Source organism: Grus americana, chromosome 17, assembly GCF_028858705.1.
Source record: "Grus americana isolate bGruAme1 chromosome 17, bGruAme1.mat, whole genome shotgun sequence".
NCBI lineage: Eukaryota > Metazoa > Chordata > Aves > Gruiformes > Gruidae > Grus > Grus americana.
In genome coordinates, this window is record NC_072868.1 from 9,731,933 (window position 1) to 9,979,534 (window position 247,602).

The 247,602-nt window shown below is 46.9% G+C and overlaps 9 protein-coding genes and 1 long non-coding RNA gene across 30 annotated transcripts; 6 read left to right on the forward strand and 4 right to left on the reverse strand.

Annotated features, from left to right (window-relative positions):
* Positions 1-4,578: 4,578 nt before the first annotated feature.
* GMEB2 (glucocorticoid modulatory element binding protein 2) lies at positions 4,579-24,268 on the reverse strand. 6 transcript variants are annotated; one of them, XR_008579651.1, is made up of 11 exons: positions 23,649-24,268; positions 19,911-20,102; positions 15,127-15,224; positions 14,166-14,296; positions 12,628-12,731; positions 10,760-10,917; positions 8,997-9,068; positions 8,330-8,467; positions 7,677-7,799; positions 5,642-7,499; positions 4,579-5,022 (listed from the first exon to the last, which is right to left on the reverse strand). XR_008579651.1 is itself a non-coding variant. In XM_054845697.1 (11 exons), exons 3-11 carry the CDS (start codon positions 20,039-20,041, stop codon positions 6,853-6,855), a joined length of 1,602 nt encoding a protein of 533 aa, XP_054701672.1. In that variant the 5' UTR covers positions 20,042-20,102; positions 22,236-22,413; positions 23,649-23,749; the 3' UTR covers positions 5,602-6,852. The 6 variants fall into 6 exon arrangements, 5 of the variants coding, with proteins under 5 accessions (XP_054701672.1, XP_054701673.1, XP_054701671.1 ...); XM_054845697.1 differs by lacking the exon at positions 4,579-5,022 and adding an exon at positions 22,236-22,413 and having other exon boundaries at positions 5,602-7,499; positions 23,649-23,749; XM_054845698.1 differs by lacking the exons at positions 4,579-5,022; positions 23,649-24,268 and adding exons at positions 22,236-22,413; positions 22,499-22,559 and having other exon boundaries at positions 5,602-7,499; positions 19,911-20,098.
* A 3,717-nt stretch (positions 24,269-27,985) lies between these two features.
* On the reverse strand, positions 27,986-45,888 carry STMN3 (stathmin 3). The gene is made up of 5 exons (XM_054845656.1): positions 45,563-45,888; positions 35,993-36,088; positions 35,357-35,532; positions 34,352-34,543; positions 27,986-33,831 (listed from the first exon to the last, which is right to left on the reverse strand). The coding sequence occupies exons 1-5, from the start codon at positions 45,579-45,581 to the stop codon at positions 33,772-33,774; spliced, it is 543 nt and encodes a 180-aa protein (XP_054701631.1). The 5' UTR covers positions 45,582-45,888; the 3' UTR covers positions 27,986-33,771.
* Positions 45,889-51,629: 5,741 nt separating this feature from the next.
* On the forward strand, positions 51,630-101,164 carry RTEL1 (regulator of telomere elongation helicase 1). Of its 5 annotated transcripts, none has more exons than XM_054845370.1 (37): positions 51,630-51,661; positions 52,012-52,129; positions 53,308-53,506; positions 53,878-53,971; positions 54,907-54,988; positions 55,563-55,623; positions 55,859-55,934; positions 56,644-56,728; positions 57,902-57,967; positions 59,867-60,020; positions 60,346-60,384; positions 61,057-61,135; positions 61,848-61,945; positions 63,216-63,271; positions 66,738-66,812; positions 67,700-67,781; positions 71,138-71,270; positions 71,423-71,536; positions 73,920-73,960; positions 74,826-74,911; positions 75,707-75,784; positions 76,516-76,593; positions 78,322-78,465; positions 79,238-79,353; positions 80,164-80,287; positions 81,399-81,552; positions 83,170-83,324; positions 86,201-86,296; positions 87,862-88,072; positions 89,178-89,315; positions 89,875-89,991; positions 91,861-92,103; positions 93,681-93,857; positions 94,419-94,604; positions 95,119-95,222; positions 98,364-99,932; positions 100,192-100,283. In XM_054845370.1, exons 2-36 carry the CDS (start codon positions 52,028-52,030, stop codon positions 98,385-98,387), a joined length of 3,867 nt encoding a protein of 1,288 aa, XP_054701345.1. In that variant the 5' UTR covers positions 51,630-51,661; positions 52,012-52,027; the 3' UTR covers positions 98,388-99,932; positions 100,192-100,283. The 5 variants fall into 5 exon arrangements, with proteins under 5 accessions (XP_054701345.1, XP_054701347.1, XP_054701344.1 ...); XM_054845372.1 differs by having other exon boundaries at positions 98,436-99,932; XM_054845369.1 differs by lacking the exon at positions 98,364-99,932 and having other exon boundaries at positions 100,192-101,164.
* A 6,194-nt stretch (positions 101,165-107,358) lies between these two features.
* Positions 107,359-114,848, forward strand: TNFRSF6B (TNF receptor superfamily member 6b). The gene is made up of 4 exons (XM_054846005.1): positions 107,359-107,749; positions 108,280-108,658; positions 110,943-111,140; positions 113,927-114,848. Exons 1-4 carry the CDS (start codon positions 107,708-107,710, stop codon positions 114,196-114,198), a joined length of 891 nt encoding a protein of 296 aa, XP_054701980.1. The 5' UTR covers positions 107,359-107,707; the 3' UTR covers positions 114,199-114,848.
* A 3,787-nt stretch (positions 114,849-118,635) lies between these two features.
* Positions 118,636-131,595, forward strand: LOC129214226 (uncharacterized). 2 transcript variants are annotated; one of them, XR_008579631.1, is made up of 4 exons: positions 118,636-118,950; positions 119,045-119,163; positions 119,815-119,960; positions 131,051-131,595. It is a non-coding gene; the product is annotated as an uncharacterized LOC129214226 (long non-coding RNA). The 2 variants fall into 2 exon arrangements; XR_008579630.1 differs by lacking the exon at positions 131,051-131,595 and having other exon boundaries at positions 119,815-120,307.
* Positions 129,126-141,986, reverse strand: ARFRP1 (ADP ribosylation factor related protein 1). 2 transcript variants are annotated; one of them, XM_054845537.1, is made up of 8 exons: positions 141,893-141,986; positions 139,909-140,008; positions 139,431-139,518; positions 138,864-138,946; positions 138,537-138,618; positions 137,965-138,035; positions 131,619-131,719; positions 129,126-130,024 (listed from the first exon to the last, which is right to left on the reverse strand). In XM_054845537.1, exons 2-8 carry the CDS (start codon positions 139,999-140,001, stop codon positions 129,937-129,939), a joined length of 606 nt encoding a protein of 201 aa, XP_054701512.1. In that variant the 5' UTR covers positions 140,002-140,008; positions 141,893-141,986; the 3' UTR covers positions 129,126-129,936. The 2 variants fall into 2 exon arrangements, with proteins under 2 accessions (XP_054701512.1, XP_054701513.1); XM_054845538.1 differs by lacking the exons at positions 129,126-130,024; positions 131,619-131,719 and adding an exon at positions 133,804-134,851.
* Positions 141,987-142,164: 178 nt separating this feature from the next.
* ZGPAT (zinc finger CCCH-type and G-patch domain containing) lies at positions 142,165-149,289 on the forward strand. Its single transcript, XM_054845735.1, has 6 exons — positions 142,165-143,240; positions 143,973-144,106; positions 144,888-145,046; positions 146,108-146,239; positions 147,077-147,494; positions 147,943-149,289. Exons 1-6 carry the CDS (start codon positions 142,594-142,596, stop codon positions 148,079-148,081), a joined length of 1,629 nt encoding a protein of 542 aa, XP_054701710.1. The 5' UTR covers positions 142,165-142,593; the 3' UTR covers positions 148,082-149,289.
* Positions 149,290-150,299: 1,010 nt separating this feature from the next.
* On the forward strand, positions 150,300-157,348 carry LIME1 (Lck interacting transmembrane adaptor 1). Of its 2 annotated transcripts, XM_054845519.1 has the most exons (6): positions 150,300-150,643; positions 154,866-155,018; positions 155,565-155,616; positions 155,712-155,799; positions 155,990-156,417; positions 156,790-157,348. In XM_054845519.1, the coding sequence occupies exons 2-6, from the start codon at positions 154,903-154,905 to the stop codon at positions 157,192-157,194; spliced, it is 1,089 nt and encodes a 362-aa protein (XP_054701494.1). In that variant the 5' UTR covers positions 150,300-150,643; positions 154,866-154,902; the 3' UTR covers positions 157,195-157,348. The 2 variants fall into 2 exon arrangements, with proteins under 2 accessions (XP_054701494.1, XP_054701495.1); XM_054845520.1 differs by lacking the exon at positions 150,300-150,643 and having other exon boundaries at positions 154,710-155,018.
* A 4,907-nt stretch (positions 157,349-162,255) lies between these two features.
* On the forward strand, positions 162,256-167,078 carry SLC2A4RG (SLC2A4 regulator). The gene is made up of 8 exons (XM_054845179.1): positions 162,256-162,456; positions 164,242-164,423; positions 165,385-165,494; positions 165,581-165,825; positions 166,045-166,145; positions 166,262-166,526; positions 166,661-166,740; positions 166,834-167,078. The coding sequence occupies exons 1-8, from the start codon at positions 162,334-162,336 to the stop codon at positions 166,943-166,945; spliced, it is 1,218 nt and encodes a 405-aa protein (XP_054701154.1). The 5' UTR covers positions 162,256-162,333; the 3' UTR covers positions 166,946-167,078.
* Positions 167,079-167,970: 892 nt separating this feature from the next.
* Positions 167,971-228,318, reverse strand: ZBTB46 (zinc finger and BTB domain containing 46). Of its 9 annotated transcripts, none has more exons than XM_054845174.1 (11): positions 228,218-228,292; positions 227,548-227,728; positions 221,001-221,128; positions 219,053-219,192; positions 210,407-211,376; positions 193,488-193,769; positions 187,358-187,530; positions 186,110-186,161; positions 185,707-186,018; positions 179,179-179,354; positions 167,971-173,898 (listed from the first exon to the last, which is right to left on the reverse strand). In XM_054845174.1, the coding sequence occupies exons 4-11, from the start codon at positions 219,104-219,106 to the stop codon at positions 173,512-173,514; spliced, it is 2,406 nt and encodes an 801-aa protein (XP_054701149.1). In that variant the 5' UTR covers positions 219,107-219,192; positions 221,001-221,128; positions 227,548-227,728; positions 228,218-228,292; the 3' UTR covers positions 167,971-173,511. The 9 variants fall into 9 exon arrangements, with proteins under 9 accessions (XP_054701149.1, XP_054701148.1, XP_054701147.1 ...); XM_054845173.1 differs by having other exon boundaries at positions 227,548-227,757; positions 228,218-228,284; XM_054845172.1 differs by lacking the exon at positions 228,218-228,292 and adding an exon at positions 227,866-228,210.
* Between the last annotated feature and the right edge of the window lie 19,284 nt (positions 228,319-247,602).

Genomic DNA, 247,602 nt, shown 5'->3' on the forward strand with positions numbered 1-247,602 from the left:
CAGCAGCACCCCACAGAGCCCTGGGGGAAAGGTGCTTTCACACCAGGGAGGGATGCGATGCTGTGCAGGCCTGGGGGGTGCAGGATGGACCCCACCAGAGCAGTGGGTGGTCATGCAAACCAGCCCTCCCTGATCAGCAAACCTGCCTGGTCCGTGCACCAGAGCCCCAGCCCCAGCAGACCTGCAGCCGTGATGGCTGCCTGCGGCAGGGCCGTGGCCACGGAGCTGCACTCTGCTCCGCTCTGCATTTTGCCAGCGAGGAGCAAGCGGGGGGGCTGAGCCTTGCAGCAGGAGCTGACCCCGCAGAGTGTGTGTCGTCCGTCCCCCCCTCGCCATGCTGCCCAGGAAGGAGCCTCCCGGTCTTTTCCTCGCAGCTGTCACGAGAACCGTTATCACTCAGGGCAGCACAGGGGCCCTATCCCCACCCAGGAAAGGAGTGGTACCTTCCCCTGAGAGGATGCAACCCTAGAACTGAGCGAGGCCAAAGAGCTTGGAAAGGCATCAGGTCCTGGCCCAGAACAAGCACCGGCACCAGGACGTGCAACAGTGATGGAGCCCGTCCCTGGTTTGTGTTGCCTGCGGGCAGAAATCCTCCTCCCCACAGCCCTGACTCTAAACCACAGCAAAAGTCTCTGTAATAGCCCAGGCATCATCAGACAGCAGTAAAAACCAGAAACAAAACACCCTCAAACAACTTCCCCAAGATGCCAGAGCAGGGACAGACAGTGCCAGGCTCACCCAGGCAGAGCAGCCTTGGCATGAGGCTTCACGCTGATTTTACAGGTGGGATATTTTTCCTAGATCCCCAGCTCCAGGAGCAATGAGCTTTCACCATCTTATATAAAGCTTCTGGCCCTGCTCAGCATGCATAAAAAAGCAACAGAAACACAGAAGAAACCCAGGGGAGAAGCCAGGCTCTGCTGTTACTTAATCTCCGACCGGCAGAGGGGAGGAAGCCTCTGCCCAGGGCCAGGCGGCCGCAGCCGGAGCAGGGAGGAGGCAAAGCTGCGTCACTGCATCAATAGCGTCAGGGTGGGGAAGAACCGAAACCCAGGATTCGCCGATTTTAGACAAACAAACACCCAGCTGAAAGCCCTGAGTTTCAGTTTCTGTTCCTGCAGCGACGTGACCAACAGCCACGGAACGCTTTCTCCACGAAGCCTTTGCTGCTCCCCCAGGGGAACTCGGGTGCAGCCCCCACCCCCCAGCCCTGGGCACGCTGCCTTTTGGGAGCTGCACAACTGTCCAAGGACAAGCTGGGACCCAGGAGGGCCTTCCCACAAAGTTGCTGGAGCATCTCCTGCCCTTGTAACACCCCTAACCAACCCAGAGAAACCCAGCAACTGAGGAACGGGTGATTTCTCGCAGCCTCCCGCTCCCTGGCAGCCCGTGGGCAGGAGCACGGCATGGCTGTGCTCACGGTGCTGCTGCTTGGATGCCCAGGCAGCAGGAGCCTCTGCAGGTCTTTTCCAAACGCTGCAGGCTGCTCCCGCTGATGCCTGGACGAGAAAATGCAAGCGGCTGTGCCTCCATCACCCCACAATCGGGAGAAAAACAGTCTTGGCATGAGTCATCCGCAGCCCTTATGTAATTTGTCTCTGGATGCGAGTCCTCCACACCCAGCTGCGAGTGGAGCAGCCCTGGGCTCCCCATGGGATGCTGCCCGGCCCCACGCCGGGGAGGAAAGGGGAGCACGGCTGAGCACCCGGGGGCCCTGGGAAGGCAGCTGCCGGCAGCGCTGGGCTGGCAGAGTGGGCACCAGCAGGCACAGGGAGCCCCAGCCCTGCTGCAGGGACCCCAGGCTCACGCAGCAGGTTGACCCACTGGGATTCACCCTGATGCTCCAGTTGTGGGGTGCACAACACCCGCTGCAGCCCTGGGAGCCCACCCCGGCTCCGTGGCAGCACTCAGCCCCTCAGCACAGACTCGCTTGGGAGGGCAGGTCTGGGGCTCTCCCCAGCACAGAGCCCCGGATCTCGGTGCTGCCATCAGCACCGTAGGGATGACTTGCTCCCCACGAGCGATGCTTTACCCCACTGCTGAAACCAGGGCTGAGGAACCACAAGACAAACCAACCACACACCCCGCTATGGGACCTTCCCCCCAGCCAGGGTGTCTTGCTCAAGCCCAGTGGCCGCATCCTTGCTGCGTCCAGCCCAAGGCCAAGTATCCGCACACCGATAACCTCTATTTACAGCTTGCTGTAGATGACTTCCCCTTGCTTTTCCTTCTCAAGCCTCAGGCCCAGCCCTGTGAGTTACCGACAGCCCTGCAAGCACCCAGCCACCCTTCACAGAGCAAGGAAGCACCAGGAGCAGCACTCTCGGGAGAAGCACAGCCACCCCAGCATGGAGCACACTGCCAGGGAACCGATCCCAGGGCATCACAGCCAGTCTCTCTGGGGATACAGGGCTGCACCACCAGCACCTCCCTGCTCGGTCACCCCAGAAGCTGCTGCAAAGGGAGGGGAAGATTGCACCAGACAAAATGTGCCAGCAGAGCTTTTATTGCTTGGGGAGCTGTTTACATCCCTACAAAGCATTGCCTTGCAGGGCAAAGTACACCCCCACGCTGGGAACGTTTTGCTGGCAAAGTGATCTATAGTCTCCAGGGCAGGTAAAGGTGTGTGGAGCCAGGAAAGAGCAGCTGCCTCCTGCCCGCTCTGCCCCGGCACTTGCCACCCCACTGCCATGTCCCCAGTACTGCTCACACCAACACGGAGATGCCACAAACCCTGCCCCACCCCACGCTCAGATGCCACCTTCTCAGACACCCTTAAAGAGGAACCAGGAGGCCCCTCCAGCCATCCCCCTTCAGCCCAGCACCGTCCCCTCCCAACCCACCGCCCCTCGATAACCTGGATGGGTTTGTCCAAAGCAGAGATGGCTGGTGCAGGGCGCTCAGCCCGCAGCTCTCAAGGGCTGGGCAAACGCACCAATGCTTTCCAGGCCCCAGCACTGCTCGGGGAAGGTGTCCCTGTGGCCACGGAGGGACCTTCACTCACCGTCGCAGCGTGGGAGCAGAGGGCTTTGGGCTAGAAATGCACCCCCGAGTCCGGCTCAGCACCACTGTTCATGCTGGAGAGGTAAGAAGAGATTCACAGTGATCACAACCCTTTATATTTCCTTGGTCTGACATACAAATGCTGTCCCAAGTACAAAGATAGTAAGGAAGAAGTGACAACGGTATCTTAACAGCAGGCAGCCTGAGAGGGCAAAGCCTCTGATCAGGCAGGACTCCTAATCAGCTGTGGCCCCGGGTTCAGGCTCAGCCAAAACAAAACAGAATCTAACACTTCAGAACAGTAAATCATTTTTCCTCCTGATTGCATGTCATAACTCTTCTAACCACCAGCTCCTCGAGCTGCGTTTATCAGCGCTGGGTGCAGCCGGGTCCGCCCTGCAGATGACCAGACTTTGGAGCCACGTTTTGGGTTCACCAGCCCTGCACACACTCTGCTCGTGCCAGGGACAGCCCAGCCCCGCACGGCACCCCGAAAAGCGCTCGGCTCAGCTTCATAACCACTGCGTGCTTTTCTAAATTAAAACTGGTGCTTTGCAGGCAGGACGTTACGGGCAGCACGGCAGCGGGGGTCCAGTGCTGAGTTTGATGCCAGTATCGGAGATGGCAGAGTGCCACGAGCAAAGCCCAGGCGGCCAGGGACAGTCCCGCCACCCCACCACCCTCCCTGCACCATGTCGGGATGCAGATTTCAGCGTAGGCACAGCTGCAAGATTTTTCCCTGAAAGACGCTGCATCCACCCACATTCAAATCCCAGGCAAAGGGTGGAAAAATTAAAACACAAAGTGGTCCGAGTGTCCCTGAACAACAGCAAATGTGCAGAATCTATAAACCCCAACTTTTTTAAAGACACCTAAACTATCTCCAGAAACATGCCACGGCTCACAGCATCCACTGCAACTTGGGGATGCGCAGGCTGGACCAGAAAGCGTTCAAGGGCTCCCCCACACACCAGTGGGCACAGAGGAGGGATGGACAGACATCCCTCTCCTGTTTGCCACCTCACCCCAGCATCCTTTCAAACCCGAAAAGCCTTTTCAGGCAACTCTGCCTCCCCACACCTGCAAAGCATTCCTTTTGCAACCCTCTCCCTCCTGATGGCCGTGTCCATCTCACCAGGGTTGGATCTGAAAACAACTCATTATACACCAAAATTGCTGAAAACCCCGAAAGTACTAAATTGCTGAAGCTACAGCAGCTCCCGCCCGCAAGAGAGGATGTGGAAACCTTCACCCAACCGCAGAGGCACAAAGAGCCCCCTTGCAGCCTCCTCCCTGTCCTCCAGGAGCACCAGGGACCTTGGTGCCCAATGCAGGGCCAGGGAACACCGGAGCACCCAGCACCCCTGAGCCACGTCCTCGCCCACCCACCCGTGACCGCGGCTGAACTGGCTGCGGAGCAGACACCGCACCAGAGCAATCCCCCCCCGGCCCCACACGCCTCCTCACCTCCATCCCCCCGGAAGGGCCAGCCTGGCCATGCTGTCCCCCTCCCTGGGGCGAGGCAGGAGTTTAAATATTTATTTACCAGGAGGAAGTGAAAGCCAGCCAGCCTGGCAGAAGAGACAGAATTAGCCAATACTGGGTTGATTTAATGGTTTTGCTGGGGCTGTGACACACAGAACTAGAGGTTTCTGAACAACGACCCTGCAGCTAACAAAGAGGGATTCTGAGAAACAGGCTCTGCCTCCACGCAGACACACAGCATCCATCCGTCTGCTGCCGTGGGAAAAAGCCAAGCATCCACTTCAAGCGGAGCTGCAGCACAGCCACGTCTCTGGGCTCTTCCCCTGGAGCACACGAGCTCTCCGCTCCATCCCCTGCTCCCACGGTGCCTCCCCGGAGCACCGGGACACGCTGGCACAGCCACAGCTCCTAACGCGGCCGGGACAGCTGATCATGGAAGATCTTCTGCATGACTGCTGCTCTCATCCAGCCTGGTCTCTACCAGGCTTGCAGGGTGGCACCAATCTTTCCAGTTCCTGAAATTAAAAGCATCATCTGCAGAGAGAAGAAAAGAAATCCTTTTATAGCATGAACACATTTGGGATAAAGCTGCTCCTGGGCACTGCGGTAGCACCGAAATCGCTCAAACTCACGTCTGGCAGGGTCAGCACCAGCACCGAGAGGTTTCTCTTCCTCCCTCCAAGAGGAGAATCACCTTCTCCTAATGCAAAACTCAGTTCTTGTCTTCCTTGAACAAACCCTAAGGGTTTTTCCTCAAGTCTCACTCCTCCCAGTGTTTTACCAGACCAGCACCCCCAAACACAGCTAGCAGATTCAGACAAACAGAACACCCCCTTATCTTCCCTGTGGTTAATAAACCTCCCAAACACAGCGGTGCGTCCCAACCCAGACACTCCTTAAACACCCAGGATACAGTCAGAGAGCATCACAACGTTGCCACCACGCTCAAGGGTCTGGAGCAGCTTTGCACATGTGCAGAGAGCAGTATACATACAGTACACATGTGTGCATTTATATCTAAATAAAAGTGAAAAGCACATTCCTGCCCCGACCTAGCCCCGCTTTGCAACCCCAGCTGTAGCAAGCAGACACAGAAAAACAGTAAACCATCAGTGCTCTTTCAAAAAAATATTTATTAGCTCATTAAAGTGACCTGTTGTCGCTGCTGCTGCTGCCGCCAGATCAAGTTTGTAGAAACCCCAACACTTCAAGCACCCGACTCCTTCCAGCCGGAGACAGCGTGAACATCGCTGCAGCCGCACGCGTGCCCTGAAACAGGGCAGCTGGGAGACCCGCAGCAAGCTGAATGGTCAAAGGAGTACTGGGGGGGTCGACTGCCCCGTTACAGAACGGCTGCTCCAACCCGTGGGATGAGGCCCCTGGCGAGATGCTGGGGACCAGCCTGATCCCCCACCAGGGTCACACCTCGTTAGTAAGTGCAAGCTCCTCAGAGCGCTGCCGTTCAGCTCATCTCTCTGCACATTCAAACAGCATGATCTTCACAACCAAAGGGCTTTGCTTAAAAATTGCTGTTTGCTTAAAAAAAATCCCAAAAATTGGATTTTTTTTTTTTTTTTTTTTGAGAAAACTAGAAAGAAATCCTAAATCCTCAGAAGTTACAGCTCTTCCCAGCCCTCTGGGTTTCTCTCTCTCCTCTTCTTCCCCCAGCAGACCTGGGCAACCCACCACGACCACCGTCACAAGAGCTCCTGCTTGTTTGTGCCACCTGTAGCCAGCATCACACGCAGAAGCCAACCTCCCAGGGCTCATGCCCGCGCTGCCATACAGAGTCTCTTCCCGGTTTCGATGACCACACACATCCCACGGACAACCCGCTGTCGGCATCCCCTCTCCCTCCCTGCAGCCCCTCGGGGATGGGGAGCACCCAGCTCCCCGACACCTCCCATCAGTTCACACCAGACCCCTCGGCAGCCGATCGGTGCCTGCTCAGCGCTTTGCCTGCTCTTCCTTTTGCTGCCATCTTCTCCCTGCCCTGCACCCCTGCTCCTGCCCGCTCCTCTAATGGACACTGCTCCAGCTACACCTGCAGACGAGGCAGGGCTGATGAACTAGAACAGAATAACTATTCCAAGAGAATAGGAGAGGAAAGCTCTATAAAAAAAATAAGCTTTTTTTTCTTCTCTCCTCCAAACAGGGCAGAGCATTTTTGCCTTTCCCTTCTCCAGGCATCCTTCCTCATCCTCCTTCCCTGACCTGCACCTCCTCGTTACCAATGTGAGCCGCTCTGAGTCTCGTTAACACATGCCCCTCGTTACACCGCTCCTCATCCTGCCCCACAGCCAGAGAAAAGGCAGTTCCACCCAGAGCGGCACGGCCAGTGTCCCTCCAGGCAAGTCCCTCCTTTCACTTCTGCTCCACCTCATCGGCCACCGCAGTCACCTCGATGGTGGCGGCAGTGTGCTCGTCCCCGGCAGCCTCGGTGGCACCTGATGGGACGGTCACGACCGTGCTCCCACCGGGAGCCATTTGTGTCACGTTCTGGATGGTCGTGCCGAGTCCCGGCAGTGTCAGCAGCTGGAAGGGGCTCACCACCTTCACCACCGTGCTGCCATCCTGGACCGCAGCCGTGCTCAGCACCGTCAGGTTGGAAGCGTCCGGGTGGATCTCCACCGTGCCGGGGAAGGTGGAGCCGGAGGAGGCCAGTACCGTGTACCCTCCCAGCAGCGGGGAGGCCGGGGAGCTGGCGGCGGGAGGCTGGGACGGGCTCTTCCCCAGCACCGAGGATGGGAGGGCTGAGACCACTTTGCCGAGAGGGAGGCTGGTGAGCTGGGAGACGGGCACGCCGGGGGGGACGGCGAGCTGCGCCGGCTGGGACAGGACTTGGGAGGTGATGGCAGCTGGTCCAGAAGTGGCCCTGGTCAGCCTGGGACGTTTTAAAGGCGTGGGGACAGAGACGGGTGTGAGGGTCATCAGGACGTTGTTGAGATGCTGCGATTTGTGCTTCAGCTCTTTTGCCCGCTTGCGGTGCTCATCACACTGCTGCTCCAGAGCTGGAGAGAGAGGAGAGTCGGCTCAGCCCCGGAACAAGCTTCCCAGGGGCTGCAGCAATGCCCGGAGCTGGTTTAGCGCACACGAGCTTTAACACAAACCCCACTTTCTTGCACAGAAAGAAAACACGCTGGCAGTGATGGCCAGTGCCGGAGCATCAGCATGTCCCGGGGGCGTACCTGCCAAATCCCGCGTGTACTGCTCCCTTGAGCGATCCATCTGACACTTGTGGCTGGCCAGGACCTTCTTGACGAGATCCAGCATACCAAAGTTCTGGACTACGTTGTTGAGTAAAACAGCATCTTAAAAACAAGACACAGATCTTTGAAGAAAGCAAAATTCCCCACACGAACTATTTACGGTTTGGTAAAAAGCCACATGACAGTGAACACATTCAGCTGAGACAGCCAAAATCTGCGGGAGGGTAACGCAAGAGGCTGGAGAAGGCAGGAGAAGTCATGAGAAAGTGCAGGAGGTCACTAGCATATAAACAGCCCTCTCTGGCTTAGCAGGGATGATAAGAAATCTGCTGGCACGGTAGCTGGTTGCTGCATCATTACTCTGATGGCCTAAATTCCACCTCGGTTCCCGAGCTGAGTGTTTGTTCCCGCCCGGAGCCAGCAGATAGGAAGCCCCAGGCACAGGGAATTGGAGAATTGAGGCCACCTGAAGCATTCCCGAGCTGAGAGCCTGCCCGTGGAGCAGCCAGAAATGGGATAAAGTTATGACAAACGATGTCCTTATAGTGCCATCCAGATACCCCTAAGGGGAAAAAAAAATCCACAAGCCCCTCTCCTGAGATGCCTCTGAGCACCCGTGCCCAGGTCCTTACCACCGAGCTGCAGCGGGGGATCCTGTGCTCGCTGCTGCAAGCCCTTCATGGTCTCCACTAGCTCCTGGTGGAACTCATAGATTACTTCTTCCAGGAGACCTGTGTCCTTCAGGCCTCGCCAGAAAGCAAAGGTGTCATCTGGAGAAAGAGAAAGCAAGGGAGAACCTCAAAATCCTTGGAGGGGTTTTAACGGCGATCTGCTCCGAGTGCCCTGTCTGGCTCCTGTGAGGGCAAAGTCCCCCCAGGCTGTAGGTACGGGGTGCTGGGGCAAAGCCCAGCAGAGCGTGTACCTGAAGGAGGGGCAGCTGGAAAAAGGACATGTTTTCCCCATCCTCTGTCACACAAACAGGACACTGATGCTACAGAAAGGCCCATTGCTCAGAGCACACCAGAGGAGCCAGAATGATTTTAGGACCCTTCTGATTTCTCTCCACCCTCCCTAGAGCCACACCAAGCATTTGGCTGACACTTTGGCATTTTAGTGCTTAGAAACAATTCGTCCCAAGACGATGCTGCAGTCAGACCCCACACAGGCAGGATACGACACGGCACTATACGCGAGTAAGCGGCAAACAAATAATCCCAGTGGAGGCTCAAGCGGCTTTCCCTACATCTCCTCCATCCTCTGCCCCGGACGCGCTGAGCCCGGCAGGATCCCAAGCCGTACCTCCAATGCTGGTGCTCCAATCGCTGGAATCCTCGCATGTTTCTATGGTAATTGTAGCTGGGGATCCGTTCACTGCAACCAATAGCAAAAAAGAAAAGAAAAAAAAATCCAAGTCCTGATTTTTCTCTGTATTTTCACAGGCTGTTTCTGAGGGAAGCACTCCCTTGCTGCATTTCTGCAACTTCTCCTTTCTATTGCGTAGGACCACTTTTGAACGTAGCTCTCAAAGCTGAACGGAGAGAGACGCCCAAGCGGATGGTGAAGCCGTGCACAGTTGCTGTGCCAGCAGTACTTATTTTTCCACATCTCAGTGCAATACCACAGGGATTACTTCTGCAACCCTTGCACAAGAACACGTGCCCCAGAAGAGCGTTTACCTCCTGTTCCCCGCTGCATACGCACTAGTACTGCTTAGGACAGAAGTCAAACAGATTTAGAGTCTGATTTTTTTTGGCAATCCTTTTTTGCCCAGTTTACAGTTTGCAGGACTGGGATGTCTGGAAGGTTTCTAAAGCCTTGAAGGGGAGAGCATCCCCCGGCTGCGCAGGGATGCAGCGGGGGCTCGCTCCCTCCCTCCAGCTCTGCCAAATCTCAGCAGTTTTGTTACTGTAGAGCTGGGGGAACCGGCATCATTCGAGCTGTGCACAGGCATGGGATGAATGGGAATCCAGCCAGAGACCCGCTGTGCTGCGCAGTGTTTGTAATACTCAGCCGCTGCCATTAAATCCAATTACTCTGCTCCTTCACTCTGCAGCCTTCAGGGCTCTCTGGTTATTCCAGCACAGCCCAGCAGCGTGGGAAGAGTCTCCCTGTTAGCGAACAGATGTCCACGTTCAACGGGAGGGCTCGGACAGGCTGCACCATGCGCTGGCATTGGTTTCCCCACCACAACACCAGGCTGTGGTGCCAAAGACGCTCTGCAGAGCTGGCCAAGGGGCTCGCCCTGTCCTTGCTCTGCTCCCACAGACACCATCAGCTCAGGGTGTGGGACTCTCTGGGGGCTGTTCTTAACTCTCACAAGCAAAAGGAGTTAAGAAATATAGAAGTACGAAGAAATTAGAAAGCTTTCCAATAAAATACTTGCCTGTAATGATAGGTCAAATTAAATTTAGGGCTACAGCTATGTAGCCACAACATCATTTAAATCCAGTTTTATGAACCACATGCAAGAGTGCAAATAAACCCCCCCTGTTTTATCCTCTAGTTCTCTTTAATCTTTCATCAGGCAAACCTGATAATAATTCAGCCAGGGAGCCTTAAACGAAACCCCCTAAATTATTCCAGAAGTAGTCAGGACAGAGCCGGGGGGAGGAGGGACCCCTACCCTGGCACCCTGCGCAGCAGGAGCCGAGCTGATCCCTGCCTCCTGGGATGAGCACTACGGACACAGTGCCCGACCAGCAGCAAGGACAGAAGGGAACTTCGTTGAGCAATAACTCTTCTGCTTCAGCAATAAGTCTTTTGCTTCAGCTACACAGTTTGGGGTAAGGCAGGAGGCCAGAAGGGCAGCTCTCCGCTCATGCAGTGTTACACAGCGACTAGGTGAGTTACTGCATCTCAGCCAAGATGCTCTAAGAACAACTCTACCTCGCTCTGCTATGGGGAGTCCTGCAACAGAGCAGGGAGAGAAAGCAGAGGATAAAAAAACCCCGCAAAGTGGAGAAAAAAAAGAGGCAATGGTAAGGGGCATTGGTTATGTGGCATTTGTTATGCTTTAATGCTTCAAAGCCCCTGCTTAGGGTGCAAGGAACGGCTGGACGTACCATCCGCAGAAGCAGGAGTGAGAGGGATGTACTCTGTCGATGTCTGGCTGGTCAAGGACACCCTGGCTCCGGTCAGGTCGATTTTGGTGCTCCGACAGGTGTTGGAACAGACCTTCGTGTGCTGGTAGAAATCCAGCTCTCCTGAGTCCATGATCTTCCTGCAAGACAGAGCGCAAGCACGGGGACGCGCAGGTCAGCAGGAGCTGAGATGCAGCTCCTGGCAGCCTTCGCCCCCAAACTTCTCAAAGTCCCAGATGAAAAGCAAAAACCAGGAGATTAGGCAGAAGCAACAGTCAGAACTTCTCTTCACAAGTCCCCCTGTGCCCTGACCTTAGAGGCAGCATTAACTAAGAGTTAATTAAAACAGCATCTACACCCTGCTCTGTACTGGCCACACGTACAAATCCAACAACTACACGATGCTCCAGTGGTGGTAAAGTGTTTTGGGAGGCTGGGATGGGGAGGAAAGAGCCCATCAAGCACATTGTGCTGCAGCTGCAGTAAAGAACTGGAACAGATTTGGTTTCTGACCACTTCCCTGCCACGTCCTGCATCCTCCTGCCAGATCAAATGGCATTAGGGGCTCCTCCGGACCACAAATGGTTAAAGACCACTGGGGAGCGCTCGCTTCCCCACTCAAACCAGACTCCAGAGCTGGCAGGAGCCACAAACCTCTCTGAGCAGGCTTTTCTGCATGGGGGTCTGTAATTTAAACTAGGAACCCTCACTGGGTCTGATGAACTCCTGGATCATTGAGGGAGAAAGAAGACGAGAAGGTCCCAGTCCAGTCCCACCAGCACCTTCCCCCCATGCTCACCTGCAGCTTCTAGGAGAAGGGTCAGCTGAAATCTCAATCCAAGACTGAGACAGTAAGAAGTCTCTTCGTTCCCTTTTTGACTCTACACCTCATAAAGAGGTGGGACATAACCCTATTTATAAACTAAAATAAGGTCTCTCAGCTTAAGCAAAGGAGGTTGCAACATTGGCACATGTGACCTTCCCAGTCTAAGCAAGCTGTCTCCAAAGCATCCCCAGGCTTTCCTGGCCAACAACAACCTGAGCTTCCTAAGGCTTGCTCCCATGGGCTTCTGGGCTTGCCTTCACACATTCCTTGTGAAGTTTTTTTTTCCTTGAAAGACTTGCCTTGCCATAAGCCTATTATGCAAAATCTACATGGAGCAAAAAGCTGCTTAGAAGGAATACGGGCGACTCCTGCATTGAAGCAGAAGAATACAGGCAAATGCAATGTCACCCTGTGAAGAGAGTACAAAATCACTGACAGTTCCTGGAGAAAGAGGTGATGCATTTTTATCGTGCCTACAGGCAGAGACAGACTTTAATTAAATCACAGTCTCAGGCCGGTGTTCAAGAAGACCATAGAAGAATTAAATTACTGTAGTTAAGACTAGAAAAGAGAAATGCTTGCATAAATAAGCTTTAAATAAGTCCTTGGCAGGGAAAAAAAAAAGTGATATAAAGCAGACCTACTGCAATGGGAGCATTAGTTCATGACCAGACTTCCATTTGGTAGGTCACACTGAGAACCTGTAGACAGCACGACCCAACCACCACTGGCCATTAAAGTTTTCAATGACCTTATGCCAGCTGGGAACTCAGCATGGCTCAAGTCCTAAAAGGACCGGGGAAGCATTTCTTGCCCCAAATTATTCCCTAGGCACAAGGATAAAGCAAAGCCATTGGACAGACCACGTTTGGGGCCAGGTCGTTATTAGGACAAACGTTTAGTGGCACATTTGTTCTCCCAGCAGCAAAAGAACCATGCCAAAGGCTCTGTCCCATCCCACCATAATACCCCAGAAAGTCATCATCTCCACTGTTGCTCTGCAGATACAAACGAAGAGACTAACCGGAGCATGATCCCGTTCATCCGGATCGCCCGCTTCCAATCCTTCAGCGTCGACTTGCCCGCCAAGTGGACAAACTCCTTGGGACTAATTAGGTGATCGTCAAACTGCAAAAGGCAGAAGTGCAACATCAGTGTGACAAGCCATAAAATAACGAAAGCGTGCCCTGCAAGTGTGATTCAGCAGCAGAGCCAGGCTGCCTGGATGGCACTTCCCAGTACCCAGCGCTGGAGTGCAGCTGCATCGCAGCCTCAATGTGCTCTTTAAACACCACCACCAAAACAGATGCTGACACACACTTCCCCACCTTAGAGAACATTGACTGAGTTAAAAAAATTGCAGCCACATATTGCTTTCATGGATGGTTAATTAACAGCTCCTCCAAGCCACGGGTTTGGGGTGTGTGCGCAGCACAAAGGAGTTTGCTAACTGCCCAACCCAGGCAGGACAATGGGAAAAACACCCGTAGCTTGTGTAAAGTGTCATTAACAGCGGTGAGCAGCTCACACTCCCACTAACGAGCAGACTCACAACAAAAGCCAGGCTGCCCACACAGTGATGTTTGGTCCAGGGACATGCTACGCCGCACGCAAGCGAGAGAAGGAGAAGCGCGTTTGGTCTTTGACCTCCTGCTACCAAACCCAGCCATCGATATCGGTGAAACCTCTGGCCTCTCTCACAGCACACACCCACTTCTACCGAAAACCAGCTTTAGGGAGTTGGCATGCACTATCGGCAGCCAGCTCGTCCCCCTTCTTTTATGGCCCTACACACCCAGCTGTGCCTCAACCCATGTCCTGACCTAAAAGCGACCTGCAGAATCAGGCAGTCGTCTAAAGAGCTGCTTTACGGCCCATCTCAGAAAGCATTTCCCAAGTCCAGGCCTCCTCTTTCCAATGCCCATGTTGACCAATGTAGAGCTCACTCACCATTACTGCACGAGAAACTGCTTCTCTGAACAAGCGCATGGGCTTCGGTGCAAGGAGAAGACCAATTTTAGGCAGCAGCAGCATTATCTGCAGCAGTCCATCTCTCCTACAAAGGGCAAGGACCATCCTCTGGAAAGCCCTCTTGCAACAGAGCCCAGAGCTACTCCCTCAGCAGGGTACCATTTAGCCTCTGTGTAAATGCCAGTGATGACTTACTACACCATCACACACAGTATGGCCCTGGAAATGAAAGTTTGGCCCTGCTCCCCAAATTCATGCAAATTTTATGCGTTCAACCTATTCGATAGGTCCCTTGCTAATATCTTCTCAACTCTCTCTCAAACTGAGTAGACACTGGAAGTGCCCAAATTTCTCAGACTCTCCAGCAACGCAGTTAAATTGAGGCAGCATCTCTCCAGCCAGGACTGCTCAACTTGACTGAGAAGACAAACATCAGGTACCACAATACCAAGAATTTCCTCCTCTTCGACTACAATGTGATTCTGATGCAAAGCAGCTTACCAAAGCTCAGCAAAACCAGGACAAGCCAGGTGAGCCTGCAACACGGGCATGGGAAGGCACAAGTCCAGCGTTGGGGCCCTTTATTCTCACCTGCACACACTTCACGTTGATCCCAGGGCACACGAACTTTCTCCAGATGAGGTTGGCTTTGCTGTCCCCGCAGGTGATGGGGTAGACAATCTCTGCCTCCAAACTGTCCTCATCTTCAGCCATCTTCACTTCTCACAGGGAACAGAGGAAGGGACAGATCAAAAAGAAACGTGAGTCGCAGTCCCTGATTCACCACCCCGAGGCACACGTACAGCGATAAAGTAGCTTTGAAGCTCAGGATTAAAAAAAAACAACAACAAACAAAACCAAAAGAACAGATGATGCATGGTGGGGTGCGTTGGGGTTTGTGGCCACCACTCACTTGCGCTTTGCTACTAAAGCATCTGACCGCCCAAATTTCTCACGCAAAACAGCACAGGCAGATTTATACTGACCCGGCTGCAGCTGAGTACGTGAAATCTGAGAAGACAGTGGCCGGGGCTGAAAAAATTCAACTCTTGATAAAAATGAAAGGAATTATGTTCTTTGGGTAATTAAAAAGTCACCCTTGTTTTTAGAGTAAAACTTTTAAAGTCAACTCCAGCCCAGCTGGTCACAGTCTTTGCTTACTCAATTCACTCTTGCTTGTAACCAAAGCCAGTGAGTTTGCAAAACCGACATCCCCACCGCAAGCTGGAAGCCAGGAGCCAGCGATGGCCAGACACAGGGTCTCATCCTGCACCAGGAGAGGGCAGCAGCAGCCCAGCCAGCAGCCACCAGCTCCCTTCCCCTCACCCAGCCCCTGCAGCTCCCCAGGCTCCCCTGGATGCTGGGGTGAGCATCCCTGAGCCCCCCAAGGAGAGCATCCCCAGATGCTGGGCAGAGCATCCCCAGGGCCAGCCGGCAGCCCTGCACAGTGGTGGCCAGACCCTCTCAGCCAGCACCAGTGCAGGGTTGTGCCACGCTGGAGCGGTGGAGCTGGCACGGCACAACTAGAGGCTACGGCACGGGCTGAACCTACCTAGGACTGCTTCCTTCAGATGCGTGGAGGCTGTAAAGGCAGCAGCAGCCGCAGCAGCTGCATTTTCGGTCTCCAGCGTGTCTTCATTTATGTCACCGCTGGTAAGAGAGTCAGAGAAGCAGAGTTAAGCCACGTCGATGTGCCACCCCCACACCCGGTGCCCCATGGAGACATTGCTTCAAAAGTCATTCGGACTACATTTTCCCACAAGAGCTACAAGTCGGCTCTGGTTTTGAGAGGCTCAGTTCCATTTTCGCGTACGGACATGAAGAGCCCTGCAGCAGGCAGGCAGGACCGCTGCCAGCAGCCCGGCTGGCTCTGCCTCGCCTCCCTTTTAATCCCAGCCCCATGGAGCTGCCTCCAGCACAGCCTGTGCTGGGGAGCTGGCGTGGAGGGATGCTGTCAGCACGGCCCCTTGCTCAGAAGTCGCTGCCAGCCTCTGGCAGCTTTGCCCAAGAAGAATTCCCCAGGAAAAACATGTGTGTGAAACATGCTGCCGCTGTCGGACTGGCTGAATCCCCCAGTACATGGGATGCTCCCAGGAGCAGGATCTCAAGGAGCCGTGAACATGCTATCAGGAGTTCGACAAACCCTAACAGCAGATCTGTGAGCAGAGATAACATAACACGAGCTATAGACCCTTGCAATCCAATCTCTGAGCCTCTTACAACTCCATATACCCACGACATTAACTAACAGCTGGCTATCCAACTGCTTTCATCCTCCCACCCCGGAGATCTCCAGCTTCTCTTGGTGCTTTGCCGATGGAGACACACAGCTGGTCCCGCACAGCGTCTGCACCCTCACTGTTCGCCCGTTCCAGCTCTCACTGCGGCGTGGAGCCCCAAGCCCCTCTGACAAGCTTTGGAGCATACTCAGATGGGAAAGGCATTTATGGCTGTGATACAGGACACGCTCCTCAGTGCCTCGGCTGGGAGGGTCCTGCGCGAGGTAGGAAGCCCACGCTGGTATCCTTACGGATCCGACCCGTGTGTCACGGCCAGCTCTCAGCACAGACCATTCCTAATGGGTTTTAAGATGTGTGTTTGGTTTTGTTATTGAAGATGTCTAATTGCTGTAGCAAGCTTGTCCTGCAGGGGCAGGGGACCCACTTAACTTTTCACATACTTCAATATCAAAACTGCCTAAGGAAGACCGTAAGGAGGAAATACACCTGAAATCTACCCCAGTTTGGTATCACCAGTGAATTAAAAGAATGGTCCGAGTGACTCACCGGCAACCACATTTCCCACCTGCAGTGCCACGGGGACAAGCAAAGTCAAGAGCAACTGGTTTTTCCATCCTGGTCTCCTAACACACAGCTCCGGGGTGGAACTGCAGTTCAAAGCATCCCTCCCCCTGCCAGCCGCAGGGCAGGTCCCTGGTGGGGAGCAGCACCGAGATAAGGGAACCAGCGTGGGCGGCAGCTCAGCCTCCCTGGGTGAGTAACTCAGGAGATGCTGCTGCAGAGAAGCGAGAGCTGAAGGCAGCCCCGGCTGTGGAAGAAAGGCACCGTGGGATGTCACGCTGCCTCTGCAGCTCGCAGCGACCAACAACCCAGAGCCCTGGGAGGGAAAGGTGATGGATAACGCCAAAGGACTCAAGAAGGTAAACTCAGAGCTAACGCCTTTGCACGCAGGCGAATATTACAGAAGTGGCAGCTTGACACAAGAGAAATGGAAGAATTGTAACTTGGTTTTTCTTCATCAGTTTGCTGCTTGGTTCTTGCACTATTCCAGAGGCGTTTGGAGAAAAGCCAGCAATACCACTTCGGCAGGGCGCCCGGGCTGCAAGAGGCAGCAACCACCTCTGACGTGCAGAGCCCGGCACTCCACAGCCCTGACTCTGACCCGCCGCCTCCTGCCACAGACCAAACACCTCCACTGACTTGTCTAGAAGAAACACCCCAGCAGAAAGCCAGCACCTGAAGCAGAGCTTCCTCCAGGACTCTATCACATTCACACCGCTCCAAAAATGACCAAAAGGCATGACTGGATTGGGAGAAATAACCCAGCCCACATCTTACACCCCATCCCCCAGAGAAAAAACAAACCAACTTCAACAGCTTGTATGAAAAATTCAAGCAACTGAAGTCTGTGACTGGAGGGGGGCAGGGAGGGGGAAGAGAAAACCGCAAAAAAGGTGAGTTTCTCCACACTGCTTCCCCCATCCCATTCCAGAGGTACAGACCAAGGCAGATGCAGGAGAAAACTCAAACCAAGCCCCAGCGCGCATCCCACCAAACCGGTCCTGCCTTCGCCGGTTGCCATGACGAAGCCGGGGGAGGATGGCTCTCATCTTCCTCCCCGGGAGGATCCATAAACCAGATGGGAGGAAGAGAAGAAAGCGCATGCTGATAAAGCAGCGGGCTCGTGTCTCCTTTCTCCTCCACTCTTGCCTCGCCTGGAAACTTGAGAGAAAAAAGTCTCCACCAGAAACCTGCGCTGGGGATGCTGCTCAGAAACACAGGCATCTCATCAGAGCATCGAGTACAGGTCCCTTCCAATTGCAGACGAAAGAGAAAAGCTTCTTGCTGATTATTACTATTTTCCCATTTCCCTCTGCCTTTTCCAGTCAACCTTAAAAACACATGAACTAATTAACCATTGGTCATATTTATTTTTTTTAAACTGCAAAACCATACCCAAAGGAATACTAGAAAAAGGCATCGACCCCCAAGCTGAGTTTGGTTTCTAAGCGCCACATAAGACAAGTTGAAAGCCCGTTCCCCGTGTGAGCGGTGACCGAGCCAAAGCCGAGGCATCCCAGCCCGCGCTCGCAGCCGCTTTCCTCACGCCAGCTGGGGCTGCAAAGGGAAAACAGAGGGAGATGGAGCCAGTGCTGCTACAGCATCTCCCCGGGAGAGTGAAGCCAACCGTCCAAGGGTACGGAGAGACCGTGGGTGGCTCGTGCTGCCACCCAGCACCAGCCCCACAGCCCTGCTCGGTGAGGGGAGTGCCAGCAGCCGGCGCAGCGGGAGTCAGGTGCGTTTTGATCCACGAGCTGGAGATCCGCATTCTTCCCGTCAACTCCGGAGTACAGGGGAGCGAGGAGCCTGCCCGCTGGCCCTTCTCCAGAGAGCTGCATGGAAAACCCTCAGGGAATCTCTTAATGCCTGCTAAGATGGGCTCTGCTTGTAGCTGGGACTAAATAAAAATCATCCTCTCTCTGCTGTACAGAGCTGTCCTGCTCCTGACCGTCCAGGGGACAATAGGAGGATGAAAAAAACATTTCCAGAGAAAAACAGGAGAGGAAATAAGAACAAAAGGAAGCCAAACTGATTGAGCCAGCCTCTGCCATGATCCATGTTCCTGGACAACACTGTGGCACACCACATTAAAACCAGAAACCTTTCTGCAGCCAAGAGCTGCCACATCCCAGGTTTCACATCTGGGTGCTTCTCCACCAAGGGAGCTAAGGAAGTCACTGTGGGCCAGAAAACTAGAGGAGCGGAGTCTGTCTTCCCCACCGTCACCCATCACTCTCGGAAGCACTCTCAGACCCGGGATGCAGAGGAGGAGCAGGCCAGCTCCTCTGCCCACCCCACGCTGCCGGCTCTTGCTGCTGCCTGCCCCTGCCCGATCCCTACCAGAAGTTCATTTGTTAATGAGTTTTATACCAGTTACAGCAGAACAAGGGGAATGGTGCCACGCTGTAACGTAAAAGCTGTGCCCTGCCACCCTGCCCCGAGCCACAGGGACAGACACAGACACGGCAGAGCTTATTTGAGGAAAGGAGACAAATGTCTCCTTTTTGTGGGGAGCAATAAACGGCTGCTTGCTACCCATTTACCAAGTGCAGGGACTTCTGGATCAGACCTGCCTGGATCCAGCTCCAGGCGTGAACTTGGATTCTCTGCCCACCAAAAGAGCAAAGCACTAGAATGTCTCTGGGCGCCATCCCATGAAAGACTGTAGAGAAATAAAGCAAAGAGCCCATCGCCACACGGGCCTTCAAGGTACCAGCCAGGCACTCTGGCCGCGGGAGCAAAGACTTGACCGACCTGCAGCTGAACAGACCAGACCTGACCTGAATGAACAGCAGTCCCAGATCTGAAATGCCAACAAAAAAGGCAGAATTGGGCAAAACAGCAGCACTTCAAAAATCAGACATATTCGTTCTGGTTTTTTGAGCAGTGCCTCTCCATTCAACGCCACGTGGCATCAAGGGCAGCTCTCTCACTCCTGTTGCCAGCAGCGGAGGTTCCTGCAGAGCTTTGCAGGGGAGCCCTGCTGCACCGTGCTCACCACAATGCGGACAGACTCATCTCTTGGAGGTACGCAGCTCAGAGAAGCAATCATGAAAAATAGCAGAAAAACATTGATTTATCTACTGGTGTCCTGTTCCAACTGGATTTGCCGTCCTTTCCAACACCTAATTGCACTCAGAAAAGATGGTTTGGTTTTGGGGTTTTTGTTGGGTTTGGGTTTTTTTTAAAGATATTTTCCTCCATCCATCCATCCATCCAAAACAAGCTGTCACATTGCTTTTCATTCTGGTAAGACCAGCTTAAACCCACCAGTGGCAACTCATCTTTAACAGAAAAAGCAGAGCCTGCTCTCTAAGCTCGGAGCTGCAGAGCCCACAGCCCTGGGCATGGCCCCAGGGGCATCAGCAAGGACCTAACGAGGAACCGGAGATTGCCCAGGCATCACTGAGGTCCCCACTATGAGAAGTGACACAGGAGTAATTAGTAGGTGATTAAATACACCCAGCCCAGCTGACTACAACTGCGGGTAGAAGGTTTTCTAGCATGTCACTTGTATGCTGACCCCGTCTCTTACCTGTGCTGGGACAGGTTGGTGGTGACCAGCACCGTCTTCACCTCCTCCACACCGCCTCCATCCACCGTGCCATCAGGCGTTGTCACCACCACCACCTCCTCCATGTGAACGCTGACGTCCGGAGTTGCCATTGTGAGGCAGGAGCAGGCAGCGATGGGCAGCCAGGCGGGAGAGCCCTCGGTCACCAGCTGCCTGCGGAGAAACAAGGAAAAGTCACGCGTCAAAAGGTCTCCCTGCTAAAACTGGTCGTGGAAAAGACCATCAGTGTGGTAGGAACAAGAGGGCTGCAGAGAATCCACTCTCCTAAGGAGAAGGGGACAAGCAAATCCTCAACTGCTCCATCCCAAAAGGAGGGATGAGGGGGGGCTCGTAACCCAACACAGGCAGGGTGAGGGTGACGGGCACGGGAAGGGACTGGGGCGCAGGTGGCAAGGGGCGGAGCATGGGAGCAGATGGGAAGCAAAAAAAAATGGTCCTGGCATTCACCAAAAACTCTATGAAGAGACACAGTTTGAAGGTGCCTTTCCAAACGTATTTCAAACTATCTCAGAAGGATTTTGTGCTGCTGGAGGAGCTCATCACTCTCTCCTCCACGGTAGGAATGGGGACATCCCCCTCCTCCAAAGTCACACCAAAAAAAAAAATCAAATTAAGAAAGCACTTCAAGCCTGCAGAAACAAACTGACAGCTGAAAACTATTTTAAAGCGTGTGTTTCTAATAAATCAGCCATAGATTTAAGACAGCATTTAAAACTGACTTCAGTGCCCACTGCTGCAAAGCCAGTATTTCATATGCAAAAAGAAACTTGGGAAAAAACCCACCCCATAGTTAACTAAAGGCACAAGGAGCTGTGTATCTTTACACTCTCATGGTTGCACTACACCGCCAGCTGCTCCAGCCTTCGCACCCAGAGCACAACGTAACCCAGGAGGGTAAAGCCCCAGTCCCTCGGGGACACCATTGCCCACCTCTCCTGCCAGCCCTGCGACTGAGCCTGTGCCAGCTTCCCCGGGGATTTTAGGTAACCGTAGAATTAAAAGCAGTTTTAAACCATTCAAGCAACAGGACAGGAGAGATCAGACAAGGAAATAAATATTCTTTACCAACACATGCGTATACATGCATATATAAACATCCTCCAAACACCCGTATTATCGTTCATGTTACAAGGAGGGCGTGATAAACTTTGCATACATTACTTAGAGCCATAAAACTCTTTGCAAATCAGTTCCACGAGTGAACCACGTCTGCAGTTCCCCCAAACACCTGCGCAGCACCCACTTGCAAGCGAACGCCCAGGTATCGAGGGTGACCACGAAGCATCTCCCCCGGCACTGCACTGCTATCTCCCGTAGCGCTGGTGCAGTCCACGCACGGGCGCAGCTGTGCGAGTGCTCCTCTTGCCAAGCTCTGGCCGCTCAGGCTCCCGCTCCTGCGGGGCAGCGCTGCCCGGGCTCAAGCCGCAGTGCGAGCTCCTGCTCTGCCCACGGTTTTGTTTTCAGTCACCCGAGCAGGACCAGAACCCACTGCTGTTCCTCTGCAGAACTTTACTTCAAGCCGAGAGCTTGCTCACAGCAGCCTGCGTAATGCTTTCATCACATGGGAAAGAAATTTTCCTGGAACTTGGGGTTTCTCAAGCAACGCCCCCACTCACGTACGCGCAGCAGCAGGACCTCTGTCACGTTCTGGAGCGGTGGCACAGAGCATGGTGGAGGAGCTGCTCAGCTCCCACCACCTTCCCTGGGCCACCATCAGAGCCATGCGCTGACCTGACTCTGCAATGCGATCCGTGGCCCGTAGAAACTCCCGCCCTGACCCACGCAGAGAAGATCTCATGAGAAGATCTTCCCCTCCATGGAGGCCACGGGGTTTATCCGAGCCGAATAGCTGAAGGCGAGGACGGGTCTCTCCAAGACAGCCCAGCGTGAAGTCACCAACAGAATCAGTTTAGTTTTCGCAGCAGCAAGGAACAAAGCAAGGGCAGCCAGACCAAGGGCAACGTGAGAGAAACAGGAGGTTTTGCTACAAACCAGGATTTTAAGGATTGCAGAACCAGGCAGGGTTGCAGTGTGCGAGCCGTGTGCCTGCTCCCTGCTTCCCGTTCCCCTCACTCCTGCACCAGGACAGCAGCTCCGTGCGGCAACCACTGCCTTTTATCGGGATAAAAAGCCTGCTGGGTGCTGCACATCGGTGTACAAAGATGCAAAACGTAGTGCAGGTGCTCCGCTACATTCAGTTTAAGTACTGCAATTTTTTTCTGTTGCTCTATCCCTACACCTGTCTTTCATTTTGGGGTAAAACCCTTCTTGCAGCGTTAGCGTCACCTGCGATGGCCTCTGCCCGGGTACCCCGTTTCGGGATGCTCCAGATATTCCACCCAGCTCCTGCCAGGGATGACAGACGGCTGGCTGCACGGGCACCGCAGGAAGGCTTCAACTCCACGAGCGCACGTTGCTCAGATCCCTTTGGGCATGAACCAGTGTGGGATGGGGAAGAACTGGGCTGAAAACACAAGTAATCGTCAGCAGCGGGGTGCAGCAGGGCAGCTGGAGGGGGACGAGGGCTGGCAGGAGCACCCTGGCTCTACCTGGGCTCGGTGCACCCGTGCACGTCCCTCCTGGTGCACCTCGGATGGCACCGAGCAAGCCTCAGTGGCTGCGGGAAAGATTTGAGGGTGAGGTAGGAAGAAAAAAAAATAAAAAAGTGGAAAAAAAAAAGCATTGCACCACTCAAAGGAGGGGGAGATTTTTGGGGTGCACTGTCAGGGGAGGAGGGCACACAGCTGGGTTCCCACAGCGCGGGGAGGAGGGGGCCTGGGGGGACGGGGATGCGCGTGAGGAACGCACCAGGTGCACAGGAGAAGTGAGCAAGGGGGGTGCGCAGAGACAGGGGGGTGAAGGTGCGCGTGCAGGGAGGGTGCGCGGTGGGGGGACAAGCACGGGGGCGCACAGAGAGGAAGGCGCATGGGGGGGCTGCATGAGAGTGCAGCGAGAGGGAGTCCATGGGGAGGGGGCTTCACCAGGGGTGCAGGGGGGTTGCACAGCGGGTGGGGTGTTGCACAGAGGTGGACGGGGCGGCGGGGGGGCACACATGAGAGTGCAAGGAAGGCGCAGAAGGGCTGCACAGGGGTGCACGGAAGGGCGGCTTCACGGGGGGTGGGGGGACGAGACAGTGCAGCACAGGGGTGCGCGGGAGGTGGGCTGCACGGAGAGAGGGTGCACGGGGGGGCTGTGGCTGCACAGGCGGGGGGAGGCTGCATGGAGGGGGGTGCACGCGGGGAAGGCTGCCCAGAAAAGGGGTGCACGGGGGTGGGGTGGGGGGTGCACGGGGGTGTCGCCGCGCGCAGGACTCCCCCAGTACCGGGGGGGTGGGGGGGGGCTGGCTGCGCTCCGCATGGCGCCGCGCGGGCGGCCGGGCTGGGGGTGCCCCCCCCGCGGCGGGGCGGCGCGCGCGCTCCCGCCGGCGGCGCCGGGCGCGAGGCCGGCGGGAGGGGGGGGGGAGAAGGGGGGGGCGCGTGGGCGCGCTCACGCTGGCAGCGCCGGGCGCGCGGGAGGGAGGGAGGGAGGGAGGAGGAGGAGGAGGAGGAGGAGGGGGGGGGGGCGCGGGGCGGGCGGGCGGCCGGGCGCTGCCGCCGTCTCCTGCCGCTGCCGTAACGTCCTGACGCTCCGCAGGGACCCGCCGGCCGGACGGCGCGTGCGGAGGCCCCGCGGCCGGGCGACGCCGGGCCCGGCGCTTACCTCAGGCCGGGGTCCCGCTGACCCCGCTCCGGTTCCGGCGGCGGGCGCTCCGGCTGGGCGGCGGGCGGTGGGTGCGGGGAGGGAAGGGAGGCAGGGTGGGGGGGGGGGGGATGGGGGGGGGGAGCGGGGCTCAGCCGCGCGCGGCTCTCGGCCCCCGCGCAGGCGCACGGCCGGGCCCGGCTCCCGGGACTTATTTCGCGGGGGCGCCGCGGCCCGAGCTGCCTGTGAAATAGGTGCCGGGCCGGCGTAGCGCGCCTGCGCGCCGGCGGCGGGCGGGGGACGGGGGCAAGGCGCGCGCCGACCGGGTCTGTCCGCGCGTGGGATCCGCTGCTGCGCCGGCACCCGCCTCCGTGGGGGATCCCCCGGGTCCTGCGTGTCCCCAGGGGCCCTGTGTCCTCCCCGCGTCCTGCATGCTCTCCGCGGCCTTGCGTGCCCCCCCCCCCCGTGTCTCCTGTGTCCCCTCGCCATGCGGGCCCTTGCATGCCCCCCGTGTCTCCTGCGTGTCCGTGCCCCCCTCCCCCCGCGTCGTCCCCCCTCCGGGCCCTGCGTGCTTCCCCTGGCTCCCCGCATGCAGCTGTACGTGACCGCCTGGGGCCTGTGCATGATGCCCTCCCTTTGCCTGCACCCGGCGTGCGCGTGCTCCCTGGGCCCCCAAATGTGCGCAGGGCCCCCCCCAGCCCAGGCCGTGGCTGCACTGGGCGTACGCGTGCACCTTGGCGTGTACGGCCCCCTGCCCCCCGAGGCTGTGTGTGCACCTGAGGCCAAGTGCAGCGGGGGTGCTGGGTGTGTATTTCCCCCTCGCTCCCCGCAGGTGTGTGCGTGCGTGGAGGGGAAGCGTGTGCGTGGTGTTTTGGAGCGCGGAGCTCTGCTTGTGCACGCATTTTATAGGGGGCTGGGGAACTTTCAGTACCTGCCTTTGCCATTGGGGCACAGCGTGTACCGGTCCCCGCAGCGTTTTGGGGTGTCCTGCACGCAGCCCAAGGCATTTCTGCCCAGTGGCAGGCGCGCACGTGCTCCCTTTTGCCCAGACTCTCTGCTTGGGCCCAAGCAAACGGCCAGGCTGTGCAGGCTGCCTGCCCGTGCTGCTGGGCTGCGGGCTGCCGGGTTTCAGAGGAGACATCAAGGTGTCATCGGTGACCTTCCAGCCTCTCCCTCCCTGCGCTGGGACTGGCCCCCAGGGAGAGCTTCAGGCATCTGCTTCCCAATACGTGTTTCACTCATGTTTACGGTACATGCTGCAGCCCTGCGCGAGCTCCGCAGTGCTGCTTTGCCTCTGATTCAAAAGGCCTAATAAAAACTACAGAGATAAAGAAGCTCTCTGAGGACTCTTTTACTGTCCTTATCAGCAATGAATTATAAAAGAAGAGATAGAAAAGTGTGTTTTGCACCTGGAGGAGAAAGTGGCCGTGTCTGGGGGGGTGTTTAGGTTCAGTAGCCGTTTTTCATGCAGGTCAGGAGTGTTCTGCGCAGGTTTGCTCCATTACAGTGCCCCTTCCTCTTACCCGAGATGTCTGCAAGCTGTCCCTGAGCTTTGCAAACTCTTTGGTGGGTATCCTGTGCAAAGGTTGTTTAGTGACTGAGAAGTGCCGTTGTCCCTGGAAGGAGGGGGGCTCTGCACAGCACCCGGGGGGTGCAACGTGCTCGGGCACTGTATAACACTGCGGTGCTGCTGTTTGATCCGGGGTTAGTCGTTCCTGCCTGTTGCAGAGCCCAGGAGCCATCCCCGAGCTGCTGCACCTGAGACACGCTGCTGCGTATCGGCACTAAATATCATGCTGCGATTCTGCTCTCTGGGGTTTCCCTTGGCCACCTCGAGCTCTTGCAGGTTTTGGGTTAATTTCTGCTGTTTCTGGGCTTACCCTGCAAGCTGTGCCCGTGAGGTCTGAGGTTTGAAAGGCGTGCAGTGATTTTTCAGGAGGACAAGTTGTGCGATCTCACCGCATTGCACTTTTTCTGCAAGTGGGTGGTTAACACGTTCTGAAAAAGGAAGAGCCAGACCAGAGGCTCTAAAAGTCGTGAATCCATTTTTGAAACTCTCGATGTGTTTTAGTTCTTTCGGCTTTTTCAGCTCCTTGGCGAGTGGCTTTTTCTGCCTTACGTTCAGGTGCTGTGGCTGGCCCGTCGCATGTGTGCTTGGTCTGGTTAGCAGTATTTTTTTACATTAATTTCTAATGAAGCCAACCGATAGTGCTTTATTTAGTGCTTATTTTTTCAAAGGCTCTTCCTTTTCTTTTCCCATCCTCCCCATCCAGACCAGCCCTGCCCGATAACCAGCTGCCAGCTCTATTTCCCTCACGTTCCTTCTTGCTTTCCAGTTTACCCAAGCTAATGCTTATTAAAGTGATTCTGTTTCTTTTCCTTCTCCAAGATAACCAGCGGTAACCAGCAATGTTAATTCACCCGCTAGAAATTGTGAAGCCCTTTTCCAGGGAAGCCTGTCTGCATTTCCACCAGGCTCGGTGTCAGCGGCTCCCTGGGGACCTGCCCTGGCAGCTGTGTCCTCGAGACCTAAGCGGGGCTGGACGGGGCAGATAAAAGGTCCCTCTGCCACCGTAACCGGCTCCCTACGGTGCCTAATGGCAGAGGCTTTATAAAGGTTACCCACCGCGACGCTGCCCTGCTCCAGTTTTCCCAGCAGCTGGTGACCTCTCGCAAAGCAAAACCTTGCTCTTGCTGTCAGACGCTGGGACACGGGAACCTCCCCGGGCTCCTCCCCAGCACCCACGGCCCGGAGGAATTCACCTCCTGGCACCTTATCTGCACCTCGCTGCTCCCCGGTCTGCGCCTTTATCGCTTGGCAGGCTCCTCGCAACCCGAGTGCCTGGGGGGTTGCTGAGAAAGGACGGCCTGTTATTTTTCAAACCTTTAGCAAATTAGTCTGCAAAATCTTCTTTTTTTTTTTTCCTGCCCAGATGTGCTTTTGCATTTACCTTACCAGAGCTGCTGTTCTCATCCCTTCCGCTCGCTCAGACACGGCTCAGGCACTTTGTAGGGATCCTTCCAAGAGTTAATTAGGATATTTTGCTTTGTTGGCCTGGTTTTGATCTCGGAAGAAGCATTTTGGTGGGTGATACAGTCTGGTCCAAGACTTCAGTATCGTGTCTTTAAGCCCTCTTGGTGCTGCCTGCAAGCGCTGGGCCCCTCGGGGCTGCCCGTGGGGGCAGAGATTGGAGGGCGGTGGGAGCCTCTCTGCAACGCCTGCCTGCTCCTCCTGCCCACCCTCTCCCCAACAGATCCCATTCCTCTGTGGTTTTCTCCTTCAGATCACAAGAGGATGTAGGATCTGACTTGAATTAACTGGTTAGAGGGTGACCACGCTTGGTCTCTCCGATATATCTTGAATTTTGTGGCGCTGAGGCACTGTGACTCTTTTCCTAAGGCAAATGCAGAGGCTTACTTTACTACATCCACTTTTTTAAAGAGCCGGGGTTAGTGGTCTACAGCAAACCTCAGAAGAAAAGCGAGCAATGCTGCATTTGCAGTTAAGTCGTTATCTCTAAAATCAGGAAGGTCACGCTGCAAAAATAGAATTCCTGTTTGTGCGGGCGGCAGCGTCCTGCGCACACATGGGAAGAGCATCAGGCACAGGCTGCTCGGCCACCGCCGCGACGCCGATGAGGTGACAGCTCCAGCACTGTCCTCCCCGCTCTTACAGAAGAGCTGCCCTGGGAATTAAAATTTACCACCTCCTGCCTTCCCCTGCGTTCAGCTTCTCATACACCGAGGTGGGGGATCCTTTCCACAGCAGCTGGGGGAGCGGCCAGGCACCTTCCCCTCGGGCGTCCTCGTGGTTTACGAACCTCCCAGTTGCAGCTTTTGGGGCATTTGTGTGTATTTGGCCCCAGGGATGTGATTCGGCCATGCAAGCTCTCCCAGGTTAGGGTCCCTTCTTGGGAACCACAGCCCCGCTCCCCCCGCCGTGTCCAGCCAGGGGGAAGGCTGGATCGTTTGTCAGGAAAAGCTCGTTAAGCAAGCAGTGGATCTCTTTTTAAAAAGAAGCTCACGTGTTTTCCAGAACTGGATTTATTGTAATTGTCATATCTTTTTCGATCCTCCTCTGTAAAGACTTTGCATACCCCCATCTTTCCTGCCGCAAGGGATGTCAGCAGTACCCTCATTGAAACATTTATTTTTTTTTCTTCTGACAATGGTGATAAACTATGGATGTCCACATCTTTTATGCTGGGTTCAAAGTACTCATTTAGCATACAGATGCTTAACATCTATTTTCTTAAATCTTCAGGTCAATTTTCCAGGTAATGCTATTAGTATTCTCACAGTACAAAGAGAAGCCTCAGAACTAAAACAATCCATTTATGGAGAGAGACAGACACGTATGGTTCCATACCAAGTTTATTTCTTTTTTTTTCCTTTTTTTTTTTTTCATAATCACTTCTTTTGCACAACAACAACCTCAAGTTGACAATGAAATGCACGCGGTAGACCGAAGGGAACCGGACAAGGCTCTGTTAGTGATGGAAAGTCCTTCCACGACACCGCGCCAGCTCCCCACCCGGCTGCCCGCCCGGCATGAGCAAAGGTGGCCCAGGCTGCGGCCGGAGGAGCGAATCCTGCCCGGGAGGGCAGCCGGGGTGCTGAGCCCTGGGGTTGCGGCTCAGCCCCGCGGCCATGCAGTCATCTTCCAAACCTCCGCCTGCAGCCCTGGGCCAGTTTGTTCCCCCCCGGGGTGGGCAGCTGCGCACCACAACTTGGTACTTCGGTACTTTCCATTTTCAGAGCGCTTCAGAGACGTGGATGTGTTGGCTCTCTCGCGGTCCCCGTGGGGTAGGGAGTGTCCGTGTCCCCTTGTCAAGGGCGGGGGGAGCTGAGGCACGGGGGGGTGCCGGGGCTGGGATGCCCGGCTGCCCCCCGTGCCTGGGTCCCACCGCCCCGGCAGTGGGTGGGAGCAGCTGCCTCCCTGCACCCCGGGGACCACGGAGCACCCAAGCGTAGGCGTTGGCCAGTGCTCCTCTTCTGCTTTACTTAAAGACAACTGACTACAAAGGTGGAGTTTATGGGTCTTACTATGTCATCTCATCCCTAGCATGGATAGTAAGAAATCTCTAGCACCGTAAACAGCCATTCCCTGACTCATTTCAAGTGGTATAAGAGTGTATGTGCATATATCGTTTCCACGTATGCATTTCTGTGCACGTGTGCACAGCCGAGTGCACAGCCACTGCGAGGGAGGAAAGTAATGCAGCGGGACGGAATTAAACGAACCCCATGAGACAGGCTTTGCAGAGCCAGGGCCAGAGAGTCACACCGGGCTAAGCAAAAGCAAGCAAGCTGAAGTTTACATTTTAAAAGGAGCAGCAATACCGACCTACCCCCAAGGTAGGATGCATGCAATCGTGAACTGCCACCATCCCTGGAAGGTCAACTCGAAGGTAACCCCATGTCTGGGTTAGAGCAAGGTTATTTTATGACTCAAAAATAATAGGGACTAGGCTCAGTCCAGCAGTCTGGGGGGCCAGCATCCTTGAAAGCACCCATTTACGGACAGAGCTGAGCTCTTTGCTGTAAGGGTTAATGTGAGCGCAGAGCTTCAATTTGGGATACGAGGCCGGTTGTCCCAGCTCCCATGCAGCTTCGCTCATCGCCTGGCTGGTGGCACCAGCTGGGAACTCGTTTAGCTTCAGCTTCTCTGTCTTACTCGAATCAGAGGCCCTTCTCCAAGACAGCTCTTTGAAAAGTGTACGCATGCATGTAATAAATTGTCACCATCTTGTCTTTCCTCCCTCACGCAACTGCAAACGTTTGCGGTCCAGGCAGGGATGCTGCCGGCCCGGCTGCCTCGAGGATGCTCTCCCTACCAGGCACAAAGTCTCGTGTTCATACGCTGCTGCAAAAATGTGGCCGCTAGCTGTCCTTACGAACCTTGATTCATGAACGTCTACGGCAATCAATGAAGAACCTCAAGCCCTGCCAGAAGGAAGGTGGCCCCGGGAATTGGGGGGTTGCATGCCATGTCCATGACTGCGGTACGTGGGAACGGTCCGAGAATGACGGAGGCTGGGATGGTAAGGATGTTAATGAGGATACTTAATTAGTCTCAATTGAGGCATGAAGTATGCTGCTGCACAGAACCTTTAGCAACCCTGGGATGTGGAAAGGCATGAAATAACGGTGATCCTGGACCATGCCGTGTGCTGCCGGTCAGGCACGGCACCGCGTTAGCTGCTGGCGCCGGCAGCACCGTCCCTGCAGGTTTGGAGCAGCTCAGTGGGTGGGTGAACATCCCTCATCCAGCCAAAACCGCGGGAGGTGGGGCACGCAGCCAAAGCAATCACACATTTCCCTGATAGCGTCCAGTGGCACTGGACAAATGTCAAGCTCCCCAACATCCCTACTACATTCATCTGCACCGGACAAGCATCGCTCTGCTACACCTAAAGCATCTGGCCCCACGGATGAGGTTGTTTCCTTGGCAGGACGCATCTCAGCAGCAGTAACAGAGCCGGTCCCCTGACGTTACCGATGCAAAACTCTCCCTGCACATCCCTGCTCCTCTGACGCAGGAGCTTACCCTGCAGTAACACGTTTTCCAGCCACCTCCACTGTCCCTCACAGCACCGACCTGACGGAGGTGAGAAAAATGAGTTTCCCAGTGCTCACACCTGCATGAGCACCGTGTGCTGGGCCACTCTGCTGTGCGTTTCCCAGGGGATTTTTTTTGCCAGTCAAAGCTATTGCAAGAGTAAGTCCCCGCCTGAGATCCAGGTTGGCCTCCAGGGAGGGGAGGAGAGCGGGCGTGGGGCAGCACAAAGGACCGAGATGGAAGATCCAGGCGGGAACCGAGTCCAGAGACTCAGTAGCTGTTTGGGGAGGACGGCTCTAACCAGCACAACCTGCCACCAACCACTCCTTCGTCAGCACACGCCAAACCTCACAGCTCCTCCAGCTTCCCCTGGGGCTGCGGGGAACAACCTGCCCCCCCCCCCCAAAAGAGCTTTGGGTTAACACTAAATTACACGCACCGGCACTGAAGCATCCCCTCTATTCCACCTCTCAGCCCTTCCTTCTCCTCCCCGCACGAGGAGCAGCCCGGCCCCGCTCTCACCGCCCTGCCCGCAGGACTCAGCTGCCTCCAGCTCCTGACTCCCTGATTTTCCAGCTGCTCTCTGGTCCGGCATCCCACGCCGCCGGCACCCTGCCTTCACCCGGCCCAGCCTCTGATTCCTCCTGAGCCCCATGGAGGGAGTGAAAACGGTCATTTCTCTTGTTTTAAACTCCTGCTCATGAGTACAACATTTCTGATAATAATAATCATAATAATCATAGTACTAAAAACATTATTTACAACAAGCTCCAGGTCAGAATTACACACCAAGCAAACACTCAGCACCACAGAGAGTAGGACAGGGTTAATATCTCGCAGATACCTTCTCAGATCCCACCAACGCGGGACACAGACATTTGACAGTTTCAACCATTTCTTACACACAAACATTTCATTTAAATTACTTTTAAATTTTTTTTTAAACTTTTTAAAATTTCTTGTCACTATATGAATGAGGTGATGCTGGCGGTGATGCCGCGCTCTACACAGATGCTTATCTAAGACAGCTGCTACTATAAACTGATCATTAGCTACTGTTAAGAAATTCAACCCTCAGTTTCCTTCTCTTTTCCCTCTTTGCCCTAATTTTTTTTTTTTTTTTTTTTTTTTGTGTGTGTCACTGACAGTGCTGGGGATTTCTAACAGTCCTGTCCTCCCCCCAGCCCTTACTTTGGGAGTAAGGTAGCCCTTCCTCTTAGGAGCAGTGTCCCCAAACATCAAACCGTGGCCACTGAGGGATCTCTCCCAAATCCAGCTGGGACTTCTGGGCAGATTAGCAAAGAGCCCCGGGATTTGATCTCCAGCTGCTGCTGCTCTTTGGCTTTCCGTGGGGTTTCTGCAACCACCTGATGCTCACCCCAGGCCATAATCAATTTTTTACCTAATTAAAGCACAGGGTAGACAGAAAACTTCAGCTTCTGACAAGACTCGGCCATGATTTCTTTTTCCGAGGGGTGGAGAGGCAAGGGCGTCGTTATTCCCCCAGTAGACCCCTCGTTGCTGCCTGGCACCACCGTGCAGAGCACGGTCCCTGGGGACCCCCGGGCTGGGCTGTGCCCGTGCCCCGCTGCCGGGCTGCCCACGCACACTTCTGCACCCCTCGTTTGCTTAAATTACTCCCAAAGGCTCCTGCAAAGCGCACCACAGGAGTCCTTCATCCCACCCACAGGATGGCACTTTGGAGGCACAGCGTGCAGAGGACACCAGTTACTGGTAATGAAGCGACCCGGTGCCTTGGATGCCCCTTTGGTTTATTCTGGGGTCTGAGAGGGCAGCCAGGACGGGGGGGGAGCGGCGCCCCGGTGTAAATACCATCCAGCATCCTGCGCTGCCCACCCTGCTGCCGCCTCCCCGAAACACTGCACCGCTCTGTTAAAAAAATAACAAGCCAGTCATCTCTAAAGCACTGGTCAGAGGGGAATTCTTGTTACCTTCTGCCTCAAATGAAAGCAGCTTCCACTGACTCCTCTGCAAAACCTTGCCGCAGGATCGTGCTCCTGCAGAGCTGAGTCCCCAGCATCGCGTCCTACGAGGCCCCGCTTGCTGGAAGGTGGCCATTCCCTGCTCTTCAGACGCAACATTTCCACTTAGTTTTTCAAGGCAGAAGCAGAGCTGGGGCAAGGTGAGCAGGTCTGTGGATCTCAGCAGGAGGATGGCAGCCCCTCGCAGTGCACGGTGCCTGCTTGGACCTTGGTCACCTCCATAAGCCATGACACTAGAAGATGAGGAAATCCACGGGCTTTGACAGTCACCTGTTTAGATCAGACATTACTGCCATGCTTGCATGTTCTCTGCTCATCCCTACCTCCATCAAGAGACAATTTTTTCTTAAAAATAGGCCTTGAAAAGCTAGAGATAAACAAGGAATGAGCATGGGGACATCTCTTCACCCTTACTGCAGACTTGCTCCCCTCTTAGCTCCCTCTCATCCAAAGCCGCAGGTCAGCTGGCGTGCCCTGCCTCCCAGGGTGCTGCCGGTGAGCCAGAGCTCTGCGACTCATCTGGCAACCTCTGGTCTCCCTGTAATGGCACCAAAGAGTCACATCCATCTTTGGAAAGAGGGAAGGATGATTATTCTGTTCACTAAAAGGCTATTTCACAACCATGCGCCGTCTCTATTGGATTTGCTTTCTTACTGGAGTCAAATCTTGTGTTTTGGGAGCGCTGCAGAGCCCACAGACCGAGCACCCTCTCCCAGGGCTCCCACAGAGCCAGAGATGCAATCGCCATCTGCGGTTCTCCCGGGCTGCTCGGCCAAGGCCTCTCGGTCCCCGCTCTGCCAGGGAGGGGGCGGCTCAGTCTATGGGCTCCTCAGCCCGCGGCCAGCCAGGGCATCAGGCGGTGCCTGCCGTGACGGGGACCTGCCGTGACGTGGGACCTGGCACCGAGCTCTGGGTGGAGACCCTCACCTATTTTCACACGGGCTATCAGGAATCGTCCAAAGATGAGGATTTTGGGTCACTGCCTGCCTGGGCTGGCTCCAGATACAGCCAAGAGATGGGGGATCTGCACATCACGACTCCTGAGCCACCCCATCCTTCTCATTCCTCTCTCCTACCACTGGCAAACATGGGGCTGTTCCCTATTCCACTTCACACACGGATTTATCACTTACTTCCCATTATTCTGCTGAAACTGATATTTGGCTTAGAGCAAACACCAAGAGGAGTAAAAGCCCTGGATAAGAAATCCGTATCTCTGTGACACTGCTGGTTGAATTTATTAATATCTTAATTTTTTTTTTTACATCAGTTTAAGAAATATTTTTTTAAAAAAGGACAAAACCCTCCAAAGAAGCTGTTTGATTGACTGATCGATTCTCTATTTCATGTGAACTAGTTGCTATTCTGCTTAGAGGTCCCTATGATCTGTGACTCCCCACAAGTACTGACGATTAAGGATGCAGAGATAGAGAAGCGTGTAGCTGGGGGACGAACACGAGGGAAGGGGGGGGGATGGAGAACCAAATGTTGCATCTAGACAAACAAAATAAAATGTGTTGGTTGGTCGATTGGTTGGTTTGTTAACAGGAATCAGGTGCTAGATGTGTAGAAAAGCCCTTTATCCAGAGATCTCCTCCCGCTGTTCCTTGTTCCTGCGAACTTCAGCTGCGTGCAGTTCCTGCAAAGATGGGAGAGATGACACCAGGCTAACACTTTCTGCTCTTGCAATCTCTATTTCCCTTCTCTCCTGCACACAGGATTTGCACCAGACAAAAAAAAAAGACCAGTTTCCCGTCCGACACACCCCGAGGACAGTGGGTTACGCCTGCAGGGAACGAAGCATTTCATCTGCGGGAGCCCGGGGGTGATGCAAACCTACAGCAAACGTGCTCATGGCTCCACTCTCCTGCAAAGCCCTTCAGCCACGCAGCCCCTGGACACGGAGTGGGCCTGATCCTCTGCCTTTCAGCTTGCACTTATCAAGATCAGCCAGATGGTATTTTCTCTACTGACCTCAAAGGATACATCCCCCCTTCTCGTGCTGCTCCAGAGCGGAGCTGCTCCACAGCCCGCTTTCCACCAGCAACAAAACGCCCACTCCCTCGTGCCCATCGCTCTGGGGTGACCCCACAAGGATTAAACCCCAAGACCCCCCCTCAGGCATCAAACCCAGCCCTCTCCCAGGGCACCGCACTCGCCTTCTCGCGGAGCCGCTCCCTCAAGGCGGCGAGGTGTGCTTCGCGGATCTCCCTGCTCAGCTCCATCTTGTAGTTGAGCTTCTCCTCGGCCAGGCGGCTGAAGTTGTTGTTCTCCTCCAGCGCCTTGTGCAGCACCTCCCGCTCGTGTTCCCGCTTCTCCGCCAGCTGCTTCAGCACCTGCGCCTCCTGGGTCTGCAAGGTGTCGGGAGGGGCACGTAAGGCAACTGAAGAGGCTATTCTAGCCTTTGACTCCCCAGAGAGGCTTTCTGACCATCTCCTCTGCTGAAAAGCCCGCTACCACCCCCCTCCATCCCATAACACTCTCGCTTGGAAGACGCTTTGACACCTTTTTCCTGCTGTGGGGCAATGTCTGCTGGGTCTGGTGCTCCAGGCGGGCAGGCGATGCAATGCTGCGCCCACCGGCTCAGCAAAACCAGGGTGAGATACGTGTGGGCACAGAGTCCCCTCTCCGAGTGCCACCTCATTCTTTGAATTATTTCAGCTTGCTCTCCTCATACCCACCAACATTCGTAACATTTATACTTTGTTTTACTCTGCCGTTTTTCTCCTTTTCAATAGTTTCCACCAGAAGACATTTTATACAGCACTTACAATAAAATGGGACACAGCCAGCTCTCAGAAACACAAGGCTGCGGTTAGGTTTGGAGTTTAAGTCTGGTGTGTGACCAACTGCTACATCTCCTGCAGCATTAGCTGGTGAGAGCTGCCCCACAGCCAGGTCGCACGCAGAGGATGAAGAAGACCCCACACTGTGTGGTTTAAGAACAGGAGGATGATGATGATCATGGAGTCCAATTCCCTGCCTAAACCAGGCTGCAGAACCTCACTCCATGAGTCCCATGTCTCACCTGACAATTTATAGTGGAATATAATAATAAGTGTAAAAACACTATTCCTAGCCATTTGAATTGCTCCTGCTAAGACAGTTTTGGTGTTTAGTACCCATGACAGAAAAGTCACTGCTTCTACAGGACATCTCGTTACCTTCCTCCTCTCTTCTGCAGCCTCCAGCCTCCTCTGCAGCTCCTCCAGGGACAGGTCCTTCTTCTTGGGAGGGGAGGAAAGGATTGGGCTCTCGGGAGATAGATCTGAAGGGGACTTCAGGATCACTTCGAAGCTCTGGCCTGATGCCCTCTTATCCAGCTGCTTCACTTCCATATCTTTGGGGGGGGAAAAAACAGGCACTCCTGTGGCACTCAGAAGAGCACGCACCTGAGGGCACCGAGCTCTTCACATAGGAATTAGGGTGTTCCCATGTCCTGACTTGGGTCATTTTGTTCTATCTCCAAAATTTCCCGATTAATGATCAGCTTCATCCCCCCAAGTTAATGCAATTAATTTAAATTCACAGCATAATTACAGAAAGGCCGTACTGCTGTTAATATAGCATATGTCACCCCAGTATGAAGCAGACAGCCACTGCAAGCAGTTTCTTTCTGGGAAAATGTGGGTTACGTTAATAAAATAAACCGTGAAAGGAGACCAAACAGAGAGACCCTGGGCTGAGGCATGGATTGCTGCTCTGGGATGGGACAGCCCGGCGTGCTGATGAGCTCCCATGTTGCCTGCAGGAGCATCATGCAAATGATGCCGTAGCTTCTGCGGGAGCTGGTTACGTACCTCCATACTGGTAGATGGTGTTAGGATGTGGCTGGGTGTGGAAACAGGAGCAGATGAGGGAGAGCAGAGACAGCTCCTTCATTTTCTCCTTGTAGGCTGAAAAATAAGAAATAGCAATGAGAAGAGAATCTAACAGCAATAGCAGCTCTTTTTCATGGAGAAAAGAAGCAAGTGACACAAGGAAACCCATTTGTAGCTACCAGACTTTGCTGAGGCTTTTCCAGGCTACCATAGCTTGCCAAAAGGTCCCCAAGGAGTGTCTGCGCTAGAGCAGACTAAATTAGCTGCCAGTGTGGCAAATGTCATGGGAAGACACTTAGTAGGAATTTACCACATCTAGAGGTATAAGTTTCTGTGCAGAATTTTCCCTCCAAAGGAGCTGAAATGCTGCAGCCTGTGTAGTTAACCGCGTTGGGACAGCTGCCCAGTCCCTTCCTCCATTCCACCTCCAGACTCAGAGGTAAAATGACGCCCATCAACACCTGGAAACATTGCTCAACCCCTGGCAAGTTAGGAATATTTCACAATTCAGCATTTCTGAAATCAGGGTGAAGAGGCAAGAGGCAGTCAGTGATGTGGAGAACAAATAGGCATTTGAGTGAAGAAATGGTTCAGGGGTGCTGCTAACGGGGGAAAGTGCTGTAACCTGACTTCCCAAGGTACCTCCTTCCCTGCAGAAGCAAATAAGGGAGGATGTAAGTGGATTCTGTCACCACATTGGCCCACGCAGGCAGAGGTTGACAGTGGTCTGCAATCACAGTAAATGTTGTCCCCTGCAAAGGACAGAGAAATACACAATCCTTTTGAGTTCTGCTGCTGCTGCGAGCCCTCCAGTTTGTTCATCGTTCCTGTGACTGGAGGATGCACCGTGGCATCCTTAGTGATCACAAGTGTACAAGCTGCTGCCCTAATGACAGCAGCACCCACAGCTTGCAGTGGGCCTGTTTCTGGGGCAATCATCACCTGTATTTTTGGAGTTTAGCACATTGAAGACAGCGAACTGTTAGTACACACTTGACAAAGAACCTCAGAATAGAAGAAGGACTTGAAAACAGAGAGGTGCTCTGTCAGGCTGTCAAGTTCTTCAGCACATCAGTGTAACCCTCACAGCATCACTGCTATGTCACAGGTCAGCAGCTGACAGCTCAGCAGTGGGTGCTGCTGTCTCACGGGTGCTGTGAGGCTCTGCCCTGGACTGGCTGCTCAGGGGACACCCAGGCACATGAGGACAGAGTCTTCATGGCTGCATGGCCTGTGAAACCTGCCCTGATCCTCCTCGTGCTGCCTTTCATCCTGCCTCCACTACAGGGCACAGGCATTCTGGTGTCCTGCCTTGGCTCTGCCTCTGGATTTCCCACATGTCCTTGTGCTTCTGGCCTTGGTTTGTCCCTTCCTTACTGAGTTCCTGTTTCGACCTCCGGCCAGAGATGAATCTGCAGCCTGGCTGCCAATGCCACCTTCACAGCAAGACCCTCCACTGGGCCAGGAAAGAGAAATACCCAAAACTTTGTAATATAAAGAGGCATTAGATGCAGAACAATTTTGAAAAAAGTATCCTGTGTACCACATGCCCTCAGAAACACCTTTCAGATCTTCTCCTCTGTCTTTCCGCAGCTACTCTGCTGGGAAAACAGTGGTTTCATATGCCTGCTTCATACTTGCACTTATTTTCCCTCCAAGGTACAGAACTTCATCCAAATTAATACCCTCCTTTTGCTAACCGACAGCCTCTGCAGCTCAGATCTTTATTGAATTTTATTTTTTTTTAAGTTTGCTCCACATTCTTATTTTAATACTCTGCCCAGTCCTGCAGTTAAATGTAAACCAAATAGGAATGGCTTACATCAGCTGTACCAGCCATGGAGCAAGACATCTTTGATTTTTTTTTTAATGAAAAAAGTCTTTGGAAATCCTCTGAGTGCTGTATCGTGCTAGAAGTTGTGGTATGCAGCAGTAAGCTAATATATCTCATAATGTGCTGCCAAGAGCCCTGAGGAGGGTCCCCTGGACTAAATGAGACACATTATCATTTAACAGAAACAAACCATGCACTGAGGTCGTTGCTCTACCATTATGTCTGGTCCTGGGTGAAACCAAGACATTAAGCAGATGTGCCACATCCCCGACCCACGCATTTAATTGTCTCCTAGCACTTGTTACAGAGCACAGAGCTTTGTATTTCATTACTTAAACTTCAGTAGGTCTGCCCAGTACTGGTCCCGGTCCTCTGTGTAGATGAGTGTATGCTGCAGTCCCTGACTTTCAGGAGGTCTGTTGTAGTGATTTCACAGCTGCCTCCATTCCATCGGGATCTTCCGTGTCCCGCTTTCCCTTCTGCAAACTGACCGTCCCTCTCTGTCAATTAAAATGAAAAGGAGCAAGAGGACAAAAGGACACCGCTTCACTGAGCTGCGCCAGTGCTTTAATAAGCTATGGAAGTGCTGTGCGTCCTTCTCCCCACGTCGGAGCCCGCAGCTGCACCCCGGCGCCAGCCATCAGATGCAATTAGCAGCATGCGGGCACACGGGTCGGGGGAGCGGGGCTGGGAGCTGCCGGGGCCCCGGAGACTGGGGGAGGAAGAGGCCGAAGAGCCCCGACCAGCCGGGCAGCTCTCACTGCCGGCCAAACCCGCTCCAATCTCCCCGCTGCCGGGGAGGACCGGGAAAGCAGCAGGAACGGCGGCAGCGGACCGAGACCCCCCACGGCCGGTACCGGGGAGGGTCCGCTCGGCGCCGGGACTCCGGCCCAGGAGCTGTCCGTTCAGCACTACCGCCCCTCCGTAACCCCCGGCCCGGGAGCTGTCCGTTCAGCACCACCCCCGGGGAGCCCCCGAGCAGCACAGAGGCCGGGTGCTTCGGTATGAAAAGGGAGAAAGACGGACCCCCGAAGAAATCACCCCTGATCCACTCCCCGAGAAGCAGACGGACTCCTGAAATCCCGTGCCTCTGCTCCGGAGCCAGCAGTTACACCCATGGGACACAGAAGCATCCACAGTGGTGCCCTTGTCCTCATGAGCTTTTGATCTGACATGTTCAGTGACAAACAATAGGCAGTATGTGTGTCCAACACACTGTTAATAGGGTAAAATAAGAAAAGGCATTCTGTGAGGAGATAGATCCTCTGATTCAGTAAACAAAAGTAACAAACATAACCTTTAGGTCACTTTTACAACACTCTGTCAATGAAGATCAAACCTAAGACCTCTTGAAACAAGCCTATGTCTCAATCACAGCTACATCAGAAAGGGCATGCTTAGAACTTTCAGGGGTAAAAGATCAGCATTGCAAACCTCAGCACTAAAATTTAGTTCAAAAGTATCTGGTTTAGAGGACATATTTATGCCACTGAACAAAACCCCTTGCACCAAGATAAGATAGCTGGCTGGACAGAATATGACATGGCCAACAAGTCCCTTCCAGGAAAGACTCTATGTCTTCCAGCGCACAAATTTATACATTTTAAGAACAATTAGACAGGAAATGCTGAACTTTTTATTTAAGCATTGATTTGCATTTTTCACTTCTGCTAAGTTAGTAAAAATAAATTCAGCTTATGCAGAAAAAATATTGTATATGTGTATAAATTAGTAACAATACCTAACTCAGTTCCTAGGATTAGGACAGGTTGCTCACTTAAGTATGGAGTACTGATATTTTATGTTTCTTTTTAGGCAAAGACTGCAATAGGAGGATCAGTACAAGTTCAATCACTCTGGTATGGTCTTCATCACTAAGTCATTAAACTTCACCACTTTCATATTTGGACAACACCCTTAATAACATGCTTTAACTTTTGGTCAGCCTTGAATTGGTCAGGCAGATGGACTAGATGATCATTGTAGGTCCCTTCCAACTGAAATTATTCTATTCTATTCTATTCTATTCTATTCTATTCTATATTAGAATTGGTGTGAAACACAAACAACTGAGTTTTGTAAACTAAGAAGTGATTAAACTGTAGAAGGTCTGGAAAATGTATCAGAGTCCCATCTTGTAAAGTGGAGTAAACTTGTGTTTTAATGGCTTCATGAGACCTCAGGTAGCTACCAAGCTACAATCCTATCTAAAAGATCCAATCAGTCATTCAATATTTCTGAATATTTATGCCCAGTAATCAGCACAGTCTGATCCTGCTCTGCTTATATTCCATTGCACACTCCATGCAAAAATTCATCCTTATTAAAATTTTTCATTTAGCTTTTCTCTGCACTGTATATATTGAATGGACAAAATTACTTTCTCCCTGTTGCAAGAAGAAGGGAGATTACCCGGGCCTTCACCAAGCCACCAAGAGGGTCAGGATGCTCTCAGCTGCTTTCTCTCCAGCGACTCATTTCCTGTGCTCCCTCTAGTGCTGTACAGCCCATACTGCATTTCCATATCTGTGCTGCTTCATGTGAGCACTACATACGGCATTTATCTGTGTAAAGTGTTTATCTCCAAGTTAGCCCCCTGAGACACTATCCAGCTGCTCCCGGAGGGGCTGCAGTGCAGGAGATGGAGGATTGGCTGGGGATGGGTGTGGCGTGCGAGCAACAGGAACCATCTTCCCGCTCACAATGTGCCTGGATGGTAGGGCTCACCACCTATTATTCATTAAAAAGTTTTGTTCTCTGCTTCCTAACCAGATAAAATTAAATTGTAGACTGTTTGAGCAGCCTGTCTTTTTGTTTGGTGTTTAATGACATTCAGCAAAACAGAGTGAGGCCATTTAGGCACAACACTGATACAGAGTCATTCATAATGAACCAGAGGCACAGCAAGACTAATTTATGTGAATTCAGGCAATTTAAATGGATGAGGCTGGATGTGCTATGTCTGATAGCAAGGTCAAAGGAAGGTTGTTACAAGAAAATAATTTGGTTTGCAAAGATAACTTTGAAGAAGTAAAAATTGCTTCCATAAAGAATATTATGTCATGAAAAAATGAGAATAGTCCAATTATAGATGTAGCCAAAACACAAACAGAAGGTAGAGAAGCTAGAGAGACTGAGAACCGAGTCCTTCAGCACAAAGACTGCAATGCCACATACACAACAAAAGCAACCATAGTCCCTGATAAGCCTTGAGAATACAACAGACTCTAGATATTCTCGCCTGCTATGAATCCCATCATAAAAATAACAGCCAGACCTTCACTTCAGCCTAACTCGCTTCCATCTTCTTGCTCCCCAGCTTCCAAAACCAGGTCAGCAGGAGAGCTCACACAATCAGAAAACACTAGCATTTTTTTTCCCCCAGATCAGCAGTTGTACCCCACACTCATGCCATACACCACCTCAGCTGCTCACCATGAGATTTGAGGCCCAGAAGTTACCATGGGCTCATGTGGAATCATCCATAAGAACAGGCAGATGTGAGGGTTACTCTGCCTTCTGTCAGACATCTGCTAAACTATCACCCACGAACGGTTTCCCATCACCCGGCTCCTTCCCCCCCATGTTTCATTTGCAGCTTATGAACGCCACATCAACCCATGTTATGCACAGCCAGTGGATTAGCAAATCACTCAAGCTGTAGCACTGGAACATGTGGGCTGCCCTCAGGAAAATAACCAGGGAAATCTCCTCTTCTATGGGCTCAGCAAGAGAGAAGGGCCCAAGCTGTGTAGCAGAGACCCGGCAGCCTGGGCTAGGTGGGTGATTGATTGTCAGGAAGGAGAGAAGCATGGTCTGGGTTGCTTGATAAAGCAGAGGAAGGAGCCAGATGGAGGCAGCTGTCCCAGAGTGTTTGTGGATTTGGGGCAAACATACGTTCAGATGGTTTTGATGGAATAAAGAGCTACAAAGGAGCTGGGGACCGGATAAAGCAGCAGTTCATAAGACAGTCAAAGACAGAAGTCCAATGGCATGATGTGTCAGGTACAGACATGCTGTGTGACCACAGACAGTCATTTGGTCTCTTTGGATCTTGATTTCCTTTGCATTAACTGCGGATTATTTTACTTGCCCATTAGACGGTGGTATTTTTTGTATAAACAGATTCAGAGAACGTAAGATTCTCTAGTATGGCACTAAACGTATAGAGGTATCTTGAAAGAATAAAAGGATTGTTTGGAAATGTGCTCTTCACCAGTTGGGATGTGCCAAAGTGCTACAGCACGTGCACATGGTCTTTGGTTGCTCTCTAGCTCTTTTGTATTTCTAAATCACAGGCAAAGATCTGACCATCGGTTTAACTCCCCTCTGGATAGGAGACTTTTTAAAAAAACGTAAGCTTACACCTGGAAGAATAAAGCCCATGTCCGTAGGGTAACTGGGAGGGATTATCCAGGCATGTTGTTTCCAGTTAATTTAAGGTTATAGAAGTTTTAGTGAGCTTCACGTCCCTCCAAGTATTGTCATCAAGAATCATCAGCCCCATTCAGCCTAAGAAAGCTTGAAGTTGCAATCCATCCTGCTGCCCACACTGCTGTCACAGAGGTCTTATCTGCAGCCTTCCAGTTGCCACATCAGACCATTAAATCTCAGCTTTTCCTTTGCAGAAGGAAAATGTGTTCATCTGAAAGAACAATACATTCACCAGATCTGAACCAACATTGATAGGCTCCAAGAAAGGGCTCTTTTGAGATATCTAAGGGATTCTCACAGAGGCTACATGGTGCCATCAAAGAAGATATGATTTATATTTCAGAAAGAACAAATATTTTCCAAGGATTTAGATCCCTCATTTGGATGCAATGGTAAATATATATATATATATATAAAAGAAATGCCTACAAGAGATTATTTTGGCTTGTAAAACTGAAGTCCCAATAAAAGTATCATAAATTTCTAAGGCCATGTAGACTCCATCAGCACTTGAAGACAAAGCAAATAGTGATTTCTTGAGAACATAGAAATGGAGAGCTTGATAGAAAGGACTCTGACTCTCCAGCGTGGGCAGTAGAAGTGTCAGGACAGGGCAATACTGTATGATGTCCACCAGTATCATCCAGAACAGGGATTAAGGAGATAACCCAGACCTACATAAAGTCACACAACTCCCACATTTCAGTGTAGGAGGGGAAAATCTCAGAATATGTCAAGGCACATTTACCATGCCCAGTTGCAAGGCCAGGAATGACAAACCGGTGTTTCCTCTTGGCTCCACCTTCTCAGCCACACTAACATCGGGGAAAAGCCTATGAGGCTGCCACCCTACTGCATCATTTCATAATCTCGCATCTCTTTATTCAACCCAGATGCCTCCGAATGGTGGGGAAAGTCATCTAGTCCTGCAGAGTCCGGCCAGACTCCCCTTCTGCAGTGTACAAAAGCACAAAGCTTGGTGCAGATGCTGTGGGGAGGAGATGCGAGGGCTCTGCCCCTGCAAGGTCTGCCCGGCAGCAGGGCCAGCACCGCAGCTGAGCCTGCACTGAGCATGTGCCGCCACGTCCTCTGCTCTAGCACCAAAAACAACCGCCACGGCCAGGAGAAAATGCCTGAGGTGGCAGGGAGAAAAGAGGGGTGACTGCTGGGCTGGGGGAAGCAAACCCTATTTCTTTTCATCCCAGGGATTTGTTTGTTTGTTTAAACAAACCCAAGAAAATCTTCCCAAGGGGGATAAGCCCCCGGGCATCAGCTGCAGACAATTGCAGCTGCTCTCCCTTCAGCACAGATTTGCTTTTGCTGCAGATAAAGGAGAAAATAATGAAGAAAGCAAACAAGATGCTTTCCTTAATTTAAGGATTTGTTTGCCCTTTTTCTCCTGCTGTTCCAGGCTATTCTCCATCCTTGATATAAGTGCTATAGGCGATGGGGAGCTGCTCCCTGCAAAGGCGGCTGGGCGAGGCTCAGCCCCGCTCTCTCCCTTGGCAAACATTTCCCTATTCTCTTTCCTCCTGCCACAGCACTGGTTTCCTATGACTTTCTACTCCTTTAAATTGTTTCTCTACTTGATCTGAGCCGCAAGGAAGCACGGTTTCTCAGAAGCACGTGCTTCTTCATGATCCTAAGTCTCCTTTGACAGTAAAACTACATCTTTGGGAAGATGAAATGTGCCATAGGCATGTGGTCGGTTGGGAGGGTGAGAATGCACCAACTGGAAAACGCATGTTATGCCCACGCATGTTTCATCCGCCACCTCGTCCATCTCAAGTTCGATGCAACCTTGGTTTAGATGGCTGGTAAGCCTGAGCCGTCCCTCCCACCCCCACTCTGCAAATGAGGTCCAATCCTGTTCGGGAGGAGAGGAAGGCAGATGGGTGGGACCTCCCGAGCGTGCACTGCCGCACACGTTCATTGAGGCGGGGATACTCGCAGAAATATATACAATAGCTGGAGATTTTCCATCATAGAGAGACATTTTTTTCAATGCTGCTTTACCATCTTTAATTGAATGCAAAGCCCACTCGGGATCAGCTGCACACTTACGCACCCCCCCACCCCCTCTCTGTCCCTCTCTCCTCCGCCTTTCCTGGTCTTTTAGAAGGAGAAAGGAATAGAAAATGCACAGCAGGAGACATGGGCAAAGGCCAGGGAAAGGAGCAAGGAGTGCTGCCTGGTCTCCTTCTGGCTGGTTCCCTGCCTGGGGGTGGGGGGGCACAAAGCACTGCCTGCTTTTCCTTTTTGTCTGCTGTTTCTGTTCAGCCCTACAGCCTCCAGGATTTAGCTTCCCCCACCCAAGCCCCTCTTTATGCACTGTAGAATTCAGAGCCATTTCAAGAGAAAACTTGGGTTTTTTTTTTTAAAGAAAAAGACCCTCTAAAGCCACCCACTTTTCATTGTGCCATTTCAGGCTTTTCTTCTCCTTCACCCACGCTCCCAGTTTCAGCCATTTGAATCCCTCCTCCCCAGTTAAAAGGGGCAAGACACATATTTAGGACCAAAGAAGCACAGCATCCTCAGGGCAGACTGCCATCCCGCAGCCAAACCTGACCCCGGCACCAGGCTCCTGGGCAGCCGCGCTGCGATTCCTGTTATTGCTGCAGGAGGGAGGAAGGGCTTCCCTTGCAGCATTTGATTTCACCCAACGCCATCAGAGGACCGCTCCCCTGTAGCATCTTCTAACGAAGAAATGTGAGCTGTGCAAGAAATCTTGGGATGGGAAACCCTGAGATTACACAGACACCCATCCAGGTTGCTCTGGTTGGGTTTGGGGGGATTTTCTAAGACATTACTGTCAGTGTCTTGCCTGTGTCTTTCTTTCCATTACCCAGTTAGGCAATACATGATCTTCACAAAACAAAATGTAATTGCTGATTTCTCTGCATCCAGCTACACGGCATAAAATTTTTTCTTAAGGAAAAAAAAAGAGCTGTATCACATTACAAAAATAATAATTAATTGGCATGCAGCAGCATCTTCTTATGGCGCAATGTAACGGCAACAATATTTTAAATTGGCAAGTTTATCACATGTGTATTCATATTAAAATAAAAAGCCCACCTGCTATTTTGCATCAGAGGGGTGTGTGTATGGGGGAGGAAGGGGAACAATGCTGCCATACCAGCTGCCTCCTCATCAGAGAACTCCCCCAAAATGCATGGAAAAAACCCACCCCAAACCCTCAGAATAACGATAAAAAAATAAAACCTGATGGTTCTATGAGCGGGTTGATGACAAGCTCCCCCAAAAGATATCTGTCCTACCTGAAACGGTGCTGGCCATGCTGCTGTGGCGAGAGTGGAGCGGGTGCTGCAGGAGCAGGAGCGCAGGGAGCTGCGGAGGTGCTGCAATGCTGCGGGGAGGGAGGACTGACTCAGCTGGAGGGGGCTGCAGCCATCCACGGCAGGGAGAGGCTGGAGAGCTCAGAGAATGGGAAGGGGTGGAAAGAAAAAGAAGGGTCACTAGTTCAGAATATTAATTAGCGTATCGGGCCTCCTTTCCTGGGTGGCTTTGACGGCTGATCCCTCCCAGGCAAGACTGCCTGCCAGAAACAGAGACCCAGCGCGGGGGGGGGGAGGTGGGGGGCGAAGAGACACACCCAGTTGGGCTCTGGCAAAAGATTATTTTTCCTCCTCTTCCTCCCTTTCTTGTCTGTTCTAGATGGGCTAAACTGGTTTTTCCCTTGCTGAAAGCAAAAATAAGCAAATTCATTGATTTTTATTTTTTTTAAACCATCCATTCCAAGGCGGTGCCCACCCACAGGGCCAGGTCTGGGGTCTGGCTTAGCTAGGCTGAGGTGTAAAGCCCAAATCTTGCAGCAGCTTTAGGCAAACAGCGAAAGGAGGAGGTATCCCAGACAGGCTTGGCATTTTTAGGCATGGGGGTTTTTTGCACCAGCACTGGGGCACAAAAGGGGCTGCAGTTTTGGGGGAGAAACTGCTGTAAAAGTAGAGGAGGAAGAGCAGAATGGAGCCTTCTGATTTCAATGGGACTTCTCTGGGTTGCTCCCCTGGGCACCAGAACCTCTTTTCTTTTCCTTTTGTGTTCTGTTTTCTATCATTTCTATCATTTCCATTTGTGGCTGTTGCTAGGGGCCAACGCATCAGTGCTTTTAGAGCATCACGCACAAGTTTGGGACCAAGGAACCCTCCCCGGTCCATTGCCAGCTGCACCCATCCGACCAGGGCTGCACAAACCCCACCTCGGGGCCTGCGGTTGCTATCCCACGCGATTCTCCTCATCCCAGGTGTTATCCTGCTGGCTGCACGTCCCCGCTGCCTGAAAACACCCCAAATCTCCCAGCACGCTGCAATGCAGACACTCCCAAATGATTCCAGCAGCTGCAGGGAACTACAGGTTGGTCGAGTAGCTGCCGGTGCTCTGGCTTGCCCAGGGGCAGAAGCCACAAGCAGTGCCTACTAAATTCAGTTAAAAAGACAGAGATTTTTCCTTTTTTCCTAACTTTTTTCCCCAATCACCAAGCGTCCTATTCCTTCAACACTGTATGTAAAAAGAAAAAAAAAATATAGAAAATAAGTCTAATTCAGAATAATATTAACACTATCCACCAATTTTCAATGTGTGTTTGGAACAGGAGCTTTTTTATCACCATTTACTGCTCCCTGTTCTGTCCAAGGCTTGTTTTGTAGTTGCAACTCCCTCTACTTTCTCCTTGGGTTGAATCTCTAAGACTTTATAGGTTATCTTGAAGCCAGCAGGCTGAACTGCACATTTCAAAACCACACTCTCCATTAAAGATGAAGGCAGCTATCCCAGGCAGGCACCTGAAGCTGGAATAATTTACCCCCTCTGTTGAGGATGAGCTGGCTTTGACTTTCCCAGCAGACCTGAGAGGGTCTGCCTACCTCTTGTGATAGTCTGGAGCTTCTGGGTATAAATCACACGTGTTTTATTTAGAAAAAGGTACAGAATGCTTTCAAGGAGCAATGGCAGGTGTTCCACTGGAATACTGTATGTGAAATGGTGAGCAAACTGAATTTGTGTGGCTACGCCACACATCATACCCCTAACTCCACTATTGTTCACACTTTCTAGATAACCTGTCATAGATATAATTTTAATACAATTAATTCTGGATCCATCTGTAACACCGGGAGAGATTTCTTCATTATTTCAAGTTCTCCCTGATTTTCACTAGGGAGCATCAGAAAGCACTAGGCATTTTTTCAAGATGGTGATTAGGGAAAACTGGTGAGTATTTGGTTAATGTGTCCATGTGCCTTCACCACACATGACATCTAACCAGGCAGACTATCAGGAAACAATAGATTTTCATGGAGAATCAGCAAAGAAGTTGTTTTTGTAGCATGTGCTTCTTTCACTATCTCATTGCAAATATTTTCAACATTTTTAACAATTAAATATTCCTAGATGTCTTTCGATATAGGAAGGGCTTCTTCCAATAACTCCTACTTTCAACAATGCTGAAAACAGAAGAAAAATTCCAAAACTGACAGAAAAGAATCTCTCTTCAACATGTCCCAAAACCAGGGACCCGTAACAACCCTCACGTTTCATTACAGGGAACATTCACCTAGGGCAGTTCACAGAGGAAGATTTGCAAGTTGTGGTTGTTACCAAAAGGGTCACGGACTTGGCACACTTTCTGTTGCTATTTGTGGCTGCAAGCCTGGCAGAAGCATGGCTTGCAAAAAGAAATATTTGGGGAACAATTTTATCTAGTGACTAATGAAATAACATTGACAGATGAAAATCATCTGGTGTAAAAGGAAGAGCACGGGCTGCGACACGGGAGGCTGTAACTCACGGTACCCAGGCAAGAACGTTGGTGTGAGACCTCCCAGTACCATTTGCAGTCTCAAGCTGGGAGACGCTCCCTTAGTTGGCACAAAATAATACTACTACTACTAAAAAATTCACACAGGGCAGCAGTCAACCCCCCGAAACTGTAAAATAATACAAGACAAAGGAGAAAAAGAATTGATGGAGAGAAACCAGTGACAGTAACACCAGCACTAACTCAGGAAAATGATTCCCTGAAGGCAAGAGAAACAACAGGGTTATTCCAATGCTTCCTCTTTAGCATCTGTCATATGCACTTGAGAAATGAGGCCAAGCTGTACAAAGTACCTGGATCAGGAAGAAGAGTTGTACTAATTCTATCACATAGAAGTGTGAATTCAGGTCACGCTAGGGTCTGCTCAGCTGCAACGGGTATGGTGTGTACAAAAAGTTAGCAGGGCCAAGCTCGATGACTGAGCAACTACAAACGGTAAAGAGGAGCAAATTTTGCACACGTGAGGTTGTGAACTCCGCTCTTGTGGTTCCCTTCTGGCCTCCAGCAAATCACTAATCCCATCTGCTTTGGTTTCTTCATCTGTAAAATGGGTGTTTACTCACCTTTCTAATAACAGGATGATTGGGATTAAAATTGGAGTGTCAAAGAGGAAAGCAGTTTTATTTCCCAACAGTAAAGAGACAGAAAGGCTCTGGATTATCTAGATTCAAAGGAATCAAATAATTTTGTGGTCAAACAAAAGTTTTAGACTGTTGCTATGGGAACCATCACTTCTCCTCAGAAAGACAACGAACGGCAACTTAATCCTCTCCAATCTGAAAGGGGAAAAATAACCTTCATGCGAACTGCAGGAGTTTCACAGACAGTCGTTGCTGCTCTTCAAACTCTTTTGTTTCATTCCTCCAGATTCTCGCTTGTCTGGGAAACGAGATCCTGCAGAGGCAGCCTCAGAACAAAAATGATCAGTATTCACTTTGCATTTCTGTACCACACAAGCGTTCTGCTTGCCGGGTTGTCAGCAGTTCAGTTCCACCACTCACCCACCCACTTCCCCACAGAGTTTAAGGATCATCTTTTCCAAGGTTTTTCTTTTGTAATTTTTTTTTCCCCTTGAAGGCACCACTTCAAATGAAAAATAGTTCATCCAAGATCCTCACCATCCACTAACAAGCGAGCATTGGGGACGCCCTGGTTCCTGCTGTCCGGGCAGCACGTAGAGGCTGTTACAGGTGTAGGGACTGGCCTTTCATATAACCCTCTGTGCTGCTCTGACTGATTTTTTTAAACGTCTTCTCCCTCTCCAAACTCTTGCCTTACAAGAACTCAGGGTTTATCCTAGGGACCCAACCACCAGAATGACAATCCAGGTGTAAGACCAATGCTTGCCTTTATCGCGTCTGTAACCCCACTTAAACAGATGTTTTAACTCAAGGAAACCTTCACAATTCTTTTGCAACCTTAGTAAGAAATACTTTTTTCTCTTTAAACTTATGAAATGTTGTTTTCTCTGTTCTGTTTTTAGAAGAAACTGGCGCAGCAATGCTGAAGACAGACTCGCCAATGCTGGGCGCTGCAGCCTTGGTCAATTGAGGTAAATGGTGCAGAGGAACAACCCTCCAGGAGGATACAGAGCTCTCAGCCGGTGCTGACTCACATTTGCCCCTGGACACCAGCGCATCTGCTGACTCACACTCCTCCTTGGGTTTGGGACCCTTCCAGCTCTTCTCTCTTTGAAGGTAAATGCTGCTTCTATCAACATCACTTAAATAAGTTAAAATAACTTGATTTGATACACTATTGATATTATTCTTCAGTGTAGGAAAGATATATTTACAGGAAATAATAATGACACAGTATTCCATACATTTATGAGTTTTCAACCTTTATTCTCCATTATAAATTCCTTATCCCACACTCTCATTTTACAATCTTTACAAAGTCATTTCTTTTGCAGCTTAATCTTGCACGACTGATATCAAGTTAAAGAGTTCACACAGTCAGAAACACGAATAAAATCATTTGTTACATTTTGTGTGAAGCGCTGTGAAGATCTGAAGGAATAACTCAATGCTCTCTAGCCAATTCACTACAATTAAAGACAGTTTACAATCCGGGCAAGTTCAGCTGAAGGACTTTACAGGCTGGCAACCCAAACAGCATCACCTGTAACCTCCCCTAACCAAACACCTGGAAGACACAGAATGCACCAGAAGTTTGAGAAGAGAACAGATAACATAATATACTCAAGTTTAAGGTCTGTTCCTTTTAATAGTTATTTTTCTTTAAATATCAGAACACTTCTACATACAAACAAGCTGTGCAGCTTGCTAGGAATAAATGCATTTTAAAGTTACAGTAAAACAAGCCACATCCTGTTCTACATCTACGCAGTAACCATCTAACAGCGTGAGATGCAGCAATAAAATACAGAGATGCACGTAAAATATTTTCTTTCTACCTTCTTCCTCATCTAACTGGTTTTGCAAAATTTGGGGATCCAAGTAAACCACATCTATCCATTTATTAAAACACTTGCTCTGCTAGAGTCTTACAATCCAAGCAATCCATCAATCCAGAGTGGTTCAGAGTTCACTACAATCACACACACGGAACCAACCCTCAGCCTGAGCAACTGAAATGCTGATGCAGCAGTTCCTGGCCATGCACGCGGATACACTGACAGGGAACCAAAGGCTGAAAGAATTGTGCTGAAGCAAAGCACGGAACAAAGGAGCAGCACATTCACCCCTAACAAAAGATACCCGTTAGAATTCATTACTGGTCTTAATGCAGAAGCCACAAGGCTCAACATAAGGACACAGAAACCCTTGTATCTTAAATGCCGAGAGCTTCAACAAAGAATCCTGCAGTATTCTGCCTTCTCCTACGTGCAGCACCACTGAAGGGTGGCAAACGCTCGGCACAAAGCACAGCAGCACAGTGGACACAAATTCTGGTCAAGGGCGTAGTTTATCACTCGGCTGCCCTGAGTTGTTAATGAAGGTGAGAAACGCCAGTTCCAGGCGGCCCTGGCCCAGGAGCGCTCACATGCTCCAGGGGCACCGAATAGGGCTGAGAGGTTTTAGAAAAGCAACTGCTTTGCTACTTTTAGCAACCGAATTGCCAATCTTCTGCCTCTTCGGAACCAAACCTCGGCCTCTGCCCCGGGCACATTGGGAGGGAAGCGGCTGAGGGACCCTCCAGCTGAAGCACCCAGCGCCTGACGGGGAGGCTCCTCCAGGCCTAGGCCCGGGTCCCGCTTCCCTCCAGGCCCAGCAGGGCCCATACCTCACGGACGTGGTTCCCTCCCTCCCGCCCGCTGCCCTTCAGACCTCTAGGGCAGCTCACAGGAGACGGCACCAGACCTCCCCCAGCCCCGCTCGCTCCCCGCCACCCAGGCGCACAGGGAGCCCCAGCCCAGGCCCCGCCGCCACAGCCGAGCCCACCGGCAAGCCACAGCCGCCTCCCCGCCCCGTTACCTGGGCAACGTCGCAGCTCTCGCGAGAGCGCCCGGCGGAAGTTACGCACCGTGCGTCGGGGGTTACGTGATACGGCGCGGGGAGTCCGAACAGCGCAGCGGGAGGTGAGGGGCTGCTGGCGGCCCCACGGCAACGGCCGCCGGGCTGGGGGGTCCCGGGAGCGCGGGCCGGGCCGCAGCGGAGTGGGCGGGAGGTCCTGGGCCACGGGTCCGGCCGGCTCCTCGGCATCGCCGCGGCCGGGCCCCGAGTGCCCGTGAGCCTGTTGCCTGGGCTGCGGTGCGGGTCCGCTGGTAACGTCCCGTCCCGAAACCTGAGGCGAAACCCGGGTCTTTCGACGTTTTGTCGTGCAAATGAATGCGCCCCGAGTTGCGGTTCGTCGCTCTCCGTGACGCCGGCGGCGCAGCCCCCTCCCGGGGTGGGGCAGGGTAAATCGCGGACCTGCGCTTCCTTGCAGGTACCTGAGGGGAAACATGCCCAAAATAACGCTGAACGGCATCACGGTGGATTTCCCCTTCCAGCCCTACGAGTGCCAGGAAGCCTACATGGCCAAGGTGCTCGAGTGTCTGCAGAGGGTGAGTGTCGCCTCTGCCTGAGGCGTCGGGTTCATTTACTGCCTTTTGTTTCTAAGCCTGAAAAAGAACCTCTCTAAAAAGAGGATGTCACAATTCAAGTTTACTATTTGTTGTCTGTATTCCACCTTTTCCGAATCTTCTCTGACCTTCTTTTACTTGTGTTTTTATTTTACTATGTAGTTATTAAAAAACCCCAAAATGTGCAAGTGGCAGTTAGTGGAGATGTAGACGGGATGTTTCTGCCTAACTTGGGAAAAGGAAGAAAAGCTGAGCAAGTTGTCCGTGTGTTTGTGCAGTCTGTCCTTAGATATCTGGGGTTTGGTTTTCTATTGTTAGTCCTCGGACTATTAGTGTAATTCATCATTTTATCTACAATAGGATAATCTTACTGAATGAATGTCAAATAAGAAAATGGTGTTTACAATAGTTATCTTTGTTCTGGAGTTAGTTAACACATCTCTGTGGTCCCTGTTCTTCTGAGAGGTCAAACAAGCTTGTTGTGGAAGCTTTGGCTTTCCACGTGGCTCAGCATTCCTCCATGGCATGGGCAGTGGCTTGGTTCCTGCTTGGTACCTCCTTGTTTTAAAGTAAAAGTGTTGTAAGCCTATTATGTATAGAAATTATTTTCATAAACTTGAATGTGAATTGTCACGGCAGTGCAAGCTCAGCTGATAGTTTTTCTGCAACTTGTAGTATTTCTATGCACTTATAAACACTAAGTCCTACTGGATGTTACAATTTTAAAGTGCTTGGAAAATTTTCTGCCTGAACTGTGATGTGGGATGTAGTCTTAATTCTAAAGGAAAGTGGCAGTCTGTAATCTAAGAGTCACTTTCTGGGGCTTTTTTGCAATAACTTCTAATATTTTCACGTATTTTATGCTGAAATGTGATGCATTCTAGTTGGTCTAGGTGTGGAGAATTCATCTGCTAAATAAAGGATAATAGCTGGCTCTGGGTTTTAGACTGAGCCTCACTAAGTTGATTAGAGGGCCCTAAAAGTCATACGTTTATAGCAACTTTATGTGAGGTATATGTGCGTTTCTGTTGTATGGTAGAGTTTACCAGGTCGTTGTGGCTTTTTTGCTGAGGAAATGCAGTACTGCACAAAGAACTGTTCTAGCTGAACCTCCAAATTCCTCATTTTTTTCTTTTTTATTTTATTTCTCTTCAACAAAGAAGGTAAATGGCATTTTGGAGAGCCCTACAGGCACAGGAAAGACCCTCTGCCTGCTGTGTTCCACTCTGGCTTGGCGGGAACACTTTAAAGATACTATCTCAGCCCGAAAAATTGCACAACGTATGAATGGAGTGGAACTCTTTCCTGAGAGACCCATGTCATCCTGGGGCAATGCTGCCACAGATGCTGATATCCCAAGTAAGTACTGTGATTTTTCTGCTCAGTAGGAATGATACAGGAATGTTAATGAACACTTTCTTTTATCTATCTTTTGTAATAAGTATGTAATTATAAAAGTCATGGAGCCATTGTTTAGCAGCTGAAGCACAGTTTCTCCATTTTATAGATTTTAAAGGTGTTTTACATATTTTTGTTTTTTCTTAGAAGATTAGGAACTCATTTAGCTTATTTTGTGTGTGTGAATAGTTAGATGACAAAATTTCTTGCTGTCTCTACAAGGCAAACTGTTACCATAGCACCAGCTGGGAAAGGAGGTTAATAATATCTCTAGTTCTTCTTTTCCTGCTAATAATGTTTTTTCTGCCTTTTTTTTTCCCTCTATTTGGCAGCTTATTACACTGATGTTCCTAAAATAATTTATGCCTCCAGAACTCACTCACAACTTACACAGGTCATTAACGAATTAAAGAACACAGTCTACAGGTAAATATGATTTAGGATTATGTTCCTATTCAAAGAAAAGGTGGAAAAACCCATCTGGTTTAGGTATTGTTTGCATTTATGTGGATGAATGTATAAAAAACTGATATTCAGTGAAATGTAGTTTTCTTAATGGGCATGTATAGAACCTGGATTTCTTTGTTGTTGGGTTTGGGTTTTTTTCGTACTTCACAGCTTCTCTTAATTCCTTTGAGCATAGAATTGACCTGAATTTGGTCTTGTTTTGGTTCTTTACTTCATACATTTACTTCTAAAATGGCCTTTTTCTCCCCTTTGGTTCTTTTCTGGGGCATTTCTTTAAGGCAGTGGGAAGCCATGACAAAGTTGAATTCCTCAGCCTGATGTAAATCTATGAATAATTTGTATTTTTGCCATACCGATGTCTGTCATGGTTTTCAGCTGTTGACGTGCCAGTGTGTTGACTGAGCTCTTTGGACAGGTGATAATAATTTGTTTATATGTTTCTTGTAAAGATACAGTCTTATCATAAACAAAAAAGGTATTGTGAATGTTTGTAGTGCATTAGTTCTTGCCGTAACCTTACTCTAAAAATCACAGCCAGCTTGCAATAGCTTGTAATAGATGACAGGCCCCAGCTTATTTGGCTGAACTGTCATAACAGAACCCAGATTTTATGGCGGATGATGTAAGCAGCTACTCATTACCTCCTGCTGTAAACTGCTGCTTATTACCACCCACTGCTACCAGGAGAACTGCAGTACCAAAAATCAAATTACATATATAGCTGTTACAAACAGACTAGCTTATTCTTTCTGATTCTGAGACTTATTTTGGGCTCATCTATTTCTCCTGAACGTTTCAGTTTCGATTTATGATACCCAACTTTGGCATGTACAGTTATGTTCTTCTTTCTTGCCTTATTTTTAACATCAGTTTTGTGTATCCTTTTTGAACAGGCCAAAGATATGTGTTTTGGGTTCCAGAGAGCAGCTTTGCATCAATCCTGAAGTGAAGCGGCAGGAGAGCAACCACATGCAGGTGAGAATGTGGAGATTTTTTGTTTTGGTGTACGGTGTGTAATTCTTCACTCTGGCATTGTTTAACTACTGGAGGCTGTAGGGAAAGATAATGTGTTTCAAGGAATTTTTATTTTCTTGTTTTGTGAGTGCAAAACTTAATTCTGAGTCTCTGGTAGCATTTTCCATCCAAAGAAGGATGCCATTGTGTAGAACATGAGAGTTAATAGTTTTCAGTTTGCTTTCTGATCTGTCACTTAAGTTTTTCAGGAGCAACAATAATTTAAAAATAGTGTGTCAGTGATTGTTTTGCGTTTTATTTTAACAAGTAATATCAAAGATTACTGTTTTGAAAAGTGTTAGTGGCAAAATATAACAAAATTTCCTCTGAGCATCTGAGTGTTCTGTGCTGTGTAAAAGAGAGCCTGACTTTTAAGGTGGACAGAGGGACACATGATTTTAAAACTGAAGAACTGTGATTAGCGTTTATTCATTAGCTGGTGTTACAGAAAACTAATAGCTCTTCACCCCTTGACAGGATTTTCAGTGCTTGACAAGCTGTGCTGCCCTTGGCTAAAATATACTATATTTTACAGATCTACATGTGCCGAATGAAAGTAATGGCTCGTGCTTGTCATTTCTATAACAATGTGGAAGGTGAGTTTGCTGTGGAAATAAAGCCCTATTTTTTGGAGAGGGAGAGATTTGCTAGGCAGGTAAAAAAGTTTTGAAGACTTTGCAGAATCTGCCTGTGCATGTGTGTGTGTTTTCTCTGTGTTAACATTTAATTCTTGAAAGACATTAGGAAGTGGATGAGCATGATGATCAGGGTAACAACAAATCTTTGTGTGATACCTTTACCTAAGCTTGTTTGTAATGTAATTTTTCACAGAGAAGAGTACAGAGAAAGAACTGATTGAATCAATCATGGATATCGAAGACTTGGTTAAAAACGGAAACAAGCACAGGTAAAAGATCCCCTCTGACCTTCCTCCCCTTACTAGTGAAAATAGTGAAAACTATTTCTCTGCTCATTTTTATTAATGTCTTGGTACGAACTTGACATACACTAAAGTAGCAGAACAGTGATGAGAGCAAAGTTGAGTGGCTAGATAAGTTGCAGAGACAGCTTCCAACAAAATCATGTGTGCACTAAAGCCTTAACTTCTGTTACTGCAGTTTTTATCATACAGCAATTTATTTGAAACCTTACTTGTGTAAAGACTGAATCTTATCAGGGTCAGACTCACCAATATTTTATTTCTTGCTTGAGCAGAGGCTGCTGATATCTGACATGACAAATGGTATTGGGGTTTTGTTGCAGATTGAAAAGAATGAGGTGACTGATTTGTTGAGATAAAATAGTCTAGTGCAGCATTTATGTCTAGCCTAAAGGGGTGAAGCGATAATGCAGTAATGGATGCCGCTCTTTCTCCTTTAATTTCTTTTTCTCTTTATTTTGTTGTGCTGCACAGCTAGGTATTATTTACTATGCTTTTCACTTGGGTTGTGGGAATAGAGCTAACCACCTGCCCTAAAATTAAACATGCCAGTTTCAACGCCTTAAGAAGTTGATTAGAAACCCTTGTGAATATGAAGCATAGTGCATGATTGCACTCTAAATGTTTCTGTAAGTATTACTTCGTAGTTTGTACTACTTTTTTTTTTTTTAAACAGAGCTTGTCCGTATTACCTCTCTCGAAGCCTGAAGCAGCAAGCAGATATTATTTTTATGCCTTACAACTATTTACTAGACTCAAAGGTAACATAAATCTTTGCTTTTAAATGCAATTGTTCTTCTATTTATCTTACATTGGCTTTTAGTGGATAAGCTGTGAAGAACTGATGCAAAGCAAGTGAATGCATTATATGGTATACTACAAAACTAATCAAAACCCAGTTCAAATTCAGGACTGTAGAAGATGCTCTTTTGTGTTTTTCTCTGTAAAGTTGTTCTTTCCCACAGTTAAGAAATATTTTCTTTTTTCCTATTTGAGGTCATGCTATTTTTATAGAATAGCTTTGCAGAATGCGATGCCCTTGTTTGGTGATATTCACCTCCTGAATACAAATCTTCAGTCACATGCTATGCGGTATTTTTGCATGTCTTCTGAGACAATTTTTTTTGTTTCTGCAGCCAGCTACGTGATTTCTAGAATAAGGAAAACTTTTCAGTAGAGGTTGGACATCCCTCTTGGAAATAATTGCTGACTTTGTTAAAAAAGTTGTTGCAATAAGTTGTCCGTATTTCATGGATAGAAAAACTAAACCTTTGGAAACTCTGAGGAAACAAATCTGCTGACATCTTCATGCAACTTGGAGTAATTAATGAATTATAGTAAAAGCCAGGTTACATTCCACTGCTACAAAAGGCAAAAAGACTAAATATTTAATAAATTAAAAAATAAAATTAATAAATTAAAAAATCTCTGACCACCTTAAGCAAAGAAGCATTGTGAATTGAAGTTATGCGATCTGGTACTGTTGGGAGTGTCTTCAAAGCATCCACTTCTTGCAAAGACAGCATGAGTATAAATTTGTGAAAACAAAGCAAATCCCCCTGGTTCACACCCTGCTCCTCCCAGATCCCTATCAGTAAAAATAGTGACTGAAATTAATTCTGATAAACTCATGTATCTTAGTGTGGTACAACTGTTTTTTGGGGTTTTTTTCTTTATTACAACATCAGTTGTATCCTCCATAAACTTTTACATGATGTGTTTTATCCTCTGCATTTCCAGAGAAGACAATTCCGTGGTTTTTATGTTAGGTAGCCACAGCAATGACCGAACCGTTTGTTTGTTTGTTTTAGAAAACAGCCTTCAAAATACATGAAAACCCAAGTCTGTATTATGAGCCAATTTCTCGGTCAATCAAATCTATATTTCACTGTAACCTCTTTGTCCATTCCCTCACTCTCTTCTTCGTCTTTTAGAGCCGGAAAGCGCACAACTTAGATCTGAAGGGGACTGTGGTAATACTTGATGAAGCTCACAATGTGGTAAGTTGTTTCTGGTCTGTTGCTGTTTTTTCAAACTTCACCCAAAATGAAAAACTGACCCCTGCCCTATTACAAACAGTCTGTAAAATCTGTGCTCAGCTATTTCAGCTGTTAATGTTCGTTATCATGAATATTTCTTGTTTCTGTAACAGTTAAAGCTTTGTAGTTTAATTAACTGTCCTTTGACATTACTGTGATTTTCTACAAGGTGGTAGTTTCTTCCAGAAGGTGGATCTCCATGTTTATGAGAGCTCCAAAGAAGAAAATAAGCGAGTTCTCTTCCAGGGTGTAAGAAATCTTAAAAGACCCATTCTTGAAGCTCAGCTGCATCAGCTGTCCAAGTGCAGTAGATGGCAAATGTGACTCTTGTAATATTTCCAAGTCTTACTCATAGAGAGGAAAAAAAGGGGGGGAAAAAAATGCTGCATTATGACATCTTCCTCTTAGCTGGCTCAAAACTGCTGTCCTTTGCCTAAATAATGAAATGCAAATGAAGATTTGAAATATGTCCCTCTTTTCTGCCACATGAACAACCTCCCAGTGGGAATTCTGCTAAACAGCTGCAAAATTTATTTTCTGATTGCATGTTTTGCTTTCAGTAAACAGGCCACCGGAGGGTGGGCTATGTTTGGCTAGAGATACTTGCAGAGTTGTGTCCAGTATCTGCTTCTTTCATCAGAACATCTTTTTTTCTATTGAAAAATGAGTGGAAATCCAGTCTCAGTTGTTTGGATTTTGGTTTGGTGTTTTTTTCGCTCTTTGAAGTGTTTTAAAAACATGAATTGATTCCTGCATGCAGAAATTAAGCAGAACAGCTATTCTAGAACTACTCATTTTGCAATAGTTGTCTCATGGTACTGTCTGTTCCAGGCTAATATGTGGAAACTTAGTAAGTACTCTGAAATAAAATTGACTTCTTTCTGATTAGGTAGTTTATGCATGCAGCCAGTTCAGCATTTTTTTCTTTGTAACATTTCTTCATATCTATTGCAGTCAAATTTTTGGTGGGTTATTCCTTACTATTTCTCTTCATTCCTCAGGGAAGATGATTCTTTTCGTGAATGAAAAAATTTGTGACAAAACAGTATGTGACTTATTTTTCAAGGTCATAGTTTTGTCAAACTTAAGTTTGGTGAGTGTTCAAACCACTGCTTTTTTCTTTTTTTTAATAGAAAGTTAGTATGTTTTCTTCCTTCTCTATAATAATATTTGTTCTGGCGTACATTTTGGCCCAAATTTTACATATGAACAATATGCATTTTAGGTTTTTTTTTTTAAATTTTGTTTTGGGTTTTTGTGTTGGTTTTTTATGCCCCCCCTCCTCTTTTTTTCTCCATGCTCCCATCTCTGAATGCAAGATCATGAGGGGCAAGAACCACATCCTCATATGGGTGAATACAGGGATAGGAGTCTTTCCTAAGAGTGTGAAAAGGACCAGGAAGTATCTCTTTTGAAGGACAAACTGATTCTCTAGCTAAAAAACTTGCTACTGGGACAATTTGTCATCAGACAGCAGGCTATTTGGCAACTGAGTGCGAGAAACAAAAGGATGTCAAGAAAAATCTATTAGCAGGAATCTAAGAACACAGAGGAGGTAACACCTGTTAAAAACAAAAGGGATCTTAATGATGACAGTGATTTGCTACTAGGTGGGAATGGTAGAATGTTGATAATGTGAAAGAGGCAAAAGTTTTCAGCAAGTATCCGTTCTATGTTTCAGAAAAAGGGATGCCTAGTAACAGTCAAAGTCTTCAGGTGTTTATAAAATGTCCTCTGGCCTGAGCTGGAGATCACAAATGAAATCAAGCCTGGTCATCTGGACTTTAGCATCTATGAAATTGCCTGAGCAAATAGCACACGGTGCAGTCCAAATGATGCTTCCATTCCTTGTTATTTTAGGAGAAGTTGTGTGAGGAGTCATCTTCTTTTGACTTGACACCCTACGATTTGGCTTCAGCAATGGATGCTATAAATGTCGTACTGGAAGAACAAGCCAAAGTAGTTCAACAGAATGAAATAAATGCTGAATTCAATATGGAGTTGGCAAATTCAGGTGTGTTGACAACCACAAACCACTGTTCCACTGGGATTATAGGGTGCCACTACCAAGAACTGGAAAGTAACTTTTCATAATGGCAAATTTATTAATAGATACATTATTGTTAACTAGTAATCACTGCCAGACAAACAGGAAAAGATTTGCCCAAACCGATGTGACATGAGGAGTCTCTTTCATGAGAAGAGTGAGTGGAATACAGAAGATATCTTTCCATATACACAGTTCTAGCCTTTGTATCCATAACTTCTGAAAAGACATAAAGGAATGGAATGAAACAGTCATGAAATATCCTCTCTGAAATCTTTCCTTTCTTCAACAGGACTGAACATGGAACTTGAAGATATAGCAAAGATAAAGAGTAAGGTTATTTTTTTTGTGTGTTGAAAATTGTTGTTGAAACAGTTTCAGAAGGTCAACAACTACAAATCCATTTCTTGTAGCATTTCTGTAGACATTGCACATAACTGAGAAATTCACAACAGTTTAAGTTGTCTCTTTTCAGAGAATTTTGTGGAATGTTTTGTTAGAGTTTTTTCCCAAGAAGGTGAGAGATTTTGCAAATGAATGTGTCACTTCATTTTTTGCTAGAAGTTGCCTTGTTTTCTAATCTTGTCAGTGTACTGGAAATTTATTAGTTGCATCATTCTGTTGTAAGAATGTGATCCTACATGAAGTTAATAGCATGAGCGTGAGATGTCTCATGTTTGCAAAGCATTGCCAAGAACAACTTTCCCCCTGTGTATAGAAGAGGTTAACATTTAGCTGACAACTGTATTTTCTAAGAGCATCACAGGCTTCATCTAAGGATTGAGGTCATAGAAGTTCTTGAAGCTGAATATGAATATTTAGAGATGCTATCTAGTAAAGTTTTTGATCCTTTTGACTTCTTTATAGAATGAAGAAAACAGCTAGGTTGCTGTCTTTGGTAACAGCCTTTGTAATAAAGTACATTTAGAAAAGAGGCTTAGATGTGCCTCAGAAATGAGTTTCTGTGAACCCTGACTTCTTTCCCCTCTTGGTTCTGCTAAAGAAATTCTTCTTCAGCTAGAAAGTGCCATTGATGCAGTGGAGCTGCCACTGAATGATACTGGAGTCACCAAAGAGGGAAGGTAAATTTCTTCTCATTAATAACGTTTACATGTTAAAAATACAGCAAATTCTAGACCCAGGTGAAACTGGGTCAGCTGTTAGGGTTGGTTCTGGCTGTTAGGATCAGTACTACTGTTCTTGTTTCTGGGTCTAGTATTTGTTCAAGATTTTGGGATTCCTTAAATTCCTTTTCAGTAGTAATCATTATTTCTGGTGGAACTCCCTTTCAAAGTGTTTCAAGAGTGGAAAATCCTATGCTGTGGGTGTGCCTATCAGATATTCTGAACTGAAAGAAACTCCTCACTGTGCTGCTTTCAGTTTTGCGTCGTGTTTTAAACAGGGGTACTAGTGCTGCAGTGATTTGGTTTGAGGTACCTCAGAGCTCTGTAAGTCTACTTCTAAACTAATGCATATTGTACATTGTAAAAAAAAAAAAAAAATCACGGAAATTACATGCAAATCTGTTTCTAAATTAATATGGATTGTATGTTGTAGAGAAATCATGGCAAATGTGAAGGATGTGATCAGTATGCTTTCTGTCGTGTCAATATTGTCTGCTGTCTTTATAACCAAATACTTATTTTTATTCCTGTAAATTTTTTTTCTCATGGAGACAACATGTTTTTCTCCTAGATGGTGAAATTGTTGTTGTTATAAAAGAGTAACAGTAATTGTGTCCATGTGATTATTTACAGCATTCACCCGTTTGTGCTTTTTCTTTGTAAATTGCAGCTACATCTTTGATCTGTTTGCAGAGGCCCAAATAACATTCCAGACCAAATCCTCACTCTTGGAGTCATTAGAGCAGATTTTACAGTTTCTTTCAGGCCGTAAGTGTAAACTTATGAATTGTTTCACACAGACTTTTCTCTGTAATGTAAGTAATTGTAAGTTTGCATTGTTTAGGGAGAGGAGGAGAAGGGCTTCTCTGTTTTGATTTAAATTCTAGAACTGTCCAGCTAAAATCTGACCCTGAGGACCTCTGGTTTTTTTATTAAGACTTGCTGTGAGGTCCTCCCCTGGAAAGCATGTTTCACGTCTGTTCCTGCAACAGAACTAGTTTTGAGAACCACTTTGTGTCAGAACGTAAGTGTACCAACATGTGTACGTACATGTGCATACATAGAGGATTTTTGCCCACAAAACTGTTTTTCTCCAAAACCAGAAGAATTGTGGGATGGAGCTTGTTGACGTTTTGCTGATGGCACTTGTAGTGTCTTGAGTTCTTCCCTGATCATGGAGTTATGCAACAGGAATGCTGGGAATCACATAATGTATGGGGTTTTTTCTTGATTTAGCAAGCTTCTGTTTTACTGTCTATCAGCATCTTGTTCTTAATTTGCCCTTCAGCAAAGAAAAATCTCCAGCTTCTAAATGTGTTAAGAAAATGTTTTAGTTCTTACTAGCAGACTCTTCAGTAAAAACATTGAAGAGCGCAAGACTGCTCCATGGAGACTAGAATATAGACTGTCAGTTCTGCAAGTGCATCCTTTGTGAGAGCACATCTGGGTTTTTTTTTTTTTTTTCCCCCAGCATCTTTCTCCTTTTAAGCCATTTGCACTCTGTCTTAACAGGTGTATCTGTTCGTTGTGTCCATGGTTAAATTCTCATCATCAATATATGTTATATGTTCTTTTAACTGCTCCTCTGTAGTCACTGTTTTAAGCATACTGGAAGCTTGGAGGTGATTGTAAAGGGCTATTTATAGCTACAGCAAAGGTTAGTTTTATCTCTCTGCATAACAGGGGAGTCAGTTTTCTATTCTTTTTTTCATGAGACTAATATTAGTTGTGCAAGCTTTTGAAAAAGCAACTGAACAGTTTAAATGTTCTTATCTTTGTTTTAATTATCTCCTTTCCAATTTTTAATGTGGCGGAGCCTTAAGAAGTTTAAGTATCTGTTTCAAATGACAGCCTCCCAATGTGTCAGAGACATGAAACTTCTTTTGGAATGCTAGTTTTGAATAATGATGAAAAACTTGAAGTAACTTAATTTGTTTCAGATAATGTTTTCAAGTTATTGTATTCAGTGTTGTGCTGTTGAGGTAAGATATATCTATATATTTGTGTTGTAAAAGTAATCATGTATTACTCTGTCTAGGTACTGGGATATTTGTCAATACATCTGGATTGCATAAGCTCTCAGATATTATCCAGGTAAATAATTAACGCTGCTTCTCTATATATCTGAAGGATAGAAGAGCTGGTTTAGAAAATGTGGAAATACATTGGATCCATTCTGTTCTTGATTGTATGTACAGTTGTGCAGTGGTGGAAGTCTACGGGGTTTTGAGGAGAAAGCTGCTGTCTAATGGGATGGTCTACTTTGATTTTTACCCAGGTTGTTCTTTCATAGTTTTGGTGTCCCTTTTTGGAGATGCTTGATTTAAATTTGTCTGATTTTAGCCTCTACCAGGTGGAGCTAGGTTACTGAGCTGTTTACTTTCTAGCAGCAATGTTTGGGAATATGAGACCTCATGAAGTAACAGGACAGGCTAAGGAAAAAAAGCAAGCAAAAGATTAATTTAACTATATTTTAAAAAATTTAATTATTAATTTAAAGGATCTGTAAAATAAAAATCTTCTTAGTGCCACAGGAACTGAGCGTGATGCTTGTGGTTATCCGTATGGTGCTGTCAGTCCTCTCTCTGTTGTGTACTTATAAAACATTCATTTAAAAAACCCGGGCCCCATAAAATTAGAAGGTACAGTGGGCCTGTGGCCTGAAATTCAATTTCTAGCTTCCCTCTGAAGTTGACCAAAGCTCTAATATTCTTGAGTGATACTCATAAAGAGGGTAATGTTTAGAGAGCTTAAAGTTCAAACAAAATAACACCTTAGACGTAGTGTTACATATTGGAAAATCTGCTGACGCTTGAGATTAAGTTCACTATATTCCCAGAACTTGGTGATTTACCGAGTTATTGGGTGTCAGGTTGAATTAGACCTTTTCCTGACAGTGAAATAAGACCTTTACTTCCCAAATACTTACAGGGGTTTTTTGGATCAAAAAGATCTCCTTCCCCTCATCTTTAGTAGGTGGGTGATAATAACGATGACGTTTTAATGTGCATTAATAATTGCTTTTCTGTTTAATGATATTTTTTTTGTACTAAAAATGGTAATTCAGGCACTGACGCAAGAAATTCCTTGACGTTAAAGACTGTTGTGACTGGCAACGTTCAGTCTCCTTGTAGTTCTCTGGTTTTGTTCTACTCACTGGTAGCCTGCCTAATAGATTAGCTGCCAGACTTTTTGAGAAACCCTTGACGTCATACATCTTTCTTCTGGAAAATCTGCTGCTTACAAGTGTAATCTATGTTTCTAGGAAGAACAGGAATGTCAAAAATGTGATAAAATAATGGAAACACAGGCAGGAAGAGAGTAAAATCTGTATAAGAACAAAAATTAGGAAGAATACAGCAATTGCTTTACCTAATCAGAAAAATTAATTACTTCTGTGTCCAGCTCTGCATTTGGCAGCAGCAAATGAAGTCTTTTTTTCCTTCCTCAATATTCTTGCTTATTTCCAGAATGCTTGTTAGAAGATTTGTAATGAAATTCTTTTCTGTCTGGGTGCAGTACCAACTATGTACTTCAATTTTCCCTTTTTGCTGAAGGATTTATAACATTCCCACTTACGTTTCCCTTTAACTGAGATTATTAGGTTTTAGTGTCCCTTTTAAGTAAACTAGCAGGGATTAAATCATCTAGATTTGAATTTAGCCATGTTCCCTAGAAGTCCTATCCTGAGTCCTGGATTTTATTTACTTTGAATGACACTGCTCGGGTCTATTCTGTCATATGTACTAAAATCTACTGACAACATTCAGGCTGTATTCCTGCTGATTGCTAGAAAATCTTACAAAGAGGAAGTGCGAATCGCTCAGTGTCATTGCTTTTCACCTAAGAATTTACTTGCTATCTTAGCTTAACTGTGAATTCTCTTCTTCTAGAATTGGAATTTAATAGAGAAGGATAATCTATATAATTTAAATTTTTCCTAGAAAACATTTAGATACTTGTCAGCTCAACAGCTGCTCAAGATTAACACAGTAATTCCTATAGATGATTTATTTTTCTTAGTTAATAAGACTTTCTGTGCTTACTTTGTCTAGTAGTGGTGTAGGAAGTCATGTTGCACTAGTTATGCTAGTGGAGAGCAGCATCCGTTCCAAAAGGACACCACAGAATAACACCCCATGTAAAACTAAAAATGAAGAAATGTATTCAAACTTTGCAGACCTGCATGATAAAGACAAGTTACCTAGCTGTATTTTGACCGGTCCTGGTAGGTTTGAAATACTGATCTGATCGAATGTATGGATGTTTGTGAGGGTGTATTCACAGTGGCATACACAGTATTTCATTTTTATAGCAGCAGTTCAACAAAACCTATATGTATGTTCTGATACTGTAGTAGCAATTTGTGTATGCTGATACCAAAATGATTTGTACTGAAAGGTGTGTGTTGCTGTTCTTCTGTGGGGAAGGTGAGGTACGCTTCATTTAAATTATTTTCCCAGGGTTTCAAAGCTGAAAGATAAGAGTTAAGAAGAAGCTCTGAAAGCTAAGAGTAAGATCCCTTTGCTGTTGCTGCTGAGGACATGCACATGGACAGTTATTGCAAATCATCTGCCACATGATAGTTTGTTATCTTGAGACATTTTTAAGTGGGACTAGGTCACAGTTAGAGTCTTTGTTGGTTAAACACAGTGCTTTGTTGTTACAGAACCTTGTCTTCAAGACTTAATTTATAACCAGCTTGCTTTTATTAATAATAAATCTTTTTCTTCCTTTTAGAAGAACATTTATTAAATTTTGTTTTTTGTATACCCTATCTTTGGCTATTTTTCAGAAGTTAATATTTCCAGGAATTGTACTTTTTTTTTTTTTTTCCTGACTGGTGGAGAACATCTTTCTTGTTGCAACTAGCTGATATTCTTATGAGCTTGGATAATTCCTTTTACATGTCTGAAGAAATTTTGTTTAGAAAAATTAACAGAAGTTATAAATATTTGAGAACTACAGCTGTTTTTACTGAAGTTGCACTGGAATGCCATATGTTTGAAAGAGCATCATCCTTAGTTGTAAGAGATCACATACAGGAAAGGGGAAGAAGCATGACTGTGCAGAAGAGTTGAGAGAAGCATTTCGTTTAATATATGAACAGCTAGGTATGATTACAGCGTGATTATTTTTCTAAGCAGAGTATTATTAGTGTAAGGTATCATGGCTGAAATTTTAAACTAAGGGAATTCAAAAAGTTCTTACACTCAGTTGTGACTCTTTGATCTCATGAACATGTAGTGTCTTTATCCACAGCCAGAAGTCATGAAAGTGTGATGAGTAATACTATCATTAGTATAGTTTGGATATATTTAGATACTTGTTTGCATTTTTTTTTTTTTGATCAATGAGAAAGCAGGTTAGCAGGAATTGCATGTAAAAATGTATTTATTCAAGATTCTCTGTCTTTATTGAATAAACAGAAGCAAGGAGATATATTTAAGGTTATCACAACAGTAACTTTTGTGGAGATAATTCTCAGTGTGAAGATACATTAAGGATTTTGCTGGAAACAGTTGTTAAATCTTTCCATTTGTTTACATCCATTTTCCAGACAGTTTTCAACATCGATTCTCCAGAAGGCACAACAGTCTTCATGCCACATCAGTCAATATCTAAATATTATAAGGTATGAGATGGTTTGTGTTCTACACTTTTCCTCGCTGACATTTAATGTCTGTGTACCTAAGCGTCAGAAGGACGTGGATAGTATAGCGAATGATGTTGATTACAGGGATGATATGTAAATTCTTGTAGAAAAAAACCCAAAACAACACCAAAGGAGCTATGGTTAGTTTAGGTTCCAAGTAAAAAGGGGAGCTTCATGGTAATTTTTAAAGAAATCTTAAAATGAAATGAGGAAAGTGCAGCAAATGTGAATTATTGAAAACTTTGATATTGCATTTTATTCACGAATCGATGTGTTCTTCCAATAATCTGTTCTCTGGACTTTAGTTTAGCCTATTACCAAGCAAGTACAATACAGCCACTGAGCCTCCCTGCCCCACCAAAGTCCTTATAATTTATTTAGAGTTTGGGACTTATGGGCTCTGGTGCTAACATGAATTTTAGGAACAGATTTTTTTTTTTTTTTTTTTTTTTTAGATAAAAGGTAACTTTCATAGTAAGTTGGAGACTTGATACTGTTTTTGTTGCCAGATGGAGCAAGTCTTTCTAACACACTAATATTTTTTTTATAGTCTGCGTGTTTTATTCTGGTGGACAATGCCCAAATAATTGGGTTCTGTGCTCAGGGCAGCCCATGAAAAGCTGCTCCTATAAACTGGCTCAAAATGGCTGGTTAAATGGTGATATACTGTTTTGTTCCTTGTTAGATATGTTATGAAAGACTTGAAATAAAATAGGAAAGACAGGAAATAATATGATCTTACTAACACTATAAAAGTGACACTAATTATGTTAACTACCCTTAATATGGGCTAGCTTTTTTGAGAGATGAAGTGCAAGTTCATTTTTGCAGCTGTCTTTAGAAGTGTTGCTGTTGTTTTCCTTCAGGTACATATTCATTGGGATAACAGTAATCAGAAGAAGAAACAAAGGACAGATCTCTGGAATTCATCGTCTGCAAAAAACCAAGGTACAGGACTTGGTCTTGGGGAGGCTTGTACAAAAGTTGGATTGAAAACTACTCAACTGTTCCTTCCTGATTCAAATAAGAGACAACAGTTGAAGACATCTCAGTCTGCATTACTTCGCATTTGTGAACAGAGACTCCTCTGGCAAATTTTGGAACATCATTGTAGGATTTTGAGTGAAACACCACCTATGTTACCTTAAATGTTAAAAATTACTTTGAGAAATAAAGTGCTGAACAGAATAACTCACTGAGGGCACACTCCAGATCTCTGTATATGCAAAAATAGTTTTTAAACCCAAATGGTGTAGTAGTGTTCCTCATAAGACTTTCCAGCTCTAAGTGCCTGATTAATATGCCTTGGTCCAAGTTAAAACTATCAGTACATGTGAGATTGGGAAAGAGGAGTTATAATCAGTTGGCTCATTCTGAAGCTCTATAGTGAAGGTTCATGTGATGTGCCAGAGAAATAACACTTGAGAATGTGAATTCTTAGCCAGAAAATGCCATGTCAGGTAACAGCCTCAGGGCACCACTACCCTCTTTGAGATGGGACCTTTTTTTGAGTAACTTCCTAACTTCTTCAGGGCATGTTGTCACTTCTTGATAGTTTCAGCCTTGACTATACTTTTCAGTCCTTCTTGTTCAACTGAAATTTCTCCCTCTCCTTGTCTCTTTCCTCCCACCTATTTTGTTCCTTATGTTCTGCAGAACTTGGTACCTGGAACTAGCTCAATATAACCATGCTTCAAAACAACATAGAGGAAAAGAAACTTGACTTCTGAATCAAAGGTTTATCCTAAGGCTGTTATAAAGCAGCACTGAGCTTGGCTTTATTGGACTTCAACTTTAATTCTTTCTGATTTCCACTCCCCCCCCCCGCAATAAATACAGTTAGGTGGAAAATAAAACATTTTCTGATTAGAGAAGACAGATGCAGATCCCTTTACCTAAGCCTTCTTAATAGAATACTCTCCAAAGATCTTTGTAAATACCTTGCCTTATAACTATCTACTTAATTACTCAATTAAATGCTCTTGAGAATGTAAATATTTGTTTCATGGAAGTCCTTTTCTTAAGAACAAAAGTAACATTTTTCAAAGAATGAGTTTCCATGAATTTAGTAGTTTTGCACATAACATCCCCTTAAGTATTTCCACAAAGTAAGTTCTGTTTCTGAACAGCAGCATGTGCTGTTTGGTAATCTGCTTTTCCTGAGATATTGCTCAATTGGAGTTTGAAGTTACAGGAATAATTCTAAGTAGATTTTGCTAAATGTGTGCAGGAAAAGGCTAATAGAAACACTTTAGGTTTATTGCATAATTTGAAGGATTTATACACAAAGCAGACACAGAATTCTGTGATTTAGTAGACACATACTGATATATCTGCTTTTCAAATAAAAACAGTATTTGCAAGTACCTATGCAACAGACTAGCAATTTGTCGAGACTTGCTCTATGTAGAAATATAGCAGAGGCCAGACAAGACTGATCAAGTCTCTAGTTTCCTCTAGTGGTATAGCAGATTATATAGAAATAATGCAAACCTTTTAAGAATAGCTGTTTTCAAAGGATTTTGTGGAAATTATTCACTCAAGCATAATTCTCTACAAACTGTGATTGGTGAGGACAAGTGGCACAGCTTGTGACAGCTGATGAGATTACTAGCTATCTGTCCTGTGCCCAGATGCCACTTGTGAATGCAGTATTGAACTGATAGAGTTTCACATTAAGATAAAACACACTTACTTTTGGTTTGCTCTAAATCACCATGTTGTAAACAATTAGCAAACAATTTCTCTGTGGATTAGCTGTCCTTGGACCAGGAATGGAAAAAGCTGCTGCAGAGGTCTACCTTCCAACAGTTCCTGCTGGTGAATGGGACCTTTAAAATAGGATTAATATTGTTAACCTTAAAGACATAATTGCAGAACAGCAGGCTGGAAATGTACTGCAATTCCAGCTTCTCCAAGAACTGAGCAACTGGTGCCTGGCAGTCATCCTGCAGGGTTACAGAGAAATATATTTCAAACTGAGCACTGGCGAGGCAGATGTGAGTGGTTGGTGTTCTCTTCTAGGCCATCCTGTATCAGCACAAGTTGCTTTTATGCTGGAATTTCTTAGGCTCCTGATATAAGCAACTTTGCGCTGGTCTGCAGATACCTACTGGCTTGTCCATGTACAGATCCTAACTATAATTTGCACCAATTCTTAGTGTGAATTAGAGATACAGGATTTGGTAAATTTTGGAATGTGATTCTTCTAGAATCTGGATGTCTTCTGGATGGATTTACCCAAACGAGATGGAAGGATAAAACTTTAGCTTAAAATAAAAGTTCTCTTGTAATTCTAAGCAGTAAGTGACTCACTGGGCACATATTACTGGGGATTTCCTGAAACTGTCAGCTCCTTTTTGGAAATAAAATCTTTGAGTGAAGCGTGTACATTTAAAACACGCACATGATATGCGGAAGCTAGATAATTTTTTTAACTGAAAATAATAATGCAAAACAATCAGAAACAAAACCAAAAGCTAATGTTTCATTTGGCTGCTCTTGTTCTTGACATAGATTATTGTTTCATTCCCTTGTTCCTTTGACTGTCTCTGAAAAGCTGATGCTAAGTTTTCAGCAAGACCAGCAATGGTACAACTATAAGCTGAGCAATGAAAGAAATGACTAGTGTGATTTATCCATTTTTCTTTATATCCTTTTTGTTGATAATTTGTAGTATGCCAGATTTTCAGTGTTACACACATTTTATATCCATATCTCACAAAAGATGTGAGCAGAAGTTGAAAGGTTTGGCAGTTGACTGTGGGAAAATGGAAAGTTTAGGTGAAAGATTTATAGCCATTGGAAATTCCTGATGGAAAAGGGGTTCTCTTCAAGCAAGAGCAGGGATGGAGATGATTTTTTTTTTTTTTGTAACTTCAGTCATTTGTCCTTCATCCCAGTATTCTACAGTTCTTCTACCATGCTTACCCTTCCAGTTGTCCTTGACAGCAGGAAGTGAATCAATGGATGGAGGACTGAGTAGTTTTATCTACTCAATCTGCCTGTTACTTGCCAACAAAAGGATCTGATGCTCTGTCTTTTCTATAACCATCTTTTGATTAAAAGTGTAATCTACTTAAGGTGTGAGGGAGCAATGACCTTTTAAACTATATTTTGAACAGATACAGTAATTAAATCTGGGAAGGACCAAAGCAGAACATACCATACATCTGGAACTTTAGCTTCAGATTCTGGCCAGTTTATATTCAGAAGTTCAGATGCAATGTGCTATATGCTAGTCATATTCTAATTTTTCTACTTACAGACTTGCTTCTTAGTGTTTTCTCTTTTATTTGGTACAGGAAAGACCTTAAGCTATTGGTGTTTCAGCCCTGGATACAGCATGCATGAGCTTGTTCGACAGGGAGTCAGGACAATTATCCTTACTAGTGGGACACTCTCCCCTCTCTCATCATTTACAATGGAAATGCAGATGTAAGTATCTAGATGTGTAAACAGTACCGTTACTGAAAATGCACAGTCTGCTCTTGTGATTGTACATTTTATCTTGGGATTTTTGAGTGTTCTGGAGTGGTAGCCAGTAGAGAATCATATAATGACTGGGATCTAATTTTGTGTTTCTTTAGCCCTTTTCCTGTTTGCTTGGAGAATCCTCATGTTATTGATAAACACCAGCTCTGGGTTGGGATCATTCCTAAGGGACCTGATGGAGCTGTGCTTACTTCTACCTATGAAAGAAGGTAATGAATTCCCATGTGGAATTCTGCTTTGAAGTCTTGGGTTCCGACATTTTCTGCTTACAGGAGGGTGCTAGTGAAATAAGTGGTCTCTGTAGTTCTTTTCTTGGATAAACACTGTGCTGAATAACAGCACCCTTTAACCGCTACTGTTGAAAATTTAGAATTGGAGAGCTGGAAGGGATCAAATATGAGCATGCTGAGTGCACTAATAGTCCTTAATGGCCCTGATCAGCCTCAGCTGGCACCTCTACCCACAGCCATCACCCAGGAGCTCCACCTAAGGCCTGGCATAGGCCTTCAGTCAGTGCCCAAACTGTAGGAATATCTGTCTCCAGCTCCATCATAACCACACCTGGCCATGGACCCTGTTGCTCTGATCCTGACCTACTTTGACTTCCCGGATTGACCTCGGACCTGCCTGTCACTATGGACCTGCTTTGCCATCCGTGGACTGTCACACTCCTTACTGGCACTGGACCTGCTCCTGCTTTACTGATTTGCATTTCTGGCTTAACCTTGAACCTTCCCCATCACCATGACTTTGGCTGATGATCTGGACTTGTGATTGAGCCTGGCTACTGACTGCACCCAAGTCTTTCCTGCTTGCCTTCCTCTGTTACGTGGGTCTGGGCCCTGGCTGGCAAGTCCCCTGCTCCGCATGCCTTCACATCGTGCTCAGGTACCGCCTCCCTGTCCCTCACAGAGCAGTCCACCCTCACTGACGTGGAGCCCCGTCCTAAACTTCTTTGCTGAAGGCTTAATTCGTTTGAAATGTGACTGGCCTTTGCAACAACTATTTTTTATATTTAAAGCTTGTCACCTTGACCGGCCTCTCTTTCACCTCTGCATTGCCTTCTTAAGGAAAATACATCCAAATACTTGTCAAGCTTTTTGTCATAGTTTTTCTTGCTTTTCTCTGTTCTTTCGTCATTTTGCCTGTGTCTTTCTGTTCTTTAGAGTAGATGGGGCTTCTCTGCCGGGAGAATATTCTGCCAGCAAGGAAGGCCAAAACTTGATTTCATTGTGTATTGACTTTCCGTTGTGCAATATGGTAGTTTCATTGGTCTCTCTACATATAATTTTAAAAGGCAGCTTCGTGCTTTGGTGCACATGGCAGAAGGTTCTGCGCTTGCCAGTTCTCTGAAGTTACTAAAGAGTGGCAACACACTGTTGCTAGTACTGTGTTCAGGGATTTAGTCCTTCTGTAGTATTTTGGAATGGGGATCAGTTCCTTGTGTATGATACACGTGTTCTTCCATTTAACTTTCTTCCTATAGTACGCACATTTTTATGTGCTGGCACATTCTTAAATCTATTTCAATTTCAGCATTATAGATGAACCTCTGGCTGAGAATTCTGTAATTTAGCCTGCTGCAGGTCTGGCTTACTCTTTTTCAGCAATATGGGGGGGAGAATCTCAAAGAACTCTTACTGAAGAAAAAAAAAAAGGCAGGAAAAAATGCCAGATGTTCAACAGAACTGGAAATGCACTCAGGAATTGTAATTGATTTTTACAGAGAAGTCGCCTGGAAAACCCTCAGACCATATTTTTAATTTTCAGAAGCTTAGTGTGCTGTTTCAGTGTATTTTGTTGAAGATACTGTTTTTTGAAAGGGGAAGGTTGGGGACCCCCCACCTAAGGCCTAGAACACCAGTTTTTTGAAGGAAGGGAATTCACAGTGTTTGTTGTGTTTTGACAACATCTGTGCGGTGATATGGGTATTTATAGGTCTTATAAAAACAGGTATGTTCTTTTTTTTTCCCTGCATATATAAGTTTCCTGGGAAAACAGTATGCAAAACTACAGGGCACTAAAAAGAGAGAAACATAAAGGCATGAGAGAACAGGTGACTCTTCAGTCAGGGCTGGAAGAAACAGGTAAATAGTGCTGATTGTAGAGCAGTACTTTTTCAATCAACACAAGAGGATTTACTTGGCTTATGCCATGAGTAAATAATAACCATAGTAACCAAATTCACCCTTTTTGCCCCTGAAGCCTCACCACACCTAATTCATCAATAATTATTTTAAATAGTTGTAATATTAGTCAGGCTTGGCAGCATCTGCAGACTTTGCTGGCAGAACTTTCACCCTTATGTTGTTAGTATTAATCATAAAACTCATATGGCTGCCCATTTCCATTTGTTACATTTTGATAATATTGAAGCTTAGATCATCTTTGGTGCTAATAGAATATTTATTAGCAATATGTAGTCAACATATTAGTAATTTTGTGTCCCTGGTATGGGTGCTTGCCACAGGAAGGAGAGCAATTGGGAATATGGATATGGTATTTAAGATTAAGACTATCTGAGGAAATTAATATGTATTAAAAAAAATAGAAAGGGAAATACAATTATGTTACTTGATTTTTTCTTTGTAGGTTTTCAGAGGATTATTTATCGTCTCTAGGCAAAACAATTGGTAAGTAAGATGTGTGGATTTCAGGAACAGGTTGTTACACAGGATTTTTAGAAATCTCTTGGAAGGTATCTGATGCCAAGCATCAATTTGCAGAGCAATTAAGGATCAGAAGTTGTCAATGCAATTTTTCATGATGTGTTTAAAGGCACTGTGTCAAGCTTGTTCTACAAATATAATAGAACTACAAAATTTTGAACACATGAGGATAGAATAAAAGAAAAGCATTTGTGTAGCTTGGCTAATCTGTGATTGAAAGGAATCTCTTAAATATAAAAATGTTGGAAGGAAATGGAGAAGAGTGCTCTGAGGTGTTCATCTTGGCCTTAAATGGTGAAGATGCTTTCACAAAATAACAGATTGATGGGGGGTTTTTTTGTAAAGTATATACTATTTGACTAGAAAACTATGGACTACTTGACTAGAAAATTCTCAAATGCAATCTTATGGTACCTCATCCAATGTTTTGAATGTTGAGATTGCAGTGGACAATAAGTGGAGAAAACGATCTAAAAATAGATCCTGCTGTCATATGGAAAAATATGGTGGATGACATTACATTTCTTTCGTCTGTAGTGTTTGGTTGGCTAGTTAGTCTAGTGTTAGTTCATAAAATGTTTTATCCTGCTAACACTACACTTCAGAAAACTAGTTAGGCATCTGTATTAAACTTTATACCTTGACAACAAGATTATTGGAATGATTAAAAAAACCCAAACAACTTCTAATACACCAACTTTAATGTCAAGAAAGCAGAAAAGATTTTGGAAGGAACCCATGCTGTTAGCTTATTTTTTCCTCTGCAGCCTGTGCACTCGATCCGAGGATGAAAATGCCCTCAGCTATACACCTGCCTGTCTCATTGCAGGTAACCTTGTGCGAGTTGTACCACATGGACTGTTGGTGTTCTTCCCGTCGTATCCTGTCATGGATAAGAGCCTGGAATATTGGAGAGTATGTTAATTTCTCTGCCTTTATAGGTAGTTTAGTTACACAGGTCATACAGTTTGTAGATATGCTATAGAACCATGCTAATTAAACATTCTTTATTAATAAAGTAAACTATGAAATCTGGAAAGTAAAAACCCAGGTCAGGCTTCTTTTATTTTGATCACAATACACTGAAATATTGTAGAAACCAAACCCAAAACAATCTTAAGACATTATCTCATCTCATCTGACCTGATCTCAGAGTTCATTTAATTTCACCAGAGTTCTTTATTAAACCTCCAAATTATAGTTGGTCTGAGTGTTTCAACTCCTGGAGGAAAAAAATCCCAACATGAGCATTTCTCTTTCATTTGTAACTGTTGCAGCTGTAAGTTTTGCAACTGTCACGCTCATGACTTGAGCGTCCCTGGTAAGATGTGGTAGAACAGTTGTGGTTTAAATGCTGCTCCTCCTTAAAAGTGAATGCTGGGACAGAGGTGTCATACTGCAGTGGGTCCCTGGGAGGTGGATGTTGAGAATGTCGAAGTTGGAGGGAAAAGAAATGGATCTCCCATCCGCATAATGTCTGAGTTGCACCAACTGCAAGGAATCGCTGTTAGTGTTGTTAGGATTGCATGTTCCTGCTTCCATCTCTTCCTATGTTTGGCAAGAGAGGAATAGACTGTGTTTGGGGAGGTCGTTGGCGACCACTCGAAATCTGTGGTGACCACTCCTGAGCATTTCCTTTCTTGTGGGCACTTCTGGTATGTGTTTACTTTCACATAGCCATTTCTGATATGTTCATCATCTGTTTAACAGGAGCATGATTTTGCTAAAAGAATCGAAGAAGTGAAGCCAATGTTTGTGGAACCCAGGAACAAAGGAAGCTTTGCAGAGGTTGGTAATTTGCATTACATACCAGTAATGTTTTCACCATCTGTTTTTATGTTTAAATCCTTCTCCAAGATGTGCTTGAGTGTGAACTGCATGTTTCTAGGATAAAATAAAAACTCTCGGAGATCATCTCTGAAGTACAGTTCTTCTATGCATCCATCCTTTTCTTTTTGGCCAGTTGTGCAAGGTACAGTCTTAATTTGAAATCCAGTGATGTAACAGTGGCTAATGTACCTATGTGCTGAATAATTGAGATAGTAGAAAGCTGTCACTTCAGTAGCCAGCATCTTTTAATGTTCTGCGGGCCATTTCCTTCCAGCTTCTCATGCTTTGGGTGTTAAGGAATTGTGCAGTGTCATCTTGTTTGTTTATAGCCACTCTGCTTCATAAAGTAAATAATATCCTTGAATTGCTTTCCTGGTTTGCCTGTTTTACTCAAGGATCTGCAGAAACACAGAACAGTCTATGTTCTACCTCTTCCTCAGAAGCGTCTGACGTTAATCTTCTATGCTTACACAGATGTATTCTAGATTTCACAGTAATGTAAGGATTTTGCTAAGCAAATGGCTTCTCACATTTGCAGTTAGAAAAAGTAAAGAAGATTATACTCCACCAAATTAATCACATTTTAGATCTCAGTGTACGAGTCAAATTTAGCTAGTACAGGTTTCTGTTTATGCCTATGCAAAGGATAATACCATTCTTGCTCTTGCTTAAACTAGTTTATCTTTTAGGTAATGGATGCATACTACGATAAAGTCATCTGTCCCAAGTCCAACGGAGCTGCTTTTTTGGCAGTATGTCGGGGGAAGGTAACGTAACTGAGAACTTGTTTCATCTGAGATCAGATGATGTAGCTGATGGGAGGGGGAAAACCATCATTCTGGATTTCAGTACATTTTTGTTATGTGACTGCAACTATATGTGGAAGAAACCAAGAGAAGTAGGATGCCCCGAAGCCTTTTCAAAATTGTCATGTTTGCATATGGCTCGTTCCTGGTTTTATTAAAGGGATATATCTTTGAGTTCTTTAAAGGGGATGAGCATCGTACTTGTATTTCCTGTTGGCTGCTCACCAAAAATTCAACCCATTAGATGAGAACAACTGTTTTGGAGGAGAACTAAAGGAAACATTTGTAATCAAACATGTTAGAACAACATTGCTGAAAACCAAAAGTATTGCTTAGCTTTAAAAAATTTACATGAACCTCAGGTCCTCTGGAGGCATTTGATGGTCTTTCATTTACATTTTTCAGCGCTAATAAATCAATTTATGATTATCAGTGGAAATATTTGCAAAATCATAAATTACTCTTAGAGCCTTTTGGCTGCTGCTTACTGCCTACCAAGAGAAGATTCAACTTCTGGAGGCATTTGATGGTCTTGCCTGTCCTTCCAACAATAGTGTATTACCCTGAGAGGAACAGAGTCTGTGGAGAGATCACGCTTTGCAGTGACGGGCAATTGAAGGATAGACTGTCTAGTTTATTATAGTCACAGGGTTAATAGTATGACTGCAAAATTGGAAATATTAAGAAGATAAATCAAAAGAGACACGTTGTCAAAAGCTCTAAAACTAGCTTCTTTCTCAGCTATTGAGATTCCCTCCCAGGTTGTTGCTCAGCTTTTACATTGGCAGTAGGTTCTAGCAAGCTTTTTGTGTTCTCTATTCTATAAAAGAAACCTAAAACCCCAGTCCTTTTTGTAAAGAGGAGATTCTGTCCCAGTTGCTCCTGTTCTTTTACTAGCTGTGTCTAGGCCTGAGGTGTCTTTAAAAGTTCACAGAAATTTTCTTTCCTGTTTTGAGATGGTGAAGGGCAGGTTCTTTTTTTTTTTTTTAAATTAGTTTTTTTCTTTTTGTCTAAGGTTGGTCATCTCATGCTCTTATTAGCCTGAGGGATTTCCTTTCTGCCCAAGATAAAATACTGATAAATACAACTATATGACTGCTAGCTCCACATGGATTCTAGTGCAAGCTGTGATCGCTCTTAGTAGCAGTGCTGGCTTAAGCTGAGTTGGTCATTCCACCCATCCATCCTTAATGTTATATTCCATCACAGCTGTTTGTGCAGCATGGTAGATGAGATTGGAGAATGGATTCAGCTGAAAAACAAATTCTTTTTTTGCTTTTTTTATTTATTATTGCTTTGAAATGATTCTGTTAATTTTTAATGTCAGAGAAGGTTTGCTATGTTCTTATCATGTCTTGTTAACAATTCAGGGTATGGAAGGTTTAAACAGAGGTATTGACTGACATTTAAGACATCTTCCAAATACAACTGTTCTTATCCAGGAGTAAGACACATGCATTAATGGTATGGGTGAGGTATACTTTGTCCGGAGTCTCCTAGAGGAAAAAGCTAAGTTTAAAGTCCTGGTAATAAAAGCAAAAAATCTAGTTGAAACTGTTCGTAACATATTCGTAAACTACAGTTGGCTAGGGATTTAATTTAATGGAGAGAAAAAAGGCCAATAACTGCTGAATTGCTCTGAAATGTCACTTCAAACCCTGTTGGTAATGGAAAACACTGTCTCTTCAGGCCAGTGAAGGCCTGGACTTTGCAGACATAAATGGACGGGGAGTCATCATTACTGGGCTTCCATTTCCTCCTCGTATGGAGCCCAGAGTTGTTTTAAAGATGCAGTTCCTGGATGAAATGAGAAGAAGTGGTGCAGGCACACAGGTAATGCCAGGCAGCTTCTCACTGTTGGCTGTTTGCAGGTTTGTGTCATTGTTTCTCCCTCTTGTCTCTGTGGATTTTGGTGTTTGTTATCCTTCCAGCCTCATGGGACCATGAACATCAAAAAGTCAAACAGTCTTGGGAGTTTGTTACAAATAGTCACCTTTTTTAAAATAATGTCGAGAGTTCCAAATTCTGTCTCCAGTAACATGGTCTCAGTCAAATATGGGCTCAAAAAATGATATAATTAAAGTTTTAGTCAAAATCATTGTATGCATGTTATGCATATATCTTCTTGAGGGAATTACTTCATCCAGAGAGAGAGTGGGCAGGAAGAATTGTCTGTGCTGGCTGGCTTGGGGATTTTTGTTTTGGTGGCTGGGGGCATGTGTGTGGACGTGTGTTTTGGTTTTTGTGTTTTGTTTTGGGTTTGGTTTTCTGTTGCTTTTTCTATAAATTTAGTTTATTGTCCTGCAGGATAGCTATTAGGTCTTAAATGATATGGTGAGTCTATTGTACTACCATGGCTGTCAGTGTGTCATATACTAAATAGCCCCTCAAGTTGGATATTACTGCTTGAGTTTTCTGTGCGTTATAAGTCAGGCGTGATATTCCACTCAACCTGTGTTTGTTTTTCCAAGACTTCTAGAGATTTGTCTGTAGATCTTGTTGGATACATTTTTTTTATTTCTTTAGAAAAAAATAGTGACTGTACAGCACAGAGAATATGTTTTACCTGGTAAATAATGTTAATTCTTTCTCCTGCCTATTGCAGTATTTATCTGGGCGTGAGTGGTACAGTCAGCAAGCTTCCCGGGCTGTTAATCAGGCTATTGGCAGGGTCATCAGACATCGCCAAGACTATGGTGCTATCTTCCTATGTGACCACAGGTGAAACTTTGGCTCTGGAACATAAACATACATCAACAGCTTTATATCCCGACATGGGTATTGGTATTTTGTATATAAATGTGCTGACGCTACTGTTTGGAGAAGGCCACAGTTCATAAGTAATTAAATTATTTTTATATAACAGGTTATATAAATATTGCACTACTTTAAGTAAGTAACTAGATGGTTATCTTCTGCTCGCAAAATATACTGTCTTGGAGCTGCAGAAAGAGATTAATGATATTAATGAAAAATAAGCCAATTTGTTGACTTCATGTTTGTAATGCTACTGGAAATTACATGATAATAACTTACGGTTTTACATTTTCTCCATCTCTCATTTGAGAAGGCAGTCACCAGCACTGCAGTTTTTTGAGAGAAGGAGGGCAAAAATGAGGAAGGATTATATTGCTGGAACAATATAACCTATATTAATAATTAATATTATATTATATTAATATTCACTAATATAACACGTATATAATAGGCAGCAAGAGTTTAATCGATAGTCTTCAATGCTGACGCTCAACTGGGGACAGTGAGCCCCTCACAGTTCAGTGCTAATATTACTGTTGCACAGTTAAAGAGTTTATGGATGAAAGATAAGAATTGGCTGATTGCATGGTATGTGGTATCAACAAAGCCCTTTTCTCCTGTGTGAAGACGTCACCCCGTTATATGTACTGTGGTGTTTCAATCTTTTGTTGTCTTGCTACTCCTCTCTTGTCCTTTTGGACCCTCATCTAGCATTTGCTTAATTCATGTAGGCCAACCTGGCAAATAATTCTCTCCTTTTCCAATCCTACCCAGGTTCACAACTGGTGATGTAAGAAGCAAACTGCCCTCGTGGGTCCGCCCTTATGTGAATGTTTATGACAACTTTGGGCATGCAGTCAGAAGTGTCTCCCTCTTCTTCCGTGTTGCTCAAGAAATTGTAAGTGTCTTAAACCCAACAACAAACACCTCCCTTTTTTTCTTGATAGTGTTGGAAACTGGATATACTAATCCAGATGAGAGATGTGACAGTGTCACTTGTCTTGTCATTTCTAAACATTGGAAGCTTTACAGGAAAGGAGATATTTCTCCAAAAGTGAGCTGGGGCAGGATGTGTTGTCATGCTGTGCAACTCATTAGGTTAGATCACAAAAATAACTTCCTTTTCCAGCCCCTCCTAAATAAACATAGATTTCATTGGAGGGTATGCAAATGCTGGAACTGCTGTTAGCATCAAAAAGCTTTCTACCTCCCCCTCGGAGAGAGGGTATATGTGTGGAAGAAGCAGTCGAACCCTTAAACTTAAATCTAAGCTGACTGGTATAAAGAGTGAGACAAACCCATCCCTTATTATTACAGTTCATCGCTGGGTCAGCTTTACCAATATGGCTTCTCTCTTAACATTAAGAAACTCTTTTTCTCAGTAATAGTTCCTCGATTTAAAAAGTAATATTGTAAAAAGACTTTCTAATTGACTGGAGAAAGTCATAGCAAGAAATGGGCTGGAAGCCAGAATGGGGAATTCTTTATCCCCAAAATGGAGATTAAGATTAAAATAAACACTTAACATTTCACATACAGACTTGGATGACTTCCTGGAAGATGCCTTAGCCAAATACAAGTCGTTCAAAATAATAAGTTACAGATGGATGACCTGATGATTTTTTTTCTGATCCTAAATGGAATTTTCATGGTAAAGATAAAGCCCAACCCAATGTGCTTTGACAGGAGGAGCTATGTTGCAGGGATAGTGTTAGGAAACAATTGTTCTTTAGTCCAGTCATGATCTTTTTTTTTCTTTTTTTTTTTGTTACACAGGTCAGTTAGTGCTAAGCCTGCTTATAGACTTCATCTATCTGTGTCACTTCCCAGTTATTTGATCCTTTTTTTTTTTCCAGAAGCACATGAATCCAGAATGCGTAACAATCTTGCTGTCAAGCGTTATTTGGGAAAAAGATGCCTTTGGGTTGTTGCTGAGATTTTTGGTTGCAAAGGAAGTGGAGTGGAAGAGTAGCTTTTGCCTACTGTAACATTTTGTAAACTGCTTGCAGATGCCCCCACCCCTGCCACAATGCCCTTCTGGCTCGGCTGCTTCCCGAAGTGAAAGTGATACAGCACCATCTACTTCATCTGAGCAAATCCTCTCCCTGAAAAAAGCCAAAAACTTAGACGACCATGTTCCCAGTTTGAAGAGGAAAAGAAAAGGTAGGTTTGGATCCTAACAGATACGCTTTCTTCTTTTAAGCTGAACCAAAAAAAGGAGGAGCAAAAGACTAGAAACTGGGATGGGAGAGAAAGCAAGGAGAGCTGAAAGACCGATGTAAAAGCCTGATCAAGGGACATAGCTTGGCATTAGAAAATGGGAGAACCAGTTGCAACTACAGAGCAGAGAGGCAGATGGGGCCTGAAAAAGTGTCCAGCAGAACAGGAGGAGTTTGGTGGAATATCATAGGTAGTTTAAAAAATAAGAACTGGAAGTCTGTTTCTGACTAGTGCTGACTATCATATCTTTCTTCCATCCTGTTGTATAAATGATTCTTACACAGTAATCTGACTAAGAAAACAGAAAGAGGGCATTGACCTAGGAACAAAACAATATTTTAAAATTTGTGGTTAACTAATGCCAAAGAACAAAGTATTTCTGATGTCAGATACTCTTTCAGAATGTTCCATTCGAGATTGCTTGCTATTTTGGAACAGAATGGTGAAGTTGTGTTTAAAACTGTGGTTCCAAAGCAGTTATGACTGAGTATGAGGATGATTTCACATTACATCCAAGCCAGTGTGACTGCAGCTTGTCGTTGAATGGGATTACTTTGGCCACCACTTTTTTTTTTCTTCAACTGCCAACCGTGCACTTATGCTCCTTCCCTCAATTTGAATCCGTCTATTGTGCAAGTGCAGAGCAAGCAGATGAGCTTGCTGAACCCATTTACCTTTCATCCATGTGACTGGTAGATTCCAGGATGGGCTGGAATGTATGACTGGAGGTAAAGGGAAGAAACAGCATTGCCTCCTTTGATACAGATTTTCGGTTGCATTGCATTAGCTGCAACATCAAACTGCATCTGTAATCATAGTTTTGGCTAAAGAGTTTGCTTGCACTGACTTTTTAATTTGTAGAGTAATATACTTCCATTCTTCTCAAAATAATGACTTTTCTTAGTAACTGACTGTTGAAGTAATTTCACAAAATAGTGGAAATATATTTTGAAGAGAATGCCTTTTAAAAGTAGCAAACTGATACTAATTTAGCATTACCTACAGGTCTAAATACTTCTATTTAAAACCAAATATACTTGCATCCTGATTAGTGAGAATATGTGTTCTTGGGACCTGAGAGTGTGACTGTGTCTTATAGGTATTGATGACTGTGAAAATTGTAGGCTTTAAAAGTACTTGTTCTGTTTAAAAATAATAAATAATATTTCATGCCAGAGTCTGTTAAAAATAAGAACTCAGGTTCTGGGAAATCCATAAAGCTGAAGTAGTTAAACACAGACAGCTGTTGCAGTAAGACTTTTTTTTTTTTTCCTTTGATCCTAAGCTGTTTTGAGGTTAAATATGACCATCACTTAAGGAAAAGTTTGAGAGAAGTCCACCAGGTTGTGGTAACAAATGCTTGAGCAATTTTGGGGGTGATTAATCAAAGCAGTTGTCTTACTAATCATATAATGCAATTTTGCAATATGTGGAAGATTAAATAAACCAACACATCTTTGTGGATTGCTACATAAGATTTTGAGGTATTACTAAGTAATAGAAAATGCAAGAAATAATGTGGAATGTTAATTTGTCATCTATATTATGCTGTGATGCCAGTAAATGGAGATGGAGCATCCAGCCTATGCATGGAATATGAACAAGAGCTTGTCTCACCCAGAAGACAATGTATTGGGCTCTTGGACGCGTTGGAGCGCAATGAGAAGAGCAGTGAAGATGCAGAGGAGGAAAGTGACTTGTCAGGAGAGGAAAAGGTAATGGCAATGGTGTAGCAGAATACTTGCTTATAAGTAAAAATTGTAGGCTCTAAAGTAAAACAAGTTTGGCATTGATTTAAGAGTACCAGTTCAACCTTCTTTCAAGAAAAACTCACTGTATTGGCACTGGTAACTGCAAGTTCTCATAATTAAGCTTGATCAAAGGATTTCCTTGCCACATTCAACTAGATATCCGACAGGTACATACTTGCACTGTGTTCCATAACTGCTGACCATGTAAATTCATGGAAGTTAACCATGCTGTCTGGAGAGCAAAGAGCTCTAAAAGAAGAGATTGGAAGATACACAGTTCCTCCTGGGTGGAATCTGTGTTGGCACTTGGTATATGACCAGATAATGAATTAAAAAAAGGGAGGGGGAGGGTTTATGAGTTAGAAATTGCACTTTCAGATTAAAATCTTTGATTTGCCTCAGAGAATGAATATTGCAGACTTGCGGAATGCTTTATCTGAATCAAAAATCCACTATTGCATTGAGATCAACAGAGCTTCTGCGCTGTTGATTTTCTTTCCTCTTGGATTGGTATTTTTAATATGTCAGTGATTAGGCTGTGTTCTTGCTTTCTCAAAATCCCTGTTTCCAGTTGTTGGTGGGGTAGTTCCCTTACCTGGCTACCATCAGCAGGCTTGCAGACTCGGTTTGGCTGATGACTAGTGTGTTGACTCCAGGAATACCTATTGCAACATACCTAAGTAGTTTGGTTAGGGGAAGAATGCCTAAGCGAAAGTGTGGAGGTGTAAGGAGTATCTGGGGAATATCTAAGGAGGCCTAAGGGAGATGGATGGAGATGTGTACAAAACAGAGGGAATGTACAAACTTGGAGAAACGAACAAGGATAGCGAATATTTAACTTGTGTGCAGCTGATTGAGAAATTGGCTCCATCACCCATGGGCCGCCACAACAGACACCAGAATTTATTCTTTGGAAAGCCTGGCACATCTCCAGGTACTTGGTAACTCAGCTACAGTATCTTGTTAACACAGCTGCACTTCTTTTGGCAGTTTGGCATTTCCTTAAGTCAGATAAGTTGATGGTCCTAATGGATCAGCAGTGAGTCAGTTCATGTCTGCTTTCTGTATTTGGTGTTACTACTCATCTGTGGCTTGCAGAGAACTGTGGGATCATCTGTGCTGCACCTAAATTGAAGACCTCTGGCACCAGAGATCAGGGAGTGTAGTCCTGAGACATGCAGTGCCTCTGAGCTTTACTCCAAATTTAGTATGGAGCTGATTTTTAATAAGCACTGGATTTAAACTGATAATGGGGTTGGTGTGCTTTCATATCTTTCTTCCCCATCCATCATAGTATCTGTGTTACCATTTTTACTTTTGTCGACGTTATACTGTACCCTGATTCCCTAATAGTGGAAATTTAGCTGCTGTCATTCTGAAACAATTTGCTTGAGGTGAAAAAGAAGAAAGGAAGCCTTTGTAATATCAAAAAATCAAAATAGAAGAAATAGTCTCTCAATCCATTTAAAGCATGATTTGACAGTTCCACTTAATCTCTTCTCCTTGTGAGATATGGCTTATGGAAACTTGTCTTTCAGAAGCCTTATTTCTTCTAGATCATGCTATTCAAGGTGGTGCCTTTACATAGTCCAGGATTAAGAAGATGTTTTTGATAGTTTTTCTGAGTTATTGCATGTATCATAAATGTTTGACTTGCTGCTTGTATTCCAATTCTTCATTCTGTTACATGATGCTTAAATAAACTATATTTAAATGTGCACTTAAATCATGATCAGGCTTGTCCGGAATTCAGTATCCTTGCGGTATTATGAGTGCACTGAGGGTTGTATTTCTGAGTATTAGCAACTGACTCTACAAAATGGCAAATCTGAGGTTATTGGCTTAGGGTTTTGTTTATTTTTAGTGTTGTTGGTTTAGTTGTAGTTGGTTTAATTTGACTCTAAAGCTTTGTGATCTGAATAGACACATTTAGAAGTCACAGTGGACTGTAGGGGTACTGTTAGGTTTCAGTGGTTCCTCTTACAAATGAACAACACTATCCCGTAAAGGCACTGATAGTCACATGCTTGCTATGAAATTCTTTTATTGGGCAAGAGCAAAAGAAATACATCACTTCACATACCTGCTTTCTCAACAGGTATGTAGAAACCAACTGGCAATATGGGGCTATCCCGCAGTTTCTTCTATTACTTAGGTGATTGATTTTAGTGTGGCTGATACTGGCTTGATCTAATATTGGACACTCTTAAGCAATGCCACTCCTCTTGCTTATGCCCGCTCACTTCTTTTTTGGAGCTTTGTATATACCGATATTTCCAGTCACTGCAGTACATGTGCAGTTCTTTGCTACTGGGAATGGGAGATGGTAAAGAGCTTGCCAAGCCACAAGTGTTTCTGCTGCTGTCTCATCCTGTCTGCCCTGATATTTTCTATGAGATTGCTTAGACTTCCCTTCTTAGTACCCCAAGAAAAGTCTGATATGTTTTTCTTCAGAAGAGAAGTACTTCCAGGCAGGAAAGTGAAGGGGCACGTGAGGCATCAGTTACACAAAGGTATGCGTACACTCCCAGGGCTACCCTGAAACACTTAGAGCTAAGTCCAGCTTTGCTTAATCGGAAATCTGCAACCTCAAGACCAACTTCATCCTTAACTTCCTCTGTTTTCGTCTTTCTTCCTGAATTTTCCAGTAAGTGTTTACCTTCTAGAAACACAGATGTGTCCCACGCTCTGTTGCGATAATTCAGGTTGAATTGTTTCACTTTCTTGAATGGTGTCACAAACTGGGTTAACAAACTTTACTACTGGAAATGGCTAAATTAAATGGACAAGAGCTTTGGAAAGCATTATTTTGGACCTTTCTTTTCTTTTAATCTTCATAGGCACAACGTCTGTCAACGCTTTCCCTTCAGTATGAGAAGAGGTTAACAGATGAGCAGAAAGGAGGAAGGAAGAAAATAAAGCTAGTCAGCAATACAGTATGTATTTTCATGTGTCTGTGCCATCCCTTTGATATGCAGACTGCTTTAATTTGAATTGGAAATTTCTAGGCAGACAGAAGACTGATGCCAGAACAATTATGCATTTTCTCTAAATCGTAAATATTCATCAATGCACATCTGAAATCTATTTCTGTCATGCTTTTTCTCAAATCTAGACATCACAAATCCAATCAAGCACAGGCCCAGGTAGGGCTAGTAGGTGAAAAGAATTGTTTTCTGGCATTGACTACTTTGCAAACATCTACTTCCATTGACCAGGTGTGATGGGTGGTTTCACTCTTTTTGATTGGAATTGAATAGAATAGTTCAGTTGGAAGGGACCTTCAACAATCATCTAGTCCAACTGGTGGTAGAGCCTCAAATGGTATAACTGACCAGTTTTGGGTAAGTGATCACATCCTAACCCCACCTGTGGTGGGTCATTGTTGTATGTCATGTTTGCAGTTGTACATTATTGTTTTGCACTGTCCCCAAACTCAGTTAACTTGTTATGCAGCTAGTTGCTTAAGAGTCACAATAAATTCATGAGAATCCCCTGGGTGATTGTGTGTGCCTGTAGTTGTCCAAGGTACTGCCCTAACTAGTGCTGGCTGTCAGACTCCCAGTCACCTAGCAAAGGAAACTGATAAAAGTAGTCACAGGTCCTGAAGCTGATAATATCCAAGGTGTGAGGAAGGAAGAAGGTTCATTGCATCCAGAAGGTTGTGTTTACAGTTTGTTGCTGTCTGATGTCATGATGAGTCAGCCTAGCCCTCAAGGTTTGGACTAAATGTCATTTCTCTTATTAAGCCTTCTCCTAAGAATAGAGTTGTGCAATGATACTTGGCTGCCTTCTCTAGGAATAATCCTCTGAAGCAGTCAGTTTTGTCAGCAGAGAAGGTGAATAGCATTGCTGCTCTTCTCTAAGGGAATGAATGCTCACAGATGTGAGGGGGTGGGTGTTTTAGAAATAGATACAATCATCATCTGGGGAAACTAACATTATACTTGTGCCTCAGGATTGCCCCAGTGACACTTTTTTGTAATTAAGATATGTGACAAGGGTCAAACAGCTCATATGTTAAAAGTGTGTGAGCACAGTCACTTTGAGAAGGGAGGAGTTGTTCTGAATCCATTTCAAGTCCCTGCTGCTTGTGACTGTAGAAGAACCTTTCCCAACAGGAGAGAGTAGTCTAGCTTGCTCATGTTTATAGTATCTAAAGAAATTTCTTAGAGGAACCAAAATGCTTGAACACCTTCTGTTCTTTGTATCTCCTGCTCCAGAGATTTATGTTTTTCAGTTAATTGGATGTTTCCAGGAGCTAGGCCAGTTAGATCTGTGTTTATTCTGTGGCACTGAAGCTGGTTTGGGGTTTTTTTGGGGGATAACACATGGATATGGGGGTGACTACTATAATTGCAAGATACAGTAACCTGGTAGTTGAAAGCATTCATTGTTCTATGTGCTGGCGGAATTGTAAATATATTGCTTCCATCTGAATTAATGTGAGAGTAACTCCTCAAGTAATACTATTTACTGAGGAGTCTTCCTGTCTTCACAGCAAGCTGCTAAGAAAGCAGACCTGACGGAGCCGAAGAAGGCTCGAGCTACTTTATACATCGCAACAGTGAAGGAGACCCTAAGCCAACAAAACTATGATCTCTTCTCTAAGGCTCTTCAGCACTACAAGAAGACAGATGACTTCCACGCTATGTTATCTCAAATGAGCTCCCTCTTTATAGAGGATGAAAAAAAACATATCTTGTTACGAGGTATGACAACTTCCCTCCTATATTTATGACATGACCTTTGTCTTTTAGATAGACTTAGATGTTTCAGAGGTAAGTGGTTTAGATTTGAGGTACAGATCAATCAGGATAATAATAAACATTTATCACTCTATATCCTCAGATGACACAGAAAATGTTTTCAGTCTAATTATCGTATTTAGTTTGCATTTGACAAGCCTGAAAAATATCACTTCCATGGAAGCTTGTGTTATTTTAAACTTTATCTAAAAGTAGTATAACTTATTCCCTGTGATTTCAGAGGTAAGATCAAGAGTGCAGTTGTGAGAATTGAATAAATGCATTCATAAGGGTTCAGTGTTAAAGCAGTAAATAAGTAGACAGAATTTCTAGAGAAATTTTCTATTTAAATAATGGCGAGTATAAAGCAAGTGATCTGGGTAAGCATGGATAGTTTACTGGTTTAACTGGTATTTTCTTAACAACTGCATTGACAGGAGCTAGACAGAATGTTTTCTCTGAATTTTCCTTTCCCTCTCAACTTGTGAGTAAATGGGCAAATTTTTCTGTGACTTCTTTCATCCACTAAAATTTAAAAAGCATAGTTATACATTTTTTAAATTTTAAGTTATACATTTAAATTTTAAATTAAGGTTCATTTTAAGGTTAAGGAATGGGAAGCTCAGTATGAGCACTTAGTACTAATAGTAGCCACAACCTGTTTCCCAATTTGCTGATCTTACTATAAGACAATATTTGATTGCCAAATTAAGGACTAAGTCCAGTTTTCAAAAGTGGCAGGCCCCTGAAAATTAAAATTAATTTGACGTTTCGGCTTTTGGTTGGCAAGCATTTTTTGGTAAGTAAGGTGAGGTGTAAAATTAACAGTATATTGATTATTCAAAGTATCAGCCTAGCAGATACCTTAACCCAACAGCTGATGAGGTAGCTCATGACCTTTTGTTGCAAGTACCTGTTTCACCAAGTGATAAGCTACTTCTTTTATCTTCATATTACCTAATCTAGAAGTCCTACCATTGTAGATTTCTGTGGCATTTATTACGTGCTGTGGACTGATTTTTTTCTTTTTCTTTTCTTTTTTACCCCTCTTTCCTCTCTCTAATGAAAGAATTTTACCAGTTTGTTCGACCTCAACATAAAAAACAGTTTGATGAAGCATGTTGCAATCTGACTGGAGTGGGCTGTGGCTACAAACCTGAGCACAGCCTCCTGCGGGAAGAGAGAGAGATACTGGCCAAGAAAATAGGTGAGGAGCTTGTTTCAGCACTGTGCAGGCAGTTGTATCATTTGATGGACGTTACCCAATCATAGAGCAAGATGTGTCTAATATGTAGAAATGCAAGAATGGAAGGCAATTTAGTTTAATCAATATTGAGCAAAGTCTCTGCTCTGCACAATCCTCTTGCCTGCCTACCTGTGAGCATACACAGATGCCTGAGCATTAGGTACTGCATAGTTTGTAATGATGCCATTTTATTTCAAAAGGGGATTTTACGGATCTATTTAAATTGTTAATGTAGTCTGTGGATTTAAAAATTTTGTGTGTGTGTCATCTTTGCTACCTGCGTAGTACCACAGGAGTTGCAAATAGAGGATAATCGTGTCCTCACAGAGCTTGTGAAATCTTTGAAAACCTGGAACGATGAAGTCCTAAAAACCCCAGGGTGTTAGCTCATCCCCTCTTATAAGAGTAATATATCTACATCTTCAGGTGTTTTCAGCACAGAATGGCATGCTTTGAAATACACTCTTCTATGTTTGTTCTTCCTTAAGTTCACTGTTAACAGACTGGTTTGATTTAACAGAAGAAAAACAGAGTCAGCAGAAAACTGCATTCTCGAAGGACTCATGTGCTCAGCTAAATCCTGGGCTCCACTTGAACCGGGGAGGATTCCACTTGACAACAGGACTGAATAGTACAGGTACCCTTCATGTTAATTAAAAATACAGTCCCAAGTAATATGTGATATGTTTTATTTTGTCACTGACTGTAAATTCCTCTGGTGGGAACCAATGTTTTTTGTGTTCACCTAGCACGGCAACTCACTGTACGTAGGAGTGATGGTAATTCAGAATTTTCAGCAAGGGTTGTACAAAACAAAAACAAATAAATTAAAGCAAGGTAGATATGAAAGAAACCAACTAAAGCCAGAAGTTTGCACTAGAGACTGACCTGGCGCGTGTCAGTGAGGGAAAGGGTGCATTGGGCATAAGGCTGCTGGGCTTCCTGTTTGTACAAGGTTCATGAAAGAGCCATTTAAGGAATGTAATCTTAGATTAGGTCAGTATAAATCCAGGTATGAAGAAGAAACAGTTCCCGTTTTATTAGTAATGTGTACACTCCTCATGTGGACAGTCTGTTTTTCCTGCAGAGAAATTGTGTTTTCTCACAATTGCACCTAATCTCTGTGTGCATCCCTGTCATCTCATGCTGTTTGGTATTTTATCTTTGATTTGATTACAGATCTTCCTGAGAACAGCTGGGAATTTTTTCTGTTTCTCACAAGGAAATGAGTAGGATAGTTGGACAGCTTAGAAGGCTTTCTTTAGAGGGTAAAAAATAGTCAAAGTCTAATCCTTTTGTAAAATAAAAATAAATAAATAAAGTAAAAGCTGATGTTTCCTGGAAGGCTTTAAAAGCTTTTCATGTATGAAGTCATGTTGTTTCTTTTGACTTGTTTTCCTGATTTGTTTTGTATTTTAAGAGAATTTGAACAAAACAGAATCTTTGGTAATTATTTTGTCCTGAGGTCCATGAGATTGATTTTCACAGAAACTTGTTTCCACTAAAAGTAATTGAGAAAATAATAGCAATAAATGCATGTATTATTTCTGTTGCTCGCTCCTTAAGTAGAGTACACTCCTGCAAAATTGTCAGAAAGCTGTATGATATGCAGTAAAAGATAAAAACATTCACACCCATGGTTTTCCTCTTTCAGGAAATTGAACTAAGCCCATCTTTTGAAATTTCATTATCTTAACTTCTTTAAAAGTTCTTTAGTGGAGAATAAAGATACCAAAAGATGTGACTGGTTAATTTAAATCAGTTTCTTATCATATACTTCATCCATATTTGCATGCCTGTAATGTGCAAAACAGAACTTTTTCCTCTAAAACATATCAGAAATCAAAGACTGACAACTTGAACAGAAGTCCACTTGGCATTTCGCAGGATGTTCATAGTTGCCTCTCCCTTCTCTTGTACTCTGACATTGCTTTTGTGCTATCTTGTGTGTTATTTCAGGTTAGTTATTGTTTTTTGATGTTTTCCTTTTGGGAAACACACCCACACATATGCCTTTTCTCCTTTTATTAATAAGGAATGAGAAATCTATTCTTTAAAATTGCTCTCAACAGTTTACTTGTCCATGCATCAGGCCAGCATAGTTGGTTAAGCCATCTGTTTAAAATGCTTCTACTCCTTCAGTGTAGCACAAAACCTGATTTGTTGCTGACCTCCATGCACGGTGTCTTCTGCGTCACCTTTTTCTCATTCCCTAGTGACCATCTGACACATTTCTCCATTTAAAAGACAAAAAACCTCCAGAAGATGCCAAAAGCAATCCCCAGAATTAATTTCCTCAGTGGCCAGGAGCAGGTTTTAGCTCTGCCCAAGGCCATGCCAGAGGGAGGAGTGTGGCTGTGCACGCAGTGTTGGCTTTACCATTTTGAAGTAGTCCAGGAAGGGAAAGAGAAATTGAATCAATGAAAAGAGAAGTCGATAGGAATGAGTGACCTGTTTGTCACCATTCCTCCCCAAGCCCTGCTCACATGTGTTCTGTGTCTCTCAGGGCAGAATGCCAGTCGGGCTTTGAAGACAGACACTGAAAAAGCTTCAAGCTCTAGGAGAGATCACCACCAGGTCCTCAGGGCTACCTATCTCAACGACGTGAAAAGGGCTTTGAACAAAAACACTTACAGCCGTTTCTACGAAGCGTTGTTAGCTTACAAGAAGACAGATAACTATGATGCTATGATATCGGTGATAGCAGCCCTCACCACTGAGAGGCCAGAAGACTTTCATCTCCTACAAAGTAAGAGATTTTTTTTTAAATTGCTTTTGTTTATTTGAAAAAAAAGATGTAAGTGCTGTGATCTCATGTGAGTGATAACCTTTCACTGGTCATTAGTCTGCAAATTGTCCACTTTTTAGGAAAAACTTTTAGCATTGGTAAACTTCACCTGTCCCATCTTTTGGTTTAGCAAACCAGGTAAATGGAGCAACAGGAAAGATGTGTTAAATGAATGTCATTCAGGGAGCAAAAAAATGTCAAGGTTATAAAATGTTACCTCTGTTTGTTCCATTAGAAATTGTCCATTAAAAACATTAGGTGAGATGTCAGTAATTCCAGTCCTAACCTTCACTCAAGCTAACGTCAGCGAAATGATTTCATTACCTTTTTTTTCTCCTCAATTACTACAAGTGATTGCTCTTCAGACAACAGTGCTGACTATTGAATTGACTCAATTTTGTTCTCATGACCATTGATTGCTCTACTGGTGCTAAGCTCTTAGATGACGTCCAGATTTTGGGATAAGCAATCACACTTTTGATTTACTACTCTTCTACAGAGCTTTACCTGGGAATAGTTGTGGAACTGTATCATAATTTAGTATTCTTATCATTCATCACAATTTTCTAGAAATTTCAAGCTGATATTTATTTTCTCAGAAGTGGTTTGTTTTGTTTGTTTGTTTGTTTTTTCCTTTTTCCTACAAGTTTTCAAAATTTGAAATTGGGCTTTATTGTTTAAAAAAGAAGAAAAGGAGAGATTATATGCTGGTCTTGATTACTTTGATGGAGACATCTTGTCTTCTGCCATGTAACACCTCAGTTCCACCTTCTCCCGTGTCTCTGGTGTGAACTCCTCTGCAGGAAATGTTGCATACAGTGTGTGCTGGGAAATGCTGATGTAGTTTTGTTTGTTGTCTCTAGGAAATAATAAGTATTCCATTGACCTTGAATAGATGTCTCAGTCTGTGAATTTTTAGAAAATATTTTTTTTTCTGGTGCATTAACTAGTCAATTAGTCTTGACACGGTGAGGAGTGGGAGGGAAACGAACTGTGTAGCACTGTGAGTCATAATCTCCCCCTGAGCATTCTTTCTCACAGACAGAGAGTCAGTATCTTCACTGAGCAAATGTTTTGACCTCAGAGGGCTTTGTGGTAGAATCGTCAGTGCTTGGCAGTAAGTCATATTTGGGATTTTTTAGAATTTCTCTACGTGTGTTGCGAATCTTTATCGACTAAATGGTAACAAGACATTTTCTTTTTGAGAAAGTCTTTTCAGCTATTGTGTATATACCTGATTTGAGTTGTCAGGTGAAGGGCTGGATCAGGTATTTATGCTTAGCTGTAGAGAACAGAAGAATTTTGAGGTAAGTTGAGATTATTTTCAATACTAAATGATCATCTGCCTTCTGGCAAGGAAAACCCCATAATTATAAAATCAACAAAACCATCCAGTGTTCCACCAACCTGAAGATAACTCTGAGGAATTTGGCTGATATTGTTCAGCTTCCAAAGAATTTCTCCCTCCCAAAACAAAGAGTCTTCCATGGTCAGGTGTTTATTTTCCTATGCATTTGACTGTATTTTCTTTTGGACAGGGTTTTACATGTTTGTGCGCCCTCATCACAAAGAGCAGTTCAAACAGATGTGTAAAGATTTGACTGGAACGGTCTGTGGCGAGGGAGAGAAGCAATTGCAACAGCAGGTGCAAGGTGAAGGGAACCCTCTGAGTTTGGAGAGCTGGTGCACTAAAGGAGAAAACAGCCATGTACAAGGTTGGGAATGAACATTTGTCCAAAGTTTAGATTCTTACTTATTATGGTGATGGGTAGTGTCCACCAGCCTTAGCTGTGGGCTAGGGCCTCCCTGCACTAGGTGTGTAAAGGAAGATCCAAGCAATTGGCTGTGTCCAAATTGTGTTTAAAAAAACCAAAACAACACAAACGGGTGTACAATAGAAGATAACGTGAGATGTGGAAGTGCAAGGAAACAAGAAAAAAATTATAGTGCCATCTTCTTTAAACTGTGAAGTGGGTTATGGGTGAAGGCAGAACTTTTGCATCTAAGTGGAGTGGGAGCAGGAGTGGATCAAGATCCACTCTGTCTAGGAAGAATTTCAGTATAAAGGATTCCTTTCAGTAATAATACATGTGTTAGTATCAGAAACTTCTGTTACCAAGCAGTGAGGCATAAAAAAAATCGTTATTCAAACTGTGTTTTTCTTCTTATACAAGAAGAACTTACTGAACTTACCGCTAATTGTGTTTTGCGGAGTCTGTGTATTGTGTTCTCAGTTATACTGTTTTGTATGCTTTTTTAAATGTATTTATAACCAGATGCAGCCACTTCTAAGGGTGAGGCACCAGAGAAAATTCAGAGGAAGATTTCCTCCTTCTGCTTTAACCAGGAAAACAATCTTGACTTGCCAAAGGCCAAAGTATCAAAAGAAACCAGTAATGTGAGAGCACCCACAGGCTCTGGAGCTGTGCCTATCTTTCCACTAGAGATGGAGCCAGAATGTGGTAGGTATAGGTGGGATTTTGGATGTAATTCTGTAATACTTGGGAATAAAGATAAGTTATAGAAATGAGAATTATGGTAATGGCTTATGAAATGATGACTGGTTCATGCCTCTATTTGCTCAGGTGCAATAATGTTTAGTGTGGTTCACTAAGTAGAATTTGTACTTTCTGCCACTTGCATATGTTCTCTCAAAGTACTTCATTGTCTTTATCACAATGATGTAATAGTTTCCTGAGAACTTATGGATTTTTCGTGACAACTTCCTTGTAAAGCAAGGACGTAACCTCAGTTTCTAAATGGAGATCTGAAGCACCGAGGGACTGAGTGAGGTCATGTGAAAGAAATAATGTAACAGGGTCAGGTATTGCACTGTTAAGATAGTTTGTAAAGCTCATGGTCATTGTTTTCTGGACTGCACTAGAAACGTGTTATGCATGACAGTTTCACAGGTGATTACTGGAATTTAGTCATTTCCTCCCTCTCTTTCTCTCTCCCTCTCCCCACCCCCTCTAGGAAGATTCCAGTGCTCTAACTGCAAATCTGAGGATGATGTGCCTTTTAAATGTCCATTATGTGACTTCACTTGCTGCAAAACATGCTGGGAGCAGTTCTTAAAGGTTATCTTGTTTATTGGTTTCAGTTTTTCCTGAAACTGCTGGCAAATTTTGTGCTTTTCAGGAGAACCATGTGGACAGCCCTGGAAACAGAATTCTTTTGTTTACAGAGAACACCCAAATGCCGGTGGCAGATTTACCACTAGTTTCATTATTTTCCATGTTCTGCGATGTGATTGGAGGCAGACCTCTGCTTTATGCTGTAGTTTTTACACCTTTGCATCTCCTGAGCTGCCTCCACATGTTTTCCCATCTAGAGCTATGCAGGCAACAAGCTGTGGAGTCAACTTGAGAAAAAAAAAATAGTTTTTTTACATCTGAACCTTTTATTTTAAATTTTTTCTTGCATGGTTTCTTAATTTTCCCCATCTAAAAACCTTCTGTAAAGCACTATCATGAGATGAGGCAAATCAGGAACAGACTGCCCAGGGAAGTGGTTGAGTCACCATCCCTGGAAGTATTTAAAATGTGTAGACGTGGCACTTAAGGACATGGTTTAGTGGTAGACTTGGCAGTGTCAGGTTAATGTTTGGACTCTCTGATCTTAAGGGTCTTTTACAACCTAAATGATTCTGTAAATCTATGATTCTAAATTCATGCTCAAATGTCTCCTGTGTTATCTTGTCCTTTTGGTTTTCCTGGCTGAGTAAATTGGTGGTTGAAATTCTTTAGGTAGGAGGACGTAACTGATGCCACAGTGTTTGGTAGCCTCTTACCAAACACTTGATTTGTCAGCCAAGTATTAATAATCTGTGAGCCTGGGTATGGAAGTCTGATACAAGAGTTGAGTGATTTCTAAATATTCATAGGTGGTGAAGAAGGCTACTAATCAGTGGAGCTTAGGAACCTACAAAAACAGTTCAGAAGGAAAAGAAATTTCTTCAACCTCTGAATCTATAAGCAAGTGTAAAATTTGTAAAATGTAGTCATTCCAAGTTCCAGAGGAAGGTGGTCTTCTCAGGAAGACGACACTGAATAATGTCAGCTAAATGTAGAAAATAAACAGTATGCTAACATCGAAATAAAATATAACAACCAAGACAGACTCGATCCATGAGAAATATAGAATAATGCCTAGGCTGATGTTCTCAGACATATCTCCCAGAGAGAATGCAGAATAGCTGTTCAACTAAATTTCATTCTCAGTCTGCTATGCCATGTTTCTTTTAAAATGTTAAAATCCAAAAATACTGGATTACAAGGAGTACATGTAAGAAACTACAAGAAAGCCAAAGGAAGGCGTCTCATGTTTGCTGCAGATTGGGCAGTCGAGCCAATCGCCTTGAATTGGTTTTACCACGGAACACTCAATTGTTCCTGTTATGCCAAAGTATAATGGGGATTAACATCTCTCATTATCAACGTACTCCACTTCAGAAAAGTCTCTAAGGGAATCATGACAAGAATTTTACTAGCATGTGTTTATAATCTCTGCTGCTTGAGACTTGAGTAAGCAACAGTATGAGCTCCTTGCAGAGGTTTTTTTTGGTTAGGCAAACATTTATTATCCCACAGGGAGATTATGTTATCTCAGACCATAAACTTTTATCTTACAAATGTCCGGGTTAAAACTCTCCTTTTGCCAGTAAAATGTAACTTGTAATTGTTGTTTCGTCAGCTTAAGAATCCACAAAATTAGAACTGGGGTCTACTGTTCAATTATACTGCCCTGCTCTGTGCTTTTTGTTTTGGAAATTAGTAATTCTGAGGTCTAGTTTTCTCCTTAATCCCTCAGTGAATATGCATATTCATAGCTCATAGATAAATCACAGAATTTGCTCAGCCTCAATTTTTTTTTAATCACTCCTTCTCCTGATTGCACATCTCTTAGGCTGGGGATTAAAATAATCTGGTCTACTAGATTAGACTGTATTTCAGATTCAGGTACTTGAATGCATCCAGAGGAGGGCAACAAAGCTGGTGGAAGGGCTGGAAGGAATGTCCTTTGAGGAGCAGCTGAGGACTTTGGGGCTGTCTACTTTGGAGAAAGGAGGCTGAGGGGCGACTTCATTGCTCTCCACAGCTTCCTAAGGAGGAGATGCGGAGAGGGAGGTGCTGATCTCCTCTCCCTGGTATCCAGAGGCAGTACGCGTGGGAGCGGTTCAAAGATGTGTCAGGGGAGGTTCAGACTGGGCATTAGGAAACATTTCTTTACCGAGAGGGTGGTCAAACACTGGAACAGGCTTCCTAGAGAGGTGGTCGATGCCCCAATGCCCTTAATAACATGCTTTAACTTTTGTTCAGCACTGAAGTGGTCAGGCAGTTGGACTAGATGATCGTTGTAGGTCCCTTCCAACTGGAAGTATTCTTTCTGTTCTATTCAGCTATCCAATACAAAACCATGTTTGAGGAAATGAGTCATTTCTCATGGGTCATTTGTTATTAATGACTTCCATATATGCCACTGATCTGAATAGTCTTGCTAGTTACAGTGAAACTTCATCCCACGTTGTACCAGGTGGTGGCAAGGGAAAGAAAATACCTGTGTGTTTCTAAGCAAGGTGAATCACAGCTTAGCTTTGTGGTGGCATACCATAGCCCTGTGAGGTGGATACAGTCTTTTAATTCGTAAAGATCAGGAAAGACAGGCACAGTTTGAAGCAAATAATTTGAAGCATAATAGCAGATATACTGAGTCAGAGTAAAGGTCCATCCAACCCAGCATTCTGTCTCTGACAGCGGCCAAAAAAGGATGGCTAGGAAAGAAGAAACATGATGGTTTTTTCTCAAGAAAACACATAATAGATGTCCTGTTCTTTGTAATTGCACCTTTGGAGTTTTTCTGTGTACACCAGTGTGATCAGTTTGCCTCCTCCATAGAGAGCATACATCAATGTCCTTATTTCTAAAAACATTTTTTCTTGTTCTGAACAACAGACTTGGGCATGGGGGATGTAAGAAGCATCTTCTCACCAGCTGAGACCTTTTGCTCTGCTGTTCAAGCACCCCTCAAGGCTCAGCATGACTGACATTCTATAGCCTTTGTTATGGACAACATGAAACTACATGGTCTCATCACCTTTTCTTACCTTATTTATGTCATACCTTTCTAGTGATTAATGGTTCTCACTATACAGTAATGTTAGCTTGCTTATGATATGATTCCAGTGTAGTTCGGTTAATGAAAAGTCAAATATCTTGTAGTTTGGGATATTACTTGAGGACTGACGATGAGAGATGCTTCTCCCAGTGATGAGGCAAAACTGTTCTTGCTAGTCATGCAGATGAGAAGGAAGAACAACTTGGTCAAGAGCAGAAGATTGCAAACAGGAAGAAGATTATTCCATGTGTCCCTGAAACCAATCCCAGAGGAACCATCTCCTAACACTGCCATCCGCATTCCAACCCGTGTGTTGGTTGTACAAACAATTGACTCCACGGCGAGGGCAGTGTGTGTGATGGAGATACCCTTACCAGCAGGAAATGAGCAACCATGTTGTGTCTGAAATCTCATCAGATGGCATCGGGCTTTGTCACCACTGACTGGCCTGGATTCGAAAACATCTTTTTTCATTTGCTTACAAGTTACTCACTGTGTTTCTTCAGTTCAGAAGCACTTTCATGCATATTGTCCTATGAGGAAATGACTAACAGCCTATCATTCAAAATGCCATGACTTGGTTTTTGCAAATTGTGATGTCTTTTTCAAATTTGTTATTTTACTGAAACAACTTTGTGGTGGAAAGAGGCGGTGAATAATTTTGGAATGTTTTGGAAGCTTTTGGAGGAGCAGACAGAACTCTGCAGCTGGAGGGGGATTAGGGCCGGTGCCACATTGGGTGATTTTTTTCGATGGGTTAGAGGGGAAGCCTTGCAAAGACTGGGCCAATATACGCTGCTTTTGGTTTCAGTTTCCTGTGCAGAGGTCTGTTGCTGCTTTTTGATGTTTAAATGCATCGTTTATTCATGCTCTTTTTGCAGGTATTCCAGAGAGACCGAGTTATTCTCATTTGGACTATCTGTAATATGGGCAAATAATATAAGATTTCACAATTATATATTACACTTAAAATTTTCAAACCTCTTTGACAAATCACTGTCTACTGGGAGGTAAAGAGAGTTTTCCTCTCCCCTTCCATTTATAGTATTTCAATTTATGTTTCTAGAATCAAAATGCTAGTGCCTGAACCTGCTTTGCAGTCTACATCTTCTGTTACAGTGATTAACTTCCAGAGTGTAGGGAAGCCTGCACAGGGCCGCTGATGTCAGTAACCATCATTTCAGCCTACTGAGCTGGCAATTTTCTCACAAAGATTAACTTTTAAAACATTTTTTATTATCGCACTCTTAAAACAAGCAGAGCATTTTAGTTTTATTAGGAATTTGCAAGGTATCAACAGAACAGTTGGAGTTCATGTGCAGGTCAAATGGCTAAAGACCAGACTTTAAAATTTCAGATTAGTGAAGAAGCAAACCTGGGTGGAGAAACGGTTGCCTCATATACCTGGTCTTCTGCTCTTAACCAAGGAAGGTGTGTGGTGGTGTGGAGAAATAAATGTACTCGGTTCCCCTACAAAACTCTTGGTCATGACCACATGTATCACCGATGTCCTGGTATGCCCAGGAGATGACTTCCTTCTCATCCGTGCAAGAGGAAGCAGTTCAGGGAACTCAGCCATCTTACGGGATTTTACTAATAACAAGTACATGTGTACTTCTCAACAGCTCCTGTAGGCTCTGTATTTCCTCGTTCCTGTATTTTTAGTCTTCCAGGTAAGTCATAGCTGTAATTAATTTGAGACAACTGCTGTAAACTTAGTTGCTACTTCACTGGGAGGCTTTCTTTTTTGTCCTTTTATTGCTAGCAGTTAAATAACTGACTGCTCAATAACGCTGCTTTTAAAAATAGTAGATATGATATCTTGGGGACTGTCAAATGACTAGTGTGGCTTATAGTTCATATTGGACAATAACAAACTTGAGAGAGAAATTGAATATATTATCTATGTATTTTGTTCATTTATATATATAGATGAGGAAGAAGTGCCCGGAGTGCCACAGTGATGTGAAGAAGCAGAGATTAATCCAAGTTTTCTTCTGGTCATAATCTCACTGATAGAAAGGGCAAGTACTTCGTATCAGCAGAAGGAAATTGCTGCACTCTGGCTCTCAACCTGAACAGAAGCAGGATGAAGGTTCATTTAGGTATCTTTGATCCTTGGCTCTGGATTACATGCTCTGCACCAGCATGTACCATTTCTTCCTACAAAGGTCATAAGTCTGAAAGGTCTCTCTCCTTCACCACTGGCAGGAGACAAACCAGAATATTGTACTCTGTTGGAACTAAGAAGGTTAATTTCTTCTTTACATTAACCTGTAAATTCTACTGTGGCCATTCTTAGGCTGAAACTTTGTATCCTGGAGGCGGCTGACATTCATGGGCCCCTCAGGTAATACCAGATCCTGGAAAAACCCTAGCAATAGTACTACAGCGGAACTGAGCTGGCTAAACACGGAGGCCAGACTACCCATCCCTACCACACTGGTGTTCCTGGAAGAAGTGATTCACATTCACCGTTTGGTGTTTGGCAGCAGCTGCTGTCTCCAATAGCAGAAAATACTGAAAGGATGATTTTTTTAAAAAACAAATTCCAGTGGTTGGATAGCGAGCAGAAACACTCCCTCATGTCCACTGCGCGCCCCAAAGCCTGGTTCCTTCCATCATGCTGGGATTTTTGGGAAATGTGCTACTAGAGAGGCTTTATTTTCAGCTCAGTACTGATAACTTCCATTGTGTCTGTTTTATCTGATGTTTACTTTCCAAGAAGAAAAAAGAACTAATTGATTTAAAAACTTTATAAAATCAAGTTAGATGGGTAAAAACAAAAAAAAAATTCCTTAGTACTTCCACTCTCTGTGAGTAGTGGATGTGAGTGGTTAACCTGAAAAATTGTATCAATTTTAAATCTTTCAGTAGCTGCTGTAAATGAAACTGTAAATAAAACCATTTTGATCTTAATTAGGTTTTGTTTGATTTTTGGGTTTAATCTTATTTTTTTTAAAAGCTATAAAAACATTGAGTATTGAGTCCCAATAGCCCTGGTGGGAGTAAGTGGAAAGGTTTATACTGTGGGATTTTTGACGCTTGAATATTTTTGTTTGACAAAAATGAGCAAAGGATTGTATTCTCACTTGCTGATTAGTTTTGGGGTTCCTGTGATGACAGAGACACTTCATATAGTACATGTTTTCAGAATTTTCTGGCAGAATATATTCTATAGTAATTTTATGGGTGTGTTTTTCCTCAGCCTGTAGGTGAACTTCATACTAATGGAATTTTGGAAAATTTTATGTTAATAATCAATAACTCAAAATTGAAAAGTGAGCTGCTTTTTGACAAAAATTTCAAAGGTTCTTATTTCCCTCAGTTATAGAATTCAAAACTGATGTGATGTCAGATGTGACCGTTGCTGGGATATTGGTCCTCATTGAGAAATTTTTTTCAGATTGGAATCCACTTTACATAGAAGCAATGTAGTAGTGGGTGTGATACTCTGCCTCTCATGCATTAACGTGTTGAGTAACATGCGTGTATTCAATCAGGGTTCACCACGGTCAGGCTGTCAGAAGAACAAGAAAAGTGATGTTCTTAATTGGCAGTGAAACAGGAACTTTCTGTACTTCATTAATAATTAGAAATAGCAAAGATTTAGACAGGAATGAAGGTAATTTTTGGCTAGCATATATTCTGACATGGTTAAATCTGAATGCATTTTACCTTCTATCTATCCATGTATCCAGTGCACCAGTGATAGTGGTTTAGATGCTGAAAACAAGAATAAATAATGCAGAGAAAGCTGCAGATATTTGAAATTACAGAAAAATATATGCATATATAGATGTGTTGTAAAAATGAACAGAAAAAGATTTGGAGCAATGGTGTCAAGAAGGCAGTAGTGTTAAACTCTTGTCCTTCAAAAGGACTCGGAGTTTTGTAGTGTGGTGACTGTGTTGTGTTTAATGATGGAAGAGCTACATTTTGCTGGACTGAAATCTTGCCAGAAACATGGAAGATGACAGCTTTGTTTCCCAAACCCAAAGCAACTCCATACCTGAAATGTGCTTAATTTTATTTGTTGGTCAAGGGTTGAGGTTGCACCTTCAAAAGTTGTGCCAAGTGTTCTTTATCATCCGTTCTCTTTTGTGCTTTTAACAAGCATAGCAATAACTATTGCATTACAGAAGTTCAAAAAAGAAAAAAAAAATGATGTTGTCAGATGATGCTGTCAGGGGGAAGCAGATCAGGCCAATGCTGATGATTTGCAGTCAGCAGCTTTGGGGCAGTCTGAATTCTCTGTGTGGGGCAAGGCTCTGAGCAGGTCCTTGTGACTTCTTTTAAATGTTTGCTTTGAATTCTCAGTGCGTTCTTGCCTGGGCAAGTGGTGGAATGGGAAGTCTAAGGGCTGAATGAAGGCTGGGAGCAGTGAACCATAAGACGTTATTTAGTGGTAAGATAGTTCAGTGCCTTGTCCACTCCGTGAACACCTCTCCCTGGGGAGAACTGCAGCTTACTGCTTATGCCACTGGAGGGAAACCACAGCACGGGACATGAGCTTTGAACATCTTTGGAGAGGGAGTGAAATTATGGCTTGGTTTAGGTTTGCCTGTTGGAAATTATTTGCTATGGACTGCAGAAATGCTGTAAGATCCAGCATGACTAAATGGATCACTGAAAAGGTACGTGTGATATGCGAGGCTGCGACAAAAATGATTACGTGCGCTTTTTTTTCCCCTCAACTAGAATAGTTTTCTAGCTGTGCTTTTTCCTTGCCGCTGGAATTGCTTTAGTTCTGGAGACTGTTCCTTCCTGGGAATGCTCCGTTGTTAGTGAGGTGGGGCAGAGGAACTGTGTTAATATCTCGGTGCCTTCAAGAGGTTCATGCTTTCTTTCTGCTCTTCAGCTGTTGGATCATCTTGCTGAAGAGGTTTACTGTTGCGTGCCTTTGCAAGCTGAACCCACCCTGACAACCTCTGAAACACTTCAGTGTCTCCGTCAGTGGCTCTGCCGTGTGCAGATGGAATTGTTTTGGAGTTGGTCTGGTTTTGTTGGCACTTCCTGGTGCAGTGGGGATCACACTGCAGTGGGGCTGGAAGTTTGGTTCCCTCCTTGCTGTCAGCGTCACTTGGTCAGGACAGAGGTATGCTAACGTGTACTGGTGGTGGGACGGCAGCCAGCCTGCAGGAGGTTGGCCTTGTCTGTGGCTTATTTGCTCAGTGCTTAGTTTGAGTTGTAATAATGAGTAGAACTTAATGATTCTGTCATTCCTGACCTATCTTGGAGAAGATTATGCCCATCAATTAAAAAAAAAAAAGAAAAAAGGCAAGCTGCTGCAACCCTAAGCAGTACTGAGCAAATAGGCTTTTCTGTGGTATTGTCCTTCACCAGGCTTTCACAAGGTCTCTACCCTCGTAGATCACTTGGTGTCACCAAATAGCAACCCCATTACCTGGCAGGAGAGTGTTTATGCTGAGGCTTCCAGGGCTTCCTCCCCTGGTTTACGGCAGACGCCTAGCAATGATGTTATCAGACCCGAGACAGGACCTCTGGCCCTTCCCATTCCCAGCTCTCCAACCTCAGCCCAGTAACTGAGCCCTGTGATGACAGCATGTTCCCTGTGGCAGGTCGCTCCACAAAGGTCTGTGCGCACACATTTCCACTCCCTATCTTCCAAAGAAATGTTCTGAGGCATATGTGTCACCGAATCTGTCATGACCTCAGTATGGTCCTCCTAAATGTGTTTAGAGTGCTGCTTCCTCCCATCCCTGCCCCAGCAATACAGCTACTTCCAACGAAACCTTGAAGAAGAGGGTCTCCAGGAACCAGCTGTCAGGATGTGCTGCAGATAGCGATCATCTGTCATCTTGAAACTAGTTGAATTTACAAGAAGGAGAGACAGACACAGTACATTATTTACATGACCAGAAAGTGAAAACAAGAATTGTTTTAGAAAAATCTATGTAGCTATAAGTGGTTAGAGGAACTGATCCAAACTACTGAGTGCTCAGGGAGAGGAAAGTCTATCATGGACACTCCTTGCTGATTTTGGGAAGCAAATGACACAAGTTATAGATCATGAAGGAAGTAGATATTAATCTCTTTCTTGCCCCTGCCTTGCAGTGCTATGACTATACCTGGAATATTGTCTTCAATTTTAGTGGTGTGTCATGAAAAAACAGTGGTTTTTTCCAAAATAAAACTGAAAGGACTCGGGAAAGAGACCAAAAAAAACAAAGCAACTGTTTTATTGGGGAAGAGATGAATTGTGTCTTCTCCGTCAGTACCCACTTCTCCAAGAAAACAAGGAATTTCTTTGCTTTTCAGATTTTTCTCTGAATTTTAGTGAGAAACCTGATTTTGCAAGAATAGTTTCGAAAAGCAATGCTGTTGGACACCCTGAAGCTCTCGGAAGTGTGAAATGATGCCCTGTGTGGGGAAGTGAAATCAGAGCCATGAGAATATGATGCTGAATTCCTTTTCTAAGCTACCTCAGCAGGTCAGGCAGTCAGTAGTGAGTCGAGTTGTTGCTCTCCAGTGGCAGGCAGTGATCCTACAAACCCATTCCGGGAGGCTCGTTGGTTAACTAAAAACAGACAGAAAAAGGTTAATTGAAGAAGAATCCGACAGGGCAACAACCTTTCCTTGAAAGAAGAGGTTGTCTGAGGAAGCCCCTTCTGTCCCGTTGACGTGGTATTTCACTCTAGGAATGTTAATCTGACAATTTTTTGTCATTGTTAAATTCAGAACAAAATTAATTGATGATGCTACACCACGGTACAGCGAGGAGCTGGTACTTAGAGTTTCCTGGTGCATTGCGTCCGTCCTGGCAGTTATCATGACTAGGATATGGGCACTGCCGCAAGGTGCCATCTAGGATGTGCCACCTGTGTCCGCTTCGTACATCTTGTAGATTGCTCCATCCGTTAGCGGGTGTACGCAGGTGTTCTCAGCGAGCAGCACAGGAATAGGTGTTAATGTGGTTTGGTGGTTTTCTTCCAATCGCAGCAGCATACTGAGAGAGGCAGGGAAGAAATTAAGCCATTCAGATTACTTTTGAGCAATCCTTTTACAAACATCAAGTATGACTGTTCATCACTTCAACCGACTCACAAGTTTGCAAAAGTCTAGATGACCTGATTTCTGTTACAGCTTCTTGGAAAAGTCTGGATGTGTCAGCAAGAGGGCTGATAATAGGCTGAAGAACCATGTGAAATACATGGTAGGAACACCAAGATCAGCTTTCTGCCTACCAGAAAATAAAACATGCTGCTGTGGCACTAGGGCTGCTCTAAAATGCCAAGTTGTCCTTGGATGGGGTGAGCCTTGGATAAGAGGTCTCGCTTAAACTCTCCAGCCAGGTAAGCTGCAGTGTGGGGCTTCGTGCTTCATTCAAACTAGCAGCGAGTTTCACTGCCAAAAAAATATCCTCCAGAGGATGCACCTTAGTCCCAGGGGAGCGCTGGGAAATTAACTGATACATTTATTTATGGAGATGATGCATACTGATGAAGCAAAGCCCCAGTAGTCCTTGGCTCAGGGATTATGTCAAAAGGTGTTACAAATCATCAAGATTACTCTGGGCGCTACAAGTAACTGAAATAAACCTGCAGTAAAGCTAAAATCCATTTTAGAGGGGCCTGTGAAAATCAGCCCATCACCTGTTCTGTGCAGAGTGCAAACAAACGTGGCCCAGTCCCTGCCCTCTGCTTGTTCAGCAGCGCTTTCAGACTGAAACATTGAGCCCCTTTGTTTCCAGCTAGAGTCAGAGTTTTTTCTTTAACCATGATGGGTAGAAACTGTCCTTACTGGAAGGAGCTTTGGTTTCCTTCTGACATCGGTGTTTACTTCTCCTACTGGGTAGCAGAAAACTGGGTTTGATTTTCTTTCTTTGTAAATTGTGCATTTAGCTCTTGTAGGTTTGATCTTTAACAGTGTTAAGAATAAATCCCAAGAGATTCACTGTCCAGGACAGGAGAGCAGATCCAGTGACAGACAGCTGGAGGTGAGGCTCATTCTGGTGTTGCAGAAGGCAAATCCTCGAATGTTAATTCTCTAACGATGTGCAAAATGATCTGGCTGCTGGCTCCTGAGGGGAAAAACCTCCTCATCCTCTCACCTCCTCACTATGGCTCCTTCATGTTTCCAGAGACTTTGCATTTGCCATTTGAGTGTGTGATCTGTTTTTGACTATTCACAAATGCCTGTTCACGATGTTTCCGACAGAGTTAGTGTGTCACCCACGGTGCTCCTGAAAGCAGAAAATTGAAGCTCTGAGCCAGCTTCAAGAATGCGTTGTCTAACCACCAAAAAATTGGGCTGTTTTAGTGGGGTTAGTGCCTTCATGGGGTGCAAGAGGGGGTCTCACACTGGAGCCCCCAGGCAGAGCAGGGGCTTTGCTCGTGTTCTCAGCCGGAACAGCGCGGCAGCCCTGCTTTCATTGCTTGCAGCCACGGCAAGAGATGGAACGTCAGGGCTGTGTTTGGGGGGCAAACTGTGCCCCCAACAGCGAGAGACAAATGCTGCTACTGGGAAGTTAGTTAGCATTTACAGCTAGGGAACAGAGCCTTCGCAGGGGAATTTCCCTGCCTTTCCCCCGCCAAAAAAAACCCCAACACCTCAACATACCACTGTAAAACTGGCGGCTGTGCAAATCCCACCTGCCTCCTTGCTCCGCGCAGGTAAATACAAGTTATTGCCCTGAGAGCTCCATTTCTTACGCGCAAAAGCAGAAACGGGAACGAAAGCGGCGTTCGGACAGCAGCGGGCTGCAGGCAGGGACGGGAAAGCGGAGCCGGTGCCCGCCGCGCCGGGAGCCCGGGAGGGGGTGAGGGGGCCGGGCGGGCCGGGATGCTGCCGGCCGCTTGCGCAAGAGGGGTCTTTCCCGTGGGCCGGGGCTATAAAGGTGCTGCCCGCCGAGGGGAGCGGCGTGGATCGGTGCGGTAAGGGCCGGGGGTGCGGGGTGGGGAGCCGCTCCCGGGGATGGGGCGGGGGGGGCAGCTGCTCCCGGGGGTGGGGTGGGGTGGGGAGAGAGGCCCTGGCTGCTGCCCCGGTACCTCGCTCGCTTCTGCTCCCTTCTTGGCCGCAGCCGCTGCCCTGGGTCCCCGCCTGGCTCCCGGGCCAGGGTTGACTTTCCTCCCCCGACCGCTTACGCATGCCGGGGCGATGAGTGCGTCAGGAGCACGGCCACAGCCTTCCACCGGCGAGCCGGTTTGCCGCCGCGCTATAAGACTCTGCTTCTGTCCCTGGGCTGGGGAGAGCTGGCATCTCTCTCGGAGGAAGGACTGCTTGAAAAGCAGACGAGAAAACTCAGCCTTTCATAACAGTTCTTATCTTGTCTCTTTCTGCTTTAAAGCCAGACAGCTGGATCAGCATTGCTGCTACAGAGAGGAGCTCCAACACAGCTGCTGTCCCCGGAGCCAGCGCCAGCTTCTGAGGAACACTCTCTGTCTCTCCAGGTTTCTGCTCACGGCACTCGGAAGCCCTCGGTGCTATGCTATTCTGCTACATGCTGAATATAAGGCATCCATCCAAGGTAACATACCATCTGCTCTTAAGGCTGGGCTCACCTGCTTTCAAAAGGAAAGGGAGGATAAACAGGACTCTGGGATTCTCTTGTCCTATACTGAGTATCTGGATTTCCAAAAAAATTGGGAGTTCCTATGGAGCACACTTGTATTTGCTGGTTTGGAAAACTTCCCTTCTGCTCCTTGATCTGCAAAGGTCTTACCCAAGTGGTGGGGAACCCACTGGGGTGCAAAGAGGAGGCGAATGTGCTGGAGCTGCTTTTAGTACTGAAAGAGAGAAATGGGGTGGCGAAGGCACCACAAAAGGGGTTTGGGAGGCATGCTTTGTTACGGAGGGCGATGGGGAGGAACGGAGGGGGCAGCGGCTGGTCCCTGACACCACCGTTTCTTTGCAGCTGGGGCTGGGGAGAGCATGAGGTGGGAGAATAATTTCTTGCATCTACAACTGTAATGAATTCTGTAACGCAGCAGCCGCTTTTGTTGCTGCTGCCTCTGCGAGAGGATGAGCTAAGGGCTCTTTGCACTCTCTTTGCTGCAGTGGATGTTTGCTCCTCTCCTCCTTTTCCTGGCTGAGCTCGGCTGCAGCGCCCAACCCACTTACCAATGGAAAGATGCTGTGACGAATGAGAAGCTGACCTGCCAGCAGTGCCCACCGGGGACCTTCGTGGCACAGCACTGCACCAGGGACAGACAGACGGTGTGTGAACCCTGCCCGGATTTGCACTACACGCAGTACTGGAACTACCTGGAGAAGTGCCGGTACTGTAACGTCATCTGTGAAGAGAAGCAGGTGGAGGTGCAGCAGTGCAATTCCACCCACAACCGTGTCTGTCAGTGCCAGGAGGGCTACTACTCGGAGATGGAGTTCTGCATCAGGCACTCCGAGTGTCTGCCAGGCTATGGCGTAGAGAAACTGGGTGAGTACCTTAGGTGGCTGCGGTAGCGGTGCGCGTGCTCACGAGGCTCTTGTCACATCCCAAGATCTCCGCTATAGCTAAAAACCAAGAAGAAAGCAGCTAATGAGCACCCATAGCCTGACCTTACTCTCTTTTTGCTTACCAGCGCAGTGCTGTCCTTGCTGGCATGTGAAACTACTCCTGGCTTCTTTTCCAAGGAGTGCTTTGTTTGCGTTTTCCCTCTGCTTTCACTTTGAAAACCTTTGAAATCCCTCAGCACCGCACTTGGATGGCATGCAGCAATCCTGGATACCTGCTTCACCTGCTGCAACAGGCAGAGCCGGGCCGTGATTCACCCATCCCTGGAGCAGCAGCTCGCCCTGCCAGGGCTCTCGGCAGGTGGAAAGGTCCGAGCGGCTCCTGCTCCTCTGTCAGCTCCCTTCTCCTTGCAGGCAGGTAGCCAGGGAGCAGGGAATGATAATTATCTGGACTGAAAAGGGCTGCTAATGATGCAATGGTAGGGCTGGTAAACATGTGTAGCTCTGAGGCTGGGGTTTGTGGTTTCTATTGAGCAATTTGGAGAGACTGTATTTAAAACATGAAATAGATACAAGGACAGGTTCCAAAAGAATAAAATCAGCCTGTTTTCGATTCACATCTGGGGGAGATTCACAAGTCCAAGACTCCATCCCCTGACAAGATGTAAGTCACAAGAGATTTTAGGGGGGTTATTTTTCCATTATTTCCCCAGCACAAATTTGCCTGGTCCCTTGGTTGCCCCATTTGTATGCCAGCATACTTTCTAAAAAGACAAGTTGCCTGTGACAGGTTTCCCTCTCACCTGCCCCTGAATCACGGAGGACGAGGCTCTGTCTGGAAACCCTAGCTGGGTATCATCACACAGACTGGGCAGCATCAGCAAAACCAGAATTATCTTGCTTCATGCTTTGGAGTGTGGAGGTTTTTGAAGTCCTTCCATGCATGGCACAGAAGAGCTCCAGGCTCCCAGAGGAGAAATACCTGTTGTCTTCAGCTGATGCTTATGGATAAAGTTTGGGGTTTAATTTTTCTATAGGACATGATTGTTACAAAATGCAGTAATGCAGCGATGGTGAATTAGATCTCTAAACAATGTGGGGAATCCCTTTGAAATTAAATTTGGCTGGAGGGTTTTCTGTAGGACTGAGGAGCCATGCCAGCAAGCTGGGGCATTTGAGGAGAAGCAAAATTTTTATTATTATTCTTTATTTACACACGGCTTCTCGTGTGGGGAATGATGGCACCCCGGCCAGACATCTGAACCCCGCAGCAAGGACGGAGCATCCAGCGTGGGTGGGCAGAGCCCCGGAGCTGCGAGTGCTCGTATGTGGATGGGGACGATGCGGACCCTGTGATTGCGGAGCGGTGCCTGCGGGGCAGTGGGCAGACCTCGCTGGCTGTCGGGTTGGACGGGTGCTTTGGGCTGTGTGCAGTTCCCCTGGGGACGTGGGCTTTGTTTGGATTTCCCATTTGCAAATACAGCCTCAAGTGTTGGGGTCATCAGCTGAGCTGGCCGGGACGTCTCCTGGTAAAGCCAAAGCAATGGCCTAAAGTGAGTTGTGACAAGGTAGAAACCTTGTTCTTAACCTGATATGTGATGAGGAGATGAAAACGAGCATGAAATTTGCTGCCGTCTGGGCTGTTCCTTTTTCTCCCAGAGAACGTGCAAGACACCCTGGTGCAATCTCCCTTGTGTGCCACCGTCCCTGTCAAACAGCGGCGGGTCTGGCCCGGAGCCTGGGTGGGAAACTGCAGCGCTGCAGAAGCGAGAAGAGCTTTCACCTTCTCAGTGACTTTTACTTTCACTTGGCCAAAAGCCTCCTGACTCTGCTGTGAATCGAAAGGCTGGTGTGGCGCTCGGCTTACCCATAGTCCGAGCTGGTGTCTCCTACCCAGGAGGTGGCGTTTTTCAGTAGCAGATGAGATCATAGAATCATTTAGGTTGGAAAAGACCTTTATCATCAAGTCCAACTGTTAACCTAACACTGCCAAATCCACAAGTGATCTCTTGTGTCTGGAGGCTCATGACAATTTATCAGCCTGTGCCAAATGCTTTGGTGACAACTGGAGAAAGCGTCGCTGTTTGCCCTACAAGAGGACACGTTTCCCAGGGGAGCTGCAGGCAACGATCATTTCCAAACAGTCACCCTCGTGCTCGAATGGTGTCTGGCACTCTGCTCTGCCAGCATCGTCCCCAGCTCCTGCCCCTGCTCCCTTGCCAGTTTGTCACCCCATGCTGACGGTCCCCTTGCCTCCCTGTGCGCAGGTACCCCCTTCGAGAACACCCAGTGCCGCGCCTGCCCCCGCGGCTTCTTCTCTTCCTCCAACTCCAGCACCAAGCCGTGCCAGCCGCACCAGGACTGCGAGCAGCAGGGGAAGGTGACCAACGTGCAGGGCAACCAGTACCACGACACCCTCTGCACCTCCTGCAGACTGGGGAGAAGCAACAGCACGCAGGGACCAGGTGAGCCGCGGGCGGGGGGATGATGCTGGGACCATGATGCTGCCAGGGCGAGAGCAAACTTTCTGGCGACTTTTATCTACTTAGATGCAAACTGAGCTTGTAAAAGTATGGAGTGATCCATAATTTATAGTAATTACAGATAAAATACAGACAGCCTGCTTTCCTTCTTCTCCAGGGTCGGTCACATAGGGCGAGGGCAGGGTGCGGGGCTTAAGCAAAAGCCGCAGCTCGGCCAGAGCCTGTGCAGGCTCCTTGCTCAGCGAGAACAGATAGCTGGCAGTGAAATCCTGCCGGTTCTTAGCAGGGACTGGGATAACTGGGAATGCCAGGACACGAGGACAGTTTGGCAGCGGTTTGGCTGTAACTGATAGATTGCAGTGATAACCGATGGCTGGTGGTCGTGTAAACGGATGTGGTTTGAAGGGCTGAGCCACCCAGCTCGGCCGCTGGCGTGCCTCCTGCACTCGCTTCTCACGGGCTTTCAGCCCGTTTTCCAGGAAGCTTTTATTGCGGCTGTAACCTTGTCTTGTGCAGGTTGAATGGAGCAGAGTCCAAAGTTCATCGGGGCTCAGTGTAAGGTGGATTTTGAACTGTTAGGTGAAAAAGTAGAGCCACGGTGTCAAGTGTGTCACTGTGACAGTGCAAACACGGTGTTGGGCACGGTAAGGGCAAAGGGCTGGCTCTGGGGTGCTTTGTAACGTGCACCCCAACAAGTTATGGGATGAGAAAGAGACTGAAAACCATCTCAAGGGCCTGATATCAGTTGAGATGAGGCAAGCGGCTCGTTTTGAACCACCCGCTCTACTCTGAGCATCCAGCCAAGACGCACAGGGCACAAATACAACGTGACTGACCTGGGTGCCAGTGAGCCTGCACCCTTGGGCTTCAAAAATAGAAAATAAAATAAAAAAATAAATTTAAAAAAAAATCAGTCCTAGCTATAGAACAGCCCAAGCTATAGAACAGCCCAGGCTGGAAGGGACTTTGAAAGTTCATTGTTCCAAACTTTCATGGGAAAGAGAACCTGGATGAAATTATCCAGCCCTGTCCTGAAAAGCAATGGGGACTCTGCTGCATCCCAGGGATGATTGTCCCAGTGATTGGCTCTTCTCACTGTAAAAAAATTAATTTCTTCTATCAAGATGAAGCTTGAGCTTCAATAAGAGCTTCTCCTCCGTGGCGATGCAGCAAGGAGGCCGTTCCCCCCCAGCAGCGCGCGAGAGGAGCTCTTGCCTTTCCAACGCAGGGCATTTCTCCCTATGAACCCTGACTCACACCACGAGCTCCTTGCCAGGAGCCTGCTCCCGCCGGAGCAAGGAGATGGAAAGCTCTGTCATCAGCGGGACGCGGTCCCGGGGAGGGAGGGCGGTCAGGTGAGAGCAGTGTCAGCAGCACGTGCGCTGCCACTCCTTAGGCAACGGCACCCACGGCCAGACCGGCCTTTCGGCTATTTATAGAGCGAGAGGAGGCCCGTGAGCAATGGCAGCCGAGGGGTATTTTTAACTCCGATTCGTCATGATTTCACTCGGGAGGCGCGTGGGCACCTGCCTTCCTCCCTGCTGCAACAGCAACTGCAGGAGCAATTCAATACGAACCCCAAGTTTGCAGGAGAGGCAGAGTCTGTGCAAGGGAGCCTGACCCACCTCACTGTAACCAGTGAAAACCATTCCCAGTTTTACAGTGGCACTCTTCTTGATTGAGTAATCGTTTGGCTTTCATCTCTTGAAAATTCTTTGTGATTTCAGTCCTTATGCTGGACGCGCTCCAGCAGCGCTTCAGCCAGCTGGGACCAGGTCTGTCCAAAAGCCCTGATGTGGGCTGCGCCTGGGGCTTGTCCAGTCCTGCGACGTAAAAATTTGCACGGCGAAATAGAAACTTTCAGGAAAAATAATGTTTGAATACTTAACTGCGATTACTTAATTTTTTCTGGAGTTTCCCTCTTCCCGTACTCCCCAGCAGGGATGAGCCTGGAGAAGGTATATTTACCTTTTTCAAAATTACAGAAAATTTTGCACGTTGTTTTCTAACTGCCCCGTAGGGGATGGGCCACTGCTGGGAAATTCAGCATGCAGGGAGGGCTTGACCCAGCCTTCCAGGGCGGTCACCTGGCAGAGATGGGCCTCGGCCAGTTAACGATGCCATACTCGGTGCTTCCCTCCTCCTTCTTCCTTCCAACATCGTCTTTTCCACTTGCAAAATACTTACCCTGACCTGCTTGTTCCACCACACGCCTGCCGGCACCACGAGCTGGCTGCCCTCCCTCTTCCCCTTGGCTTAGCAAAGGATGAGCCCGCTGCAAGCCAGACGCTGCCGCATCCTCGGGCAGGGACTTGCACTCTGCCTGGGCACTGGTGTGCGTGGGCAGAGCTGGGCAGGCGGTCCCCAGCTCGTGTTGGCAGCTGTACGTGGCCACACAAGCTAAAATACTCTCCCGAATCTGGAGGATGGGTTGTGAGTGGCCGGTTTCCCGGCCGGGCTCGCTGGGCTGGGACCCCCGGTCCGAGCCGTGGCTGGAGAGCAGTGCCCAGGTGAGGACAATGTCAGAGCATCACAGACTGGGTTGGAAGGGACCTTTAAAGGCCATCTAGTCCAACCTGCCTGCAATGGGTAAGGACATCTTCAACTAGATCAGGTTGCTCAGAGCCCTGTCCAGTCTGACCTTGAATGTTTCCAGGGATGGGGCAGATGTCCCTTGGAGAGGCTCAGTGGGGCTGTGCCTTGCTCTCCTGGTGTCCCATGGTCACCTTCCCTCTAACCTCCAGGCATGTTTTTCCCACCGGCTCTAGGAGATGATGACTGCAAGCAAGCCATGATAGACTTCGTGGCGTACCAGAACATCCCCATCAGAAAGCTGAAGCGCCTGCAGCAAATCCTGGAGCGCTCGCCTAGGAAGCAGGCGCTGGAGACCAGGGCGGCCATCCAGGAGAAGTTCCGGGCTTTCCTCACCCACCTGAAAGAGGGGCACTACGAGATCACCAAGGAGCTGCTGGACGCACTGCGAGTTGCCAAGCTGCACTCCATCGAGGAGAAGGTCCGCGAGCGCTTCCTCCTGTACTGAGAGAATGAACTGAACTTTTCAGGAGGTTTTTGTTTGGTTTTTTTTTTTCCTTCTGTGGCTTCATTAATTTATTAATCTTTCCAAACATAACTTGAAATGCAACGCTAGAGATGAGTGATGGGTCAGAGTTAAGTGTGCTGTGGCAGCTGCGGTGGGTCCTGCTCTGCATGTGGGTGTATCGCTGCCTCTGGGATGCGATGCCGTGAGCAGCAGCATCCCCGCGCCAGTGGCCGGTGCAGCTCCTGGGAGCTCCCTAGGTGCTGGCTGCTGATTTTCCAGCACTCGGCAAAGGTCAATATTTTATCAGAAGAGAAACATGTGGCCAGGGTCATTTTTACCAGGGAAGAACTTGGCTCCTCTTTTTTAGACAACTGTCTGGCTTTGTTTTAAACTGTGTGGTTTTGTTGGGGGCATTTTTTAGTTATTTGACAGTATTTCCCACAGAGGATTCACTTGCGTCTGTTTGTCATGCTTTGTTTTGAGAAAGGAGTTTACTGCTGAGATACACGTTGAGTGAAGGGTGCCCCTGAAGTCCCTGGTGCAGCTAGATTTAAATTTATTTCTAAACTACCTGTTTATATACTGTGTGTGAGAGAGATTTTCTAAAGAAAGAAACCAAAGAAGTTATTTTATTATACAATTCTCTGTCACCAGTGTCTTTTCGTAGTCTCATTTGGAGGAGAGGTGGTGTTGCGAGTCCCAGACCATCATCTTCTGATTCCGCTTACCCTTGCCCACTTTTTGCACGTGCTTCGCCCCATGGTCACACATCATCAGCCATTCACATGACACAACAGCCCACCGAAACCAGCCTCCGTGAGCCACGGCGAGGCTGGATGTGAGCGGGATGAGCCTGTCTGCCTTGGGATTTGCGGCCGGTGCGGCCAAGGTGAAGCTCACATCTCTCAGGTCAACCTAATCGTGTCACCCTGAGCCCCAGGTCCCTCCCCAGATCAAACCAGACGCTGTGGCGAGCGAAGAAGTGCTTAGTCAGCCACGAGCCGTGCCTTGGGGCACTTGTGCTGACTGCAGGCAGGTTTTTTTAAGCCTTGCAGATGTCACTTAGGGAAGTCAACAAGGGTGACCCTCTCAGGCATTTCCCAGCCTGTAGCAATGATGACACAGAGCCTACATCTTCTGCCTTGAATGGGTTTGGTTTTTTATAGCTCTTTTTTAGCTGAGTAGCTGCCAGGAATAGTTTGTGGTTCAAAAGAGGAATATTTTCCCCCAGCTAGGAGTTGTTAAAAGCACTCCGAAACATGTGCTATGTGGAAGTGCCCACGCACTTCCCCCGTGCAAGGAAGGCTGACATAACAGAGGGGATTTTAGCCTCCCTGTGCTGCCCACAGACATGTCGTGGGCTCTTCCTGCTGCAATGACACATTATTCATCCATGGCAGGTTGGATCAACGGGGTTGATCCTGGGGGAAGCACTTGCCTTTTCATGGCTCCTCATGGCCCTGGAGCTCTGGAGCCCCTGGATGTCTGCTCCCATCTGCCTGGCACCGCAGACGTGCAGCTGGGCATCCCAGACTGGCAACCGGCTCACCCCAGTTTTGGGCTCTGGGGATGAAGCAGTTCACTGATCCCGACGTTGCCCTGGGTCAGTTCAGCCAGGGACAAAGAGAAGCAAATGGCTGAAAAGCAGTGGAGGGGACCCTTGGGTCACACCTCTGCACCGAGCCAGGACTGATCCTGGCAATGCCCTCGCAGCTTTGTCAAGCCTGGCCTTGGAATCCTACAGAGGAGGCTGCACAGGGGACTGCAACTCCCCTTTCCGATGCTCAGTTCTCACCACGTCTATTCTCTGCCCTGCTGAGCTGCTTCATTCCAGTGGGCTGCAGTTCAGTCCCCAGGCGTGCCTTGATTCCGAGTCCCTTGGCAGTAACGAAGTGCCGATGGCACGGTCCAAGAGCAGCTAGGGCAGGAGACGAGGAGGGTCTCCGTCGGAGTATTGTGAGAACCGAAGTATTGCTGCAGCGTAGTGCTTTTCCCCGAGGGGAGGGCAGGACACCCAGTGCTGACGGGTCGAAGGCTGGAGCAGCTGGAACCTCCGGGTCAAAGGCTGGAGCAGCCGGAGCCTCCGGTGTTGGCTGCGGCTCCTCGAGGGATCCCCGTCCTGCTGCATTGCAGTTAGTCCTGACTCAGCATTTGGTGTCCTTGGTCTAAAGGAGAACAGGAATGGAGGGTTGTTAGTGAGGGAACTGCCTCCCGTTCTTTGTCCACACCACCCTGGCTTCTTCAAATATGTATTTACCAGGAGAGTTGGGGAGGGGAAGGAGGGAAAATGAGGATATTATTGGCAAGAAGCTGGTAATTGTTATCCTGGATGCTGGTTTAGTTGGGTGATTTTTCCAGAGAGAGAAGTGCCTTTTCTGCATATTTTTTGTGATAGAAGACCTCGGTCCTGAGATGGAGTCCAGGCACTGGCAGAGGTTAAAGCAGAGCGGCTGCAGTTCAGCCGTGCTCAGTCCTGCGCTCATCTCCCCACGTCAACGCGCTGAGCGACGCCATCTGATAAACACAGCCTGGGCAGTCATCCCCCGCACGCGCCCTCCCAGCTGGGCTCGCCCTGGCCTGGAGAAGAGACCAGGAAACATCTTTCCTGCTGAATGCCAGTGCAGGGGAGGGGTGTTTGGGTTTGGGGTTTTTTTGGGGGGGTTGGGGGTGTTATTTAACACTGTGAGTGCTTTGTCACATCTGGACATCAGTCTGCACAGATCCCTTGTCCCTTCAGCTAGGGCAAATGTGGTGGATGCTTTTGTAGGCTTGCTCCCACCCAGAGGTTTGCAAGAGCTTAGATCCCACCGCTGTGACTCCGAGGGGTCAAACACCCCCATGTGTAGGTGGTGCAAGGGTGAGGAAAGCAGCCCGGCTCCTCCCCTTCCTCCCGAGAAGTGATGCTTTGCTGAGCCCCCGTGGTTCTCCCAGCATTGAGCGTGGGCCGACCGTGTCTGACCAGCCCTGGGGAGGGGAGACGATGGGTGTCTGTCACGCGTGTGCCATGCCAGAGTGCAGTGGGGGGGGACACAGACCCCAGCTTACTGGAGCAGGAGAGGATGGCTGAGTATCTGGGGACAGCCCAGCTTGTGCCAGATGAGCTCTGCGCTGCCAGGCTCCCCCAGCCATCAGCCAGCACGACCAGGACTGAGGGTCTGGGGAGGGTGGGTGATGCCCTGTGCCATCCGGCAGCTCCCGAGCTCGGCACTGTCAGCATGACTTGTTCTTCCAAGACATCTCACGAGCACTCGCGTCTTGTTATCTTGCTCTGCCGAGGCGGTTTTGACCTGGCGGTGGCTCGGTGTGCATCTGGCTGTTGGTGTGTTACCACCCAGCAGAGGCAGGTTGGAGCATCCCTTTGGGAGCTTCCCAGGCAGGCGACGTTTGGGCACCGGTGCCGTTTGCAGGCGGTTTATCGGCAGCGCCAGACCTGGCCCCAGGCCCCCCTGCTGCCCTAGTGCGGAGTGTCCCCCCCGACCCCGGTCCCCTCGTGCTGAGTTAGTTGGAATTTCTGCACAGCAAAGTTTCTCCTCATATGGGCTCACAGATAATGTGACAATGGGGGATCTTTCTGGTAAATATTGACCTTTATAACTGTGTTCAAACACCCCAGCACGTGAGTCCTGCTTGGCTTCCAGGAAACGGGCTTTGCTGGAAAAGCCTACACGAGCACCGTGCGGTGCTGATCCCAGCTCCCCCGCCAGCCTCCCCTGCTCCGCTCCCTCTGCCGCGCACCCACAGGCCATCCTCAGATTAATCATAAGTTTAATTAGTTGAAAAGGTTGAAATAACTTAGAGGATAAAACCCCTTCTGGTTTTCACTGAAGTTTCCAAAGCCCGGACAGAGAAGAGGAACAGTTGGCAGTGTGAGCTTCTTCCTAATAATTTAACTGCTTTCCTTATAAGCTGTGGTAACATTTAAATGTGGATGTAGCTCTCTCCCAGGGATGACTCAGATATTTGGTACACAGAAGATAATTTCCCCAAATGCTATCAGCGCTACATAAAAAGCCCAAGCCCACGATGCTCTGAGTTGGGTTTCCCTATTACTCTATGCTGTTAAAACGGGAAAAAAAAACCCCAAACCAACACAAACGCAAACTGCAGAGGCACAGCTGCGTGTTATGGCCGTGCCACGGGCCGACTCCGACGCCTATCGCTGCAGCCAGGTGTGGCAGTGACTCAGGGCAGCAGCGGCTCCTCAAATGCATGAAACCGCCGTCGGCAGGAGCCGACTCGCTCGTTGCGAGAGCGGTTCTGACATGTTAACGCTTTAACGTGATGAGAATACGGCGTGTCGTGGCCCAGCGCCAGAGGGCTTGAAACGGGGTTAGGTAAATGATTAACGTTAGTTTAAGGAGTCAGCGGGAGTTTTTCTAGTGAGGTCATACGTAGCTGGCTCACGCCCTGACGTCGCAAGCGGGGAGAGCCGGGATTGCTATTGGAAACCGAGGGGGGAATTTGTCGAGGCGTACGGAGGGGATGTGACTGGTGCACACTCGTCATCCTGTTTTGTCGAACCAGGCTCCGGCCACCCTGGGGTTACAACCTGGCACAAGACAAGTCAAGTCACTCTTCTGCCTGCAGGTTTCCCCCGGTTTTTGTTTCGCTAGAGGCGGTTCTTTGCCCCCTGACCTCCTGCAGCGCTCGGCGGTTGGTGGTGGGCTGAGCCCTCCAGACACTGTGGGAGAGAACTCGGGGAGCACTAACACACCGAACTTGTTTGAATTTGCCCATTGCTATTCCAAACAGGTGCCGATTTTATCTTCTTTTGAAGCACGCATCCTTTTTTCTTCTAATTGTAGGTTTGTTCTTCTGATTGTAATTCCCCATGTTGCACGCCCAGGCTTTCTCTGCTGAGACTCGTCCCTTGCTGCTGCACGTGTTGATTCTGCAGGGATCCAACGATGGGACCGAGCTCCTCCGGTGCCAGTGCTGCAGGTGGAGAGTGCCGGGGAAGCAGAGGTGAGACTGAGGAAGTCGGCCGTGTCCAAGAGCAGGAGCAGAGGAGATAGCTGAAGGGTGCAGGGCAAATCTACCTGCACTCAGCTCAGGGGTACCTGAACTGGGGTGCCAGAGAATATGACCTGAGAGAGAACCCCAGACTTGGGCGTGGAAATGGGTGCTGTGACACTCAGGATAAAGCCATTGCCACAACCCCTGCCTGGTATCACAGCACCGGACCCAGACCTGCTGCGTTGCAGCGCTGCTTTTCGCTCACACCGCTATTATTTTCCAGTCCTCCTTTGCTGCAGCGGGTCTTTGTACACATTTGTTTCTGCCTGACCCTCCCATGGCTTTCAGGGGATGAAGTCTCAAAACAAGCAGGAGAAGGAGAAGTTGCATCCCTGTTTTTACAGAAAACGGTTGCTGAGGTGCACTGACCAGCTCCACGGCACTGGTGAGCGTGTTGGCTGCACCGGGGCATTGAGCTCGGCTCGCTCTGCCCATGGCACGTCTTGTCTCGCAGCGCCCAGCACCCCGTGGTGCCACCAGCCGTGGTCACACGTGTGGGACCAGGGAGGTGTTTTTCTCCCGTGGGGTCTCACCCCCATTCCCCTGCCCTCGATTCTTCCCCTCCTCAGTTTATAATTTCTGTTCCCTTCTGTGTTCAAGGAGCTTCCTGAGAGCGGGATGTTTCAAAGGAGAGAGGAGGCACAGCCGACGTGACCCGCTCCCAGCCTGGGCCAGTTGAACACAGGGGAACTGACAGACGAAGACCGGCAGCCCCGCGGCGGGTTGGTGTCGGTGTGGCACACCAGGTAAGGAGATGGATCTGTACCTGGCCAGAGCTGGGTGAAACTCTGCCTCCTAATCACTCTTCCTCATATTTCTTTTAATGAAATGAGAATTTTTGCCTCATGTCAACCAAAACCAGAATCTGACTGATAAATCCTTTCCATGAAAATGTCAAAACCTTAATGAAAGACATTAACAGGAAACACTTTGGTTTGTCGATATCGTTCCTAGTAAAGAAACTCAAACGCTTTGGCAGCCTGATGACCCTGCCAGTGTTGCCAAAGGGTCCCCGCTTCAGAGCCGCGTCTGGCCTCGGGGTGCAGTGCAGGCTGGGGAGTCTCTCCCCCCGTCCCTTCCCTCGCTGCCCGGCTGCCGGCATTGGCCCCCAAAGGCCCCTTCTTTCCCCTTGTAAAATGTGATGAGCTTTCTAGGTTCCACATATCACAGGTATTCAGAGGTCTTTGCAGTAGGCATGTTCCAAAAAGGCAAATTATTGCTGCCTGCCGCTGTGTAAGGTGAGAGCAGGTGACAGTACCTTTCATCCATGATCTCCCTAAGCAGATTCAGTTATTCAAGGGTATTTAGTACCCAGCAGACTTGTTCAGACAGTGCTGTAGCACCGACTCAATAGCTAAAAAGGAAGCTAAAGAAACACTAGCACGAAATTTTATTTATTAACAAAACCTTGGATCCGGTTTCTTGTGGTGCTTACAGAGCACAACAGTGTAGTTTTCACTTATTTCCAGGGTTTGCTTCCAAGCAAGAGTTGGGAGGACAGTTGTCCTTTACAGAGAAGCTTGCTTTTGTGCTGAGAGGTTTAAAAGGTCACTGACAGGAATTCGTCCAGCAAATGGGGTCACCTGTAAAGCACATTTCTTCTATTTGTTCAGCCATTGTTTGGCTCCCCCAAATGTGCTCCCAGGGTACCTAGCCTATAATGCTCAGGTCTGGGCACTGCTTCCTCTTAGCTTGAATAAAAACAGAATATATCGGTAAACCTTCTGATGCCCTTTAGCTTACATCAGTTTTCTGGGAAACATTGTCAGGAAGCTTGGGATGACTACAGCTATAATATCCTTACACAACACCCTCACTGTTTAGAACAACAAGCACTTTATGTATTATTATCTGGGTCAACATAAAATAGGAGGCTTCCCAAAACAACTGTTTGCTTACCCTTTAAAAACAGCGGCATTTTCCATCTTACACAATGTTTAGGGAGAGGGCTAGAACAGCCTGCTGAGCCTAAATGACTAAGCAGTATTGGAAACCAGAGCCCTCGTAGTGCCATGTGTATGTGGGGAGAATCAGGGCCCCGGTTGTCATGTGTGGTGTCCCTTATCACCGCTCACCCAGGAGGAGCACCAGGATCCAACGCACCAGGTGCCAGCAGTGTCCTGTGCTCGGTTTGGGGCTTTCCCAGCTGCTCTGAACCTAGCAGAACTCCAGCTGAGCCATGATGTAGGTTTAACACAGGAGACTTGATCCTTTTTCTATGGAAGTGCAGGGAATGATGACTTCCCAGCTATCGCTACGAGGATGTGAGCTCAGCAAGGTTGTGCGTTGGGTGGCCTGGGTGCTGCCACTGAGTCTCAGGCATGTGGACTTAAGGATGTTTTCGACTAGGCAGTGCAAGGGACTAGGTAAAGGCTTGGAGAGTTCAGATGGGCTTCAGGGACACCCTCCAATGTGCTTGCTCATCCTCAGTCAGATCATACAGATTTCCCGATGCTCGTTTCTATTTCTGTCTCTGTACTTCCTTCTGTGATACTGGAGCTTAGTAGGTGATTTATTGGACTTCTCTCAGTCTTCCCAGAAGTTAAGACAAGGACTCTTCAGTTGGGAAACTTGGAAGATAAGAATAGGAGTGTACATTCCCCACTTCATGACTCTGAACCTGAAAGAACAAATCAGCTCTGACAAGATCAAACCCAAGTTCTTCTTTCACCCAGTTTCATATATTGTGCCCTGGCATGATGTCACGGAGGAACAACCTAGCCTGTGATTCAGCACCTCTTGTTTACAGAGATCTTCTGTCCTTTGATACGACAGTTGTACTCATAGGGCATTTACTAGGTCTTTCACAGTCTGTGGTGTGAAAGATCCTGTGATCCTGCCTCTTCTCATGGCACGGAGATGAGCTGTCGAAATTTCCACCACAGCAAGGATGTGGGTGCAGGCTTGGGAGATCCTTGCAGAAGACGGGGCCGCACGGGATCAGTTGCTTTCAATTCAGTAGTTGTCCTTCCCCCTTCCACAGGTGGCCTTTGCTCTCACTGCTTTCATCTCCAGGGCAAAGGTCTTCTGTTAAGAGTAGTGTTCAATATATGGGGGTATTATGCATTATATAGCTCATGTAAAAATAAGTCAGAGGCAAGAAATCTTTCAACAGGGTAGGATAACCCTTGGAATCTCACAGGTCATCTTGTTCCCCAATAGAAAAACACATCTGAACGAGCAGTGGGCTTTGGTCACAAAACGGGGACACCTGATAAAATCTTGGTGTGAAATACAGGGACTGCCTGCGTATTCATTTGACTGTTACTGTTTGAAGGAGTAGGAAGTGAGGAGGCGCTATATGTAACATCAGGTTCTGGGAACAATGAATTCCTTATTCCTCTTTATGACTTATCTTATAGAACCCTTTTTTTTTTTTCTGGGAGCGTGACTCAAAAAAATTGCTAAAGGAAATCTACAGATGAGATGGTATCAGGTTATATGACTTCTGAGAAGTAGGAGAGGAGTTCCTGGCTATCAATTGAACTGGAACACAAGTAGGAACACAACAGAAACAACTCTGTGGGTTTCTGTTTCAGGAAAGCATTTAAGGATACACTTAATTTTACAGTGAATTTAATTTATCCTCAGAGCAGTGCTTCTGGTATATGCTGAATAGAGACGTCTTAAGGCTGCAAACCGGATCAGAGGTTTGAATTCGTTCCTCCAAACGTTTAGCATGACACCCATTCAGCTGAAGGATGTACATGTCAAACGATGAAGCTTTTACTAAATAATGCTGTGCTTGTACGCTGGCAGCTGCCTCCCCCAGCTGCTGGGCGATTCCCTAGCGGAGCGGCAGTGAGCGCACAATTGTGCATAGCTGTTTGCTTGTGCTTCACGTCCCAGGTCCAGCTGGCAGCAGATGATTCTGTCTGTGAGGAACAAGAGTTTGAGCGGGTGGGTTAAAGCACTGGTGTGTGGTACCATGGTAAATAGTGTGTGGTAAATAGTTCTTTTATGAACTGGCCACCTGTCACAAGTGGGGTCCCCCAGGGCTCGATACTGGGCCCAATGCTTTTTAATATCTTAATAAGTGATCTGGATGATGGGATCAAGTGCATCCTGATGAAGTTTGCTGATGATGCCAAACTGAGCGGGGAAGTAGACACTTCAGAAAGGAGAGCCACCCTGCAGGTAGCCGTGGGTAGGCTGGAAGAGTGTGCTAACAAGAACTCTATGAAGTTCAACAAGGACAAGGGTACAGTCTTGCACCTGGGAAAACATAATCCAGGAGTGCAGCACAGGCTGGGATCCACCTGGCTGGAGAGCAGCTCTGCGGAGAGGGACCTGGGGGTCCTGGTGGACAAAGACCTCAATATAAGTGAACAGTGTACTGCTGTGGCAAAGCAAGCCAACAGGATGCTGGGCAGCATCAACAAGGGCATCACCAGCAGAGATAAAGAAGTCATTATCCCACTCTACTCAGCGCTCGTCAGGCCACACCTGGAATACTGTTCTCAGTTTTGGTCCCTGCTATACAAAAGAGATGTGGACAGGCTGGACAGGGTCCAGAGGAGGGCCACCAGGGTGATCCAAGCAGCAGGAAGCCTGCCATATGAGGAAGGGCTGAGTGAACTGGGTTTGTGCAGCCTTAAGAAAAGAAGGCTTGGGGGAGACCTCATCACCATGTTTCTTGTTAAAGGGTGACTACAAAGATGGAGACTCCCCTTTTACAAGGAGTCACATGGAAAAGATGAGGAGTGATGGGTACAAGTTACTTCTGAGGACATTCCGACTGGACATAAGAGGAAAATTTTTCATGAGAACAATCAGCCATTGGAATAATCTCTCCAAGGAAGTGGTGGATTCCCCAACATTGGACACTTTTAAGATTTGGCTGGACGGGGTGCTGGGCCATGGTGTCTAGATGGCGCTTTTGTCTAGATGGAGCATTTGCCAAGAAAAGTTGGACTGGATGATCCTTGAGGTCCCTTCCAACCTGGTATTTATGAGTCTATATTCTTGCTCCCATCATGGCATGGCCACAATAGCAGGGAGCAGCTGGATGGAGAAAGTGTAAGTAGTGCACTTGTAGATGGTAGAAAGACTGTACCATCTATGGCTATGCACCAAAAGAAGTTATTAATCATGCATTAGTAAAGATTACTACACATTCATCCAGCAAGGATTTTGTTTCAAGGAAAGGATGCTTCGTCCTGAGAGTGCCTAGGCAAATATATCTACTGCCTCACCTTCACAACTACTTTTGATAGCATATGACAACATGATTGTGGGAAAGGTGAGACTGCTGCAAAGACATCCTCAAAAAAGGATGTGGGGAATGTGGAATTCAACAAAGGATACTGCTAACAAAATTGAAATTTGGAAACTCATTTGGAATTGGCAGCCTTTGGCTTTAAGGAAAGAGTGCAACCGAGAAGGAATGAGGAGATTCCTGCCTCCAGAAAGTGATTTTATGTGTTTAAAAATAAATGTCAGGCAGAATTCCACAACTGAGTAGTTCACTGCAAATGTTCCTCCTCTTGTTTCCACTCGACAAGCACCTAGTTTATGGAAGAAATTTAGGTCATTTTTCCTCAGTGATGTTGCATACTGTGCTGTCCAAGTTTTCTGCACCAGTCCTCAGTCATTTTCCCACATGAGGTTCTGACTGCTTTTAGTATGCATTTCTTTCTTTATCAGAAAATTTAATCAGCACTCCCTTATGAGGTAATGAGTCTCATGGGTGAAGACTTGTGATTGATTTAAGTTGTGCAGATTAAGTTGTATGAGAGCAAGCACTACTGATAGCTGGCACTATATCCTTTTGAAGTGGTTTTGGATATAAAAAAGCCTAAGTGTGTGTAGAGAAACTAATGGAAAGCCCCCAGTAGTTGTCATGGAAGCTGGTTTTACCAGAGGAACAGAAAAACAACTCTTAAAGGGATTTCAGAAGCACAAGAAACAAAACTGAAGGACAATGTTGCAGGAAATGCCTGCGGTCCAGCAAACAAAATAACGTGTGCTATACACCAGGAATGCTTCATGTGGGATTTCCAACTTGTATAAAATTCCAGTGTGAAAAAGCACCTGCTCTTGTTTCTCTGGCAACCTTTGTCCTGATGAAAGCTTGGCCTCACCACTGCCTCTTATCTCCCTGCAGATAGATTTGAGCCAAATTGCAATAGAAAACTGTGCCAAAAGGGATTTTTGAGAGGGCACCCAGCCTATAACCTGTCTCCGTGGCAGGGTCAATTCAGCCTGTTTTTCTTGATTGTCCAAATTGCTTTTGGGAAACCTGTAGACAAAACACTTGAGAGTAATTTCTTTCAGTCTCTGAAAACGGTCCTAAGACTGAAGGCAAACTCCATCTGTGGTGCTTCTTTTGGTAAAAACTGAGGAGCATGAACAGAGCTGCAAGCACAGGCAGAACCCACTTTCCTTTATGTGTAGACACTGGTGTCTCTGGCTGCCAGTCAGTTACCATCTACATTAATCAGATTTTTTTTTTTTTTTTTTTAATTTAAAGGGATAATTGTCAGGACCAATGACAGTACCACTCTTTGCCTTTCTTAGCAGATCCCTCTAGAAGTTCTCTCCTTGAACTAATACCACTTGCCAGCAGAAAAGCCCCAGGATTCTGTTTCAAAAAATAATGAAATGCCTAAATCAATTCAGAAACCTTCAAGTACTTTGATCCAGGTTTTTAACTGAGGGCTGTTGTAACCTTACATTTTCCAAACCCACAATGGTACCTCATAGTTAGTTATTCATGAACACACACTTCTGGAAATCATGACTAACCCAACAGTCTCATGCCCAGCTAAAACATGATCACTGAGAAGCAAACTTCCACATTCCATTTGCAGTAAAGCGCCCTTTTGCTTGAGACTGCCATCTGTAATGTGTAAAGGCAGATCCTTACCTTAAATGAACTGATGGATGTGCTGGACATGTTGGTGTACAAACGATATTACAGAATGCGTCAGGAGTACAGAACTAGGAACATAAGGAAGAAGAGACTAAAAATAGCTCGATTAGGAATAAAGCAACCCTAGAACAGTGGGAAGGCTATTAAGTCCACTTCACTATTATAGGCTGATTTCAGTTTAACAGAGAGTAGGAAGGATGGCCGGGGTCACATACCCCATACACGCCTTCTGCTTGCTTCTTCGCCTTGTTCTGAAACAGATGGAACTGGGCAGAACCTAAATAAGATGCTGGACTCAGCACGAAGCTGTGTCTGATTTGTCCTGGTATTTCCCCTGGTTCTGTGGGATGGGATGTGACGGCAAGTGGGATAAGGTCTTTCCATAGTTCCAAATGAAGATTAAATTGCCAACATGTGGATAGCATTGTGGTTCATAGAGCACTCAAAAGCATTAGAAGTGGGTTTGGTTTTGGTGTGTTTTTTTTTTTTTAAGGACTGCTCTTGCCTCCTGCTGCTAACAGCTAATAAATGTTTGCATAGCAGGGAAATTCCAGACCGGTGAGAGAAAGCTAATCTTCTGCCAATGTTCAAATAAGGCAAGTAGAATAACTACCATCATTATTAGCTTTATCTCAGTGTAAAGCATGCTAAAGGAAAAAGTGATTACTAAGTACCGATGATGAATCTGTTTCACCTTGTGAAGATAAAGCACCTCTTCAGAGAAATAAATTGCTGTAAACAGGCATGGGCAAACCAGGTCCATCTCAAATGTATCAAAAATTTGAAAAACTGATTACATTTGAACTACTCAGAAACATCCTCGCTTTGGTTCAAGGTCTTGGGGTGGGGAGGGGGTTCACGTGCAATGCAAAAGCATTTTAAATAAAAGGACTTAAATAAAGCACAAGTCTAAAATATGATAAATTATTGATTAAATTACTGATCAAAATGTAAAATAGTTATCAGGTACCAGCATATCATCTTAGACTATCCCAGTGGGATTTTTCTTTAGTGGAGCTTATGCATTGACTACCATCCCTTTTCAGAATACTTTTCCATGTCAATTTGGTCCTATTCCATGGGTCTGTACTGAGGTATCATTAGCAGATTAGACCTGCTTCTAGAGACTGAAGCTGCAATAAAACCAACTGAGGAGGAACTCATCAGTGTCCTTGCGTAGCCATTTATGGCCATATAGAGCAGATGCCACCAAAAACCCTAGCTGACTTAGCAGCACACCATTGTCTTTGTGTTTCATGTGAAGTCACTGCACATGGTACATGATCAGTGAGATCCAAGTCCAGGTTGTGCTTGCACAGCAAGATCTTTATCTTGCACCTGTCAGCTGCTCAAGCAGAATTCCTTCATTGCAGTCATGCTGCAGCATGGAGGACACACTAAAGCAATTCAACAATCAGCTTGACTGTTTACCTGCTGGGCTTCCCCAGCACTCAGGAAATCTTTCGACAGTATCATGTAAGTGCTCTTTATCTGTAATGGTGGAAAAATCTGACTGCGAAACTCTTTCCTAAAGCAGACTGTGGGAGCCAAACAGCTGCATCTGTGTGCCCCATCAAGTAATTGCTGTTACTGCTCTAGAAGCTAACTCTGAATGACACTTAACTTTTCACTGCTGGTTTCAGAGAAATTCTCCCCGACGTTTTGTAGGCATCAGAGCATGCTCATACTTACGCATCACAGCTGATGTATCTTTCTGGGTGAAAAACTCTCCCACTTTTGAGAACTTGGAATTCTTAAGTCAAAATGTTTGCTTTAATTTAAGACCTCCTGCTGGTATGTGCCACAAAGCACTGTCTGTGTCTAGAAACTTGTGAGGACAACTATGGCCTCGAGCTCAAAACTGTTTTTTCCTCCTTGGTCTCCTAGGGAATAGGCAGAGGAAAGAGATCTGAGAAGAATATGTGGAAAGCTTGGAAAACCCCTGAGTCCCATTAAACAGACATTTCAAGTTACTTGACTAAAGTGTTTTGTCTCTCAGCAGGGCACTTTTGTCCAGCAGTGACTGTTTTACATCTTCAGTTTAATTGTTAGCACCAACCCTGCCAACCAAAATGAGACCCAGGACCAGAAAGATACCTTGAAAATACTCAGGGTTTCAGAGATGGCCAGGTGAGATAGTGGTCCTTACAATCAATGGCCACTACACGTCCAATACTTTGTACACTTGAAACTCTCAGCCCTACATCACTTGCAGCACCTAGAGAAAGTGCCACTTCTTACAGTAGGTGAGTGATCTTGAAGGGATCCTTGACATTCACAGAGTGCACAAGAATCCTGAAATGGGTCACTGGGTCTAAAAGGAGCCTAATGAAATCTCTTGAGTTAGATCTACTGCAGTTTAATTCTTCTGGGAAATGACATTGACATTGGCACCATTCAAATTCAAACTCGGGTACTATGTTATATCACCTAACAACACCAAGTAATTGAAAGGGATTTGATATCTTATCTGACAGTTTGCGTAGCTTCCTCCTATCCTAACGTTACTGAGAAGTAAGGTTCTGCTCTCTGGTATGCAATTATTTCCACTGACTTCATGTGCTTAATGACATAGTTCAGCTGCCCTTGCACTTTCACCCAAATGCAATGGAATGAATTATGTTCTCTATAAAAAAATTTGCAATGAGTTGCATGCAGAAAATTTAGCAGTAAGTTCTTCAACAGGTGCCAAATAATGTATCTTTAAACAAATACTATTGTCCAACTTGTTCAAATAGAGCTTGAATAATGTCCCCTTAGTCATGTGAGCAAACAGCACAGAATGGTCACCAGTGCCAGGACTAACTAAAACATGAGAAGAGCAACACCCACTGCCAAACCACTGTAAAATACATGTAAAACAAGATATCTGGAGAAATGTTAATGATATGTCAGCAGAATTACTAGCTGGGTAGGCTACATAAGAAATGAGCACTATTTGACTTTGAGAGCTGCCTTTCTGTTCTTTCTTGCATTTCAAAAAGCTAGAGGGCTAAGTACCACTATTTCTGAACATCAGTTGTTTCAGCGAGACAAGTTCAAAGAAGTAGGAAGCTTTATTGCATACAGATTTCTCCCTGCCTAGAGGTCCAGCTGTCACCCTAGAAAGATCACAGAGAGGGCCTCAATTCATTCCAGTTACAGAAGATACCAATTATTCTTACAATGAAAGAGAATGCACAACAGAAAGATTGGCAGTCAAAGCAAGGCAGTGCTTGTGGAGTTCATGTCATACCCATTTTAAACAGTGTGCCATTGTGCAGTTTCTGGCTTCCATATCTGCATTTACCACAGGCAAAAGTTACAAATCAACGTGCCGACTGAAAATTGAGTTATAATCAACACTGTCTCTCCCCATTATACAAACAGCAGCATAACAGGGCCAGTAACACCACCTATAGTAACCACAGGGCTGGAGCAGCAATGTATCTTCTCAGTTAGTTAGAAGGGACATCCATTCCCCAGTCTCTCCCTCCCCTTTTCGTATTCACCTACACAGTTTCTTCAGGAGTTCCTTCATGTCACTGGCCTCTAGCCTGTTAGACTAACAAACCAAGAATCACAAAGTAATACAGCAGAAAATTAAGTCATTTGCATCTGCAACAAAGTGTAGATTGCCACTTTGTCTATACTTTCAAGCCAATGGCTTAATACTTAATGTAAGAGATTCCCACCCCCCACCCAGTTGGAATCCTTTGTTCAAGTTTTTTAGACACAGAAAGAGAATGTTTGTCTCCAAACGCAGGAAAGAATCAGGTGTAATAGGAATCCAGTGGACCACCTTCTTTAAAGAGAACACAAAACTGTGTGGAAAAAGATTGTCTGTTCCTTGGCTGACTTGGAATTTCTTACGTGATGTCCTTCTTTCTTGGGGGCCGGTGAATATTCCTCACCACGCACTTCACCATCCATTCAATTCCCTCGTTCACTCCTTTGCTAAGGAAATAAGATAAGTAGAAAAGATTTAAAAAAAAAGAAAACACAACAAACAACCAAGAACAAGAACATGGCTCATACAATCCCTAACTGAGCACTTACAAGAGCAAGTGAAGGGTTCTGCCCTGCAGTTATTTATTGGCATTATTATGTTAGTTTCTCATACACATAGACAATGGGGATCTGATTTCGTTTAACTCTGTATGTAAACTCCATCCTTTATTTTTTTGGTGTCTGTACAAGTCTACATCCAATTTAGTTAGTTACCAACTCTGTGGAAACCTTGAGATGAACAAGCATCAAACCACTTGACAGTCAACTGGTTTGAGGTTATTTTGCCACAAAACTCAGGCTACTTGTATCAGATCTTCCAATCCTGACTCCAACTTTCTGTAATCATCTGTGCTGGGGCTGCCAAGGAAGTCACCAACTCACTGGTCTTCCCAGCCAGGACTTCCACAATTTATTTTTTTTTTAGTGCAAACTCAAACTGAAATTTCAAAAGGAAATTCCACACAGATCAAAACTAGAACTGTTTGTACAAAACCCACAACAATTGAAAAGGTTGCATTTCATAAGATTATTATTTAATATGTCTCTTCCAGTCAGTACTTAACCATTGTTCTTGTGGTCATTCATTTGCTTAATAGCATTTGATTCTTAGCAATGCAGATAGCAGATTTTTCTCATGATTTAAGAAGCTTTTCATAGCCTTTGCAGTAGCTTGTATAATAATACAGCTTGCTTTCTAGATTAAAAAAAGAAGAAATCTCAAAGCTCTGGATTCAGTACAGGCAATAATTGAGACAGCAGTATTTCTAGCTATCTGGAACAGTACTTTTGACTTATGCCAAATAGCACTGTTCACCCAAAGAACTGAAAGTGTAACCAAAGTACTCCAAGACTCAGTGTGCAATAAAATCTAGTGGGGTGGTCAAGGTCGTGGCATGCAGCTGTGTAGTCCTGAAGAAGAATCACAGTCTCTCAAGTTTTGGTCTGTTCTAGTCATTGTATCTTAAACCACAGGCATCCCCAGTGTAAGAACACTCTTGGAGGTTGTTATATTATCTACATAACGAAGCTCATCTGCACGCCAGAAAATATGAAAGCGAGAGCATAACTACTCCGCCAACAATGGAACACCACTCATTCCTCTGGCAGTGTCATAAACAGCTGTATTTTCAACTGACTTCTTACATAAAAGCCAGGAGCTGCAGCAAGTCAACGGCTGCAAAGATTATTGTGTACACTATATATGTGTGTGTATTTTTTATATATATATATATATATGTATACGTACAATAATTCCCCGTATGGAGAAGGCATGATAAAGGACAAGAATCAACCACTCCATATGCCTCCAAGTCCCATTGCTCTCAGCCAGTAGTACATTTTCATTGTGTTTTATAGGCAGGATTTACAGATGAAGTTACTGACCTCGTGCAAGTCCAAGGTTCACAAACAAGTATCTGCCACTCCTGGGAAGGAAGCGCAGCTCCCTTTCAGGGGTTATTAAATCCTATAGCACTGCTCTGTTTGTGTGACACCCTGCAGCTGTTCGGTTAACCACACCACCATCCATTCTCATACTTACCCAGTAAGAGCCGAGCAGGCTTGTGTCAGGCAGTCTCTCTTCCCAATTTTATTAATGCAGTCACTAAATGCTGTCTTGATGTCAGGTATTGACAGACAAGTCTGCAAGGGAAACCAAGGAATAGCTTGTTTTCTATGCTACAAGAGATAGTGACCTTCCAAAACGAATCCTACCACATCCACAGTTCTGCTTCGGTCAGGATGGCACAATGCTGTTAGGTTAAACCCCCTCACCCACTCACACAGCAAATTCACTTCTTTACATTCCAAAAAAAAGAGAACATATTCTTTTTTGACCAAAGAGAATGCTATTTTCAGACAGTAAAGAACCTCCCTGATCCTCAAGATGTACACTTCTAAGCAAACAGAGTAATGAGAAAATAGAGCACAACCTGCACGCCCTTGGGATACTCCTTCCAACTTGCCCCAATCATCGCACACAAGTTCTGTCTACCAAAACACTACAAGAGCGTATCTATTTACAAAGCCGTTTGAAACTGTGTACCTGCCAGCATCCCAGACAAGTCAGTTCCTGTAGCTGACACTTTGCCTATGGCCTGGATCGTGTCTCCCTACATGCAAACTCTCCGAAAATGGCTTGGACGTGATTTTTCTTAAGTTCTCAGCACATTCCTTGACATTAAGGGCCTGGCTGCCCCAGACTTGTTTGTTTGCATTTTGCATGCAGGAGAATATGCTGACAGCACTGAGTGTAGCACATTTTCTAATGCCTGGTGTCACTTTGTTCTTGATCACCATCAGGTCTTGCACTTCTGTAAGGTTGCTAGGAGATTGCTGTGAAGTGCACAAATGCATAAATAAGCCACTGGATTACTTTGCTGACATAAATCACAGTGTTACCACAAAAATTTTATTCTTAGAGTTACAAACACAACAAAATCAAACCTGCCCTCCTGAAGTCTAGACTTGCATCTTCCTCCCTGAACACAGGAAGAAGGTACAAGAAAAATCACCAGTCTTTAAATCCTTTTCTCATCTCCATGTTCACTTTTTCCTCAGAAGTCCTTGACAAGCTATTTAAGCACTTTAGCTGGCCATGAGTTGAGCTTTCTTCTTCTCTCTGCAAAGACATTTTGGACCTTTAATGAGGCCATAATACATGGTTTTGGCAAGTGTTTACTCAAATGTGAAATTGGACCCTTGTGAGTCTTGAGGATTAGTACAAGTGGATATACACTCTGAAAGAAAAAGACTACCTGCAAACAGGAATTCAGTCTTCTACAAGTCTTGACCTTAACTTAGCAGAAAGATGGAAATTAATGATACCAGCCATCCATTTTGAAAAAACTAGTTCTGGAGAAATTATATACAGGAAACTACTGTGAGGATGACCATATGACAAATAAGCAGGTTTCAGTAATTATAAATAAGAAGGGTTCTTAAGAAATGGCTTGAGAGGAGTTTAATGACACCCAATTCACCCAGCGCCCTTGAATCCAGACTTGTGATTTTCCGCTGTGAAGGGCCTAGAATCCATTAGTTGTGCAACTGTTGATGACTGTACTTTCTTATGACCTAAGTTGCATTTCAAACTTGCAGTTTCAATCAATAAGATGGAAACTGTATCCAGAAATGTTACTTCATTATAACTAAGCCTAACAACTTACTTCAGGATTTCTGCCAAATGAAAAGCCTGCAATTCATAAAGATGAGCTGTCATCCACAGGACAAATAGTTAAATACATTTTTTAAAAAATCAATTACTAACTTTAGAGGGAGTCAGACTGGACTTGGAAGTTGGAATTCATACCAGTAGGTCTGGAAGATAGGCAAGAGATTACTACCAAACAATCATTCTCTACAAATTTGTAAAAGATGCTACTTTAGTTTTGGTATGACGTTCACTGCCAGATAAGGGCAGGTCCAACTGCCTCTTGATTTAAGCCAAAGCTCTAGACAAGTCAGTCAATTACCCAACAAATGGGAAGGAAGAAGAACTGCATGTCAGTAATTTGAGCTATTTTTCATATCATTACTTTTTTTTTCCAGTAAATGAGACTTGGCAGCAGGAAGGTTAAATCCCAAGGCAGCTGAAACTGAGCAACTGTTTCTTGAAATATACTTTAAGCTTATCATAACATAACGATTTCTCCTTTTCTGAATAATGATATATTTTTAAATATTTTGTTAAAAAATCTGAGAAAAAGTGTCCAAGGTCAGAAATAACACCACAGAGCATAGTCATGCTGTCCTTTATTTCTACTTGCACAAGCCTGTGCGAAGCAATCAGGCAATGGACTTCCCCAAAACCACCAGCAGACCAGTACACATGTACATATCCAGGGGCATAGAGAGAATCCACCTCCTTCATCTTGTCCATCTTTGAGGCCTTTGAGAAGTCTGCTTTTCCCAGTGCAGCTTACAACTGCCATAGCCATTTTTTCACCAGCTTAATCCATTATAATCACTTCCTTTTCTCACCCTCTGGTATAACGATGGCTTGCCCTAACTTCCACAAAGCTGTTCAGCCATTGCTCTCTGTAGAAACCTGCATCAGAAAGAGTTTTGCTTCTGAGGAGACTTTGGACCATTTACATTGTCTGTAGTAGGATGTCACTGCCTCATGTTTTGAGGAACGTTTTTTCCCCCGTGGGATGAAGTACAGTAACAGCAGCAGAGGGGATAGCACCACTGAACCATCAATTCAGGGAAGCCTTGTTTCAGTGTTCAAGGGGAAGCCATCAACTGGAATCTTGTCTGACAGCAAAGGATGAGGCAGATTACCCATCACTTCAACTAGGAGCATTTGAGTTTCTCATGTTCAGGAGAAAATGTCAGCTGTGGCTTCTAAGTTTCCCTCTTTTCCACCTCCCTATCTACATTACAAAATATTTGTTTACAGATGTGTTTTTGTTTCTCAACTGAAACCACATAAACCAAGAGCAAACTAGGGAAGCTGGATTTGTGATCACATAAACAGTGTACCATTACAATAATAAAATCCACAGATGACCTTTCTGGAGTGATGTTATCTACCATATATTTCAGAGGAAACACACAACTTGACGAATCATAATCCCAGCTTCCCCAAAAGAACGCAATGTAAACCATCCTTTGATGAAGGCTCTTCAAGGCATAGTCTAGCCAGGACTGACCAGCCTGCACAACCAAATTCCTCTTACAAAGGGTTCAGAACAGCATTACCCAAATTAAGACTCAGGAATGGTACACCTAGAAATATATCAAGCAGCAAGGCTTCATTTCTGGAGTCACCTGCAGAAAAGCATGAGTGGCTGTTTTAGGCAAAAAAGGTTGCACTGTAGAGTCTTTATCCATTTGCCAAAACAAAAGAATGGTGGATAGCCCAAGTAAAACTATTTAATAACAAGTCTAACCAACCTGACCTATGTTCTGTGTTATCTTTTTTTACAACTTATTTTAAATTAAGACTAATTTTACAGGGAAGCTGTGGTATTTCTTAAGTTGGAAATCAGAATGGCCATCATGCAGAAGGCCTATTTTCTAATTACTGTGTGGAAAACAGATAACACTATGAGTCTTCAAATATATACTGCTACTCACCATCACTCCTCTCATTTTCCAAAGACATGAGCACGCTTTCCAAAATTTATCTTAAGATTAGGAAGGCAAAACTTCCTCCCAAAGACATCATACAACACCCGATTATTTTCATACGCTATTTCTTCCGATCAGTTTTTCCAGTATTTTTAATAGTGTTCCAAAATGAGTCATTCTGTCCTCAAGCTTCAACCGTTCATTGTAAAGGTCACAAATACATAGCTTTTATAAACCTTTAAACAGCTGCATTCACATTAAAACGGCAAATATAAATTCTTATTCTGCAGCCTTTTCTGCAGTAAACAGTAGGTAACCAAAACTGCCTAATATTTTCAGAAGTGGCATTCTGACTTGAAAGGGAGTCCACACAAATTATTATATATTAGACCTTTAATTCCCCTACAAAGCAATAATTCCTTTAAAAAAACACAACAAACTCCCTCCCACAACACACATTTGACCCAGTCTTACTAATTAATTACAAAATGATCCAGTTTTGAAGCCTCTGCTAAACACAGAGTGTTGTCCTGGTACAAAAAAATTAAATCATAAACAGCTTTGTCATTATATTAGAATTGGGATTTTGCAGCCTATTGCTATTGTATTTCACCTCTTGATAGGGCCAAACTCCACTCACACTTGGCAGCACTGAGTGGATGCAATTTACCCTAGGGTAGAGATCTCTTTCAAAAGCGGAATTCTTTTCTACAAGGAATTTAGCATGAGGGCCAAAAAATTCTTACACTTTATGCAATTTCAGGCATTGAGTCAGAACTTTTGTTAGCTTATTGTGACGAATGTAAACCTTAAAAAAAAAAAAAAATCTGTCAGACGTACTACTTCTGACATATTTCACCACAAGTCTTCTGCTGGCCTTTAAAGATGTAATCATCATGAATTATCTCTCATCTGCACATACCAGGAAGGTTAAGATACCACTTACACTCCTTTACTGAGATCCACATTAACAACAGAGGAATGCCGGTGAGAATACCCCACTACAATTACATATCTGGAGATCCAGAGCAGAAAAATCTCTACCAGTGATAATAAGCATAATGTTCAATTTTCTTCCAGAGGTCTTCAATTCTGCTAGATCGGTGGAAGGGAAACAGGCCTTCTAGTTTTCTAAACCTTGCTTACGTGAACCTGAATAATTACTGAAAAATAACCTATAGTCCCTTTAATGTTTTGTTGACAGCATTGATGTCTCTGCTCTGTGTCAATATCCAAGATCATACTCTAGGAACAGACTTCTAAATATACAATTTAGGTATTTCTTAAAAATGAGTATACCTCCAGTCAGTATAGTTTTGCTAATCTTTTGTCACAATTCTACAACGGCATAAAGGCACCGAATCTGTGGTCTTGCACAAGGGGCAAGGAGTCAGTCATAGTCTTTATCTTGAGAGCCTGTTCCAAATACCTCTTTCTAGTCGTATAAAGAGGTCCACTTGTTCAATCATTTTTCTTTAGTCTGGCTAGGGTGCCAGAAGATCTGGCTTTTGCAGTATGCCCATAACTAAATATGCAGAGACAGCCATAAGGAAAATCAGAACAGCTTTCCAGGTCACTGCATATGTTTAATTCTCAACAGCTAAAGGCAACAGTGCAGACTGCTCCCTGCTGTAAAGCTGTAGTATTGCATGGAAATATGAGAGTTAATATTCTGGTTTCCACATTGAAAAGACAGTCAATTTCCCCACACACCACAGTTCACAGCAAAGTCAGGACCAGAAATCAGGAGTCCTGTCTCTTAATCTCATGCTGTCTTTTAAGTGGAACTACATTTCTTTTATATCTATGACTAGATAATCTTAATATCATTAAAAAAAAAATAAATATCCATTGTGTTGTACAAGCGAAGTGTAACCAAATCCTCCTGTAAAGCCAAAGTGATTTCTATGGAAGCCTCAAGTATTTCCCACAAGTACACTCACTGAGACAGGTGTAAAGTCCAGGGCAATAAGCTGGGAAGTATTTGCATGCTTTAACACAGATACTGATCACAGCTGCCAGGGCTGATACTCCGAATTCTACTGAAAGTCTCTGGCTCCATCTAGAGATTAATCACTCGAACTGCAGCACTGGAATTCCAGGTAGAATGAATGGAAAGGAGGAAAACACGGAAAATACCACGACTGCTTTAGGCACTCTCTTCCCTGTTCTCCACACTGGGGGAGATGAGGACTGCCTTGGATGCATCACCCAAACAGTCACACTGTGGTGCCCACTAACTTGTCAAATATACAAAAAAAAAGAGTTTTTCAGTTCTGGATATGCTAGAAAGAATTCAAATGATACTATCAAGAAAAAGCATTCCTTGCCATTCACTGCTGTCATTGATGGAATGCTCTAAGAAAAACAGAATGTTTCATTGAACAGATATGATTGGTTTTGGGAAAAGGATACCATTGCTTCACATACATTTGTTGTGCTGTTCCCAGGTAATAGTAGAGCAGCAAAAACAAAGTGCACTAAACATTTTTTTGCTAAATAAACAGGAAAAAACAGTATCAAGATACCAAATCACGGCACAAGAAAGACCCACCATAGCTACATAGTCTGCTCTGGTCATATAAAAAGTTCAAAACAGCTGAGATGGATGGGTCTGGAATAAGCTTACTTATGCCACTGGAAAAGGGCTGGAGGAAAAAATTAAAACTAAATTCAAAGCAATTACTTCCAGCAGCGAGAAAATGCCATAGAATCAGTCCGGGAACGTGAAATAAATTTAACATGAATGCAGAGCTCAACTTTCCAAGGCTTATTTGCTCACTTAAGAAGTAAATCTGCAATAATCTTACCTCTACATCCTGCTTGTTAGCTAACACCAGAATGGGAACTCCTTCCAGAGCTTCGCTGGTAATCATCTTCTCTATAAAACACAGATACAAAAACAGAGGTTTAGCCAGTTCTGGAACATAAAGTTGCGCAAATGCCTGACACAGACTGTCTGGACATGAATGGACATCTGGATGAAGCAAGATGCTCCTGTCGTTTTGTTTCATATGACCTTTTAGACCTTTTAGGTCTATTTTCTTCACAGTTTTTTTTTTTTCCCAGATCAACCCCCAACCTTTATTTTGATCAACAAGCACGTTACTGAGAATTAATGAGGTGATAAATATAGAATAAAAATTTCAAAATCATTAGCATAAGCACAAAAAGAGATTCAAGGTCATTATAGGCAACAAAAGCGAGTCCTGTGTTACAGACAAAACAGCCTTCAAGAAAAAAGTGCAAAAACACTGCAGATGTGTCATCAATGGGCCACAAAGCTTAATTCGAGGACACAGGAACACACATGATAGTAATGAGAGAACTGTGCCACAATCCATCATGAAATCACAGTACAGGTAAAACACAACATACTCACCAAAAGCTTTTTTAGATTCTGAGAGCCTCTCCTCGTCAGTGGAGTCAATAACATAGATCACTCCATGAGATTCAGCATAATACTGAAAGAATAACACAGATATTAGTGTATTTATCCACTAGGATCATATGTTCCTCTTCTTGATATTTTTTAATTTGGTAAAATTTTGATACACATGGAAGAGATCAACCAGTTGAATCTCTGGAAAAGTGTTGATGCTAAATACTAGGGTTACCAATAAGCCTGCATGACTACTAAATGATCATGCTGCTTCAATTCTAAAAGAGCCAAAAACACTTCTAAAAGAAAAAAATATATATCTCCAACCTTGTCCCAAAGAGACTGTAGTTCCTCCTGTCCGCCAAGATCCCAGAACATTAGCCGAGTTTTGCCAACATCAATAGTACCAACTAGAGGGAAAGAAGCAAAACCAATCAATGAAAACTAAAGGTGTTCTCTGAAGCATCAACACCCACACACCCCCCAAGAAGTCTGGGGTAAAACTGTCTTCTAGGGGAACAAATCACACGCAGTGCTGCTTTCAACAACAGAACAATACCTTTGCAGAGAGTGACTGCTAATATCAGATAGAGTCATATCAGTACAAATAACATCAGGATAAGGCCAACGAATGAACTCCAGTGAAATTTAGCTTAACCTCTGAGCAGCGCACTGAAATGGGATACTTGGATTTTTAAGAATTCAGGGGTTTTTTCCTCATAAGCTAAGCAAATCTATTTTATTCTCTTACAAAAAGACATGGGGAGTTGGGAGATACAACTCCTACTTCCAGGAACTATGTTGCCCTTGTCAATTCTTAAATATTTCAAACAAGAACCAGCTGTTGTCTAACTGCGTGGGAAAGCTGAAAAAATTTCAAACAGATTTACTTACTGTTTAAGCCTACAGTGGTTGTGATTTTGGACAAACTCATCCCTTTGTAGTTCTTGTTAAATCGAGTTTTAGTTTGTTCAAGAAAGGTCTGAAAAGGAACAAGAAAAAGTATTTACTCTCAAATATTTTACTGGCTGGGGTAATCCTAACCCAAATCTACCTTTTCACTTCTGCAGAATTCTGCTCCAACAGATACTGCCCTACCTAACCTCGGAACAAACCACTCTTCTTGTTCCCTATTTTAGCAAGGCAAGAAGGGATAACAGGTGATTATGGGATTACCAAAGCCTCAGCTACATCGCTGAAAGCTTATGCTGAATTTAAGTAAGTGGGAAAAGCTGATTCTTTGGTGTGACATCACTAAAATAACTCACAATACAGCTGAAGAAAGATTGACCTGTCTGTTGGAAGTTTTGTCTTTGGAGGATGTTTAGAATTGCATGTGCCCTCTATGCAATTGGTAATAAACAGCACTTACAGTTTTACCAGCATTGTCCAAACCAAGGATCAAGATGCAGTACTCATCCCTCTGGAACATGTATTTATAGAGTCCAGACAGCAGAGTATACATCCTGCTCCTGCAACAAACAACAGGAAATCATTAACAGGTCATTTCTAAGTCTCTCATTCCACAACGCAAGTTTTCCCCAACACCAGATAAATAAATGACGTTATTCTTGTCATAGAATCAATCATAGAATGGTTTGGGTTGGAAGGGACCTTAAAGTCCATCTAGTTCCAACCCCCTGCCATGGACAGGGACACCCTCCACTAGCCCAGGTTGCCCAAAGCCCCATCCAACCTGGCCTTGAACACTTCCAGGCATCCAGGGGCAGCCACAGCTTCTCTGGGCAACCTGTGCCAGTGCCTCATCACCCTCACAGGGAAGAATTTCTTCCTAATATCTAATCTAAATCTCCCCTCCTTCAGCTTAAAGCCATTCCTCCTTGTCCTGTCACTCCATGCCCTTGTAAACAGTCCCTCCCCAGCTTTCCTGTAGCCTCTTTAGGTACTGGAAGGTGCTGTAAGGTCTCCCCGGAGCCTTCTCTTCTCCAGGCTGAACGACCCCAACTCTCTCAGCCTGTGTCCATAGGAGAGGTACTCCAGCCCTTTGATCATCTTTATGGCCTCCTCTGGACTCACTCCAACAGTTCCAATTCTTTTCTCAGTAACTTTCATACTTAAGCAATCCCAGGACAAATCACAGATCTAAGAGAGATCACGCAAACAGATCAAGCTCAAATTTTCAAATGCATACAGGTGAGGGATTATCTTCCAAAGAGCTTAACCTCTGTTTCTGCACATAGTGCTCAGCATCCACTGCAAACTCAACCCTCATTTGAAAACTACCCTGTGTGCTTTGGGGCTTAAAGGAGAGCTGAAGAAGAGCTTGAATGTCTTTTGCAGTATATGTAAGACCCACAGAAAATGAAGCCAACTTCGTACAAATACACAGAATGGGTATTTTGAGCAAGAATGCACAGATCAGTCCCCCTCTTCTTGTTCCGATCCATATAACAGTATCATGGGATCTTTAATGGTCGAACCGAGTGCAGCGTATCTTAAAGGCACATAACTTCCATTACTTATCTTAATTTAAGCCTTATCCAGCAACAGTCTTCTGTTATGGTATCCATCATACAAGTATTTTGTCATCTTACAATGCCATGAAGACAAGATAAATAAGTTAATGAGCCAAAAGCACAAGACTAAGAATCAGACAAAGTGACATCAACACCTGCAGAAGCCCACACTTCTTGCTGTTGTTGATTTGCACAAACAAGGCAGAGAAGATTTGCTAAGACACAGGAAGTATTGGTACCAAGTGCTACAGCTGACTCACAGAACATTGCAACAACTCTTATGTTTAAATACAAAGGGAACCTCAAGGCAAAGACTTTGAGAGGCAACTGTCTTTGAGCAAGCGTGCAGATAAATAATCACTTTGAAGTCAAACAACATTGCCGAAAGGAAAAAAAAAAAAAAAGAAAAAAAAGCACTCTAGATCAGAAGTGAGGGATTTCTCAGGCACAGTCAGCATGAGGACAAGGCACCTCAGCGTGCAAGGGCTTTACCCGCCGAGCGAGTGGGGACCCTTCCCCTCCAGCCGTGCAAGAGGTGCAGGCTCACACCGCCCCGGGAAGGCATCGAGGCCGCAGGCTGGGGACAAACCCCCCGGACCCGCTCCTCTTTCGGGTCCGCAAGTGATCCTAGGCGTGCCCAACCACCGGCCCGCTCCCCTAGACCGGGAGACACATCCCCCCCGGCCTGACAGGGGGAAAACCGACCCTCCCCGCCACTTCCCCCTCACGGGCCGGGGGGCAGCAGGTCCCGGGCCGGGCCGGCGGCACCTCGCAGGCCCGCCCCAAGCCCAGCCGTGCCCTGCGGACCCCCGCCGCGGCTCCTGCCGCCCCCCCGAGCGCGGAAGGCGGAGGACAGAGCCCGAAGCCGCGGCCCCTCACCAGGTACAGGAGACACCTCCCGTCACACAACGCCTCTCCGCTCCTCGTCAGCACCGGCCGCCGGCGCCATCCCTCGCGCGGCGCTCTGGGAAACGTAGTTCTCGCGGCAGTGCGGGGGCGGGGCGGGGAGGTCCATTGGACTACAACTCCCAGAATGCTCAGCGCCACGCCCCCGACCTCCGAGTGCGCAGGCGTATTGGGGGGGGGCCGGCTCGCTGCTGCAGTGGCGGAACGCGTTGGCTAGAGAAGCCGGAAGTGGGGTGTTGAGGCCCGGAAGTCGGCGGGGTGTCATGGCGGTGGCACAGTAGGCGAAGGGGGAGCTGAGGGGCGAGTGGGGAGGTCGAGGCAGGGTCAGGTCGGGGAGTTGCTGCTGGGCCTGTGGCGGAGGGGTCGCGCTGCGAGAGCCCAGGCTGTGGCGGGAGCGGTGCTGCGTGTGGGCCCGGTGGGCTCGAGCGGGCGTAGTGGCGGGGGACGGGAGGGCCCGGCCTCTCCTCGGACTCTCTCATCGCCTTTCGCCGCCTGTTCGCTGCAGGAGCATCGCCTGGTTACTTCCGAGGGAAGAGGCGGGACGGCGGGGTACATGGTAGCTTCGGCGGACAAGGGCTTGTTATCCAGAAAGTCGCTGATCTTAAACAAATTCTTTGAATATGTTCTGAGTTCCCGGAAAGGACACAGTTAAACACACCTTTATTTTGCTGATAATGGATGAAGAGAGTCTGGAAGCAGCAATTCAGAGCTACAATGCCCAGCTGAAGCAAGTGGAGTTGGCTTTAGGGGCAGGCCTGGACCCATCGCAGCAGTCAGACTTGATTCAGTTGCAGGAAGATTTAAAGCAGCTGATAGAACTGACTGAGTCCAGCCTGGTGTCTGTTAAAAAGAGCAAACTTCTGGCTACTTTAGATACAGATGCCTCCTCCTCCTCCCCAGTAGGTCTCCTGGAGCAGGATGCCAACCCAGACAGTTCTGCCCAAGATGAGGAGTATGCTGCTTTTAAGGAAGCCATTGCTGAGCTTGGAACTGATGAGGAGCCCTCAGCTAATAACAATGAGATCTCATCAAAGAGAGATGAAGAAACTGATGACAAAACTGAATCAAAGTATAGTGAGGAGGAGGAGGAGTCGTCTGACAGAGAGGAGGAGGAAGAGGAATTGAGCGGGATGAAGGTTAAAGCCCCCTACTACAGTTCCTGGGGGACCCTGGAGTACCATAATGCCATGATTGTGGGGACAGAGGACTTAGAAGATGGCAGTGCAGGAGTCAGAGTGCTGTACCTCTATCCAACTCACAAGTCTCTGAAGCCGTGCCCGTTCTTCTTGGATGACAAATGCAGATTTAAAGAGAACTGTCGGTAAAAAAGAAAAAGGGATGGGAGGGGGCTTATGTCCTTCCTGTAGCTAAAGGCCTTCAGAGGGATAAACCTCCTCTGAAAGTACCCTGTTTGGCTTTTATACCCGATGAAATTTGGCCTTTTTGTTTGTGTTTTTAAAATGTGTTATGGTAAGCAGTGGCATCAGTTTGGCTCTTTTCTTTAGCTAATGCAGAGAAAGTTGCAGAGGTTTTACATAATCGAGTGGCTAAATTAATAACTGACTAGCTATTTTAAAATAAAACACCAAAGCTTGTCTGTCAATAGTGCATACATTCTAGTCGCGTGGAGAGGTTGTAGAGTCTCTGTCTTTGGAGATCTTCAGAACTTAACTAGATAAGGCCTTGAGCAACCTCATCAGTCTTTGAAGTTGGTTGTGCTCTGGGCAGGAGGTTGGACTAGACACTTGCGTGTCTCTGTGATCCTCTTTATCTCAAAGGACCTGTGAACTTTTTTGCTGGATGTGTTTCTAGCAAGGAAAGCTTAATTCTCTGAGGTGGGATGCATTCTTTGTTACATGGCCTAAATGATATGTTTAAGATGAGAAATGAATAGCTTGTGTAATTGAAATAATGCACAATAAAACTTCCGTAATCACTGGTGAAGATTCATCACCGCTGAAATGTTTGCATTTCCTTTAAGGAGAGAAGGAATTTTTATTTAAAGCCTGCTCAAATGAGGTAGAGATAATTCCTCTTCCGCCTTCCCTGGCAGGTTTTCACATGGTCAGGTGGTCTCTGTGGAAGAGCTTCAGCCGTTTCAGGAGCCCAATCTGAGCGCACTGGAGGTGGGCTCAGCCTGCCTGGCGAAACACAGCGATGGAATATGGTACACTGCAAAAATAACCGGTGAGTCGTGCGTGAGGGTGCTTTGCCAGGATTCTGTGTGGAAGGTGAAGGCTGATGCTTAAGTGAATATAAAGCTTGACTATTTTGGTTAATGGTAGAAAAACGTTAACTGTGTAGCTGGATCCCTAAACTGAGACTCTTGACATTGCTGAGAAAATGGTCTGAATTTTGTCAGGCTTGGGAATGGAATAGGCTAGGAAACAGAAGCGTGTTAGACAAAAAGGAGACGTGACAGCAGGGATGTGGAAAGGAAATGACTACGTGGTCCTTAGCTGCACCAAAAGGGAAGAGGCAGGTATTGCAGGAATTTGCATGCCTATTAGGTTAGAATTGCAATAATCTGCTCTTGTTTAAACAAAAGCCCGGGGAGCTGACCCTGCCCATCAGCTGCTGCTACAGGCTTCCCCGAGTCCTGGGAAGGGTGAGGGTCTATTCTCTCTTTCCATCTTACTTTGACTATTATTAGGCCAGAGGGGAGCAAGTCTGACTTATCTTTAATTCCATTTCTCAGCAGCCCATCTTTTTTCATTTTTAGAAATAAACCTTTAAGTATCAACAGAGGCATTGTGGAAATAGCTTTTCATTGCAGTGGGTACTTCTCCCTCCCAGGCAGATAACTAAAGCACAAAGTAAAACCAGAATTTTGTTAAAGCACGTGTTCCTTGGGCCTTGCCCTTGTCTCATGTGGTTCTACTGGAGCTAACTCTGTTTTAGAAGACCCACTGCCAGTTGCGTATTGGAGACTTACTTGAACTCTTGTTCCTTGTTTTTCCTTCTGTAGACATCGACAGTGGTTACTACACCGTGAAGTTTGATTCCCTGCTGCTCAAGGAAGCTGTTGTGGAAGGAGATAGCGTCATTCCCCCACTGCGAAGTGAAGATGGTACCGAATCTGCCGAGTCTGATGAAGACAGTGTTGATGATTCTGCTTATGCTAAAGGTGAGTGAGCGGGGATGGCGTGAGCAAAAGCGACTTGTGATCTAGGTCTGCCTTTCTCTGGGGCCTGCTGAATTACTTTCCTGGGGCTTTCATTGTAAGCGTCTCGCCTCTGATGAGAGAGTAACTAATCTCTTTATATGTTGCTGAAAGATAAAGAACAGTAATTAGCTGTTATGTTACAATTGCAAACTAAAATCTTTGGTTTATGCAAATTACTGGGCTAATGAAGGTTGGAGGTTTCCATGGGAACTTCCAACACGTGAAAGAAGAGGGTGTGATATTTTAGAGCTGAGTTCCAAGCTCTGAGTCTGTTTCTTTTGTGGCTGGCTGAGTTAAGCTAATAAGCGAATCGGGAGACTTCCTCATCTCTGGGAGCTCCATGTAGCTTCATGACACAAGAGTACAAGACCCTGGTAACTGAGTGTTTGGTCCTTCCAGTGCCTTGAAGAGGTCGCAGGAACAGCCATGCCCTGTTTTACTATTGAAAACTGACACAGAGAGAGCCCAGGTGACTTTTCTGAGGTTACACAGACAGCACTGTCCCTGTGCTAGTGCCACACTTACGTCACAGGGACAAAGTTGTGTCCTGGAGCTCTTTAATTTACCCTAATAGAGATTATTGAATCCTAATAACACAAAACTAGTGTAGTGGCCTAGAGGAGTCTCATAGCAGAGACATAAGCTGGAGGCACAGAATAAATATTACATGCCACAGTGCCACATTTTCCTCTGGTGGCATATGTCAATCTCCATGACCATCCTAGAAGAAAGGAAGAGAAACATAAAAACTTTCTGATGATTCTGCCTGGAACTATGAGACGTTATGTGCATTGAATCAAGTGAGAGCTTGCATTTAAGTAACTCGCTATGCAGTGTTCAGAAAAGGTAACAGCTCGATAGGAACCAAGTAAGGCTGAAGGAGCTGCTGAATGATTCTAGGGTGAGGGAAGTGTATTTTACTGCCTTGTGAGGGGGTTTCAGCTGCGTGGGTGCCCCAGGTGAAGGTTTTGTGTAGCAGCTTGGTTTCTGTGTTTCACTGATGCATCTCTTCTGTGCCACAGTGATAGATTCAGGGGTTCCAGAGAACGGGGAATGGACTCCTGCGTGCAGTTCCTCTTTCGGTGGCTGGGAAGCCCATACTCGTGGTATCGGCTCCAAATTGCTTGTTCAGATGGGATACGAGTTTGGAAAAGGTAAGGGGAGAAAGCGGTCTGGTACTGTGAGGGCCTGACTGCCTCGTCATCTCGGTCTCCTGATGGATCCTAAAGCTAGTTAAGAAAAACAAGATTTTTGGACAAAGCTAAAGCTTTTCTTTGCTGAAGGGCCTGTTAGATAAGGCTTGAGCCATGTTATGAATCACACCTGTGTGGAAGTGTTAGAGGGAAAGAAGGAAGAGCTATTTAGTCAAAGTACAGGCATATGTGTGCACTGGCCCCTGTATGGTAATAGCAAAGATTGGAGGCATTTGGAACCATGGTCAAGTTCATGATTAAAGCCGTGAGAACTGTTGTATGAGATGTTCAAAGGCTTTAGGTAGAAGGGAACTGATCTATGAAGCTTCTGATGTCTGTGTTACAGCATCTCCTGGCTCTAGACGCAGACTTCAAAGCCTGCTGAACTAGCTTCTCACTACACAAATTGTATTGAGCCTTGGGGGCTTTAAGAGGGCAGTCTGCTGCTTGCATTTGTCTCTAGTTCTCCCAGAGGAACCAAACCAGTTTTAAGAAGAACCTGGCTTGAGAAGCTGAGAATGTGAGGCTGAACCTAGTTTCACAGAAACCAGCCTGACGGATGGCCTCGGGCTTTTTATCACAGATCTTCTGCTGTAGAAGGTTTCTGTCGTAGCTTCTGCATCCACCGTGCTGTGGCCTTTGCTGCTCCCCTTCACTTGGATGGTAGTCACAGCTTTTTGTACCTCAGAAGCCTGTTTGCTTGTTTTAAGCTTGGGACTGTCAGCGTGAACTTGTGGTGGGAGGTGACTCGAAAGGGGATGTCCTCGCTTGCAGTAATTGCTTGGTGTCTCCCCTCAGGGTTAGGGAAGAATTCTGAGGGCCGAGTGGAGCCAGTGCAGGCTGTGGTCCTTCCTCGAGGGAAGTCCCTTGACCAATGTGCTGAGGTGCTTCAGAAGAGGAAACAGGGAAAGCTGGACCCAGGCACATCGAGGAAATGCCGAGCAAAGGGAAAAAGCTCTGGACAGTCCCCTGCGGGCAGCCGTAAGCCTCCCCGCAACGTGTTTGACTTTTTGAATGAGAAACTGCGAGGGAAGAGCACTGGGGAGAAGGCTGGAGGGATGGCACTGCCAGAGAGGAACAGCAAAGAGATCTACCATGCTAGCAAGAGCACCAAGAAGGCCCTGAGTGTCCGCCTCTTCCAGACAATGGAGAAGATTGAACAGACGCAGAAGGATATCAGAGGAATCCAGCAGGCCCTGGCACGCAACATTGGACGGTAGGAAAACATTCTCTTTGTGACTGCAGGATGAGCTGAGAATTCTTGGTGTTTCTGGGAAGGGGTGGGCTTGAAATGGAGTGTGGGAGGAACAAGTGAAACATATCTAGATGAGACTGAAGGGGAAGTAGAGGAGAGACTTTAGCGTGTGCTTCAGACCAGCTTGGACACTGGCAGATGTGTCTGGGGTCCTTTGGCTGGAATTCAGGCTGTGGTGAAGAGGAGCTCTCTGAGGAAAGGTGCTGGAGTCCTTTCCTTCTCGTGCCCATCTCTGCGGCTTTGCTGCTGAGCATCACAGGAGGACAGTTTCTAGCACATCAGGTTCTTCCTGGCTTTCAGCAGGTCACTTGTGCTAATGCCACAGGAAAAGGCAAACCCCCCTGGGATGATGACAAGCCTTTGATCTTATCATGCAGGATGACGTTGCTGTAATGCTTTTTGCTTTCAGGCACAGCATTGCTACAGCTCAGCTGGAGGAGAAGCTGGCTAATGCGCACAAACAGCTGGGGCAGCTGCAGGCCCAGGAAGCCAGTCTGCAGCGGGAGCAGAAGAAAGCAGAGACGCATAAGAAGATGACTGAGTTCTAGTCTCCCAGGAAGGCGTTTGACTGCAGTGATTGTCCTTCTAGCCTGCCCCAGTGCTTGTGGCCCCAGAGCCTGGGCGAGCCATCCTGCTCCTCTGGGCCTCGGGCTGCCCAGCCTGAAAATTGGGCTGAAAAGCAGCAGTTTCTAAATCCAGATGCTTCTGAGCTCTCCTGGGAGGGGCAGGAGTAAACATCCATCCAGCTCTGAAAGCATTCAGTAAGCCTGAGCCCTGTGTAAGGACTAGCTACGAAAAATACGATTCTCTGCTCTCTTGCACACTTTTTTTCCTCTGCTATCACTGAGGTAGCGCCTCCATCCCGAGTCTGTAGCTACTCAGGTGATAACGCTGCTGGCTACAAACCAGCTGAGGAGGGGCTTTGAAAGCCCCACATCCTGCCGTCAACTGTGGCTTGTGTTTGCAGCCAACTGACAAACCCAAGTGTTGGCAGGGTCCCGAGCACATTCCGGCAAAGCAGAAAAGGCATGTGCTGGGTGAAAACAACAAAGGCAAACTATTTCAGCTGCTCTCTACCTTCTGTTTTTTGCTATGGAATTTATCCGAGAACTCTGTTTTTTTGGGAGCAGTTCCTTGTAGCCCTAGTGTAATGAATAGACAGAAAACTGGCAGCTTGGAGGGGGGTACTAGTGGCCTCGAGCATCAAATTTCATCACTTTGACTGTAAGAGTATCCCTAGGACATGCTATAGCCCACCTCATGGACTTGGTGTGGAAAGCTGCGTGGCTCCACGTGTAGATTGCCAAAGCTGGGGGAATAAGACACCAGAGTAGCAGATTCTCAAACCTCCTAGCTAGGAGCAACTCCACAGGGAACCTGGTGATTTTTGCCATCATTACTTGAGTTTTTCTGTCCTAGGTGGCTCGCTGAACGCAGGTCCTTTTATTATAAAACCTCAGGACCCAGATCCAGGTCGGACTGCGCCCCGGATGAGCACAAAGATCAGGAGGTCAGTATGTGCCCAGCTTGCAGCCCCGACTGTGGGAGAGCTTCAGGCTGTGCTGCAAGCGGGCCAAGCAAGCCAAGTGTCCTTCCTTCCCTGCAGCGTGGAGAGTTTTGGACAGGAAGGATGGCTTCTCCCCTAGGTTATATTCTGCATTGGTGGCAGCCGGTCCTTGCCCCAGAGGAGGTGGTGGTTTTATCAGACTCTGTTTCTGATGGGACTTGTGCATTGTAATTGCTTTTTTTTTTTTTTTTTTAAAAAAATGTTTGCAATTTCACGCCAGTATCTTAAGGACACATTTTTTTCTTAATTTAAGAAATCGATTTCCTTTTATTCTGGGAGTCATTTTTCTAATGAAAAGTTTTGCTCCTTTAGAACCACCTTTTTTTATTTGTTCCCAAGAAAACTTACAGAGCTGTCAGCCTGGGCAGGGCTGCACCTACTTGTAGGGTCGGGCTGCCAAACTTAACCAGAAAATCTAAGGCTGAAGGCGATACGATCAGAGTTGTTCAAGTCATGTGGGATTTAGCATTGCTGCAGACACACCTCAGAAAAAACAGAGCGACAGCAAAAGTAAACAAGATGAATGTCTTCAGGAAACCTGTTAGAGTGACTTTCTCCTCCTGGAAAGCACTTGGGTCCTGCTGTGCTGAGCGCTGTGTGGATGTGGAAGGTGGCGAGGGCTGCCTTGAGCACTTCAGCATCCCTCGGTTTCTAACTCAATTGGCTGTACTACCTTCATTGTTCTGAATTCATGTTCTCCACGCACTGGGCTTAACTCAAGGGTTTAACAATGGTTGCTCAGTGCCCTTCCCTCACAAATGACTGTTTCCTGCACTCGAGTGGTGACAAGGATTAATGTGCCCAGTTTAGCTTGGGTGCTTGCTGAAGTGGCCCATGACTTGTGAGCTGAGCTGGGCAGCGAAATTTCTCGGGTTTGTTTTGTGCTGTCACTATTTAACATCATCATCTCTTTAAGAATTGGGTGTATTAGCCCTGCTTCTCAACTAAGTCATATTTTTGACCCGTCCTTGGGATTTCCACAGCCTCACGTGTCAGATTCCTATTCGAATGGCTGCTACCTCCCACCCAAGTTCATGTCTCTGGTGAATAAAGTTGGTTTTTATTTTTTCCCTCTGTCCTTGTAAGGCGTTGTTCATTTGCAAGGTAATGATGAGCTGTGGCAACCCATTCTTTCCTTATATTCCCCCGCGGATAGAGAGCTGGCACTAAAACCCGCTCGGTGGGAAGCGGAGCGTGGCAGAGGGTGCTCTTGTGTGCCTGGTGCCTGCAGAGCCTGTCTGCAGCGCTGCTCGCAGCCAAGGCGGGGAGAAACCCAGCCTGCCATTGGGTGAAGCAACCACTTCTGCGGGCCAGGAAGCGAGCTGTGGTGTGCTGCATGGTAGCTGCTCAGAGCTGTCTGCTCTAGAAGGAGCTAAAGAGGAGTGGGAAAGCTCAGATCAAGATGTTTGAAATGTTTGGGAACCTCTAATTAGGAATAAGTCTGTGAGATAGAAGAAACGAAATTCTCCAGGTTGGTTGGCAAGGAAGAGAACACGATGGGATTCCTGCTCTTCACGCTCACCGGCTTTTGAGTTTCTGCAAAGTAAGTGGTGTTTGCTTTCTTGCCTGCCAAACTTGGGTAGCTGCAACTAAACCAGGCGTTGAAAATTACTTTAAAACCCCCGATCTCTGTAGAAATTATAGCGTTGTTGGAGATGCTGCTGCAGTTAGCTAGACTGGGCAGGCGGGATTCCTACACTGCTGTGGGGAGGCATCGGCTGGGTTAAACTTTCAGTCGGCTGCGAAAAGCGTTGCTTAATGCTTTGTGCTCTGGAAGCATCTGGGCTTAAAACGGAAGAAAAGGTGTTTGAGCTTGGCTACGCGGCTGGGGTCTCGTGGCTTGAATCTAGGGGTTGAGTGGGACCCAACTACTTCTGTGGTGAATGAATTGTTGAGTTCAGAGCTGTGGAGTGTTGCTTCTTTCAACACAAAAATTTCCAGTTGTGGGGAGGGAGAGTAGATTTTTTGTTTGCGTGTGGAACAGCTCTGGGGGAACTGCTGAGCTCCTGGCTGTAGGTGAGGAGGCTTGAGAGTGTGGTGATTGAAACACTGTCCTCTGTAAACCTGAAATTATGTAAAACTACTGAATTTGTGGCAAGAAAACCACTGTGGTAGGCAGGTGATTCTCGAGAAAACATGTATCTCCTTCATACGCCCATCCTGTGTTTTGGAATCTGGATTCCCATAACCGCAGCACTGAGGTCTCCACTGGTGCCCTGCTGCAGCTCAGCTCTGCAGAAACGCTCTAGCGGGTTCTCGACTTCTGTTTAGATGTGCATTTCTCTGCCCGAGTCAGTGCATTCCCAGCCATCACAGAAGGGCGGGAAGAAAGAAAAATGCCAAAACGATGTCAGCCTTGACCAAAGCCACACGGTGTGAACAGGCGGGTCGCTTACCTTAAGAGTATATTTTCACAAAAGCCACTCCAGCACATGAGTAGCGATCAGGACTGTAATGAGAAGCACGAATCTAAATTTCATGACATTTGGGTCTGGTGTTTAGAGATATAGTTGGTCCTTTCTAAATGAAATGCCTCCAGAGGAGTTTGACCATGAAATCTCTCCCTTCTGCTGCAGAAATGTGAGTGGAATGGGTGAGATCTTGCGCCTGCTCCATGTTTAAAATAGTCTTAAAATTTACTAATTGCATCCTATAATCTAGGGCAGATTCAAAGTTGTTGACTACCTATCATGGGGCTTTCACTTTTTATAAATGAAAAGAAAAAAAAAAAAAAAGATCTACTTCTGCTTCTTGGGACTTTTTTTCAGTACAACTCCCCAGGGTACCCGAGCTGCGTTTGCTGCAGCCGTGTTCTCAGTTGCTGATGGAAATCAGCCTGTCGTGTTTGTCCTGGTTTCTTGCAAATACGCTTTTAGTAGTTTCATAGACCTTCTTCTCATCATCTTGCGCTGAACGTTGTGTGGTTTTATCTGGGTAGATGAATCAGAGGCCAGGCAAAATCGTCAGCAGCAGCACTTAATTTTTCAGTAAATTCAAACTTGTTTTTGTGAAGCCCAGCTGAGGAACTTGTGCCTTTTGTAGCAATCACAAATCCCACATCGTGGAGTAACAAACCAACTGCATTTATCATGCCTGCGCTCAGGTATCACAAAAGGGAGTTACTCCCTCCTCGGTGGGCCGTGGGTGCGCGTCGCACGTACGCCATGGTTGCGACTGCTCCATCTTCAAAGCCGTCTTGGCTTGTGGAGCCAGCGTGTTACGAAATGCTGTCTGCTGAGTCTCCTGCCCTGGAGAATAGCCCCGGGATTGGGAGATCGATAACTTTATTTGCAGGAAATTCAGGTGTACATGTCAGAAGGTCTCTTTGAGACTTTGCCTTGCAAACAGCTTGGTCCTGCCTGAGCCGCTTCAGTCAGGCACTGGGTTTTCCTCTCAAATTTGTAATTCTGGGAGAACCAATGTGTTGTCCCAGAAGTGGCTTCTCCCAGTGACTGCTGAGCCTGAAAGAGCGTGCACTGGGCGTTTCTTTAGGTCAGAAATCCAGGAGCAACCACCAGCCTCCTGCACAAGAGAAAGTAGGTCAGAAGAACTTCTCTATATTCAATTTCAACTTAGGAAGCTGCTCCCTTTGTTCTTCAATCTTAAAAATTCAGGGATGGAAGATCCACCCACTGCCCCGTGTGCGCCTGCCTCGGGGCCAAAAGCTCGCGCTTCGATTCTGACATACCACCGGCTCCCAGCCATCGTACCTTGGTACAATTTCATCTGCTAAACCTCAGAGCCTGCTCAGTTCTGCCCTGATCAGTCACTTCTGCCGCCTGCGATCCTGTCACTGTAATGAGCTGAACAAGTTCAGTGAGGACTAAAGCGACTGCCCGCGTTGCAGGTAATCCGTGTAATTAACGTATGCTCAGACAGAAAAGCAGTGTTGTCTAATTAAAACATCGGAGAGGGAACAGCCTTCCCTTCCCAGCTCTGATCTAAGCCAGTCTGTCCAGCCCGGTTAGTCCCTAAAACCTCTCTGTCTCGCTTTCCACGTTGAAATAATTGCTCTCCAGGGGTTAAGGCTTCAGTCAGGGAAGTTTCCAAAGGCGTGGGAAGTACTCGGATAAAAAGGTGCTACGAGTGGGCAGAGACTTGCTGGCTCTTGGGGTAAAGATGCACCAGAGATGCTGCCGTGTGACACGGGGCGCAGGGGAGAGGGGAACGAGATCAGTCCCTCAGTGGGCACAGACTTCCCCGCTTGCTCGTGGGCTGGGGCTGCTGTAGCACCCGAGATTCACACGAGGCGGGGTGCCTTCTCACCGGAGCTCGTCTGATCTTTCTCATCCGGATTAAGATATGTAAGAGGGTGAGTAAGAGGTGTGCACCATGCCCCACGGGCTCTGTGTCCCTTGCCGTGCCGGTGGAAGCTGTCCTGCTCGGCTGAGCCAGCCCTGTCCCGCCTGCGGACCCTGCCGCCGGCCCCGTCTGGCTCGGTTACCGTGGCTCCTTCCAGCCGTGCTTTACTCCGGTGCTGGGAAACTGCCTCGGTTTCCCTCCGGACCAGGCATTTCCCAGGTGCCGGCACGCACGTCCCTAGTGGCAGGCCAGCCTTTTTGGGGAGCGGGGCGTGCACAGAGCTGGGAGCAGCAGCCGCCGTCTCGACATCGGTGCAGGTGAAGTGGTGTCAGCTTTTGCTCTGGGCTCCGCAGCACGCTGATGGCTGAGCGGGGACGGGGGCGATGAAACGGGCTGTCGCTAAGATCCCCCCTGGGGAAGGTGCGGACTGGGCAGCATCTGCTCTTTGTGTCGGGCTCCCCGGCACCTTCGCGCCTCTGCACCGCTCTGGCCTTGTCACTGCCACAGTTTGCAGGGCAGGACCTTTCCGACCCGCCTAGGCTGGGGCTTGGTTGTGATCCTGCAGCTCCTGGCCCAAGCGTGGATCGTGCTGGGATGCTGCGGGGAGCGACTCGGGTTCCCGTGAGAGCAGAACCGTTGTGGTGGGGTTTGCAGGGCTGGGCTCAGCCCCCCGGGAGCTCGCCGTGCAAATGGGGGGACATGGGGGATGCTGGCAGCACCGTCGCTCCCACCCGGGATTTTCTAGCCGGTGGCTCCGCAGGTCTTATGGCATGGGTGGATGGGCCCAAATCTCACAGGGCTCGGAGGGAGAAGAGGGTGAGACCTGCTGCGGAAGGAGGGTGTCCCGGTGCGTGCTGCTGAGCCTGGGGTGCAAGGATGGAGAGGAGGGAGAAGCGGCTGTGAGGCTGAAGCTCACTCCGTTTCCGGGAAGCTGAGTCATCTGTCTGCCCGTCTTGTCTGGGCCACCCCATGACCTGCACTGGGGAGTGGTGCCACCCCTGTCCCACAGCCCGGGGCGGTGTCCTGGTGTCCCCAGAGCGCACACCGGCACTTTTGGGATGTCTCCAGAGGGCTTTCAGGGCTGCTGGGCATCGCCTTTTCAACATCTTTGCGGCAGCTTGGGACCTTGAATCCAGTTGGATTTGTTGGTTGGTTGTTTATTTTTCAAAAGGAACCAAAATCTGAAGTTTTTCCAGGGGGTGGCAGAGCACCCGCATCGGGGTGTCTGCACCAGGCTGGGCAGAGCAGTGGAGGCATCACGGTGACCCCGGGGAGGGCAGCGGCTGGCCAGAAAACGGGACCCTCGGTACATGTCCACTTCCAGAGTCTCCGGAGAGACCCTCTGCCCGGGGGGCTGCGTTGCAGGGGCCCCAGCAAGCCCTGGGGGCTGTGGAGCACCATCTCATGCCATGGTGAGCCCGGCAGCGCCCGGCTGCACCTCGACTCGTGTTTTCTCTCCTCAGAGCTCAGCCCCGCAGCGGTGTCGGAAGCGGCTCCCCCATGGCTGCAGCCAGCGGCGAGGGGCTGGCATGGACCCCGCTTCTGCCGGCTGGCACTGCCCTGGCCCTGCTCGGCGTCCTGGTCTACCTGGGCGCCCTGTGCGCTGCCTGCAGACGGTATGCACTGCCAGCGGCCTCTCTGCCGTCCCTCCTGGTGCTGGGGGCCCCTCGGTGTCACCCAGTGGCTGCACGTGGAGACCCCACGTGAACCTGTCCTGAGCTGGGACGTCTGGGATCTGCTGCTCTGCTCACCCTGAACCCCCACCCGCAGCCCCTGTGCAACTCTGCCTGGCCTGACCCTGCACCCCTGTGCCTCGCTGCCCCCCCCGCCGCACCCTTGCACCCAAAAGAGCTGATCCCAGCTTGGGATGGGGATGTGGCATCGCAGGAGGAGTCCTGTGGGATGGGTGGGCCGGGTGATGCCAGGGGTGATGCTGGGGATGCCTGGCACGGCTCAGCAGGGCGCAGGATGCAATTGAGCCCCCAACCAGCACGGACTGCTGTGGGGCTGGTGAAGGAGCAGGGTTGTGGGTTTGGGGGTGCTGCTGCTCCAGCGAGGGGCACACAGTGATGCCCATCATGGCTAGGTTGGGGTCCTGAGGCACCCGCTCCTCAATCCCAGCTTGGCCGCCCGCCCCAGGCTCATCCCGCTTCTCCCCACAGCAAGGGCAGGAAGAAGAAGGTCCCTCTGGATGCGGTGAAGCTGGTGGATGAGGTAAGCACGTGCTGGGAGAACAGGATCAGTCCCGGGGGAGCTCTGGGCACCCCAGCTCCCAGCCACGAGCCTGACGCGCGTTCCCCCCATTGCAGTCCCTGCTCAGACAGACGCAGCTGCGGTCGCTCAGCAAGTCCGACACGAAGCTGCATGAGCTGTACCGGGTGAAGGCCAGGGATGACAGTGAGTGGCCATCGAGCCGGGGGAGCTGACGGGGGCCGGTGGCCCTTGGCGGGTGCCCGCAGTCCCCGCACGGCCCGGCCAGCGCATTGGAGCGTGCAAACACGTGCCGTGGTGCCCACGCGGTGCCAGCGCAGGGGTTGGTGCTTGCTGCATCCCCGGCATCCCCACATCTCCTCTCCTCTCCCCACAGCCCAGCGGCCGGCCAGCCTGGATTTCCCCTGCGCCGTGGCCCCCCCCACCGGTGCCGACTCCCTGCACAGCTCCGGAGTCAGCGTCCTCCTGCACCGTGAGCTGCCCCAGATCCCCGTCCCCGAGCTCCCGGCCGCCTCCCCGGCCCCCGACCAAACCTACTCCAACCTGCTCTTCACACCGCTGCGGAAGCCGGTGCCAGACACTGTGTACGAGTGCCTGGCGGTGGGGGGGGAGGATGCTCCAGTGCCCCCCGCACCCACCAGTACCCAGGTGTGTCCCCCATGTGCTGGGCACAGGGCGGCCGATTACGCCTGCGTCCGCAAGGTGAAGAAGACGGTGCCTGCGGAGGTGCAGGATGGGGCCATGGCGGGACCTCCCGCAGCCCCGCAGTGCTGGGACGGCACGGGCGACGCTCCCCGGGCGAAGGTACGGCTCTGGGGATGGGGGGGGGGGGGGTGGTGTTGTGCTCAGTGGATGGGGCACGTGGAGGCTGTGCAACGCCCTGCCGCCCCGTAACCCCCGTGTTCGGAGCAGGGTGTAAAACAGGCCGCTCCGTATTTTCTAGTGGAGCTTTTGGGGGAGGCAGTACGGAGCTGAGACCCCGAGCGCAGGCTATGCCCACAGCGCTGCTCTCTCTGTCCTGCAAGAGGCTCCCTGGGTTGTGCAAAAAGTGGGATCCCCGATGGTTAATCTGCTGCCAGGATCCTCCCGGGGCTGTGGGAAGCTGGGGGGGGAGGGGCATGGGGTTACCCCAGGGTGGGCAGAGACTACCCCCAAACCCCCACCTTCCTTTTGCAGCTGGAAGAGATGTACTCGACGGTGTGCAAAGCCACCAAGAAGAAAACCCCGGTCCCTGCATCGTCCCCGAGGGCCACAAGGGAGGCGGGTGCTGGGTGGCCGCTCCCCCGCCGGGAAGAGGGTGCCCTGGCCGGGTGCTGGTCCCCAGCAGCCCAAGGTCCCCCCGACCCCTGCTATGAGTCCATCAACGACAGAGCCTGGACTGCTCAGGGCCACGGCCCCGACCCAGACTACGAGGCCGTGGACATGAATTGGAAGAAGGCGGCCAAACGGGACAAGCCGGGGAAGCCCTGCGCCCCCGAGAACCTGTACGAAAGCGTCAGTGACATTTGGGCGGGGGAGTCCCGGCGAGCCTCTGCCAGGACGGCAGCCAACGGGCTGGAGGTGTACATCACCAACCTATAGCATCCCCACGGGACCGGGGTCCTGCCGCAGGGTGCTCCCACCCTGGCCAGATGCCCTCGGGGTGGGGGTTCCCCCAGGACCGGCTTTCTAGGGGGTTGAGCCCCCCAGGGACGGGCAGACACCAGCCCAGTGCCCACCGGGGTGGCTGTGTCCCTGCGAGTGCTTTCTGTATATATTTTATGTTACTTTTCTTTAAGTGTCCTTGTCCCATCGCAGGCCACCCTCCACCAGCAGGTTGACATCAGGGTGCCCCAGGGGGTCAGAGTGACGTCTGGCCCGAGCCGGGTGCTGGGTGCCACGCGGGAGCCCAGTGGGAACTGAGCTGGGACCAGTCGTGTTTTGGGGCGGGTGGTGGCAGGGCTGCGGGCCGCCCCAAGGCCATGGGCTGCAGGATCAGGCCCCTCATCAGCGGGGTTATGCCGTGAGCGAGGGTCTCCATCCTCCTCCCTCTGCCTGGGGCACAGCAGGGCCCCGTCCAGACCCCGGGAAGCCCCGAGCAGCTTCGCTCCCATCACTGAATGTCCCTGGCTATGGGGACCAGGGGCCAGCCCCGTGCCTCGGTGCAAGGCAGCGCAGGCTGGGGCTCTGCTCCAGGATGGCTGCCTGTCCCCCAACACCCACTCCCACTTTTTGGGCATGTGCAAAGGTGCCTCTGTGAGCAGCCGTCTCCCAAACACCATTAAAAGGCTGAGAGGGGTTTATCCTTGTCAGGAGAAAACACTCTTAAATCGGATCTAACCCCCTGGTTCTGGTGGCGGCTGCTGCTGGGAGAGCAGCTTTGGGCACAGCGTAACTGAGCAGGTACAACCGCCCACACGGATGGTTTTGCACCTCCGAGATGGGGATGTGCAGCCACCGGGAGCTGCCAAAATGGGGTGGCCCGTCCCGGAGCAGGGACTTGCTGTGGCTGTGCCTAAAACTGCAGCTCAGGGGCTCTGCCTGGGGTCAGGGTCGGAGCCGGGGAGTGTTTGCACAGCGCTTGCTGCCCACTTGCCTCCATGTTGCTCCTGCGGGTGCTGCAGCCTCAACGGGTGCCGCAGCCTCAACGGGTGCCAAAAACGCTCAGGAGAGCTGGACCCACCCTCAGAGCCCTCGGACCTTGGGGCTCAAACTTTCCTCCTCTCCTCCCCACAGGGAGTTTGGTGTCCCTGCCCCAAGGAACGTCTGGTGTCCCCCGGGGGATGCGCCTGGGGGTGGGTGCTGCACTGATGGTGGCCCCGGTTTCACTGCAGCCCCTCTGGATGTAGCCCAGCCGCTTCGCGTGGGTCCAGCCGGAGGCTGCCCGACCTCGTGGCACGGTGACCCGGTGCTCGACGGAGTTGGCTGGGACCTGCAGCAGCAGAGCCGCCGTGCCGTGCGGCGGGCGGGCAGGCAGGAAGCCACGCGCCTTCCTTCAGCAGCTTTGCCCCTACATCGAAGCAGGCAAAGAGATTAAAAACGAAAACAAGGCGCTCAGCAAAACCCACTGCAGGCTGAAGACGTTAAAGCTGGGAGGCAACTCAGGCGCTCGTGCCGCTTCGTCAGCCCCATGCTCGATGCCAAACCACAGCCGCTCAAGATAGAGGAGCCAGCCCCGGCAGCTGCTCCCATCCCCCTGCCAGATAAGGGCCCCAATAGAAAACGGCGCGGGGCGGCTGGTGCCGATGCTGCCATGCTCTTCCTGCTGCCAGCCCCACCGCACCGGTGCATGGGGTCCCCCCCCACTGCCTCCGGCTGCATCTTCCCCTGCTCCCTTTCTCCATCATCCCTTCCCACAGCTCTCAAGGGCTGGGTCATTCCTGCACCACCCAAATCCCTGGGAGCTGCATTTCGGTAGCATTGGCCCCATGCAGGAACGGCACGTCCTTGTGGGACCAGAGCTGCTTCACTCCCAGGGCTGGGACGGTGCTGGCGCTGCCCGCGGGGTCAGGACGTGGGTACCACTGTGCTGCTTCCCCAGGGAAAGGCAGGCTCGGTACGCTGCAGGGCTGCCCCCAGGCCAAGAAAAACTTGTGCTTTTGCTGAGCTGGGAGTGACCAACGAATCTCCCAGCAGCGCCAACAGCAGCTGGCAAAGCCCCGTGCGCAGGGCCGCCCGCTTGCCCGTAATTCCCGCGCTGCCTCTGCAGACTTGCGTTTAAATATGAGAGCAACTGCCCAGTCCTCAGGGTGATGGAAAAAGTGGCCGGAGACCCGGCCGGAGGCTCAAAAACTGGATGGCGAAGGAAGGGTTCATCCTGAAAGATCGCTTGGAGTCTCATGGTCTGGCCAGGAAGGTCGGGGTCGGTGTCAGAGCGAGGGGAGCAGGTAGGGCTGGGAGCCCCTCCTCGTCCCTGGGACAGCCGGGTGCAGGGGCCCTGCGGGCTGCAGGCTCCCCGCTCCTCCCCGCCGGCTGGCAGACTGCTCGGGGTTGGGCTCCCCGTCACGCTTCGAGGGGACGGTGCTGCGAGGGGACGGTGCTGCATGGTGCCGTTCCCACAAGGGGGAGTGAGCAGGAGCCCAGCGCACGCTGCACGGTGCTGTGCAGTGGACGGTGCTGCACACTGTACGGTGCTGCACTCTGTAGGGTGTTGCACGGTGCTGCATAATGCATTGCACGCTGCATGGTGTTGCACACGGTACGGTGCTGTACACCACGCTGCAAGCTGTGCGGTGCTGCACACTGTAAGGACCCACACCCCGTAGGGCTCTGCAGCCCGTATAGCTCTGCACACCGTATGGCAGCACGTGGCATATGGCTCTGCACCCAAACCACACAGCTCCGCACGCCGTGCAGCTCTGGAGTCCGTACAGTCCCGTATCCCATGCGGCTTCACACCCCGTATGGCCCTGTACCCCTGCAGCTCTGTACCCCACTAGCAGGCAGCCAGGCAGCTCAGGAGAGACAGGCAGCGCGGGCAAGGCCCCGGCTCCCTCCGCAGCACCACCTGGGAGAGGGGCATGGCAGCCCAGCCCGGAGCTGGCCCCGGCCCCGGCAAGGGCATCTGGGTACCACCGGGGCATCTCCCAGGGATGCCAGCGCCGGGATGCCACCCTGCAAAGCCAGCCCGCCTGGGAGGGGGCCGGGTTGGCGGCACCGGAGCCCTTGTGCAACGGGCAGGCGATGCTCGCGGGAGTTGCACAACTCTGAAGCTGCTGGGGCCGCCAGCTCAGCGCTTCAGCCGGTGTTAACGATTAAACCAGAGCGGGGGGCGGCCGGCGGGGCGGCCACCCGGGTCCCACTGCGGCAGAGCCCGGGCTGGCTATCGTAACTCTGGGGGGAGGAGAGGCGGCGTGCCTGCCACCAGTGCTGCGGGGCTCGGTCGTTAACTCCTCCAGGGCCACGCTAACGAGAGCCGCGGGGCCAGAGCCCACCAGGGCCAGGACGGAGCTGCAGGATGGGGATGAAGGCTGCTCCAGCTGTGCTCCTCCTCCTGTGCTCCCCATGGCAGCCCCACCAGCCGCCGGGGATGCTCCTGGTCCCTGGACCCCGGTGGCCCGGGCACAGCCGGGGCAGGTTTGGGGCCCTGCAGGTGCCCCAGTTCCCGGGGGGATGCTGCCCTTGGCCCAGCTGCTCCCCCCTTTTCCGCAGCGTGCAAGGGGACCCCATGGGTGGCTGTGCCAGGGTGACACCCTGTCTCCTGGCCGGGCAAGTGGGGGCTTTCCCAGTTTGCTGCCTTTTTTAACGCTTATGAAAGCACCTGGCCCCGGGCATGGCGCAGGGTGACACCTCCAGCCACCCCCGAGGGCAGGGGACAAGGGGCAGCCGAGCACCCCGGGATTCCTGCCCCTTCACCATGCCGGGGACATCGCTCCCCAGGCAGGGGATCCCTGGGACGCCGGTCCCAGCACCCCCATGGCCCTCAGCCCCAGGAAACGCTCATGTCAGCTGGCCTGGGGCTGCTGGGGGGCACAGCCGGGGGGGGACAGGCGGGGGCCACCGGCCGGGACAGCCGCACGGACTCTGTCCTGGCCTTCAGGCTGCGAGTTGGTAAATCAAACAGCAGCAGGGCCTGGGTGGCCCCACCCCAGCACCCGGCACCCAGGTTTTGGGGCAGGGGAGGAGCAGAGCATGGGTGGGCGCCAGCCTGGGCACCCCGAGCACCCCAGTACCCCATGCACCCAGGCACCCTGAGCACCCCATGCACCCCAGTACCCCATGCACCCAGGCACCCCATGCACCCGGGTACCCCCCCAGCCCTGCCCTTCTGGGTGGCTTTCGGCAGCGTTTCCTCGTGACGGGCAGGACTGACCTGACCTGCGCGGGGCCAGGGACCCCTTTCCTGCTGGGACCCGCTCTCCCACCCCAAAAATCCAGACGCTGCCCCCCCAGCAGAAAGACACTGTAACTTTTGGGGGAGCCCTGTAGCTCCAGGGGGAGCCCTACAACTTTAGGGGGAGACGTCTAACTTCCAGTGGGTCTAAAACTCCAGCGGGAACTTTAGGGGGACCCCTATCACTTTTGGGGCATATAATTTTGTGGGAAGCCGTGCAACTTCTGGACAACCCCTATAACTTATTAAAAGCCCTATAATTTAGGGGGCGGTTATAACTTTTGGGGGAACCCCACAGGTTATAACGCTCCAAGTTTCAACCCTGTGACTTTGAAGGAGCCATAGGAGTTTTGCGGGGTCCTCCAAGCCGGCGGAAGCCCCGCACTTTCGGGGAGGGCCCTTAATTCCACCCTATAATAATAAAATCAGAACTTTTGGGGGACACCCTGCAACTTTTGGGGAGCTCCCTGACTTCGGGGTGTGTGGGGGCGACTTTACGGGGGCCGCCCGTCACTGTCGGAGTCCCGAAACTACCGGGGGGGGGGGGGGGACCCAAACCGCCGGTTTAAGGGCGGTGGATGGGGGTGGGGGGGGTTGGGGGGCCCCACGGGCAGCGCGCGGGGCGGCGGGAGGGCGGGGCGCGCGAAGATGGCCGCTGCAGGCGGGGGCGTGTCCCGGCGGGGGCGTGTCCCGGCGGGGGCGTGTCGCGGCGCGTAAAGTGGCAGCGCGACGACACCAATAGAAAGCGGCGAAAGCGGCGGCCGCGTTCCAACCCGGGCGCGCTGCCCAATGGCGGTGGGCGTGGGGGGCGTGGCCTGGCCGGCGCCGACACCGGGCCGCGCGCGGCGGAGCGCGCTCCCCCGCCGGGCCCGGCCGCGGCCGCCGCCGCCGCCGCCGCCGCTTCCCGCATGGAGCCCCCGCGCCCGCCCACGGTGCTGCTGGCCGCCGCCCGCCGCCGGCGCCGCGATCCTCCGCCGCCTCCTCCTCCCGAGCCCGGCGGCGGCGGCGGCGGCGGCGGCGCCGCCCCGAAGGTACCGGGGGCGGCGGCGGCGGCGACCGGGGGGGAGCCGGGGGAAGGGGGAGGGGGGGGGCGGTGACAGCTGACAGCGGCCCGCCCGAAACTTTCCCCGCCGCTAAAATGGCGCCTCTCGGGGACAAACTTCGGCGGGGGGGGGGGCGGCGGCGGCGGCGGCGGTGGGGGGGGCACACGGACACACCCCCCCCCGCCCCGCCACCCCCCTCCCCCGGTGGGATCTGCTGCGGCCGGCGCTTCTGCCCCGGGGATCGGCTCCCGCGTGCCGGCGAATCCCGGGGGAGGGGGATCCAGCTTGGGATCTGCCCGGAGAGGGATCCATCCCGGCAGTGCTGGGAGATCCTGGCTGGATCCCCGGTGCAACCCCGGCTCGGTTTTCGGTCAGGCTGGGGGGGGCGGGGATCCACTCACTGGGATCTCCTGCTGTGGCCCCAGCTCGGCAAGGGCCTGGGGGATCTGCTCCTCCCTTGGAGCAGCCCGCTCGGCTCCGTGCTCCCTGTTGGATCCCGGCCCTGGGGGATCTGCTCAGGATCTCTCTGCCTGCAGAAGGATCCGCTCGGCCACCCCGCGGGCGCTGCTGTCCCGGGGCAGCCCCGTCTGCTCCCTGCTCTGCGGGGGGATCCCTGCTGGATCCCAGCGCTGCCCCAGAGGATCTGCTTGGGATCTGCCTGGAAAGGGATCTGCTGAGTGCCAGTGTGTGGACAGGTGCTGTCCCGGAGCCACCCAGTCTGCTTCTGCAGAGCTCAGGGGGATCCCTGCGGGACCCTAGCCCGGCTTAGAGGGACCTGCTGGTGATCTGCCTGGACAGGGATCTGCTCGGTGCTGCCACGCAGCTGGAGGACAGGGATCTCTTGGAGCAGACCCTATCTGCTCCCTGCCCTGCAGAGCTCCAGGGGGATCCCTGCTGGATCCCAGCCCTTTGGGATCTTCCAGGAATCTGTCCCGGAGGGATCCGCTTGGTGCTGACAGCTGGCCAATGGACAGGAGGAGCACACCGAGTCGGCTCTTTCCTTTGCGAGGCTCGGGGGAGATCCCTGCCGGATCTCAGCCCTGGGGGGTCTGCCCAGGCACGGCTTGTAGCGGGATCCACCTGGTGACTGAACCTGGGTCAGCCCCGCGGGAAGGGCTGCTCCCCACTTCTCGGGGGATCCCCGCGAGCCCTGCCCCAAGGAGATCACCTGGGATCCGCCTGGAGCGGGATCCACTTGGTGCTGGCGCTCAGTCAGTGGGTGCTGCTGCCCGCCATTGGCCTGGCAGGGCCAAGCCTGCTCCCTGCTCTGCAGAGCTCTGTGGGGATCCCCGCTGGATCCCAGAGGATCCTCTCAGAGCGGGATCTGCTCGGTGCTGTCATGAGTCAGGTGGGTGCTGCCACCTTGGAGCTACCCTGGAGGAGGGTGTCAGGTCTTCCGGCTCTGTGGAGATCCCCGCTGGATCCCCACTGTGGCCCTGGCGATCTGCCTGGGGAGGGATCCACTGGCTGCCGACGCTCAGCCGACGGGTGGCGGCGCTGGGAGCAGCCTGGCAGGAGGGTGCCAGCTGCTCCACAGAGCGCCAGGGAAATCCCGGCTGGATCCCAGCTGTGACCTGGTGGGATCCACCTGGGATCTACCCCAGAGGGACCCACCGAGCGGCTGGCAGGGCCCCGCTGCAGCCCTGCCTGGAGGCGCTGATCCACCTCTCCTGGGCTGCCTCCCCTCCCCAACGAGGTTGGGGGGATCCCCACAGGATCCGGTGCTCGGGGAGGGGGGCGATCCCCCACTGACGACCACCGTCTCTCCCGCAGGCTCCTCTCTCCTGCGGCGGCCGGGGGCTACCGGCAGGAGCCGAGGGCTGGTTGCCACCCCTGGGGGAGCCGCTGCCGCGCCGGGAGCCGGCCAGCCGGGAAGCGATGCTGCGGGTGCTGGACGCCGGGCTGGAGCGATACCTGGCGCTGCATTCGGCGTACATCCCCGTGCCCCGGCACAGGTAAGGACCCCAACGGCGGCGGGATGGGCGACGGTGACGGTGACCACCCTGACCAAACCTCCTGCCGGCACCGGCTTCACCATGGGAAGCCGGGATTTTTTTTTTCTGCTGCCTGCGAGAGAAGGACTTTGGCCGCTCGGCCGCAGCGCCGGGGTCTCCGGCTGTGACCAGCTGTCCCGTGTACGGCAGCACCGAGGGCTCTGCCCGGCTGTGGCCCCGCGGGGTGATGAAGCAAAGCACCACACAGGAGCCCTCGAGCGGTTGCGGTGATCGGCGCCGGCAAAGCCGGCGCCGATCACCGCAACCGCTCGAGGGCTCAGAGAGCATCGCCGCTCTCCAGCGCCGTATTTATCCATCCCCATGGCACGAGAGATTTGCAAAATGGCTTCTGTTGCTCCTGACCTCTCACTTTTTTTTTTTAAATTTACTTTTTTTTTGTAGGGGTTTTGTGTTTTTTTATTTTTTTTTTTTCCACTTCAGGAAGTTGTTTGGCCCCAGCTGAGCAAACCCCGCGTTTCTCGGCACTCGCAGCAGGATGCAGGTGCCGGTACCCTCCGGCATGGTGCTGCCCGCGGACGCGTAGGCTTCCCCCCCCCCCCCCCCCCCCCCCGCCCTGAGCAGTAAACAGCAGCGTTTTGGCAGGCTGCCTGTACTGCTGCCTGCGCTGCTGCCTGCACTGCTGCCCAGCAGGGGTTCCAGTCTGGCTGCTGGCAGCACAGGGTGCTGCAGGGAAAGGGGCACCCATGGGTGCCTGTGCACGTGGTGATGCCTCCAGCGTGATGTGGCCACTGTGACACTGTGCCACCCATGTCCCCCACTTCAAGCCACCCCTGGGGTGGGTGCAAACGCGACCACCATGTGTAGGGGATCCCAGTGCCTTGGGTGATGGAGTGGGATGAAGGGTCCCGGGGGGGCACGTCCATCCTCACCGTAGCCCCCCTGCCCTTGCTCTCGCTGGCAGGAAGCTCTCGGGCAAGGCGGGCATCGATGAGGTGATGGCGGCCACAGTGCTCACCAGCCTCTCCACCAGCCCACTGGTGCTCAGTCACCCGCCGGCCACCCCTGCCCCAGGTAAGAGCGTGCCCCTGCACCCCCCCCCATCCCTGGACACATGTCCTGTGGCAGGACCTGACCTTCCTCCTCCTCCTCCTCACCAGAGCCTGGCAGTGAGGTCTGGAAGGAGGCACCTGCCATGTCCTCCAGCTGCAGCAGCAGCAGCAACACCAGCGGGGACTGGAGCTGGGACCCCCCCAGCGACCGCTCCACCCCCTCCACCCCGTCGCCCCCGCTCTCCAGCCATGTCCCCAGCACCTTCCTGCCCGCCCCGCTGCCGGATGAGGGCCCCGATGAGCCCGATGGCACTCACTTTGTCTTCGGAGAGCCCATCCCGCGGAAGAGGAAGGTGGGATGGGGATGAGGATGGGGATTGGTACGGTGGTGATGGATGACAACGGGAATGAGGTTGGAGATGATGAGGAGGATGAGGTTGGGGATGGGGAGGAGGATGATGTTGAGGATGGTGATGACATGGGGTTGGGGATGGGGTTGGGGATGAGGTTGGGGATGAGGATGATGATGACATTGGGGATGGGGCTGCTGGCCTGACACCTCTCGCCCGCAGAACTCCACCAAGGTGATGTTCAAGTGCTTGTGGAAGAGCTGCGGCAAAGTCCTCAGCAGCTCCTCAGGGATGCAGAAGCACATCCGAACCATGCACCTTGGGTAAGTGTGTGGGGTCCCTCTGGGCACTCCCAGATCCCCCCCCCCCGGTGCCCCCTGCGGGGTCCTGCCGCGGGATGGGGGAGAGCTGCCCCAGCCAGACCCCGCTCTCCCCGCAGCCGGAAAGCCGACCTCGAGCAGAGTGACGGCGAGGAGGACTTCTACTACACGGAGCTGGACGTGGACGTGGACTCGCTGACAGACGGGCTCTCCAGCCTGACGCCTGTCTCGCCCACCTCCTCGGTGCCGCCCGCCTTCCCCGGCCCCGAGGCGCAGGGTCTGGCACCGCCGGCGCTGCCGAGCCCTGACCTGGCACTGGCCTCCCCCTGCAGCCCCCCGGCCCCCCCCGGCCTCTGCCACGTCCACACCGACCACGCGTACCAGGTGAGGGGGGGGACACGGGAACGGGGGGGCTGCTGCCGCGCTCACCGCATCCCTGTCACCCTCTGCCCCCCCCAGCCGCTCGGTGCCGGTGTTGCAGCCGAGCTCTATCGAGCGGCCGTGTCCTCTCTCGGCAGGGCTGCCCGGCCCCCCCACGGCCACTGGTGCCCCCCGCCGCACCCGCCCCGCCGCCACCCAAGCCACCCGCCGTCCCCAGGTGAGCCGTCCCCATCCGTGCCCCTGTCCCCTCCCCTCGTGTCCGTGTCCGTCCCCCCCCCCCCGCCCTGTGACGTGTCCCCTCTGCCCGCAGGAGGCCGCGGGGGGAGGCCAAGAAGTGCCGCAAGGTGTACGGCATGGAGAACCGGGAGATGTGGTGCACGGCGTGCCGCTGGAAGAAGGCCTGCCAGCGCTTCCTCGACTGACGCCGGTGCCGCCGCCACCGCGGCGCTCCCTCCTTCTTGCACATTTTGCACTCAAGGTGCCTTCGCGCCCCCCCACCCGCCGCCCCGGGGCCCCCCCGGACTCAGGGAACGGCCCCCTGAAAGCTTTATGCACACAGCCCCCCCCCCGCCCCCCGCCACGGAGCTTGTCCCCTCCTTTTTTTTCCTTTGAAAATAAGCTAAATCTGCAGCCCCCCCCTTCTCCCCCCTCCTTGTCGGCACCACAGCGGGGGTTGGCGGGTGGCAGCAGCTGCTCCCGGCCCCCCCCTCCCCGTGCTGGGTTGGGGACCCCCCCGGGGCTGGGGGCTGCCCGTCGCTCAAATAAGCTGTGCCTGCGGCCGGCGGGGGCTCGGAAAAGGGGGTGTCTGTTCCTGCTCCCAGGGGGACCCCCAGTGCCCAGGGCAGAGGTGGGCGCCTGCCCCTCCCTTACCCCCCCCAGGGGGTTTTTACTCTTTATATCGTCGTTTCTCTCTATTTTTCGTATTGGGGGAGCAGCCGCTCCCGCCGGGGCGATGCTCCAGGAAGTGCCTGCAGGAACGCGCCCATTTGCACTAAGCCAAACTGCACAAAGAGGTTTCTTTTTTTTTTTCTTCTTTTTTTTTTTCTTCTTCGTGTGTTTTTATTTTTTAAATAAAATATATGAAAATTCGTATTTTTAAATACTCCCTCCCAGGGCACGGGAGCGCGCTGGCTGCCATGCTGCGGCGGCGCGACGCCTCTAGCCCCAGGGTGGGTTTTAAGGGGCTTTATTCCCCTCAACCCCCTTCCCACCCACCCCCCCCAAACCCCCTTTTTTTCCCCCAAACCCTTCCCCTCTCATCCCATCACTCACCCTCCCTGGCGGCAGCAGCTCAGGACTGGGTTTGGCTGGGCCATGCCACCCCCCTCCCCTCCCCGTGCCCCTCCCCATGCAAGGATGGGGGGACGGGGACAGGGACGGGTGGGTGGCACTGCCACCCCGCCCGGCCTCGCACCCAGGGCCGCGCCAGGGCAGGTCCCCTCCTTGCAGGAGGGTTCCCTTGGCATCAGGGACCCCCCCCCTTGCAGGGTGTCCCCCCCCCCAGGGGGTCAGACCGCTTTGGCCCCGTGGGCTGGGACGGTGCTGTGCCAGGCTGGGCCCCCCGCTCGTCCCCAACGCGGCGCCGACGGGGATTTGATGTGTCAGATCCAGAAAAGAAAAAAAAAATAAATATTTGGATTCTTTCTTTTTTTTTTTTTTTAATTATCCCTGTTCTTTCCTTACTTTTAAGATGGGCTCTGTGCTGCAGGGTGGGCAGCCCGGGCCCCTTGGCAGCCCCAGACCTGGTGCTGTCACCCCCCCACATGCCACATCCCCGGGGACGACGTCACCCCGAGCATCCTCCTGGGGGCTGTGCAAAAGGGATCCCTTCCCAATTCCAAATAAAACCCTAAAAATAAGGAAATTGCAACCAACACTTACACAGTGTGTGTGGGGGGTGAGCCACAGGTGGGGCATGGGGATGGGAAAGGGAAAAGCAACCGCGATCCCCGCGGGAGCGAGCGGGGTTTTGGGGAGCAGGGACCCCAAGCACCCAGAAGTGCAGGGCCCTGCAGCATCGCAGGGCTGCAGCTGGGTGGTGCCCGCGGCCCCCGGCGGGACCCATGAGGTCACCCCATCCGTCTGTGTGCAGCCAGGAGAAAAAAAAATAAGGTATTTAAAAAAAAAACAGAAGAATCAAACCCAAGACAAACTTGTAGCAGCAATTTCCCAATTTATTGAAACTGATTGATTTTTGCAAGTATGTCTAAGCTAAATCCCATCACAAAGTCATTAGAATCGAGAGGCACGCCTCCGGCATGCCCAGGCAGACGAGAAACCGGGAGATCAACTAGAAAATAAGGTCATATTTACCTGAACTACATTTACAGAAAATCAGTACAACACAGCCATGTTCTCCCGCTGACTTCCGGTTACTAAAATCTCCTCAACCTCCCCAAAATATTAAACACATCTTCAATACAAACACAGGTTTATAATAATTAATATAAAGTCAGTATAATATAGAATATTCCCAGCAAAAAAAAAAAAAAAATCAACAATCTTCAAACACTGTCCTTTTTTTTTTGTTTTGTTTGTTTAGCTTTATTTTTGTAGACAGGTTTAAAGCACGTTGAAAAATAAATATATATGAAAGCATACACACAGCACTCTTACTATGCGGAACTAAAAAAAAAAAGGCAGAAATTCAAAACACAATATAGAATCTAAAAAATAAAAAGAACCATTAAGTATGGCTTTCTTAGGAGTTGCACATGTCACAGAATGAGCTAAAATAAGATTATCTTTCATAATATTGCAAAAAATTCCAGTTTTTGCATTATTTTCATGGAGCTTCTTTCCAAAAGGGCGATGTGCAAAACGGGAAGCGTCGAGGTGGGGGGGTTCCCCGGGGGGGCTCAGCCCCAGCGGGAATCGGGGACCCCCTCGGGGACACAAACCGAGCCCCCATCCAGGTCGTCGATCCCAACACACACACACACACACACCAAACCCCAAAGCAACACGGCTTTCGCTTTGGAAAAGCGGAGTATTTAAAGGCATGAGTCAAGAGAAGAAATCAAACGGGGCTTAATGCTAGAGCAGGGTTTCCTTTTGTAGTCCAAACCACTGATTTTTGATTAAAAATAAGAAAACAGTCACTTTGCAAACCTTCATTAGCCACGTCCCCGCTCACCTCCCCACAGAATCACTCTGTAGCTGCGAGGCTTTAGGGTGACCTTAAAATACACAAAACCAAGTAATTTCTGATTTTTTTAAATAAAATTTTTGGAAATAACAAATTGACAGAACCTCATTTGTCTTCATTATTTAAAATACTTTCCGAAGGCAATTACCAGACCAAGGCCCACCGCATGCGTGATTCCACGTCTTCCTCGGGGACTTCTTCTGGAGGGCAAGGGCAGGACGATGCTGTTTGCACCCATGAGATGGTGGCAAAGCACGGCTTGAAATGCTCTTTGTACTCCTGGCACACTTTTACATTTAAAAAAAAATGAGGATAATAAAGAAATTCAGGGAGGGACATTTACAAGTATGTATGAACGCTTAAAAAAAAATAGTTGCAAGACTTTTATTGAGACCAAGGGTATCAATTTTTCACCTATAAGGGAGTTATTTTTTGAAACTAAATCTGTATATATATATATATACACACACATATATATATTTAGAAAAAAATTAAAAAGGGAACCTCAGTGAAGTATATAAAGCCCTGAAGGGAAATACAAAGACGAGGTGCTAGAGGTTACTCGAGAGCTAGTGTTGGATAGAACAGGCAGAATTATTGGGGTTTTGTTTAAATCTCGAAGAGCAGAAGTTTGCATAGGCAGTAGGTCCAAGACGTGCCCAGAAAGGAGCCCGAGAGGTCTGGTCACTTGGAGCAACTGATGAAGTTTTATAAAGTTTCAGCATTAAAAAAAAAAAAGCCCAAATTCCTCTTTCAAACCCAAACCTCACGAAGTGACTGCTGGAGCACAGAAGCTTAAAGACTAATTCTTGCATTTCCAAATCTGCACACCTCCATCAAAACAAAGCACTTAAAATATACATCAGGTGTTAGAAGGATTTTATTTGGTATATATAGTGTATGTTAGTAATATAGAACCATGTGCTAGATTATAATGGTAACATTGTAAAAGTTAGCTTTTACATGGATTTTCTGGTTTTTCTCTCTCCTTTTTTTGGATTTATTTTTTGCATCCTCAGCTCCAAGAGCTTCGAAGTGGCACTACTAGGAAATACTTCTGAAAGCTACCTGGCTTACTGCCCACCCTTTAAAAAAAAAAAAAAAAGGAAAGAAAAAAAAATATAAAATATTTCCAAAGGAATTGCCAAGTAAAGCTAAGCACCCCATAACTCCGATTACAAAAATCGAGTCTCCCAAGGGCGAGGGCAGGGAGGGGCGAGGAAGAGGAGGACTCGGACCAACATCTCCTGCTCCTCCTCGGAAGGTACGACAGCGGATGCACACACCAGCATCGGAGTAGATGGGCAAGACGGAATGTCACAGAAACCGAGGGGTTTTGAACGGTTTGGGGTTTAACATTTTTTTTTAAATAGATTTTTTTACATATAAAAAGCAAAGCTACAGATATCTTTTAAGTACTGTATGTATTTGTCTACATGTAACAACAGGTGAGGCTGCGAGTTCAGGACCTCAGACACCCCCTACTCCCCTCCATATTTACAGAACCAAGGACAATAAATACAGAGCCCGCACTCCGAGAGGCAAAAGTCAGGGTAACAAAACAGCGACCTCGCTCTGGGACCCCCCCACCCGCTACAGCTGCTGGAAAAAAGGTATAGAAAGGTCCAATCGTAAAATATTGGGTTTGTTTGCGCCTTTTTTAAATACGGCAGGAGGGCTTTACAGGAAGCTAAAATGCAAAATCAGTTTTTTACAGTTTAATAAAAATGTTTCTGCATGACCCTACCGCTGTATTAAGTATTTAAAGAAGCGGGTTATCCATTCTCACTGGCTAAAAGCAACAAGTCCCACTCAACGCTTTCGACCCTAAGGAGCAGCAGCAGCAGACAGTGCTCGCGTGGCCTCACGGAGCCAAACAGGATTTTTAGGAAAGACCCCACATTTCCAAACCACTGACGTGCACCCAAAACGACGGCCCAGGAGCCTGGGAGCTGCTGGAGGCTCCCAGTGAAGGCGATCGTCAGCGTGAACCGGGATGATGCACGCGGAGAGAAGGCAGCCAGCATTTGCAAGGAGCAGAGAAAGGAACAGAACGCCATAAACCCAGGATGCCACCCTAAAATCGGGGAATGAATAAAGAACCGGCTACGGCAGGTGCCAGGATCAAGGCTCTCACCGTGCTCCACCAAATCCTGACAACAAGTGGCTTAAATCCTTAAAGATTATTTGCTTTTCTGGGGTTTTATTGTACCATATATTTCTTATTTCCTTTGCTGGCTGGAACCGCACTTTTCGTTAAGGACCACCAGACCTGCAAGAACACTCTCCACCCCGCCGGGATTGCCTGTCCCACCACGGGGGGAAAATAGCACCTTTAATCATTTGGCTTTCTGGTAACGGGTTGCCTTTTGTGGCAGGTTTCAAGATACCATCACCACAGACATCCTATAAAATTGCTCCACGGCAAGGAAAGAGTGAGGTCTTCAGCTTTTTTTTTTTTTTTAATTAATTTTTAAAAAAAGCACCAGAAGCAAATAGGTGAAGGGTAAAACAAGATTCTTCTCAGGAAGAAGACACTTCCAATGCACTTTGTTGCTGTTGTCATTTAGGTGTAGCTGGAAGAAGGCAACAGTGGCCGATATGAACGAGGAGAATCCAACTACCCGGAGCAGCCCCACAGAGTCTGTTAGGAGACGCTGGGAGAGAAACCTGGTTCTTTTTATTAAAAAAAAGTTTATTTGAAAATTTACATGGAACCAGTGCAGCTAAAGCCGAAGGTTTTCGTCATGAATGAAGTGTTATGCCTATGAGTGATGAATGAAAATTTTTAGATTGGCAAGGAAGAACAATGTACCCAGGTGAAATTCTGGCCCTGCCAAAGTCTACAGGACAGGAACAGCAAGATTTCCACCCAGTGGGATCCCCTCACTTTGGCTTCTTGCACTTCCCAGTTTATCCTGCACTTTGCTAAATGCCTCATTTTTGCTACGGTTTGCATATATTTATGAAAAAGGCAGCTGAGCAAAGGGAGAAAAGTGAAGATATTTGTGGAGAAGAACAACAGGTAGAGAATTACCTGTGTCCTTTACAGCAAAGGGTGCTTCTGGAAGCACCAACATGCATTTCAGCGACCACGGATAACCAAGGCTGGAAGACGGGATGCAGGTAAGATGCCAGTAGGTCCAAGAAATGTCATCATCTTTCTTTTTTTGATAGTGATTCTTTCAGAAGCTAAAGAATCTAAGAAAAGAATTCGTAAGGCTGTAATCTGACTTGCCTTTTGATCTACTTGGCTCCATAAAAAATAATAAAAAATCTCTTTAAATAACTTTGCAAAAGGCCCGTATCATCAAGGGAAGCCCTCCAACACATATATCAAATTTGCTTTCATGTTAGCTTGTAATTCCACTGCTGCTGGGATTTTAGCACACAGACAAAGTGTTAAAAAAAACCAACAACCACCAAAAAAAAATAATAATCTGCTTCGGACACAAAAATCTCCCCGGTGTTCGGTTCAGGGTGGGAAGGGTATGAGGACTCATGCTTCAACCAGCCTCCCCGTCGCACAGCGCTCACGCCTGCAGAAACTCTACCTCACTTGCATGCAACCTGGCTGGCTCGGCTGGAGGGGCGGCCGCGGTCGGGGCTGTTCCTGAAGGGAGAAGGGGGAAGGCGAAGTCAGTTGTGTCGCTGGAAGCGACATTGCTAAGACAGTATCTGAGTGGAACAGAGAAGGACTTGTTTAGAAAACACAAGAGTTATTTTGCACACATGGACAACAACAAGGCTACTTAGTTTTTCCAACATATTCCTTCCTCCCCCACCCTCCCTCCCCCTACAAACAACAGAGCGAAACAAAAAACAAAACAAAAAAAATCCCTAAGAAATCCAGGTAAAATCCTTGTCGTTCTCCCCAGAGTTGTCCTGCTCCTGCGGAGAGTCGACATCTTTGTCATCATCTAAAATCACATCATCTTGTGACATTCCCACGTCATCCTTCCACTTGATGTCATCGTCGTCTCCCATCTCCTCGTCTCCTTCCACTTTGATGTCATCTGGGTCTTCCATGTACTGGCCTTCCCCGGGGTAGCACTCGTCTGGAGACCCTTCTCCTCCGTTGTGGTCCAGGTGACCAGCTATGCCTCGACCAGAGCAATCGGCACAAACTCCGTGGCGGCGAGAGCCGTGCTTAATCCCCACGCTGGCCGCAGACATGAACACTCGGTTGCACACTTTGCAGACGTATTTTTTATCTTTGCTGTGGACCTGGAAAAGGAGAACGATCAGAAAAGTTAATGCCAACGGAGATGGATCGAGAGCTGCAGGGAAGGACGTGCTCCCCTGTCCTCTGCAAAGACAAAACCACTGCAGCCCATGACTGCAACCTGAGGTTGTCACGGGCTTTCATCATGAACTCAAACCCACCATGATTAATTCAACCCTGTCACAGTACCATACAATAGACAATGCTTTCAAGACTTTTGATCATCAAACTAGTAGTTTTGAGAGGAACTTTAATATCACTTAATTTTTTTCTCCCCTTTTTTGTTTTGCTGGGCTGCAATGGTTGCATTGCAGCACCACCACAAGGAAAACTTTTAAAAGAATCAAAACCCCACCAGCCCCAAGCACTGGTTCTCTGCAGGCCAGAGCAGAACAACCCATGATCAAACCAGTGTTAACATCACCTTAATTTCATGATTTCTTTCCTGATCCCATTGCTGCCAAGAACCAGAGTAGGAGCACTGTTAACGCATCCTATATTTCTCAAAAAACACAGCTGAATGCACTTCTCACCATATTTCTGAATACTTTGCTGGCTGAAAAATGTTTTGTCACAGATGTTTCTGTTCTATAGATCATGGTGCATTCTGTGTCTGAGAATAACAGGCATACAGAGCTATCACGCTTACAGAATAAGCAGTAAGTGGGAAAATGCTCTGCAGGATACCAGAAATCACTTCAGGATTCAAACTTCACTACACAATGAGCAAAATGACATACTCTGAGAAGCACAAACACACCTCAGAGGATGTCGCTGGCTACTTTTGCCACGCGTGGAAGGCAAGGAGCTTGCTCAAAACCTTCACCTGCTCCTCTCCCAAAGAAAACGGCCAACTGGTACAGCGAGAACTCCTAGATTCCACCAAAAAGAACCTCAACAGGTACTTTCATGTATAAATATATATATGTATGTATATATATGTAAAATACATACATATTAATTTTATTTATATATAGAATAGTTCAGTTGGAAGGACCTGCAGCAATCACCTAGTCCAACTGCCTGACTACTTAAGGGTTGATCAATATATATTATACATATATATTTTTTCTTTTTTATACACATATTCTTTTTTTTTTTTTTTTTTTTTTTTTAATATATTAACACCACACTAGGACAGCCCAGGAGCTCGCTTTGGCCAGTGCCCTGGCGCTGACACTGATCAGCAGGAGACACTTTGGGAAGCAGTGCAGAAGCAGAGAAGAATCCAGCTCGTAACTATGCTGCTCCGTGACCAGTGATGTGCAGTCATCCTGAGCAAGCCATTTCGTGTAGACCACCAGCTACCACAACCTCTGGGTGCGTATCACCCCTGCCTAATCCCTTCTTTAACTCCTTTATTCTTTTCATGCCCACAATGGCCTGCAGGAAAGGTTTTGCTGGTTAAACACACCTTGCATGGAAAAGTCCGTCCTTTTATTCTAAGCCAGCTCCTGCCACAGCACAGAATCACCAGCTCTCGCAACCGCATTCCCCGCGCTCATTGCTCATCCGGAATACCCAGCCGAGCTAAAGGTACTTGGGAAGAGGGCAAATTGACCCATCTTACCCCCTTCAGCCCTAAGTACCGTAGGACACTCGTTCAGGCTTTGTATTGCCCCGGTCCCAACCACGTTCAAAGCCTGCGAGCTCTTCTGATGTGCTCTGGCTTTAGGTTCTCCTTGCTCTGAGCTAGTCCCTGCGATGTATTCTTCAACTGGCATCAAGCAAAGTCATTGTGCTTTATATTTTTTAAATGACATACAAGCTTTTTTAAAAGCAGTTGGACAGAGCTGGTCAGAGTCATCTAACAGGATCTATAGGTATCACTCATTTTTAACTATTACAAGAATGATTTTCAGGCATCAAAAGCTGAATAGGGTTACAGAAGGTGGTCAAGGGTGCAGAGTAAGGGCTAAAAGAGCCATACAAAAAAAAAATTATAAAACAGGTACTAAACGGATGCGTAATTGAAGTATCTGTTAAAAACCTGATCACCTCTCCCTCTTTTCCAACTCTGACAGTTTAGTCAGCATATTCAAAGTGAACCATATTACTGGAGGCAGCTGAGCAGAAATTAATCTTCTTTCCCTTATGGCCAAATTAGTAAGTATTAAACAGAAATGGCATTTGGCCCTCAGTATCTGAAAATGCCATTAGAAAGACCATATTCTAACTGACTAAACACCAATATTCCAAGGCAGAGAGGAGAAAACCTTGTGCTGACAACATCCTAAATTTCTGAAAAAATTAAAAAAAAAAGAGGAAAGTTCTCAGAAATACAACGATGGAGGCTACCAGCTGGCATGACAAGGTGTTCCCTGCTGTAAAACTAGTAACAGATCTTGAAATCCGCATGCTTGCAGCAGGACTAAGCTCACTGCTTGGATCTGCCTCCAGAACCCCAATACCCCAAGGAAATAAGGAAGGGACATCTCGGGGAGCAGGCAGTCCCCCGAGCAGATGGCTGGGCACTCATCCGAATGGACACGCACGCGTGGAAGGAAGCGGTAGGAGATGGTGGGGTTTTGAACACCATAGCAACTCGTCATGTAAGCCCCCCGATCATCCTGGTGCCAGGGGCCGGGGCTAACCGCCCACCCGGTGCAGGCAAGCCGTGCCGCGCTGCCGGCATCTGCCACAAGCGGACGCCTGGCTGCCAGCTGAGCGAGCAGCGGCTCTTCCCAGGAAAAGGCACGCACACGCTTTTGCAACCCCAGCAGGGATGGAGCAAGCTGCCAAGGCGGGGTAATGCCTGCAATAATAACCAAGTTCCATACGGATTTTAAAAAAATAATTTAAAAAATTATAATTTTTAAAAAAGCAACTGCAAAGAAACAGAAGCACAGTATGCAAACAAAACTGCTCTTTCCCATCTAAATTTATCCTGCCAGTTTTAAGGAGTTTGCGGTCACCTGCGATGCCACGACAGACCAGGTCAGAAAGTTCACCGTATATAGAATCATAGTGGGACAAGTCACTTCAAACTACAGTCAAGAAACTTTTGGTTATTTTTTTTTTTTTTTTTTTTTAAGCTGAAAATCTTGAAGGTATTGCAGGGGTAGTGCTTCCTGCTGGACACAACCTGTTCACTGCAACGACGCAAGAAATCTCGGTTTATGCTCTGCCACCATACGGAAGTATTGCTTGAGATGCAAAGATTTTACAAAGTACATCTTGTATTTTCTTTAATATTCCAATTCAAAGAAATCAAGTGTTTCTATTCAATTTAAATTTTATATATAAGACTATAAAAATATGCTTTTTAATTTGAGCTAAACAAACTAAAATAGTCCCTTTTGTCTTTGGTTATCAGTTGAGGAACTAAGAGAAACAAGGTTTTTGGTGTTAAACCTACTTCCTTTTCCTTCACGTTATTTTTAGAACAGCATTTTTACTTGACGCATACCAGCATTCATCTTTACAGATTTACCTGAGAGCTGACAATTAAGCCCCAAAGCATCAGATGCACAGGAAATAAGATGACAAGACAACCAGAGTGCATGAATCCAGTAGTTATTCTTGCCACAAGCACCTCAGACAGCCTGCACGGCCGCTTGTGTAAATGAAGATCTCGGTGTTGTTTGCATATAAGAAAAATACCCCTTTTCGTAGTTTCATTTCAAAAGAAACTTCAGAGAAATATCGAAACTGGAATTTTTCTGGGGTCTTACTTACAACAGTACCAAAAAAACCCCAAGACCTTTTTCTCTTTAGTACATCCATTCCAAGATACCTCTGAGTCAGTTACGGCTCTTTGGAAACAAAAACCAAATTGGTATTGTCAGGGCTGCACTTTTTTCAGGCACTGGCACTAAAAATTTGAAATCCAGCTAGTATTTTCTAAACTAGCTTCATTCCTGACATAAAAGAAGTCATACAGAGATATATCCTCTCCACTATGTGTTCACAAACAGCTGATTTCATCTCCCTGGGTGTATAACAGAACTTGAACTTCAGACTCCGCAGACTCAAGTCACTCACCTGGAATGATTCCAGCAGCAAAACCTGAGAACTAAAAATCAATTTGCAGATCACCTCAGTTTCACTCCTGGAGGGTATAATGTATTTTCCTGCCTTCCCCACAGTATGTAAAGATACGCTCACTCTCATTAGTATAGAAATGTATAGAGCAAGAAAAGGAACTGCAAATTTTGTTACACTTGAACCACGTGGCATTACTGCTATTAAATTGCCTTTGAAGGAAGGCATGTATGCAAGGGGATGCACGCGCTTGCAGGAGGGGACAAGGGAATTAAAGTTCTTTGTGTTTTTTTCAGAATTACAACCAAGAAAACATTAATTACAATAAGCACTCCTTCCCCGGTAAGATATTCTTTGCATTCAAAATTTAATAGATCATATAAATATAACACATATATATAATATAAATATGGACAAAGTTATTTAAATTACCTCAACAAATCAATTCTTAGTCACTGAAACTGTCAACAGGTTGTGATTTTTTTTTTTCATTTCTCACTGTATTAGAACCTCACAGCTACCATCCCCAGTATTTAAAAAAAAAATTAAGTTTTCTCTACAAGCTTAATTTGAGGGGCAACAGAGCTTACTGGCGTGCATTACTGAAATAATTACATAGAAACCATTTGCTCTTCCCCAATATCACTTCTATGCCAAGCTTTGAGAAACCACTTCAGGATGGCAAATTAATTCTCCCTGGAGAAAAAGAAAAATTTGACTTAAAATTTTGTTTCTGAAATTGTGAAAAGTCAGATAATGGCACCAGCCAGCCTCCTAGTCAGTTTTGAGCAGCCATCTTTAATAAGGTATAACATAACTTATTTTCAATAACTAAGCATTGCCAAACCAGAATAGCTGTGCCTCGAATCCTTCTTGCTGAGCAACTTATTTTAAAGCTTTCTGCATGAAGTCATTCAACCTATTAAAAAAAATAATATCCTTTTCCATCCTGAAGAGAGCATTAGCTAGCCACCTCCCGTCCCCAACGCCCAGGTTCTCCCCGGCAGCCAGTGTTGCAGGGGACAGAGAAGCCTGTGCTGGGTTTGCAGTGCCGGCTGTTTCGAGGTGCAAGTTGGGAACCCTCCGGCTGAGCCAGGAGAGCAGGTAGAGATTAGCTCCGGATGAACAGGCAGCAAAACACAGGGGCTTTGAAAGGTGGGGGAAAAAAAAGAGATACTGAAGAAGTCTTCAGAGGAGCCCCAGAGGGGAAACCAAAATACTGACCTAAACCAGATGGAGCTCCTGTTATCTTTAACCTGAACAAGTCGGCTGTATCCACCCAACGCCCGCGCTCTTACCAAGGTGTGCCGCTTCATGTGCTCCCGGCGGGTGAACTTCTTCCCACAGATCTCACAGGGATAAGGTCTTTCTCCAGTGTGGGATCGCATGTGTCTCTTCAGGATGCACTGATGCATAGCTGAAAAACTGCAGTACGGGCACTTGAATTTCTTCCTGATGACTGTGAACTCATTGACTATAAGAGAAGGAAAACACAGAGATTACTTTCAGAATGTCTCAAAATGGTCAGTCTTCTCGCTTAGTATTTCACTATTAAGTTAGTTCACTGTGAAATCACACTCTCCCCTCTTAACCATCTACAATTTTTTTTAATCCTTACACTATATCATTGCACTTGTATTAAAGCTAAAAACTTCAGGTACCTTAATCAGAGAAGCTTTCAAACAAGCCAATACACAAACATTTACCAGCAGTCTGCAATACACATTGCCTAACGCTTCATAAATGGCAAATAAAAGAGGGCTGACAATCTGCTGTAATTCTGATTTATTATAATGAATTATCCTAAATATCAGGATGTAAAATTCTAACACTATTATTTGTGGAAGAAGTAGCTAGCTGTGAACAGACGACCACAAAAGTAACACCTCGACAGTGCCATGCGCTTTAGTTTTATTTATGGGGCGATGCAAGATCATCACACGCTCCAGGAACACTTCAGTGAGGGTGCAGAGACTCAGGATTACCCAGCAGAAATGGGACAGTTATGACAAACGCACTCTACATTATCCAGTTCTCAACTAGTATTACCACTGCAGCATGGATCAGAAATAGAAAAGGATGCATAATGTTGAAATACAGCACGACCCTTGCAAGCCTCCTTACAAGACAACTGCATATAGCCCTTGATGGACTTTTTTTCTGTCTGTGCCCCCCCAGTCATATTTTGCTGAACTAGAAAAGAGATGAATTCTTTGAAGCCGTTCTGACACTTGATTTTTTTTTCTTCTTGTCATCTCCTTAGAAGCACACTGAAAGCGGACCCAGGGGACACGGACAGTATTGACAGCCCAAGGGTCTAATTTGCCAGAAGAATGCACATGGCAGCTGCCTTGGTATTTCCTCCTCCAAACAAAGTGCAAGTGCAATACGCAAAATACAGCAGGTGAAAACAGAGTATTTGCTACTCCCTGAAGACATCCACCCACTATAAACTTGGAAGCCACTGTCCACCTGGATATGATTTTAAATCTCCACCTTCTAATAATTCTATAGCTTCCCATTAGTATGTTAATTTTCACCCACTTGTCATTTCTCAAAGCAATATATTGTTTACATAACAACGAGGGGAAAAAAGAAAGCGAGTTCTAGTTAATCACCTTAAGTAGACTATGGTGTATGTAAATGGCTCTTGGTAAATGAAAACAGCCCATGTAGGAGAGCTAAGGGAAAAGGAAAATGCCAGACCTACTATATAGCTTCTAACACACCAAGGACTTCGCAATATTTTTAGACGCTTATTGAAGTGTTCTCTCCTACAAATGCCCTACTAGCTGAATGTACCATGCATGCCCTCAGTGTACCACAGATAGCACCTGGGAGTTACACCGTACAAGGAAAAACAGCTACTGAAAAATGACCTTTTTTAAGAAAGTCTGTAGCCCCATATAAACCATGCCACTTAATGCCAAATTTGTGAGATTTTTTTCCCTTCTGTTTTCTAAATTTGCTTTGTCTTGTATTTGCAATACAGATAAAACAATGTCAAAAGTAACTACATTTGTCACTCACGTAGAAGTGCAAACTACGTGATGCTATTAAGAGACATCTTTAACTAAAGTAACACCACCCTTCATAATCAGAACAAACATTTTGACACAAGCTCATCTTAGAAAAAGGTATTCTAAGAAGTTTTTTATTGTTCTAATGCAGACTAAAAGCATGGTTCAAGATCTTAAAAGCTGCTGTGTTACGAATTTTGTCTTAGCATTTATTTTGATTATTTGGAATTAAACATATCCTCCACACAGGCAACTTTGTGGAAAAATCACTTCCTTTGATTAGCAGTTGGAATTGGATCCAATATTCCTATATTCTTTTCTTATGCTCCTAACTTGCTGCTTTGGGTGCTCAGCAACTGTGGTGGGTCCATCCTACAGGTGCTTTTTTTTTTTGAGGTTTGGTGGGGTTTTGCCAGCACATTTGTAAAGCTGTCAAGAGGATTTTCTAGCCCAAGGGGGAAAAAAAAAAGTGCCTACTCACCTGGGCCATGGCTGCAATACTGACGACAGGGAAAGTGAATGCTACGAATATTTTATTTGCCCGACAGTGAACATTACTCACTGCCATCAGGCAGAATTTTGAAGTAACTATGCACTTACAGTGCTTTGGGAACCTCCCAGAGGAGATACCTCAACACAGCCTGATGCCCGGAGCCTCGCGCAGGCTCTTGTTGATAACCGAGCAACCCAGTCCTCCTCCTACCCACCCCCATACCTAGCTTCTGATTTACAAGATTTTTTTAACGTTTGGGGTGGGTTTTTTTAACAACCAGAATGTGAAAACTCATTCTCTTTTATATTACAGGAAAATTATTTTTTGCTTTATTTTCTCCTTTGGATTTGACACCCCTTGTCTATACAATCAGAGACAAGGAGCCCACTTTCTTCTACAACAAGCATCAATTTTATGATACAAAGCTACTGATGATAAATATGTTTCTGGTCTGATCTTGTAACTGCTTGATGATTAGCGATAGGCCACACAAACACTTACATTCCCCAGGATCACTATAAACCCATTACTATGGAGTCTAGACAAGGTAAGGAAGCTATAAGCTGATCAAGGGAACACGTAACCCTCCTTCCTCCAGTCCAAGGCCACGTTCAGTACTACTCAACAACTCAAAGGTGCTACACATGACAAGCACAGCTAGCAGGACAAGGTGCTCAGCAAGTCAGCTCTAACCGCCACACTCTGGAAAAAATTGACACGGAGATCCTGACAGCAACCAGATCCCAAGATTACAAAATAAAAGTGTTTTAGAGAAGAGAATGCCACAAAATCCGGTATTTCCTACACCACTAGATTGTACCTGATCCCATCATTTCATAAATGACCAGGTGCCTGCTCTCATTTACTGTCCGTACCCGTCCCTTCACTTTATGGCTGAGCTACTGCAGAAGCTGAAAAGGCAACTCCAAACCTGAGGTACACAACCTGCACGACCGCCACGCTACTTTCACACACAAATAGCCGCCTGTTTCCAACGCGTAAATGTTTTTCCAAGAACATATTTGTTAACACTTTCTGATTTCAAAGATCCCTCATGCTTACTTTTGCCTGCATTCAGCTTAAATCACTCAATAATAACTTTTTCAGCTTCTAGTACACTTAAAAATAGTCACAGAACACTTTTTGCAGCTATGGTTTTATTGAAAACTATTTTTTCACCAAATAGTATCTACAAAAGTAAACACCTGAAAAACAACAGCATTGTTAGAAAAATAACTGTATTGCAGAGTTAACATTTTCACAGTACTGTTAAATATATGCACCCCCAAGTACATATATTTATTGAACAACATACCAACTTTGGTATGAGCACAATCTTTTGTCTAAGTGACAATATTTTATAGAGCTCCTGTATAGCAGCATTAAGGTCCTAAGAAATAATCTTTAACAAGATCATCAAGGCCATTAACAGTAGCACCATAGATAACTAACTACTGGGCAGAACTACAGTAGATTAGCACCAGGAAACAGAGAAAGTAATACAAACAGTGCCACAGTAAAAATTTATGTACTTAATTTCACTAAAATATTTACAGAAGATGTGCATTTTTAAACCCAACACAATAATGCTTGGAAAAAAAGTCTTTGGTATTGTCATCTCAAGCAAATTTACTTACTTCAGTGGGGCTGTTAAATGAAATAGGCTCCTACGTCCCTGACTTGAGAAGGGAAAGCACTCGCAATTTATTGCCCAATAGAGCTATTTGTATTAACTCTGTAAACCAAAACGTAGTTGTTAATCCCTGAAATACTACAGTCATTTCCTTATTACGAAGAATTCACAAACTTTAACATAATTCTTGTCCACTTAATCCTCATATTTAAGGTAATAAATAGCAAGATGCAATTTTTAAATGACAAAATTACAATTCCCATCATCTTCCCATGCCACTTTCTAATGGGAAAATCCTGCTTTGAAAAAGTTTTCTACAGAAACTCTGTAAGCCTCTGCTACATTATACCCTATGGTTCTAACATTTAAAAAAACCCCTACTCCTGATCCTGAAGGGAAGCATGGGAAAGTCTCAGTGCTGAAGTCAGGAAGCACTCTGATGTACAGGCCAAGTAAAATACTACTTAAATCTCTACTAGAAAGAATGAGTTGACCTGACTATAGGAAAATAATTCCATGTTGAATTAAATTCTCAAATATGAGAAAAATGAACAAACACAAAACATCACTATTACCACGTGAACAAAGCCCTTTAAAATTTGCTGAAATTACTTTTGCTGGTATCTTATTTTTCTGATTCAGACAAATCCTACCATGCTGCTCCCAAATTTCCATATAAGACTAATTTTGATCACAACCTTCTCTTCTGACTTAGCTTTCTCCTTCCTCACTTGCTGGTTATTTAAGAGCAGAGTAAATTACGAGGCAATTGAACTGTCATCTGTAACAAGGGAAGCTGACAGACTACACACTATAGACGTTCACAGACAGCGGTGATCCACAATGCCAAAGAAATCAATGGGAACAAGAGCAAAAAAAATGAATGTGACTTTGCAAATTAAAAAAAAAAAAAAAAAAAGATTGAAGTATGGTGTACTATACTGATTATATAGGAACATATTCTCAACTCCGACCGCACTCCACTCAAACAAAGAGTAAGAACTAAGCCAAGCAGGGAAACTCTGGCTTCCCAATCCTCAGAAACCAGCCCTGACACAGCAAGGAGCCATCTCCCCAAAGCCTCGACTCAGAGCAAGCACAGGCAGAGCAACGCTGCACCAGACTATACCTGTTCCCTCTCTAGGAGCACAAGGGCAGCAGGAACCGGATGATCTCTCTCGTCTAGCTTTCCATAGGAAACAGCTTTGCAAGAAACTCTCCACTGGACACCCCCAAGGCTGCTCAAGTCCACTTTGTGCACAACCAAATATTTCTCATTTTTGTCTCCCTTCGATGCGACAATATTATGAGAACGGACTTTTCTGAAGGACTCTAAAGATCATTCATAGAAGTTGCTTTCGTCTCCTCAGCTGTCTCTCTCGCATATTAAGGAAAGCAACCCTACAATGTGACAGCTCAAGCTGCTGACAAGCTGTGTTCTGCAGAGAGCAGCTGGGAAGCACTACACTTAATTATGCTACTTTTGTTTCAGTTACTATGATCTGGCTTTGCATGTAAATATATAGCAAGAGACACAGAAATATTTAATCTTTTAAAAAAATAAATTAATTTCATGTAATAAAATAGGAATTACAGTAAGCCTTCTACCCTCCAGTAACAACCATTACTATGTGCACCCTAGGTTACAATTAGATCTTCCATGTAAAGCCTCCTCTCAGTTTCAACAACATACATTCAGTCTGGCTAACTTAACTACATTATATAAAAGAAACGAGCCAGAAAAATCTGCAGAATTCCTGAAAACCACAGTTATACTCCAGTATATCTTTTAAAAGGCCTTAGAAGTACAAAACCATAATATCAGTACAATATATAAGCCTTGCAACAACTTTCAAGCCCAAATAATGTACCCTGATGCACATATGAACAAGCAGCATGTTTTTAAATGACATGGAAGACCAGACTTCTATAAACAGCTTACAGGGCTGTGTAAGCCAGTGCTTTCACAGCTCCTTATCTCAAGCTGAAAAACCCTGAAATGCCCAAATTGTCTAATGGACAGACCACTAGACCAGAACTCAGAAGACTGAATTCTATTATTAATTCTATTGCTAACATGTTCAACAAGCTGAGGTATGTTATTTTCCAAGGGAATACGAGGAAAACATCACCATTTCTTTTATAAAGCACTTTGAGATCTACTGATAAAAAAAAAGTTTAAGGTAGTATAAGCACACAGTATGATCACACCAATAAAAAAGCGCCCATTACATGGACTGACAAAAGTTACCTTCGCACAAAAATTGCACTGTGGCTGCAGTTACACAGTATCTGGAACCAACACATTATCAACCTGACCAGCTTTGGGGAGTTACTCTATTATATTACACCTGCAGTACGTTTATTTGCAGCATGAGAACAATGGAACAATTTGCTTTTCCTAATTTAAAAGAAGTGTCTCATATACACAACAGTAGCTACGCATCCTCAGGATCCTCATTTTGTCCTACACTGTCCAAAAGCTCAAACCCGCCCAGCTGGGCAGAGCCCAAGTAACACGCTTTCACGTGGTTAGTGAGGTTCTTCTGTGTACCGAAGCCCTTGCCACAGAAGAGACACGCAAAAGTACGCTCATTCGAGTGCACAGACATAAGATGCCGGTTTAAGTCTGTCTTGTCTCGAAACAGCTTGGCACAGTTAGGACACTGCATCTTCTTACAGTTGAAGTGGATGGTCTTTTCATGCCGATCCATGTTCGATTTCAGAGTGAAGCTCGCTGGACATTTGGAGCACTGGAAGCGGGCGAGCTGGCCGGGAGGCACGCTGTCAGCAAGGCCAGGCCGGGAGCAGTCAACCAAGTCGAAGGGGAGAAGCATGGAGAAAGCATGCTCGTGGATGTGCTCCTTCAGCTCTTCTGCACACTGGAAAACCCTCCTGCAGAAACCACAGGTCAGCCTCTTGGCTAGGGCTGAATCCAGGAACACGCCATCTGTGGTTACGTCCATGTCTTCAGATCTCGAGAAACTTGCATCTAAAATAGAAATACACATGCACACGTACAAATCAGTGTCTTCTGGTATAAAATAATGATAGTTTAAACAAATATTTTTCTCTCTACTTACCTGAATCAGAGTTATCAAACTGCCAAAGTGCTAAAAATCCATCATAAGTGGCCTGCAAATGAAAAACATACGTAAGTTAAGGCAAGCATTTACAAGAACGCATCTTTGTAGCTAGCGCTCAGACTCCCATCTTATCATCGCCTTCACCCCTTAAGGGAGGCTCATCGATTGACTTGACAATCCTATTTGCCTTTACAAAGCTTCACTGTCAAAGCAGCTAAGTTAACCAGGCCATATTTTGCAAGACTTGCTGTTTAGACAGTAATGAACATGCCTGTTCAGGTCCTTGTAACTGCTCAGTTTTCAGTCTCGCTAAACATCTGTAGCTCCCACTCAGGCCGACGGGAAATGCTGGATAGAAAATGTCTAGCAGATACAACAGAACTGGAAAATTTTCCTTTAGTCCTTCTAGCTTCTTTTTCTTTCCACATAGAAAAGCCCACAGAAAACAAACACCTTCTGGGCAGTTCCCTTTATGCAATACTCTCTGGCATTGCTGATCCAAATTATAAATAAAAGCCGATTTTATTTTTTTTTCCATAAAGCATTTGCAGTATGCCAGCATGTGGCAGATGGCAACCCTCTATGAGGCAGAGGCATGATGCAGCCTGGGCAGGTCTGCTGGAGACCGGGCAGGCGGCTACCAGCCGTTCCTACCAACTCACTTTGCTCTGAGGTGACAGCAAAGGAAAAAATCTGTGTTTCCACCCGTTCGTTTAATGGAACTAAAGTCTCATTCAAAAATATTAAGAAATGTCACAGGAAGCTATGGATTTTATGTCAAATTCCTGACTCCTGTAATACAGAAAGCCAGCCTGCTTCTATCCAAATTTAAGACAGTTACAAGAAATCCAAATGCAAAACACCAGAAGTGGGCACTGGGCAGCTGGGGTCTCAGCTATCTTTATGCCATTATGGTACTCTTGTATGCAATGCTTTGCAAACGAAGGTATTTACAATAAAAAGGACGTGTATAATTTAAAAAAAAAAAAAAACCACAGTTTTTTGAATGCAAATTCTGTTGAGGTAAGGCGGAAAGGATAAAATTAGGACAGCACCAGCCCTGACCTCATCAGACTTCTAGTTTTAAAACAACCTATATTTAAGGGGGAGGAAGAAAAAACCCAAAAGCTAACAGATCAAAGTATAAGTTATTACAGTCTTTCAAAGTACTCCTAACTGGGGAGAATTTGATTAAACAGATACTTTTGCATTTAAATTTCTTTGCATTTTTCCCCACAATCTTACCTGGGTTGAAGAAGGCACCTCTCCTTTTATCATGGTTTCTGGTGACATTTCACCAGAAGAGCAGATCTCAGGGGGGCTCTGAGTGGCAAGGTGTGATGAAGGCAGCGGGGGAGATGGTGCTTCCACTTTGCCATCACATTCGCCCCTTGAACGATTCGAGTTGGTGCCAGGCCCTGGGGAACACAGGAAACGAATCTCACCCACGTGAACTAGCACCAGCTGGTGGTTTTAAAAAAGGCCTCGCAAAGGCAGCGCACCAGCACTCGCAGCTTATCTTCTGTCAGTGGGAGGGAATGCAGCAGGACAGTGATGCCAGGCTTTATTTTTTGTTTGTTTGTTTTTTAAAACCAGCCTCCCCACCCAAAATGCCTCGTCTGTGCGTGATGTATGTGGTGGAGTTATATCGCACGGCACGGTCACTAAAGAGTCCGTTGGGAGAAAGCAGCACAGTGCAGCACAAATATCCAGAGCAATTGTGTTTCTGAAAGACACCTCTCGGAGAAGCACCATTTCAAACACATACATTTCAATCTTTAAGTAACATACACACAAACTTTATTCTAGTACTAACTTTCTTGAAAATGTACGTCAGAGCTTCAGATCTGACTGTGGTGTTTTATTTAATATAGTAGTGTCAGTCCTCGATCTCAAAGTGCTTTACAAAAGATGGGAAAAATTATTCCTTTCATTCTATAGCTAGCAAGCATGGAAGTTCAAATATTTGTACAAAACTATTTGATTATACCTGACAGTCATTACATTCTAAAAAATTTACCATAGTTAAAAAGGAAAACATTATTTGTCTGGCTGAAGCAGAATCGTACCCTCTCACCTACACTGCAGCAACAGCCAAATGGTAAACAGTATTCCAGAAACTGCACTGATAATCAATGACCAATCTAAATACAAATAAAGACTGTGTAATCAAGATCAGCATACATTACAAGTTGTTAAACAAACTTTAACAAACACCTTGACTGAATAGTGGAATGACATATTGAGCAGGTTGTTATTTTTGAAAAGCAAGCAGGCAAAATCAGAACCAAATATGGCATAAAAGTAAACAAATTCATATTTAAAGCACTCTATGCCCTGAAGGCTTTTATATTTCTAGCACAAAAGAGTCTGATTGAAACCTTTACGGATATAAAACACACACTCTTTAATGCAACTACAAATAACAAGTCAAAGTTTATACTATGTCCAAATACAATACACTGTGATCTGGGTCACAACAAAGCATTCGAATGAAACCACACAAAGGTTTCTAAACGCGAACAGTCCCAAATCTAATTTTTTTTATCAGCTATCAAAGGAAATTCTGCTCTTGTGCCACAGGCTGGATGTTTGATTTACCTTCCTCTGCTTTGATCGCAGATTGAAATCTTTCACAACTTAGTTAACTCTATTCAAGTGTGATAACAGTACTTCAAGTTTTCATTCTGGTGGTGCTCATCTATTGCTGGCATAATTTAAAGGCAGGACAACAAAAATGCTAAAACCCCATAAATTCAAGATAGGAAAAAATGGAGGGGGAAGTGAATTCATCAGTACTTCCCGTTACAAACTGTTATCAGGAATCCAGCTCTCCAGGTCCACAGCAGAACTCCTGCCTAGATAGCCACACGTTCCCTTTTCCCCCCTGAACATCCCAAACCAATTCAAACCGCCCTATTTACATTGAAGCTACACACTGCGACCATCCCCAACTTAGACGCTTCTCTGGGTTGCGCTTCCTTAAACAAACGGTATTTTAGCATACAGTAAAGATAAGCCGGGGGGGCCGGCTTGATTAATTCTTTCTTAGCACCTCTACAGAGTTACACGTGTTCCTAAGAAAGTAGGCACTTCTGAAGGCAAAAGTTAAGGCTAATGAACGAGCAATGAAATAGAGTAAGGAGAAACAATAAACTCAATCATCCAACACAAGCCACAGAGATGTACAACACAACAAAGTACAAAGATGATTTTAAAAACAATAATTAATATTTATTTGGTTTCAGGAACTGCAAGTAACACAAGAAGAGAAATCCACAAAAATGACCCATACTTTGTACATGAGAATGCAAACAGCACCTGAATTTACGTTTTGTGCCATTCTGACTAGTACTGCGAGAAAACTTCTTCCCTCCTAAATTTGTATTGAAATTAATTTTAATGTAAAGTATTTTAACTTCTAAATCAGAAATCAAAAGCACTTTCCTTCAGTCAGCTTTGCATACAGAAGATGATGCACTGGTTTAGCAGTATTTATAGGAATAAAGTATTCTCTGACAGCTGCACAGTAAACTATTGTGGAAAAGAGAAAGGCAAAGGTTATTATATCTCGTTTAAAATTGCATCCGTTCTCCCCTCAGTATTCATTTACCATGTACAAAAATTCCACGCCAAACTGAGTACCTTGAACTCCCTCCTGGGAAAGTTGACCACTGTGTAAAATGTATTCCTTTAACATCCAGTGCAAGTATAAATTATTGGCTCCAATGAACCACTAACTAAAAATAACGTATTAGCTGGTTTGCCCCAAAGAAAAGGGCTCTGTGTACCATGTAATCACTTGGACAGGGAGCTTCATAGGAATTGCTTCTATAAACAGTTTCAGTTGCAACACGGTAAACAGGAAAAGCCAAACTTAGACATATAAAAAAGTATGCAATGTACTATTCTGAAAATGTGGAAGAGTTGCCCTTTAAAGGTGGTCAGTCACCCCAAAATCTGAAAGTTTTCTGACTTTTTAAATGAGAAAACAAGGATGTAAACTACCCCACTCATTTTCTAATGAATATTAAAATTCTAATTCTCTTGATTACACTTGACGAAACCAACTAAAACCATTCAACTAAAGCCTTTGAGACTTTTGTAGATGTGGTGTAACCGTATGGAACAACGCTACCAAAGTTCAGTATCGTAAATGAAATAAACCCCACATTATTAAACCAAGGAGCTGAGTAGAACAGCACTGCTGAAGCTAGAAATCAGCAAAGAATAACCCGCTTTAACAGACAAACCATGAAAACATATAAAGATGAGGAAAACTGAACCTCTTAATATTGTCTGATCTGACAGACATCCCCAACACCGCACTACCCAGGTTCAATAACTAATGGTACCCAAGGTGACCTCAGTGTTACCCATGAATAACTGACACTTTTTTCTGCAAAACCCACAGGTCCTTTAGGTTTCTGACAAGCATATGAACGCCATAAATCGTAATCATGCACCATGAACATCATAAATTCTCAGAGCCCTTCAGCTGCAGGTTATCTGGTGACTGAGCTACCCCAATGGCAAGATAGTTAAATTTTCCCTTCTGATTTTAAATTAGTTTAAACTGGTTAACTTTAGAAATGCTGTACCTATGTTTGACTACATCGTAGTGAAACAACATCCCCCTCCACATCCTGGACTTCATTTTCCATCAGCAGAACGTTAAATAATTTCACACCTCATACGATCACTACAATCTACGATGAATTAGGAAAAAAAGAACATGGGATAAAATGAAAAGCTTGGGGTATCCTCTATTAACTTTTACAACAGTATGAACTATGCAGAAAATTAAAACTTGTAACATATGCAGTAACTTGGAGAGTAATATCCCCCTAAGAAATGGCTCATCAGAATTTTAAATATGCATAATACACTCTTTGGATCTGTCCACCTCCATTAAGTCTTTTCCTCCAGAAAAGAAAAATACACATGAACACTGCTCCTGGAGTCAGTTACTCACTGTATTACTTTGTAAGAGAATACGAAGACAATTTGGTGATAGCAGTTGATATTAAAAAACACACTTCACTTGTTTTAAACTCAAGACAGACTGATCACTTAAAAAATCTCGAAAATGGTGCATTTCCTTTTCAAATCACATAGATGAAAACTACGACACACTGTGACGGTTTTGGTTTTAAAAAATAATAAAAAAAAAATCTTATTCACTGTGCTCCTGCCTACTCCCCCACAAAGCTCTCCCCCCCTTTTTTTTTTTTTTTTAATATAACCCAGGACTTAAAATGACTCAACATCCTCAAATTGTGTTTGAAGAAAGATGTGAAAAACACCTACAAAGCTACCACCAACCTAGACCGTGCTTTTAGATCTCCAGAATCTTCTTAACACTTGCTTTACTGTCGTTTTATACACTGAAAATTCTCATTAAAACTTGATGTCCTATTGTATTCAGTAATGACCACTTAACAAGCAAGCGAGTCTTATATCAGAATATCTTTTTTCAAGTGATTAAAATAAATCGATACCTGTGAATCTGAGTAAGATGAAAGAAAAATATGTCCCTTAACTCCCTGCTTCTGTAAAAATCCTCTTACCAGGCCACAGCCACATCCACCTACTGGTGTGAGAGCTGCAGACCAAGTGAGCCATCTTCTTTTTGTCTTAGGCAATTCACTTTGCTTCCATAAAGATGAGATAATTGCAGCTTAGCTGAATGAAATTCAAGTAATACAGGATTGGAAAACAGGGGATCTCAAATACAGGCTGAAGGACCTCCTCAGTCATCCCACCCCTCAATGAGCTGTGATTTACCCCCTTTTCTAAATCTATCAAGCTTTATTTTAAACCCATGCCTGTTCCCAAACCCCACTTCTCAGCTGGTTAGGCAATCTCTAATTTCTAGCCCAAATTTATGACTGCCTTATGCTCATTTGTCTTTACGCCAAGTGGTCCTTCAGCGTTCAAGTAAAATCTAAAATCCCCCAACCAAGAGAAAGATGATGGATAGAGGGAAGCCCCGTCATTATTCCAATTTATCATGACAGAAGATGAAACCACTGATTTCACCTGTCACAAGTCACAGATTTGGACACGCGGTGCATAAATCACCCCTGCAGCCACACGTCGATCCACGCTCCCACCCGTGCTGGTGCCAGCTGAGGGCACTCTTCTCACTGCACACAAGCCCGGCGATTAAACTGCTACAGAGGATCTTTGCTATTTCATTGCAACGAAAGGATTTTCAACCCAGGAGCCTAGTTTGAACCATCTAAATCTGATTTAACTGGAGATCATTCAGTGAGCAAACTACTGTGGAAGAAACAAGAACATTGCACTGGCAATTCCCCCCAAATATTTAAGCTGCAAAATAAGGTACCAAAAAAAAAAATAAATTTTTTTTCCTCTCTAAACTTACATTTTTTAAAAAATAATTCTTCTGTTCAAACATGAGAAGCGAAAAGAGATACTAAGACTGACTGCGTTGTGCAGTTATTTCCTTTTATCATACAACTCAAGTGACCATTAAAAGTTACCTATCTTTTGCCATTGAGGAAGGTAAATATAAAGTAAAATAATAGATAGATTAAGTGAACTTTTCATTCTATTTAATTGGTTGATTTTCACAGTATAGATTAAAATAAACCTTTTCTGGTGGAAACTAACATGTAGTACTCAGAAAGCCACTGCTTGCTCTATTTTATGTCACAAATGATATCCCCATCTTCTGAGAGTATTATTAAAACACAGCATTAATATTTTTCTTTGTGCACTAGAAAAATCAAACTATTTTGTATTTTCTTCATTGCAATCATAAAAGCATGCTGAAAAATAAGCTGTCCACACATAATCATATACATCAGCAGTCTCCAACAGATCACCAGTAGAAAAACATTTGTTTCCATGCCGAGTATAACGAAACAATCAGTTGCTGCTCATTACTTAGAAAGAGGTCTAAAAGTAAACAGCAAGAAGTAGAGATCATGCGATCTACAAAATCACAACGGTTTCTACAGACACAGGAGCAACAGTCAAGCCTTTCAACATTAGTCAATTTTGGATTCAAAACCTCTGCAGCTACTTCTTTTACCATAAGCACTCAAACACTTTGTATTCTGTTTGTAAGTACCACTTTGCAAACAAGTGGAAGAGAAGTTTGAGGACAAGTGCTACATACGCATACACTAAATACTTTCTGCCACGGCTTCAGCAGTTAACTTTAAAGTTGGATCAATACCAGACACAGGTTTCCAAATTTTAGGGAAAGTGCGATTAAGCAGGACTTAAAACTGGATATAAACATATCAGTAGTAATAAACAAGACAGTGACCTGTACTTTCTTCTCACTAAAGATTTCACTTAAAGTGTCAGTAAACAAAAAAATATAAAAACACAAACTTACGAGAGAGAGAATGCGTGCCTTTGGGTAGGTACTCAAACAGCAGAGAACTATCCTCTCCCAGCATGTCGGCTTTCAGAGACAGCAAACTGTTCTTACTCATGAGAGCCGCGCGCAGGTTGGCAACGGTGGCAGCCTGGAGAGCATCCTCCTTCTCCGGAGTCAGGGGCTGAGAGATGTAGCTGGCTTCCCCACTGATGAGGGCTTCGTCGACGTTTGCGTAGGGGTCTGATCGCTCTACTCTGCTGTCAGAGCTGCTGGGCTCTGTTACTGTCACATCAGCACCTGCGTGACAAAAGATGCCGTCAGAGATGCAAACAAATTCCTGAGATGTGGCACACCAGCCACGCATGCCCGTCTGAACACGGGTCCAAATAACTGAGAATCACGAATTTATCATGACCTATTTTGGCCTTATTGTCAACCTTTCACGTGTCTCGATCCCCTTTTCCAAAAGTCTGAAGATGAACTTGGCCGTTCAGAGGCTCGATGGAAAGCACGCCCACCCCACAGCTGGGGGATTTCTGTTCTTCCAGCCTGTGCCCCTCACTGCTGCCCCATCAACAAGTCTGAACTTCAGTACCATGCACTAAGAAGGCAGGGCAGAGAGGTGTGTACGACCTCCCCCACAACCAGTAACTGGATAAAACTTTATTTTATTTACTTTAAATTAAGATTTCAGGATAGTCTGCTAGTACTGAAATTACTTTCAATCACTGAAGTTCTGTCTTTTTCCAGTAATCCAAGTTTTCCTTATTTCTTCCTCATGATGAAGGTTTTGAAAAATCGAGTAATAAACAGCCTGTAATAGTGGACTGCTAATTAGTATAAATTCCTTGGGGTCGTTTATTTGAAAAATACACAGTAATCAGTGGTTCCCAGCATATATCACAGGGCAGGTTTTATATAAAAGTGATACAGTTGAAAACAAACAAACAAACCCCCACAGATTAGCCATCTTGCAACAGGTAGCTACTAAGAAACTGTATAGAAACATAACAGACTATTAACAAAAACATCAGTGGACCCAAACAAAAATTAAAAAGTTATGATAAGGTCAATTCCTCGCTGCCAAAACACCGTTTACTTTTGTGGTTTTGGGACGTCTAGTTAAAGAGTCTCTCTGAACTTTGTCTCTCTTATAGTCTTAAATAATTTGTGTATTTTTATGTAAAGGAAAGTCACTCTCATACTGCACTCTACTCTTCACACAAAACAAAAAATTATCTACAAATGTGGTGTTACTCCATTTATAAAGTGCTTAAAACTAATTGCAATTACCTAATCCAGAATCTGCAGCTGCAGAACACCGCTGATGTGCTCAAACCCCAGTTGAGTACCTGGCAAACAGGGCTAAAGCTTCTCAACAAACTGATGCCTTTGTGGCATTTCTACTATTAAGATGTAGAAGGAAAAAGTCCAAAGAGAAGACACTGATAGTGAGTGATCAGATGGAAAAAGAAGCTGTCTTTCAGATCCTGAACATTTTATTGCCTCCTAGTTCAAAATAGGTTGGAAACTACTTAATGCAAGAGCCAGCTATTGCAGTAATACCAATGGTGGTGTTACACGTACAAAATGAACACTTTTACAAATTCATCTTGTGCTTCTCAGAGCAAGGAACTCTGGTGGTGTCCATCTACCTCACAGGAACAAACTTACTCCCGTACAGAAGGTTTCAGAGCAGCAAAGCTCCCAAGGAGGGAAGAGGAGTGTGGCACACTCACACTTGGTTGTAGCATTCAACAGCTTCAAACCAGGGCAAGACATACACAGCCTTATTAAAAAATGCTAATGAGGACATTGGTACAGTGCCTACCTTCTGTAACCCGGAAAACTGCTAAAGGAAGATCATTATTTTTATCTCCATTTTACAGGTGGTACCCGCTGGAGAAAGACACAGTGACTTACTCAAGGTGTCCAGCCCGCGGAGCCAGGATCAGGCAATGAATGGTTCAGATGCACTTTATTAAGCTGTACCGTACTGCCAGTACTTCTTGCTGTTAACTTTTTCCACTTCTTTTAAAAAACCAAAAAGCCTCAAAGCAAACAATAAGGAAAAAAACAATCATCAGCAGAGCACTCCTACACCCCAGAGATGTAAGGAATCCCCAAGGCTGGGGGCTACAAACACAGCAACTACGTGAAAGAGCACAGATGCTCTCTTTAAATCAAACCATTTCCCCCTGCCTCTATCTTTTGCTTGTATAATCTCATATGATCAGTTTATTAAACCTTAGCCAAGCAGCATTCAATTGCTTTGAATTTTAACATATTTTGTTATCTCTCTGTTACTGAGCAAGCAGTTAACGGGTCTATACATTTTTCTAGATGATAATGAAGTTTGCTTTAAACATTTCTGCATAAAGGGAAATTACAAGAGTTTGTAACAGCTGCTGTTTTTTAAAAGGTGTCAAAGTAAGTAAATTTAAACTGGCAATGTAACAGACAGCTTTATCAAATCAAAGCCATGATAATGCTGCTATTCCTCTGCTCCTCACTGCCTACACAGCAAACCACAGCAAATAACTTGGGCCAGAGAGGGTGTTTGTCAACAAAACAGTGTTGCCAAATAACCGGGCAGGCAGTAAATCACCTTGTCTTTTCTCCTGTCCTTTTTCATAGCCAATTACAGATACTGATTGACAGCTGCCAGAATCTGTTGCTGCCTACTGCACATAAACACTAATTGCTAAAACACACACAGATTAATTGTAACCACAACAAGACATTAAATGTTCCTCAAAAGCCAAGATTGGAGACAGACAGCGAAATAGAGGCTTTGGAGCTTCCAGTATTTATAGCTGATGTAACCTAATCAAATACACATTAAGGCAAAATAAATATCCACTTAGTCACATAAGTACTAAAATACTCTCAATACACCAAAACCCAAAAATACATGAAGTTCCTCTTCACGGTGCCTCCAAAACCACTTCTCTCTCTTCTCTAGTATAGAGCTTCTTTTAACAAGATTTACCCAAAGAATTATATGAATCAAAAGTATCCGTCACTGCCCAGTAATCTAAACTGTTTACTACAGTGCTTCACCCATACGTAAACCAAGCTTTAGTAAATGAGCTTCTATTTTGCAATTATTCAAGGCAGCAGGTCACGTGGTGGCCTGAGAGCTCCATCCAACTCCTCCATATCTCATTTTTCACACCGCTGAGACAGTCCCTGCGACTGCAGATTCCAGGCACCGTGCGCAGGAAATCCCAATCGGAGCAGCAAGCTAAACATGGGATTACTGCTGCTCTAAAAACCTGAGCTCATTAGTCTCTTCAGCAAATAATTATTTTGCAGTTATTCTATTACACCAGCCTACTTTCCAAAACACAGAAGCTTTAGAAAAGCTTTATTAGTTTGTTGGCTTGGACGAATATTTTTATTATTTTTTTTTATTTTCAAATAAAACACAGGGCCTATTTTTTTTTTTTTTTAACAATTTGGGCAACAGTATTTCCATGCGTCTCAAACTCTGAAAGCAACATTTAACTGGTAAAGTTCTTATTTACACATGAAAGCCTAATGTAAAAGGAATATAGAAAGCCTGATGATGAGCACCTTCTCGCAGAGATCACACAACCCGGCTGAGCATGGCACGAGAAAACACACTTCATTCCCAGCCACGCTGACCAGGCAGGCTGTAACAGATCTACAAACAGGAGTAAATAAAGCTCATGCCAGTACAACATCCCCAGCGCACACAGGGTGGCTACTGTGCAGACCTTTACACTCGGGCAGAACAAAACTGAACTGTATGCTTGCTCTGCAAGGGAAGGACGGCTGCAGGAAACTCCCTTGCTTTGCTACACTATGCAGAGTCCAAATCCAGATCAGAAATCTCATTTATCAGCAGGCATGCCACTACTACCATAAAAAAAAAAAATTTACTTGAAAGTCATATAAACTGAGTTCCTGTCATAAATCCAGCTATGAGAAAACCAAGTTGTACTAGTCAGAAAAAAATATCAAGTACTACAGACATCTGCAAGCCCCTTGGAAAGGGCTATGGCAGAAATAAAGGTGATGCAACTTACTGTTCAAAGGAAATGTTAATGTGATTGATTTTTTCCCAAGATCTAGGAGAAAATTGACAGTAAAAAGCATTAAACCTAGTCCAACAACTGAAAAATACACATGCCATCTCAGAAAAACCAAGAAAAAGCTTCTCCGTTTTAAAGAATTCATTCGAGTACCTTAATTACTTTCATACACAATTTTTTTCTTGTATTTCTCCTCCCTGCTTCAGTCATTTTTCCTCATTACAGCTTAAACTCAGCTGTTACCAAACTACCACCTCAGCGTCTGCTTCTCTCACACTGCTTATTTCTTGTTTGTATTGTGGTTTTACCTTCTCAATAAACCCCCAGTGGTACTTTCTGTTGTTTCCCAGACTCCGAATGCTATTATTCTCTTTCATGTTTTTTTTTTTAAATAATTTTTTCCTCTTTCAACTTTTATTCCTCCTCTCTCACGCATATAGTTGAACATCATCTAGAAATCTGTAGCTGGAGGACTAAACCCATGAGGAGAGAGAAAGGTGTGAATAAAAGCCATACGAGATTAGATCTGCTGCTGGAAAATTCAAAGCAGAAACAAACTCTTCCCCAAGGACTAAAGACAACATTTTGCCACGTTTCTATTCCTCAATATTGCTCTTTTCATTACAGTCTCAAGGTAAGAGGAGATCCAAGAAGTCTGTCATCTTCTCTTCAAAGTCCCTTTCTGTTTGGCAGAAACACAAAGCAGTAGTGCTTCTCCCTCGGTCTTCGGAGTTTCCAGGATGATGAGGTCGCGTGACACCATCGTCAAGCGACTGCCTACCTAATAAAGGTGACCCAACCACCAGCGAGGTGGGGAAGTCAGCCAGCAAACAGGGCAGTCCTTGAATGGAGTGCAACAGTATTTGGCTTATCATTTACATCCAAATCTTTAAGCCAGTTTCTGTTAAGTTTTCTCTATCACCCAGGCAAATTTCAGGAAGCCTTCAGGAGCCCCTCCAACCTCTCCTCAAGTCCCCCCAAATTTAGCACTTTTTCACACAGCACGAGTCATTCCTCGAAGCACACCTTTTTGAACAGGAGGTTACCACCTAGAATAAACTCATTGGATCTTTTACAAGCCCCCACAACCTCCAGAGACAACAGCAAGTCAAGCCACCTCTCATCACAAAAAGTATCCTTACCCCTTCTGCATAGTTCACCCCATTGCATGGCTCCAGTATCTGTTTTGGCAGAACTTGAGACTGTTGGTGCGTCAGCCCAACGAACGCCGTCATCCTGCTGGTTTCACCAGCATCTTTTCAACCCGACATCAGTAACATTGTCAACTAAACCCAGCCAAAGTCTCTGGCTGCCTGCATTTTGTGGACACTTGCCAAAGCTAGGGGTGACAGCAAGATCCCACAACTATCTGGAGCTAATTAAAGAAACACTGGATAATCTTATATCCTACTTTTATTTATAAAGCACACTTGACTGTCATAAACAGCAGAATCCCCAGCTAAGTCCACCAAATACTTTCCCTCCTATAGGCAAACATGAAGCAGGGCTGGCAGGTCATACTGCTCATCTTTAACACATGTAAGAACAAAGCACACAAAAACCTGCAGCAAAGTTTATAGGGAGAGAGAATATTCTCTCTTCACATAAGTTAGGGTGGAAAGGCGAAGGGGAGGGAAGACAAAGTTTCAGGTACACGAGTCCTGCTGTCAGAAACAGAAAGGCAAGCATCAACGAACATACAGTTTGAAAACAACAGCAGCTGAAGTTATGTCTTAAGTGGTGTCACTGACAGCCAGCCAGCGAGTAGTTACCCCAACTTGTGGCAGCGTTGCTGCTGTATTACCTGGATCCATTTTTAAGAATCATAGAATAAATCAGGTTGAAAGTGACTTCAGGGCTACTTTTAGAGTTAGATCCCATTGCTCAGGCGTTTGTACAGCCAAATTCTGAATATCTGCAGGGAGAGAGATAAAGCAACTTGTCCGGGCCCCTCCTCCATCATTTGACCACTCTGTGAAGAATTTCCTCCTTTTACCCCATAAGAATTTCCCTTGCTGTAACTCGTTTCCGTTACCTCTCATCCTTTCTCCATACACATCTGAGAAGGGTCTGGCTCTGGACAATCCATCCACCCTCCTCCTCTTCTTCCAAGATTAAACTAAGCTGTGTCAGTCTCTCCTCGTACACAACATCTTGATGGCCTTGTTTGGGCTTGCTCAAGCTTGCCAAAGTCTTTCTTGTCCTGGAGATCCTCAAACTCCATCTTGTAATCCAAACGCGGTCTCACTTCCCTTGACACACTGGGTACACTCTTCATAAGGCAATCGAGCACGCAGCCAGCCTTCGCTGCTGCAAGGGCATGCAGACCCCTCTTCAGCTCGTTACTCACCAGAACACATTTTCTGCAAAGCTGCTTTCTCACTCCTCGGCTGCCAACCCATACCAGTGCTTGGGGTTATTCTGTCCCACACACAGGACTTCACATTTGTCTTTGTTGAATTCATGCTGTTTCTGGCACCTCTGTCTTCCAGCAAATCATTCCTCCTAGTCTGGTGTCATCTAATAACTTGCTGAGGGTTAACTCCATCCCATGTCCAAGTTGTTAATGACCAAAGTAAACAGCCTTGGTCCTGGAAGCTGCCTGTGAGGGATACAGGCATTGTGCTTCCTGGGGCAGTTGTTTAGGATCTCCTGCACACAGCTGGATAACTTTTAGCGTGGTGGAAAATGTAATTTTTTTTGTTTATAACATGACAAGAAGAAAGGGCAGAGGGCTGCGAGGGAAGAGGTCCCAACATTAGCAACTTCTCCCACCCCAAATGCTCATTCCTGCATCCTCCCCTGCTACTCCTTCAGTTGTACCAAGACTACATGTATAGTTATGAGGTGAACTTGAGACAGGAACTAATATGTTAAAAATAAAACCACTTTATTAAAAAAAGTTATTTTTAAACCCAGATCAGTTCCCCAATCCGGTTCACTACATGGTTGCACAGACATTTTCACCGGAACAACTGCAGCAGAGCGTGGGGGTGCAATTAAGTACCAAGGGAAAGTGGGAGCCACTTAAAGTTTTTCTTTCAAGGACACCATCAAATTGTGACCTGAGCCGAACTCTTCTGGAAAAAACTTGGTGAAGTCAAAGACTTAACTTTCTGAGGTTCTTCTGCCTATACGTGTCAAGTATCTATACAGATCTGCATGGCAGTAGTTTTCATCTAAAATTTCAGGGATGATGTTTCTTGTATAAGTTTAGGAAGATTTGGCTTGATCTCCTTATGTGCAAAATCTGTAATTCATTTTTAAACTCACAGGAAAAAAAGTTTTCATTTCCTAGTGTTTTTTCTTGGGAATAAAGAAAAAAAAAAGGAGCGCCTGGGCTGGTAGAAAAATGACAATCTTTTACGAGCTGCTAAAAATATCCCTGAAGTTTGTATTTCAGATACCCCCTCCTTTCTAAAGGAAATCCTTGAAAAGTGTTTCACAACTTACTATTTGTCAAGCAAACCCCAGCATTCTCACATACTGTAATATTTACACAGAGAAGTGATGCCATGAACTATATTGGTTTTGATTAACACTATTTTATAAACATAATAGTATACACATGGATATGATAAATGTGCGTGGCATCCAAAATAAACTCCAATTTCATAACTCAGGAAACTATCAGGTAAACATACATATTTAACCACAACATATATGATCATTAAAAACTGCCTTTAAGTTAAAGACTGTAAGATATCTTAAACGAATTCTTATAGAACCAAAATCGTAGTCTCCTTCAGGCTGTGCCTTCCTACCCCTTTTCTTCCAAGTTTGAGTCCTACTACAGCTTTTCAACTGTGATTTAAAGCAGGGTGACCTGGGACACTGTCTTGCACTGTCACGAGTTGAGTCATTGGGAAAGACCACCCCGCACAAAACTGCACATTTCCAAAGCCGTTATTGTTTCTGGAGGGTTCGGGGGGAGTCCATGCCCACTGAAAGTCAGCATTCATCATACAGGCTTGAATATAATTTTCAAGCCTACAGCCACAGGATGTTCACCATATATGTATTACCAACACTAACAGAAACCTTCTCCTCAATACTGCTAGGATGGTATTTCTAAAATAAGACAGGTTTGTTCTACACAAACACAACCTCATTTTATCTTAATACTTCTGCAGTGGTATTCTAAAAGCACAAGCATATCTGCATCTTTGTTTTCCTCAAAACACTAATACGTGTACAAATATCAATTGGAAAATTCCCTCCATTCCGCCAGGTATCTGGAAAAAAATTTAATCAATTTTATCTCTTTCCTGTAATATTTGTTTTTCTAACACTGAATCAAATTCTGCCGATATTCTTCTGTGGTCTGTGTCAGCAAAAGAAGTTCCTGGCCCCAAACCCAGTTGCTTGTTGCCATTCTCCTACCGCCTGTTAGTGACCTCAACTGTTCGTAGGGCTACAGAGTAAACCCAGTCAACCAACCGATGTTCCCCCAAACAAGATACAACAAAAGACCCAAATCCAGGGCGTTAAAATCCCAAATCCAGAGAAACAGTTAAAACTATTGTAAATTGGAATAATAAAGTGGTCCTTGCAGGGGCAGGAATGACAGTCACACTGTTTTTTTTTCACTAAATATGCACAGTAACTGCAAACAGACTATCACTTTAAAAATACTAAGGTTGACTGTAAGCTTTACCTCTTTTTCTAAGTCTCCAAGCTCACACAGAAAAAGGATTGATACTATTCTCTGCTGGTCCTCAGTACAGAGACAGCCTCTTGCTGCACATCTGCACATGAATAGACACAAACATGAAGGGACAGAAATATAACATCCAAGTATCACATTAAATATGAACACTAGTATTCATGATATGACAGGATACTCAGTTATAACCTTTGAAAATCATTGAGAACAAACATTTACCTTTTGAAACAACCGCCTGTAAGACATGTTAAAACATTAAAAAAACCCAACTAAATAAACAAACAAACAACTGAGACCAATACAGCAAAGTCAGTTTTTGGGTTTGATTCCTAAACACGACATGTAAAGAATTAATTCCTACTATGTTTTAATGCAAAAGCAACACTTCAAATAGGAAAGTGAAAGTCCTGAACAGCGATGATTGCCAAGTAGGATCAGATTTTTTTTATAATTCTAAAACCTTCTTGATTTCTCACTTGTAATTTCAGTAAAGATACAAAAAAGGGTAAAAAAAAAAAAACAACCTGTTTGTAAAAGTTGAGATCTCTCTAAAGATGAGCCCAGTGTAACCTTGGCACGAGGAATAAATAAAATAGTGAGAAGGGCACTCAAGAGAGGGGAAGTGCCTCTGATCTCTGGAGTTAAAGCAGATTAACAGAATCAAGGCTGTTACCATAGGGAGGAGGAAGAGGAGAAGGAGGAGGGCGGCTTTGGAGCCTGGGGAAAATGGAATGCAGGGTGGGGAAAGGAAACAGACACTGAGCTTTGAGCTAAAGCTGGTTTAGGGTGGAACCATTTTAAAGCCAGGGTGTAGCCAGGGAGTAAGTGTCTGGGTTTAAAGCAATGATTTTCATTTCCAGACTTGAAAACAACCTGACCTAACCCTTTAATAACAGAAACTCAAAAAAGTTATTCCTGCAAAGATTGCACCCTAATAATTTCATTAGCCTGTAACTGTGGCGATATGGAGAACCTGAATTATTCACTGAGCACTGTGATGTTTCTGCAAAATTCAGCATATGGACACAGAGGTCAGGGTGTTGTGTTTTGGGTTTTTTGTTTGCTTGGGTCTGCATTTTGCTGCAACTAGCAGCTACCTCCATGCAGTAAACTTCATGCACATGAAGAGAGTACCAAAGATGGTCTAGAAACCTGGGCAGCTCTGTAAGCCAGAGGAATGCAGAACACGGGCTAAGCTGATTTCAGCGCTAAGAAAGAATTCTGGGGGTGGCGTTAGAGCACAAATCTGTAACCCCTCCAGGTCTGGCTGAGAAAGAAAGCCTGGCATCGCCGACTACCACTGCTTAAGGCATCAAAATATCCCCCCAATAAAAACATCATTAAACCCCCCCCCCCCAATCATAGAAAAGAAAAATTTAATACCTTGCACCTAACTACAACTTCATGGAAAGTAGATGGAAAAATGCAGTAATTAACTTAATTTTCCAAGTGGCAGGCAATTTATTACCTACTCCCAAAAATACTCCAACATCTTTCCAATAAGCTGAACGTTTTGATCCAAAAATGTCTATCCTCCTTAAAAAGTGATCTTTCCAAAACTGACCATAAAAGAATGATCTAAATAATAAACTAACAGCAGGAAACTATGAAAATTTGAGCCCTTGTTGTTTTAGGACATCAGATATTAATTTGACAACTGAAATTTTAACCAGCCTAGTTTTCATTCACGGCTGTAACGAATACTTAGACATCTGCCTTAAGTTTTTACATTGCAACCAGAACTCAGACTATGGCAGATGGATTGGAGACTCCATCTCTTCAAAGCAAAATACATTTAAAGGAAGAGTAAATGACTATATTCTGTCCCACTGATTTTTTTCAGCTGCCACGCCACGCAGATAATTTCAACACTGCACGCTTTCAGTCTACCTACTAAGACTTCCCTTAGCATCTCCTTCAATACATTTGTTTTTGTCCCATAAAAATAGACAATTTACCAATATATCTTTATTTAAGATGAATAGTGAATATCAAGTATGCAATACTACATCTCACAAAAAATACACTTTTCATGCACTTTTTGAGGAGCAGAGAAAGAAGTTTTGTAAAGGTCGGAGTAGACGGCTCAACCTGTCACTAATGGGAGCCAGGCAAGGCGGAACAGCACGTGGGAGCACCAGTACTGACTGTGCAGCTGCAATTCAAGCTGGAGCAAGAGGTTTTTAATATTGGGCTGCAAAAGTTAAAAAGAAGAGTGAAGAATGACTGTACAGGAGAGAGTCTCAGTAAGGTTTATCCATCTCTAGTGGGAATAGGTGGGCAGAAAATCCTAAAAAAATCAATTAATTCATTGTGCTTTAACGCTCAACAGGTATTCCTGGTACAGACACGTTCTGGTTTAACCTTGCTCCCCCATCTCTTCAGCTGGTCTCAGATATTGCCTTTACTACACCAAACTCAGGCTCTTTGTTCTCAGAACTCGTTCTCAGTTCTCTTTTGCCATTATCCCTCTTCCTGCTCTTATACTCTTCTCTCCTATACCACGCTACTGCTCGTTCTCTTTCCCTCTCTCTATTCCATGTTGGTATAACCCTTCACACCAAATAGAGCCCGTCACCGATTGCAAAGCCCCATTCTTTCTGAACTCATTTGCACTGCATTTTCTCTAATTCTTCATTAATATTAATCTTCAGTGCTAGCCTGCGGATCTTTTTTTTTCCTCTCACTCTCTCTTTTAAACACAAGCTCTTCAGGACAGGTAAATTGATTATTTATAAAGCATTACATGAAGCTGGAAGTATTGAGGTTTTGCAGAAACAAAAAAATCTTAAAGAGTTCCTTAAACACCTGAATCCTGAATACAAACACCATGCTCAATTTTTTCCTCTTCTCATTATGCAAGACCTCTAATTCCACTACTTGGACTAATATGCGTGCCAAAATCACAACAGAGACAATGGAATTTTCACTGTTTTTTAAAAAATAATAATAATTTAAAAAAAATCAAGGAAAGATTTGAAGATTTGCATTGAAAAGGTTAAAGAGTTACAGGAAGCTTGCTGAGGAAAAGACTTTTTTCAAGAATAAAATCATCCTATATTAAGTCAATCTACACATTCACCGACCTGTACTCAGGTCCAGAGACCTCACCTGCACAAAATGAGCCAACAGTTCATGTAGACAGAGCTCTTTCTTGCCTCCCTCCGAAGCCTTCTGAAATGTAAGCTCACTATATGATCCAACTGTTAAGCATCTGTGCTCGCCAGCAACTCCTGTGATCATAATTTGCTCTCTAGAAACCAAGACAGAAAAAGGGATAGAAAAAGGCTGACGACACCGGCTGTCTCCAGTTATCACAGCCAGCCAGTAGCACAACTGCCTACAGCAGGCACTGAAATCAGATTGTGTCATTGGAAAATTATGAGCTTGAACGTCTCCTCACCGCGAGGGAGGAAACTTGTGCAAAATTAAAGATTTGGATAGGAAAATATTAGAGGAACTTGGAACTCTGCAAAGTCAGAAGGATATAGTGAAGTCCTGTCCATCCTTCCCACAAAGGTCACTACTCTGGGCTTACTTAAGTCCTGAAGCCTTTATTACAGAATGCAACAATTTCACTACATGTAACCACAGTAAAGCAAAAAGTTCCCAAACTGTAGCATCTTTAAAAATGACTGTTCTGTTTGGAAAATAATTAGCTTAATTTCACAGTCAATTGGCACACAAGAATTCACTCGCAGCTTTACGGTGCAAACGCTCAGAAGATGTGTGGGAGTATTTCCTTAGAAATAAATTCCTGAATCATAACTACTATGCTTGAACTAACACATTAATAAAACCATCAATAAAAATTCTTCAAAAGACATCCTCCAAGTGACAGTTTTCCATTATATGAAGAGGCAAAACCAGCAACACTTTGCTAGCTTAACAGCTCTTCTAGTGAAGATAACCATCCTCTTTGGCGAGAACTCTTTAAATACCACCCGATCCCGTAGTCCATGCACTCAGGACATGCAATCCTGTAAAAACTTTACAGCAATGTTAAAGGAACAGAAACCTAAGGAAAATGAAGATGCTCAAGGCACAAGACTACTTCTGAATTTTGTAAGCATCTGATATTAATACTAACAAGTAGCAATATGTTTCTTTAGAAGATCTACAAAATTCAAGAAAAAAAAGCTTAAAATAAAAGGCAGACCTGGTATTTTGGGCAAGTCTGTGGAGGAAATTCTTCTTGGCTCAGTCATGAAGAAAGTTGTTATTTATAAAAGCTCATCCTTCAGTTTACTTTGGAGAACTGCTGTTCCAAGTTAATGCAGCTTGGGGAGGAAAATGTATAAGAAAGTTTCAAGGAATGACAGACTGACATCCTGAACAACCCAAACAGGATGAGAAAGAAAAAACCTAACGTGTTTTATGCTAAACAGAGAATCCAAATTAATAAATTGAAACTACCATGAAAAAATGGTCGTCTTCAAGCTTTGTGCTTGACTACACTACCCTGTAGAAACTGAGAGCTTAATCACATTCTCAGTCTAGCATCTCAACTTAGTTTGCATTCTTTTGCACATCCTATTTGATCATTCTTTCTTCAATGAAGAAGATATACTCTTCATGGCAGACATTACGAGTCCCTTGCTCCTGTTGCTATTTCCATGATGTTAGATTACCATTAATAAGAATACTCCAGACACTCCTTTTTATTTTAATCCATAGCACAATCAAATTGAAAGACTCTCAGCAACACCCCACCAGCATCTGAAAAAGAATCAACTGATTCGGAAAGAGTTTTCTTACCCTTTCAATTAAAAAAAAAAAACCCACCCCAAACTGTATCTTTTTGAGGCCCCATTGATTCACATTAAAGTACAGTCTATTTGTGTATTTAGGACACTGTAGCACACCCTGCCTATATTGGTAAGAATGTGTTTCCCACAGAAAGAAGCACCACTACCAAGTGTGAACGAGCCTTTAGTTGTTTTAAAAGTATAGTTTCAGTGACTGCAATGTGCTTCTTTGTAATGTAACATAAAGTAAGCAATCCGGTATAATACAGGAGTAGGAGAGTATTTTTAATCTGTGATGTATACTGCCCCAAATAATCAAGGAATTAAAAGAGTGATGCAATGGTTACTTGTAAGATCCACCTTCCAAAACGTTGCTTGCATGTTGCTGAAATGCAACGCTGCTTGCAAGCAAAACCAACGGAATCTCTTGCACAATTTCAGGAGAAAGATACTAACACTGAACTTTTTAGATGGACTTTCCTACATCAGCTTTTGCATTGCCAGAAGTATAGAGGCATTTGCAAATGGTACCCAAATCATCTCGCAATGAGGGCTTTTAGACTTAACAAGCAGCATCTTAAAATAACTGAATAGATCAGAAAAGTAAATGAGCCTCAAAGAACAAAGAGTTCTAGGTAACTTTTTTCCTCTTAGCTACTTATGAAAGAACATTCAACACCCATTTCCTCAGCAAAGGAGTACCTTTTCATCTTAGCTATGAACAATACAGATAGGGACACTTCTAAATAAACGAGGTAAAGAAAGAGCCCTAGACTATGAAGTCTGTGTTAAAGAACGAAGCCTGACACTACTAAATCAAAGACAACTTCAAGCTGAAATTTAAACATATCCCAAATAGTCATTACAGAGTGCAGACACCTGCCATTATCCATTTTCACACAAGAGAATAAATTTTTTTTCATGCACAGGAGCTAAGTTTGCAACACCTCCAGACTACTTCCTAATTCTACCAGTAAAGTGAAGAACATCCAACCTAAGCAGAACCCTGTAGTTTGGCAACTTGGGAGATGGAGCAGTTCGCAAGAGGGTTGCTTCCACCTGCTGGAGATGGGAAATATTAATGTGTGACCAAAAGACCCTACTGCTTGTAGGGACCAAGACAGCAATGGTTTGGGGGAGCAGGGATACTTTCACTTCACACTGAAAGAGAGGCAACCTCACCAATCAGTGACCAACTCTGATTTCACCCAAACCACGCATCTACACACAAGCATGCGAGAGGCTTGCTGCTGACCAGGTGCCCAAGCGTTAAATGAAACCAACCACGCACCGGTCTCAAATCCTTTGAAATCATACCAAAAAACCTGCCAGAAGATAAGAAAATTTGACCTAAAATACATTCAAGGCTCCTCCTGCTTAGAGGAAGCATGCAGAGACACTCCCTGCTGTTAAAGTCCATACGCACCCATCCCACAATTTCAGGCCCCACAGTGCAGAGAAATGTCCCTTTCCAGCAGCACAGACAGGAGAATTTCATCTCTGCTCGCCTCTCCAGATGGCCAATATTGGGAAACCATGAGCAGTGCAATCTCCAGACATCCTCCTTGCTCAGCATGGATACTTTTACTTTGCACACATTGCTCTCGGAGCAGCAGCCAGACTGGCTGGTCACTGCCAACATATGTAGCCCCTGTGCCTGTTCAGTCCAGGCATTCCTCTCGTTTTAGACAGAGGAGTGTTGCTATTCAGTTTTTCCTTTTGCTTTACTAGCACTACTGGAATATTGAAACTATTCCCCCCAGTTGCTGCCATTCAGCTTCCCCTTTCCCATCATTAGAAACACCTCTTTTATTGGAAATTGCATTTAAGACAAGATTTGGAACAAATAATTTGATTGTGCCTGCTGATGCGCTGCCTCAGCACTGCACTGAGTCAACACCCGAAGCCATCTTCCTCTCATCTGCAAACAGCTGTAAAGAAAAAGGCCACTTCTATATAATCCCTTAACAAGTAGGAGTTAAATAATCTAAACACCATTCAGCTGCCAGTAATACAATCTCTTATATTTTGTGCTGTTTTCAGTAATTTAAAGACATTCAATCTATAGCCAGTTTGTTGAGATGGTCAGAGTTACAGTTCTGTTTCTGCAGTCATTCCAACACATGTTACTTGCTTCATTTACCCGTCCAAACCCCACACACCTCACAGTCAGTACAAGTGATTGAGTTGTTTTTATGACATGCTGTGAAAGTGAAAAATATTTGCGTGTGAATAGCATTCTAGGCAATCCATGCTGAATCTTCATTCAAAACAATCCTAAAATACATGCATTATAAAAACAGAATCCGTCATAAATCACTGTTATCTTAAGTTATCTCGCATTTTTCTTCTAACTGACACTGTTTAGATTTTATCATCAGCCAATTAGAATAATTACATGCAGGCTTGCTGCAGCAGATAACTGTAAAACATAATAAATCTAAAGACATTTGTAGAGAGTTACCCATTCAATGAAAACCACATTTAAACTTCAGTATGTAAGCAACTTAAACATCCTCTTTCAGCCCATAAAGACTCTTCAGACTTTCAGTACTATTTATATTGCTTTTTTTCATCTGAATTTGGCAACGTAAGGGTATAGAATCTCACACACCCTTATCCTGGCCAACTTGGATTCTGGTATGCAATGAAGCACAGGCTAACTCACACTAAGTTCTTCAAGTCAGCTTAAGGGAGTTTAATGCCACACTCCCTTAAAGTCCTTAGGAAAAAAAACACTCAAAACTCCTAGAACGGCAGCATTCCTGGATCTATTAACTGCCAGTGATTAATGAATCAAATAGGACAGTTATCTTGAGACAGAAAAATAACTACTGAAGATTCAAAAGAAGTCAAGAAAACATTTTTCTCCCTGGCTCTACACTTTAAAAGCAGCCACTCATCTCAGACTACAAGTAGTCACGCATCAAAATGCATTTTAAGCCTTAGTAGTACCTCAAAACCCCACATTATTCTTACGAATAATGCCATTACCAGCAACATGCTCTGGTGGTTTTCTTGCACATGAGAACGTGACACCTGAATATAAGGAAGTACTGAAGATAGTATCATTGAGACTAAATTACACCTGTGTGTGTTGTAATTACATCATCAATATACTGTGCAAGGAAAATTCTTCAACTTTGACACCTGGCAGAATAAATTCCAACCTTTTCTCTCATTAATTACAACAATTACAATGGTGTTTTGGGGGTGATTTAGGCCATTGTATGTTCAAGGCCAAAACAAAACTACCAACTTCTTTCACAGGAGAACCAGTCTGTATTGCTGCGACACTGAGGACCTGTGCTTGGTTCTTTTGAATTGCTGGAAACACAGGTTTCTATGTTTTTCAGTTTTGGGCAAGCTAATATAGTTCAGAGACTGATAAGATCATACCATAAACAGATCTAATTAACATTTTTAATTTCAGCCACAGAAATTGGAAGCATGACTTACTTGGGTCTCGACTGCTGTACGGCCATCCTGAGGCAGGTAAAAAAGATGGCATTGGAGAACTTGCCCTGCTGTCATCCTCCACTTGCTGCGTAATATGCCGCACAGTTTCTTTATTTTTCCGGTTCTTCCTGCGCCCAGTGGGTTGCCAGCCATCCCCTACTCCTTGTTCTGAGAAGGCGTTCTGTATTGCACTATCCTTGGCAGAATGTAGTTCGCTCCCTCCATAGTGTGATGGTGAAACCTGTTCCTCTTTGATACGTAAAGACCCATAGCCCATGTCACTAGACCAAAGAGACTGGGATGAAATGTCTTCATGGCTGTCTGTTTTTGGTTCTTGATCCTCTTTTCCATAACTACTCCCTCCTTCATGGCAACTGGCAATAGCTGAATCTCCAGAAGAGTTTGCTGGACTCGTTCGCCGAGCTAACCAGGGAGATATACTCCTGCCAGCCACGACTGCTGAAATCAAAGCATCCGTACTACTGCTGGAAGGGGCCCCGAGTTCATAATCGACAAGGTCATCTGAGGCATCAGACTTTATGCTTATGTCGAGAGCTGCTTTTATGAAGTTGTGACAGGCTTGTACAATATCTGTCATTTGCAGATAGCTAGCAGCTGACATCACCTCAATGACGTTTCTGCTGGTCAGTGCTAGGTGTGCAGAATACATGAAGTCAATGATTGCTTTAAAGCCTTGTGCAGTTACAATGTCTAAATGGGTGACTGTGGCCTGGTCAGACGTTTTCTGTACCTGGCAGTACAGCGTTTTGAAGTAGCGACTACTCCCAAGCAGAACGTTTTTGTGAGCCTTAAATATCTTCCCCTCCACTATAATGCAAACATCACAGAGGATGCCGTGTTGTCTCTGCTCATTAAGCTCACGCAGCAGATGACGGTAGTGGGAAGCAATCTCCATATCTTCCTTTCGGTTATTCATTTGGAAATCTTTGTGTTTCCTCTTCCACAAGTCCTGTACGGAGAAGGAAATGACAGTATTACAAAATTCAATACAAGCTTACAGACATGTTTTTCAAAGACTGAGACAAACCCCACGTTGTACCAAATTAAGTAACAGGTTCATCTTGAAAGAATGCCACAAAATACAACTACTGCCTAGGAAGACCGCACATTCATCACACAATGCAGCTTATTTTTACCAGACTTCAAATAATTTACGTTAAAAGGGACTAGATTTGAAGCTCAATCCTCCAGTGGCTCATAACATCCCAGAGAAACATTTCTTTAAATTACTACAGGCTTGTAAGAAAACATGTCTTAAGTTACTTGGGTAAAACAGCTGTCAGTTTTTACTGTTTGGGTTCAGTAAAGTTCGGTTTTGAAAGAGGTACTGCACTTGAAACCATGCTGATGGAGACAAACTATTGAAGAGGACTCTGTAACACAATTTCCTCAAGGGAACAAGCATTATGTGTAGCACACTGAATAGATGAAATCCTCAAACAGCAAAAGCCAATTGAAACCAGCTATTTCCCTTGCTATATCACCGTTGAGGGGCTATAAATACTGTTTTCAAGTCAGAAGAGCAATAGGCAAATCCAAGACCACAGATCACAAAATTTTAAGTCCCCACCCAAACTAAACTGGCAATAGATCAGAACTATGAGATTAATGTTATCTGAAGCTTAACTACTAATAAGCACAATAGTTTTGACTTTACAATAAAATGGTTTATTTCCTTGGCTTTACATCTCTAAGTTTACCCCACGACCATCCTAAAATACTGGGTAGACAAATTCTAATAATCACCTAAACACTCATCTTTAGAAAGGATGCTTATGACCAAAATAACAAAGCATCCATCAGGCTGCTAAGAACTCACAGGACTTTTGATCACCTTTCATTAAATTTGGCAGTATGTCCCCCAAAAAAGCTAGTTAGTGCCAGCAGCACGGCAGAGACCTGTGTCTTAAGTTATGTTCCAAACTATCCTCCTCTTACACCCCAAACCAGAAAAAAACGATCTTAAATGTAGATGTCAACAGTAATCAGTGGTGCTAATATTTTCAGCTTGAATTTTATCCCACCTGCAAAGTACAAATACATGAAAAGTAATACATCAATATGGACGAGCGCATACATACATTTCTCACAGCATTCAGTAAGACACTCCTACCACACAGTTCAGTCTGTTGTCCATTCAGCATCATCAGAAACTGCCTGCCCTTTGACTTCACTAGGATCAGGCATATCAACACATTTCATCTCTCAAGTGACGTGACTTCAAGTTCACAACACTCCAGGCATTAAGGATGGATGCTGCCAGCACCAGAACAGACCAATGAAGTACTCTCCACAACACCATACCTCAGCAGTTACTAACTTTGTAACTCCATACTCGCCTTTACTGCCACAGCTTTACATTAATTTCTGCCATTTTATCTAGCTTATACCACTTATTTCAAACTTACTATCAAGATTTATATACCGTGTTTACAACAGTGGTTTAATGGTCCAACTAATTAAGTGCTGAGCTGCCATACAACGTGAAGGATACCTACTCCCTTCTTTCAAAAACTTCAATTTGTTCTCATATAAGAAGTTCCAACTGTAAAATTGTTATGTGGGTCCACATGTCAACATACAACTGTAAAATTGTTATGTGCTGACAAGACCAAATTCCAAATGTAATTATGGGCAGGCGCACACAGCAGAAGCCTGGATTTAGGCTATTGGTGGTTGCTGATAAAACCAAAAATCACTGTACTTCTGAGGTCTTACGATCTTGAAGCATACACGGTTAAATATAAGCACTGTCAGTAAGGAGGCTGATGTGAACTTGAATCAACTTTCTAACATACATCGAGTTCAAACACAAATTCAGTCCCATCTGTTCAAATCAGCTCACAGCAGCGGGCAGTCCTAGGACAGCCACAATTAAGAAAGTTTCCTGACACATGGAAGTGGGTTTCCTGTACTGCGGAATACAGATCCTTAAGACCTCTGCCCCCTTCCCCTAGTCTGTGCTATTATTATCATCTACAGGAGCAAAATAGCTACAGTTTAGCCAACACTACTGGTTAGAAAACAACCTCTCAGCCCACAGAACATACGTGACGCAGGACCTCTCTTCTAGAGAGCCACCTGATGATTCAAAAGTTCAAGTTATGCAAGATTGCCTGCATAAGCTTCTCCAGTTCCACAAGAATGGAACTGTCTTCAGCAGTGTCAGAAATGCTAATTTTCAAGACCAGCTGGTCCCTGAGACATTGAGAAGCATTTGCTTCCCTCAAGAGAGGAAGGACCATCTTTCTGCAATACAAACAGGCTGAACTGATGTTCCTCTACTTCAAATCCATACAGCTTTTCTACAGAATTAAGCACAGAATACACAAAGAAGCTAATCTTTTTTTTTTATTATTTGAACTGGAAAAGGTCAATAATAGTGTAAGCTCTACACTATCTTAATGACACTACCTATTTACCATTGAAATCTGCCTGGAGATCTCAAATCAAGTTCTCACACAGAAGCCATCTCCATCTCAAGCAAATAAATGAAATAAAGAAATAAAAATCAAACCAAGAATCAGAGTCAGGGAGTAAAAAAGAAAACAAAACCAAACCAAAACAAACCCCCCAAAAAACCACCAAACCCCCTGATTTTTCAGGTGTTTGGCCAGAAATGGCTGTGCTAGAACCAGCCAGCACAGCAGCTCTAACCCAGGCTCTGAAGGTGGCAGCCACCACTTCCCAACATCTTCACGTTTGAGAGAACCACCTCTTAAGGCAGAATGACAGTTCAGTTTTGTCTTTATTCCAGAAACCACTACCGCATCTACTTTTAGGAGTTGAAGAGTCAGCCTAGTCCCCTCAGGAAATATGAATTGCCACACAGGATCAAGTGAGTTGTCCATCACCAATCCCATCTTCAACAGCTGCCATATCCACACAATTCAGAAGACGATGCAAGAAAACCTCACAGCATACAATTACAAAGCGATCAGAAGGTTTCAGATATGGCATTCTCCTTTTCCTGTTCCTTCACAGGTACCAAAATCCATATTCCAAGGCAGCATCTCCCTGGAACTGGTTGGGGAAAAAATATAGACTCCTGCAAGGACAATTTTTTTTTTCCTCAATTTAATACAGATTAGCATCAGGAGTATTTGTCAATGTCTTCACCTGCTTTTGTGAATTTATGCAACAACAGCTTTTCTTTTTGAATGTTTTTCACCTAGAAATTACAGATTCCTTGAGATTTTATTTCTTTACTATTTCATATATTTATTCAGCTTAGTTCAGTGGGTTGGGTTTCCCCTCACTAGTGATAACTATTTTAGATACACCTTGTCCTTTGTTTAAGCTGCCTATGGCAGAAACCCAGCTTAAAATATATTTCTCGTTACCTTTGGTTTAGACTAGACCAGTTTGAGGTCCAGGCATTGACTAATCTGGTGCTTTTTACAGATGAAGCACTTGCTAGCCTCTTTAGGAAATAGCTTTCCTCTGACTTTATTTCCTATCAAGGATTTTTACTAAACACGCACACAGAAAAAAGAAGAAAAAAACCCCAAACCTACGCAAGATTCCTTACTGGCCTCCCTCCCACCCGCCAAGCTCTTGACAGAAGACACCCTCCAGGCAAGCCATGGATGAACAAGAGCGTGTCATTACAGTAAGATCATACAGTCCTTGTGTCTTACTTGCCCACGTTGCCAAGGACACTGGGGACAAGAGCAGGAGGTGGGTAGGTACCTTTTGGACAAGAAAGTAAAAATACTTGACATTCTAAAATACAATGATATAAGAAAACAAGTAAAAATAATGACAATATACATTCCTCTACGCAAAGAGAGGACAACTTGTCCTTGTTCCAAAGTACCTTAAGTATGAAGAGATAGAGAGATGAATGGGGAAGATGCCCACCAAAGAACAACATCCTTTCCACTAGCAGGTGGGCACGTTACAGCACTTTCAAGTATGTAAGCAATGATGTGGGTACTCCCGTGTTCAGTCTAATCAATAAAATTTAACATCTTCCAAATCCTCTGTCTAAAGGTCTGCTACTTTATACACATTGTTCCACATTCAACATTCGTCAGCATTGTACCTTTCAAACGAGAGGTCTTTGGGGGAGAAAATTAAATATGCCTCAAATTCAGAGGAATTAATTAGTTTTCTGTCTACCCATGTCAAACCAGAACATCCATTTAATGTCAAGGATCACTAGGGAATTAATCCAAGTTAAATTTAAGGCAATTTGCTAGTAGTTAAAAATTCAGGAAGCTTCAAACCCCTGTGCTCTGGTGTTCCAATTTCACATGCTGTTTTGTGGCTTGTTGTTGGGTTTTTTTGTTTTCCCCTTTTCCTGGTAACGATATTTATCTCCACTTAAAAGATGTTGTGGAAAGATTTCTTCAGAAAAGCAGTACCTTTCAAACTTCTAGTAGAAGCATGGTAGAGACAGAATAAACCACAGAGATTTTTTTAGAAACAGACCTTGAAGATCAATGATATATTTTTTGTTTTATCTCAAGTCTTTTTAGTACACTGAAGGATTTCAAAGTTGAGCACCTACTAAAATCCTTTAGGCCTGGGCCTGCGATGACAGTACATGGCCACAACACAGCCTTCCAAGAAGCCAATGAACCATGAAAGCTCATCTGTAGATTTTCCACAAAATAAATTGTAGCAGTCAGGCTTTCTTCGTAGGTCAATTCACAGACAGTACAGTAATTCAAGTCTATTACTTTTCCAAAAATAATGAAAAAAAAATTGTCCCTAAACAAACGTACTTGCATATAACAACAAAAAGAACAAAACATGAGCAGATTTAATAATCACTTTCATGCAAACTTCTGTCAAAATACAGGTCAGCTTTTTATTTTTTCATGTTGTCAATAACCTAGTCTTAAAGTAAGCATTAATAATTTATATAATCCTTAACCCTAGCTAGAAAGAACCTTGTTCTACAAATATAGCATCTATGAAAACTGTTTATTTTGCACTATCAGTACAGTTATTTGAACATGAAAATATCACCTGGTGACATAGTAAGAGTCTAAATAAACACAATCTTTACTTAACATTGGAAGGGTTTTGAAAAGAGTAACCAGCAATACTTACAAAGCCAACCTTTCAGCATACGTACCCATAAGTCTCCTGACCAAAATCTTAACACCAGTAAAATTAAGGAGTACAAATCTGTTGCATCTAAAACTCAGTGCATTATTTGAATTTTGACAAAAAGCCACAGACAAGAGTACACAGATGAAAGCCTCTACAGTACAGTCCTCTGGGAAATAGTGGGGACAAAAATAAACTCCCTTCGCTCAGAAGGAAAACAGGAAAAAAAGAAGAAAAAAAAAAGACTAGAAGAGGTTTTTGTTGTTGGTAGGGTTTTTGTTTGTTTGTTTACTTTTTGCTCTCACAGAATACAAGCAAACCAAAAATTTAAACTGTATGACATTTAGTCTATTACAATTTTCTAAACACGTTTCTATACTTAATACTAAGGACACAAGTTATAGAGTACCAAAATATTCACTAGTCCACTCCTCCACCAACCACTCTCTGCTCCCTAGAGAAAACATGCCAACTGGAATTTAACCAAAAATGTGTTGTTTCCTCCCCCCTCTCCCTTCAGAGAAAAGTAAAAACAGATTAAGGAAGAACTCAAATTCACTCAAATGGTTTATTATACAAAAACCCAACAAACACACCCCACTTCTCTGCTTCCCCTGTGTCCTGTCCATGTCTCCACTCCCAAGACATTCCAACATTTTTTAAATTCCTCTGCAAAGGAGCTCTGTAAGGTGAGATTGGGCTTGAAAAGCCTCCTTGCACAACAAGACACAGTGTGTATACGAGTTTTATTTTTATCCAATTAAAGACAACAGAACTGCATAGGATTCCTCCTACCCACGTGCCCTGTGCTGAAAAAAATGGGGAACAAAACACCCCAACGTAACCTTAGCAACTGAAAAGGACAGTACCTATACTTATTCTCCTAAATGAGAGCGCTAGCAGAAGACTCAGGATATTAACGGATGCTAACTCCTGGCAAAGAGCTTTACTTCTGGAGATTTGTACTTGTAAAGTGTTTTCTCATAAGCGTGCTTGAAGAAGAGCACACAATTCTAGAAGAATTTTAACTTCTTGATACTAGATACCCCAAGATTACATTCGTACATTCAGCTTTGTTCAAAGTAGATGCAAGTAACAGCTTATGAAAATTAAGTTGCCAAAAAAGAAACTCTTCTACCCTATTTTGATTTACAAAACTGATCGTTCGTTGTTTAATTTGGTCATTCCAACCACAATTCTGAATTCAAAGAGAAACAGGCAGATGTTTGTAAACAGACCAAACCAGACCCTTGGGCCAAAGAGGTTACTCACAACTCATGGTTTCATGAAAACAACAGTGTACCACTTATCGCTTATGACTAGGGATGAGAATGTTTAATTACAGCCCAACGGTGCATGCTCATCCTTACGGGTTAGGAGTCACAGGAAGAAAACAAAAGTTTCGTCATTCATTCGTTTGAGACATACTACAGAATTACAGAAAAGGCAAGAATTTGGGAGGCAAACAATTTTCAGTGAACATAAAAACACCCCAAACTAGTTATATTTTTATTATCAGACTTGAGAGGTCCACTCAATTCTCAATGACTGTAGGAGAAAAAAAAAACAAAAACACAAAACCCCACAAGTTCCTTCCAGTATTTAACTAAAATCCACCTGATGAGGATTCACTAAGATTTCTCCAATTTCAAGCCAATACTACCCCATCATCAACAGCATTAAAACAACATCTCTGCTTAGCATCTCTGTAGTAGTTACAATCCAAAAGCCCACAAGTAAAGTTCAAACAGCAGCAAGGCAAGCATTACATCTTTAGTAGCTGTAACACTCCAGCAAAGAAATCATTTGCTCGATCTGCCAGTTCTCAGGGCAAAGAGACTTCAACTCCCCGTCTCTCCAGGTTAGATTTAGTCAGGAAATACAATACATTTAAGACCTCATCAGTTTGCAGTTGCTTCTACCATGAAAATACGTAGATCTGAATGCAATTAGGAATTAAAAGGAGGCCAATTTCAGCAAAGAGAGTAAGAACATGTAAAACACTACATGCTTCTAGCCATTCATATCATCAAAGCTTTGTTCAAACACAAACCACAAGCAAAATCTTAACTCCAACAAGCAGAACATAAAATAATAGGGAGCGTTCATTAAACATTTCACTAGAGACTTGGCTTCAGCCCTTGACCTGCCAAACCATCTCTCCGATGTTATGGGGCCAGCTATAGCATACAGAAGCTGCACACTACAAAAGTGCAACCAAAAGATAGAACTTCTGAAGTATCCAAGAAAAATCCATTTATTAACCTTCATTGATTCTGACAGTGTATGAAGAATTTCAAGAGAAAACCAAGTCTGGAAATGAAAGTTAAGGGAAAAATGTTAGCCTCCACATTTTGGAAGTAGGTCAATTACAAATTAGAATTAGAAATTTAGAAACTGTAAAGTTAAAGTAGGAGAGGGGAGAAAAAAAATAAAAGAGAGACCAGAGATGCACATTTTGCTGTAGTATGCAGTGAAAAGATTTGTGGTGATTTTGTTAGCAAAAGCACGCAAACTTTACTATTAAATAAATAAATAAAATCCAAGACAATTACTTCTTACCAGTAACAAATTGGGTTCCAGGTCTGGTGTTTCTCCTACAACAGCTGAGGACATCAACAGCCCTAGGGCAGCACAGGTAGTGCGCTCTTCTGTGACCCTCCAATAGCGCTGGTATGAACTCTTGTAGGAGAAAGACAGAACTATGATAAAAACAAAACCAAAGGAAGTTATTAGCATTAAACTACAAGATTACTAAACAACAGTGATACATTTTTTAAGTGCTTTCCCTCCAAACTCAGTTATAACACCTCTTTTTATGACAATGAACCCCCAAAAATGTTAACTCAAAGTGTATCAATACATTGCAGGTAATTAAATCCTGGTTACCTTTTTGCAATAATATAAGCAAGAGTTACTTCTTAAAGTATGGGGAAAAAAAAGTCTAATTTTAGATACTAAAACTTCAAACAGATCCTTGAAACAACAGTGTTTCCTGTTTGGTAGCTTTTCAAAACATTCTCACTTTAATGACTTTTTAAAGAGACATTTGTGGCACTAATTCACCTTATCTGACCCCTAAAACACTGAGGTTAAAAAGCTACCAATGCAACTCCTGGGGAAAAAAAACCAACAAACCAAAACCAAGTTTGCAATGGCATATTCAAGAGAATTTCCTCTTAAAACGTTTAATGGCCAGTTTCTACTGGCTGACATCATTCTAGGTTAAAAGACTAAACAATCCCATGATTTTAAAAATTCTGTGTAAAATATAGTTACTTAGGTATAGTAAGGCACCTTCACAGATAGACTTCTCAGATAAAATATTAACGTTTATGATTACAAGATATAAAGAATAGGAATAGTTAACCTGCACAAAGTTTTTTTTGTCAGCGAGGACGCATCTACTATAATTATCATCTTGTACACCTGTTTTTCTCAGACAAAGCAGACTATTTTCTTCAGAATAGCGTATTCACTACACTTGCAACATTTAATTTCAACTAAAACTTCTGACTATACTTTATTCAAAACTTTATGCTGTTTATCTACTGTTAGTCATTACAGCAAAGTATTTGCCATATATTTCTGATCTCTGTATTTCAGACATCTTCAACAGACAGATTAGCTCTCTTAGTGAAAATAAGCTATAAATCAATATTGTTCATTTCAAGACTGACCTTCTGTAGTAGCAGATTGTGAAAGAAAACATAGGATAAAAATTAAGAAAGCTTTTCCAATACAAACTAATGTCATTATAAATGGTGAAATAACATATCTAGTAAACAAATGAAGTAGTAAGGAAAATCCAAGCATTCTTATGGCAACAAGCGGAACTGTGAAAATCTTGAAAACAAATATGACCCAACTGAAGTAAATACCATTGACTTTGTTCTCAATTTCTATTTCAGACTGCCAAGTCTTGCCTTTCTCTAATTCTGATTGCTTCTCCATAGCAATTGTTTTGGCTAGCTCTTTTTAATCCTGTTATTTAGACAGTTAAAAAAAAAAATAAAGTGGGGGAGTGAGGGAGCCAGACCAACACGGACATATGGGAAATTACTTTGTTAGCAAAGTATAAAAGTAATACCTATTTTCACTTAGTCTTAGCATTGTTACTGTTACGACTCTTATTTACACCTCTGTCCCAGAGTCACAAAATAAGCCAGAGTAGTCTGGTAAGAATGGTAAAGCTGAGGCTTATACTATTTTGTGCTGCTCTGCATTTTTTCTTCTTGCTTTGAGCTCTGCACCTGTTTTCCTCTTCTAATCGAAGAGAACCAAGTGACCATGATTAATGGAGGCAGCCCTACCACAAGGTAGGAGCAGAAGAATAGCCAGAGGTATTTCAACTTTCGCAGTTGAGTAAGATTTCTAAACCAGCCTTTGTTATCAATGTTAAGTTAAAATTTGTAAAGAACCATAAGTCCTCATGACAGTGTTATCTCCAGCTACTCCTCCTTTTTCCCTTACCACATTACAAAAATAGCTTTAAATGCTGAGAACTTACCAGTTTTTGAAAATGTTTTCTGTTAGCAAAAATAAACGTCACGATGTTTCACAGCTGGATAGTGCATGATTTAATGAATAGAGGAGAATGGTCTCCGGTAACAAGCTCCAAAAGGTTCATCAGATGTCCTGTATTTGGGAATGGAAAGAATAGGAAGCAAAAATTGAAATCTAAACTTTAACTTAATACAAAAACCTTCAGTGTCACATAATTACAAGCAACAGTTAAAATAACTGCACATGTACAACACTGCCATTTCGAACAAGAAATATTCTGATTTATAGGAAATATGCTCTGACGTGGAGGAAAAATTATGTAGCTCTTGTGTTAAAGAAAGAGTTTAACACGCAAATTTTAAGACTATTAACATCTGACTATGCTTTGACATCAGTGCTTTGAAGAAGTCACTGTAAAAAACAGTACTTTATATGAGGATTTCAAACAATTTTAACAATATTGTTTGTTCTAGTTAACATCATAAAGTTTCAGTTAATGTTTCTGCAACACCTGCCATCCACACAGTTTAAATGGGGTTAGTATTAATCTAACCTCACATTACAGTGATTCCCCTCCAAACCAAAATATTTGCCTGAGGTTACAGAAAAATTATGTGCTCACATTATACAAAAGTAAGATATTTGAGTTCTATTTCCACCCAACTCAACTGAATCACAGCTTTCAAAAGCCAGTGTCACCCTCAAGTTAAAGAACAACGTGCATAGAAGTACTAAGCAGTTTGTTCCTCTTACAAAATTTACAAATTTTGAAAAAAGAAAACCCACAAAGATACAGAAAAAGGTGCAAATGCCTAACAGAAAGTAAAAGTTTTATCTTCCGTGCCTGTAAAAGCTATGCAGCCTGAAATACAATATTCCAACAATTTGCTAATACAACAGGATGCACCTTTCTTTACAGGGCACTAGGTGTTCAAAATGCTTACTTGCAGTAATATTTCTTTGTATTTCCTTTGCATTTCACTTACTCATTTCCCTGTAACTTCCAACTCTGTCCATATGCCTCACTTTCCATCCTCTCCCTCCATCATGGTACAGAAACAGTTGCTCGTATCACTCCCCTATTTTTGTTCTCTGTTCTCTCTCTCATCTGGTCGCACCAAGAGAAGAACAGATCCAACACTACCCATGCCACAGACCTTGCAGAACACAGTAAGAACATGGAAGAGCTAGCCAGCACTTAAAGAGTAAGTATCTTACAGGGTACCAGGCTTGAGAAGTCTGGTGATACCAAAAAAAAAAAAAAAGTAAAAATGTAGCTGTATCTGCTACACTAGCAGTGAAGATTAAAAAACACCCTGAAAAAAAATCCAAGTGCCTATGGCTAGTATGACACTTACCTGTCCAAGTGCCATTAACTCCTATAAGATCTTAAGCTTTCACTTAGAAGCAAAAAGAGTCACAAAAGTAATCTAAGCAAAAAGACTTTGCCATTGCGCATCTATTAGACCAAAAACCCCCATAAAAAGCACCTTAAAAGAAAAAAAAGAGGATTAAAGAACTGCAAACACGTCACACTGGGAATTGCCCTGAAGAATGGTTCCCCCAAAACTTTCTCATTGGTTTTTGGCTTTTGAAGTAGGGGATCTTTGCTAAAGTTCCCAAACTCAGTACGTAAAGAGGGAGGGAGCCAAAGAAGGAGGAAGAATCATAAGGTAATTTTTAAAGAGAAGTATAGCAGTGGGAGGAACTGAGGGAAAGAGCACCTAAAAGACAGAAAAGACACATAAGGAGTCAGGAATAATCCAAGAGTAAAAAATCAACCGGTGCAAATTTAAAGATAACATATGAGGTGCTCTGTGAGCAATTTAATTTCATTTGTGTGATTCATGGCACAAGCACTTAGTGCCTTGGGTAATTATCCCTTTTTACTTTTTAGTATAAATCTCATAATCCAGATTTGATCAACTATTATAAAAAAAAAAAAAGAAGTGGAGCAAAGCCAAGAAGGATACAGTGGTAATAAGAAGGAAGTCAATAAGCTAGTTTTATATTTAGCCACCACCTCATTCTCCAATACTATAGTGGCAGGACTTTTAGGAGTCCTGCATCCTGACTACTTCGTTTATCAGTACTTAAATTAGTTGGTGTCAGGTTTGGGTATTTTAAGCACATAATGGCTAATACAGACCATCAATTCTTCTCTTTCAGAGCATGATTTGAGCACTAGTCAGAAAGGTATTTCCTCCAATGGTGTATTAGTGCAAAAGGTGCAAATTTTGTTTAACCCTTTCCTCAGGGACTGAGCTAACCACCTGAAATATCAACTCTTTTTCTGCGGAGTTCGTTATCACAAGGTGAGAAACACCAGGAAGCAAACCCGCTTGTATGGGATAAGTACCTTGTTCAACACATGAGGAAGAAATAATTAGGAAAGATAATTAAGTATTTAAGTATACACAGGTATAAACATATTCTTTAATATGCAAAACCCTACTCACTTTTCTAAGTAGGGTTCTTAAGCAGCTAAGTTCCTGGCACACACACAGACATTCTTGTTACTAAGTTTATTTTAATCCATACACAAGCTAGTAGCTGTGTTTGTAGAATATTTCTGACACCTTGGTGCCTCCCTCCATTGCAGGAGACCCCAACTCAGTTTTACTATAAAGCAAATGCTAGGCAACTTCCAACATTTGCAGAATGTTTTTCTTCCCGAGTACCGACGCAAGCCAAGTAAGTAGTAACAGGGCAGGAGGGATCACCACTGTACCGGCTGGAATAAAAGCGAGCCATATCCCCAACAAGCAAGGCAAAAAGGTGAGTTTCAGCTCTAACTTGGCATCTACCTGTTACATTTCAGCAAAGCTGCTGCTCCTCTCCGCAGCTGCGCTGCTGGTTCCAATGCATTCGTGCATCCTTACCTACGCGCAACAGAACACCGCAAACTGGAACACATTTCCATCTAATTAGAATTACTGTCAAGGATCTCACCCTGCCTGCAAAGCACTCAGAAGCTATTCAAAACCAACATTTCAACAGCAGTCAAAACATAAACTGATGTTTCTTAAATATATGGGTATGAAAGAAAGCTCAAGCAACTGTTCAGAAAATAACTGCACCACAGCTAACTTGGTAAAAGACAGAAAACCCCACCCACGAGCCTCCAAACTCTACCATATCTTGTAGGAAATTCAGTGAGGACTTCACACGAGTTTGTGTTTATGAAGAATAAGCATTTTTAGCACAATTATGATTTTTCGGCAGTATATTAGAAAATGTTTTGGAAGAGCTGAGTAAACCCCGAGACTCCTGTTTCACAGAAGGGGAAAAGCAGTTACGACACCAGCACATTCGATCAACAGCTATGGGATGGGAAATGAATCCCAAGCAGCTATCTCTCCAAACTGGACATCGTTGTGCTTCCAAATACACCAAGGCAGCATGAAACAGAAAACTATCAAACTGTTTAGGGAAGTGGAGATTCTTTCCTCTTGCATCTCAAGTGGAAGAAATCCCACAACAAGTGGTTCATGTTTTTTTTTCTCACCCTGCCTAAAGGACTAAAGATTAGAGGGAATCGAGAAAACCAACTACTGAAAGTCGCATTTAAGGGGGCTGTAACACAGATGTATCACCTAGTGAAACCAAAAGTCCTCAAGAAGGACTTGTGGTTTCACTAGGCGACAAAAGTGAGGTTTTTAACACCAGAGTCCTGACAGCATCATTGTACTTGACCAAAATATCATAAAAATGCTCACGGAGATCCTTAGGCAAGGAATAAGATCGCAGTACTTCACGCAGACCAAATACCTCCCTCTATCTCACAGCCGTGGTAGGTCATTGTACTCTCGCCTAATGTGACCCCTGCTATCTACAGACAACCCCAACAGCATGCTGCCTTTCACTATTAACACATTTTAAGCTTCAAATATCGCACACATAAAACACAGGTAAGCTACACACTTAAAAATATTTGAGCCAGTCCTAAGTCAGAAACAAATTATAAACACGGTATTAATCCTTTTGTGCAGTGTCAGAATTTTCTAGGGTAACACTCGCAGCCAGTAATGGACACGAACCGCTGGCTCCTGGGAATTATAACGGACATGTGGGATAACCATTACAACTGCAGGTAGCTCTTCAAAGACTTAAACTAAGCCCTCTCTTTGCCCTTTTGTTTGCCCATTAAACTAAGCACACAGGAGCAAGGAAAACCCCCCACGAAAGCTTTTTACCAATTTAGGGGGAGTCTAGAGAGGGTTACAGAGTGCTCTGGAGCAGCCAGTAAAACCGGCAAGAACATTAAGGGAAAAATGTCCTGGGAAAGGTTGAGCTGTTTATGAAATAATTCTGCTCTGAAAGCAAGCAACAGCAGTTTGGATTGGGTGTTAGCCTGCTGCTGCGCTGCTGGGAGGACAGGAAACTTTGCTTAGAAACTTCAAAAACATGTATCTATAAAAAAAAAATCCACACAAGTGGATAGCAAAGACAGGAAGATTAATTTAAGAATATGCTCAACCTCACAGCAACACATTACCAGAGCAAAAGCAGGCACATTAACAGCAAATAACAGATCTTTCAAACACGAGGCATTTTTCCTTTTGACGGAGGACTGCTGGGGGGGGGGGCTGCTAAACTGGTTTTCCTCTAAGTGCTTCCAGTTGTTAAAAAAAAAAAAAAAGAAAAAATCCTCTTGCGAAGAACATATCCACTGTTGTACAACTGTCCCAGAAAACAAAGACCACGGGGAGAAAGTGGCCCATTTTCTTCAGTCTCCGAGAACCCCATGTACAGGTCATGTTTTCAAAGGCTCAATCCTACACATCCTAGAATGAAGTAGCATTTAAAATATAAGAATAAACACCCAATCTTAGGACTAGTAGAATACCCCATTTTTTGGTACCACACTAAAACTGACTGAATAACACTGAAGCTAACATACAGTCTATGAAAACAACTGCAAGAGAAGTTTAGCTGTGAGTGAGTTTCCCCCTCCTGGACAGGCTGCATCAAAAACAAAAGACTAGTTTTCTATTTCAGTTACAGTTATCCCACTAGCGTACCAAACCACACAGTATTTTTCAGGAACCTATATTTGGGAGCTCCCCTAAATACTATTTTCTAGCCCTCCCTCCAGCACATGGGGCCCGCTCCTCTCCCCATTTCTTGACAGGTCCCAAAAAACACCTTAAAGCGATAATTCCTCACCACATGTTGAAAATATTGTGACTAATAATACACTCCACCCATTTTTTCCATCACTAAGGATTTCAAAATATAAAACTTGACAAAGAGTGAGAGAAGCTAGATAGAATTTAGAAGGGGAAAGTCACATTTTATTTCCAATTAAAAGATGCTATAAAACCATAAGATGTCCAAACGAGGTATTGATAAAAGTAAAGAGCTATCCAGTCACAGCAAGCTTCTTCCTGAAAATTACATTTTTCTCACTCTTCTCTGATAATGTAGCTTTTCCTTTTAACCCCCACAGAAAAAAAAGGAAAAATACTCCCCTTCCTTTTTGAGAAAAACCATTTAATGCATTAGAAGCAGAGCTGCTCTATGTATACAGAGAATCCACACTTGTAATAAATACTTGATCAAGTTCAAGAACTGAGACCTAGATCTATACTACAGTGACTAAATGCTAAAAATGATACAAGTGATGCAATTAGAATGCATGCAAGAACTTTGGTACAGGTGTCTACAATACCACTGTTTGCAAAACACATCTCCTAATTAGCATGGCTTTAAACAATGCTGGTAATAATCTGGTCCTGTAAAGCTTGCCAAATGAATCATTGAGATTGCAAAATAAAAAGCATGAGGAATTCATTAAAGAGCTGTTAAACTCTCCTTTGTTTATCTTTGCCCTGTCAGGTGTAAAAACAAATAAATATCGGTTTATATCTCCAGATTTCACTCAAACGCTCAGCTTCACAATAACGCGCCGGTGAAGAACCTCCTCAGGAGGTACCAACATTTTTTTTTTCTCCTCCGTTTCAAAAGAGAAATCCTCCCACTATTACAGTCCTGAAAATCTGCTCCATTCTCTATTTGTCATCTGGGATTGAGTTATCAGACACTACTTGTATTACTTTGGGAACTGACATGTCTATTTACAGAGACACAAAGGCAATCCAGCAGCACAACCCCTTCTTTTACCAGCACCTTTCACAGCACCTCTCCTTCTCCCCTCGGCCAAATTTTACAAACACTTTCTTCTGGGGAGGGGGAAAGGACACCTCACTAGTTTCCCAGCATGAGAGAAAACATTTCCAGCCACTTTTGCACTTGTTACAGCCTTATGAAAAATCACCTATATCCCACCCAAAGGAACAGCATGATTTTTTCAAGGTTTTTTCTTTTGGCTGAGATTTTTTTTTTTTTAAAGAGGGTCACTTCCCCCATTTCAGCCTGCAATTAAAATGGAGGCAAGGCCAGGCGATCTATGTCTGGCTTTAGGGGGAGACAATAACCCAAAACAGGCCTGGCTTTAAAAAAAAAAAAAAAAAAAAAAAAAAGGAGAGGGAGAAAGAGAGAGACAGGCAGAAAGAGAGAAATACAACATGCTTCACCAGTATTATTACCTCATCCCTTTTTCCAAGCAGTTTTGAACCACACTCCTGACAAACTCTTGGTCCAACTTGCACGGATGCTGGTTTTTAGGGGGCGGAAAGGGTTTTAATGCTGGAGCCGGGATTGAGGCTGGCTATTCGCAAGTGGAGCTGCTGTTAAAATGCCCCCTTGTCTCTTCTCCTCTCCCTTGAGCTGGGTGTTGACGCAGCAGAAATTACCAGCTGGAAAATTCCCCTTTTGGAGGTTACGGGGGGGGGGTTGGGGGGGGGCGGGCGGAGGAGCGAGGGGAGGGGAGGGCCGGGGGAGGGGGGTTAAACCCTGCCACTTACCAAGTTAAGCCATCCACCCACACCAAATAAGACATCGCGTCCCAAAGAAGGCACCGTGCCCCCTCCGCGGGCAGGGAGCGATCGGCCCCCGCTCCCCCCGCGGCGGGCTCTGCCCGAGGCGGAGGAGGGTGCCGGGGTGGGGAGGGGGGGAGTGTGATAATAACGATGATAATAAATGAGGCGGCGGTGCGGGAGCAGCGGGGGGGCTCCCCGCCGCCCCCGGAGCGCTGCCCGCCTCGCCTCGCCTCAGGGCGGCCGCAGGGATGGGGGCGGCCCGCCGCTGCCGCCTCAGGGGGCGGGCGGCCATGGCGACCCCCCGCTCGCCTCAGGGGGCGGGGGGCGGCGCGCTTACCTGGGCCCCATGGAGGAGAGCGGGGTCTCGGAGCGGCCGGAGCTCTGGCTCCGTCGGTCACTCCGTGCCTCTCCTCCCGGGTGGGGAGGGGAAGGGGAAGGGGGGAGGAGGGCGGAGGAGGGGGGGGAGAAGCCGGCGGAGGGGGGAGGCGGGGGGGTAGGGGGGGGCGCCCGGGCGCGCTCCCGCCGCTCCCTCGGGCGCGCGGGGCGCGAGCCCGCGGCGGGCGGGGGGGCGGTGCCGCGCGGCGCGTGCCGGCGCCTTCCCCGCCTCCTCTCCCCCACCGGCGGCCGATGATTGGACGGCGGCGGGCACGGGCCTCCGTAAGCACCGCCCCTTTTCCCCGCCCCTTCCCCCCCGCCCCCCCCCCTTGCGCCGGGGGAGCGGGGGCGCCGCCGGCGGCTCTGCCACTGCCGGACACCGGAAGTGAGGGAGGGCGGGGGCGCGCGCCCGGGCTCTCCCGCGCGGGGCACGACGGGACGTCGCGGTGACAGCGCTGAAGCGGAGGGTGGGCGGCTGCCACCCTACCCCCCCCCACCCCCGCTCCGGACCGGCCGCCGCCCCGGTCCCGTCTCGGGCGTCTCCTGCTTCCCCTTGCCGTGGCGGCAGGTGTGCCTGGCCCGAGGAGGGGGCGAGCGGCTGCGGCCTGCTGTCTCCCCTCGTCGGGGCGCATCCCCTCAGGTCCACCGCGGCCTCCCCGGGAGCCACGCCCGGGCCAGGGTGAGGAGCAGCCGGGATGAAGGACAGGGGTTTCCTCATAGCCAGAGCCCGTGCTCCCGGCGGGGCTGGGCCGCTGCCCGGGCCGTGCTGCAGCCTCCTCGGCACCTTGCAGGGGAAAACAAAAATCACTTTTCCGCTCTCTTAAGAAGTAAGCTGTATTTTGCACAAACCCCTGGGGAAAAAAAAAAAAAGAAAGATTTGCAGCCCTGCAGACTTCAGAGCCCCCTGACTTGACTGGGCAGCGGAGCGCTGGCCCGGCTTAATGGCTGGAGGTCTGGAGAATGAGGTTCTGCCAGCGCGAAAGGGAGATCACAGTTACTCGTTGGCCGTCAGATCCGGGGATGAAAAACCTCTTGTTGCAACAAAGGGCAGGATTTTGCCCTTTTGACTGTCGCGCTGAAGGATCTGACAGAAACTGCCCTATATTTCAAAGGACAGAGCTTAACAGGACAGGATAGGTCTGGACCATGGAGGAAGTCAATGCTGATCGTACGATTGCTGTGGCGAGCAAGGGAATCGTTGAAATCGGTGCAGTTGTTGGACTGTGAAAGCAGGAGCTGGTCCAGCAGATAAAATGTTTGCAAACTGTTTATCAACATTTGCATACTGTGATTGTGCCCAAAACTGGGGAAATACACATACGAGTAACTTGGGTTGGCCATTTGTTCGCAGGCTTAACTGACTTAGGTGTGTCGTCACGGTAATTGCCCAGATAATTGCGTGCCTAAGGTTTAAAAATTTCCTCCGTGGTTTCCTTTCCCTCATCCTAAGTATTTTCTTCATCTCTGGCTTTCAAGTAGGCAGATGTACTGTTGAAACCTCAGAGTCGCCTTTTATGCCTGTTCTTTATTCAAATGCATTTCTACAAGGTGTTTTTAATCTCTAGGATGCCCCTTCACAAAAGTGTATTTTCTACTTTTTCATCTGCGATTTAAATAAACAGATGTTCCGTCATGTGTTTTCCTCCCCCCCATTTCCTCCTACATACCCTAAATACCTTTAATTTTGAAAAGACTATGAGTAAACCCGATTAATGAAAATGAAATGTCTTTTTAACTCCAGCATGTTTTTAATTACCTCTTTATTTCATATTGCGACAGAGTCCAAGCAGCACCTTCCTAGAAAGAGTTCCATTAAAATGCAAATGAAGACTTTGCAGAAGTTGCCTGTTAATGCAACGAAGGACACAATTTCTTAGACTTAAGCAACACAAAGTCATCGTCAGGCTGGGTTTCCCGCTGCCACCTGCTTTTTCTGCACGTGCAGTCCCGTGTGTTCGCCTCATCGTCCCTACGTTTTCCAATGTCTGTCACCTGTGGGTGAGGAACACCAGAACTAAACAGCCAAAATCCCTTTTCCACCCTAAATGCTCAAGCCGGTTTTCATGCGAAGCTATCCCCCCTGCGCCTGCAGGTGCTAAACCCTTCCGTGCTTTCAGCCTTTCTCTTTTTTAGGCTCCGTGCTGAAATGTGAAGCTTAGAGGCGCTGATTGAGAATGGAGCTATATCTTCATGCAAATACATCTCTTTTGCATAAAATCTATATTATACCTGGTTGCAGCTATACCCTCTCCTGCCTTTCCTCGCTCCTCTGTATTAGACACCGAGCTCCCCGTTACCCTAGAGCTCCTGGGGTTCTGCATGTACATTCCCTTCTCCTCCTCCTACCCAGGGTTTCTTCCTCAGGTCTTTGTTGGAAGAAAGTATTTATTTATGTAGTACTTATTTGTGTGTCAGGCTGGGCTGACTCCCCCGGAGCAGCAGCAGCTGCAGCCTGGGCACTGCCCTGGGGAACGCTCTCCAAGAAGGGGGAGGGTGGTGGCAGGCCGAGTTTCCCAAAGCTGTTCTGCACAAAGGATTTCAGGAGACTTGCAAAGGTTTCTTATTCTTTTGCCAATCACCTCCGTACTCCTTTAATTAGAAGCTTGTATTGTATTTTAGGGAAATAGCTGCAAATGGTCGGCCTGTCCTTAGAAGAGAGGTGGTTTCTCCTCATAAAGAAGGAAAGAACATGCGTGGAAAAAAAGAGGAGAATAGGGAAAAAAACGAGCTGGAGGAAAAATCACGGTAGTTTGTGTGATTGTTGGTGTGCAAAGCGCCATAAGCAGAATGCACAAAGGAGAGGCTAAGAGCGTAACGATGCATCTCTTCGGAGAAATGTCAGGGATTAAAGACCGCGTGTTTCCACCCCGAGTCGACGTCCTTTGCACGCCACCATATCACAGATGTCGTCAAGGCAGAGACCGCCAGAGGTGAGGACTTCAATCGCACAGCTGATAGTTTTTAGCCACTTGGGGAAACAGGTAAAAGTCATATTCCTGTAGCATAAAAGGGCTTGGAATCGCCCCGACACGTTCCCTTTGCTGTCTTCACGAAGAGCATGCAAACGCTCGAACACACCCCAAGCCACCGGCATGGCCAAGCTGAAGCCACGTGCCAACGCTCAGTGCCTAATCATCGTCGCTGGCACCGCAAATTAAGCACACGTGGGCTTGCGCACACGTTGTTGAATTCTGCCACCTGCTTGGCGTCCCTGCACCTCTGATCGCTCGCTAGACAATCTCAGAGACCTCAGCGGTGTAATAACCCAGCCCTCGCGTGCAGCATCCTCCTGCTGTCCCCTGTGCCGGGGTAAGGTGGGAGCAGACTGAGGAATGGAAAGCTGTGTTCATACCACACGCCATTTGCAAAATCATCCGTAATTCTGAAGCATTCTCATTCCAGATCCTCTCTTCAGCTTTGCTCTACCTTGTACTTATCTCAGTTGTAGGTGACTTTGCATTTGATAAATTAAAATGATTTCTTGTATGTCCTTGTCATGTGGTCAGTTTGGAATCACGTCAAGAAAACCCAAGTTGCCTAATTACTCGGGTTTTTTCCCCTACAAAAATTTTGTGCTCTGAAATAGAGGTGCAAAAAAAAAAATCCTGAGTGATCCCTGATCTGTAAGCTCTGCTCGCAGCGATCCCCACTTTGTTTCCACCTTCCGCACACTGTAGACATGCATCTCCATCACCAAAGCTTGTTCTTCCCTCACTACAGCAGGAAGAAAACCATTTTGCAGGGCTCTGCTCCTACCCCTCACGCCAGCTCTGGATCCCTGAAAATCCTGGGACCATCAGCTTTGTCAGTCACATGGAGAGCAGCTCGCTGATGCCGGAGGAAAGGGTTAAGGACCCACATTCCTGTCCCTATTGCTCCGATCAAAGGTCAGGCAGTTCTTTAGGTGAAGGGAGGGAGGGAGGTGGTGTGCAGCCCTGACCAGGTCATTTGAGGAGTAAACCACATCTGAGGCGAGCTAATGAAGCTGTATTTGTCTCTCTCACAGGCACATACTCCCGGTCTGTGCCGGGCGAGTTAGAATTCCTTCTCTAGTGGGAGTGAAGATGTCGATTGTATTTTTTCCATGATGTGTATTGAAGCATTTGCTAGGTTGTGGGAGTAAACACTTGGGGGAATTCTCCATGAGCTAGCAAGGGCAAGTCACAAGCCTACTAAATATGGTGAATGAAGATTACAAAAAACCCCTGGAGAATAAAACTCCCTCTTTCCACCCCATCTCCCCACCACCACCACCCCCCCGCATATTTTTTCTCATTATCGTTCACTGCCGTTTCACTGCTTGCTGGGTAAATCCATTGCCATTCGTGTGACTAAACACATTGCACTGCTTTAGTTTTTTATTTTCCGTAGCGAAGGGCAGCGCTGAGGTGGTCCTTCATGTCTTCCCTACTAACCGCGACACACCGCACCATCCTGCTAGAGAAAGCAGAGACACCAAATATTCAATGGGGGGGAACAGCAGGAAATGCTCTCAGGTCTGTAAATACTTGAGGGGGTGAGAAATGATGTTCATGTACAAAATATTTGACCAGCCGCATCCCACTGACCTCCTTTGGTGCTGCTCTTGAAAGGGATTGGCCACAGTCAGAAACAGTTGATCTTTAATGCTCCAAAAATACATTCCCTTTCAAAGCCTCTCAAGTGGAGCAGCATCCAGGCTGCCAAATTCGGTCCCCACTCCCGGCTCCTCGTGGCCTGGCTGAGTTCAGCTCCGGAGTGTTCATTTAGGCTCACCCAAGGCTGTAGATGATGGTGAGGAGGAAAGGCGACGGGGCTGCGGCATGGAGGGGGGCAGGGGTGTTTGTGTGGGGGGACAGCAGCAAGCTCTGTCCCCAGACCTGCTCCTGGCTGCTCCATCCCCACCGTCCCCAGCTTGCTGCCCCGGCTCTGTCTCGTCTCTTGCCTGCTCTCCTCCCTGGGGTGGCCCAGCAGCAGCCAAACTCTGGTTCTGCAGACCCCGTTGGGAGCCTAGCGCCAGCCTGGGACCCCTTCGGTTCCCACCCAGAAGCTGCTGATCCCTTCGGTGCCAGTCCAGGCTCAAGCAGATCACTTTGTGCTACACAGACATTGCCCTCCTCCTGCAATGAAGGTTCTCTGCTTTCCTTTTTGTGAGTTTGGGCTCTTCTCAGCATTGCTTTCTGCTGTATTTTACATTGTAGTGCTCTGGCACGTCATCCCTCTAACAGGTTTCCTCCTTCCCCAGGTACGGACCCGGAGCAGCTCACCGCTCTGCATTTTGGATGGTATTCTTTAACCAAATCTTCTCCTTTTGCAGCTCTTTGCTGACGTTCGCCTCCATACATCTGGGAAGAGCCACTGCCCGGTCCGTGCTTTCTCCTGAGACCAGCAGCACAACGTTGGCATGTTTAGAATAAATGTTGATCCTTCCTCCTCCAGTATCCCCGTCCTTCACGCCTGCAACCTTTCCCGGCCATTACCCCGGGGCTCACACCAGCCCCTTTAGAAACAGCCGAACCCGTTTCTCTTTTCAGCAGACACGAACAGGGACGTGCCCGTAACACCGGCATCCTTCAAAGTCTGATTCAGCTCTCAGTAAGATTGAGCCTTTTTGCTACAGCACCTCAAACTACTCAGCATTTAAGAGAGATTTAGCTGAAATATCTCCCTCTGTTTGCCACGATTTTGTTTTTTCCACAACCCAAAGAAATTGCAGGGCTGCACGCGAGTCCTTTGTTTCATGCAATCTGTATAAATAGTGCGTGTAACGGAGCGGCGCTTGAAAAAGGCAGAAGCAGCAGTGAAAATAATATATAACTACTGAAGTCTGGGAAGTGTGGTTTGGGGTTTAGGCAGGCAATTGGTAGTTCGCCTAACGATTCAGGCCACATTCAAGGTTTAGCTAGGTTAAATACGGTAAGTCGAGTTTTGCTCTCATTTCTGTGGAGCTCGGGCTGACACTCCAGCGGGCACAGCCCGGCCCTTTCTGGGTGAATTAACCCCACCTCCGTTCCCCCCTCGGCTCAGGAGGGATGGGGAGCTCGCCGGCATTTTGCTCCTGCTCTGGTGCTTCCTTTTGGTTTTACCTCCAGTGTCCTGAATTTGCCTAGAGAACCCAAATTTTGGAGTCCTACACACCTGGAGCTGAGCTGGGGTGGGTAGTGGTAGATCTCTGTGATTGCTTCCCATTCTAAAATGATAACAAGAAAAATTAGGAAGACCCTGGCAAAACATCCACAAAAAGCTTTTAAATCAATCAGAAGCATTTTGCACAATATTTGAATTTATATTAAATTGCTTGTCATGAGGAGCGATGAAGCTGTCAATAAATTAGTTTATATTAGAAGCTGTTCAAAGGCAGTTAACGGTATTTAGCACCACCAAGCCATTCTGTGAGCAGCCGTGCTGACGACGCCTGGTTCCTACGGACCTGGGACCTGCCAGGGTCACGCCGGCGGCCGCACGTCACAGCGGGCAGCATCTTCCTGCTGCCATGCCCGCATGCCAGCCCTCTCCTCCTACCCTTCCCAACGGGAAAGTGGCTAATTTAAGTACAAAAAACCTCTTGTTGGTGTAAATGGCACACGTGTAGGTGACGGGTGTCCGCCGTGGGCACCTCGTGGTGGTCTCCATGCCCTCCGCCCGGGTTTCTCCCTGCTCACTCTGGCTTTCCCCCTCTGCCCGGAGCTGCCTGGCTGGCTGACGCGACCTGTAGCCAAAATCCCGGTGCTGCCCAACCCCGAGGAGAGCTCGGCCGCTGTTCCCAGCCCTTGGCTCCCGCAGGATTTCCTATCTGGGCAGAGCCAGGGTGGGCAGGGAGGGGTCCCGCCGGGCGCCCCGCAGCCCCCAGCCCTCGCCCCGCTGCAGGAAGCGCTGCCGGGTGCGCGGGGTGGGGTGGGGAAAGGAGGGGAGAGGAGGAAAATGGGGAGTCACGGGGGGAGCCGCCAGATAAGGCCGGGGTGGAAACGCCGGGCGGATGCAGCTCCGGGCCAGGGCTGGGACCTGCGCCCCGGTCACTTCCCTCGTGCCGCCCGGCCGGAGCCGTTACAGGAGCCCAGGGATGGAATTACAGCCAGGGAGATCCAGCACCTGAGCAGGGGCCGGGCTGGCCCTGGCAGCACACGGCAAACAGGCGACGGAAAATCCCTCCCGGAGCCAGCCGCCCTCGGGAAGATGTTTCCTCTTCTCCTGGCTCTCTTGGACAGCCGGGCAGGCGGGGCAGGGCACGGGCAGAGCCCAGCATCACCCCACGAGCCGTGGCCAAGGGGATATCGGTGCGGAGGGGTGCGGGGTCCAGGGGAGGCAGGGCTCCATTCCCCCAGGGCACCAGCAGCGATGAATTTAGCCTCCCCTCAGCTCGCCTTCATCCCTCGTGTGTGCTCAGCCCCGTGCAGGAGCCCTCTCACCCAGCCATCGCGTCTGACCCCATTTCAGCCATCGGGTGGGAAAATAGTCACTGCCGGAGCCCTGGAGCCTGTCCTGGCCTGAGCTGTGCTGGTGGGGCCGGCACCTGCACCCTGGTTCGGGGACGCTCCCAGGCAGAGGCAGAACCACCGCTGTCCCTGAAGCCTGGGAGAGCCCCTGCTTTCCGGGCAGTGGCACAGGGGTGCAGGTGAAGAAGACGGACGCCTTCTTTATTTCCTTTCCCCCTGGATTTAGTAGTTTGAAACCTCTCCAAAAATTTCCCCGCTCTCTTCTCAGCTTTCCTAAACCCATCCCACTCACTTTTATTGCTCCTCCGTGAGCATTGCCACACCAGTGCCTGACCCTTCCCGAGCTTCAGTTCCTGCCCTCCACTGCTGGACCCAGCACCGGTTGAAGCAGCCCCGACGTGCCTCCCGTCTGCACGCCTCGGTCAGATCCTGCTGTCCTTGCTTTTCCTGGAGAAGGCAGCGCCGGAGCTGCCCAGCTGCCGGTGTAACCTCCCCGGCGCCTGCAGCCGCCGCCTTGCGTTGCGCTCCTTTGTCTCCAGCCTCTGAGGGATTTTTGGGGCGAGGGGAGCGGAGCTGCCCCAGCAGATCAGATGCGGGCTCCTGGCCCCGCAGGGTCATGCAGACCCCCAGGTAGGGTGGGAACACCCTGGCCCGGAGCCCCCGGGCATCCTGCAGGCACGGGCAGGGCTGAGACCTGCAGGGAGCTGGGGAGGTTCTGCCTCTGCCAGACCGGGACTCTCGGGGGGTGCAAGCAAACCCCAAACCCACTCTGTTTTCCCTGCGCAGGCTTGAGTTAGCGAGCAACAGACGCTGTGTGTTTTTGGTTTAATCTGCAGGGAAATCTTCACACCTTCCTTTGCTCTTTTCCTCGCCAGCCCCTCCGCCTGCCAGCACGTCACCTTGGCGGGGGCAGCTGCCCATCTGGTGGCAGTTGCGTGGTTTTTTAAACATTTTCCTCCCTCCCTTCTTCCCTCCCTCTTCCTCCTCTACCCATGCAGCCCCCTCTGTTCCTCCTCTGCTCACCCTAATGGGCACCTTTGCTTTCTCCGTGCATTAATAGCTGGTGCAGCACGGATGCAGCTCGGCTGGACAAGGGAGGATGGAGAGATGCTGTGCTGGTGCCGGTGCCAGCGCCAGCTGGGATTTGATTCTCCCAACCTCCAGCAAGGGCAGTTACACCAGGAGAGCAGCTCCCAGCCTTGCACATGCATGAGCTAACCCTGCTTCTCTGCCTGGGGCTGGAGGTATCTCTCCTAAGGACAGGGTTAAGGCAGCAGACACGTTGCCTCCTCTTTCTGTGAGGGGTTAGAAGGGGTATAGCCTGCATCCGTGCAGATGCGAGCTTGTTTATTCTTACCAGATAGTTTGATGGCTTTATCTGATCACAGGTTTTCCTGAGGAAGGAAGGGTGAGTCTGAGTCACTTGAAAATGGGGGCCCTTCATCTCTGGGTATGACTGGCGGGGCCATGGATATTAGCAGAGCCCTGGGGCGAGATGTGCTCTCTGCGCTGGCGGCTCTCCAGCCGCCGTGCCGGGTGGGCATTGCCACGGCTGTTAATAGATGCGAATCCAACGTGAGCACCAGTGGGTGTGTGAGGGGGGGAACGCTGTGGTGTGGGTGTCGGAGGAAGCGCCCAGGATCTGATGCCGAAGAGCGAGATCATTTACTGTGTCTGTACCGTGTGAGGAGGGGAGCTGCTGACATGATGCCCCCGGTGCAGAAAACACCATCACAAGCAAATTGAAAGCAAGAGATAAAATCTAGCAGCAATTGATAAATTCAACGGAGAGACAGGTTCATGCCCTCCTAGAAGAAAACCCAGATAATTAAACTCCCTTGTTCTGCTAATGCCTTTGGTGAGGGGCTGGAGGAACCAGCCGATACAAGCTCATCTGCTTCTGGAGCGCCGGGGGCAGAGGGGTGCTGGGGGGGCCACGGGAGATGGGGAAGGGCGGCGGGTGGAAACAGCTCCGGCTCCGTGAAAGCAGGGAGCTGGGCTGGGGGCTGCCGCGAGCTGAGGCTGTCCTCCGCTCCCCGACCCCACCCGCACACCGGCATCCTTCCCGGCTGGCTCTGTGTCTCAGAAAACAAATGAATTTTCCATAAAGTGCCCTCAAAGCACTCGCACTCGACATTTCATGGGAACCGGGGGGCTTTCAAACCTTTCTGAGCCCAGCCAGGCTCCGGAGAGGGGAGCGGAGCAGGCGACGCCGAGCTGCTGGATGCACACAGAGCTGGGCCCCTGGGGTCCAGAATTAATAGGACAGAGCAGGGGCTGTTCCCTGCATGTTTTATTTATGGGAATCAGGCCAGTGAAGTTCCCTCAGCTCTCAGAAATAGTCACATCGCCTCTGCTTTGCGCTGCCCACGGCCGTGACCTTGATAAATGGGTCGGTGCCCGGCCCCCTCCACGCGCCTGGGAGGATGCTCGCCCCATGGGAACCAGCCGGGCTCCCTCCCTGCCGCCCCCAAAACTCAGCCTTGACGTACCCAAGCACCCCTCATGAGCACCCATGCTCCTGCTGTGGGCAGCCTGCCTCCGCTGCCTGCAGCTGCCGGCTCTGCCCGCAGCGGGAGCGACCCATGAGAAAGGACCCACGGGAACTCCACCGAAAATCCCCCAAACACCGAGCGGGCAGCCCCCACTCCCCCCTTCCGAGAACGGGCATGCCAGGAGCCGTCCCCCCGGCACCGAGGTGACATTTATGTCTTGCGCCAAACCGAACCCCTGGGGCACCAGCTGGCAGTGAGGCTGGAGACCCCAAAACAGGAACCAAAAGTGGGGCTCTGCTTGGTTTTTTGTTTGTTTTTTAACCTGCATTTTTTAGCCATTTCCTGATGCCAGATCGCAGGCACGGCCTCACCACGCTCACCGCTGCGATGGCATCTCTGCCCGTCCCACTCGGCAGCCCCGGGGCCACCGAAGCATCCCTGCGGCGATGCCCGGTGGGGAGGGATGCTGAGCCGAGGGTCAGATCCTGCCGGGGGAAATATGAGCATACTCCCCTGGTTTATTTGGAGGAATTTCAGGTTTGCATCCCAGGAGCGGGGTGGCAGGGGGCGTGTTTTGCGGGACAGCACCTTTGGGTGCTTTTGGCACAAAGGCAGGCATTGCTGGCACCGCGCTGCAGGAACAGGCAGGGGTAACCAGAGAGGAAGCGGCAGCCGAGCGGCACCCATCCCCTCCCCGCTCGCACCGTGGCTCCGCGTGGAGCCCTGCTCAGGCAGCTCAGCGGCTGGGAGCCTCATCCTGACCCCCTGCCTCCGCTGGTCTCCTCCTGGTCTCAGACCCACGGGGGAAATTGCAGAGTAAAGCTGAGTGGAAATGCATTAGACTTGCACCAGCGCCGCTCAGGTCGGGGTACGGCCGGGGGGATGGCTCCCTTTAGCTGGAGCTGCAAAGGCCCCGGCTGCTGTTCCAGGCAGCAGCAGCTGCTTTGTCTCCTCCACCCAAGAGCATCAATAAGGTAGAAAACACTAATAAAACACATGATGCTTCTGAGGCAGGTGAGGACGGGCTTCACACCATGTGTGCAGCACCTCCCTGCTCCCACACCATCCCGGATTTAACTGGGAGAGATCCGAGGCTCGGCACAAGTGCGGCAATCGCTCCGGTCAATCCGTGCAATGGCCAAAAGCATGTTATCGATGTCTGTGTTTGGTCATTACGGGGTGAGGTGGCTTTCCCAGGACTGCTGGTGAGTCAGTGGGGGAGCTGGGAGCAGCACGGTTCCTCTCCCCACCCTCCAGCCCCGGCACAGCATCTCCCTCCCCACTTCCTTCCCTCGACGATAATTAGCTGGGGTTTATTCTCCCGCAGCCTTCAGCTTCGTGGTTCCCGGTGATTTCTCCCAGCGCAGCGTTTCCTCGGCCAAGTGCTGGGAGGGAGACGTGAGACTCGCACCCACGGCAGCTCCCACTGCGGGAAATGACCGCGGGTGGCCCCAGGAGCGGGGAACTGGGCAGGCGTTTCCCGAAAATCCCATGGCCAGGAGAGGTCCGGGCCAAGGGGCAGTGGTGCCGTTTGCCAGTGCAGGAAATCCTCCCCGGGGCTCCCGAAGCCCAGGGGGTCCATGCAGCATCTCTGCGGCTCCCGGCTCTGCGCTCCCCGGGTTCCTCAGCCTGGGGCAGGGATGGCGGGTGCAGGCAGGGGGTTCCACGCCGCCGTCCTGCTCCGGTGGGGACCAGCAGCCGGGAGAGGCTGCACACCCGCTCCACGTTTGCTTGCTCTGAAACAAGGGCAGCTCCCAGCTCGGCCGGTCCCTGGGGAGGGGGTGTGGGGACGGGGCCGTGCGGAGCCCATCAAGGACCTTCGCACAGCTGCCGCCAGCCGAGGCCGACAAAAGGCTCCGGTCGCCCTTCCTGCGAGGGCCCGCTTCCAGACCACGGCCCCACCCCGGCCCCAACCTCCGCCGCTCCGGGTCCGTCACGGCTCAGGGTCCCGGGCAGCACCAGCCCCCCCAAGGCTCGGCTTGCCGGGGTGGCTGAGGCTGGGGCAGGGTGGTGGGATGCCATCGGGCGGGCGCTGGGGGGGTCTGCTTTGACACACGCTCTTCCGCAGCCCGGATCTGCACCTGGGCTCATCCTGCCATGTGCATGGTGTTCCCGGGACGGGCAGAGCCCCTCGGGCATCCCGTCCAACCCAGGCAACGTGTGGACGTGACTTTGGTCCTGACACCTCCCTGAAGACCCCTCCCTGCGGCCGCTCGCCCGCGGTAGGATGAGGATGCCAAAGCCCAGCCGCAGTCCCTCTGCATCTCCTCCAGAGCTCGGCCGCCTCTGTCCCCAAAACCTCTCCATCGTGGCACATCCAGGGCCGGGCACTGCTGCAGCCTGCAGCTCTGCTGGGCCTGGGGACGTGCGGAGCGTTTGTCTCCAGCCCCATCAACCCCCTCCACTTTGCAGGTGCCAAATTTCCTTGCAAGACAATCAGCAAAGTGCCCTGTAAAATAAAGGGCTGTCAGGGCTCAGCCTGGCAGGGAGGGGGTGAGCCACACGGTACAACATTTGTGTTCTCGGTCCCGGCATCGCCCGTTCAGGCAGGGCGGGATGGCCAGGGCAGAGCTCGGCACGGGCTGGGGACGGGGGGTGTTTCCACCTCGTCCCTCCACAGCCTCACTCCCCCCAGCTCCCTTTGGGTCCGACTCCATCTCAATTTTACCGTGCAGGTGGAATATCCCCATTTAGCATCATCTCCTACGGATGCCCAGCGTGCGGCACACGGCATCTGAAGCCTTAAAAAAAAAAGCTAAGAATAAATTAACTATTAATAAAAGGAGCCCTGTTAGAGTATGGAAATTATTTACTGAAAGGGGGAATTTGCCAAGTATAATAAACCTGGAGCAATTTTATCTCATCTTCACTTCATGGTGGACAGTGTAATTAGCTGTTCGTTATTTCCAGCAATGACATTTTCGTTTGTTAGTAGCCGGGCAGGACTCAGATCACTTCCCCTGGCCCCTGATGTGGAGTTTTGCCATATAACAGCTTCTTCATCACGAGGAGATGTTTGCTGTCCTGCAAGCTGTGCATAGGGGTGTTGCTGTTCAAAGGGTACACACCTGGAAGCATTGCGGAGATGTGTGTCTACACAGAGAGGATTTCTTCTTCTCTGCTCCAAGCCGGGGTTACATCCTTCCCCGCTGCCTTCCCGAGGACTCGAGAGGTTTTACCCGGAGGTACGTGTCCTCCGGCAGCGTCTCAGGGGCTGGGCAGTGAAATCAATAACAAAAATGATGCTCGGCTCCATATAGGAGCTTTACATCTTCAAAGCCCTTTACTGGCATAAACTCATTAACGGCGAGGAATCGAATTCCTAGTCACACAGGTCCCAAGGATGCAGATCTTGGGGGCGATGGACCGGAACGTATTGTAATAAGAAATAGCTGCTGTCGGTGGCCCTGTGCGCGGGAGGGCCCCAAGGAGCCGGCAAGAGCAGATGGAGAAGGGAAGGCTCTGATGGAAATGGTGCCCAGGGCAGGCTGGCAGCATCCTGGCAGCGGAGCCGCTTCCCCTCCTTGCGGCAGCCGGCAGGCCAGGGCTGAGGAGCCAGGCTCCCGTGCTCCCCACGGCCCCCCCGGGTCTCCCAATGCAGCAGAGGAGAGTCCGGCATCATCTCCTCCACGGCTCCGCTTCCCTTTGGGAGCATCCCACCCCTGCCAAGCCCCCCCTGTGCCAGTCCCGCAGGAGCATCCCGGTCTGCTCCAGCCCCAGCTGCCCACCCTGGAAGATTGGTTTAACGCAAGCCAGAGCACATGGAAAATTTGGGATGTTCAACCTGGATTGACTGCGTGCCCAGGGATGGGGTGGGCAGGGGGCTGTGAGTACAGAGGGGGAAAGGTGGGGAGGTGGGCGGGGGGCTGCAGCGCTCCATCCGTGCTGCGTTGCTCAGCACTGCTGTACCTGGCGCAGAGCATGGCGTGGGACGGGGGGAGGTGCCGGGGTGCCCCCCTGGGTGTTTATTACAACCTGCTGTGTCTGCGGCGTTGGGCAGCCTGGGCAGGCTCACAGGTCTCCTCCACGGCACGTCCGAGCAGTGCGGCGTGGGCAGCACCCACAGGTCTCTCGCCCTGTCCCCCACCTCCCCAGGGTGGGACCCCCCGGGACCCCTGGCTCTCCCAGCACAGCCCGCTCGGCCCATCCCACCGGGGGAAGGGATGCTCGGGGACAGACTTCAGCCAGGGTGTCCCCCTTGGGACTTGGGGCACGCTCCCACCCGTGGCCCTGGCCTCGTGCCCACAGTTGGGTGGGGAACCACAGCTCTATTTGTGGTTTTCTCCCTGGGAGGTGCTCCAGGAGGGAGGATGGGAACACCCTGACCTGGTCCCCGAGGTCCCGTCTCTGGGATGGGTCACACACACCCGTGCCCAAGGGACAGCTGTGCTGCTGCACCTCTCCCCCATCCTCCTCCCTGTGGTCGGTAAGCTCCCTGTCCCTGTCCCCGGCTCCAGCCGCCGCTGCCCCCACCAAGCCCCCGCAGCAGTGAGGCCCCGGGAGGCTCCTCGCCGTGCGGGGGCACGGAGGGATGCAGGGGCACGGAGGGATGCAGAGGCTGCGCTCATCTGGGGTTACCTTGGAAACAGCGCCCGAGCCACACGTCCCTGTCACCACCGAGGGACCGAGCCAAGGCAGTGGCGAGGCCAAACCCTGCTTGCCGGGTCGGGGTGACAGCAGGGGTGTCGGGAAGCGCAGCCCCCCATCCTGCTCGATGGCTGGCGCTGGGCAGGGGGAGAAGGGGCTGCAAAGGGGCTGTGTCCTCCCCCCGGGCAGGGAGGCATCACCAGCCCCGGAGGGGGAGAAAAGCCCCTGCGAGGGCGGCCAGCGGCTCTCCCCAGCAGCCGGATCCCTCCCTGCAGGACAGGCGCATCCCGCAAAGATGCTGCTTTAAATAAATAACGAGCTGCCGACATCTCCTGGCTCTGCTGGCAGCGCCACGCTGGGAGCCCTCCCCGGCAGCCCCCGCGCTCCAAAACACACTGGGGACAGTGGCTGCTGGGAGCTTGGCCCAGGGTGGGGGAGATGTGGGGAGAGCCAGGGGAAAGGGATTGGGGGGGTCCTGGGGGGTCGGTGGGTCCCTGGCAGGGTCAGCGCTGTATGACAGCATCTGCCAGCCCTCTCCTCAAAGCCTCCTGTGCTGGAGCATCACAACCTCACATTGAAAATATGATTTAAACGCTGAAGGTCGGCCGGGGAAGAAGCCCTCCGTGCCTGCCCAGGATGGATGTGGGGATGCGGGCAGGGTGTGAGGATGCAGGCAGGGTGCAGGCAGGGCAGGGGGACGTGACCAAGCCATTTTCCCCGCCAGAAGATCCTTCATTGTAAACTGGATTGCACAGTGGAGCACTCCTGAAGCCAATGCAGGCTGGGGGAGGCAGGCAGGGGTGCAGGCAGCCAGAGCCTGCAGGCAGGGTTCAGGCAGAGGCCAGGCAATCTGAGCAAGCAGCGCAGGCAGGGAGGAGAGGGACCGACCAGCGAGCCAAGGAGCCTGAAAGGGCAGCCACAGGCTTCAATTAGCCAAGGAGCGACAGCAGAATCCTGCCTTAAATAGAGGCTCCGTGCCCGGCCGGCGGGCAGGCAGGAACCATGCCCGTGGGCAGCATGGCCTGGCACCCCACGGCTGCCCGCACCCGGCATCACTCGCCTGGCCGCGGTTGAGGTGTCGAGGGGATGCTGGGGATGGAGGGGCCGGGGGATGTGGGTGGGCAGGGGGCTGCTGTGGCTGGGGTGGGGGCTGCCAGAGGGAGAGCGGGGCTGGACTCTGCTCCAAAAGCAGCTGAGAGGAAGGAAGAAGCAGCTAAAATAAGCAGGTGGGTGGACAGGGAGGAAATAATAGTGATGCTGATAACGAATGGGCTGGGGAAGGGGGAAAAGAACCAACATGTCCCCAGGAAATAGGAACCGGCCCCCGGGAAGCAGAGGGAGGTTGCGGGGGGCAGCGGCACCGAGACAGCATCCCAAGGGATGGGGGGACTGACGGGAACCAGGGGGAATTGGGGGGTCCTGTGGTCCCAGGGGAGTGGGTGTGCAGGCAGGGGAAGGGCAGGAATATCTGCCCAGCAGCGTGGGAAACACCGGCCAGGAGCAGGGTCATCCCCAGCCCCCCCTCACTTTTGGCAGAGGCACAGCGGGAGGTGGGTGCGGGCAGCACTGCGGGCATCCTCGGAGGGCGGATGGGAGCCCACGGGTGAGCCCCCCGGGAGAGAAATGCCAGCAGGAGGTGGGCAGCACAGAGCTCTGGGTGGTTTATGTGCGGGCAGCTGCCAGCTCTGCTCCGGGAATGGCCGTGCTCGGTCATGGTGGGGGGACAAGGACCAAAACCAACTGCCGAGCACTCAGGGAGCAATTTGGGCTGGACCTGAGGGAGATGGGGCAGGGGGTGACGGGATGCGAAATGCTCTCTCAGGCAGAGCCCTTCCCTGCTCTCCCCCGCCTGCCGGCTGCCAGCAGCCCGGGGTCTCCCGCAGCATCCCGCCTCCCCTCTGTATAGCGACGGTGGGGGGACGGGTGCCAGGGAGGGTGTGGGGACGTGGGGCTGGGGTCAGGGCAAACCCAGGTGCTTGTGCAGAAGGGTCAGGGTGCTGGGGGGCGGTCCAGAGCCCTGCCATGGGGAGCAGGAGGAGGCAGCTTGGCTGGAGCGCAGGATGCGCAGGGCCGGCTGTCGCTGCTGCCCTGGGAGTTTCCACATTAACCGCACACTGTTTGCATCTGAGCATTTTCCCCTCGCCAGGGCCGCTGCTGCCGGGGGTTATTTCCTGCCCTTTGCGCTCTCCCCCCACCGCCCCGGCCTGCCCGAGCCCGGCTGCTTCCTCTCGTCCGCCCCGGGGGCTTTCCATGCTGCCAGAAAATAAAGCTCATGCTATTTTTAACAGAGGGGAAAACGCCAAGGTCTCCTCCAGCCTGGGCTGCCGCGGCGCTGAGTGCGGACGGGCACCCCCGGAGAGATGAAGGAGGGAGAGGAATGTGCGGGGAAGGATGTGGGCAGGCAGGGCAGGCAGGGCAGACAGGGCAGGCAAGGCAGCGTGAGCCCCGCTTTCATCTCCCTGAATTTGGGCAGGATTTTGGGGAAGGAACAGAGGAGGGTGCTGGGAGGGGGGCACCGGCTGGGTGCTGGGGGATCCCCTTCCCCTCTGCCACGGCCCTTTGCAGCAGAGGCTCACCCCCTCCAAAACGTGGCACTGGATGCCCCCGTCAGAGCCCCCCAGCCCAGCCCCCTTTATTAGTGTCACCCATCAGCTCCCCCGTGCAGGCAGGCAGGCAGGAGGCGGTGTGAGTGGGTCACACCACATCTGCCCCCACCACCCCACTTGGGAGGGGATGGGGTGATGATGAGATAACAACCACGACCCTCCTGGAACAGGGGGGAACCCATGCGTGGGGGGGGAAGTGGTACCCACCCCGTGGGCAGTGCCCCGAGGGAGCTGGGGACAGTGTTGGAGGGTCCCCTGGGGTCAGCGCTGGGACAGTTGCTGTTTTTAACCCCTTTAAGTGCCTTAGGGAGGCTGCGAGCGGGATGAGCTGGCTAATGCCCGGCGGGGGCAGAGGGGGGCTGGGGAGCGGATGGAACGTGGAGAGGCTCCCCCACCTTGCCCCTCCCTGAGGGCAGCTGTCCCCACTTGAGACTGGGACGCTGTCATCCCCTGCCAACTGTCCCCACTCTCGCCCCATGAGCATCTTTCTGGCTGTAGTAATGTGAGCCGGGTGACTTGTACTTCTCCCATGACTCCAGGAGCTGGGGATTTATTCTTTGCAAGGCTCCTGCTAAAATCTTTTCTCCTGCGAGACCCCCGCCTGCCTCCATGCCTCCCAGCCCTCCCATCTGAGCAGGAGGAGGTCCCTGCTCTCCTTCTCCCGCTGGGAGACATTGCGCAAAGCCCACGGCCAGCGGAAATGCGGGAAGAAAAGCAGGCAGAGAAAGAGGAGCTGTTTCCAAGCGCCCGGTGGGAGGAGAGCAGAAAACAGGAGGTGGAGGTGAAAATGTCAAACCCAGCTCCTGCTCCCCCTCCCAGGGCTGACTGTGCCGGGGACACAGAGCTCACCGGTGGCTTTCAGTCCTCGCCCCTCATCACCGAGACCAACTTTGCCCCCGGTCCCCAATGTGGCGGTGATGCCAGCGGCTGCCTCCCTGCCAGCACCAGTGGCTTCGGCTCAGCACACACCATGCTATGGCCATCGCCTCCAGCACCCGGGGCTCAGCCCGTGCTCGAGCTTTCTGGGAAAACCCTAGCTCCACGTTCCCAGCCCGGGTGCCTCCGGCCACCTTTGATGCTGCTTTCCTGTGGCGCAGGGAGGAGCGGCGCGGTGTGGCTGGCGCAGCTGGTGGGAAGAGCCGTTCGATGCTCGTTGGTGCTCTGCGCCAGGAGGAAGGGGGACGTGTCCTGCCAGTGTCCCCCAGGTCCCATGGGCATCCCCGGAGTGGCTGGCAGATGCCTCAGGGTCGAAGCTCCATGCGACTCCTGGCCAGGGGCTGCTCGGGGGTCTCCTGCCCAAGCAGGGGGAAGGGGGAATCATTTTGCTCCAGCTCAGCCCAAGCTGTCAGGGTCAAGCAGCCCTGCCCTGAGCTCCTGGGAGAGGGATGGGAGTTTGCAGGGTGCAATGCAGGGCAGAAACCCCTGGGGCTGGCCAGGATAGGGGAGACCCGTCTGTGTCCGAGCATCACCCCAGGCTGGGGGTTTCCAGTGCCGGGAGCGGGGCAGCCCCCGTGCTGTGGAACACCCACAAAGCTCCAGGCTGGGCTTCACCTGTGTCTGACCCAGCCGGGCCTGATCCTGCTCATGGGGAAAACCCTGCGCTGTGTCCTTGGGCAGGGCATCCCTGGGGACTCTCCCTGGGAAGGGGGATAACCAGGGTTTGGGGACCATCCCCATCATGGGGCTCCCTGGCATCACTCGGAGCGGGCCTGATCCCACAGCGGGGACCAGATCCCGCAGCAGGGAGGGTGCTGAGGGGCTCTGCCCGCAGCCAGATGGCTCTGAGGAGCCCTAAGCTCCCCATAATGCCCCTAATTGTCCCACAGTGCGGGAGCGGTTGGCCCGGCCCAGCTGGTGCCTGCATCCCCCCGCAGCAATGGCTTTGGGACCTCTGGCTATTTTTAATCCCAGGAAGCTATTTTTGAGGAGAGAGGCTATTTTCCCTGCCCGCGGCTAATCCTGTCTTGCTTTTCAACCTTACCCAGCTATTTGCCGGGGCTGGGCGATGGGCAGCTCCCTGCCCGGGGCAGTCTGCATCCAGGAGAATTTGGGGCAGGAGAAATTGGGTGGGAAATGCTGGCTGGGATGGGGTGGTCCTGCACCCCCTGCCCTGCTCTGCCGAGTCTCTGCGCGGGGCCGGGGCTGCTGAGTGTCTGGTCTGGCACCAGGCAACAGCCAAAACCTTTGGCCATTAACCGCACCGCGGTGTCACGGAGGGGAACGCGCCCCATTTGGGGACATGAGTGA

Coding starts and splice junctions, on each gene's coding strand:
- GMEB2 (XM_054845694.1), bottom strand. CDS start 24,130: ATGCAAGGGCCCGCATGGCGAGGGGACACAGGAGACACGGGGGGGGGG. Junction 14,297..15,126: donor TCTGAAGGAAGCAGTCCTAG/GTAGGTTCAGCC, acceptor GTTCCCTGTGAG/AAGTGAAGATGGCTGAAGAT. Junction 8,468..8,996: donor TTGGAGCACCAGCATTGGAG/GTACGGCTTGGG, acceptor CTCTTTCTCCAG/ATGACACCTTTGCTTTCTGG.
- STMN3 (XM_054845656.1), bottom strand. Junction 34,544..35,356: donor CTGCAGAAGAGAGGAGGAAG/GTAACGAGATGT, acceptor GACACCTTGCAG/ACCCAGGAGGCGCAGGTGCT. Junction 33,832..34,351: donor GGGAGCGGCTCCGCGAGAAG/GCGAGTGCGGTG, acceptor CCATCTTTGCAG/GAACTGCACGCAGCTGAAGT.
- RTEL1 (XM_054845369.1), top strand. CDS start 52,028: ATGCCCAAAATAACGCTGAACGGCATCACGGTGGATTTCCCCTTCCAG. Junction 86,297..87,861: donor TAAAGCTAGTCAGCAATACA/GTATGTATTTTC, acceptor CTGTCTTCACAG/CAAGCTGCTAAGAAAGCAGA. Junction 89,316..89,874: donor GATACTGGCCAAGAAAATAG/GTGAGGAGCTTG, acceptor TTGATTTAACAG/AAGAAAAACAGAGTCAGCAG.
- TNFRSF6B (XM_054846005.1), top strand. CDS start 107,708: ATGCTATTCTGCTACATGCTGAATATAAGGCATCCATCCAAG. Junction 108,659..110,942: donor CTATGGCGTAGAGAAACTGG/GTGAGTACCTTA, acceptor CCCTGTGCGCAG/GTACCCCCTTCGAGAACACC. Junction 111,141..113,926: donor CAACAGCACGCAGGGACCAG/GTGAGCCGCGGG, acceptor CACCGGCTCTAG/GAGATGATGACTGCAAGCAA.
- ARFRP1 (XM_054845537.1), bottom strand. CDS start 140,001: ATGTATACTCTGCTGTCTGGACTCTATAAATACATGTTCCAGAGGGAT. Junction 138,947..139,430: donor AACCACTGTAGGCTTAAACA/GTAAGTAAATCT, acceptor CTTTCCCTCTAG/TTGGTACTATTGATGTTGGC. Junction 138,619..138,863: donor TACAGTCTCTTTGGGACAAG/GTTGGAGATATA, acceptor TTATTCTTTCAG/TATTATGCTGAATCTCATGG.
- ZGPAT (XM_054845735.1), top strand. CDS start 142,594: ATGGATGAAGAGAGTCTGGAAGCAGCAATTCAGAGCTACAATGCCCAG. Junction 145,047..146,107: donor TGATTCTGCTTATGCTAAAG/GTGAGTGAGCGG, acceptor TCTGTGCCACAG/TGATAGATTCAGGGGTTCCA. Junction 146,240..147,076: donor GGGATACGAGTTTGGAAAAG/GTAAGGGGAGAA, acceptor GTCTCCCCTCAG/GGTTAGGGAAGAATTCTGAG.
- LIME1 (XM_054845519.1), top strand. CDS start 154,903: ATGGCTGCAGCCAGCGGCGAGGGGCTGGCATGGACCCCGCTTCTGCCG. Junction 155,019..155,564: donor CTGTGCGCTGCCTGCAGACG/GTATGCACTGCC, acceptor TTCTCCCCACAG/CAAGGGCAGGAAGAAGAAGG. Junction 155,800..155,989: donor GGTGAAGGCCAGGGATGACA/GTGAGTGGCCAT, acceptor CTCTCCCCACAG/CCCAGCGGCCGGCCAGCCTG.
- SLC2A4RG (XM_054845179.1), top strand. CDS start 162,334: ATGGAGCCCCCGCGCCCGCCCACGGTGCTGCTGGCCGCCGCCCGCCGC. Junction 162,457..164,241: donor GCGGCGGCGCCGCCCCGAAG/GTACCGGGGGCG, acceptor TCTCTCCCGCAG/GCTCCTCTCTCCTGCGGCGG. Junction 165,826..166,044: donor CCATCCCGCGGAAGAGGAAG/GTGGGATGGGGA, acceptor TCTCGCCCGCAG/AACTCCACCAAGGTGATGTT.
- ZBTB46 (XM_054845170.1), bottom strand. CDS start 219,106: ATGTCCTCAGCTGTTGTAGGAGAAACACCAGACCTGGAACCCAATTTG. Junction 187,531..193,487: donor AGGCACGCATTCTCTCTCTC/GTAAGTTTGTGT, acceptor TGTGTTCCCCAG/GGCCTGGCACCAACTCGAAT. Junction 186,019..186,109: donor GTTTGATAACTCTGATTCAG/GTAAGTAGAGAG, acceptor TTTCTATTTTAG/ATGCAAGTTTCTCGAGATCT.